This window comes from Vitis vinifera, chromosome 14 (assembly GCF_030704535.1).
Source record: "Vitis vinifera cultivar Pinot Noir 40024 chromosome 14, ASM3070453v1".
NCBI lineage: Eukaryota > Viridiplantae > Streptophyta > Magnoliopsida > Vitales > Vitaceae > Vitis > Vitis vinifera.
The window spans coordinates 22,689,181-22,977,538 of record NC_081818.1 but is presented as its reverse complement, the minus strand read 5'-3'; the positions used below and the strand labels follow the sequence as shown (position 1 = coordinate 22,977,538).

Below are 288,358 nucleotides of genomic sequence, written 5' to 3'. Positions count from 1 at the left end.
TATTTGCAATTACTCTTGTCTTTGTGTCAATGAGTACTTTTAACCGAAAATGAAATCTTGATCATCTTGCATGTTGTGTTCTTCTACTTTGACAAATTCTTTAATACTTGTAAAAGATTTTTCATGGCTTGGCTCCACCTAAAATTGTCTTCCCAATCAAAGTGTATAAGTTTTTCACTTTTTTCCCTTATAGCTATTGAAACACCTTTGTTGTTCTTTATAATACCATTCTTTGTGAAAAATCATATCCCAAATTGTCCAAAACTCCTAAAGAAATTAAACTTTTCCTTAACTTAGGAACATGCTTAACATTACTTAATGCCCTCACAACACCATCAAATATTTTTACCTTTACAATACCAATCTTAATGACATTAGAGTTTGAATCATTGCCCATTTGAACAACACTAACATCACATTCTTTATAGGTATCAAACCAATTTTGATATTAATGAGATGAGTTATTTGATTAAAAAAAGGTTATTGAAAATCCAATTTTAGATATTTAACCCTCCATTATTTTTTGCCTTGTTTTGACAAAAATACTTTTACTATTTTCTTATAAAAATAACTTCTTTTAAAACCTATGTGTAAATATTTGAAATTATAAAGTACATTATGTAAAAAATAAGTTACTTTTTAAGTAAAAACACGAGAAGAGTTATATTAATAAATTTAGAAATTATTTTATTCATTTTAACCAATTAATTCTAGTGAGATTGTATTGTTATCAGCCTCTAGTTTGTTTTTTAAAAACATTTTGTAAATCAATTATTGTTGACATAAAATTAACTATGGTTGTTGTGGTTTTCCCTCGTTTAGAAGCTTTTTTATGTAAAAATCAGTCTCTCTAATAATTGATGCATTTTGATTACTGTGTTTTGGGTTGACAATTTTTTTAGAATTTTTTGTGTATAATGTATCATAAGGTACTCTTTCATATCTCATATCTTATTTTATCTTAATTTTTTTCCTTAAGAATCAAATAAGATAAGACATGAGATAAGATATCCACTATTTTATTTTATTTTATTTTATATTTTATACATATAAGATTTAGCAATCCCATAGGGAAATATGAGATATAGATGCCTTCTAGATCATAAGTTTTTTTTTTTTTTTCTCATTTATTTTCTTTTGTTTTTTTAATTGTTTTTCGTCATTTTGCATAGTAAAAAAAAAAAAGTTAAAACTTTGGTTCAAAAATTTAATATTATTTGTTTTATAATATTAACAATATTTTAATTATTAATATTGCTAATAAAGAAATAAATAATAACTATTGAAAAATAAATTATGGGAAACTCTTTAAATAATGCTAAATATAAAAGATTTCATATTCTTTAAACACCAAACACAAGGGAGCAATTTTTATTTTTTTTTCATTTTAAAAAGTAATTTAATATTAGGATGAAATATATTTTTCATTCCATATGTTATTGCTCAAATAAATCAATCTACCATAACATAATGTTTTTGGATATGATATTTTAAGATATTATTAGCCATCGGATATAATGAAAAATTGTAAATCCAATGGCCGCAACATTCTTCATTTAAATTAGAATTTGTATTTTTCTATAATTACATGTAATTGCATGTCTTTCCTAAATTTTATGAGTGGGTAAAAACCTCACCAAACTAATCAGTCATTTATTGTGAAAAATTTAATTTTTGCTTGTCAATTTTATTTTATTTTTTAAAGTATATAAGTTCATATTTATCCCAATTGAATGAATGAACTGATGAGTTGTGGTGCTAAGTCAAATCGATTTGATTCAATAATGAACTAATGGCTCTAATTTAATCAAACACCCATTAACTCGATTTGATGGTTAGATCTCTGTCCTTCAACCAAAATTTACCCACCAAGTAATTAATTTCTAGCCAGCCAAACAAAACCAAACCAGAAGTAGATTCCTATGAAAATCTCCTACAAAAATTGTCGTCCACACAATTCAAACACATCAAACCAGGAATCCCCTGTATAAATACCCATCGCCATCCCACGATTCATTCACCTCTGCATTTCGTTTTAGGTCAGGGAGCTAAGGAGGGAGAGGGAGACTCAACAGCCGAGGATGAGTACCTCCACCGCTCTTCTCGCCTTTTCTCTTTTGCTCCCTTTGCTTCTCATAAGTCCATCACAGGCCAGTACACCTCCTCAAGCTTCATTCCCAAACGTAACAGGTGGAGCTTCGCTTGGGGAACTCCCTTCTAATGTAGATCTTTTCGATAAAGCCAAGCTCGCTAAGCACTGGATCCCTGCCTTATTCGTCTTTGGAGACTCCTTGGTCGACAGTGGTAACAATAACTTCCTCAAAGCCTTAGCCAAAGCCAATTATTCACCTTACGGTTCCACCTTCTTTGGCAAGCCTACCGGCCGCTTCACCGATGGAAGAACCGCCGCTGATTTCATCGGTACCTCCACTCAGCATTTTCTATAGTTTTCCGTGGATGCATTTATTTTTTTATTTGATCACAATGGGATTTTGGAATTCATCATCTGTGTCTGTTTTTGATTTTGATAATGCAGCTCAACTCAATGGGTTGCCCTATCCACCTCCCTATCTAGGGTTATTAGCAGAGCGCAAACAGATTCCAAAGACCGGAGTGAATTTCGCATCTGGGTCCTCCGGAATTCTCCCTGATACGGGTGCTGTAAGCTACATATCTCTCTTATCCTCGTTACCTGTTCATTTAGATAATTTGAGCTAGTAGAGAATTGACAATATTTTGTGGATGCAAGGGACAATTCTTGTCTTTGGACGATCAAATCCAAAAATTTGAAAGCGTGGTAAAGGAGTTGAGAAAAGAGTTCAAAAATCAGGCTGAGTTTTCTCAATACTTGTCCAAGGCTGTCTTTTACATCAGTACAGGAAGCAACGACTATGGCCTCGGGTATTTGTTCCCACAAACAGGGCTAAGCCAGAAGTTCACTGATAAAACCTTTGCCCAACTCCTCTCTCAACAACTCACCTTGAGGTTGCAGGTAGAACAATCTTCCAAACCACAAACAAAATATATGTTTTGTAAGGGATACCAAATTAAACTAAGAGATATATATCTATTGATTGGTGATTTGGTAGACACTATACGCCATGGGTGCAAGGAAGTTTTTGGTGAACAACGTTGGAGCGATTGGGTGTACACCGGCTTCGCTCAACTTCCTTAAACCCTCAACACCCTGTGACGACTCACGCAACAGCCTAGTGTCCGTATACAACGACCTACTTCCTGCTGTCCTCTCGAAGCTCCAAGCTGAACTACCCGGATCGAAGTTCGTTGTCAGCAACATTTTCAAGTTTTTCCTGGACATTAAAGCATCGCCCGCAACATTCCGTAAGATAATACACCCACAAGCACGCAATCTTACATGTCCGTAATACATATTTGAAGACACCTAGAAAATTTACACGTTTTTTTCTTTTTTTCATACATGCAGACATTACTGACACAAGGAACAACTGTTGCGTGGATGCCGCTGGAAACGGAACTACACAATGCAAAGAGGGTCAACCACCATGCAAGGACGTGAAGACACGCCTTTTCTTCGACGCAGTCCACCCGACTCAAAGTGTTCACTACTTGTTGGTGAGGAGATGCTTCAGCGACCCGACCATCTGTGCTCCAATGAATTTGGGACAACTAATGGGAGCTTAGATTTAACTTTGAAGGGTACTGTGGATTAGGGGGGACAAATTAAGAACGTGCATGCTCTTATGAGCATGGCCCATGCAATGTACTTGTATTTGTGAGGAAAATGAGTTGCAATTAAGTTTCCATGCTCACATATATAGTTTTATCTGAAAAGGTGAATCTCAATAATGGACTACACCTAGAGGGGATAAATAGGTGTTGCATAACAATTTAAAAAATCTCCCAACAAGTATTACCCTTATACTTTCTCAATGTTAAGAAACTTTTCTTCCAACAACTATTCAACAAAACATAACAGCTACAAACAAGAATGTATGCACAAACACTCTTCCAACAATTTATAAATGCAATACACATACAAATACTTCAACAATCCTTAAATATCTTCTCAACTCATATCGATTTATTTCATGATATCATTAACCAAAATGAGCAAAAAAATTATTAAGCATATTCCATGAATCATCACACTTATATCACCTCATATTTATTCCATTCAACATGTTTGCCTAAGTAATCAATGGTATCAAAAACAGAAATTAAATCAAAGTGTAGAGTGAGAGAAAGAGACAATTAACACCAGATTTTAACGTGGAAAACATTTGAAGAGATAAAAAACCATAGGCCTACTACCGATTGAAAAACTCCACTATGAAGAATAAAAACTGAGTACAAGGTTTTACTTAACTCAAGTCAACCAATCCTTCTCAGACCACTTGACTAGTACCTTCACTTTCAGCTTCTCACTTTCATCTTCCGGAGCACACTTGGAGTCCGCACCAAGCTCAATCTTGGCCTCTTCTTGAATCCACACAAGAAGAAAATGGATTTTTACACAAACCCAAATAGAATGAGAGATTAAGATATAAATAAAGGAATGAATCAACCCATTTATTGCTCAAGAAAATCCATTAAAAACTAGTTTAGAAAACATTAAGAGAAGTGAATTTTCTTTACAATAAAAAACTCCCAAATTAGGAAAAGATATGAGAAAATGAAGAACACATGGAGTGGTTGCAACTCTCCCCACGTTTTTTGCAGTTTCACACCAGAAAAATGAGAGAAGATTGCTTTTTAAAGTGTAAAAAGAAGCCCTTAATCTAATGGCTAAGATTTGATCTAAAAACAAGTTAGTTGAATCGATCTGCCTCTGCACCTGGATCAATCTAGAAATAGGGAAATAAAAGCCTTATACCAAAAACAATTTTTCCCACCTTTCTAACACATTTAAAGATTAAAAACAAAGTCTTAGTCTTCAAAGTTAAGTAGTCTGAAAAGGAATTGGAAAGCCGAGTTATGGGACACTTAAGAATTTTGTCCGAAATTGCCAACCTAACTAAACACTCACAGTATCTTCTTGCTTTCTTATTTTTCGTGCTCTAACTAGTTATATTAATATTTCAACATTTAATTCTATTTAAATTTAAGGAAAATTGACAATTTTATTCTTATATTAAAAATAATTATTAAATATTTTAATATTTAAAAATAAATGATTATAATTAAATAATTTTGCATTTGATCATGAAAAAATGATAAAAATATTTAAATATTTTAAATTTATTAAAAATGTTGCATATTTATTAAATATTCAAGTCATAGATTTTTCAAAGCTGCAATTGCAATGTTCCAAATATTTGATTTTAAAAAATCCCATTGATTTAATTTTTTTCTAAAAAAAAAATTAAAATTTATCATGCAAAAAAAGAAAATAAAATAAAAATTAGAGCGATGTTTGATTAAGCCCCAAACAGTAAATATTTTCAATTTAAAAAAAAAATCATAATTTTAATTAACGAAAGTATTTTTAAAAAAAATGTAAATGTTATAGAAATGAATTTTATTCATCTCCAATTTCATTAAAATAAGGTTTTTTTTTAATTTTTTAATAATAATTGTAAAAATTGTATGCATAAGGGTAGAGTCATAAAATTATTCACTTTAAGGACAATCATATTAATTTTGAATCTGCATTATAAGTAAACACTTCAATAAAATGATTCTCATTTCTTCAATAGAATGATTGTTATTTAACTTATTTCTTACAATCAGCAGCATTCATTTTATTTGAAAGTCACAAACAAAAGGCTTTGCTTGAGCCCAACTGGGGCCCAAAACCCAATAAGCCTTAAGAGGCTCTAAGCGTGATTTGCGGGCTTGGTTCCTCCTACTTTCGAGGTCCATCCAAAAAGCTGGTTCCCACTCAAGCCCCACCCATGAAAGTTAAAATAGTCAACACATGCATAAAAGTTTTAAGACTTTTCACATTTAAAAAAAAAAATATCAATTATGAATTTGTATAGGCGGGATCTCATCACAAGTGTCATCTTATAGCTTTTTAATGGTAAAACTTCCAATGGAAGTGAAGGGATTCGAATTGGTGATCATTAAGGAACAAACCCAAGGCCGGATCAACTGAGTTACCCCTTAGGGTTATCTTCTTCATCTCCTTTAGGATTGTAATTTGGGTGGTAAAAAGGCTAACCCTTGCTATTTGTTCGATTTATGCCAAATCCAACATGATATCGGGTTCAAAATTCCCAACCCATGATAAGCTTGTAGACAATTTGTGTTCCCATGGGTTCCCATTTAATATAAAAAATATGTAATTAATTCTTAAACTCAAGTTTCAATTACTTTAACACTTCAAATTTTTACAAAAGTAATAAACTCATTAGGTGAGGTGAGATCAATGATGTTGTTAGAAGGCCTTAATTCATTAGTTGGGGGCAATGAAGGCTTGATGAATTTGAATACGTTGAAGGGTCTTTGAATGAGAGGTGAATTATGTTTGTATCTTCATACAAGTTAGAAACTAGATTTATAAGAAAATAGAAAACAAAATAAAGATTTGTTATAACCTTCTAAAAATATTGCATTATATATAAAATATAAATAGGATTTGTTGTCTAGGTCTCAACTCATAGAGTAGAATGAACAAGTAAAAGAAATTTAGGTTTTTTTCTTTATCTTTCGTATATTTTTTATATATTAAAAATAATAATAAATAATATAATAGATAAATAATCATGTGTGATAGGTTCGGATTTAGGTGGATTGTCTATGCCTTCAGTTCATGCCAACTATAATATTTTCTTTAGATTGGTAATATTCTAACTTGCCTATACCAACCTAAACCTTCGATCAGATACGGGTTTAACAGGTTCAACTTGCCTAAGTTGTAGCCCTAGTTTTCTTTAACAATGCAGGCATCAACCTTCGACCTCATCATTCTTCTTAGCCATCCAATTATTTATTTATTTTTGTTTTACAAATTACTTAGTTTATTAACTTGCTTTGTTGAAGCTAGTCTTTTTCTTGTCCTAGCTTCTTTAATGCTCCCATCAACATGTATAATATTTGTCCTTTCTATTGGTAGTAAGTACTAGAATCGGCCCCAATTCTCTAAAAAATAATTTTCTTTAGCGGAATTAAGAGAGAGGACAACCATGTGCTATATCACCTACCAACTCAACCAAAGCATTTTTGGGATATCCCAAATTTATTTTGTATCATTATCTTTCTGGTCTAGATGTACCTTCATTTATTTATCTTGTAACTATAACCTTCAATTATATATGGATATGAGTTTATTTACATGTCACTCTCTTTCTTGTGTTTTTTTGCTCTCTTATTACTCTTTATCATTTTTGCAATAAAAAATGGGAGATAGTTTTTAGTTGATTATTGATGAGTGATAGATATTCATTGCATGCATGCATGTTACTTTTACCATGATTTGATATGGTTTATAGCTATGTTATTTTTTTTCCCACATACTAGTTTACCTTGGTATTTGGTTGGTTGGTGTGTGTTGGTCGTAGGCAAGGATGAAAATATCGGTAATCACGGATATATTGGTACTTCAATTTTACGGATATATCGAAGATATATCGGCGGATATTTTGGAAAAAAATATCGGTAAGCTTAAAATTGTTAAAAACTCATGAAAATGTAAGGAAAACATCATAATAATATAATTAGAAGTATAATAGACATTTTAAAGTTATTTTATTGAAATTTTTTATATATGTATAACATGATTTATTATATTTGATAATAATATTGTATGCATCGATAAAAATATGAATTTTATAAGTGTACATTTATTATTAAATTACACCTAATATTATGATATTTGATTATAATATGTCTAATTTTAAAATATATATTAATATTAAAATATGATTCATTTAATTCAATTGTATTAAACAATAGAAAATAAATTATGATATATATATATATATATATAATTTTTTAATATTTAATTAATTATTAATGATATTAATAACATTATGAAGAAAATTATATAATTTTTATATTTTTGGTAATTAATTAAAAGATTTTGCATTTAATTATAAAATAATTATAATTAATTTTCTCTTTAAAATATTCTTTTAATATTTTCTTTATATAATGAGTTTAAGTATATATAAATTTATTACACATTATATATCAAAGGGCAAGTTAGCCTAGATGGTAAGTGGGTGAAACCCAAATCCCCTCGACAGCAAATGGGAGGTGCACTGTAGCACATTGACTGCATTGTAGTGCGTTTGACTTTCGTTGGCCCGCGTTGACCATGCGATATAACGGGAAAAATTGTTGATATATCGCGAGAAATAGCCGATTTATAGCGATTTATCTCAAAATATCGCTGGATCGATGTTTCTCCATGAAATATCGTGTCGATACCCTTTGATACACGATATTTCGGCGACATTTTCTTCCTTGGTCGTAGGTATGTTTGAATTGTTCACATAAATAATGATTTGATTTACACAAGTGTTATTTGAAAGTATTGGATGCTGAGGAGAGTGAGGGACATGTAATCTTTATTTTGTTACAAAATTACCAAAAGAGGAGATTGTTGGTGTATTAGGTTATGTAATTTGAAGTTGTCAATTTTGCTCCAATCATTCCTAACTTAGGACTTTTCTAGATTGTGTCATACTCTTTATTGAAGATTTATGATTGTTGCAAAATCAAATGACACAAGTATAGAAAAGTATGAGAAAGCCAAATTAGATTTAATTAAGCCATGGTGTAGACTATAGGTTTTTAAAATGAGCAAAAATGTTTTTAAATTTGGTTTTAAAAACTCCTCAAGCACTAAGGAGAGTGCTCAAGGGATAGGGAGAGCGCTCAAGCCTCAAGCACTCCTAAGGGCACTCAGGTGTTCACGCAGATATTTCAATCTTCGAATATTTTTATTTTCATATTTAAATCTATTTATTTTGAAAGTTTAAATTTGAGTCCATTAGGTATTTATAAAATATAAATGTCATGTGAAATATGATTTTGTTTTTATTTTTTATACAAGTATTGGAAAAACCTAATTTTCCTTTCCATTCCTAAAACACTTGAAAACATTTGTCTTTGCATTCATTAAGTTGAGAAGGAGATTTGCATCCCTTAGGCACTGAGGTAAGATCCACTAGAATATGCATGGTTCTGCTTGTAGATGTAAAGTTTAGTGTATGTGTTAATAACATCCATTAAGTAAATCTCTATATTGTTTTTTTGAATAGTGGATTTGTGATTATAAGTTTTTGATCCCATGTTTTTACATTTGTATAGTATTTAGGAGACTAAGTGAGTAGTTTTCCATGTGAAAATACTTAATTTGTATCTTGTGCTATGATTACTCTTTTCACTTCATAATAATAATAATAATAATAATAATAATAACAATCTTAAATATAAAATTTTAATAAAAATTATATTTAACAATTAAATAACATTCCAATATTATTTATTTTAAAAATATGAAAATTTTCTTATATTTAACAATATTAATAATTAAAATATTCGAACTTTATAAATTAAAATTTTATATATTATATAATTTAATATATAGAAATAATTTATACAAATATTAATATTATTTAATTTTAATCACAATTTTAACTTTATAATAAAAAAGTTTAATTTAAAAAATGCTTAATATAAAAAATAAAAAATAGATAAAAATTAAATTTATAATAAATGGAAAATACATATCTTACATCTTAGTTTGATTAACATATAAGAATTAATAACATATCTCATTATTTATATCTTATCCCTTATTTAATTAAATATAGGGTAAGTAATGGAATAACTTATCCTATTCCATCAAATTGATCCTATTTCATATTATATCCTGAGAATTAAACATATCTTATATTTTTATATAGTGATAGCAAGATCAATCTATTCCGTACATGAAAATATCTCACGTCAATGCGGCAGTTCATCACCACATGGGTGGACGGTCCAGTCTCCACAATCTGATTCTTACCTGAAATTACGCAATTGATTTGTTTCTCAACCATCAGAACTTAATCTAGAAAGCACTTTTTTCCAATGGCAAAATTTTTTCTGAAGTTATCCCCATACAATTAATTTACAACTAAAAATAAAATATTCATTTCCAAAGAAGGCTTGAATGCTTATATATTGTTGACCTCCATGAATGCATAGCCAAAAATCTCAAATTAGTGTCTGCACATGCATGAATTGAAGAAAAGATTAAAAAAAGTTATTTGATCTAGTCAACAAAATCTGGCTATTTAAGTTACGTGCATCCATCCTTTTGTTCAGTGTCTCCTTCCATATCAAGTACACAAACCTATCACACATACTTTCTCTCCAACCAAACACTTCTCCTGCATTTGAAGACTCTCAAGAAAGGAATCAATGGCTATGATGAATTCTTCATCAGCACTGACGCTCTTTTGCTGCTTCACCATTTTCCTTCAGTTTCTCTCTGTGAATTCACGCGATTCTCCTCCACTTGCACCAGCTCTATACGTTTTTGGCGATTCTTTGTTTGACAGCGGCAACAACAATCTTCTGCCGACTTTAGCTAAAGCCAATTATCTGCCCTACGGCATGAATTTCCCCAAAGGAGTCACTGGAAGATTCACAGATGGTAGAACTGTTCCAGACTTTATAGGTATGCATTGTTCTAAAAGTACTGTTAATTCATCCATATTTGTTGTTGTACTTCTAAACTATGTTTGATTTTGTGTGATGCAGCTGAATATCTCAGGCTACCGTATTCTCCGCCCTCGATTAGTGTTAGGACATTGGTGCCGCTGACGGGGTTGAATTATGCTTCTGGGGTGTGCGGAATCCTCCCTGAAACTGGAAGCCTGTTTGTAAGCAACTATCTGATATATCCACCATTACTAGTGCTTTCTTTCAATTCTAGCTAGCTGGATGATTGAATGTTTTCTCTAAATTTTTTTCCTTCTCTCTGTACAAATTTGTTTCTTCGTAACTTTACAACCTGTTGCCCATAGCATGGATGGACAGCTAGCTAGTTTCAAAAGAAAATAAAAATATTTATCTTTTAAGCTATCATTAGTTCTTAAAAAGTTCGAAAAAAAAAGCGAGGAAAAAAGAAATTGGGAGAAAATTTAAATAATTTAAAAATATATAAATTTCTTAATAATTTTAATTATATTTGACTTTTTTTTTTTTTTTTTCATAGTAAAACTAAACATAAAAAAAATCAATTTCTTCAACAATTTTTCTCTTATTAGAACTTTTTGGAAACCAAACATATCCTTAAATTTCTTTACAAATGGTCTTGCAAATTTCTTTACAAACATGATGCTTGGAAGTTACATATATACATTAGGAAAGATATTTCAAGTGTTCGGTATATATTAATTGGGAAGATTGATGTTCACATTAAGTCGATTGTAAGTGTCCTTGAAAACCTAAAAGCCCCTTATTTAAAAGCTTTACCAGTTTTCTTACCATCTTTTCCAAGTAACAAATTTCTTTAATCAATCTCATAAGTAGGGTTTTTTTTTTTAACTAACACAAGTATAAATGTCTTCCCACCAGCTTCTTTTTCTTTTCTTATCTTTTCCTTTTATTAATAAATTAATTACATTGCATGCTATCATACATGGTCATGGGGGAGAGGGAATTTGATTGAAAAGTGGACTATTTATTAAATTATGGTAAGATTATTTAAACAAGACCATAAGGTGCTGTGGCAAGTGACAGCTAAACAAGATTATTAATTGTTGTTGGTGAATATAGAATAATTCTTGTAGACCGTGTTCATTTTCATTTCCTACATACTCTCTCATATACAGAAATTACTGACTTTATCACCTTATAAGCTAACAATTTCTAAGTAGTTTACCTTACCCACAACAACCGTTGATTCTCACTCGTTTTAGAATTGACTTTTTTTAGAAAGTTAGATCATGAATCATGGATAAGTAGATGGGAAAATAAAAAAATAGAAGTCAATTTCAGAACTTCTTGTTAATGTTTTCAGGGTAAATGCTTGAATTTGGATGACCAGATCGAGCTGTTTCGACTGACGGTTGAACTGAAATTGGTCACTTCTTTTGGGAGTAAAAAGGAGCTTTCGGAATACTTGTCAAAGTCCATATTCATATTCTCCATAGGCAACAATGACTACATCAACAACTACCTCCTACCCCTTTTGTATGATTCAAGCAAACGTTACACCCCTCAACAATTTGCTCAACTCCTTGTGGGCAGACTCTCTCAAGGTCTGAAGGTAGGACATCTTCATATCTACTGTACTGTGGCATGTGTGGGAGAATAATGTATTGTACTTGATTATCTCCATTGATTTATTTGAACTGCAGAATTTATATATACTTGGAGCCAGGAAGATGATTGTGTTCGAACTTGGCCCCATTGGATGCATGCCATGGATAACAAGGAGGTCGAAAAAGGGTCAGGGAAAATGCGACGAGGAAGCAAACTCTCTTGTATCACATTTCAACAATGATCTCGGTTCGATGCTAAAAGGATTAACATCCACCCTAAGCGGCTCAACCTTCGTACTCGGTCATGTGAATTGGCTAGGCTATGATGCGATCAAAAACCCTTCAAATTATGGTAATTTCCGAACCATTTTCCTTTAATTAGGGCGGGTTTCATCATACTGGCTAACCATGCACAACTTGTTTGATGTGTAGGTTTGAGAGACACTAGCACTTCATGCTGCAACTCATGGCTGAATGGGACAGCGACATGCATTCCATTTGGAAAGCCTTGCGCCAACACAAATGAACATTTCTTTTGGGATGGTTTTCACCTCACTGAGGCTGTTTCTTCACTTGTTGCCAATGCATGCATCAATGGTTCCTCGGTTTGCCTTCCCATGAATATGGAGGGCCTCCTTAAAATTTGAATGTATGAATTCCATCAGCATGTATGCTTCATATTTAAGCAAATAAATGCCAGACCTTTTCTTCTTGTTCTTCTTTTACTTCGCTCTAATTAGACTCTAGAAGATTGAAACCGCCCTTGAGTTATGGTAGGTGTCAATTAATCAATATTCATGAAAAAGAAAAAAAATAAAAAAAAGAAGAAGAAGAAAGCAAGAACACATATTCTTCCTTTGGACCGCTTCAAATACACAATGGTCCATATAAAAAGTAACTAGAATTCATGAAATATTTAAACCAAATTGATTTTAGTATATATATATATATATATAGAACATAATGAAAAGTTTTCAAATGTTATCCAAGTTCAATAATTAATTGTTATATTTTATATCAGATGATGGAAAAATTTCTTTAATGCTGTATATGTACGAGTCTTTTTTAATTTTATAGATGGGTTTTAAAGTTGTAAAGATTTCCTAAACTCAATTTTATACATAATGAATATGTCATGTGTTATTAATTTTTAACTTTGTTTATTAAAATTCCAACCAATGTTCAAATTAAAGTGAACCCAATTTGTAAAGTTTCCTGAAAATTGTATGTATATTTATTCAAAGTAGTGGCCATCACCTCCTAATATCATCCCAATAATATTAATTTGTGTATGTACATTTTGAATGACTCTTTGAACAACTCTAGCTTAATTACGTTGGTCATTTTTACTAATATTTTTAATTTAAAAAAAGAAAGAAGATTATATCAATTAAAGAGTTGTATGATCATTAACCATCCGAATGATTTAACATGAAGTGTACTTAGTATTTTGATATATAAATAACTTAATAATATCAATTAAATCATTAATAAACTTTAAGTTAATAGATTCAACAAGATTTCAAATCAAACATCTTAAATCAATGAACATTAATTTTTCAATTTTAATCTGAATTTATCACAATAAAGAAGAAATTTCAAATGGTAGTTTAAAATTTTACCATTTTGATTTACATTATTAATTGTTTAAATAAAACTTCATATACATGTTGAAATTAATCATCAATGTTATCATGTGTTACATGTACTTTGGGCATATTAACGGCACTCGTCACATTTTTTCTGATTTCTTGTTGAGAGGTTTCCATAATTGATCACGAATATATTCCAAAAAGAAAATTACGAAGGTAAATTTTTCATTACTCAAAGAATGTGATAAATTTCAATCAAATCCATAATCCATAACATGAATTTCATCAATGTTTTAGAAGAACAAAACTCCCATGGATTGGGTCAATCGGTTATACGGTTCGTACGATGTCTTCGAGTTGCAACAAGAGGATGACTCAAGTCCTTTACTGCTTGGTCTATTTTTGGTCAATACGATGAAGAAAATTCACTGACCCTTCTTTTTTCGAAACTCATGATGACATCCCATAAACACACTACAGCTATTTTTCTCTCCATCCAAACACTTCTGGAAAAGATTACTAGTTAGAATGGATTTACTACTATCACTCTTTTGCTCCATCATTTTCCTTCATTTTCTTTCTGTGAATTCACGCGATTCTCCTCCACTCGCACCAGCTCTATACGTTTTCGGGGATTCCTTGTTCGACAGCGGTAACAACAATCTTCTGCCAACTCTCACCAGGGCTAATTATCTGCCTTATGGCGTGAATTTTCCTGGAGGGGTCACTGGAAGATTCACCAATGGTAGAACTGTCGCAGATTTTATAGGTACTAATTAATTGATGCTTACCATATTGTTAATTCTTGTACATAATGTTATCATGTGATCATCGTCACCATAGAAATCTGAGCTGTATATTTTGATTTTTTTTTTTCTTTCATGATCTGCAGCTGAATATCTTGGGCTGCCATATCCTCCACCCTCCATTAGTATTCACGGGACAGTTCTAACGGGTTTGAATTATGCTTCCGGATCATGCGGCATTCTCCCGGAAACTCGTAAGTAATTATATCACTAAACAATGTTCCATTTTTTGGGCTGGATAAGTGTTCTGAACTTTGAGTAAATGCCCTCCTCCCTCAGTGTTTGAAGACTAAATAAATAAATAAATTATGTTTATTATAATGGTTGAGCATTTAAGACAATAATGCGCTCCAACTACGTTCCCATGTGGGATGTGGATCATAAAATACAATCCCACGATGTTTCCACTTAGATTTGAAGAAAATTAAGAGGAGATCATCTTAGCTTTCACGTATCCCTTTACTAGTAGTGCTTTGGTTTTTGCTCAAAGCAAACCATATATAATAAAGGGGGTGTTGCAAGTGATCAGCTAGGAAAACTCTGATTGCTTTACAGGGTGGAATGCACCATTGCTAGCTGCACGATCGTGTTCATTTTCCCGGTCAATGCATGCACGTCTAATTACTATTTTTTTTTTCTTTTAAATTTTCAGGAACCAAACATAGCCTGAATTAAAATCTTAAGTAAGCTAATAGGCACTTCAGTCAGGAACATGCAGTTTCATTTTCGTTTTATTTTTATTTATGATAATTTTATTACTAATTGGGGTATAAAGGTCAGAGTTCTGCACTGATACACATCTAAACCTAATTTTGCCTTTCTGAAGCTAGACAGAATTTCGAAGAAGAAATGGTCCATCTTCACGTTGCCATTTCTGGGTCAGCATACCATGAAGCCATTACTCATTTAGCCAAAAACAGGAGTGTGTGCGTGTGTTTTCTAGATATCATGGCTATTTGTATTCTGAAAGAATAGTTGTTTTTTTCTTGAGGAAAAAAACTATTTTGAAGAATCATTCCCACACCCTAACGATGGATATCTATACATTTGTTTTGGAGTTTGTGTTGGGTCCTATGCATAGCAAATACTCCTGAGAATAGTAGTCTTCTTTTGGGCTAATTCTACGTTAACTTTAACATGAAGAGAAGTATTCTAATTGATGGATGATATTTGCAGGGAAAATGCTTGAATCTGGATGACCAGATTGGTTGTTTAAAATGACACTTAAACAGAATTTGGAAAAAGAATATGGAAGCAAAAAAGAGCTTTCAGCATACTTGTCAAGGTCCATATTCGTGTTCTCCATAGGCAACAATGACTACTTGAACAACTACCTCCAACCCCATCAATACAATTCAAGCCATCGCTACACTCCTCAACAATTTGCTCAGCTACTAGTAGATTCTCAGGGTCTTAAGGTACAACGTTCTTATTGAATTATGAAGCTTGAATCAGTTTTGCTATGTCCGAATCACAAACCTGAATCAGTCCTGTTTTGTATTTAGAGAAAAAAAAATCAAAGTACGAGTGCAATCGAGAAAATTAAGGGTTACCACCCTTCTTTTTCATTTAATTAGTGGATTTTTTAGTATTGATACACTTTGTGGACGTATGAAATTACATTGATCGTTGAACCATGTTAAATTTTTGTCTTTCTTTATTTTCACTCGTGTAGGTCCTTAGGTTAACACACACTGCATCAGTTTGAAAGACAAGGTTGATCTAAGATTGGGTTTATTCATGATTTTGAAGTAGGGTTTGCTTGAGTTAAGAAGAAGGAAATGATTTAGAGATTAATTTAACCAGGGTTCATTTACTTGATCGTGATGTGTAGACTGGGTATTTTTAAACTGAGCTTCTACCAAGGTTTTCAAATATATACATGTAGTCATCTAATCTAACATCATATAAATGGACGGGTGGAGAAGGATGATGTGATCAAGAAAAAACCTTAAAGAAGAATCTCACTACTTTTCAAAGTATTGGAAAAGGTCGGCCTGATTGTCAAACCCTTCACAGAACATTAGTGTAAACTTCCTTGGACCAACCATATTGCTATATATATATATATATATATTTGATTCATTTTGACTGCATTCAGAGTTTATATAACCTTGGAGCCTGGAAGTTGGTTGTATTTGAATTGGGTCCTCTCGGCTGTCTGCCATCGACCATAAGGAAATCCAGAAGCGGTGGAAAATGCGCTGAAGAAACAAATGCTCTCATATCATATTTCAACAATGGGGTGGGCGCAATGCTCAAAAATTTGACATCCACTCTAAGTGGCTCAACATTTATATTTAGTCAAGTGAATTGGCTGGCTTATGATGCGATGGTGAATCCCTCAGAATATGGTAACTTCCAAACCATTAATTTCATTTGGTTTTAGGCCTCTATATCACAATGAATTAGTCACAATAACTTCACTTATATTTCATTGCTATATTATCATTTCTCACAGGCTTAAAGGACACAAGGAATCCATGCTGCACTACATGGTTAAATGGGACTCTCTCAAGTATTCCTTTCCTAGAGCCTTATCCTAACAGATCCGAATACTTCTTTTGGGACGCATTTCACATAACTGAAGCTGCATGTTCACTGATAGCAGCCAGGTGCATCACTGGTTCTTCCGCTTGTGTACCAATGAATATCAAGGCGCTGGTGCAGATATAAGGATGATTATGTCGTGTATGTATGAAGATTTCTATCAGCATGCATCAAATTTATTAATCTTAGGGAGATGAAAGATTTGTATGTTATAAATCTTTTAGTAGATTCTAAACTTGAGTAGATATAAGTCACAAGGTAGAAAATTCCACAGATTGGGCATTTATACTTAAAATTAGATGATTCTTCACTTGATTGTAAAAATCCATAATGAAAAAAACAGATTAACTAACCATTTTTCTTAGGTTTATTTGAATTTCGCTTCTGTTCATACTCAAAAAATAAATGGCATTGGATGAGATCCAACTAGTCTGAGCCATGGATTTGATTCTCTTTGGGAACAGAAGGCACTAGGCTTAATCAAATGTATGCAGCCCAAGGCATTCCTGAGGGGCTGACCAAACGAGTTTGAGTTGTTGGGTAGCCCTTTTTTAGCCACGGGCCTTATATTTATATATAAAAATATTTGAAAACATATTTAATTAATATTAAAATGATGATGTATATAGTTTAGATATATTTAAAAATATAGAAGATAAAATGATATATGTATATTTATTTTTTATTTTAAAATGTTCTTAATTTATTTACAATTTCATGTTTCTCTTGTAATTAGTCCCATATAAAGATATTTAAAAATCTCCTTAAAAAGATTATCATTCAGTTTAATAGAATTTAAAAATAAAATAATTAAAAATTATTTATTTATTGAATTTTTATTTTTAAGAATTTTATATATTTAAGATAATTTTTAAGTGTATATATCTTATGTGGAGTAATAATATGTAAATAAGTCATACCTCCTCCGGATGCAGCTCCACAACCAAGCAAATCAGTAGCTCACCATTAGAGACGACGAATATGGCAATGTGCAAGGCTATTCTAATGGGTCTTCCCTCTACCATATTATGCATGCAAGGAGCTAGCCGCTAATTCATCTTCACAAAATCCTTCAACTACTGATTTGGTTTATGAAATAAGAAACTAATTCGATCTATTCTTTTCATTTGTATCAACACAGCTCAATTGATTAGCTAAAAGCCAAGCTAAATCAATTGACTTGCCTTTCATTTGCTACTCATCTTTGTATATATATTTTTACACAACAATGTTAATTGAAGAAGGCATGCTATGATTTTATTCTCGTGCATAAACTATTCCTCAAACTTCCAAATGGTACCAAAGCCGCATTGCCTTAGTTTCAGAACCTAGTTTCGCTATTCAATCTTTTCATTAGTGTGCAAGTTTGGTATCTGTTAAGCTATCTTCTACAGATTATCTTCTTTTGTAGATCTCACATTCTACCTTAATCAAGAGTCTTAGGCTTAAAAATAACTTTAGAGATGTTGGCTTGGGCTTCACCAGAAGAAATAGAGAATAAAGATGGCAAGAAGGAAGTGAATCTGATGAATGCAATTTGGGTGAACGATTATGGCCTCTTGATGTCTTAGCTGATGGGGCTGATGACAGAAGATATCTTGAGTATTACCATTGAAGGATAGTCTGCTCAATAGATTTGGATTTCTATTAAAGAATACTGTTACCCACAACCAAATAAAAAGAATCATGGTTGAAGGACAACTTCTATGCAATCAAGAAAGGATCAATGGAACTTGATGAATATGATAAATAAGTTCAAAGGCATTTATGATAGCTTGGCTACCATTGGCAAAATCATTTCTTGAAGAAGACAAAAGTATTTCTATTAGTGTAAGGTATTGGTCCCAAGTATGCTGATTTCAAAACTATAATGCTCACGAGACCATCATAACTCTCATCCAATTCATTCTTGCCCTTCAAAATCATGAACAAGTAAATATTATGGTTGAAGAAGAAGAAAAATATGTTTTATACCACAATCAAGCCTTCTTTAGCCAAGAAAGGGGTGGGGTACTAGAAGAGGTGGCAGGTTCGATGGTCAAAGTACAGGTTTCTCCCATAATAAGGAAGGCAAAGGTGTTCAACAAAATAATTCTCTAGGATTCAACATTCAACATCATAATCATCCTCATCATAAGGAATGTATATTGTAGGGTAACTCAAAACACGAAGGAAAAAACAACTTTAATTAAAAACAAAGATCAAATTAGAATGCTATTATGAAATTTTTAATCTCTGGCAAACCAAATCACACAACTACAATATTTGAAATAATAAGATCACTAACTTTTAGAGAAAAATATATCTTTGTGTATTTATTGGCTATAGCCCTTTACACAAGGGTTATAAATGCCTTAAACCTCAAAAAAAAAAATGATGTCTACATCTCTAGACACGTTATCTTTGACAAGCATGAATTCCCTTTTGCTATTCAAGCTACTCATATTGTCTTTGTTGCGCAAGAACCAAGTTACATTACTTCCTCCCCTGATGCTAATGAATGGCTACACGCAAGTCATATACCATTTAATCAAGCACCTCAACACTAGTTCCTCCAGCTATCATTCCTATCAAAATAGCCTACAATTACTATCACTGCACCTCCCATCATAGATGCATCTTCTTCTTCCCTAATGAAATCCATTCTAGCCACCCTTACACTTGATCCTTCCTCTCCACCATCTCTGCACTCCACATTGGATTTAACAAACCAACTATTTGTTGATATCCCAATTCTTCTTCCTTCCCTATCAACAAAACCTATGCCTATTGATCTTACACTAGTAGTTGATCCTATTGATCCACCCCCCCATAGTTATTTTAATTTTAGTTTATGTGGATGATTTTATTGTAACAAGTATCAACCTTACTATAGTCCAATAGATCAACACCAGTCTTAACACCTTGCTCTAAAAGACCTTGGCCAATTTACTCATAATTAAAGATACATAGTTTTGTGGTAGTTTATACCTTCCCAAGCAAATTATACCGAAGACCTCCTTCAGAAAGCACACATGTTAGATTGTTCTATCATAGCCACAACTATATTTGTCAAAGATTCACTAACTATAGACGATTTACAACATGTAAATCTAATTGAGTATTGCACCTTGGTTGGTAGTCTCTAATATTTGACATTCACTAGACTAGATATCACTAATGGTGTCAACAAAGTGTTCCAACACCTCCAATAGCCAACTAAGACAAATCTCAAGGCTATGAAATAAGTCTTACACTATTTAAAAGGTACCTTAAATTACGTTATTTGCTTATTGGCTAAAGTTCAATATAATTATATGTTTTTTTTGTTGATTATAATTGGGTGGGGCATATGATAACACGAAACACTACTAGTTTTTGCGTTTATCTTGGTACTAATTGTATTTCCTAATCTTCTAAGAAACTATAAAATTTGATAATTTGGCAATGGAAGCTATATTTTCTATTACTTCCTTTGGAAATTTGTACAAAAATATAGATGAGTTGTACAAAAAAAGAAACAAACAATATTCCTAACATATTGGAAAATATCTTAAAATGAAGAGAATAAAATATTGTTAATAATTGATTTCCAAATATTGTGAAAATAAAATATTTCCATATTTTGTGAGAATCAAATACTATTAATATTTGATTTCCAAATATTGTAAAAATTAAATATGGTTAATATATTTTATTTCTTTGATTTCTCTAGATTTATGGAAATATTGATGAGTATCTTCTTACCCTTTATGCACTTGATTCCGTGTATCTTCTTGAATATTTCCTTTAACATGCCTCCTCAAGCTAAAGTGGAAATGAATATGGATTTCTAGTTTGCCCCGAAACATGGTGAAGACATCCTTTGATAAAGATTTGGTAAAAATATTAGCAAATTGAGAATGTGTAGAAACATAGCGAGTGACAAAGGTGTCCATAGATAGCTTTTCTTGTACAAAATGATAATTAAGCTCAATATGTTTAGAACTTAGCTACGAAGAAGGTCAAAGAGCAATACTCGGCCTTGGTGCTCAAGCAAGCAATATTTGCTTGTTTCTTTAAAGGCCAAAAGATATAATTTGCTCTAAGAAAAACACAATAACCCATGGCGATCCTTCTTGTAGTGGGACAACCTGCACAATCAACATCATTAAACCCATAAAGAGATTTCGAACTAGTGGATAAGTAACAAAAACCAAAGTATTGGGTTTCCTTAAGATATCTCAAGATACGCTTTACAACCATCAAGTGAGCCATAATAGAGTTACTAAAATATTGACAAACCCGATTAACTACATGAATAATATCTAGCCTTTTGAAAGTTAAGTATTAGAGGGCTCCGACAATACTTCAGAAAGTAGTAGCATTAGTTAAAACATTGTCCAAAAGAGAAAGTTTATTAGCAAGAACCAGAGGTGAGGCAATATGATTGACGTGAAACATCTTAGTCCTTGAAAGTAGGTCATGTATATGCTTTTGTTGAGAAAGAAAGTTTTAGAAAATAATTATACAAGCTAGCATATAGAATGATTAAAAATAAAGTATTAGATATAAAAATTATTTTTAAAACATATTTAAAAATATTTAAAACAAGTTAGAAACATTTCAAGTTCCTAAATAGACTTTTGTTCTATAAAACATCAGAGAACAATTTTCAAAAACTATTTTTTAGAATTATTTTCAAAAATAGTTACTAAATAAGGCCTTAATCTCTACACCAAGAAAATAATGTAAAGGGTCAAGATCTTTAATCGCAAATTCATGGTCAAGTTGTACAAAAAGACTTACAATAGATTGGTTATTATTACCTGTAATAAGAACATCATCCATATAAATGAGAATTATGATTATGTCGTGAGTGCAATAAATAAACAATGATGAGTCTGATTTGTTGCAATAGGAACCAAGTTGGAGCAAAAATTGTGAAGGCGATCGAACCAAGCACTTGACACTTGTTTCATACCATATAATGATTTTTTTAATAGACACACATAATCAAGAAAAAAAGAATCAATAAATCCCGAAGGCTACTCCATGTAGACCATCTTCTTTAGATGCCCATGCAAAACACATTCTTTACATCCAAATGGTGCATGCTCCAATTTAAAGAGTGAGATAGAGCTATGACAAGATGAATGGTGGTTGGTTTAACCACAGGGCTAAAAGTTTCATCATAGTCCACTCCTGATAGTACTTGTGTGAAACCTTCTGCAACCAAGCGAACCTTAAAACAATCAATAAAACTATCTTCTTTATACTTAATACGATATACCCATTTGGAGTTGAGAACATTGATTCCAAATAGCCGAGGAACAAACTCCACGTGTTATTATCACGAAGAGCTTGAAGTTCATCTTTCATGGAATTAATCCAATGTAAATCCTTAAGAACAATCTTCAAGGTCTTTGGCTTAGATGGAATGAGATCATGTACATGAGAAGACGTTAGTGATGAAGTGGCAAAAGCAACATAATCACTGAGATAAGAAAGTGACTTTTTGGCTCGAACGGGTCAAGTTTATGGCACTAACTCAGTTAGAGAGACTTGTTAAATGTTATTGTGTTCAAGTTGAGCTTCAATTGAAGGAAAAGAATGTGCAAGACCTTCATCCACAGTTGGAATTGAATTCTCTAAAGTTGGAGTAGATTGAACCATTGGAACAATGGTAGAATTTATAAGAGAATTTGCGGTAGTTGCACCATTCAAGCTAGGTTGATTTTCTTTATTATTTCCTACAACATTCGGAATAAAATCAAGGTTACAACAATAAGGGAAAATATTATAACTTTCTTCTTTAGAATTTGTCGAACTTTTTGGATTTTGTGAATCAACCAATGAGATAGCTTCCTTAATAGCTTAATTAAGCCATTTATCCAAATGAGGAACGTCAGTCATTTCCAAATTTGTAGAATTAGGGACCGCATGTGAGGACTTGTAAGGAAAGGTGCCTTCATCAAAGATAACATGTCTAGAAATATAAACTCGCCTTATTTGAGGTTCCAAGCATCTATAACCCTTATGAATCAGGCTATATCTAAGAAAGACACACAGATAAGTCTTCTTGGTAAACTTTGAACCACTTTGATGATGTAATGATGGAAAACATTAACATCCTTGCACTCACAAGCCAATGTAGTCAAAATGCCTTCCGTAGAACTTAAAGTAAGGGTTAACATTGTTAAGAGTTGAGGAGGGCAACCTGTTTGTAAGATACACAACTGTAAGAAAGACTTCAACCCAAAGAGATGATGACAAATTGGCATGAAAAAACATGATCAATTTGGTTTCAACAGTATGCCGGTGTTTTTGCTCAACTACTTTTTGTTGAGAAGTCCTTCGACATGAAACATGTAGTTTTATTCCATTATTTCGAAGATGCTCAAAAAAAATATTAAAGCTAAATTCTCCTCCACCATCACATTGAAATACTTTAATTTTTCGATCAAATTGGTTTTCTACCAAATTTTGAAACTTATGAAAACAAACAAAAAATTCAGATTGTCATTTCAAAGGATAAAGTCATGTGAATCGTAAATAATCATTGACAAATATCACATAAAAATGAAAACGTTGATTTGTAGTCACAATAGTCAAGCCCTAAATATCACAATGTATTTTATCAAGAGGAAGTTTAGAAAGTTAATTTGAATAATGGAAAGATAAATTTGCAACTTTTCCCCATTTGACAATTAACACAAATAGAAGGTTTAGTTACTCAATGGGTTATATCAATAACTTTCTTTTCCTTTAACAAGGAAATCATCTTCAAATTTGGATGTTTAAATTGTTGATGCCAAATTGATGAAGTTTATTTATTGTACTAAATGTCTCTTGATAGTTTCCATTTAAAGTATATAATTGTCCTTTCTTATGTCCTCTTGCTATCGTCCTTTGATTTTGGTCCTTAACAACGAAACTAGATGAGGTGAATTCAAAGGAACATAAATTATTCGCAATGAATTTTCCAACAGTTAACAATTTTATTTTATTTTTCAAATCAAGAACACTAACACATCTTTTAAATCCAATTTTACTTCATTTGTAAGAACACAAACATCTCTAATATGAGAAATAAGTATACTATTTCCATCTCCAACATAAATAAAATTATTTTCATTATATGATTTAATATCAAAAAGTTTACCTACGTCGTTTGTCATATGTGAGGTAGCATCGAAATCAACAATAAAGGATTGATCATTTGAGTCATTCATGGAAAGAAAAGTAAGAGGTTGTGGAAAATCTTCATATTGGTAGGAATAATCAAGCCTATACCAATAATTAATAGCAAAATGATTTGGTTTTCCATAGATTTGACAAGTTACTTTACTACCATTAAGCTAGTAGGACGTTGTTGGTGATGTATTTCTTTCTGTTAAGTTGTGTTGTTAGTTGACCATTTGAGAATGTTAAAATTACATTGAGGATTATGGTTTCCATTATAGCGCCCAACAAGTGTGAATCCTCTTCCATTTGAGTTGAAATTTCCTCTACCCCGACCATTTCGATCACAATTTTGTTTTCCAAAGAAATTTGGTACATGCTCTAAGAACATTTTCTCCTCCTCCTTTTGGGCGGTGAGTGATTATTCATGTCCTTAAAGAGCTAGCATAAATTGCATAAAGGAATGATAAGGTGGTTTAGTAAGCATAGCAAGTTGAAAATTTTTGTACTTTTGTCCTAAGCCATGGGCAAATTGGAAAACTTTGTCTTGGTCTGAAATTGGCTTTTTAATTGGGATAAGATTGTCACATATATTTTTTAAGTCCCTTAAATATTCTTCAAGAGACTGTGACCCCTTTTTGAGAGTCATCAACATATTTTTTAAATTCATTTCTTTTTCTACTATAGCGAGAAGCAGTTGCTCTTTAAGAGATGTTCATACTTCATATGTCGTTTCAACACCGAAGAACATGTTGAAAACATCTTCTTTCATGGTTCCAATAAACCATGAAGTGAGAAGTCCATTATTGATCCACAGTTGGTATTATGGGTTAGGACTTTTGTTTCCCTTATCATCTTTCATTTCCTCAACAAGTTTTTTTCCATTTAATAGATGATGGAGAACACCAAGGCTACGAACTAAGGGGGTGATTTGACTTCGCCACATTAAGAAATTTGTAGAGTTTAACTTGATAGAGATGAAAAGTTTAACTTGATAGAGATGAAATTAGAACATTGGTGAAATGACTTAATATTGAGTTCAAGTTTTGTGTTTGGATTGCAAGTTTATGCCTATCATGTAAAATTTGATAATTTGGCAATAGCTATATTTTCTATTACTTCCTTTGGAATTTTATACAAAAATATAGATGAGTGGTACAAGGAAAGAAATAAACAATATTCCTAACATATTGGAAAGTATCCTAAAATGAAGAGAATCAAATATTATTAATATTTGATTTCCAAATATTGTTAATATTTTATTTCCAAATATTGTGAGAATCAAATACTATTAATATTTCATTTCCAAATATTGTAAAAATTAAATACTATTAATATTTGATTTCTTTGATTTCTCTAGATTTATGAAAATATTGATGGGAGTGTTTTCCTGCTGTGCTTAGTGTCGTGTATCTCCTTGAATACTTCCTTTAACATAAACAAGGGGCAATAACACACTCTATAGCAGAGGCAAAGTACCTTTCCATGGCTGCAACTACTGTCGTTCTCTTACATGACATTGGCCTACCACTTCCCCAACTTCCAGTTCTATGTGATAACAATAGTGCAATGCATATGGTGAAAAATCTAGTGATTCATGCAGGACAAAGCACATAGAATTAAATTATCATATTGTTCGCGAAAAAGTTGTCATGGGACACCTCCATGCTAAATATGTTTGTAGTCATCTTCAAATACCCGATAGTCTTACCAAACCTCTAGCCAAAAGGGCTTTCACTATGTTCCATGGGGGAGGGGGGGCTGATAGAAGTCCAACCTCCTCTAGATTTAGTTCCATAATCAGCTTCACAACCAACCAAATCAGCAGCTCACCATTAGAGATGAATATAACAGTGTGCAAGGCTGTTCCATTGGGTCTTCCCTCTATCATATTATGCATCCAAGGAGCCAACGGCTGTTCATCTTGACAAAATCATTCACCTACTGATTTGGTTTATAAAATTAGAAACGAATTCTATTATTTCCATTTACATTAGCATTACTCAATTGATTAGCTAAACTCAAGCCAAATCAATTGACTTTGTCTTCCATTTTCTACTCATCTTTGTATATGTTTTTTGCACAACAATGTTGATTGAATAAGTCTTGCGATCATTTTATTCTTGTGCATAAACTATTCTTCAAACATCTATAAAGCTCTCTGCCTTGACCAATGGAGGCCAATGTTTGAGCTCCTATCACCTTATTGGACACTTAGACCTGAAATCTCCAAAAATGAGGAAATTTTCGCTGGCATGTAATTAATAGAATGGTTTCATTTTTAAATCTCTGAATTGATCTAAGACTAGAAGCAGTTCCATGCTTCGACTTTCTCCTTCAGGTTAGTTTAATGTCTCATTTATTTTACCTTATCTCACCTGGATTTGATTTCCATTTTTTTATTTTTTTTATTTTTTGTAGACAGTAAGTAATTTTGCCTAATTAACCACATAAATGTGGTATTTCCCACATATATTTGCTGGTTGCAATTCGTTTTCTTATGATTTTGCAACAATGAATAATGTGAAAAACATTATTGTGCTTCTTCAATACTATGACAGATAATAAAAAGGAAAAGGGAACAAGAAGAAATTAAAGCTCCAATAAATGCTCAATTTTTTATGCAAGCTGTGTGATTATATTACCGTTTAACTAGAAACATCAGCAATCTATGCAATGAAATGGTGCCTAAGAAAGCAAGAACCCATTAAAAGTTGAATCCTCACTGCTAGATCATTTTTCGCTATACATGGACAATTGAAGCTTAAAGTACTATAATTAAGAGTGCACTAGGGACTTAGTCCCTGAACTAAAAAACACCCAAATTCATGCAGAGAAGACATTTCTCAGAGTCTTAATATAGTGGCAAATAACATTACGATATATATAATCACCTCACTTAACTAGTGTAACTTCACAGAAGAAATTAAAAGTCCCCTGAAGGCACATATAATATACAGGATCCTATGTGTAGAAGTGTCATGTTAGAAAAAGAAACAAAGTATCCTATGCTTCATTGCCTAAACGAGAGAAACTAATATATTTTAAGTAGGTTGAAGGACTTCACATCTAAGGGAGCAAAACTGTGAGCCTAAACCTAACAAGGGCTATCAGCATTTTCTTAGTCTGAAGGTTCATGGTTGTTGATTGGTGGCTTGCGCTTAGGCTTATCATTTCCCTTGTAGTCCTTGTGAATCAGGTTCACCATCTCATTCACGGCCTTAAGAAGCCTTTCTGCTTCATCCCTCTGAGTAGTATCAGGAGGTTCTTGAGAGACTGGTATTTTGGATTTTGAAGTACAGCCCAAGCTGGAACATTTCCATGTCTTCGGCTCCAACATGTTGAGATTGTCCTGAGGTTGAGAGAAGCTGGAGTTAGGCTGGAAAAATAAACATGATTTAAGACAACATGAGGAAGAAAGCCCTAAAAACAAACACACACACCCAGCACTTCATCAAAAGTGGTATTTTTCGATATTTGGTTGTAAAATCCTCCCTTGCAGCATAAAGATATTATATTTCATCAAATGCTATATATGTTCATGGAACTTCGTGTGAGCTTTGGGGCTGGAGAGAGAAACCTGATCGTTCGGGGGATACCGTGATTTTCTGGCAAACTTCTCCCAAGCATAATTGTCTTTTCCTGCATTCAAGCAAATCTAAAATGAACTTTATAATTAATCCAGCCTCCTTTCCCAAAACTAATTCATAGAAATTAGAATCATATTAAGATGTGAATCACTAAAAGCACCAGCACTTCAAGCATCTTACGATAATTCCTTTTTATACATCAAAAGTACTTTCTGCATACATACAAGTATGGATTCCTCAAAATGTTTTCACTAGGACATATACTAATCCTAAAGAGAAAAAACAGATCTTAATTGGGTTTCCACTGCTTTTTACTCAGTTGTTCTTAGGAGGGTGGCGTTTTACCAATGTATAATCAGCACTAAATGCGACAAAACTGACTACATTGAGCGTGCTAGGAATATTACTTTCATCACCAATTTTACATTTTACATCCAAACCCCCTTTCCCTTCAAGCTCACAATTTCCAACAGAATGGTTTGCACCTGAAATCTTTGAGTTCTCTTGGTTCAGTCCTTGTTCCTCGATCCCTTTTCTCGACACTCTATCCACCACCATTTTCCTTCCTCCAAGGCCTCTTGTCCTAGTGACGGCGTTGGGTTTACCATCAAGAAGTCCCTGTTAAATTTTTTATTTGGGAAATCAAAATAGGATATACGTATTACTCGTGAAATTAATCGGCAATTGAATAACAAAGCAGGCTACCTTTTTCACCAACAGCACATTTTCTCCAGTCATTGCAAGCCCATTTCCATTCATTGCCCTATCTGCAAAGAAATGTTTGAAAAATATTATCCGAAATTCCCATGGTTAACTTGCTTAGTTTTATTCAAAAACTAGTGGAAAAGAAAGCTGTTTACCTTGATGAGCTTGTGTCAGAGAGACCCTTAGAGCTTGCAAAACAAGGAGAAGTCCAAGCACTAAGCTTGTAAACTTTATGGGCACCATTTCTTGTGTTCCTTTGCTTTTCTTGGGGGTATGTTTGTCGCTCAACACAACAAAAGAGAAGAAAAATGCAAACCGCAACCAAGATTTTATAGAGAGTTCAACCCAAGTCAAAGCAATCTAGGGTTCCAACACCACCAGCTTAATAAAATAAGACACCTGGGTATATGCAGGACTTTGGAAAACTCAAATAAATAAATATTAAAAAAAAAAAAAAAAAAAGGACAAATGTTAGAAGATAAAATATTACTGTTCTTCATTTCAAAGTTTGAATGTGGTTTGGTGTGCTGAACTGAATTGAAATCTCAGAAAACAAGTCATACGACAGTGTTCGGAAAATCATAAGAAAGAGATATATGGGTGTTCTCCTCCTGCTTGTGCCATGCATGCAAATTTCTATGGCAGTGGTGGATGGATCATGACCAGTCACCGAGGGTCTGCACTTGATAACATATAAACAATACTTGTAGGGAACAATCTAGGGCTTTCTTTGCTGATACCATGAGATATACAAAAGTAAGTGCAGGATCACAAAGCATATATTCTGCAGGCTTTTAGAGGTTTCTCTCCTTTTGTAAGTCCATCCAGGCAGCAAGATCGAGCTTAGTTTGGCTTGACTCTAAGCTCAAGTGTCATACATATGGTTGGAAAATATAAAATTGAATAATTAAGATAAATAAACTATGGTATTTTTTCAGGTTTGTGTTCAAATATTGCAGTAAAGAAATCATACTTTTTCGATACTAATTGCAGTATTTAACCAGACATGAGCTGTAATCTTTAATCTATTACCCAAAGTAATAACTAAAACATGCTAGAGATTGAAAATTAATGAAATCATAGGGTCAATACTCACAAAGGTCTGAGAGTCAGAGATTCGGTCCTTGTCCAAATAAGTAAAAGAATGTGGTAAAACAAAGGGCTCATCATCCCTAGGATACCATCTAGGGTTTAGGCATTTTTCTTTAAATAATTTACTGTGGAATCTTTCAGTTTGAAATCATATATATTAATCAGTATGTCTATTTGGGATTGGTTCTGAATCATTTGAGACACACTTCTCTTAAGCAGGTGTAGAAAAAATTTCTTGTTAAGCTATTCCCTACATCAAGTGATGAGCCTGTGATATCATATTAAAGATGAAGAAGGAGATGGGCAATCCTGATCATTAGCTATATAGAGAGCTCCTGATACACATTAATGCCACATAGAATTCAGCACTTAATGAGAAATATAAACTGATACACATTAAAATTTAGTGTTGGAACAAGCTACTTTCTTTTGAAGCAAATAAAAACAAATTTTGAAGCAACTTGCCAAGTTAATCTTTTTCTTTTGGGATAAGTGCCAGGCTTATTTAAATATATTATTAGTGAGGGACAGAATGGAAAATTTCAGTGAAAATATTGTATAGTCACATGTGAGCCATGGACAATCAGTGATAAACCAGTAGAAGTAGAAAATTAAACAACCAGCGAAATTTCTTAACTTAGTTTACTGAGGAAATTAATGGTAGAATATTGTACACTAATGACGGTTTGAGGAGGCGGTGTGGTGATTAGGGTGGCATAGTTCCCAAAGAAGCATGAGCATCAAATTAAGAGCTTGAGGAACATGGGCAAGTGATTATTGCATAGAATTACTAAACCCCTCTCATCATTTTAATCTTACCATAATAAACTAAAGCTTAGAACTGTTAAGATTTTAGAGCACGAGGCCGTGTCCTCCAACTGGATCCCTAGTGGTGGCCCCTTGAGAACTGTGAGACATGAAACCAAGTCGGTTCCACGCTCATTCATATGGCAAATACCTAAATCCACAGGCCTGCAACACTATCAATGAGATGGTTACCGGAAACTCTTTTCTTTCAATAGGGAAACCGACCATGCAGGTGGAGTGTAGAAATGATCCAGGCAGCCCAAAAACTTTTTCATAAAGAACAAATTATACATATAAACAGCCCTATACCCTATTCATAGGAATTGAACTATATCACATGCAAAGCAAAAAACTCTCTCCTACTTTTATTTCAATCGTTTATTAAATAAGTTGAGGGAATTTCCCTCTCTTCAATTACCTATATGGTACATCTTCCACTACTAGTTTAGTGAGGCGCATTTGTTGGTGAAGTACGGATTAAAGCAAGATCCTCGAGCCATGCCACCTTGATTGAGGTTGTCCAAGCATTTCGACCAAGAAAATCAATCAATATCAAGCCTTAGAGATATGTTAGGATTCCCTGGATCTTGTCAGGGATCCTCATAATTATCAAGGTGTGTACATACAAAGATAAAAAGATTGCTAAACATTTCGGGCATGGTAGTCCATGGACCCACTTCAACAGCTTAGATAAGTTCATATTTTTCTATCTTGTGCCATTTCCTCCTATCGCCATGCGTCAGGTAGCAGCGAGCGCCACTGTACATATCATCGTGAATTAGCAGTCAACTAATACTAATACGCGTCCCCGTCTTATTAATTTATCACCTCTCCATTACCAAGCTCGAAGATAAGATCATTCAGAACCCCACAGAAAGAAGCAGACACCTACATACAAACAGTGTCGTTGCGGCTCCAGTCACCAATGTTGTGTCCTTAACATAAAAATTTTTAGTAGTAATCTTCTACTAAGGAGATAACTGTGGACAGACTTTTGAGTTAGCAAACCCAAAACCCTAGTATGTTAGAAAATTAAGCAGAAGCTTTCTCAAAGAAGAGGGTCTAGTCTAGGGTTTGTACCCCATGTGTACGGGTAATGTTGATTTCGAGGCTTTTAGACGCTCCAAAGTTTGTATGCATATGAATATTGCCATTGAGTTGGGAGCTGTTATCGTGGGAGTTTGATGTTCAATTTTCAAAGAAATCGATTTATATGTCTGCCTTTTGAGGACCACTGTCACATGTTGGCCTTTGCCATTTGCCACCAACAGATGATCTGCATTCTCACGAGCCCTACTTAATTCAGAATTAATATATGTACATGATACTACCTAGAAGATAACATATTGAGAGAACCCAAGAAAAAATCCCCACATTGATGACAAGTATTTAGCTTTTTAATGATAAGTAACTCAAACCTTCCCTTGGCAATATCGCCTGTGCTACAGGTGTGTTCATCTTGCTGGGCCAAAATATATTGAACTTTTGGCACAGGTTGCTAAATACCCTTTTGCCCAAACAGAATTTTCAGGGGGGTATCAATAAATATTAGTTAATCCTGCATGATATGAAAAAATTATTAAGCTTAAGCCTACATTTTCCCCTTTTACTTCTCATATTATCCAAAGGTTAAGACTTGAAATTGGCCTATCATTCTCATTTCTTTTTTCACTTCTTTCAAAAAGTGTGTATTTATAACGCAACCATCCTCGTTGAGCATCTTCTGAAGACTGGCGAAGCATTAATCAGTGGAAATTTCTGGCACTGCTGGTGGTTGGTGTATGTTGAAAGACATCATGTGGGCTGCAATATGGGACCCCTGGATGGGCCTTCTGCTCCTGCTTCAAATTTACCCTTGTGCACCCACTCCTGCATTTACATCCCAAATTGGCAGATATTTAAAATATATATATATTTTTAAAATATTATTGAAAAAGATTACTTAGAAAATAAATACAAAAATATGAATATTTTTTAGCATGTACTCTCTTTCCCACGTATATATTATGCTCGCACACTAAACTTATCTTTTGAAGATATATTATAGATAGTGTTATGAAAGATTGAGAAGGTGGGCAACATGAAATTGATGGAGAGTCCAAGAGATTGTGGAAGTTTTCTGTATATACTTCAAGAATGCTTGTGAATTGTGAATTGAGGAATATTGATCGAAGTTGATAGTGTGCAAATGACATCTATTTAGGTTGTTTTGAAGTTGAAAAAGACGTGTACCGACTCTCTCCCCTTTTTGTATAGAAACATGAGAACTCTTTTATTAAAAATAATAATAATAATAATAAACTATGAAATAAAATTTCTAATTATTCTTCTTCTCTAATTCTTTATATGGTATCAAAGCATTCAAACAGATTGAAATCCAACAATGGCGTCCAACAAATGGTCCTGATGATGATAATGATAGTAATCGAGTTGCTTAACCTATTGCAATGAAGCTCCCACAATATTTATCTCTTATGGAAGCAACAAATCTTTGTTGATATAGAAGGATTAGGTCTAGAGGGATTCACATTAGATGTATAGTGTGTTCGCCTGAATTTGTCTCAACCACTCCTGGCAACAGCTCTCAACTCAAATGCAACCTAGATTAGAGGAAAATACTCATTGATTCAGTAGCTTCTGTTGGAAACATCATCTCCAAATGTGATCAAATTCTAGTTGTTGCTACAGGGTTTGATAAAGAATATGAATCCATAGTTGTTCATATCACTTCACATCCAGATTCATTCAGTCTCTATAATGCCTCTACTCTTTTATTGGCTCATGAAAAGATAATTGAACAATATAACACTCTTACTGTTAGATCTGTTATGATTACTAACTAGGCATATTAGGGAAAACAAAAGAAATTATATACCAACTCAATGAATCATTTTCAAAGCAATCAAGGAAACAAATGGAAAGGAAAAGGAAAAAACAATGTTGGACAATTTGGTGGTGGCTTTAAACCTCGATGCCAACTCTATGAGAAATTTGGTCATACAGTGATAAATTGTTTTCAACATTTTAATCCCTTTTTCACTAGACTCGGCAATTCCTCATAGAACATTGTTGGTGATGGCTCAAACGCTATGGAGGGTGAAGACCATATGATGAGAGCCATGGTTGTTGCAACTAGTATGACCAGTGACATGTCTGATGGAGCATAGTTCCCTAATGTTGGAGCTACAAACCATTTCATCAATGATTCCAACAATCTCAACATTGGTATTGACTATCAGGGCAACAACAAGCTGCCATGTGGGCAGTGGAGCAAGTTCAAACGTTCTTCACATTAGCCTAATCTGCTTTCTCTTCACCCATATCTTCCAAAACACTCAATTCTTAGGAATCCCTTACATGTTCCAAAACACTCTTCTACCTGCATATAATAATGATAATAATAATGATGATGATGATGAATAGAATTTCTAGTTACTCTTCTTTTCCTCTGATTCTCTGTCGGAAATTTCTTTTCAAGAACTCAACTGGATGCAAGGTAAAAGGTAAAGGGGGTGATGTTAAAGTGAAAATGAGAATAGGAAGACCTCACAGACAAACCCAGCTTGACAAACCTACTTGTCAGTCTTAGCTCTGCAACAGCTTGATTGAAAAACTACTGCTCTGAACAGAAATTAAATTTCCCAACTATATGCATTTAATACCACGGTGAAAATACAGAGTACAACCTTATGATCCACTAAAATTGGAATCAAACGTCACTCAGCAGTTACCACAATCAGAATTACACTTGGACTCACAGTTAGATACTAAGATGTAAAACGGCAGTCACTGGTGAATTCCTGGGCTGCTACTGAGGTGTGATTATGAGGCCCGTACTACATGCGTGACCACTCCCCTTCTCAAGCTCTTCTATTATAATAAGCTCCTTAATTTGAAAGCCAAAGATAGAGGCAAAAGACAGCATGGAAATGGAGAAAGTGTGTGTGAGAGCCCATGCTGCATTCTTCCCATTACTCTCAATTCTGCTTGTGAAGCTCTCTCTGCTTGCTCATGGTCAAGCCACTGCTCCTGTCACCCCTGCAATGTTCATCTTCGGGGACTCTCTGATCGATAATGGAAATAACAACTTCATCCCCACCATGGCACGCGCAAACTACTTTCCTTACGGGATTGATTTTGGCCTTCCAACTGGGCGGTTCTGCAACGGCCTTACGGTCGTTGATTATGGAGGTACGTATAGATTACTTGCATGCACTGACTACTCTTTGTTGTGAACAAGATTGGCTCTTGAATTCACCTTCAATTTTGAATTGCAGCGCACCATCTTGGGTTGCCGTTGATACCACCCTTTTTGAGTCCACTGTCGAAAGGAAAAAAGATCTTGAGAGGACTCAACTATGCCTCAGCGGCTGCCGGAATTCTAGACGAGACTGGCCAGCATTATGTAAGTAGTACACACTACAACCCTTTGTAAGGGGGTGGCTTCTTTTCTGTCATCTTTCTTCAAATGGTGAAGAAAATGAGGGAAAAGAAAGGCTGTTCTAGGTCGAGTAATAGTGAAATTATGGGTTTTCACTTTTCATACTTGATGAATTTGTTTAACTAGCATGTTTCAGGAAATAGCATACATTATTTCAACCAGTAAAGCTTGTATTGTATTCGTGAATTTGTTGCCTTTAGAGTCCAATTATTTAAGGAAAAAAAAACACCTAATTTTGCTTTGAAAAAGACTTTCTAGGCTTTAAAGCCTCCTAAAATCACTGTCAAATTTGATGGGTGTCCCAAATCTCAACATTTGTTCAATGGTGTCCTTCAAGGACTAAGTGATGAGCATTTGACTACTGCAAAAGTGGCTGACAGCAACAGGAAGTTTGGAGAGACTATTTTTGGTATGTTTCAGACCCTAAAACCTTATTTAGTAACCGTTTTTTAAAACAATTTTGAACAAATAGTTTTTAAAAACAATTTTTGAAAACAATTCTATAATATTTTCTAAAATAAAAGTTTATTTGAGAACTTGAAATTGTTTTTAGTCAGTTTTTAATAATTTTAAATATGTTTTAAAAATATTTTTTTATGTTCATATCTTTATTTTTAATCATTATATATGTTTATATAATTATTTTTTAAAACAACTTTCAAAAAACAATTGAAAATAACTTAAAACAACTAAAAGAAGTTTTCTGAAAATTTTCTATTTTCTGATTTCTGATAATAGAAAAAAAAAAAAAAACAAACAAACAGACAGAAAACAATTTGAAAACATCTTATTTTCTATTTTCTGATAATAGAAAATAGAAGAAAAAGTTTTTAAATTTTTTTGTTCCAAAAAACAGAAAACCGTTCCCAAAAACAATTGTAAACCTAAACCCTTGTTAATTACTTCTTTTTGTACCACAATGTATGGCATTTATTGATGGTGAGGAGACATGATATATGTCTAAGACCGTTGAATGAATCAATGTGTCCAAACCTGTCCAACAGATGCATAAAAATAGTACCATAATAAAGGGTGTAATGGAAAGCTAGGCAAATAATTTCTCATCCAAAAACAGAGGGACTTGTCTATAGTATTATACAGATTCATTGCCATTGTAATGTTTCCATTTTGAGCCTAACCTTCCGAAATCATAACTGGAATATGAATTTGACTGATTCTTTTCAGGGAGGAAGGACACCATTCAATGGACAGATATCACAGTTTGCAATCACCACCTCACAGCAACTACCACCACTTTTAGGCACCCCCAGCGAGCTGACAAACTACCTTGCAAAATCAGTTTTCTTGATTAACATCGGCAGCAATGACTATATCAATAACTATCTCCTACCCAGAAGATATATCAGCAGCCACGTCTACAGTGGAGAAGTCTATGCAGATCTCCTCATTAATAACCTATCAAACCAGTTGTCGGTAAATTCTCCCCCACATAGACCCAGTTATCCTTTTCTTCTACCCTCTTTTTGTGTTTTTTTCATTTAGGATTGGGGTGGGGGCAAAAGTGTTTTATAGTAACAATGCAGTTGAAGAATTGCTGATCCATCAAAATAGGCTTTCAAGAAAGTGTCTTCAGGGAGATTTAAGGATGAAGCATCTTTACCACCAGTAAACTTGTTTTTAACATAGTTTTAGCCCTGAAATTCATGGATTCCAAGCAGGCAACTCTTGGTTCAACTTGAAGTCAAAGTTCAAGAAAATGGGTCCATATATGTGGCAGTAGATCGAGACAGTGGTTAGACCAGAAATTTAAACAATTTCAGAACAATTAAGTGGGTGGGGACCTCAAGAGTGCTAGGGGACATAGATGGTGCCACTGCAAACCTCTGCCAATAGATTAGCCCCACCATCGGGTATATATACGTTGTCAGGGGGTGAGATTGATTTGAAAACAGCATTGTCTTCTTGGTGGTGGTCCAAACCACAGAAGAAATAGGCAGTAGCGAATGGAACCTTAACCAACCCATTCCTGAAAGTCTACAATTAACCTTTGGAGTGTCTTGAAATGGAGGCCCAGCTGTTCATTGTTGGAGCACTTTTATTCAATTGCCCAACAACCTTTGGAGGGGGGAGGGAGGGAGGGAGGGAGGGAGAGAGGGAGACCCCTTTAGAAAAAGGAACCCAAGACATTCAAGCAACATCACACACAATAGTCCCAAACTAGGAGGCTAAATTATCACCTATCAACCAAGTGAAAGAGCCTAGAGACCCTTGTAGAAAAAGGAACACAAGATATTCAAACATCACCTACATGCAACATTCCCAAACCATGAGGTTAAACCATCACCTATCAACTGAGTGAAGGAGTCTAGCAAGACTTGATCCAAAAATATTCAATAGCCGTGCATGTTGACTAGTGAGCATACTAATATACCACAGGCAAAAAATAACATATTAAGATTTCAAAAACATGCTCTTCATTTTTATAAGAATCATCAAATACTCAAAAATAGATCAAGCAAAGGAGAGGCAATGGTGAGACAAGTTATAGATACAAAGCATTATTCAAATGTAACTCCATAATTTTAGTGGTCTCCTGTGTTTCCAGAAACTTTACAGGTTGGGTGCCAGGAAAATGGTGCTGGTTGGGATTGGTCCACTTGGTTGCATACCTAGTCAACTATCCATGGTAAGCAGCAACAATGGTTGTGTTGACCGGGTCAACAATTTAGTCACTCTGTTCAACAGCCGTCTCATTCAACTGACGAGCACTCTTAATGCAAGCCTCCCAGGATCTTTCTTCGTCTACCAGAACATCTATAATATCTTCTCTAACATGGTCAGAGATCCTTCGAAATATGGTCAGTATCAGCCTCAACTTTATCACACAATCAAGTATGGTTTAAGATAACTGTCTTTTATGGTCAGTAACCATGTGTGACTTTATTAGCTGAAATTTAATTAAACAAGTTCCAAAATTTGATGTCAAAGAAATGATTAATTAGTCTTCTGCCTTCCCAGTGATGCTAAAATGTTTTCCAAAGTTTAAACAATGAAGACCTACTAGTATAACTGTACAAAAACGTCCACAGGTTTTAACAACCAAGTTCTATATTCTTGTATCACATACCTGTGTGGGAAGCTAAATGTTAATAGATATTATAACAGCCATTAAAAAACCCTAATTACCTAGGGCAGCCAAAGTGTAACACCCTTTGTAGGGACTCTATCTAATGGCTTTCCAAATTTTGTTGCAGGGTTTACTGTACCAAACAGTGCCTGTTGTGGGAACGGAAGGTACGGAGGGGATCTAACCTGCCTTCCACTGGAGCAACCATGTAAGAATAGAGATCAGTACATCTTCTGGGATTCTTTCCATCCAACCCAAGCTGTCAATGCCATGATAGCTGAAAGCTGCTACACAGAGTCTGGAACTGAGTGCTATCCTATCAGCATCTACCAGCTGGCAAAACTTTAGAGAAACAAAATCTACTGTGAAACAAACCCTGGCTGTTAATGGTAGTGTATTTTCCCATAAGCGCCCATCGTTTGGAACTGAAAAGGCTATCATTGTAATTGGAAATCTATTTTTCCATAAATGGGCATTGTTGCTAAGGACTAAGTCATAATGGATACTCCTAGTATTTACTAAAAGCTTCACCAATCCAGATCCAAAGGTTGAAATCTGTTCAACATATGTGTCTATTTTTTAACAACAGCTAGCATTCTGAAAGCTTAAGAGACTAAAAACAGTATAAATTGATTTATAGACAAGTCTGAATGGACCTGTCCCATGAGACAGACTATTGGCCTTGGTGAACATTGTAGGCAAGGTCTAGCATCATAGTTTACTAGAGGAAAACTGATGGTATAAAAGACAAAATCAATACATTTTCTTGAAAGCTACAAAGAGCACCTGGACAGCCAAAAGAAATTGGGCAACTTAGGAGATTTTTAGAATGACCATTAGACCACTTTAAGCACCACATATCAGAATCAAGAAAATTCTTCCACCATAATAATTGTAAGGCCTATAATCAGACAAGTTCCAGTATTTCCTAAGACAAACTTGAAATCATATTTCCAGGGCTGGACAATACAGCTTCTGGACAACCTCACTACGAATTTGGCCCACTCTCCTAATCTTTCCTGTCAAGCTTCCTAGTTAGGAGCTCAGAAAAAGCAGTAAGATCTAATCATATGATTTCATGATTTCATCTGAATATTACAATTCAGCCTAAATCCGATTTGAATTTTTCTGTTTTTTTCCTCTTACTTAAAAGTTTCCACACCTCTTTACAGACCATATATCAGAATATTCATGATGCTTTTATGAACTTGTTTAATAAAATGGATGTGCCTCCTTAATGTCATGGAACAAACTACATAGGACACAAAGAAAGCACTATCTCATGCATCAGATTAGCTGCTAGGATTCTGACTCTTAAATATGCAACTAACACATAGCTTGTAAATGGGTTATGACCACTAATATTAAATATTTCTCAGATTAAGGAAACATCTAGTACATGTGCTTTGAAAACCAGATTGACCTTTCAACACATACACTGCTACATGAACATAGGTATTCTAGCCAGGTTCACCTAGGGATTGGAAGAGTGCTCAGGCCCTGTTTGCCACAGTTCTTTTACTGCCTAAAGGCTCTCTCTGACTGTTTAAGTGATCCACAGTATACTGGGTTACACTCTAAAGCACTTCAATTAGGAGATGTTCAAGGTGTAAAAGTTTTTAATATAGAAGAATCTATTTAAAGAAGCACTTCCTAAAGCTAAGCTGCTAAGCCAAACAGACCCTCAAACATGAAAGAAGGCCTATCTCAGGATTCTCCTAAGTAATCTGATTTCATTCCAAGATCTACAAATTGCAGCCATCATGAAACTGCACAACCCTACAAGTGGGTGATCAGAATGCAGGACATAAGCCATCTACAAGTGGGTGATCTAGATGTAGGACAAGAAGAGCCATCTAAAAATTGATGACCAAAATGCAGGATAAAAAGAGCCATTTCGTTATTGCACCAACCAGGAAAAGAAATATTCAATGCTTGCAGTTGTGAAGCATCTTTACTGGACTTCTGAAAACAGGTCAAGCAATCAAAGAGAAATCAATTGATTAAGAAACAATGGTAGGAGAGGGGGAACTAGAAGACCTTGGGGAAAGCTAGCCATTGAAGTCTGATAGTACATCTATATTTTCATACAGCTGTGATTCTTTTTCTTTGATAAAAACAGCTGTGATGTTTATAAAGAACCATTAAATTCTAGAAGACGCCAACTGTAAATCATCCACAATTTACAGATTTTTTAAAAGGAGGTAAAATCCATTTTAAGTATCACACATCCAACTACCAGATAAGTAGGTACTAGTGTTTTCCCCCTATTGAGGCTGGTTGTGGGATCAAGTCCCTGTAAAGAATGTTGTCATCAAGTAGAAGGTGACTGCCTTGTTCGGTACATTGCGCCCCTTGAACCATGTTGTATGACACTGCCAAATAAATCCAACTATTCAGCAAGTATTACCCTTTGGGTAGAACCATAAAAGTGACAGAACCCCTTTCCTATTTAGTCAGTGCTTAGATGCTACATGGTTAGACAAGCATTAAAGATCTGTGATCCCATATGTTATTGAGTAGGGGCAAGTAAGCTAAACTTTAATACTACATGCAAAGATGAAAGTATAAAACTTGTGGACCAAATTCTTGTAATACGGTACACTAAGTTACACAAATACTGATAATGGGTAAAACAGAAGTGGCAAATCAAGAACATAAACATGACAATGATAACAGAAGACATACAAGCAACAACAGCAATCAAACCTTTGCCAATCATCATGCACTAACATACAAAGTTTAAACTAACCCAAACATAAATCAAATGAGTGATGACAACACTGAGAAACTACAACTCAAGTAACAAAATTACAGTATATAATCACGTAAACAGAATCATGGAATGGTAATAAATAGATAGGCAATGAAGTAACAATTAACATAGGAAACTTGCACGTTCTAAACATTTTCAACTAGTGTACATGAATTGGAAACAAGAAACATCTTCTTACAATTCTTTAAAGCATCAACATCAATGGAGAAAATTCTTTCATAAGCCCAACCATTATCCATTAATTGAACTACAATAGCACTCAATTTATCTACTCCAAAGAGCCTTAGTACCAGGTGACATCACCAGTTACATGATAGAAAATCTGGCTAATGACACCAATTTTCTGTGCTGTTCCCATGGTGCTGGTTCCAGAATGCAAAGCTTGAGAAACTTGAGACATTAACCAAATCGGCTGCACAAATTGCTTATAGTCCAATTATACTCGTGGATGTTTCCAAGGGGGAGTGAAGAGAATGACAGGAAAAAAAAGGATGCCAAATGGAGATGACAACCCTCATAACCCCATAATAAATAAATTAGAAACTGTAAAGCAATAGTCCCTGCTCAGTAGATGGAAGCATCAAACCTTGGCTCATAGAAACAAACCTGGCTGTTATATGACTGAAGAGCACAGCCAGCAATCCAAGACCAAACTTTCTTATCCACATCATAAAGAAGGCCCTTCCCTTGGTTCCAAGATGTAAAGCAAATCAAATTGTCCTGCCCAAAACACTCAAATCTCTCAGCCGATAACCGCAAAAGAGCTCGAAAATACTTCGGGGGCATCCTACTCATCTCCACCCACATAAATTTCGCATGATCCAACTCCCAAATTCTCATACTTTGAAGGGTGCTATAAAGACCAATCCTTCCAACCAGAAACAGCCTCTTCTGTGTACCTGCCACCAGATACCCATCCAACAAAGACCGCGGAAACTTAGCCGGTATGTGTTCCCAATAGCCTGTATCCAGCCGATACATCATCAGACCAAGCGGTGAAAGAGTTTCCAAATACAATCTAGAGTCACAAAATGCCATCTTTGAGGAGCAAAGGTTAACAGCAGGCATTATCTGATGAAGTGACCAACTGTTAAGCTTTGAATCATACACTTCAGTGGGCAATGACTTGTCACCATAAATATCACTGGTGGCTATTACTTTGAATGATCGGTCTGTCCGATCAACAACCATGATCAACTGTCTTTGCTGATTATGATGCATACTTGGTAATGTCTGCCATCTTTGTGTAAGGGGGTTACAAACTAATGTTTTGAAGGTCAATCCATCAAGCCCTGAAAAGCAAACAAGACCCCCTGAAGAACCAACCAGCCAAAATGCCCATGAAGGTAAAAACGTAAATGGAATTCTATACCACGTTTTCAATGGCAAGCTAAAAACCGAGCATTGCGGCGTCTGTGAGTTCTTCCAAAATGTGAGAAGACATGGCCCGTGAGATGGGACTTGTGAGTGAAATTTAAGAAAACTACTATCTAGAAGAATTGAATTCCAGCGTTTACAAACAGAACGAAGCCTAAATATCATAAAGGGTGGAACCCTAGCCAATATTTCAATCAACAAATCCTCAGGTAACATTGCCCAAATATTATCTTCCATTTGAACATCAGGTTGAACAGCCTTACCAAATGTGGTAACAGTCTCCTCATCTAACCCTCGTGGGGTCTTAATCACCTTTTGCCTAGAAGGGCTTGTATTCCTCGATCCTACTCGACCCAGCGGGCTTGTATTCCTCGACCCACCGCCCCCAAGAGCAGAGACATGCTTAACACAACTCTCCTCTTCACGATAAAACCCATTTCTCGACAACTGGGGACCGATTTCACCAGACCCAGATTCAGAAGATCCGCCAATTCCATCCATTCCTATCAACACTCAAAATCCCAATCAACCCAGTACAATAATAAACCTTAATTCATGACTCCACAACCCAAAAGATCCAAACTTCAAGTCCGATTGTTGATTACAGCTACCAATCACGCAAAACCCCAAATTCATAACACTATAAAATCAAAAAATCAATGAAGAGAAGCAGCATTACACTTGAGATCAAAAACCCTAACCCTTATCGGATCCAAAATTGAGAACATTGGAGATGATCAAATGACAAAAGGAAAGATCAAAATTTGAATTCGTACAACTACTCTGAGAAGACAAAATTCAAACTTGGTGGCGTAGAATGGTTTGGTATTTACCTTGGATTCTAAACATCATCTGGTTTCCCTTCTGACAAAAAAAAAAGAACTTGTCAGAGCTCAGACAAGCAGAGATAAGCCCAATACCAAACCATATGAGTCAGGCCTCTCTCTTCCCCTCCTTAGCATTTGTATTTTTTCTTCTTTTTTTCATCTTTCCTTTTTCATCCCCTTCAATTATTTTGTCCAGTGGTTAGAAATTTAAATAAAAAAATGAAAATGTTTCGGGAGGGATAATCTGGTGCAACTGGAATGCCAGAAGTCGATGGAGGGCTTTCGAAATTTGGAGTTGGGATGTGATTTTGGGTCAGTATGGACCATCCGATATTGGGTCCATGAAAGTCATCATGTAAGTTGCACCACTGGATTGATGAACGAGTTTGGTAAGAAAGAAAGTGGGGTATTGGTTAGAGGGGTCCACGGGATGGAGGAGTATCATCCTTGTAAGTGGGCTCCACTAATAGGTTGTTCTTCAGTTCTATTCTGCCAATATGAAATGCTTGGGCGCGTATTTGGTCGGTCCCATCCATACTTGGTCGTGGAATCTTACTCTTTAATTTTCAAAATGCAATGAATTTGAATTTTTTGTCAAATGATTAGATGATTTAATATTTTTAATAATTTATTTTAAATTAGTTATTATGAAAGTATGTTCGTAAAGGTTATTTCAAATCATGATAAAATTTTAAATTTTTCTCATTTGTTTAAATTATATGAAAGATTTTTCAATTAGCTCGGAATGAGTTTGTTTGGGAATGTTTTTATTTAAAAAGATAATAAAAATATTTTTTTATACGCTTTTTATTTTTAAGAATCATTATTGAGTGTTTCTTAATAAAACATTATAAATTATTTTCTAATTTTTTTAATTCTAAATTTTATCACACACATTATTTTTCTCTAAATTTTTTTAAAAAATAGTATTGTAAATCAAAATTTTCAGTGATTTTTGTTAAACCGCTTTCACTATAATGTTTTTTTAAAAAAAAAATCATTTAGTATTTAAATATAATAATAAAAAAAAACTGTTTCCATAGAGTTGTTGGTAATATATTATATAACAAAAAAGTAATTTTTAAAATTTTATCAAAACAATGTTTTTTTTAAGGAAAATGCAATTTAACTACTAAAAACCACTTTTAATTCATTTCATAATCATTCCTGGCTCCAAACCTACAAATCCAATTAAAAAGAGAGCACAATGAGATTTGATAAGAGTACCTATTTGGGTGAATGCTATGATAACAGGTCAGGGCCTTGATCACAGCAGGGAGGTAATATTTCAAAAAGTTGATTGCTAATAACCGAAGGGTTTCATAACTTAGTTCATCCGCTCAATGAGTGGAACAATCTCCCTCCTATTAGTAGGAGTCATATCATTTTACTAAAAGAAATAGTATATGAGCCTTACGTGATAGAGAGTAAAGTTCGATTTAAGTAATGCATGAAACTTACACTATATGTTAGATGATCAAATTACACCTCAAATGGTCAAACTACACCTAAGATAACCTTATTTACTTATAAATATTGGTTTATACTCAAGGTACATTAACGATTCATCAATATGACTCAAACCCAACATAACTCGAACTCAACACATTCTTTACGGGTTTGGGTTAAGTATAATTAGGTTTGGATCAAATTCATGTCAACTTGCATAACCCGTTTAATAAAAAAGTAATTTTTTTCTCAACCTGCATAATATGAATTTAACCTAATTGAATCATTTGATAATCTTGTTAAATAACCTAATTATAATTTTAAATTATTTTAATTTTTTAAAAAATAAATAGGTCAATTGTCAACATTAATTAAGAAGACATAATTATTATTCGTGTTAAATTCGGAGTAACCCATGTAATAGAATGTTTAATCTTTAATATGACACAAACACAATCCACAAACACAAATTATCATCGGACCAGTCCCTAGTTATACTGGACTATTTGGGCCTAATCCAACCCAACTAGGTGGGCTCAACCTTAAACAAGCGTGTTTGGCAACTTTCCTTGAGCCAGCAGAAAAATCAGCAAGGAAGGCTCCTAAAAATGGATGCTTGTAAATGGAGCTAGATTGTCCTGACCGTGACCCATGCACATGTATTCACATTTAATAACCTTTGGCTGCAAGCTGCAAGTGTTTATTGCCAAATTAATAATAAATAAATAAAAATCATATTTACTCATGACCAAAAGCTTATATTTAATCATAAAATATTTATATCAAATGGGTTTTCAAGGTTATCCTACTATTTTTTTTATTTATTAAAAGTTCAATATTTAAATGGGTGTTTAGTAAACTAACTTAAGAATTTAAAATGACTTAATAATTTAATTTAAGTCATTAAATAAATTAAGCATATTTGATAAAATAATTTAATAATGTGACTTAAAGGAAAAAATAATTTTAAATAATAAGTAGAAACAATTAGCTTATTATTAAACTTATATTTTTATTTTACTTTTTTTACTTTCATTTATCTTAATTACTTTTACTGTCTGTTTGTTATTCCATGACCTTCATTGTTATTTGACTTGTTTTACCCTAATTATCATTTATGATAATAACTATGTTAATTTGATGATTTATAATAAATTTTAAGTTAATTTTATTAAACAACCTTAATATTTAAAATAAAAATTAAATAATAAATTTTAAATTAACAACTTAAGTATAATTTAATTTAAAGTCAATTTAAGTTATTAAATAATAAGTATTAAGTTTTACCAAACATCCTTAAGTGTCAATTATAAAATCATATTTAATTATTTTTAGATTTTCATTTAACCAATAAAAATAATTAATATTGTATTGTAATTTTTATATTTAAATTATATAATAAAATATTATTTTAATAAAAAAATAGAAACCTTTTTTCTTACAAGTTTTTTATTCCTAATATTTTTATAATTACTTGATTCTTTTTTAATTTATTGTAAAATTAAAATTAAGAATATTAAACAATTTTTTTTTAAATATTGACTTCCATTTTCTCTCTAACAAGATTTTTCCACACAAACTCAACACTTTGCATTTCAACTGAACCCGCTTCTCATTTTGTATCATCTCCATTTCAAGTTCAATGGAATGGGCATTTCTAATTTCTTGTCGCTTCCTAGAAACTAATTTGTTTTTCATTGTTTCTCTCTCTAGAAATTGAGAAACTAATATGTTTTTCTAGAACAAGTTTATAATCTTTCTAATATTTAAAAATTTTTATCTTTTAAGTATTAAAAAAAACTAAAAATACTTTTTAAAATCACTATTAAACGCATTTTTAATGTAAAAGGGATTCTGTTTAAAGTATTTTTATTTGTAATGCTTTTATTAATATCACTTTCATAAGAAAATTTTTAAAGAAAATTATTTAATACTTAGATATAAGCTTAAAAAAATGTTTAGATTGTATTTTTACTAATGCATTATATAACAATTTTTTAAAAAAAAAAAATTATCTACTAAGTGATCAATTATTCAAAAATTATTTTCAATGATTCTCCAATTTTTTATAATTGGTTTTAAAAAATTTATCAAACACTTCAATGTCACTTTGAAACGAGTTTGTAATTACATTAAGGTGATATAATTTTTTAAGAAAAATTCAATATGAATATTGAAAATTTTATTTTAAAATGTGGAATTTATTATTATTATTTAAAGAAAGTGCAATGCATTGGTTTGAGAATGAAATAAAAAATGGTTATCTTTCACACTATGTTTTGGGGTTGTTTGGTTTTTGGCTGAATAGAAAAAAATAAAATATTTAGTTTTTTATATAAAACTAAAAGTAACATGTTGATATCAACTAATAATATAATTAAATTTTAATTTATTTTTTTTATCTTTTTCTTTTCCAAGGAAGATAAGATAAGAAATGGAAAGACAACTAGGGATGGTAATAGGGCGGGTTTTTTCGGGTACCTACCCCGCTCCTAATGTGACAATGTTCAATTTTAATAAACGGGTTTGGAAATTTTTTTTAAAACCCAAGACGGGTTCGGGTATTACCCTCGTCCCACCCCACCCTGCCTCGATTATATATAAAATTAATTTAATTTAATTTTTATTTTACTATTTTTAATATATAGATAATAAAAAATATTTTTAATAAAATAAGTTATAAAAAAATATAATTATTTATAAAATATATTTATTTTAATGTAATTAAAAAGTTTTAAAGTAATTTTTTAAAATAAAATTAAATTAAATTAAAAAAAAAAAGTTAGACGGGACGGGACGAGACGGGTATGGGAATTTATCATACCCGTCCCGCCTCGTTTAATTTTTTAAATGAGATGGGGATGAAAATTATTTTAAATAAATGGTGCGGGGTTGGGATGGGGGCGACCCGTCTCGAACCCGCCCCGTTATCATCCCTAAAGACAACCTATTAGTCAAAGAAATAACATGGGCTTTATCATCACTTTAATTACTCATAAGACAAACATGTATTATTTTTTTTTGTATTGAGTTAGAATGGAAAGATAGACATCATAGAGTGACAAAAAAGATTGTAGAGGTATCTAAGTAAATGAGGGTAAAAAGGTAAAAGGATAATTTGGACTTAAGAATAAGTTAATTATTTTTACTTATTGCTTAAAGTTGTTTTTGACTTTAAGTCATACCATTAAGTTATTTTATTAAATATAGTTAATTTACTTAATAACTTAAATTAAGTTATTAAGTCATTTTAAGTTATTAAGTTGGTTTACTAAACACCCACTTATATTATTCCTTTATAGCTTAATTTAATGCATTTGGATTGAAAATGCTTAAAATAAAATATGTGATCTAAGATGTTTGATAAAATTTTTTAAATCACTTTTTAAAATATGGGTGATCTTAATAATTATTTGAGATGATTCCTAAATAATCAATTGATTGGTAATTCTTCAAATAATAACATTTTAAAAAAAATAATAAAACATTATCAAAACATTTTTTTTTAATTTATATTCAAACATTAAAGATAATGAATGATTTTTGATAGAAACAATCCCAAATGAAAGAGAGAGGTTTCAATTCCATATTGGGAGGTGCTAACTTAGCCTATTGTTCATCTTCATCCAACTCCATCAAAATCTCAAACCTAGGCACACATGTGGAGTTTTCAATGACCTTCAATGAGTTCAAAGATTCACTCACATTAGTTAACTCCAAATATTTGTTCACTGGATGCTCAATAGATTGAAATAAAAATAGTTCAAAAGAATCTTTCATGCAAATAGAATCGATGTATTTCATAACAAGAAAGTCAATCAAACATGCATTCTCTTCCTGCAAATCATCCACATCAAAAGGTTGTTTAGATAAATTGAAAATATGAAGCTCTAAATGGTAACTACATCACCCCATTCCTACCATTAATAAGCGCATTGCAAGTGGCTAGGAAAGGCCTCCTTAGGATGATTAGAACTGGATTGGTGCCACTCACAACTAGTTGGGTATCTAAAACAATTATGGGAGTAAGTTAACACGTGCTCCCAAATCAAGTATTGCTCTATCAATCTTAAAGTTTCCAACCCCACAACAAATGATAGCATATCTAGGGTTTTGTATTTGATTGTCCCCTTATTTTGCAAGGTTGCACTCACTTGGTCAATTAAAAAATCTTTCTTTTGCCAATTCATTTTTCTTTTTATAGTGCATAAATCTTTTAAGAAATGTGCATAAGAAGGCACCTGACAAATGACATCTATCAATAGGACATTAATTTTCACTTGTTTAAACATTTTAAAGATTTATGGATTTATGTTATTCTTGCTCCTGGACCATAAAGCTTGAGGGAATAGTACATGCCTATTAAGCTAATGATGTTCTCTATCTCCCCCTACTTTTCTATCCCTCAAAGTCTTATTTGTCTCCTTACTCTCCTCTTTCATTTCTTGCTCACTCACCTCCTTGTTAGTGATTTCTTTCTCAATGTTCCCATTTTGCTTATTAATCACTTTCCCATTCCTCAAAACCATAATGGTTTTAGTGTGAGCAAACCTTAACTCACTAAGTGTAACATCATCTAGACAAAATTGTTGTCCTAGGCCTACTTAAGGAAGCTATAAGTCCAAATAACTTCCCCATTAAGTGTTTGGAATATCTTATGGGGACCCTATACTCCAATCTCTAAATAGGCATAAAAATGTGGTTGTTTCTTGCACCTAATGCATTTGGACTGTTTTAATCCATATAAGAATCTTTGTAGCTTAAGTACGTGCTACAATTTCGAATATATATGTTGTCATTATCTAAATATCAATATAAATATGCAGTACGCAGTAACGACATCCACAAGAAGCATATCGAGTCCTTTCGAGACTATTAAACTAATTAAATATCTAATTGTGATTAAGTTTATCACATAGGAATATGTTTCCTTAGTTAACACTCAGTCACTTCAAGAAACCTTCAACTACGAGTCACACTTTATATCTCCAGTATTTCATTGTCTTTTCATGTTTTCTTACAAATATTCATTTATATCTGATAGGATTGACAACTTTAGGCGTTTGGGCTATAGATTTAAATACTTCTTGTTTTTCCAATAAGTCTAATTCTACTTGGATAGTTTTCTTCCATTTTAGCCTTTTTTTATTTTTATTTTTATTTTTATTTTTATGCTAGAATTCTTCCACACTTTGTGGTTCAAGGTTATTATCATTTCTCATGATGTTAATGACTACTAGGAAAGAGAACACATTATCCATAATAAAGTTATGTCGGATTCATTTTTTTCTTGATTGTAAATAACTAATTAAGATCTCATCATTATTATGTACTTATACTTTTCTAAAAGCTAATTATATAATATGTGTCTTTTTTAGGACTACTTGTTCAATATATGTTTCTTCAAGTGCTATTTATTTTATAAATGTCTTTTCATGGGTTATTCGTTACATTTATATCTCTTCAAGGGTTACTTAGGACCAAGGATTAAAATATCGGAAATAATAAAAATATCGATCCTTGGATTTTGCAGAAATATCAATGGAAAATTTGAAAAAAAAAATTATTGATAAGATTGAAATTAATCAAAATTTATAAAACTATTATTAAAAGTTTTAAAAATAATAATAAAAAAGTAATAATATACATATTAAAGTTGTTCTACTAGAAAAAAAATATCATAAATATATTTCATATAAAAAAAGATAATTTATGTAATAATTATTTTTGTTTAAAAATGTTGATGACTAATTTATTAGTTTACATTTATATATCATGTGTTTAATTATAAAATTATTCACTATAAAATTTATCATGATGTTTTTATATGATGAGATAATTAAAATTAACTAATATTCTCGAGAAAATGTTGAAAAATTGGCCATAATGTAGCTTCCATGAAAAATTTCCTATCAATACTAATTGAAATTTGATTTTTTTCAGTAATATTTCATTGATAAAATTTGATTTTTTTTAATCCATGCATAGAATTCATCGGTCATTTGTGATCTCTTTGAGAGTACCAAGTTTTTAAGTGTTTTCCTTGTGTTATCCTCTTATGGGGAATTGAGTCTTTTGAATGGATGAATCTACCACATTTCAAGCATACCTTACACTCATTATTTAATTGTCTTTTAGACACATCAATTTATATTGGAATATTTGCAATTGGCATAAATTGACTTTGTCACTTTCATTCCATTAGTGAAATCATCTGGTAGTTAATTTTCAAGTCCTTGCACATGAATAATCTTTTAAACTTTCAATTCACATAGATTACTACAAGGATAATAATAAGTCACAATCAATGTATTTCAAATAATTTCATGTTGTTTTTTTGGAATTGGTTTTTCTCTCCATGACGGGAAAATTTGTTTCATAATAATTTGTACAATATGTCATACCACCTTTTAAGTGTATAGATAAATTAGTCATTAGATAAAAACTTCAAATTTTATAATGTAAGTCCATACAACTTCACAATGAGTTAATGCATCATTGTTTACCTCAAGGGATTTATAATAAGTTGATGCATCATTATTTATCCTGAGGGACCAAGTTGGTTTTATAAGATTCTTTTGGATCCAGCATAGTACAAAGTGACAAACTCAAATGTTACTAGTGACAATGTGAGCTCTTCTAGAGCCTTTAATCAAGTTTTCATCACCTCATATAGTATTAACATTGTTTATTACCTATATTGTACAATTAATGAGATATGAGTTTTATCAAAATGACAATTTATAAGACATGTCGTAAAAACCTTATTTTTATAGGGTTGAAGAAATTTTATTATGGAGAAAGAGTTAAAATCAGTGAAAAAACACTACTCATAAATGATAACTTAATAAGTTGTATGAAAGCTATGAAAACATACAAAACACATCAAAAAATATGTAAGAGAGAATTTAAAGTTATATATCTTTTAAATTTCTTAGACATCATAAATGTATATAATTACATGAAATAATTAAAAACTATTCCAAAATCGAACTAATTATAATGGTGGTTCAATAATTTCTATTCAAATATTATGATCTAAATTAATTCATATATCAAAATTTCAAGAAAACATATCATGATTCAAAACATCTTACAATTTGTCCATGCCTCAAAACTTTTAATTAAAACACCACACATCTATCTAAAGATATGTTTAGAACAATAGTTGAACCTATTGTAATCTTAAAATTATTTTTATATATTACAATAATAAAAATACCACATTTGACAACGTGTAATAATGTTAAGCTCACAATTTTCAAAACATGAAAAAACATGTCTTATAAGAAAATTGACATATAAAATCGACTTGTTAATAATATGACTAAGTCATATATTTCACGTATGTTAAAATAAAATTACATAATCAATTTTTTCAAAAATGTCTTTAGAAAATTCAATCATAAATCAAATATAAACTTTATACATATTTCTACAAGTTTTCATATGTTTCAAATATATCAAAACAAAATCTTTATTTTTCATCAAGCATAATATTAAAATATGCATACTAATTTTTTTTAAAAAAAAAAATCTTACATTCATGTCATAAAATCAAAATAATATTATTTTATCAATCTCAAATCTCCAAAAATAATAAATATTCATGTACAAAATCTTATGAAATGTCATGTAAATTTTCTAAGATATACCAAAAACAATACATATTTTCAATATTACAACATTCAAAATTGAGAAAATAAAAGCTAATCTTAAATGAGAAAAACATCCAAGAGGGGGGTGAATTGGATTTTTAAAAATTATTTTTAAACATAACAAATTTAAGCATAATAGAAACAAATAAATAGAGATAAAGTTAGAGAAATCAAACTCGGATTTAATAGTGGTTCGACACTTCCTTGTCTACGTCCACTCTCCTCAAACACCTAACTGAATGAAGGTTCCACTAGCTTGAAACTTTAACCAAACTTCTAATCTCCTTTACATTTGGATTCCGGTTCCAATAGCTTTTTACACAATCTCTTCAGGATTCAACTCACTTGAAGACTTTAACACTCAATTTACAAGAATGAACTTCTCTCAACCTAACTCAATAATAGCTCAAATATAAATCAAAGTTAGGATGGATTACAAAGGTGCACTAAATGATATGCAAGTGAAGATTTAATGCACCAAGAAAGAAATGAGAGCTTTTAAGGCAAGAACCAATGGGTAGACAAATAAATACAAGTGTTCTTTTGGTCATAAATGAAGTGGAACTCTCTACGTATAGGTTTCTAACCTCAGGAGCCAAGAAAATCAAAAAGCAGCCTCAATCGGGAAAAAAAAAGCTACTGGAAGAGAGATAGTGTTTTTAAACTCCTTGGTTGGACCTCAACCGGGAAGAGGGAACCGATCGACCGGTATCTTGGCCGGTTGAGTCGGTTGGCCTAATACCTCAACTAGTTCACCATTTTTGTCCCGATAACCTATATTTTTCTAGTATTTTCTCTTCTAACACTTAGGCAAGGTCTTTAGGTAAATTAATATGTCAATTTTGAAGTGATTTGCCTAAGGTTCATTTGATAAAACTCGGATTTTGATAAAACTGTAATTTTAAAGAATAAATCAAGTTTTTCAAAGATGCATGAAATGATATGTAAACTCTAAGTGCACACGTGCATTCATCTTACATTTATTTCCTATGATTAAAGGTTTTCCAAACGTCTTGATCTTGCATCTATTCAGCCATTTGATGAATTTCTAAATTAATACATCAGATTTTTAATAATTCAAATTAATTAGTAACTTAACCATGGTTTGTTATCATCAAAACCTGATTGAGAACCCTTGGGCTAACAAAAATAAAATCTTTTCATATTCAAATAAGTATCTTCAATATTCAAATAAAGAAAAACAAATATGTTAATATGTATCCAAAAAGATGTTAGATTTTATAATATCTTCATATAAATATAATATTTATTTTTATATTCTTGATAAACAATATTCATAAAATAAAATCACGTCATAATGAATGATATTTTAGAGAAAAAAAATTTCCCATATAGTTTTTAATATTTTCAAAGCATAAGCTCAAACCTTTTTTTTTTTTTTTTTTTGTAAAATAAAATAATGAAAAGAAGAAAATACAAAAGAATAAACATGAATGCTTAAAGAAAAATGTTATGTAATTTTATTAATAGGTCTCTTCCTTAAAGTTAGGAAAATATTTATATCAATATGGATGATTATCCACAAATTCCCACAATTCGATAAATTTTCATATTTTATAATATTATCAAATATATTATAAAATAAAATTAATACATGTATTAATATATATATTATTTTAAAATATTGAATAACATAATATACAAAAATTATTCATAAATTTTAAATATTTTAATCATGAATATTATTAAACATAAAAGAAATTTAATATTTTTAATAGAAAATATTATAATTCAATATAATTTTATTTAAAAAATATCAAATATTAAAAAATTTAAATATATATATATATATATTATTGTATTTTTTCATTTTAAAAATTAAATATAAATATAATATAACATATCTTATTATATATACAATCTTAAAATATCATGTCCATTAGGTATAATATCTAATAATATTGAAAATAATATCTTATAATATCTATTTTCTATATAATAAGATATGATATGTGAGGTAATTCTAATAAACATTTCCCTCGTCAAAAAAAAATGGTAGAAGATAATATCTCTATACATGATTTTTCCCTCTTGGTTTGCCAACAATTATTCATTTAATTCTTATGACAAAAATTTCCAAAACCAGACTTCAATCAATGCCTAATGACCCATAACCAAATATGGTGATATGCATAGAACCAATACAAGACACATTATATTGTACATTATTAATTGAAAATCATAGTATTTTTTTTTTTCCTTTTTAAGGACCTATAATGGCCCAAAACTCATGAGAGAGCCATGCATGAAGGATTTTGTCTTAGAAATTGAAGGGTAGCAAGACAAAAGCACATTTTTGAGAACAGGGTTCATAATGGAAGAGTAAAGAAAGGCATAGATGTCCCATTTCAAAAGAACAAAAGGTGTGAGGTTAGGTATGAAGGATAGGCCATGAAAGCAAACTTACAACAAAGGAAAGGAAGTGTGGAGCCATGCCTTTGAAAAAACTGCTTCAACCCCCACACAAAATGTCAAAAACATTAGAGGCAGTCAAAGGCAATTATGTGGGTGTGGGTTCCCCATCCCATCCCACCCCCAATCCATATCCCCTTTCCAATTTGTCCAAAACCCCACTTGTGTGTTAAAAGCCTTAAAGCACATTGATCATAACTTCAACAAAGATTTCACTTCCATCAAATCACAAGTCAAGTCCATTTGGCACTTTTCTTCAACTCCATTACATCTCCTTCCAAAAGCTTCCCCACTTGACCAATTTGCAACTACTATAGTTTAATTTTAATTTTTAAACATATAGGTATACAAATGGTGATTATAATTATTATATAATGGTAATCAAATGATTATAGGGGTGTTGGTGATGTTCTGAAAGCTTAGAGTAAAAGTGAACTAAGTTCTAATACTATATTCAATGTTTATTAATTTTTTAAAAAAATTAATTAATTAAAAAATATGAAATAATTATCATATTTATATTTTTATTTGAATGATAATATATTTTTAATATAAATATCCTTAATAATTTAAATATTTATGTATAAGTTTTAAAAGAGATAATTATTTTTATAAGGATATTTTTGTCCATGGGTTTTTAAAACCCTTTTAATCCAATGATGTTTTTTAAAGAATTGGTATTAACTAAGCTGGAATCTTGGAAAGTACAGCTCACGCGTGAATAAACCCTATACTGACACATGTCGTACAAGTAGATGACTTCAATCATTTTACATGAGAGCCAGGTGACTGTATCATCCCCCACAACTCCATAATCTCACACGTGTTTTCCTCCTTTCCAACGCCGGAAATTCCTCCCGTTTTCTTCATCTGATTCCCCGTTACTTTTTATCTTTGTTTTTTTGTTGGATTTGTATTTTGGTTTCGTTCTCAAAACCCCTAACTTTCCCTGAAAATCAGAACCCTAGATTCCCACATTTTCTCCCTAAACAAGCACCCCTCGTAATGGGCGGGGTCAAGTCCTCCTTGGCCTCCAAGTTCGCGTTCTGCCCACCGAAGCCGCCATCGTACGGACTTGCGGTGGATGAGTCCACTGGGAGATTGACGATGTCGGGCGTGCCGTCGAGGGAAAACGTCGATATTTTGAAGCTGTGTACAAAAAGAGGGAACGAGATTGTGGCTATGTATATGAGGAACCCAGCTGCGACATTGACGCTGCTCTACTCGCACGGCAACGCGGCTGATCTGGGCCAGATGTATGAGTTGCTCAGTGAACTCAGTGTTCATCTCCCGGTTAACTTGTTAACGTTAGTGTGTTATTTCACGTTTTAGAAACTTTGAATTCAATTTACATGTGTATACTTTGCGTTCTTTTGTATGAGGAAGTGGAGATTTGACTTCTGTGTGGTTCGTTGTAGGTATGATTATTCTGGATATGGGAAGTCAACTGGGAAGGTATGAACTTTGGGATTTGGTATATGTAGTTTTGTGCTTTGTTTGGTTCCTGAGAAACGCAGGGAAAGGAAAGAAGTTTTGGTTTTGAATATTTTTCAGTTTGATGGCTGTGAAAGTGGACGAAAAAGGAACTCCGGGGGTGTTAGGCCGCAGAAATAAAATTGGGAATTCAAAAACATTTTTATTTTAGACTGTTACCAAAAATTTTTGGAAAAAGTTTCTCATTTTTAGGAAGGAAAACAGTTTTTGGAGAACATGTTACCAAACAGAATATCTTTGTCATTTTCATTTTTTCGATTTTGAAAACAGAAAATGGTTCTTGTTTCTGCTTTCAAACAATTTCTTCTAAAGAATTTATTTTGTTTTGGAAGTGAAATCTATTGGAATATATGAAATTTTTTATTTCAACCATTTGTTCCCACTACCCAGATTATTCATTCGGTGGGGACTAGCCTTCTCTTATCTTGGAGAATAGTTGTACAAAATTCATGGAAAATGGAATCTTATTAGCCTCAGTAGGATGGAGGTTTTTCTTCTTTTGAGTACCAAATGATGAAAAGGTTCACTACTTTCATTGGTTTCGCCTTTTGATTTTGCCCCATTCCTTAGTGAACAAATGCTGCTTGTGATTTACATTATTCAGGACCTATGGGAACAAAATCTCCACTCAATTCGACTGGACTTGGTTTAAATTTTTTCTCTTTTTTTTTATTATTTTTTATTTCTTACAGAAATTAAAGGAGCATAATACATAATATTCAGATTTTCCTGCCTTCTTTCCTTTCCTCCATTTTCTTGGCAAACAAAATGATGGTTAGTATAAACAATAGAAGTTATAGTTCTAAATTAGATAGAAGATTACTAAATTATCTGAATTTCCTTTTTGAAGCCGAGTGAGCATAACACTTACGCTGACGTAGAAGCTGCATATAGATGCCTGGAGGAGATATATGGTGTGAAGGAGGAAGATGTTATCTTATACGGACAGTCACTTGGGAGTGGACCTACTATTGATTTAGCAGTCCGGTTATCAAGATTGAGGGCTGTAGTTCTCCACAGCGCAATCTTGTCTGGACTTAGAGTCCTGTATCCAGTGAAACGGACATATTGGTTTGACATTTTCAAGGTTTGCTTGCCTTTTAATGAATTCAATGGTTATGTAAGTTTGAATTTAACTTACCACTAATGGCCTATTTATGGTGCAGAATATTGATAAGATACCGCTGGTCAAGTGTCCTGTTTTGGTAATTCATGTGAGTATCTCTCCCATTTTGTAGTAATGGTTTAAATTTGCATGAAATGTGTGTAAACCCCAATTTGACTGCTAGCATCATATATGCTGATGACATGACGATATGGCCACTGAAATGACTCTTCAACACATGCGCTAAGGCTCCAAGATTACACTTTATTATATCATCTGTTTCCATTCACTCTGGCATTTGTATGGATCAAGTTCATATTAGTCCTTAACTTCAAATAGAAGATCTTTCTCTTCTAAATCTCTGATGTATGTTTCTAATGTTATTCCTCACCACCACTCCTTGAACAACACATTCTATCTAAAAGTTTAAGTGGTTCTCACTCTCCTCTTTGCCCTAAGATCTCAGTGCCCCTTAAAAATTGGGATAATTCAACACCATGCTTTTGAAAAGTGACCAAAATACCCTTTCACAGGTGCCATGTATGCATAAAGAAGATCCATGGTGCTCGGCTGGGCTTTTATTACTGTTTGTTTCAGCCATAACAGGCAGCCACCCAGCCATGTGATGCCACTGATATCATTGCATGTTTTTAAACAAGCTTTTTCTATCATTCTCCTTCTTGTCCCCCCCCCCCCCCCCCCTTTTTTTTCTTCACATTTCTTTTATCAGAAAATAAAACTCTGATAATGTTACATATCAAAATAATGCTGAACTACTGATGTGCTTGTGGTGAGGTTTTAGAAGGGGATTTTGATAATATTTCACTCTAAAACTGATGACTTTCTGTGTTGCAATATGATGTCCATGTTTTAGACCATGGAGATTGTAGAAAAACTCAACACTTCCAACTACCTTAAAATTGGATGCTTTTATCATATTGAAGTGTGCAGATTAGTCAATATAAGATTTAGTTTATGGATAATATCAATCTTCACATTTGCGCCATTTAAAAGTAGTCTTCTAGGACAGATTGATGGATGTGGATGCCATATACATACAATACAGATTGAGGGTTTACACAGACAAAAAATAGCCTTGAATAATTTTGATAAACATTCATTTATGCATGTTTGGATGTGTATAAAGTATCTTGTTAAGTTTTATATGGCAGAGCCATCTGATAATAGCCAATGAGTTAATGTGGCAGATATGCCAACCTGCAGATAAGAGATACTGCCTTTTTTCCTTTAATAGCAAATTTGTTATAGATAATCCTCATAGTATCATGCAATTTATGGGAGTTTTTGAAAGCATACCCATATGCAAAGCTGTTTATATCTCATGCTTGCAGGGAACTGCAGATGATGTTGTGGATTTCTCTCATGGTAAGCAGCTTTGGGAGCTTTGTAAAGAGAAATATGAACCATTATGGATTAAAGGAGGGAATCATTGTGACTTGGAGCTTTACCCACAGTTCATCAGGCATCTCAAGAAGTTCATATCAGCAATGGAGAAATCAGCACACCTGATAAATTGTTCAGGGCCAGTTGCAGACCTTTCAGGGAATCCCCAGAATAGCACAGATTGTATAGAAAAATCCAGACAAAGTATAGATCAGAGAGAGAAGTCCATGCCAAGCACTGACCAGATAGAAAAGCGAAGACCAAGCATAGACCACAGAGAGAAGTCTAGAACCAGTATTGACAAGAGCGAGAAGTCTAGAACCAGTACTGACAAGAGAGAGAAGTCTAGAACCAGTACTGACAAGAGAGAGAAGTCTAGAACCAGTACTGACAAGAGAGAGAGGACTAGAACCAGTACTGACAAGAAAGAGAAGTCCAGAACAAGCACTGACAAGAGAGAGAAGTTGAGAACCAGTATTGACAAGAGAGAGAAACCGAGAAAGAGCATGGATGGCAGGGAGAAAGCATGTGCTGGAACAGACCAACCAGAGAAAGCAAGAAAAAGCATTGATCGGTTAGATAAAACTTAGACTGGCTATTTCTTTTTTTTCTTTTTTTCTTTTTTTTTGTTTCCTCCCCTTTTTCATTGTGTTCTTTTTTCTTTCTTCAATATTTTAACTGACACAGGATAAAATGTACACATAGAACTGATTTTTTTAACTGTTGAATTGAATGGTGGCAGCTTAGGAGGCATGATGAGATCAGTTGGATTGTGCAATATCGGTTGTTTCAAGCATAATGTATCTGGTGGCTGAGGAAGAAAGAAAGGTCAGTGCGCGGATTCAGGATGTATTCTGGTTTTGATTTATTTATTGAATTGGTCATGGTAGGTGATAGGAATTCTTTTTGTTTTATATCTCCATTTTCTAGAGAACAAAAAATGGGAAATTAATTTAACTGTGCAGATTATGCATCTCGATTGCTGTCTATCCAAGTTAATAAATCTTACTTTCTCCCTTTCTGACTCAAGTTTAGATTATGATGCCATTCAAATTAATGAAAAGAATCTGAGCAAAATATAGTTTTTCAATCCAGCATCAGCTTAGAGCCTGGAAATGAAAGGCATGCTTGGTTCAGTTTTTAAACTGTTCTCATTAAAAACATGCAGAATGTGAAAGACGCTTGGAAGTGCTTTTTAAAAATTACTCTAAAAATGGCGCTGTTCTGGAAGCATTGCAAAGAAGTCCAATGATTCCCTATGTCAATCCATAAAATATTCTTTCATTTGCATTCTTAAGAAAAATAAAACACTGTAACAAAGAAATGTCCATTTAAAAAAATTTTGCCACTAACATTTTCGACATTTGGATAGTCAAAATCATGTTTTCCATAGCTTGGAAAGCCCTAAGGTTTCTCCATGAGGTAATATTTTTGTTGTTGCATGTAGACCTAGATCTCAGGGGAAACTGAACTGTATAGCAAATTATTCTAGTTGTGTATTTGCCAATGGAGCTGATTACAAATCCCTTTAGGGCTAATTTGAACCTTGATGCAGTTCCTTTAGCAACTATGTTGATTAGGGAGTTTTTTCTGTTTTTGGACTACTCGGTTGATGATAAGGATATTAAGGAATGTAAACAATAACTTCATGTTGAGGATTGAATCTTATATAGCCTTTAAACCATTAGAATATCTCAATGTGCATCAGGATTTTCCCCACCAGGATGTGAAACCCTAGTGATGACAAGTAGTCATGACTATTTTGCTCCTATTAGCCAGATGTGAATATGTGATAATCTGGCATCATTAAGCCTTGGGAGGGGGTTGTGTTAATGGCAATTGTCACTACTCACTAGTCCAAATCATGATATGCAGATTGATTCCAGGCGCTATCTATATCTGACATGCACGTCTTTGTTTGCATATTTTGTTGTCATTTTCTTCATCCTCTTCTTTTCCGCCTTTTCACAACAGTTCCCGTTTTGGAGAATTCATGGGATCCATCAGATGGGGAAGGAAAATGGTCATTTTTCCACGTTAAAGCAATATCTTTTGTTGGGAAGAATAAGAAAACATGATTATTGAAGGGAGTTAGCTCAGTTTTTGTTCATCTCTAAGATGCTGTAGAATTCTAAAGATTATGGTGGATTGATATAGTAGGAAAAATATCACTAATTCACCCAACAGTTCGTTTAGTAACTAAAAGACCAGGATGCTGCTTACTTGAGAAAGGAAATCAGGTTGCTCTGATGTTGAGTCAAATACCAAATTCACGGAGTAGTCCTTCTACTTTGGTCACTGTGTTGTTCATAGCTCTGTTAAATAACCAATGCTTGGTGACCTCTGCTTGCAATTTTTGCAATGACTGTTGTTGTCCATGCGAAATTCCCAGGTTGGGTGTGTTTGGTACCTGGGAATAGGAAGGAAAATAGGATGTGAAAGAAGGTGAATCACAATATCACATAGAAGAGATGAATTAGTATTCCAATAAGAACGAGATTTTGGTGTTTTTTCTATTCTAGTGTTTCAAAAGTGATAAAGTGTTTGATGAGTGGAAATAGAAGTGAATCCTGGTTTCACATGGAATTAAATTCTTGATATAACAATTTATTATTATCATTTTTATTTTTATTTTTATTTTTATTTTTATTTTTAATGGCAATCTAAAGGAAATAGAATGGAATTTTCATACCATTTCTTACTTAAGGGTTCAAAACATAACCTGTGAGCTTACTACTTTTCAAATTATGTGGGAACTGAAACTCAGGAAATAAAATATTTTTACAAGTTGTCTAAAATTTGTTGAACTCTGTTGTGGTGAGTATAACCTAATTAAATAGGATTTATTTGATAGGTTATTTTTCTAAAATTTCATCAAATAAAAAAAAAATATTATTAATTTTACACCCAATATTTTTAAATCTTTTAGAAATCTAATATTTGTCAAATTAAAGTAAGAATAAATTATATTTCAATCACAATTTTTTACCCAAAAAAAATATTAAAGTTAAGCATGAAAGTAGGGACATTTATAAATATTTAAAACGATAAACCCGAAATTTATGACGATGTCATAATTGCAAAATAACTAAATTTTAAATTTTTGGAAATTAAATTTTAAGTTAAAATAAGCATTTGAATTTTGAAATCAATCCATCTTTATTTCTAATTCTATATAAATAATTAAATTATTTACAAGAAAAAAATGAGAAAAATAGTAGTTTTGTTGTACTTGTATAAAATACGAATTAAGAAAATTAATTCTTTGTTTTAAAGAATATCTTAAAAGAGTGTAGCTATATATATAATTTGTTATATTTATTTTGAGTGTAATATTTTCTTTAAATAAATAATAATAATTTAAAATTATAAAAAATTTATATCTAAATTTTATATATTTGGTGAATATTAATTGTTGAAATCAATTGCTCGAATGTTACACATGATACAAAAGATATAAAGCTTTTTATATTTTATCATTCATTATTATCTTTATTTATTTTTTTGTTTTATCTATTCAACATTAATTCTTTATTTATCTATTAAGTAATAAAAATAAATAAATAGCATGAAAAACAACTATTATTATTATTATTATTATCTTAAGAGAAGGGAACAGTTTTGAAGAGAGTTAGGAGTAGTTTTTGTGCAACTATTTGAATTCTTATATTATCATTCTCACACACAAATAGATTTATTATTGATAACCCCACGCGGTCAGGCCCCTTATTTTCCTAAACTTTATCAGTGTCAAGTAATTTTGGATTATTTTCTCCTTTGTTTTTTCTGTTTGGTTCCCTAGAAAATATAGGGGGAAAAGTTGTTGAAATTTGCAACCCTAAATCTAATACTGGGTTATTTGTTCAAACTTCTATTATATCGAATAGTAACACCTATTGTACATCAACAAAATGAGAAAAAGGGCAGAAAAAAAAAACGTGGAACAGAGGAGAAGAATGAAGAAGATGAAGATGAGAGAGTAGAGAAGGTTGAGTTATTAAATATGAATGGACAAATGAAAACGAATGATGTAAAAGTGTTCAGTGGGACAACCGGTAAAATTTCAATTTTACAAATGAAATTTTTATTATTACTTATTTTATATTTCTTAAAGTTCTTTCTCAATATTTTATAAATTTTGATCAATTTTTGTGCTATCAATTTTTTTTTTCAAAATTTTTATCGATATTTCTCAATATATTTGTAAAATCAAACTATCGATATTTTTGTAAAAATTGATATTTTCATTCTTGGTCTTGACCACTCTTTAAAGGGTTAGCCTCTCGTGTTGGTTCTACCACAGTTGAAACATGGTTTTTGATGAAGTGATCAATGAATCGGGTGTTGGAAAAATATTTTCATCTAGTGTTTAATAAAGAGCTTAAAAAATATTATCTAGGATACGAAGAAGAAAAAAATCATATTTTATCCATACTCCTAACTCCAATATGATTTGAAGTTCTTTCTTGATCTTCTCTCTCCTACTCTCCCTTTATACACTCCTTAATGATGGGTATGAAGATGCTTCCACTAAATTGCAAGAGTGAAGAAAGGAACCAAGAATTCCTCTATTGATGGGTGTAGGTGTAGTATGGTTCTTTCCATTAATGAATCATCAACCAATTGTGAATTTCAAAATGAATCTAATTTAATTTCAATAAAATTCATACTTGGGTGAATACACTATAAGGGAGAACTTAAAGTCGTCATTACAACGACATCTCTAGGGTTTGAACCCGTGACCTCGGCTCTGATCCCCTTGATGGACACGACCAACCCTCAATTAAAAATCCCTTGACAAAATATGAAGACACGTGTTATAAACTTGTTCCTTAAATGTCTTTAGCGCCAATGCTTTAGTAAAAGGGTCCCTAATCATCAAGTTCATATCGATGTGTTCAATTGACACTATCTGATTATGTACTCTTTCTCTCATAACAATATAATTTATATCAGTTACTGCCTTTGATGCACTTGAACTCTTAATACTTTTAGAGAAGAAAACTACAATGAAATTATCACATAAAATTTTTAATAGCTTTGAAATAGAATTTAATACTCAAAGCCTCCGGATGAAGTTTCTTAACCAAAGTGCATGAGAGTAGCCTCATATCATGCCACAAATTTCGCTTCCAAAATGGAGGAAGCAATTAATGATTGCTTTGAACTTTTCCATGGAACACCTCCACCAACAAACAAAAACATATATCCAAATGTTGATTTACTATTATCAAAACATCCAAACATAATATGAATCTTGATATCCAATAACTTCAAGATTTTCAAGATGTCTATATGTAAGCATTTAGTCCCTAGTTCCTTGAAGATATCACATTACTTTCTTAGTAGCAACCCAATTATAAAACGCGTCTACTTGGTTAAGAGGAGCCTCTACATATATAGCGCTAGAAACTTTTCTCCTATATCCAATGTGGGACATTACAAACACCCCCCATGCAGACACAACGTCCTCGTTGTGTCCCATGGGATTGCGGGGTCAAACAGACAAACACCCTTTATGAAGCCAAACAAACCTCCACACTGGGGTCGGGGATTGTCGTTATGTCCCTTGGGGCTTGCAGGGTCAAACAGACAAACGCCCCTTACGAAGCCAAACAAACCCCCCACACTGAGGTTGATGATCGGCTTTGATACCATTTGTAATGGCCCGCTCCCAACCGTGTAGATATTGTCCGCTTTGGAGCCAAAGAGGCCCTCACGGCTTTAAAACGCGTTTGCTTGGTTAAGAGAAGTTTCTACATATATAGCACCAGGAACTTTTCTTCCCTATCCGATGTGGGACTTCACATTATATGTGATAAAAACACCAAATTTTGAATGAAAAGCCAAACTAAACCAATCTTTTTTAGGTATGTTTAGTTTAATTTTTATGGATTGGTTTCGACTCAATTTAACTATCTTTTTAGTCCTCAATCCAGTGGTAAATTTGCGTTTATTTTGAATCCAAAATTCATTCATTTGAGTTTATATTAGGTCTTAAGTTTAATTTATTTTTAAAATTAATTGAAACCAACTTGGATTTTATATTAAAAATTTATCAAATACATTTAGAATTAATTTGACCATAATATAAAAACAATGAATTGATTTAGTAGAATTTAATATAAAAAAAACTTATTAAATATCAAACAATTATATATAAGGTTTAGAATATCAGTTTGAATTAATTTTTATTAGTTAGGAAACAAGAAAATTGAAAACCAACAAACAGGGTTGGTTTTCAAAATTCTTAAACGAACCTTTTTTATTATTGAAAATCGAACCAATATAATCAATTTTGGTTTATTTGGATCGGTTTGTCTCAGTTTGTCGGTTTTTAAATTTTTACTTACACCCCTCTCAGTTATTATTATTTTTTTATTTTTAAAATTTAATTAAATAACAATTGTATAACAAACATACAAATTATATATATATATATATATATATTCATTTTCTTTGTTTGTTTTTCATATCAAATTATTAGAAAATTCATTTACTTATATATGCATAAAATATCATATATAATTTTTTTTTCATATGTTTGCACATATTCAAGACAATATACTAAATGTAAAAAGATATTTTCGCATTTTTATTAACTTCAAATATATTTATAATAGGTGGACTTGTACAGCCAGAAACAACTAATACAAATACATAATACATTTAGTTTTTGAAAATTATTTTCTAAGACAAAATTTTGTTTAAAAACCTAAAATATTTTTAACCTGTTTTTAATATTTTTAAAAATAAAATTTATATGTAGTGTTTTATTTTTAATTATTTTACATGTTTGTATAATTATTTCTTAAAACAATCTTTAAAAAAATAAGTAAAAACAATATAACACAGTTAAAAAATATTATTTGAAAACATATTATTTTATCCTATTTTCAGTTTTAAGAACAAAAAACAAATAACGGTTTTTGATTGTAAGTATATTTTATTTATTTTTTATTCTAGAGAATTCTAAAAACTGTTCCTAACTAGGGCCTAAATATCTTCAAAAATCTTACAAATGTTTTTTTAAATAGCATATATAATAGATGCTAATTTCTCTATCAAAAAATTGCTTAAGTATGGAAATAAAAATAAAATAAAATTATGGCAAGTATTTTTTCTTTATCCCAAATTTTAAAAATCAAAATTAAAACATATTATAATTATATTTTATCAAATATTGATTCTGAAAATTTTGAAGAAAAGAGACAAACTTATTGTTAATTATAACATTTTTATAATATTTACTTCACATAATATTTCTAACCCTAGAGATTTTTCAAATTAAGAATATTGTCAAACTTAAATTTTGTATTCATTACTCATTATTCTAAAATCCTATTTATCCTTTATAAACATTTTTAGTTATATTTTCGTTTTCGTTTGAAAGTAGTGTTACAGGGCTAGACAACCAAACCAAAATCCAACAGCAGAGTGAGGTTTTGGGAGGGTTTAAGGCGGCGACTACACATTCTCTTCCTGCTGGATTGTTCGTCTCTCTATGAATCATATTTCTCTTGTAGTTTCCTTGAACAACCAACTTCCTATGAACTCACTGTTTTTCCAATTCCAGGTGAACCTGTGGTTTAATTTTCCAGAGAAATTCGAGATTTTTTGATGTCCAGTGGCAAAACCCCGATATTGTCAGCAAATCTTGGCAGAGATTTGGACCTTATTATTTCATTTGAGAAACCGACCAATTTCCGTCCAAACCCATTGAAGAAACCCACAGTTATGTGGAGAAACATCGCCAAACGGGCCATTCCGAGAGCCCCAAGAAAATGTGTTTACCTCGATTCCCAACCTTTATCACGCCGTTACAGTTTTCTGGGGTTTTCGCAGGACTTGATTTTCCCCGAGATAATGAAATTCGGGACGTTCGAGCCCAGTTCTTGTTCCAGTTCTGGGTTTTCGGAAATGGGGTTTCGCCGAATTGGTGAAATATCGTCGAGGGAAGACGCTGTGGGCAGACCCAGTTTTGGTTGTTTGAGAAATCAGATGGGGTTTTCCGGTTTTTGCCCGAAAAGTTATGCCAGTGTCGCCGAGGCTGTGTCTTCCACCGATGTTGAGGAGGACGTGTCTGCTAGCGATGAAATTCAAGAGTTGTTGGGAGAGATGAAAAAAGAAGAGAAGAGGCAGGTCAATTTTAAACGGCGAGAGAAGCTGAAAATGGAGAGGGGAATGGAGCAAGGCAGGTACCTTCGGCTAAGGAGGAGGCAGGTGAAAATCGAGACAGAGGCATGGGAACTGGCTGCGAAGGAGTATAAGGAACTTCTGATGGACATGTGTGAGCAGAAACTGGCACCTAATTTGCCATACATGAAGTCTTTGTTCCTCGGTTGGTTTGAGCCTTTGCGGGATGCCATTGTAAAGGAACAGGAATTGTGCCGATTAGGGAAGAACAAAGCAGCCTATGCACCTTATTTCGATCAGTTGCCAGCTGATATGATGTCAGTTATTACAATGCATAAGTTGGTGGGATTGTTGATGACTGGTGGCGAACATGGAAGCACCAGAGTGGTGCAAGCTGCTTGCGTTATAGGTGATGCCATTGAGCAGGAGGTTGGTGATCTTTAATTTCTTCCTTATCTTTCTGGCCCTTGGATTCAGCATTCTCTAAAGTTCAATAGCAGTACTAGTTATAAGACATGCTATTCTTTATAAGAGTGGACAGTCAAGAAACAACAGGGTTATCAAATTAGTAGAAATGACATCTTGATGTTCTTATCAAAAGTTAACAAATAAATAAATGAAAACAGAAAATTGAGATAGATGGCTAGAAAATAAGAATAGGATGAATAATGACTGTATTCATGGACAAGCTGAGGTAGGAACCAATTGGTCTACCTAAAGAGAGTAGCTGATGTGCAAGTTCTCATGGAATGATTTTAAGCCGAAGTGTGCAAAAGAAGTAACAGTGGAAATGACAGAAATTGAGATAGTTGGAATATATGATTATTTTCCATCTGCAGGAGTATAATTGAAGATTATGATTCTTGTAACTGCCAAGTAGTTCAGATGAGGCTTTGTTGAATTTCTTATTACATGTCTAAGCTAGACAGAGACTATGCATTTTTCGTCATACATTATAATTTGAATTAAACTATAGAAAAGTAAACCTTGTTCTTTTTTCTAAAACTAATAAATCTTCTAAAAACGGTTGAAAGAAATTAGAAACCTGTTTTTATTAGAATTAGAAACTTACTTTATAGATCTTGTAATAAAGTTTCTAATAAAGAAAACTTCTAGATTCTAAGGACTTAAATAAAAATATTATTTTAGACGATAGAAAACTTATAACTTATTCAAAAATTATATAACTTCCCTTCTTTTTTAATACACATTGAAGGACTCATCCCCATCAGGAACACTTTTTATCTGTGCCTTTCCCTAGCTTTATGTGGTGCCTCCCACTGTTTCACAATCTTTCCAAGCAACTAAACAAAGCTAGGAATCTCTCACACTCTCTCTCTTTGGATTAGTACTGATTAATTCATGTTTATCTAATGGATCAGGTTAGAATACACAATTTTTTGGAGAAAACAAAAAGGAAAAAGGTTGGTAAAGATAAGAATGTTGAAGGAGGTGGATTTGATCCTGTAATCCATGAACAAGAGAAATTAAGAAAAAAAGTTACTAATTTGATGAAAAAACAAAAGCTGCATGCTGCAAGGCAGATAGTGAAGGGACATGATAATTCAAAACCTTGGGGCCCAGAGGCTAAGGCTAAGGTTTGTTTTCTCTCCCATAATCACTGGTAAATTATTATTTGTTTCTACTTAATTTTGACTTCTGTTAAGGTGATATCCACATTATACTTTTCAGGTTGGAAGCCGTCTGATTGAATTATTGATGCAAACTGCTTATATACAACCTCCAGTTGATAATCAGTTAGCAGATACTCCACCTGATATTCGACCTGCATTTGTACACACTTTCAAAACTGTCATGAGAGAAGCAAAGTGTGGATCCATTCCTCTCTTTTTATGAATGGAATAGCTCTCAGTTCTTTTTTTTTGCATCACTTGGAATGTTATTCTTATGATCATCTTTCAACAGGAAAATCGGAAGAAGATTTGGAGTTATTGAATGTGACCCATTAGTTAAAAAAGGTCTAGAGAGAACTGTAAGCAAATACCACAAATTTTTTCTTTTTCTTTTTTCATAAGTTTACTGCTGCATTCCATTATCTCAAGAAATTGAAATTGGATATTGGCAATTAGTAGATTAATTGCTAGAGTGGCAGTGTCTAGAATTTCATAGTCCATAGGAATCAACCATCTATAAACAAGTTTTCCATGCCTTGTTGCCAGTTGAATTGAACCAGTTATTTGATGGTCCACAATCAGAATTTACCAAGTCAACATGCATGAATGATGTTCTTGGGTTACTTTTGAATAGACAAAAGCTTTTGTTTCCTTTCTAATTATATAAACTATTTTGTGTTCAAACAGGCAAGGCACATGGTGATTCCTTATGTTCCAATGTTGGTGCCTCCACTTAAATGGACTGGGTATCCTGCTTTAACTCTTCTTTCTAATGTTGCTACATTTTCTTTAGTTGTATGGATATTCATTTTACTTAGGCCCTTGGCTCCAAGTTTCAAAGAAATTGGGTTTGGTTTTCTGACTGATTGGCTTGTATGACACAACGAAGTTGATCTCTTTATTTTCAGATACAAGTTAAATGTGTAAAAAAAAAGGTCTAATTCATACTGGAATTGGAACTGGAATCAATAATGCAATTCTGATTTTACAAGCCCAATTGGGCAGAATTAAACTTTGTAGCTTATTTGGTTGTGTTGTTATTATCAATGATTCAAAAACATGCCGATTTGACCAGTCAAACTGTCAACTGGACCATGGTCTGGTTGGTTTTTGAGTGGGATGAGGTCTGAATCAGGCTGGCTGGAGGTTAGACCGTGAAATCAGTGAACTGGTCCAGCCTGGTTCTGCCCCTTTTCTTTTCTCTTTGCCCAAAAGATTGGGCCCATGACATTGGACCACATATTGGCCTAGATTGAGCTGCTTTGATACTATCTTCATCCTACAGAGCATCCAATGTGGGATGCATTGGCTTCCAAAACTTCAAAAACTATTTGGCACCAGCAGTGATTGAACGGTGGTTCCCAAGGTCAAGGATTGGATGCCTGACCATCAGGCCACTCATAGTTTTGTTATAAAGTGCTACAAAATAGTCTATATAGTAATGTGGTTCTTAAAATATTTTCATTGTAACAAATATGAAAATAATGTAATAATTTTTTAATTAAAAAATAATAAGATATATAACTTTTGACACTCAGATATAATTAAATAATAGACTTTCTCTTCCATTTTGAATATATCTTCACATTGAAATATTATACCTATTTTACTTAATAAAATTTAAATTATTAATTTATTTATATTTAGCCTTATCATGATTTAATTTGATAATGTCACGGATAAAAAACTATTATTAAGGTTTTTAATTTATATATAAAATATATTTTTATATTTATTTTTAATTTTAATAATGTATAAATTATATATTTATAAGTCACAATTCGACCTTAGTTCGACCATCGGTCCTACCATTGAATCATGAATCGGTAATTTAAACCATCAATGATTGGTCCGGTATTGAAAACATTGGTTATTATTGCTACTATTTTTGGATGCTTGAAATTTAGATGATATTTGCAACATGCTAATCGGAGAATTTTATCGTGGCCTTTAATTGTCATCAAGGTATGAAATCCTGGATGGGAGATATTCATTTGGAGTAAACAGAAGGCTGGAGAGGTTGCTATATAGAATTTGCAATATCATACAAATTCCCAATAACCAACACATGCTTTAAAATGAGGGATTTCACTTAGTGCCTTTAATAGGGAGAAAAAGATGCAAAATGGACTTTTTTATAAATAAAAAAAAAAAAAAACTTATTTTCTTCATTCACTTAGTGTCTATAAAAGGAGGAAGAGATGCACTGTAGAGTTTTTATTTAACATTCATCATCATCGTTAGTATCGTTGTTGTTGTCATCATCAAGTTATCATTGCTGTTATTATTATTCTTATTTACTGGGGGAGTGGGAGGATCTACATGCAAGGTTAGCCTGATCACACAACATGATGTGCAAAATGGAGTATCATCAAAATCAATTTCTTATTTTCTAGTCTTATTATATTTTGGTATTGTTACTCTTTTTTTGATGGTGATGAAGATATTTTGGAGTAAGCATAAATTGAGGGTTTGGGGGAAGTACTTGTGGTTATTCTAAGTTTCTAATTATCTTTGAGCGTATGTTGATCTTTTTATTCCAACAACTTAACAGACTTACAAAAGAAGTTTTCATAGTCAATTTAATGAGTTTCTGTTCCTTCTTCATAATTCTAAACTCTATATTTGTTAGTTCCTCTCACTGTTGCTGATCCATTGTAAAATTAGAATTGAATAGAATTAAGTTGGAACCAGAATATAGCCCTACGTAACTCTATTCAAGGGTTCACTATGCTTCTTGGATATTTATGGGAACATCTAACCAGGTTTTCCCTTCTTTTTGTGTGGGTACTTCCTTTTTCACTAAACCGTTGTTTATTTTTCTCCCATTGCAGTTATGACAAAGGGGCTCACTTGTTCTTACCATCTTATGTCATGCGCACACATGGAGCAAGACAACAACGTGAAGCAGTTAAGAGGGCCCCTAGGAATCAACTAGAACCAGTTTTTGAGGTTTGAATTTTTCTGTTGATTTTAGTTGGCTTTACTTCTGTTTTATATATTCTTTATGATTCCCTGCTTATCCTTTTTCTTACTTAGCTATGATTGATTGCCTTAGTTTTTGACACTACGTAGAATTCATCTATTTATATTCTGTTTTATTTTTTTGGGGCTCTCTGAGGAAACTTATATAATTGTTAAATAAACTGTTCAGGCTCTGAATACTCTTGGAAATACCAAATGGAGGATAAATAAGAGGTTGTTTGACGTTGTAGATAGAATATGGGCTGGTGGAGGCTGTCTTGCTGATTTGGTTGACCGCAATGATGTGAGTTACTTTATATCATTCTCTTTTATATTTTTTCCAAAATAATGTGCTAGTCTGGGAAATCAATATTACTTGAGAAGCTGTTCAATAGCCTTTTTCCATGAGAGATGTTTGATTCATTGACAAAGATTAGTGACTGTTGAGTTCATCTTGTTGATCTACAGGTTCCTTTACCTGAGAAACCAGATACTGAAGATGAAGCTCAACTTAGGAAATGGAAGTGGAAAGTAAAATCAGTGAAAAAGGCAAACAGTGAGAGACATTCACAGCGATGCGATATTGAACTTAAACTTGCGGTTAGATGCGTTTTACTTCCTAAGGCTGTGATCATATATCAATATTCCCAATATATACCAACTCTTCTAAATTTTGGGAGCAGGTAGCAAGAAAAATGAAGGATGAAGATGGTTTCTTCTACCCACACAACCTTGACTTTCGAGGCCGTGCATATCCCATGCACCCTTACTTAAATCATCTTGGTTCAGATCTGTGTCGGGGTATTTTGGAGTTTGCAGAGGGACGCCCTCTTGGAAGTTCAGGCTTACACTGGCTTAAAATACACTTAGCAAATCTATTTGCTGGTGGTGTGGACAAATTGTCGCACGAGGGGCGAATAACATTTACCGAGAATCACTTGGATGATATATTTGACTCAGCAGACAGACCACTTGAGGGAAAGCGTTGGTGGTTAAATGCAGAAGATCCATTTCAGTTCTTGGCTGCATGCATTAATTTGTCTGAAGCTTTAAGAAGCTCCTCTCCAGAGACGACCATTTCACACATTCCTGTACACCAGGTATATTGTCATAGCATGCCGCCAAAACTTGCTTTGATGAACCTTTCTTTGTCTATTTGGCCTTCTGTCTGATTAATTTTTACCTACCTCTTATGGAGTGGAAATAATGTTGTTGGAGCATGATATACATTGTGATTACAAAAATCCAAATATTTTAAGCTTTTAGGAAAGTCAATTACTTAAAATAGTATAGGAACTCTAGTTAACCCAAGGTTTCAGGTTCAAGTCCTCCTTCTACCATTTTTTATCTTTCTAATTATTTGTGACCACAAATTTGTGATTTGTCAGCTGCCACTGTGATTTGTCCTCTTGCACAGTGATGGTTGTTGGTTGGACCATTATACACATTATGGGCCCTATTTAAACAAGGGCGATATATTAGAACTTATCAATATCAAATTTATGCATATCTGCTCCTGAAAAACAAAAAACAAAAAAACAATTATTCATGCATATCAATTCTGATAGGAATAGACATATATAGACAGAAATAAAAATAAGAAGTGTCATATTGTTTGGAGAATATGTTTTACTCTTATGTTGAAGATCTAGAAAAGGGGTTCCAGGACTTGTTCAGGGGAGCCATGTAGAGCTCTAGCAACAACTTCTATGTATCAAATACTTAACTTTGGGTTGCTTGCCTATATTAATAGGTAATGTGGAAGATGCAACTATCTTTTATCATCCTGCCCCATTATTTTAAGATTTCTGTCTTGCCCTGAAGTTAGGGACTTCAATTTAACACAGTTAATCTTCTACTTGTGTCAAAATAATTCTGGGATTCCTTTGATTTCTTCATAATTAATTCTTGGGGTTTGTGTTTCTCTAGGATGGTTCCTGCAATGGCTTGCAGCACTATGCTGCCCTTGGAAGAGACCAGGTAAATGACCTTTTACTTTTGTTCTGAGTTGATACTTTGATTTTAGCTTCTGCTTATAATACTTAAGAGAAACTGTTGGATCTTTCAAAAGATCTTCATTTTGCATATTCTCTTTTTGGCTACGATATCATTGCCTGGATGGTGGCAGCATTCTGTGACAGTCATAGGGAAGGCTTTTTTTGCAAGTCCCCTCCTCTCTTTGCAAATTAATTGGCAATTGGTCATTGGTGCTTCTTTTAGAGGCAATTTTTTTACATGGAACCTCTCCATCCTCACCCCAATTGGGGCTTCGTGTAGAAAACTAGAAATATAAAAATTTTCTTGTCAAAGGGCAGATAACTTTTTCTTGATGTTTTGGTTGTGTGGATTGTCTTGCATCCAAGACAGTGTGTTATGGATAAACTTTAAAATGGTACATTACTTTTTACCATTATTGATCATTACATTTACTCCATGCCTTTCTCTTACTTCTTATTTCATTGAAAAATTTCAATTCAGTTGGGAGCAACAGCTGTAAATCTAGTTGCCGGAGAGAAGCCTGCAGATGTTTACTCAGGAATAGCTGCTAGGTAAAGCCTTCTTCTTTAAAGCAGTATGCTTTCTGTGTGGGAGCATGCTATTTTTTTTTTCCCATTTTTTTTCTTTTGTAATTTACCATTTGTCCATGTCTGAAGAAGCTTTTGCTAGGGAAGATAAAGAAAATGAAAAAGGAAAGAGGATCTAACATTAGGAGATTGAAGGAAAATGATTTTCATTCTACTCCTATTGAAGTGGAAATATGATGAACAAAAGTAACAGAAAGGCTGGGTTTTCTAGCAAATGACATATCCTCTAACAAGGAGGGGGTGCATATACATGTTTCTGATGCAGAGCTAGCACCAAACGTTATTTAATAAAAAAAATTTGTATAGAATGTTCAATTGAAGGTGCATTTTGACCATTAAACATTTCAGGAGACATGTTAAGACACCTGGAAATCAACTTAAATGAACATAACTTTATCCCAACTACTGAGGTTTTACATGAAGCCTAACCATTCTGCTCCTGCTAGCACCTCGAAGATTACAAAGCCATCTTTGAGGTAATCTTTGTGCTCACCTCAGAGTAATGTGGTTATAGTGAATCCTGATGTTTTAAAACAAAACATGTGATCTATGAGCATAGAAAAGTTTCTTGTGCGTTTTTATATTTCAGCCAGTGTGATGTGACCCTTCTTTAACCTTATTTTTATATTCATATATGAGTCATGGACCAGGACAACTGCATCTCAAAGTATGAATCACCAAGAGCTGTCACCCTTGTTTCACTTTGCTCCTTGACTACGGTCATTTTTTGTGTGGATCATTTCCTGTATTGATCATTTTTTGTTAATGACTTGGAAACTATAACCAAAAGTTATTCATATTAAGTGATTTGGCCTTTGTCCCATTCTCTTAAAACTGAGGCTTGAGAACTGGAGAATTTCATGCTGTTCTTGAAAACCAAAAACTAGTGAAGATGCCTAGAAGCTTATCAGGATCTGTGTAAATACAGCAGTTCTATGTTAAACTTATGTAGTGATTTAGGTATGTTTTAGGTGGTTTCCATCCAATGATTGAAGAAAATTTCATTTCTCTACACCCTGTATTTCTTATGATGGAACCTCATTATCTGTCTGAAGAAGTGACAATATCATGATAAAAAAAATATATCAAATTTTCAATGCAGAGTTCTTGATATCATGAAAAGAGATGCAGAGAAAGATCCTGCAATTTTTCCAGATGCATTGCGTGCAAGGATTCTAATCAATCAGGTTATCTACCAACTTTGATTTGTAATCTGTTTAGTATCCTGCAATGTGTATATTAGATAAGATAAAATAAGTTAAAATTGGCGTGAACAATCTATTATTTTTCTTCATGCGTCAGAAAATATATGTATGTTGCACATAATTTACAAGATGTACCATTTTGTCTGGTTATAGAAGTGGTTTCCCTGCTAAAGTTTTGACCGACTCTAGGTGGATAGAAAATTGGTGAAGCAGACAGTAATGACATCAGTGTATGGTGTCACCTATATTGGTGCTCGGGATCAGATAAAGAGGAGATTGAAGGAACGCAATGCCATCGCTGATGATGTAGAGCTTTTTGGTGCTGCTTGTTATGCTGCAAAGGTAATGGCAGTAGGAATGTTAGTAATGGAGCCTCATTTCATTTTGCTAAAATGTTGTACTCCTCATGGAAGAAACTCTCAGTGGAAGAACTTACACTGACACATGAAGATCTTTTCTTTCATTTTTGTGACAAGTTTGTGTTCTATTGTTTGAGTAGATTACTTTAACTGCTCTGGGGGAAATGTTTCAAGCTGCTCGCAGTATCATGAGCTGGCTTGGTGACTGTGCAAAGGTATGTGCCACTTTATAAAATATCTGTTTTTAATGTTGTAATATTTTAGACAGAAACTGCCATACATGGAATATCAGGATGCTCATGCAAAATGAGGTTTTGGATTTATTTTATACATTGTGACGAAGTCATAGACATGATGATCCATTATTAAGTAGGGTTATGTTCAAGCTTCATTTGTCTCAATTGAGTTCATTTTGCCCTTGTTTGTTAAATAGCATGTGTAAGTATATCTAAAAATTGGATGAATCAGATATTGCTTAACAAAGTAGAATAAATTACTTAAGAGATCGGTACCCAAATCTAAATTCTGTGGAATACATGAAACAGGTACAATCTTAAACCTAAAAGGATTTTCAATTAAAAAGGATTTAAAAGTAAATTAAAGCTGAATAGCAAAAGAAGCTTGTCCATTTTGGCTTAAAGGTTGAATCCATGCTTGCCATTTGTGGAACGCCATAATCTACCCTTTTCCCTAAAATCAAAATGGATTTTGAGCTACAAATCATCATAGTATAATTGTTAGAGTTATAGCCTATGCCAGTTTGATATATTTTGTCAGCTCCTTGTTACCTAATAGTTTAAGTTTTTAGGTTAAATCTGTAAATTAACATGGAATCAAAGTTTTGTTTTATGGGAGGTTATGATTTCAAACCTCACTGTTTCTTTCTTTGCCTTAATCACCCAACAAGGGCTACTTATAAGGTGCAATGCTAGAGTTGTAGCTCATAGTAGCTTGAAATACATCATTGGCCCACCATTACCTAATATAGCTTAAACTTTCAGGTCAAATTGATACTAAATTACTATTATTTTCAAAACACGAAATAACTTGAAAGGATCATTAAAAATCTATAGATAAAACGATAATAAATATAATAAACTTTGTTGTTTTGCAATGTAGGAAAGAGCAGGTAGCTTTTTTTAAGGTGGATTCGTTTATGTTTTGACGTTGTTTTTGGTTTGAATATCAACTTGGAGAAAAAGTGAGTTAATCTAGATCAGAAATTTGGATGGTATTGAGGGGTTGGTCATTGAGTTGGGTTGCAGGGTGGGCAATCTTTCCAAAAAGGTTTTGGGTTTGCCCTTGGGTAATTAGCATGAATCCTCGTCAATGTGGGGCTTAGTAGAGGAAAGATTCAAGAGAATATTAGTTTCATGGAAATGTTAGTTTTTCTATGACAGAATACATTAACTGCACACTTTCTAGTTTTCCTTGGTGTGTGTGTTTGTCAACCCTTGTAATTCCTAGAAAGGTGAGGAGTTGGCTGGAAAGGATTTAGAGGGCCTTTTTTTGGGTATGAGGGCTGCTAGAGAAGAAGATTCATTTAGCGAGGTGGTGATCTAGGACAACCCTAGGATGGTTGCCTACAATCAAATAGGTGGTCTAGGGTTTTTATCTTTTAAGTTTTAAGGAGAGGAACAAGGGATAAAGTTTATGATAGCAAAATAAAATCAAATATAGAGAAAGCAGATGGGAAGAAGAAGAGATAGAAACCTTAGAGTCTCACTAAGGCCTTTTAGAAGTCTCACCTAAAAATAATTAATGGAATCACACCATTGAGAACTGCAACACTTGCAAAAAAAAACTAATATTATTTAATCACCAACCAATGCTTTGGTTTACATCAATTAGCCTTAATTATAGGCTTCTCTGTGAAATTCAAATTCTACTAGGATTGTAACAACCTATTATGACTCTAATTTTAATTCTCCTATAACCTAATTAGCTACTCCAATAAATACTAATCATAATTTAATTCCAACTAATACTAATGTCCATTCTGGTGGTCTATATGTGGTGACAAATATTTTAAGGGTTTTGGTATCTTGAGGCTAGGGCCTCTTGACAAGGCTTTTTACTGGGAAAATGTTTCTTGAGATTTGCCACTGAGAGTAAAAGTTTATGGAGAAAGGTGATTGCAGGAAAGTAAGGGATTTGAGATGGGGCTGGTGGACTATGGAGGGCAAAGAGACATATGGGTCAAGCTATGGAATGGCCATCAATAAGGATAGGGCTAGTTTCTCATTAAGAACAAGGTTTGCCACAGGTAATAGCCTTCAGGTCATATTTTGGCATGATTCTTGACATGGTGGCAGTTCTTTAAATGATCGATTCCGGAGTCTGTTCACTCTGGCGGTCAATAGGGAGAGATGAGTGGCAGAGGGGAATTGTTAAAACCATAGATTTAGGGGGAACGATTTGGATAAAGAGATGAATGCAGTATTCTCCTTGTTCTAGCCTTGGCCTCCTTCTAGTGTTGAGGATAAATTGGTTCAGAAAATTACCAAGGACTCCTTTTCCATCATATCCTACTACTTGTCTATGGTTCCTGGTGAGCTCAAAATTTTCCTTTCTAAGCTGATTTGGAATGCAAGTGTGTCCAGCAAAATGAGTTTCCCCTGCTTTTTTTTCGGTTTTTTTTTTTTTTGGGCATGAGAAATAGAATGGGAGAAAATTCAGACTATGGAGCAACTTATGAGGAGAGATGAAGTTTAGTTAAGGGTCGGTGGGTTTTTTGTTCCTTTTGGTTTTTTTTGTTGTGAGGTCTTCGTCGCCTCGTATACTCCCTGTATACTATGCGGCGCTTTGCCTTTTGCTAATATATGTGTTTACTTATCGAAAAAAAAAAGTTAATAGGTGTTGCCTTTACAATGAGAAAAGTAACTCCTCTGTTCAGATCCTCATCCATTGCAAATAAAAGTCTTCTCTTTTTCTGGTTCATAATTGTTAGCCAAGACTCAACCATTCCCTAATTATAATGCTTTGCTTGCTTAAGGTGTTCACCTTATTAGAGGCACACCTCATCTACTTTGTGTTTCGCTTTTTAACACTTTGTTCTTCAAATTTTTTACTATGTATTAAAATTTATATAATTTCATTACTTTGTTGCTGAATGCTTCTTTAAAATGTTTGGAATCTTAAACTTTTTGTTACCTGGATTCACAGTTGGTTAATATTTTATAAAATTGATATGCATACTAAGTTGCATTTCACTTTGCTTGGGAATGATTGTGCTTCAAGTGTGCCTTGCTCCCATTAAAACTATGGTCTGGTTTTCCTGGGTCCTTCCCCATTCAGTTAAAGATATTTTCCTTAGTTGACATGTTGCTTTTATGGGAGCCAAGCGCAAGCAAATATGGAGGCTGATTCCTCCAAGTATTTTTTGAACTACTAAGAAAGAGAGGAATGGGAGAACCTTTGTAAGAGAGCTGTGATCAAGCTTGGAGACAAAGTATATGCTTCTTAAGCCTTTTGTTTTTGTGGTCCCATGGTGGTTCAGGTTTTCTTTTTGAAAATAAATAAATAAATTTTTTTTGGACTTCATTGATAGTATGTGGATCAGTACCTAAAAAATAAAGTGTCCTGATTGGCTTGTTTGGGTGAGGTTTCTTTTTGTTTTCAGGTGCACTGCTTGAATGGATTGTGTGTACATGGATTGGTGAACCTTGAATTTAACTTATTTGGGATAAACTTGTGTATCAGCAAAACCTCAGCTGCTGCAAAACCCCAATAATTTCCATTCTCAATTTTTTCTACTTGTACTGGAAGGATTTGCTAGCTACATAGAATTAGCTTAGATTTTAGTAGTGGTATTTCTGAAGTGGGTTGCTATGAACACTCCAGTTTGACCTTTTAAGTCCCCTTGAACCATCTTCAAGGACAAAAAAGTAGGACAATTTACTGAAAAGAACTTCGATTCTTTGCACTAACATTTGGATTTGTGTGCTTGAGCTCTCCTTTGGGTTTTGTCTATTTTACGTATATAATGGCATCCTAAAAATTGGAAAGTTGGTGCTTATCCCCTTTATGTTCTTCAAGGTGAGATGTATTGCTTCTAGGATTGAGTGTTCGGTATTGGCTGTTTTGGGTATTGATGTGTGTGGTACATCTGCTGTGGAGAGTAGACTCTAGCTTATTCCTATGTCCCTTGGTTTTGAATGCATTAGGAGGGTATTGAAAGCTGTTAAGGTTACAATTGACGGTCTCTGGTAATTATGTTTCTTGCACTCCTTGTCAGAATCATGGGATTATGTAAACTACCTAAGTGATCCAATTGACTAAAAATCCAGAACTGAATTGTCTCAATTAACAATTTTTTCAATGATGCTCAAACAGTGGGACATCTTGACAATTTTGGAACAGAGACTGTCAGTGAGTTATTATGATGGGCAAAAATACATTGTAATATGGTCTTGTTTTCCTCTTTCCTTAATTTTTTCTTTGTTACCACCTATAAATATTTGTAATTTAAAATAAAAGAATAATGAAAGTCTATTATAAAGCCATAATTTTATCATTTGACTCTGCTTCACCGTTCTACATGTTTGTTAGATGTTACAAAATATTGTCAGGATACAGTTTTTGGTGGCAGAGTATACACCATCAGCTTATACTTACACCACCTATTTGTGCATGGTTTTTAGTAATTTAAGTCATGTGTTGGACATGTTGCTTTTATTTTGTCATCTTTTGAAGTCTCAACAATGGCACCATGTTATCGTAACTTTATCAAACTCTTCTGAACAAAATATATGATGCTAAATATAAAATTTGCTGTAAATTTTCCTATTTCTGTATTGAAGCCTTTTAGAAATCAAAAGTTGATATTCTCGACTGTTTTTTAGCTGAAAATGTTTTGTTTGAATTTCCTCAGATAATTGCCTGATTTTGCATATACATGTTATAGACTTTCAAGAGATGCATTAGAACCTTTTACAGAGAAATCATCAATTGATAGGTAAAGAAAATGCTGCATGAATGTTTTTAATTACTCATGCAAAATTGCACTTAAAGAGTTAAAGACGCCCAGTGCAAATACATTAGAGTAACAAATTGCAAGGTAGTCAAAGTTTGTGAGGAAAACATTATATCATTGGGGATCTCTCTCTCTCTCTCTCTCTCTCTCTCTCTCTCTCTCTCCATGTGTGTGAATTATGTATATAATTGTTGTTGACTAATGACTGTAGAGTTTGAACATGAACAGATAATTGCATCGGAAAATCAGCCTGTGAGATGGACTACACCACTTGGACTTCCTGTAGTGCAACCTTACCGCAAATTAGGGAGGCATTTGGTGAGTGTAGTGATTTGTAGAAACACACACAAAATAAATACCATTATATCCTTTAATGTTTATAAACTCAAACAGGCCATTGCATGTCATTTTACTTTCTTCTTTGTTAAATTGAGTGCAGATTAAGACGTCACTTCAGGTTTTAACACTGCAACGGGAAACTGAAACGGTGATTTCTACATATCTTATTTTTTTGGTTTCCGATTTACATTATCTTCAATGCCTCTGAGTGTTACTCCCCATCCTCTATTCTGATATCTCATAAGGGTTGCACATCAATGAAGAAATTCTTAGATAACCTGCCTATAATAATGAAAAGGGTTTTCCTATCCTACCAGGCAGACATATTACCTCATCCATGTGAATAGTGCCTATAATGCGTTTTTATGCATTTTGAAACAGCTTTTTAAATATTGGAATTGACACACAAATTTTAGCTACTGCTTAACTTTCCTAGCTATCAGTTACGAACCTATTTTAGGAATGAAAATAGGACATGCTAGTTTAGTTCTTCCAAAACTGAATGTGGAGAAATCCAAGGTGGCAGAGAGCTCTTTCTTTCCTTATTTTTTTTATTGGGTTGAATTTTAGACTCATAAATGTGGTAGGGGATGGTTTTCACATCCTAATCAAATGCAATGATCTTTCATGCTAATTTCATGTCTACTGACCAGACTCTTTCAGTTTCTCAGTTTTTCAATGTGATAAATATTTCATCTTTTATAAAATTCTGACCTCTCTGTCTCCCAAAACTTGAACGTGATGATTCTTGTCTATTACAGATCATGGTCAAGCGGCAGAGGACAGCTTTTCCCCCAAATTTTGTCCACTCACTTGATGGTTCACATATGATGATGACAGCAATCGCCTGCAAAAAGGCAGGCTTAAATTTTGCAGGTGCTTCTAGTGGGTTTTCTTTTCTTTCACTACCTTATTCTTTATTTTGAATTTTAATTACTATATTTTGATGTATGATTGCAGGAGTTCATGATTCTTATTGGACACATGCATGTGATGTGGATGAAATGAACAGGCTACTTAGAGAAAAGTTTGTTCAACTCTATGAAACACCAATATTGGAAAATGTATGGTATCTTCACTTTTTTGAAATGCTCCTTACAAGTTTAGATATGAGAACCCCACTCTATTTCTAAAGGTCATGCTTAAAATGAAATGACAGATTTTCTTCAATTTTGTCAGCAAAACCATATTCAAATGTTTTCGCTTAGAGATTGTTAATATATCCTTTAACTGTGTCTGCCTTCTATCAAAATGCAAAATAAGTGCATCTGTATTCTTAATTTGTTTGAGTTTTAATGGAAACACCAACTTGAACATATTGGTTCTGAATGTTCTACATAGTAAGAAATATGTGGAAAATATTGACTGATAGGGAATAAGTTATTCTTACATGATTTCATTTGAAAGTGAGAAATGGTTTTGCTACCTTGAAACCTTGATTTATTATCAGCCTGCAGCTAACTTGTGAGCAACACCACACCCAAGCCATTCTGCAAGCATTTTTGTTGTTGAACTCATCCATTTTTTTCCCCCTTTCGGTGCAGTTGTTGGAGAGCTTTCAGCAATCTTTCCCTGCTCTAGAATTTCCCCCTTTACCTGAACGGGGAGACTTTGATTTAAGAGAGGTTCTGGAGTCACCCTATTTCTTCAACTGATCCAAGGAAAGAGTTTTCTTCTCCTCTTATGCTCTAGTGATGCCATGCCTCCACATCTGTTGTATCACTATCTTTGCCAGTTTGCCCACTACATTACTGGGCATGGCAAGTTGAATGAGGCGCATCCCAAAGATCCCTGGTGGAGCCTTCCTGCACTGCTCCTGTAAATATCCTGGAAGATGTGCTTCGCCAATGGGCAGCTCCCTTGCAGTGGTTCAACCACTGTTTCTTTGGTGATTCTTTGATTCCGAGCCACAGACTCACTTGTATAGTCAACAAAGAAGTCATGCAGTAGTGACGAAGCTATTGTCGGCAAAGCTGTTGTGTAGATACATATGAAGTACGCAAACCAAAGCCATTGACTAGAACAATTTTGAAACAGGCCTGCAAGTTGTACTAGCAAGAAAGACGCAAGAAGCAGTCATCATTAGAGCTTATCTATTACATTGTATTGCATTGCAGTGTTGGGCAGTGTCTAATGGTGCTTGTATTAGCCTTTGCATTCGTACTGTTACATGACCTCCAGAGCCCCTTGTACCAATGCCTAATTGGCTTCTTATTGGTATCAATATCTAATTGGTTTTTTTCATTAATAGTTCCCCTTGTATTAATGTTTAATGGGCTTCTTAAGTAGTAGATCGAGAAACACTTGATAATGGTACAGTTCTAAATGGTTTTTATGATGGCATACCAGCTTGGAAAGAAAAAATATATAGATATCTTGTGGCAACTCTTTCAAGTATGAGATAAAAATGGGTGAGCTTGAAAAAAAGGGGATCCTGTTAATGGCAGACCTTTTGATACCCAGTCTTGATTTTTGGCAATTTAAATTTTATTATTTCTTTCAAGAAATTTATACAAGAATGTATTGTAAATTAAAAATAATAATAATAATAATAATAATAATAATAATAAATATTCTTATGTTAAGGAAAATAAATTTTACTTTAGGTATCTAGTTGAACAAGAATGGTTATATTGTTCCTCCATAGATCAAAATTTTCAATTTTTGGGAAGTATCATGATCATCTAATAAGAAAAGTTTCCATCCAAGAATTAGTCACTTGAAGAGGCTTCGATTGAATCCAAAGTAAGATGGAAGTTAAATAAATAAAAAATTAAAACATGCATAAGGGAGCCCCTCAATATTGTTTTGGTAAATTTCAGTTGGGGACTTGACCCATCCAAGAAAGTTACAAAATAGTTAAGTCAACACTTGGATCAATTTTTCATTAGCATGGTTGAGAAACTACCTATTGTGTGAATGTACTGATAATATAAGGATGTGCACAAATTAACCTCAAAATTCCTTTTTATACAATGGTTATGCACTAGAACCTTCAAGTCGCTTTGTTTAACAAGGGAATGTCATTTGTCTCCATTGACAGACGATCCTTGGAAACAAGGTCAAGCAAAGGGATGAAGCTCTTGGCATGCTAGGCCAGACCCGAACACATTATTGTTCGACCCAGAAACCTCATATAGGTCCTCTCTGCTTCAGTCACCACTTCGGAAGGTTCTAGAGCCCATATCACAAGTAAACCAGAAGAGCATTTAAAATCAATAACCAAAGCGATCATTCAATGAGGTTCTTCCATCACCCGATTGTCCTGCATAGAGCATCACTTACTCAAAATCAGTATCAGAGTATAGAGATTTTAATACCATGTTTTCAGAAATAAAGTAAATTGTATTTACCTTCAGGAGGCACCCATGTTTCATAATCTGAACCACCATCAAGAAATGATGGTCTCTCAGGACCAAGTACCCTCTTGGGTTTTTTCTTATCCTTACTGGGCTGATTCCCACCTGATATGTCTTGTTTTTCATGTCTATTCTCGTCTTCTGATGCATAATACCCTCTCGAGTGCTTCAATAGTAGTGCCACAGCATCTTCTGCCATGATATTGGGTCCTGAAGATGATGTTGACTGTTCAGGAGCTTTATCATCACTGTCTTCAGATATCTCAAGCTGCTTCCGCTTCCTTATTATTAGACCAGGAGCTGCAGTTTCGATCCCTGACTCCATCTCTACAATACCCAATGCCTTCATTCTGTCTTTATAGTCAACAAACTGATCAGATTCATGATTATTCACTAGTGCTGCTTCTTGTGGAGTCTCTTCTACTTCTATTTTATCTACAGCCCCAAGCCACTGAGGCTTTAATACACTATATGCGGTAGTTTTGCTTTCTTTTGCATCTAATGCGATTTTGCTAGCTTCTGGCTTCTTGCTTGACTCCATAGTCTCATCACTATCTCCCTGTTTCTGAATGGGGCCATCGGCAGGTTTTTCTGACCCACAGCTTTTCTTTTGTTTTACAGGTGGTTGTTTCACAGTGGAGGAACTGGGGATTTCAGATTTGTGAGGTTTTGGCTCCTGTCCTTTTGGATCCCTTTTCCTGGCAGTTTCTCCTGCCGGATCAGCAATTTTCAGCAAGTAGACAATCCTGTCCAATTCAGATTGGAGAGTGGACAATTCTTTTTCAAGTTGTAAGGCCTTGTCATGCACTGACAACAAATACAGGAAATCAGCAACATAAAAGGAGGATGAAATACTTTCTCAAGCATTTTAATCAGCAGTCGAAGATTCTGAAAAGCCAAAAGGGAATACAAAACCAATAGTGTCCACATTAAGTATAGATGATAAAGCCTTTGCAGATAATATGCAAACCAATATGTAGAAGGACCACCTTGAAATACAATTGTGTGCATACACATCATCATATGCTTTCTCTTACTTTTTCACCGTCCATATGGAATTGCACATGAAAATAAAAAAATAAAAAAAAGAACACATGCCTAGAAAGTCGAAACAAAGGCACTCCAGTGTGTCTCTTCATCACAGTTAAATTCTTCAGAGAAAAAAAATAATTAAAAATCAAACATACAATGTATCCAGGCACACTCAGGACAGCAGCAAGCATGAGGGCAGAAAATTCTTCAGTTACTTAAAAATGGATTCCATTATCAAGCTAAGTTATGCATTTTCATTTCTTTTCCATTATTTTTAACCATGAATTGAACAGAACCAAAAGAATATATATAAATGCCACCCACCAAGCTGAGATGAAAGCCCAGACATGTAAGCATCAAGTGCATCTCCAACTGCATCTCCAACCTCAACTTCTGGTACTATTTTGTTCTTCTCAATTGAAAGCAACTTTCTCTTCTCTTCCATATCTTTAATGATGGCATCTTTCTTATCAAGAAGAGTATCAGCAGTCTCAACCGACTGGTTTTCACCAGTTTTCTGAATAGAACGCTTCTTCGTACGGTCATAGAACTCATCATCATCATCATCACTGGAAAACAAAAAATAATTACATAGGTTATGTAAGAATGTAGCCTATAGTTCGTATCATCATTTGTTACTTTTAAAATAAAACATACAGCATATTTTGGCACTTTGCCCACATGTCCTCCAATGTCTAATGCTTTGGCCGTGTGAATTATGTGGGTTTTAAAGACCATGAACCATGTAAAGAACCATTTTGACAGGCATTTTCCAATAGGCCATGTCAACCAAAAACCAATCAATAGATAGGAACAAATTGAAGTATTGAAAAAAACTCATATAAGCAAAAAAGTTCAAATACCCTAGATTATGAGACGTAATTGTCACTATAAATAAGAACCATAATTTCAACCATTATGATTAAAATATTGAGATAATAGAAGGGGGGACAATCTCACATGAAATTCAAAATTTTTTCACAAGTCATGAAATCGAATAGCTACCAATCATTTATACTTGTTGATTACTCAACAGGCAATCATTATGTACCTCAAATATTCTTCTTCATTTTCTGTTATTCCTTTCTTGGTAGTGCGAGATATCCTTCCAGAACGTGCTCCTATACTTTCTTGGATACTTTCATTCAAGGTCTCTTCCAAGTTTTCAATTTCCTCCATAATCTAATCAATGTCATAACAAAAAGAATGTCTTGAATAAAGAAGGCACCCCATTTGCTTGCTAAAAGGAACAGAGAAAACTCATCTCCTAGCTTCTAAACCAGATGGCATGGCAAGTAAAAAGAACCCACATCACACTCCTATTCATGTAAAAAATTGTTTACCTGTGATATTCTTTGCTCATTCCGAGCAATCTGAGTTTGCTGTCCTTGTGTCAAGCCACCTTGAGCAATGTCTTTAGCACGAATAGCATCTATTTCTTTCTTCATATTAGCAACCTATAGCCAGAAATGAAGGTTTGTCAGCAAATAGAAAATAATCAATGAATGCTATATGAGAAGAATTTGGAGAAAGAATCATCACCAAAGTAAGGGTGCACAACCTCCGAAGGGCTACAATCCAGAGTAACTAACTGAAAATCTTAGATGAGCTCAATTTTTTATCATAGTTTTAAAGGCGCAAGGAACACCCAAGGCGCAAAAATCTCCTATAGCTTAGACGCAATACAAGGCACGTGTCTGAGAGAAGTGAAATGAAACCTAGGATGTATATCAATTTTATAAAATATGATCCAAAATCTAATCCAATCAATAAAAAAAATTAAAATTTCGAACATTAAAATGAAGCATTCAACAAAAAAGTAATAAAATTATATAAATTTCAATATAATATGAAATTTCCAGGATAAAAGGATTTAAAAAGGAAAAGTAAAGTACAAAGGTGTGCCTCTCCAACAAGGCGCTTGCTTGGCAAGCAAAGTGTTATTACTAGGGAGTGGTTGCACCTTGCGCCTAGGTGCGCTTTAAGCATGCCTTTTAAAACTACACATGTTATTGAGCTCCTCTCACAACATCCTTACTAAAGCAGAAAATAATGCCATCAACCTTAAAACAGAAATCCAGTTAATGAATTAGTTTTTCATTCTTTATGGCAAAATTAGTTCAGACGGGAAATGAGATCAAAACAAAACTAAGGCCTTTCCAACATTTTGAAGAACTACAATGCCGTTCAAAACCAATTACTCATGCAACAAGCATAACAGCATGGATTTAACAATACAATTTCCTAGGGTTGCCTTCTTCCAGACACCAATGACTTTTCCAGAACAATTGCTATTCATTTTCACCCAAGACCAATTGAACATCAAATATTATATTCAGTTTGCAACATGACAAAATAGCTTGTAGTGTGTAAGTTGTATGTAGGGCCACAACTCCCAGGATCAAGTTGAGGGCCAACAAAATACAGCACCATCTTACCTCAGTTTGAAATTTTCAACCTAGGGCCAGGTTAGGTGATGTTGGGGCACAGGTTAGATGAGAAATTAGTCTTTTTTAAGTTTACATATTTTGCATTCACTGTCTCCTAAATCACATTCCCATTAATCAAGGATCTCAAAAAGCAATGATCATAATAGAGCTTAAATTTTGCTGTAAAACATAACTGGTAATAAATCTTAAATAAAAATAATTATAATTTCATGCAATAGAAACAATTGAAATCAATCTCAAATAATGTTGTCTATCACATTTTGCAAATCAGTCCATTTTAGCTTTTCTACTTTATTTTTCTGTGCTTACAGTTGAGAGATCCTTCCACTCATAAGAAATACATGTAGAAAGAGAATAAACAAATAAAAACGACAAAAGAACTAAAACCCACTGAAGACTGTGTCTAGCAGAGAAGGCCAAATGGACTGAGGACAGTAAATAATCATCACAAAAATGAGGGACATGACTCCTGTCTCAACCAGCCTACCTTCTTCCAGTATGCCAATCTAAATTCAAGAAGGGGACCCATCACAACGGAAAGGTATGTCATCCTCAGCATCTAATTGGACTCATCTCCATGGTGCTATCCTAAGCCATTCAAGAAAGTACAATCACTAAGTCCCCCTTGATCATTAGCTTTGAGACATCTAATGTTAGTCCTCTTACAGCCCTTTCAATAAGGCTAGAATTTCTACTAAATGGTCAACCTAAACCTAATGGCATCAAGAAACTCTGATAAGCACCTCCTCATGGTCTCGGATGTAGCCAACAATACCCATCTCATTTTGATACACAAGGAGCACCCATCAAAGTTTAGCTTCAAGCTTACCTGTAATGCAAAAACCTCTCAGACCTAACATCCAACCCCATTCTCCAAGTAACAAAGCAATTCTGAATCCATTCATTCAAACCGTCATGATATGACTTATGTTCTCCCACTAATCATACTCTCCCATTAGTAAACTTTCTCAATTATCTTTTCCACAGACATATCCTGATGTAGGACAACCCTAGGATGGTTGCCTACACTCAAGGGTAGGTGGGCTAGGGTTTTATTTTTAAGGTGTAAGGAGAGGAACAAGGAATGAATTTTATGGTAGAGAAGATTATAAGATAAGAAATAGAGAGAAAGAAGAAACAATGAAGAAAAGATGGAAAACCTTAGAGTCTCACTAAGGCCTTCTAGGAGTCTCACCTAGAAGAAAATCAATGGAGTCTCACCATTGAGGGTGGCAACCTTGCAATGAAAGAAAGCATAATATTATTCATCAAATTCATTTCTTTGATTTACATTGATTAGCCTATTTATAGGCTTCTCTAAGAAATCCAAAGTCTACTAGGACTCTAATAACCTATCATGACTCAAATTCTAATTATATTATAACTCAACTAGCTAATCCTAATTAGACTCCAACAAATATTAATCATAATTTAATTCTAAGTAATATTAATCCTACTTTAATTACAACTAATACTAATTCCCTTTCTTGATATATATCTTGAAGATTCATCCTCATCATATCCTTAGAGCCGAACTACATACAATCTCAATGTGCTTTTTAACTGCTTGCATTTTTTGTTTCTTATCACAAATACAACCTTAATCTTTGTATTTGGTTCAATGGCCTCAATAAACATATGGTCCTAGTGGTGGAGAGATAAGAATATTGAAAAAGCAAATTAGATTCATGCCTACCAAATGGTTTTTGGTAATAGATTTTTTTTTTTATTTATAGAAAACGACAACGGAATATATTGATAAAAAGAAGGTACAATTAGAAGGATGAGAAATCCTCCCACCAAAGAAAAACAAGACTACAAGTAATCAAATATAAGAAATACAACGAGAGAATAAGCAAACGGTCTATTTACACACCGCTAACCAATCAAGTTGTAACACGTTAAGAGGTATCCCCTTAAAAACCTTAGAACAAAAAGCCCATAGAGAAGCCAAAAAACGAATAGAATCCCAAAGATACCCTGAATTCCTTACTTTATCCTCAAAAATCATTGCATTTCTTTCCCGCCACACCACCCACATTAATGCGATGCACGCGTCTTGCCATAAAACAACCCCTCTCTTAGAAGATCCGAAACCATTAAAATTAGTAAAAAAACATGTCAGAGATGCTCCTTGGGGAAACCCAATCCAACTTTGCTTACTGAAATAATCTGTGCCACAACCCCTTGGTCAAAGAGCAATGGAGGAAAAGGTGATCTACTGTTTCTCCATGCTTCATGCACAACTTACATATGTCGGGACTAAGTGCTTTGTGGGGTCTTCTCAATTGTAGCAAGTCATTAGTAGATTCATTAGCAAACTTGGTCAATAAAGTTAAAATAACTTCCAAACTTCCATATAAATGATACTAAATATAGAACCTTCTGTTTTTCACCCACACTGTAACTTTCTTCACTTGAGAGTGCAAATTTAATGGGAATGGAGATGCCCATAGCCAATAGTTTATAATGCAATGATAATAAATGAATCTTGAACTCCTATAAAATGCTTCTTATTTTATGAGATCAACATCCTGTTCTAGTTAATTGTTCTACTTGTTAAATCCAAATAGACCTCAATTTAAATAAGATGCTTTGAATTGCCATAAAAATGAAGAGAAAATAGAAATGAAAACAAGTAAAATAGCACCAAAAATACAAATGGTTTTTGTCTATTGCAACAAAATATATATTCTGAAAACAACAGCATATCCTATCTTAAGAATAAGATGGTGTATTAAAAGCAAATCATGAGAGCATAACATGCACCAAGTGAATCTTAGCCAAGAGGAAAAACTATATATTTATTGAATCACACAGTTCCCTTAATAGAAAAAGGTTGCAATGACGAAACACACTTGCCTTCTCAGTTCTTTTAATAATTTTATCTCGGGTTTTTTCCTGCTTCTCTGTAAGCTGTCCTTTGTATGTTTGCCAAGTTACTTCATCAGCATCATCCTAAATATCCATAACCACCTCAGTTAGTTGGAAAACATATGACAATTTTCATTTTTATTGTTCAAGAGAAGAAACTAAAATTTGGATTTGAAGAAAAAGGTCTGATAAATGAGGTAATTTTTGGGAAAATTCTAAACCGGATATGCATACAAGAAGAATGAACAAACTCAGCATCATCCTAAATATCCAGAACCACCTCAGTTAGTTGGAAAACATATGACAATTTTCATTTTTATTCTTCAAGAGAAGAAACTAAAATTTGGATTTGAAGAAAAATGTCTGACAAATGAGGTAATTTTTGGGAAAACTCTAAACTGGATATGCATACAAGAAGAATGAACAAACTGAATGAATTGATGACTTGGACAATTTACATGTGCATTCATGTGCACATACAAACATGATTTGGCACAAAGATCCATGGATTAAAAGGATGACCCATAGCATCTTTTAGTTATAGAATAATTTTAAATGGTAGTTATAGTTCTGAAAGAGAGGAAAATGGTAACCAGCTCCATGGTGACAAAAGAATACACTGGAACCTGGCCTACCACTAATATGCAATATTCCATGTCAGCATAGACGCTCGGAACAACCTTTTTTATTAAGTGTCCAAATACTAAAAATGAAAAAAGGTAAAAGGATCATGAATCCTGCAAACCTCAGGTTCTTCAATTGCATCCTCCCCCATGCCCCACGAGATACCATCTGCAAAAGCAGCTTCCCGTCTTGCTCGTGAAAGTGAAGCTTCACGATCCTGCATCGCTTCTCTGAGGATTTTAGCTTCTCTTATCTTCTTCAAGTCAGATTCCTATAATATGAACCAAACAATAAACCTTCTCTACAAGAAATGAGAATATTATTATGTATAGAGAACAGCATTTAAAGCAAAGGAGGAGAAACCTGTCCATCTGATAGGATTGACAAGAAGAAAAATAAAGGAAATTGTTCAATAAACTAAAGAGAACATATTCATTAGCAAAATTTAAGCAAGAGAGAGTTAAGTGGAACAAGAACTACACAGAATTTATTAAGGAACAAAAATCAAACTATTTTCTATCTAAAATCAAACTATTTATACAGTATATTGTTTTACAATTTTTCAAATGTAACAAAGGAATGAAAAGCAATTGAATTCAAATGAAGTAATGTTTTAAGCAGAAAAGAGATCAAAATGACTTTAAGAATCTCTGCCATAAGATGACAGATTGCAAACGAACAAAAACAAACAAATAAATAAATAAATAACAAAATAAAAATAAATAAATAAAAAGGAGTGACGAAATGGGTTCACAGAATCATCAAAAACCATCTTCATTTTGTAAGTTAAATAACACACATTTTAGCCTCCCAGACAGTTACATTTGCATCTTTATAAGCTGTAAGAAATGGGTTCACAGATTATGCCTTACTATTTTTTTTATCAGAATATTATGTCCTATCATAATGCACTTCAGTTTCCAAGCAGGCAAAGAATGGTAGATTGTATGGATGACGAAAGATTTATCAGAAGAAATTTTATCAGGATTGAGAGTTGTAATTCCACAGAGTCCTTTTTGCAGCATATTCACCCAATTGTCCTTTGTGAGGGTTGTGATGATAGATTACCATGGAGGATCTCTGAGAATGGTTGTTTCATGGCAAAAGTCTTTCTGCAAATACTTAAGTTTGGGACTTGGGAGCCCTCTTGCTTGTTTCCAGCGGAGGGGGTATGCTATTCTATGGCTCCACTTAAAGTTAGCTTCAGGCTTCATGTAGGGTTAGCCTTTTTGCTTAGGAGGTAATAAGAAAGAAGGTTCTTAAGACCAATCAGCTTACAAAATGGGTTTGAACTCTTGTTAACAGCTGTTCTCTGTGCGCACTTGCAAACAGAGGAAGGAGTCAGATGACTTTATTCTCATCCATTGTCAGCCAGCTTGCAGTTTGTGATCTGTTTTTTTCTCCATGTTCAGGGTGTGCAAGTCCTTTCCCATCTGCTAAGAGGATGTGATAAACAGGCCCTTATTCTTCCTCTTGTATGTACTCGATAGAGTGATGACATATGATTTTTATGAATGAAAGCATACAAAATTAGAATTGAAGTATCTCCTGCTAAGACTTTATTCCTTGGTGTACAATTTATTCCTTTATATAGATATCATTGATGGCCTAGGCAGGGTTAGACCGTCTTGTGCCTGTTGTCAACCAAATATGAAATGGGGTTTCAATTGAGTTCTTTCTATTCACTAATTACAAAGGCGTTCCCTTGCATCCCTGCTTCAGAGGGATTTGCTTCCTCATAGAGTCCTAACTAAACCCACTATTTAGCTGTGTAAGATGAACCTAGTTCTGACATAAATCAACCAAGTCACCACAGCATGCATATTTGAAGCAGATGCATCATTTGCAATACGGGTAAGGACTAAAGAAAATATCCAGAAGGAAAAAAAAAAAAAAACATGTTTCTGTCTGTGGCAGATAAGAAATGCTGGACATCTCTTTCTTTTTTTTTTTTGTGATATGTAAGAAATGCTTAACATTTCGTGCTAAGGTCTATGTCAATTTCAGCATCAAAAATATCCTTGTCAGTATTGAAGCAATTTTAAAATCCAAAATTTGCACAAGTACTAAAAGTTATGTAGGAGAAATGTACAATACTTTGACTAAAATAAAATAAAACAAAGTTTAAAAGGTTTAGAAAATTAGAATGAAATTTAGAAAATCTAAAACTGAACAGTGAAACCTTGACATGCATTTTAAATTTCAAAGCCTAGATAAAGCTCCCATCCCTAAAACTTTTTAGAATAAGCATATTTAATGAAAAATTCAGAAGAAAACATTTTCTGTTGCTCACAAGGATAAAACAATGTTAAACATTCCTTGCCAGGGCTTAATTCAATTTAGGAACAAGTCTGGTCTTTTCTTGCATTACAACATATTTTAGAAGCTCTGAAAATTATGTTAAAAAACAATTCCATCTAAAAAATAAAATAAAATTATAAAATGTAAGAATCAGACTGAAATTTTGAGAATTTGAAATTGAAGTTGACCTGCATTTTAATTTCACAAAGCCTGCAAAAAGATCCCCACTTCCTACCATCTTCAAAATAAGAATGTTAATACCCAAATCACATCAAGAACTTTTCACTCATAAACAAGAAAACTCACCAAAAACACCAAAAAAAAAAAAAAAGGCAATATCTATAAGATCACCAACAATTTTTATTTTTTATTTTTTTATAACCGTGAATGTCCGGGCCAGTTTACGCACACCTGGACTAATCCCACGGGACTCTGAAGTTAACGACCAGGTAAACCTCCAGTGGCCCTGAGGGAACTCGAACTGGTGACCATTGGGGAGCAAACCCAAGGTCGGACCAACTGAGCTACCTCTCAGGGATAACAGACTGTATGAGTATTTTATACTAGCCAAACATGTGATGTATGTGTTGTATAGCACATATGAGGGAATTCCATAGAATTTTTCTGATGACTACTTTGTTAGTGTCTTCTTTACAATCAAAACTTTTTCTTTTTCCTTTTCTCTCTTTCAATTGAATACTATAGTCATAAGACCATGCGAAATTTTAGACTTAGAGAAAAATGAAAATAAAAAGCTCTAATTTGGAAGGCACATTCAGGTCCTCAAGAAACACCAACTTAGTAAAACAAGATCAATAGAGAATAAATATGATACATATCAAAGAGAATGCTTCCAGTAATGAATATCAATAATAATTGAAATTGAGGAACACAAAATCTCCATTATATAGAATCCATCAAGAATTTTCTAAAGAACAATGTAGTGCTAATGTGCTCTTACTGGGAGCATCAACTCAGTTGGCCCTTGGAATACATACAAGCGAGTTGAACTGCACAATAACAAACAAAAAGGTGATTAGAAAGATGCATAAATAATCAGCATAAAGTCTGACTTGTTCTTATCAAAATGACTCTTCTCTAGACATTGATGTGATATGATAACAATGCCAGGAGTGGACTACAGAAAATATAATATCATAATAAAACCTTAAATCACCACAAATCCAACAGTTGCAATACATTCTAGAGTATGGTAGTATGAAGTATGCTACCATTCACAGGAAATAATATTTTCGAAGTCAGTCCAAAGAATGTAATATCTCCCTTAATTCTCGAGAACCCCTCTTTTCTCAATCTGATGAATGAAAGAGACACGAGGAATGCTAAACTGGAGTGGAAATATAAATGAAGATGTTTAAAAGAAGAAATTAGGTTAAAAGATGGGGAAAAAACACCAAATTTTTCCACAAAATGGTCAATGTGCATAGCAAAAGAAACTTATCAACCAGAGTAAGAGTTAATGGTGTATGGTTGTCTGAGGAGGCTAAGAAAAAGGAAGGGTGTGCAGGGATTTTCAATCCCTCCTTTCTGAATCAGAAGATTGGAGACAGAGCATTCGAGGAATAAACTTTGAAGTCATGGAGAATGATGACCCTAGGAGATTGGAGGAGCCGTTTTCAAAGGAGGGGTTTTTTGCCACCTTTTCATATTTGAGTGGGGAGAAGGCTCCAAGGCCATATGGTTCCACTATGGTCTTTTGGCATTCATGTTGGGACCTTGTAAAGCTCAAGGTCACAAGGTTTTTTATGGATTTTTTTTACCGAGGCACTTTCAAAGAAGCTTAAATGTCAGTTTCCTGTTTTTTTATCCTCAAAAAAGGTGTAAAAGGGCTTAAAAATTTTAGGCCTATCAGCTTAGCTAAAGTATTGACAAACAAACTCAAAAAAAAGTTGTGGGAAAAGTCATTTAGCTTATCAACATGCTTTTATGGAGGACAGACAGATTATTGATGCAGTTCCTATTACTAACAAAGCCGTTGATGCAAGGTTAAAGAGCAACAACATATGTACAAAGGCAAACCAGAAATTTAAGAAGTAACTCACAGTCCAAATCGAATGACATCACCAACATGCAACTCTGTGTAAACCTTTTTCTTCACCTAATTAAAAGGAAATGGAAGATCCATTAGAAAATGATATCTCACATGTTTAAATTCATCCACAGTTTAGCCTATCCAAAAATATATATATATATATATATATATATATATACAAATATATATATATCAGACCAACAAAGATGTAGACTCCTTCTAAGATATTATGAAAGAAAGAAATTAGTTTTAAAACGAAAATAAGGCATCTGATGGTAGATAAAAAAAATACCACAAATTTCACTTATTCGCTAATCAAATCTAACTAAAGTGATAATAACCTTAATGTTCTAACAATTTATCGGAGCAAAAGTCACAAAACATCCTAATATGCAAAAATTTTAGTGCTAATCACTTCAAAATGGATAAGCAAATTTGAGGTTTCCAATAGGAAGTCTAGGTCATCACTTCTATGAAATTATCACCAAATTTTCAAACTTTGAAATGTCTGATGATTTATTACTACTGCAATAATGCTTCCTTTGATAATAATGAAAAAAAATGTCTGGGTTTCAAATTCATAAGAGCTTGACCCATTAGCCTCCACCAGGCATACATTACATGCTGTCTGATGATTAAAGACCACATTAAAGTAAAATGACAATGACTCTGAAAACAATTCAAATAGAAATTTTTTATTATTATTATCAGAAACAACATATGAATCAAATTGAGGATAAAGAAATACAAAAGAATGATGAGGAACCCTCACAAAAATACAAAGAACCAATCAGAAAATATGTTTGAAGCCTCCAAAGTATTTTAAGTAGACCTATACAACAGAAATTTTTTTTTTTTTTTTTTTGATAGGAAACGACAAAGGAATGTATTAAAAGAAAAAAGAAGTACAAGAGAAGGATGAGAAATCCTTCCACCAAAGAAAACTAAACAACAAGAATATGAAAACAAGAAAATACAAAGTAAAAACGAACAAACTCTCTAGATTAGACAAACCCAAAGGAATATACAACAGAAAAATATCACATGGGAATATACAAAAAACAATTCATTGCCCCAGTATCAGAATAATTTGCTTCCAAGCAAGAACTATTCAATGCCCCTCTCCTTGCTAATCTACACACTGAGAACCACTCAAGCTGGACCACATTAAGGGGAATGCCCTTAAATGTTATGGTGCAAGAGGCCTAAAAGAAGGCAAAGAAATGAATGATATCCCAAAGAGCATCTGAAGCTCTCGCCTTGTTCTCAAAAATCCTAACATTTCTTCCCCACCAAACAACCCAAATAGAAAATATGATGAGAAATCAGAACCTAAAAGTTTCCCAAAAGAGCATGTCAAAACAACTCCACAACCATTGAAATTTGAAAGTGTATTGGGATGCTTGTCTGTTTTCACAATTTTTTAAGCAGAAATAAAAGTTGACAGATTTATGGCACATAATAACAGTAAAAACTCAGTGGAATTTGCATGCTTAAACATTTTTTATTTATTTTTTTTTCTTTCTTATTGATCATTCTCAGAATAGTCATGCTTCCATTTTCATCCACAGAAACAGCATGGTCATGAATCTCTAATTTGATTTTTAAACTTCAAAATTCACTATTCCTAAATCCTAATAAACCTTCAGCCACAGTTTTTTATTCCAACTATAAATACATCCAAATGAGCTCTTAGATAACTAAAATGTTAAGTTTGCATTAACCATTTTACATGTCCATTATGTCATACAACAGGGTTTTAATTTCAGATGGATTGATAAATTACAATACACGAAATAATTTCACCAGGCTCTTCCATGCCTGCACTTTCCTATCTTTTAGTACAGCAGCCACAGAAATGTTTTGAAATACAAAAGCAGGACCTAGTAATTCAAACAAAAGCTCCACCCCTATGCTTCTCAAAACAAGGAATTCCAATTATAGTGAAGCACACTAAGCACAAACTAATTCCACTAATCTCAAATATTGCCAAAGGAGAAAAGGAAAATAAAAAAGAACTGTCCTAATTCCTCAAGCATATGGCTTCCAGATAAAGTCCAAAGCCAAGTTTAAATTAGCACAAAAAAGAGCATGTTGGTAAAGTTCCCTAAGATATATAAAGGTATATACCAACCTTTATTATGGTAGAAACAACCGTCAGGAAACTGAACGTGCATAGAATAGTTAAACGGATAATAAATGAAAATATGACTACCTTAGGATGGTTATCTATAATCACATAAGGTGGTTAGGACTTCTATCTTTTAGGATTTAAATCTTCTAAAAAAATTAAAGAGAACAGAGAATTTCTTTTTAGAATTAGAAACTTATGTTATAAGAACTTCTTTTCATAAAAGTTTCTAGTAAAAAAACTTCTAAATTCTACAAAGGGCTCAAATAGAAACTTTTAGAAAAAATAAAAAATTGTAAATAAAAATTAAAATAAATATATTTTAGAAAATAGAATGTTTAGAAACTTCTTTAAATAGAATTCTTAAACTTCCCAAATTCTAAAGCCTTCCTTTTCTTTTTTTGTCCTTTCCTTCCTTTTCTTGACTACAACTTGAGAGGCTCATCTCCATCAATGAAAGGGCATACAATAGTTAAATGGATGATAAATGAAAATTAACTTTTTTGCTTCTTCACTAATAAACAGAATATATATATATATATACCATACTGACACTTGCACTCTGCATCACTCATTTGATTGCCACATTAGTACTAGGATTCCCAGCTAACATCATTGCAGCCCATTGAATGTAAATAGGATTACGATATTCAATAAAAAGTTAGAAGTTCCATCCAATACCTAACTTTTTCCTGTAAAAAATATATTCAAAAAAGGGGAACGAATTGAGGGTACATGAAACAATTAAAAGACAAGTTACATGGCAATACCTGACTCTTGTTGAGAAAAGTACCATGAGTACTACCAAGATCATAAAGGTAGGCCGCTCCATTTCTCTTAAACTGTAGAACTGGCGAAGAGGAAGGTGGTCAAATAATACAATCAACATCTCTGATAAAAAAACTAATAACATCAACATCCATTCACATCATTTAGCGTTTATGTTCTATTAAAAATATCTGAAAATTTCTGCATTCTTCAACATCAGAAACATCTAGTCAATCCATGTCATATCATGACAATGATCAACCCATACACAAAAAATAGATAAACCAATAATACTACCCAGTTTCCCATGGCAATCACTAACCTCATCATAAAAATTTCTTTTTGAAATCCTTTCAAAGGCAACATAAGGACAAAATAAAAACTCAGAAAATCAAGTAACACCCATTCATTTTGTTTTTCACGATTTTCAACCATAACTAGGAAACAGGAAAAGAAAGAATATATACCAGCATGGAACCGGGAAATCGTTGGGTGCTCAAGGACAAAGTCACAGATATCTACACGTCCGAACATGTAAGCCCCCTTCTCATATCTGGATAATCACCGCAGTTGAAAAGCAAATAAGTAAATAAATAAGAAATACAAACAATAAAGACAAAAATGGTGAGATCATTTCCATGCAATTCCATACAAACATATTATACACCAAATTGTATTATGAGCATTGTTTCCCTATAAATCCAAGTTCAATGCCTTTTTCAAGATTATTCTTGTATGTCCTTCATCCCTTTTCATCAGAATCACACTTCACTTTTAAATAATTTGTATCATGTCCAATTTCCTTGGTATTCTCCATGCAACCCAAATAAGAGATTTGAGATTTCCTCCAAGATATATACACTGAAAGTGTTGTAGATATCTGCAGTTTTGCCCAAAAACTTATTGCCTAACTCTTTTTTTTTCTTTTTTTGGTTCGTTTGCAATTTGATTGGGCATTCAATCTCAGTCCCAATTTTACTAAATCCCCGCACACTTAGAAAATTTTAAAACACTACTAAATGGTTCACTAATTAGAAGACTATGAACAGAAGAAACAACCACCACCAAAAGGAAAAAGTTCAAATGCAATTGTTCTATTTGGGAGACTTACACATCAAGTTGATCAATGATAGAGCCATCCTTAAGAACTTCCAAGTAAAAGGAATGGCCGGGAGGCTCGCTCCACGAAGGAATCGTATAAGGAACTGCAGCACTCTGAGTCTTCTGGTGGTGAGTAGAATTATTACTGGGCTGCATTGCAGAGCTTTCGGAGGCTTCAGTACTGGGTTCGGAGGCTTCAGTTCTGGGTTCGGAGGCTTCAGTACTGGGTTCGGAGGCTTCAGTACTGGGTTCGGAGACTTCAGTACAGGGTTCGGAGACTTCGGTACGGGGTTCGGAGACTTCAGTACTGGGTTCGGAGACTTCAGTACAGGGTTCGAAGAAAGGGGTAGGGCTTGAATTTGGTTGGACGGTGGGTTGGGATTTGGGAGGTGGAGGACCCATGGGCACCTTTGGATTTGCAGAAGTTGAGGGTTCGTCTAGGGTTAGGGTTTGGGATGGTGAGTCTGCGGAGGTGGCAGGCTTTTTGGGAGGCGGAGGACCCATGGATGAGATTGGTTTTGCAGAGTTAGAGGGTTCGTCAAGGCTTAGAGTTTGTATTTGGGGTTCGGTGGAGGTGGTAGGGTTTTTTGAGGGTGGAGGACCCATGGCGGTCTCCATTTGGTGCAGAATGCCAGAAACAGAGGGGGAGATCCAGAGGGCCCTTCACGTTTTGGAACGCTCAACAGGAGAGAAGATCCGAGAGAAATCAATTTTATAGTTAACGAGTTTGCATTGCATTTGTAAGGACGAAAAATTCTTTAATATGAAAATAAAATTCTATTTTTATTGGCCTTTTAATTCTTAATCTATTTTTTTCATAATTAAATATCATGGATATTGTGACCAAATTTTGGAACTTTTTTTAAAAACTATTTTCAAAAAATAATTTTTAAAAACAATTCTTAAAAATAATTTTTAATTATTTCCAAGAACAAAATATTGATTGAAAACTCAAATATGAAAACAATTTTTTACCTTCATCTTAATATTTCTAAATTTTCTAAATTGCATCATTTTGTTCCTTAATTTCCAATAACCTTTTCAAATTCCTTTTTCAAGCCGACCACACCATACTACTAAATATATTGGATAGCAAATTTTTAAAAAACTGTTCATGACACAACTACTTTTTTGAATCTGTTGGTTGAATTTATGCTTAAACAAAATGTAACCTACAAGGGTAATGAATAGTGAGTTAAGAGGCTGCTGAATCTGTTACATATCCTTTTGTAAAGCACTTCTCTCTACCCGTTCGTAGGTCATTTGTGGCAGGCAGGAAAGGCTTGTGCAGTTGTGCAGCTGCAACAGGATTTTAAACCTGCTCTTTCTATGACCCTTTTTTATCTGAGAGAAGAGATCCAATGCTTAAAGCAGGAATCTATTTGATTCCTTCCTACATATTGGTATCAAGTCATAACTTAAACCCGGGCCAACTGGACCAGAAATGGAAGCGCCTAAAGATCAAGAATTTACTTTTCTGGTTAGAAACCAAAGTTAGAAACCAGTAAATATCTAATGCTCACCCTAACCAGAGAAGTCACTTTTGGGGGAGAAACTACATGTTTTTTTGGGATCTGCATACAACCTTAGCAATTGCACATTCAGCAGAATACATGAATCACATTCTGTAAATTCTGTGGATGGCATAGCTACCAAGATGAATAAAGTCAATTATGTCCATCCTAGAAATTTGCAAAATAAATAAATCGTGGCAAATGGACTTTTTATTCTTAGATCACCCAAAAAAAATGATGGGATTTTGCAGCCTTGGCCAGTACCAAAAACCTCCCTCGTGTCCTTAATGGCAGTTCAGAATCTCTCAAACAAGACAAAGATACAACAACTGGGACTTTGGATACAAATAGGTGCATTAAAAGCCATATTCATTGAGGTGGAGTTTGGTACACAGATTGCAGTTTTGATTCCAGTAAAGAAACATATTTATCAAGCATGGAAATCACAGCTTCAAATTCTGTCACTTGCTGTTCTATCGCATCAATCTGCTGAACATACTCGTCGAAGTTACCACTTTTTGCCTTCAACTGCTCCACAAAAACCCTTAATCCTGAAGCCACATCACCAAAGCCTTTATACTCCTCTGCCACTCTCAGATTCATCTTCTCCAAAAGTTCCAGTAGATTATTTGTCCCCTGGAGTGTATAAACACAGGTTAGTTCTCATGAATGGTTAGGGAAATTTCTACATTATTCATGAAAAAGGAGAAAGTAGAGAGCAAGGAAAAGAAACACAAGAAAAAAGCTAGAAGTGAGCAGCTCTAGCATGAATGGTGAAGTCACTTAGGAACCTGTTATTGTGTCAATCAGAAACCATTTAGAGAGACAGTATCATTTTCCTTTCAAAGTGTCAATCAGCAGGAACATGTACTCATGGAGTTTCAGAGCAAAACCTACAATGCTTTTCTATTATTAGGGACAGAGGAAAATGGAAACAAATTGGCTATCAATACACCATTTCTACCCCAAAGAAGTATCAGCAATACATTATGACAATTTCTTTACAGCAACAGTACAATGTGAATTCAGAAACCTCCTATTACAACTTGATCAAAATTTGTGGGGGGTGCAGAGAATCATGTATTAATATCAAATCTAATCTGGAAGTTAACGAAATAGTATGAGCACTGGTCTGAACAAAAAGAGTAACCGGATATATTCATGAAAAATCTAATAACTGAAAAGTTTCACGATGTCGGTATAATTGATGGGGCTCATCAGAAAAATGATGGAAACAAATGCAACTCCTCAAACCAGTTTGGAATCAACATAAGGGCATCGGTTTCTAAATGTCCAATCAAAATCTCAAGATCACACTTCTTCACTATGAAAAAAAACATCAGTTTCGATTAAATTTCCGCTTGAAATTGATCTGCTACTGCATGCAACACAGACATGGTGAGGATTGATTGCACGTTTCTAGTTTTGGCTCAGTTTGGCGTTCGTGGAGAGTAGGACCTGAAAATTGAAGCATTCTCAGTTTTCTTGAGTGTATCTTCCCTCCACATCGTGGTATTGTTTTTCTGTTTCTACAAGGAGTGGTTTTCTAGTAGCATCAATCGAATGGAGAATCCTAACCCTAGAAAAAGGCAAATTAGGGTTTCTGAGACGGAAGTAAAATGAAATAAAATTGAGGAGATTGAGGATTGGGGTTTAAGAGAGAGGGAGAGACCTGAAGTTGACCTTTGACCATGGTGGAGACGCTGGTGAAGAGATCATTCAGAGACTCAGCGAGCGCGTCTCGCTCCTTCGCTTCCTCCTTCCCGGCCATGACTAGGGAGCTACGTGGACTGTTTTGCCCAGGGGAATGCTTAATAGGGATGACACCAGACGATGTGCTTAAAAAAGGGATAATCCTTCACCCTTTTTTCCAACCTAAAAATTATCATCCCTATCTTTTACTTGCAAACATTATCATTTATTTTAAAACACATATAAATAATAAAAATATTAAAAAGTTTTTATATGATTTATTTTTTGAATTAAAAAACGAGAGAATTTGATTTTATAAATTTATAATTTTTTTCATCCCTTTTAATCAATTAATCCCTTAAAAAAAACTTATAATTGTGCATATGATAGATTTTCTATTCAAACAATATTATTTTTTTTTTAAATGTTATTATACAAACTATTCATAAAAACACCACGATTTTACATGCATTAAATATATATATATTTATATATTTTGTCCTTCCAAAAGACAATTTAAATATTAATTATAAAGTAAATTTGGTTTTTTTAATATATTTTATTTTTTAAATAGAATTATAATTATCATTTTTTTTTCAACACATGTAATTTTTCAAAAAATAACTACATAAGATGTCAAAAGTTGTCAAAACAAAATGATAGATGAGGTGTTACTCTGTATATTATTTTATTTCTAAAAATAAAGAATAATAATAACTTTTATATAAAGTAAGATAAACATTCAAAGTTTTAGTAAATATACATAACAGTATATCTAGGAATCATCAATAAAACTAATGAAATATTTGTTCCCCTCTTTTTGCATCAACTTTAAATCATGAATGTTGAATTAATTTTAGAAGCTTTGCATTTTCTTTGGATAAAATGTAAAGATTTTTTGGATAATTGGAAGACCTGGTGTGTTTTTAATATTTTTATCAATAGAGGTTGTGATTTTTATTACTTCCTTTTGTAAGTTGATACAAAAATATAGACGAGTTATATAAGGAAAATATCATAAAATTAAGAGAATCAAATATAGTTAATATTTGATTTCTTTTATATTTCTAGATTTATGGAAATACCGAGGGGTGTCTTCCAAACTTTTGTGTATCTATTTGAATATTTTCTTAACACGTGTTTGCCTTTATGATTAGGATAAATGTGAAGGTTAGACAATAAATTTAAATTCTTTAATCTAAGCAAAATATTAAAATTCATGTAGATTAAAAGAAATAAATAGGCACAGGAGCTAACTTTATTGCTATTGTTAAGATCTTGTGATACAATCATTACATTCATCTTAAACAAACAAAAAAAAACACCTTTATTAGATTCAAAAATCATTTTATACACATTCTCTCTCGATAATGAGTCAAACACTAAATTCTTCGAGATATCGCATGTGTAGCACATTATTGAGAGTGAATTCCTTCTTGGTGTCATTTTCTGTACCTTCTCATGTCTTCGACTTTGGTAGAAGTCAAATTACTTAAGTAAGCTCATTTCCATTTATTTCCATATGATAAGAGAACATTTTTCTATTTGAGCATACATGGCTAGTAACTTCTATGTCTACCGCCATTCCTCAGGGGTCTTCATCAATTAGATCTAACACATTCAATTGTCAATTTCTTTTCCTATATCATATGTACTCACTTTTTCTTGTCATATCTTTAGATTAATAATCATTAACATGATGATTTTGTTCATTGCACACATGACACATTCTCATCAATATTTTTGGACTCGTCTTTCTTCTTATTAAGACTTTAATTAGAGTACTACCTTATTCTTGTCAATTTTTACTCTACCAAGTTTGCCTTGGACTCTATAGGAAGCTTTCATAACTTCTTGTCAAAATTTAATTGTTTCCTTCAATCCTTATATTGCAATCAAGTGATAAAGTCTCATTTCCTTACACATGCTTCAAGTACTTTTTTTTTTATAATGTTTCAAAGAGATTGGTAATTTTCGATCACAATTGCAACTTGGAAAGAGTCACTCAACACTACATTTTTTTTCTACATGTATCTCATGTAGATTGATTTGTAGCCCTTTCACTTGACTCATAACTACTTTGAAGTCTATTGTTTTGAATTCAATAATTCCGTTAAGTATCTACTACAAATTTTTTCAAGTCAACATCATCTAACATGTACTTTTCCCATAAGGAATCCTATAGTTCCTTACTAGTCTTTATTGGACTATCCATATTGTATAGTGTGTCATACAATCTAATAAGGATAAGTTTGAATGATTTCAAACTTTCGCATGTTGATTGCATTTATTTATTAGTTTCACCTTCCGTTAATGTGATAATATCCTTATACAAGACCCAAACAAGATTTAGAGTTATGAAGGTAAAAGAACATATTTTGTTGTCACCCCCCAGGTACGTATTAGTGAACTTCTCAAGTTTTTCACCATATGCTATAGCAGGAGTTATGATAAAAGATATAGAAACCATTTTCACCAATAACTAGTATGTAATTAAATTTAACTACAGAACTTTGAAAAATTTATCTTAAGATTGTTGTCCAAACTAGTACATAGATGGATGCCTATTTTACAATAAAATACTAAAAGTAGAATAAATAAATAATAAAATAAAACTCACAAACAATAGGTTGATCAATCATAGAGTTTGACTCTTAAGTCCTTAAGACAAAGACAAATTTCATTACATTCAAGTGCTTATGGTATAAATGTTATTAGCTCGAGCTTTTACCACATCATATGAAAATCAATTGGTGTTTAATAAAGGTATGTTAAACCTCTTATAATATTTGACATCATTACTCATAGACATATTTTAAGAGTAGTCATTTGGGTGACTGATTATTGACTCTAAGAGCAGCTTATAACTTAAACCCGATGACCCTCACCTTTGATACCACTTATTGGATCGAGTTTGATTATCTCATATGAAAAACAATTAATGTTTACTGATCACATAATAATAATATTTATAATCATAATAAACAACGAATCACTTGATGACTTATACTTATTTAAGACGTAAAATAAGTGATTAAATGGAAAATGAATTTTCAAAATGCACCAGATGAACAAAAAAAAGTGGTCATCGAGGAGATTATTAAGACGTAAAACATATATGTTGAAATAATTCTATCTTACAGACACACAATAAATATATTTTTTTTGAAAGAACATGCTTTTTCAAAGAGTTATAATTTTTTGTTCACCTATAAATAGTTTTGATCTTGCATAAGGTCAAGTCGGTGATAAGTCCACAAAAATATTTAAAAATAAGTCTAGAATTTTAGATGAATATGAGGTATGAATTGGCTGACATCATATTATAGTCATCCCATTAATCCACGGTGGATGGCCAACTAGACACCATTAACAACCCCATAGACAAATATTTAAAAATCAACCATTTAAGATGGATATGGCCTTCGAGTTGGCCAGCACTGTATCATAGTCATTCCATTAAGTCATGGTTGATGGACAACTGGACACCATTCATGACTTCCACTTAAAGGTGAATACATCAATATGCAAAGACTAAACCCCTTTAATCTCAAACCCATCATTAAAATCCCACGCTTCCCGGAAGGAGTTAAGGAATATTGCCATTCTTTCATACCCCTTGTCTACAACCCGTTACTTTGTCCTTGTTCATATTATGAAATTTGTTTGCCATAAGTTTAAATTTAAACAAAGCCTACATGAACAAATTTAGAACCCGTTTCACACGATTTTAAAAAACTCTTTTAATATTTATAACACTTGAATGATATATAATTTTTAAAGTATTAAAAATATTATAAACGTTTTTTAAAATTACTGTCAAACGTATTTTTAAAACCCGTTTAACATCAATTTGAAAAAGTATTTCTAATATTTATAATTTTTAAAATTTTTTTTATTATGGTAGTGTTTTTAAGATAATTACTTATGAAGTGTTTTGAAAAAAATAATATAACTAATTTCTTAAATTTTGTCAAATACATTTTTTTTTCAAAAATATATTTTAAGTTAAAAATATTTTTTAAAATTATTATTAAACAGACTATAAAAATGTGTTTGTTGTGTTTTTATTTCAATTTTAATAAAAATAATTTTTCTATAAATATTTTTAGAAAAATCACTTATTAATTATTTATCAAGAAAATACTATAAACTATATTTTAGATTTTTAAAAATATTTTCTAAATTTTACTAAATATCTAATTTATTTCAAAAACACTTTTTAAACTTAAACCATTTCGGGTCAAATATATTTTAAGTTTTAAATATATTTTAAAAATAATTTTTATATGTAGTATTTTATTTTTAATCATTTTTTATATTTATATAATTTTTTTAAAAATAATAATAAAAAAAGTGAAAATAGCTAATAATAATAATAATTTTTTAAATATTTTTTTTTGTTTTTAAAAATAAAAAATTGTTTTTATTTTCTGACTATTAATCAATAATTTTTTGTTTTTTTATTTATTATGGAAAACAGAAGCCATATCAAAAGACAGCTATCTAATTGCTAAACCTTACTCATAAGCAGAGCATCGGATTAGCAAACGACGCCGTTTCAATACTTTCTCTTTTGATTCTGAGAATAACGATATTCCCGAAGTGCAGGCTCGTTTAGTATTTTCTGATGTTCTTAGAAGAAAAGGACTACGCCATCACGAAATTCACCGTTTTGCCACTTCTATAAATTTTCATTTATTGTTTTGATAATTTCCAATGGATTAATTCTGTGTTTCCTGCTGAGATCCTCCGAAGCTGTTTGCCATGGCTTCAGCTCTCGTGGCCGTTCGTGATTTTCAGGTATTTTTTTTTTCTCAATCAGGCTTTAATTTCATGTTTCAATTGTCATCCGTTTGGTTCCTTGTAAATTGGTACGGAGCAGTCAACTCATTCCGGCGAAATAGAAGATCTAAATGACCAAATTTTCCTGTTCAAAGAAGATCCCTCTTCTTCTTCATTCTCAAACAGGAATGCATAAACAAAACTGCCACTTCATATAGATCGTTGTGGCATGAACTCATTTATGCGTTTCCCCAACTTCTGTGACCTTCTCTTGAATTCTCAAAACTTCTGTCGTTCCATCCCCGCAAGGGCAGGGAACCCGGCTGTCTCGGTGGGAAAATAGGAAAATTGAAGTGCAAAAAAAAAGAAAAAAAAAGAAAAAAGGCGGGAATTTGATTTATTTATTCATTTATTTTTATGTTTAAAATCATAGGAACAAACCCTCGACTGTACTTTGCCAATAGGTTTTTTGCTCCTTTTGATTGCTAGGAAAAAGTAGGAAAATTTGGAATCTTAGAATTTTCATTAATGGGGATAGGGTATAATAAAAACATTAGCCGACTTGGGCCTAATGATATAGCTGTTCGGCTTTGTATCTTTTTTCAGCAACCAAATGGGAGGATGTCGGGGATTTTTTTTCCCTTTTCATTTCCTATGGGTTCTTGGCAACCAGCGTGTTAAGGTTTATTGAAATCGATGAAACTGTTATGTTAACCCCCAATTTTGGTAATTTTTTTTGGTAATTAGGTGGAAAGTGAATGGGGTTTGAAGTGGAGGTGAGGTTGGAATAAGTGTTTTGTGGCTTAAAGAAATGAAGGCAGGTAGTGCGGCAAAGTTAATAGTGGATGCCCTTCTGCAGCGGTTTCTTCCGCTTGCTAGGCGTCGCATTGAAACTGCACAAGCACAGGTACGGATGGTTTACTTCTCATTCTGAGTTGTGAGATTATATTTTTTGTAAATATGTTAGTTTATGGTTCTAGGGACATGTTTATAATTTCCTGAAAAATAGAAAGGTATGCTTAAAAGTTTACATAAGCCATTTATAAAGGTTTAAATGTTATTTTCCTTATCTTATGATTTGATATGTTGTTAGTCAAGTTATAGGACACAAATAATGTGAGGATTTGAAATGAGAGGAAGTTTAGTGAAATAAAGTCTTGTATTTGGATATTCTAGGAAAATTGAATGGACCTATTAATTGCAATTTGAGCAAAAAATTCATTGTGTAGAATGGGGACTCTTAAAGAAACCAGGAGCTCTGACTGCAATTAATGATAGAGGATTAGTTTTAGAAAATCTTGAAATCTGCAATTGCAGATTTGACATTATATATGAGGATGGCTATTTCTGTATCAGTTTCATTCATTATGTAATTGTATAGAAATTCATTATTATGAACTCCTTTTATCTCATCTTATTTCTTTGCCTATCAAAAAGAAAAAAAAGAACATAAAACATGCATGGGAGCTCTATGACTTCCATGTGAAGTTCAAATGTGCTTTTACGCTGATGAATTGGGGGGTTTCATCTTTCATCTTTCATTAAGCACAATATCAGTTCATGGTTTATATGGTTTTATTGTAGACTCAACAAGAATGCTTGTATCGATAAATTTAAGTTATTTTCAGTGGCACTAGGGTGCACATGACCATCTGATTCATGGGAATCATTTGGTGTTTCACAACTAGAGTCTCTCATCCTCCACTCTACATAATATCGTGCTTATACTTTCATTATTTCCTTGTTAATGGATGAAATTCATCATTCAAATATCATTTTTGGTTAACATGCTACATATTATCAAGGAAAAATCTATGAAGTTTTTGATTGTTTTTTGGCCTCAATACAAATAAAAAGCCAAAAAAGAGTAGTTAGTAAGAGAAAAGTTTAGAGGAATCTACAGGAAATTGAAAGCGTTGAAGCACACTGTGACTTATAAATAAAGAATTCTGAATTTCATTGTTCAGTACACAGTAGTGTGCCCACAGCTATTGTAGTTCAAAGAATTTGGGAATGGGGAACAATTGGAAAATCCAATCCCAAATTACATTAACCCATTTAGAAATGTTGAACCAATAATAAAAAAGGGTTTATGCTTTGTCCAAGCCATAGTCATGGTTGTGATGACTGTCATTTATTCCATAGTACATTTTTTTGATAAGCAAACAATGCGAATATATATGTATATATATTAAAAAGAGGTGCGAAATAAGTGGCCTAATGAATATAGGACGTATACACCCAATGCCAAAAAGCCCAAACAATACAAGAATCTACAAGAGAGGAGGGGTAACAATACCACCACACTTAACGAGAGCCCAACTAATCATAGAAACTAACTAGAGTAAAAGAACTGTCATTTAAAAACATGTTAGTCTCCAACCGAAGAAAGCAAACAAAAGAACTTTTTAGCCTTTGGATGAAAAGCACTTCATCATAAAAAATGATCCTATTCTTTACCGTCCAAAAGAGTATAAGGGACCTGCTCTCTAAACCTTATTACGTTTTTGGTCCACAAACTAACCATACCAACCTAGGAGTGTTTCTCTAAACGACGAGGGAAGCACCCAAGACACCCCGAAAAGTGCAAAGAGCAACTCCCATAAAACCCTTGTTTTTTCATAGTGCAAAAGGATGTGGTTTATGGATCTTTCCTCCACTTGGCAAAGATAACATCTATTTTCTAAAGACCACCTTCTTCTTTGAACTTGATCTAATGTTAAGGCTTTTCCGCATGTTGCCTCCCAAACAAAGAAACATACTTTAGGTTACACCCATGGAGTCCAAATAATTCTCAATGAAAAAGAAACTGAATTGCCTGACTCTAAGAGGTTATAAAGGGATTTAATTGTAAACTTGCTGCTTTTCGTCTCTGTCCACAACACCTTATCTTCCTCATCCCTACACACTCTCTTCCCATGCAAACACAACAAAAATCTCTCTACATAATCCACTTCCCGATCATTAAAAGATCTAGAGAAGCAAGGACTCCACCCTCCCTTCCCTCTTTCAATTGAGTGATTCCAAACATCCTCCATCTATGCCTCCTTAGAAACTACTTAAGCACACAAAGAAGGGAATGCAACACTCAAAGGATATGCACCACTTGACTCACCCAATCCACCTCTCCCTAAAACTCATTTTTTTTGTAACCGAAAGTAAGAAAGACCAATTCACATGATCATATGCCTGCTCTATGTCAAGTGTGCATAGCATGCCACAATCATTACTTCTTAGAATCACATCAATGGCCTTATTAACAATAAACACTGCATCCAAAATTTGTCTTCCCTCTACAAAGACATTTTGGGCCTTGAAAGCCACTTTTCCTACTACATTTTTTAGTCTATTGGCTAACACCTGGGCCAATCACTTGTACAACCCACCTACCAAACTAATTGGCTTAAAATCCATCAAATCTTTAGTTTTTTTTTTGTTTTTTTTTTTTTGGAATTAAAACTAAAAAGATTGCATTTCAGCTCTTGACAAAACTGCTATGCTCATGAAAATCCCTAAAGAAGCCCATCACCTCATCCTTCACAAACTTCCAAGAAAACTGCCAAAAAGCTATAAACAAAGCATTAGGTCTTGGTAGTTTATCCCCGTTAAAGCCTAAAAGGGCATCAAACACCTCCTCCTATGAGAATGGCTCCTTTAACCTTAAGGCCTCTTGAGCCTCAAAATCCTCAAACAACATTTCTGATAGATTTCCAATGCCTGACCCTATACCCATCACTCACTCCACGGGAACGCCATCCTCCCTCTTCTTTGTATTTTCCACTAATGATCTGATTTCAAAATGCTCCTCTTTTAATTGCATATTTCCAATTCCATTTGCACAAAAGAGCCTTATTCAATAAGGAAAGACATCTAACGCTCGACAACACCCTCCTCTCACTCTTCTTCGTGCACACCGTTAGCTACTTCATAAGATGCATCTTTTTCTCTGACACCCCATCTATCGAAAGGAAGCCCCTTTGAATTTTCTCTAACCTCAATTTGACATTTCTTAGGATGCTAAATAAAGATAAAAAGTATATGTTTAGGCTAGATAAAGTACTCTTGGTCAACGTAAGTCTCCCTTCTTTAGAGATATATTACCTTTTCCATATTGAAAGCCTTTTATGAAACCCTTCTTCCACTCCATCCTAGACCATCACTGATCTAAAAGGAGCACTCAACGGAAGATCCAGAGAAGTAGACGGAAGCTTGCCTTCTTTGCACCCTAACTTCGAGACCAACTCTTGAACATGATCCACCCTATCAATAAGAATTGGCTCACTCTTATTAAGCCTTGATAAAGCTTCTACATATGAGCAATCAACTTAAATGGACCATTTGATCTTAGGAAGCCTCACAAAAACAAGAGTGTCATTTGCAAACAAGAAATGAGACACCTCCTCCCCTTCACCACCTTTCCCCTTCACCTTAACTCCCATAAGGTATTCACCCTCCCTAACTCTCTTGACAAGGCAACTAAGGGCCTCCATTGCGACAACAAATAAATAGGGAGACAAGGGGTCCCTTTGCCTCAAGGCTTTGGAGCTTTGGAAGAAACCAAAAGGGGTACCAGTAACAATCATAGAAAACCTTGTAGAAGATGTGCACCATTTAATCCATCCTACCTATTTTCAACCCATATTCATCTTTTGAAGAACTAAGATCAAGAAATTCTAGTTGGCATGGTCATACGCCTGTTTAATGTCTAACTTACATAATCCTCCACAAGCATTACTCTTCAAAATAGAGTCTATTGCCTTGTTTGCGATGAGCACCACATACAAAATTTATCTACCCTCTAAAAAAACATTTTAGGAATTGGAGATCATCTTGGCCACCACCATCTTTAGTCTCTTTGCTAAAACTTTTGTTAGGACTTTATACAAACGGTCTACTAGGATAATAAGCCTAAAGTCTTTTAAATCCTTTGTAGATGTTGATTTGTTATGATAGATAAAATTTGATGACTGATGATGAGGAATTTAGGGTTCATGTAGTTTCTTCTACAAGTATAAATGTACTAACACATGCCTTTTGATATCCTACATCATGTGAAATAGGGTTATTTTATTTGAACAAATGCCATTGCTATATTCATTAAATAGACTATGCATTATTTCTCATTTTTACATTGGGAATTTACAGGATGGACAGTACCTTCGGCCATCAGACCCAGCCTATGAGCAAGTATTAGATTCATTGGCTATGGTGGCACGACATACACCTGTGCCTCTTTTGGAAGCTCTTCTTAGATGGAGAGAAAGGTTGGTCATTTCTTCATTCTTTTCCATTTCATTTCGAACCATTTTTCTTTGTGAATGTTTTTTCAGATTCCAGTTATATCTTGTCTAGGGGACAAAAGCCTTCCTTTTTAGATGTTTTGTACTCACAACAATTATGGAAAAACTATAATTTATAGGATACTTATAGTTTGATTGTGCTTGTTGGAGATTACCGGTTCATGACATATGCTTGCATATAAATTTTATTTTGAAACATTTTGTAAAGTTACATTGTCTTGCTAAGGTGTATAGCACATTTGTTACGTGAGTGCCTTAATAACTGTTTATTTTTTTTTTCTCATAGTTAAGACTTTCACTACCATTATAATTATTTTTCTAACCTCTTCCTCTCTTTAGGAGCAATCTATAGAGTATCAACAATACATATATATATATATGTGTGTGTGTGTGTGTATAATACAAACATTATGTATATTTATACGTTTTTTTCAAGCATTTTCTTTTTGGATTTTATAGAAAGGATATGTATAAAATATGTAAAACAATAATAAAAATTGTTAAGCATTTAACTTGAATCTTATAATTCTTTTCTAATCACAACCATAATACTTGGTTAATTTTAGGAATTTGTGGTTCCCATCAAATCTATTATCACTAACAAAAAAATTCCCACCAAATCTATTTCCACTCTAACCAAAAAATCTATTCCCATCCTAGAGTTTGGTTATTTTTGGAATTTTTTATGAATTAATAAAAATTTATTAGTACTTTAAGTGTTATTTATGGAAATTAGATTTGTTATGAATAAAGAAAGAATAAATATAGGGTGCACATGTTACTTTGATTTTTATCCTTGGAATGAGAATTAAAGGAAAAAAAAAGCCAAGTCTAATGCATGTAAGAAATCTTAAAAAATTCTGAAATTATATGCATGTCACTTATTGTAGTATTATATTTATCCTTAGGTTATCATGGAAAGTACTAAGGAAAAGAAAAAAACTGTTAAGGAAAATAATTTTCTCATGTTTGATTGTATTATAAAAAATTCTAAAGAAAATCAAATACAATTAAAATTATATAAAAACTTATGCATTTTTAAATTATTTAATTTTATATGGAATAGTTAAAATAAGTGAAATGAGTTTTTTTTTTTTTTTGATAGGTAAAAGGAAATTGTATTGAAAAAAAGGTATACATGATGTATACATATACAAAAACCAATAGGGGATTTATCATATACATAAAGCAACCTCATTCTATGGGGATCCTAACCAATCCACAAAATCTATCAAAGAAGTAACATTATCCCCCATGTACACTCTAACCCAATCCGAAAATAGATATAAGAAAGAAGTTTGAATTGTTTGATTTAAGCTTTCCCTATCCTTAAAAGCTCTCCTATTTCTTTCCCTCTAAATGGACCAAAAAAAAAAAAAATGCATAGAGGGGCAACTTTCCAAGCCTTTTTCCTCTTTTTGCCAATCGAGAAGCCACTCCAACTTAAGAGCATGAAATAGGGTAAAAACCATCTACCACAATATGCTTGCTTTTGGACAGTGCAAAAGAATATGAACTTCCGTTTCCTCTTCAACCTTGCACATGTAGCATCTATTTGGCATCTTCCATACCTTCCTTCTGAGTTGATTTTGTTTCAATATCTTACCCCAAGTTGCCTCCTAAGCGAAAAAGCTAGCTCTTGTAGGGGCCTAAGAGTTCAACACTTTACTGTGCTGGAAAGGCTCCGCACTCCTACTTGCCAAAGAGAAGTAGAAGGAATGAATTGGAAAATCTCCTTTCTTAGTCCCCAACCAAACCATGGCGTCATTAGTACCCAAAACTACGGAGCAGTTATGCAACCTCCCAAAAAAGGCATCAACATCCTCCAACTCCCAATCATTGATTGTCTAATAAATCTTAGACCCCAACTGCCCCCATCCCAAACATTGACCACTCAAGCATCCTTAGAGGAAGCAATAGCAAAAAGGCCACATCACTCAAAGGCAAATCCTTACACTACCTATCTTTCCAGAATTTCACTCCATTCCCTGAGTGAACCTAAAGACTTCTTTTATCTTTGAAGACCTTCCATCCATTTCTAATTGCCTTCCAAAGCTCTATTCCATACCTTCCTTTCACCTTCTTTGTGCACCATCCCCGTTCCTATAACCTATACTTGCCAACAATTACCAGTTTCTAGAGAGGCTTCCTTTCCCTCACAAATTTCCAAGACCATTTCCTAAAAAGGGCCTTATTGAAGAGTGAAAGGCTTTTAAAATGCAAACCCCCTTTTTGTTTCTCCATGCAAACAATTGACTAACCAAATAAGGCTTATTCACCAAAGCCCCTCCTCCCTAGAGGAAGTTTCTTTGAATCTTTTCCAATCTAGCCGTCACTCTTTAGGGGATAACAAAAAGGGACATATAGTAAATGGGTAGACTAAATAATGTGCTCTTAATCAATGTCTGTCTTCCATCTTTCGAAAGTTATTGTCTCTTTCACAAAGCAAGCCTTTTTTGGAATTGCTCCTCCACCGCTTCCCAAACCCTATTAGACTTGTAAGGAGCACCCAAGGGGAGGCCTAAGTAAGTGGTTGGAAGAGTACAAGTAAGTGGTTGGAAGAGTACCCACCTTCCAACCTAAAACCTCGGCAAACTCCTCAAAATTTGGAACGTCCCCAACAAGGATCAATTCACTTTTCTTCAGATTAATCTTTAGACCTAAGCATGCCTTAAACCACATAAAAACCCAACTTAGGTACTCTAAATTTTCCTTGTTGGCATCACAAAAAATGAGAGTGTAATTTGCAAAGAACAAATGGGAGACCTCTACTCCTGTCTCATGCCTTTCTTTAAACCTCGAACCCCTCAATAAAGCCACCATCCTTTGCCCTAGAAAACAAGCAAGAAAGGATCTCCATCCCTAAAAAAAACAAATAAGGAGACAAAAGGTCTACTTGTCTCAACCCTCTAGAGTTGCTTAAAAAAGCAGAAGGAGTGCCATTGACCAAAATAGAGAAACGGACCATAGAGATACACCATCTGATCCAATACAACCACTTGGAGCCAAAACCCATTTTATCCATAACTGCAATAACACAACTCCAATTTACATGGTTGTACGCCTTTTCTATATCCAACTTGTATAAGGATCCTCTCAAATTATCTTTTAAGTCTAGAATCAATGGTCTCATTAGCAATCAATACAACATCTAAAATTTGTCTCCCACCCCACAAGAGCATGCTGAAAATCCGAGACCAAAGTGTCCACCACCTTTTTGAGTCTATTAGCTAGAACTTTAGTCAATAGTTTGTATAAACCCTTGACCAAGGTAATAGGCTTGAAGTCCTTTATCTCTTCAGCCCCCTCCCTTCTTAGGCACCAAAACTACAAAAGTAGCATTTAAACTTCTCTCAAAGCATCCCGACTTATAGAATTCACCAAAAAAGCCCATAACCTCTCTTTTTACGACATCGTGACAACCTTGCCAAAAGGCCAAAGTAAAACCATTCAAACTCGGTGCCTTATCTTCGCCCAAACTAGACAAGGCAGAAAAAACCTCCTCTTCAGAAAAAGGAAACTCCAAGGCTACTGAATTTGCCGGTGACCGAGAGTTAAATACCAACCCCTCTATACTTGACTTCCACTTCCCCGTCTCAAAAAGCATTAGTTGAAAAGCTCCTGCTACCCCCTCTTTAATACGATTCTCTCTCACTAGTGAAACACCATTTACCCTTAACTTTTCTAGAAAATTCTTTTTTTTGTGTGTTAGCCATTTTGTGAAAAAATCTTTTTATTTTTATCCCATTTTTTTAGCCATAACTCTCTTGATTTCTGCCTCCAAAACATCTTCTCAAATAATGCCCTTTTTTTAAACTCATCTACGACACTCTTTTTAACCTCAAATTCCTTCGTTGTGAGGACTCTTTCTCTTTCCTTTGCATCCTACTATCCCAATTGCGCTAGAGCCTCAAGTTTTTTGGTAGACACATTCCCAAAACTCTCCTTGTTCCACACTTTAAGATCTTGCTTCAAGCTTTTGAGCTTAATTGCCAAAATATGACTGTGAGACCTCTGAACACTATGCCTCTTCCACTAGTTCGTTATGAGGTCTTTGAACCCTTTCGCCTTTAACCACATATTTTCAAATTTGAATGGAATCTTTCCATTTCATATCCCTCCACCATCCAACATTATTGGTACATGATCAAAGGCTAGGTTTGGTAGGATTTTTTGAACCAATCTACTAAACTGCTCTTCCCAATCGTCAGAGACTAGAAAATGATCTAGCCTAAAGGCTAAAGGGTTATTTAAACCACCACACCACGTATACTTACCATCAGATAGGGGAAGGTTTTTGAGGCGCAGCTTGTCGATAATCTCTGAAAAACGCCTCATGGTAGCTGAAAGACTTATATAATCTTTCATTTCCTTCGAAAATCTTATCACATTGAAATCCCCCCTAATACACCACAAGTCATTTCCAAAACCTCAAATAACACTCAACTCAGCCCAAAAATATTTTCTCTCCTTAGCCAAAACAGGCTTATAAACTCCTGAAAACATCCATACAAAATTACCCTTGCAATTTCTAAAACGACATGAAACTGAAAAAAGACCTACCTCCATTTCAAAAAGCTCCATCCTTCAAGATCAAGGATGGAGGGCCATTTCTAACACCTGTTACCAGTGGCGAATCCTCTTTATCTGACAACACCATGTCTCCTCAGCAAATCAAACCCATGTCCCGATGAGCCTCCCTGAAAGCCCCAAAGAGAGGAGTAGAAGAAAGAGTCCTTCCCCCTGAGTCGGGAATAGAAATAGACATTGTACCTTGAAAACGCACCATCTTTGACATCAAAACTTCATCTACAAGAGATAGGACATCTCCCAACAGCCACCAACCATGCTCTTCAATTGGCGACACCCCCCACTTAAGGAGTAAAATAACACCACTATAAGAACGAGAACAAAGTTGGGCTTTAAACCCTTCCTTCTATGTTGCTTCTGCATGGATTAGGCCCAATAGACTATCGTGGGCCAAAATAAAAGGGTAAACTTAGGCCTTTTTAACCACCTTGGGCCCACTAACAACAGGCTGGCCTAGCCACCCTTCTTTGGGCTGGACCTTTTCTCCAAAGGGCCGAACCGCATCACCCATGGGTTCCGTAATCAAAGAAGAATTGGCTTTTGCCTCTGTGAACCCCTGTAAAGCTGGCTTAGCAGTAGACGACTAAAAACCCTCCTCCCATGCTATGCTTGCAATCTCTTGCTCCCGCCCTTCCTGTTGCAGCCTTTCCACGAAAGGTACTGGAGAAGCCGCCCCTTCTACTGGCCTTTTCCATAGTTTTAAAAGGCTCAAGGTGCACCAAGGCGCAAAGTAGTCCTAGAGCCTAAGGCGCAAGCTTTAGTGAAGTGAGGCGCACCCTAATTTACATATATTTTTCCTTTTCTTTGTCTTCTTCACTTCTCCACTGCACAACTGAGGCTAGGGCAAAATTTGGGAGAGTTGTCAGGTTGAAAACAACCAAAAAAAGGGGCTGGAAGAGAAAGCAGGGTCAAAATGTCGTTTTGGCTTGTTTTTTATTTTAAAGGAACAGGCTCCAAAACAGCGTCGTTTTGACCTGTTTTTTTTAAAACAAAAAGGGCCAAAACGATGTTGTTTTGGTAAAAAAAAAATAAAAAAATAAAAATAAAAATTAAGGTTTCTCTCTGCCCTTTGCAACCCGACGCCGGAGATGAAGAGAAGGAGAAGGAGAAGGAGAAGGAGAAGGAGAAGAAGAAGAAGGTAGAGGATCGAGGCATACCTATGGACCGCGTCGCGCCTTGCACGCCTAAGCGGCCCCTTCGTGAAGGGGCGTCGCCTGCCTTTAGGCGAGGTGCCGGAGGGTGGCGTCGCGCCGCTTGGTGCCTAGGCGTGCCGCCTTTCACAACTATGGTCTCGTCCTATCAAAAGACAACACCTCTTCTACTAGATTTTGTCCAGTGATCCTCACATGAACAGCTGCGTGTGGTTCACCACTCTTTTTCTCCCTTGTCTTCAATCTCTCAACTCGGCGAACCATTGGAGCAGCTCAAGGAGGAGTCTCCCACCACAAATTCACCAAATAACATAGATCTCCTACCACTACCTGTAACTTCCTCATTGACCCCTAAGTAACCCTCACAAGCATCGCCCAGTTGTTTAAAGAAAACCTTATGCCACAGACAAAGCGGGAGTCTCACTATACTCACCTAGAAGGAATTTGGTTGAGCGCTCTCACTTAGACAGCCTACTGTTGGACTGCATCTTTCCAGCTTTAGTGGCCTTTGCTTGTAGACTCTCAACCCTTCTTGCAACACCTTTTTTGCCTCCCTTGCCAACTCGAATTCAAACAAAATCAAGGTCTCTCCCAAGAGGAATAACAATAGATTCCCTTTCAACCTCCAATGGTATCTAGCCCAACTCTCCAAAGATGATAACAACGGGCCCTCCTTTGAGACATCCCCCAGTTCCCACTAAGCATTGATTAAGGAAATGCATTTTGTTAAAAGAATTGACATCCCCATAGTGCAACCACACTTTTTCACTCTCTGTTCCCTGCTTAGCCAAGGGGATGGCCTCCAATGGCACACGACTCTTCCCAGCTTTCACCTTAAAGGTAGCATTCCTTCTTTCTCGGGGCTCTATTCCAGTGGTCTTAAATTTTTAAGCAAGACCAAACCACCCCCTCGACAATCCCTTCCCCTTTAGAAAAATCAACACAAAACAATTTGCTAACATAGAAAACCCCGAACATAGCAAGTATCTTCCTGCCTCATTGCTGCGCAACTGAAGCTAATAGCTCCTTCCTCCCTCCGCCCAAAAGTTTTTGAACTCCTTCGAGCTCTCCTTTTGGCAACATTCTTCCACTCCTTCCAAGAATAAAGACAAACCCCTCTCTTTGAATCTAATCCAACTAGAAAAGTTTCGATCCCTCTCTATAATAACTTTAGACAACTTCCCTTTGAATAGTTCCATTGAAATCTTAAAGGACTTGGACTCAATCCCAAACCAAGCCCTTCCTCCAACCCTCATCTCTTCAACTCCTATAACCCCCCATTTAAGTATGAATCTTTTTTATGATATCAGAATGGTATCCTAGTTGATACAGAGTATCATCAAGTGAAATGAGCTTGAAGTAGTATATAAAAACAATTTATTGATTTTAAACTTTTTTATTTTTCTTCACTTTTTCTTTCCTTCTACTTTTCCTCTCTATTTTCTTTTAATTTCATTTTCCCTCAAATTTTTCGGGAACCAAACATAACCTTAGTGTTTGTAGCATAGCATAACATAACATCATTCAAACCAAGGCTCATGCTATAATTACTTAGGGTTTCAAATTGTTAATGTGGGTTTCAAATACCAATCTCTCTACATGATTATTCCATTATGTTGTATGTCATTTTCTATCTTACTGGAAGTGGACTAAGATCACTCATCTCTTTTTGGAATCTTCATCTTTAGTTCCACATAACTTGGATTGAAATAATTGCAGCTCCACCAACTTAGGGTGCCTTGTAAGTTGTATGCAGAGCTTGAGTGTGCTTTTGAGAGCATGTGCTGAAATTTTCCCTAGTAATTCCATTTATCGTCTTTTTTAAACATTCTGTTCATAAGTAATTTAGAAATTATTGAGTTGCTCAATAGTTGTCCAACAATCGATATTTTTTTTATAAATAAAAAACAAGAGATGTATTAATCACATATAAAGAATTCATGAGAAGGATGAAAAATCCTCCCCAAAAATACATAAACCTGATCAAAGTACAAAGAAACCTCTGCTACACAAGAAGATTTATACAAAAAGATAAAATACAAAAGAATGTACAAGGTACAATAAAGGAGAGTCTACATCATTTTTTTTTAATGGGCAAGCTAGCATAGGTGGGTAAAGTAGGACAACCCTTGGTTGGTCGTCTACAATCACAATGTACAAGGTCCAATAAAGGGGAGTCTACATTATTTTTTTTAGGGGGGTAAAGGAGGACAACCCTCGGTTGGTTGTCTACAATCACATGGGTGAGCTAAAGCTTCAATCTATTAAGATTTAATGAGAGAAACAAGTATAAAATTACAGATGGGGAAAGTAAAATAAAATATAGAGAAAAAATATATGAAACTTTAGAGTCTCACTAAAACCTTTTAGGAGTCTCACCTAGAAGAAAAACAATAGTCTCACTATTTAATATTGCATAGTATGCAAGAAATTTAATATTATTCATCATCAATCATTAATTTTGGCTTTCATCAATTGACCTTATTTATAGGTTTAGAAAACTCTAAAATCTAAATAACACTATTAAAAAATGGATCTAACTTATGGAGTAACTTATTAGGACTTTATTCCTTTCCTAAAATTATTAATTTGTTTTTAAAAATTAAAAGATATCAAAAACTTGCTTTATAAAAACTTTTATAATAAAGTTTCTAACAGAGAAGAGTTTTAAATTTGAAATACTTAAATAGAAACTCTAAAAAGAGAAAAAATTAATTTAGAAAATAGAAAGTTTAGAAACTTCTTTAAAGAGAGTTTAAAACTTTCTAAATTCCAAATAAAACTCAAATACTAGCTATTGACTAATTATGATGTTAGAAAACCTAAAAAACTGCAAATTACATAAATCCCTTGATAAAGTAATTTAAGATTTCTTTATTTCCTTTCATTATTTTCTTAGATATATCTTGAAGATTCTTCCTCATTAATGAATGGTTTGGGGGCTTCTTAACTGCTTTTATAGGTTGGGGGCTAAGTGTTACTCTTTTCTTATTTTAAAAATTTACTATACTATAAAAAGAGAAAGTATGTTTAAATGTTATAATTGACAGTGTTCTTAGTTTTGGAGTTTAGTATAATTTAGCTTCAAAGACAATGCAAAAGTTATGGAGAGATGCTAGTATATCCAATCAATGACAATATTTGGTGTGCATGACTTCTTGGGAGGGATATTATATAGTGATCGACTTTGATAGAGGGGTTCTAGATGCAGTTATAAGTGGTGTAAAAATAGCATTGCTTTATACAGTTGTAACTTGTGTGACACATAAATGGATACATACAACACTATAGAAACGTATGCTTTAGATTTTGAAATGAGGATTTTAAAATCAAAGGTGTAGTAGAAGAGAAGAATCATGGAATTTTGCTTATGTCTATTCTGAAATAATGTTCTTAGTTTTGGTTGTTAAATATAAAGCTAGAAGAGGCATGTTGGAGATTTCGTTAAGATCTTCATCAAATGAATTCATTGTTGAGTTTTTATAATTTTATGTTTCTCATTTTGTTGCAGTGAATCCCCGAAGGGTGCAAATGACGCATCTACGTTCCAGAGAAAGGTTTATATCATTACTACTAGTTACATGAGGATATTATTCCTCTTAGTAGACTCAATGATTATTTTGTATAAATATAAAATGCATGTTAAGGAATACTAACCTATGACACTAATATATTTAATCTTTGGTTATTTGTTTATATTTTGCCATTTTATCTTGTATCTGCAAAATCAACAAGCATGTTTTTATTGCATATTTACCATTGTTTTAAAACCCGGACTGGACTATCCGGTCCGACCGTCGGCCGGTGACCTTTTCGGTTTGGTCCACCCTTTTGGGCCGATGACTTATTGAACCGGCCTTGAACCGTCGAAACCGATGATTAGACTGGCGAATTGAGTGAATCGGCCGATTTGTAGTGAATCGAACAATTCATAGCATGTCTTTTTTTTTTCCATGAGAGATAGCGAGATGGTGGGAATGGGAGACTGTTGGTCGACAATCGGTAGTCATGCTCGAGCTGTCGCCAATGGTGAGGTGGCCACTGGTCAGGGTAGGCGCGGGTATGGTAAGAGAGAGAGAGAGGGAAAGAAAGAAAATAAAAGGGAAGAAATGGAGAAGAAAAAGAGAAAAGGAGAAAAAGCAAAAAAAAGGAGCAAGCGGCTGGAAGAAGAAAAGGAGAAGAAGAAGAGAAAGAGGGAAAATGGGAGACAACTGGTGAAGAAACAAGGGGTTTTAGGGTTTTGTTTTTTAAACGAAGGGTGGAAATCAAGTATGAAAATGGATGGTGCAGATGGGTTCTTTGAAAAATGGGTGTAAATGGACCTAAAAATTGGATTATCTAAAAAATTTGGGTTTTTAAAAAAATATATTTATATTTATTTTTGTCATTTAATTTGAGATAGTAAATATAAAAATGAAATATTATTAAAAATTTTAATTTTATTTATATATATATATATATATATATATTTAATTACTCATAAGTATTTTTATTTTATGAAAAATTTTAATTATATATATATTTAATTTCTTCTAAATATTTTTTATTTTAATAATATTTAAATTATACATTTATGGTGTTCCTGGTTTGACTGCGGTTCAACCATCGGTTTGTCCAGTGAACCGTGAATCGGTAATTTTTTCGGTTAATGACCGGTTCGGTTCTGAAAATGTTGATATTTACACTACAAGTTTTGGTTAGTCAATGCTTGTATGGATAATTAGAAATATGAATCAAAATGTTCTATTTATGTATCATCAAGATTTTAAAAATTATTCAAATCACATTATGGTGTATAGTTGAAGACACCTCATCTTGCTGATAATGTATTTCCTGTTAAATTTTTATTTTTGGTTTCGTTTTTCCTTGTTCTGTTCTGCTACAAAATTCCATTTGTTTCCCTATCATCTAAACTAGTTCATTAATTTGCAATAACTGACATAATGATACAACTTCTAATATTAACTGACTATTTCTCAGGATAAACTAACATTATACTTTTAAACTTAATAAATTAGAAATGTGAATGGAAATTTTCTGCGTGTATGTAATTAAGTAGTAAGAAGTATTCAAATCAAAGAATCGTGCAATTCCTAGGAAAGTGAGGATCATATGAAAGAGAATTCAAAGAGACTTTTTGTGGGGAATTATGTGGGAAAGAGGAAAGATCCATTTGGTAAATTGGTTAAATGCTTGTAAGGATAAGAAGTACGGAGGACTGGGGCTAAGAAGATTGGAGGGTCTTAATCAAGCCTTGCTAGGCAAATGGTTGTGAAGGTTTTTCTTTTGAGCGAGAGAGCTTGTGGAGGAAGATCATTCGTTGAAAATCTTTTCATGTTTCACGAGGTGTTCTTCATAAAACTATTCATGTTTCACAAGGAACTTTTGTTTAAGGAAGACAAATCTTGGATGCGGTGTTGATAGCTAATGAGATAGTGAATGAGAAAAAGGTACTTTGGAGAGGAAGTGGTAGTTTTCAAAATTAATTTTGAAAAGACTTACGATCATGTGGATTGTGGTTTTCTAGACCATGTACTTGAAAGGAAGGTGTTTAGTTCTAGTTGGAGGACTTGGATGAGAGGTTGTTTGTCTTCGACAACTTTTGCAATCTTAGTGAACGAAAATGCCAAAAGTTGGGTCAAAGCAATTAGAGGTTTAAGATAAGGAGATCCATTGTCCCTTTTCCTCTTCACCATTGTAGCTGATGTGTTAAGTAGAATGTTTTTGAGAGTTGAGGATGGTAGGTTATTAGAAGGCTTCATTATGGGTAGGAGTAGGATTAGAGTGTCTCATCTGTAATTTGCAAATGACACGATCTTTTTTTTAGAGCATGTTTGGAAGAAATGCAAAATCTAAGATAATTTTATTAGTTTTTTGGGATGTATTTGGACTTAAGATCCATTTTGATAAGAGTATTGTCTTTGGTAGCAACTTGGGTCAGGATCAGATCACTAGGTTAGCCTTGTTGTTTGATTGTAAGGCCTTTGATTAGCCTTTCCCTTATTTGGGTCTCCTATTTTGGGGAAACCCAAAAACATGTATATTTTGGGATTTGGTGATTAAGAGAATCTCGCAAAAATTAAATAGGCAGAAAAAATTCTTTTTGTCATTAGGTGGAAGGATAACTCTTATCCAGTTGTGCTTGTCTCATTTCCTTAGCTATTTCCTCTTCTTTTTTAAGATACCTCTATCAATGGCGTTAAAGATTAAGAAATTGTATAGGGATTTCCCTTGGTCAAGGGTTGGGTAGCACAAAAGAGACTGTCTCATTAGTTGGGACATGGTGTGTAAATCCAAGGTTGAAGGGGGCTTTGGGTTTGAGAAGATTTCTTTAAGGAATTGTGCTCTATTAGGGAAATGACCATGAAGGTTTCTTAGGGAAAGTTTTGCTCTTCTGAATAAGGCTATTCTGAGCATCTATAGGACTCATTCTAATAGGTGGGATGCTAATATTATAGTTAGGTGGTCACATTGTTGTTCTCGGAAGGCCATTGCTTAGGTCTTTTAGGATTTTACTAGATATACTCATTTTGTAGTGGGTGATGGGGCACGAATTCGATTTTGGGAAGATTTTGAAATGGGGAGATCAACCTTTGTATTCTCAATTCCCAAGTCTATTCAAAATTGTGATGGCTAAAAACCTTCCTATCTCATTAATTATTGGCTTCACTTACCCTTTCTCTTAGAACTTTAATCTCTTGTTTGTATTTATCTCCATTCGTCCTAAATGTGAGAGCTTGGTCATTATCTTCATTAGAAATATTTATAGTAAAGTCATTCTTTTTAGTCTTATCCAATCAATCTGATTCAGTTTCGTTCTTTACAACTAGTTTTGTTTGGAAATCTAAAGTCCCATTTAAGCTCAAGACCTTTGCTTAGTTAGTGTCATACAAGAAAGTAAACACCAATGGCACAATACAGTTGAGAAGATCTTACAAAACCCTTAGTCCTGATGTTTGCTTGTTGTGTATGGAGAGTGGAAAAATGGTAGATCATATTTTCTTACATTGTCCATTGACTTGGGTCCATGGCATAGACTTTTAAGATCAACTAAGTTGGATTGTGTTCCTCTTAGGAGTATTTTTTATATGATCTCATTTAAGGGATTGGGAAGCTCCATTGTAGGCAAGTTTATTTGGCAAACTGTTTGTCTCGCTTTGATTTGGGTTGTTTGGCAAGAAAGAAATGTTCAGATTTTTTAGGACAAAGCGAGGGTTTCAGAGGCTCTTTGGGATGTCATTCATTTGTTTGCCTCCTTTTGGGCTTCTTGCATCATAGCATTTAAGGATGTGGTTCAACTTGATTAGTTTTTAGTGTATAGTTTGAAAGGTGTGGGTTAGCAAGGAGAGGTTGTTTGGAAGGACATTATTCAATTATTGTTTTCTGTATATTCCCATGTGGTATTTTACTATTGTATAGTCTTAGTACTTTGGATGCTTCAACATATTTTATGATTAGTTCGTTGTATTTTTGGAGGATTCCTCATTCTTTTTTTGTATTTTTTTATCCTTAATTTGATACATTTGTTGTTTCTGATAAAAAAAGATAATTCATGGAAAATTTAGGGAGATGGAGGGGGGATGAACTACTAGAGGGGTGAGAGCTTCTTTTGGGATGAACATATGGAAATACATTAGAAAAAGGTGGGAAGAGTTTAGTTTCAGATTAGCTATTCCAATTGGAAATGGTAAACAAACAAGATTTTAGTGGGACAGATGGGAGGGGGAGTTTAAGTTGAAAGACATTCCCTATGCTTTTTGGAATAGCCTCCTCCAAAAATGCTATAGTTTCGGATTAATGGGATATAGGAGGAGTCGGAGGTGGCCATTGGGAGGTTCAATTTAGAGGACCCTTCCAAGATTGGAAGATAGATGAAATGACCCAATTTTTGGAGCTTGTTTACCCATTGAAAGTGCAAGAAGGAGGGGATACTTTACTTTGGAAAGATGATAGGAGGGAAAACTTCAATATCAAGTCGTATTATAGATCCCTAAGTACTGAGAATAATTTAGTATTCCTAGCGAAAGAGATTTGGGGATCCTGTGCTCCACTTAGAATGTGTGTGTGTGTGTGTGTTTTTTTTTCTTTGCTTGGGAAGCAGTTTGGGGAAGATCTTAACAATAGGTATGTTTGGGGAATATTTGATGTGTAGTCAGAAATGTCAAGCATTAATTAATGTTTCTTATCTCAATGTTATAAATCTGATTGCCTAAAAGAAAAGGTATTGTATGGAATAGTTTTCTCTTGTGGGGTTGCTTTGTGTTGTATTGTTCAAGATATTCCATGCACCACAAATCATGCTATCAAAGTTATGATGAGGCTATTGAACTCTTGAAAGGAGTGAATGAGCAAATACCATGATACAATAATACTGTGGGAGCCTTTTTTGTTATTTAGGTGATATAAGAAAGTCAAGATAAGACAAAAAACCTCCTTATGTTCTCTATTTGACTTAGAGAAAGTATATAAGAGGTTCTATAGAAATGGGCTATGGTGGTTTTTAGAAATTAAAGGAGTATTAGATAGATACGTTGACATGATAAATGACATGTAGGAGTTGTGACTGCTACGAGACAACTGAATCTTTAATCACTATGAGCTTACATTAGGGGTTAGTGTCAACCAAGTTTACCAGATATGATTTAGAGTTCAGTATACATACATAAACTTAAAATTGCTTCTTAGTTCTAATTCAAAGTTTAAAGGAAATTCGTAGTTCTAATTCAAAGTTTAAAGGAAAAAAATGCATGACAAGGGTTTTCCTTGCCCTAGGAGTGTTTATAGATCCTAGTGGTAAAGTGTTGCGAGATTTTTCTAAATATGTTGGAGAGAGTTTTACCATTGAGGTGAAGATAGTAGCAGTTTTGGAAGGTCTTCTATAGGGCCAGGTTCTAGGTCTCTCCAATCTCTGAGTTGAAGGAGATTGCTATTGTTAATTTGTAGGTGACTAATAAAGAAAGAGGTGTGTGGAAGTATGGTAAGTGATAAGTGCCTTCACAAAATTGATGATATTGCCACAAACTTTGGATGCTTTTTCTCTTGAGCTCCATGGTTAGCTAATCATGTTTCATCATTTAGCAAAGCAAGGAGCTAAGAAACCAACTTCTTTTTGTTATTTTTTCCTCCCTGATTTGTGTAGATCACTTGTATATTATTCTCTTTCCTTTGAGCTACAACTTAGTATGCATTTCTGTTGGAGTGGTTTATACATATTTATTTTGTTTTGATCAATTTCTTCTTTTTTTTTTTTCCTTTTCTTTTTTTGATATTTTGGACGGATCTCTTGTCCTCCACTATACTTATGAATTCATTTCAATGTATTTTTTTTAGTAAGAAACTCTTGATATTTTAATTTATACTAGAAGGGTTCATGTGCTAAGGGCATGATGACATAACTTGCCTTACAAACCAAAGAAAATCTCTTTGCAATTTCTCAATCTTAGATTCTATTGACATTGGAATCTTGTAAAGAATTACAAGAAGTTTCTATAAAGTCTTTAAGTTTTTAATTTTAAGAGGAAATTTTCTATTTTCCTTTTAATTCTGTTATTTGGAAGATTTAGGAATTTTAAGAATGAAATAAGATTCTTAATAAGTTACTATCTATAAGTTAGGTTTCTTTTTCATGGTTTTATTAAGTTTTTTAAAGCATATAGATAAGGCTAACTGCTGTAAAATGAAAATGGATGATGAATAATATTAAATTTTTTGCAAACCTGGTAATTTCTAATGGCCAAACTCCATTATTTTTCTTTTAGGTGGTACTCCTAAAAGGTTTTAGTGAGACTTTGAAGATTTATTTATTTATTTTTGTCTTCAATTTTACTTTTCTGAATGCCATAATTTTATTCCTCATTCATTTCCTTAAATCCTAAAACATTGATGCCCTAGCCCACCTAGCTTGTAGACAACCATCTTATGGTTGTCCTATATTAGTTTTACCCCTGAGGCATGCTTTCTTAAACCTTGATGTGCATGTACATAATACATTAATATTGTCTTGCTCATGGGCAACTTGCTATGTTTTTCCCAGTTGTACATGACTAGATGGAATGTTGTTGAAAATTTGTAATGAGTGCATTGCTGCTTGATTTGCTTGTGGATATTTTGCCTGGTTAATAGCCAATAGGTTAGGAATGGTGTAATGTTTATATTAGAAGGTGATAGGTATGTTGTGCTGGAAATCATTATTGTTTATTTGGACCTGTTAGTAGAAAGCATCTAGAAATACTTGAATTACAATCTAAAACACCTGTCTCCCCCTTATCCATATATCATCAGTATTATGCTTATACCAAGAAATATACTTCCAAGTTTGAAATGTGTTTATCTGTCCCTCAGCTTGCCGTGGAATGCATTTTTTGCTCGGCATGTATTCGTTTTGTAGAGTGCTGTCCACAGGAGGGACTTACAGGTTTGGTTAATTGTTATATTGCCTTTGCATTTCAACTTGTATTTTTTTGTTTTAGGTAAACTGAAATGGGCTTAACCTCATTGCAGAAAAGCTTTGGTCTGGGCTTGAAAATTTTGTCTTTGATTGGCTAATCAATGCTGACAGGTAAGATGGTTATAGATGGGTGGGTCTTACATTTTAAACTTCAAGTGGTGGGCTTGCTAGTGTGTCTTGCATATGCTTCATAGCAAAATCGAGTTATGATCTTTCGCTACGGAAGTTTCAGTACCTTTCTACATTGATTTTTTAATTCTCTATAGTTTTGACTTTCACTCATTTTAAAATCATTGTAATATTTACGTTCATTGAAATATTCTGACATTGGTTTATCATGTTTGCTGCGGGTACTCCTTAGTGCATGGGATCCTCCTTAGAGCTTTTAACAAAGCATTAAACATCTTGTTTGCTTCAGTAGATGGATCATGAATCATTCTTGCTTTGTTTTCATAAATGACAGTTTGTGTTTTTAATGCTTTTTCCCCTTAGTTTTGTTTTTGTTTTTTTTTTAAATATTTATCACTATAGTTGTCAACTCGTAAAACTTATCCTATATCATTTTTCTATTTTTTCATATTGTGTATCATAAGTTTTTTACATAGTAAAAAATATATAGAACTAATTTCATGAAAGATAGTAGGATCTAAAGATGCTAAACTATATCATATCTTATAAAAATATTGAATACTAGAATTTTGAATAGTTGAGTTTGACTAACTAATGCATAGGTTCATCACAAACTTCACAAAAATAAACTTATTGAATTTTTAGATATGATTTTAGTTCCAAATTTTAACTAATGTACTACCATGTGTTGTTGATATGTGCCTTTGTGTTATCTTAAAAGTTCCAACTTTTTAAATTCATTATTATATCATGTAATAAGTTGATAATTTAGTGAGTTTTATCATCATGATTGTTAGCTTGATATGCATTGTGGGCCTAAATTCTAACAATTTAAGTTTTAAGAAAGTTGGTATTAGAGTTAGAGGTCTTAGGTTCATGTCTCAACTACTATTGTTTCTTGACTTCCAACTAATAAGATGAATGCCTTTTTTCTATTTATTTGTATTGAAAAAGGAAAAGAGAAAATGTTTTTGTTAGCTAAGAGAGCATTCGACTCCTCCATGGATAGGACTCGCCTCAAGTAAGTTTCTTGATCGTAGGATTCAAAATCAACAATGGCCTAGCAATTCTCAACATTCAAAATTTGGGTAATATGTCAAAGAAACCTATGTTTCACACTCCTCATTGGTAGGATTGAATTGTTCATCCAAAAGGCTTTTGCTTCTCAATTTGAGTTTAGTTTAAGGAAATTCAGCCTTAGATTTGTTCATGAGGAGCTAAATTCCACTTTAAGCCCAACAAGTGGGCAAGAGCACTAGGGTCTTTCAGTTCATTGCCTTAGCACCCTATAGCTAACAAGTTATGTTATGCCCAAGACCTAACTCTTTTTCATTACCACACATGGGTGAGGATGTTAGCTAATGACCCTAACTTCTAATAGTCTGAGTTTTTAGAAAAGTTGGTAGCTTAACAATGATCATCATCATTATTTTTAATATTATCACCACTACTATTATTATTATTATTTGTTATTGTTATTATTACTATTATTGTTGTTATAGTTATTCCTATTAGTATTGTAGTTGTCTTGTTATTATTGTTGTCTTAATTATTATTATTATTTTTATTAGAAACAAACATTTTATTGTCATTGATTAAGTACAAGGAAAGATGAGAAATCCTTTCCTCAAGCATAATGACTACGTAATTGTAATCAAAAGTAGGAAAAAACTATCTATTATGGATATTTTTTAGAGGTGCACATCTAAAAATGGTTACAAATATGAACTCAAGAGCATTTTGTTTTTTTGGTAGGGGGGGAGATTGGAAAATCCCTACCAAAAGAATCAACTATTTAACTCTCTGTTTTGTTAACATATCTACCAGTTGGTTGGGTACTTGAGGAATTTAGCAAAATGAACACCTTAATTGTAGAGTAATGCCAAAAATTTGGGGTGGCCATCCATCAAAACTTTAGGAGCTCCTTTCCTTATTATTTACCCAACATATTACTATTGCAAAATCTCCTTCTACTAGAAGGTTGGATAAACCCTTAACTTTAGCAAGTTTTAGTCCTTCCATCACTGCTAAAATCTTTGTCTCATTGAATAGACCCACTCCAACATTCTTAGTGAATGCTTTCAATAATGTTCCATGATGATCTGTAAGTGTTCCTCCAATTCCCAATTACCATGGGTTACCTAAAGAGCATCCATCAAAATTCAACTAGATGTTGCCCATTGGAGGAGATCCATGTTGGACGTATCTCCTCAACCAACCTTGTAGATCTGCTTACCATGTTCTAGTCTAGTATGGTAATGCTCAAAGGAGTGCCCACAAATGGAGCACCAATCTAGTAGATTTGTTTATTGTTATTATTGTTATTGTTGTCATTGCTTCCATTATTATTATTATTGTTGGTCTTATTAATTTTGATAACATTGTTGTTGTTGATGTTGTTATTGTTGGTATTGTTTCATTGTTGTTGTTTTATTTTTTGATAGGCAAAGAACATAGTTCCAACAAAAATACAACAATAACAATAATCTTCTTCTTCTTCTTCTTCTTCTTATTATTATTATTATTATTTTGGCATTATCATTATTGTTGGCATTATTATTGTTGTTGTTTGTTGAATATAATGTATTTATAGTGTATAATCTTTCCTTGTTAATATAGATCACATGTATGGTAGTTAGGACTCCTAGCCTTGTATATATATATTTCTCAATTGTAAGTAGACATTACATGAATGAGAATTAAGGTTTTTCTTCTTTTTTTTTCTCTCTCTCAACATGGTATCAGAGCCAAGGGAGAAAACCTAATTCTTTCCGGTCTTTCCAGTTTCCCGTGTCATCAACTCCGGGAAACCTTCCGGTGACCGTGTTTCATTCCGGTCACCTTCCCCATCTCCCAATACTTTCCGGTCAGTCGGATCGTCATCAGACAACACTCACCGTCGGCAAACTTTTCTGGCGAACTTCCGGCGACGTCTTTTTTCGACACCGACCATACCAGAAGGAGCGCCTGGAGGAGATCTCCAACTTTTGTGAAGGCACCGGAACCAAAAGATTGTCCACGCGCCGGCCATGCGCAATTTTCCGGCCGACGACTGCATCTCACGCGCCGGCGCATGAGGGCGCGTGAGGACTTTCCCAGCCACGCGCCTCCTCCTCCAGCCTCGCTTGACGCCGACTAGCCTTCTTTCATCCCTGGTTCTGCCATCCGAGCCCTGCACGTACCTCTTTTGGGGTTTTTTGCCCCCGCCGACCCTCCAAACAAATTTTCCGGCGAGCTTCGACTACTTTTTCTCCATCCTAATCCCTGCACGTGCCTAAGGAAGTGTTCTTCTACCTTTCCGGTGGTGCCACGCCGCGATCTGCAGCCGTATTAGGGCTCTCTTCGATCCAAATATACTTCATTCTCCAGATAAGTAGATATGGTTACTAAAACTTCCATTTTTTCCTCTGTTATATCTGGATCTCCTATGATTACTTTGGAGAAATTGGTTGGTAGTGACAATTATCTTTCCTGGTCTGCCTCTGTTGAACTTTGGTTTATGGGTCAAGGATATGAGGATCACTTGATTACACAAGAGGCAGATATCCCTGAGGTTGATCGTGTACAGTAGGGAAAGATAGATGCATAGTTATGTAGTGTATTATGGCAATCGGTTGATCCCAAGATTCTTCTTCATCTTCGGGCCTACAAAACTTGTTTTAAATTTTGGACTTAGGCCAAAGGATTATACACGAATGATATCCAACGTCTTTATAAGGTGGCTTCTGCTATTGTCCATATCAGCCAACAGGACTTGGATCTATCTACTTATATTGGCCAGATTGCCTCTCTTAAGGAGGAGTTCTTGACTGTGATGCCTCTTACTCCTGATGTTGGGGCTCAACAAATACAGCTTGACAAGTTCTTCATGGTTCTTACTTTTATTGGCCTCCGTCCGGATCTTGAGCCTGTTCGCGATCAGATTCTTAGTAGTTCATCAGTTCCGTCCTTGGATGATGTGTTTGCTCGCCTCCTCCGTATCTCCTCCACTCAGACTTTGCCATTTGATAGCACTTCAGATTCTTTTATGTTAGTTTCTCAAACTAGCTCTTGAGGAGGCCGCAGTGGTACCCAAGGTAGAGGTCAACGTCCTCATTGCACCTATTGCAATAAACTTGGCCACACTCGTGATCGTTGCTATTAGTTACATGGACGACCTCCTTGCACTGCCCATGTGGCCTAGTCCTCTGATTTTCCGCTGCCTCAGCCTCCGAGCTCTTCCGCATCTCAGGCTTCTGTTGCCTCTGTTGCCCACCTTGGTAATGCCTCTGCCTGCCTTACCCACACATCTTCTCTTGGACCCTGGATTCTAGATTCTGGAGCTTCTGATCACCTATCTGGTAATAAGGATCTTTTCTCCTCTATTACTACTACCTCTGCTTTACCTACTGTTACCTTAGCTAATGGTTCTCAAACTGTGGCTAAAGGTATTGGTTTGACCCTTCCTCTGCCTTCTCTACCTCTCACTTCTGTCCTTTATACTCCTGAATGTCCTTTTAATCTTATTTCCATCAGCAAAATCACTCGTACTCTTAATTGCTCTATTACCTTTTCTGATAAATTTGTGACCTTGCAGGACCGGAGTACGGGGAAGACGATTGGCATAGGACGTGAGTCTCAAGGCCTCTATCACCTCACCTCGGATTCATCTCCTGCAGTTTGCATTTCCACTGATGCTCCTCTCCTCATTCACAATCGTCTGGGCCACCCTAGTCTCTCCAAGTTCCAGAAGATGGTCCCTCATTTTTCCACTTTGTCGTCGCTTCCGTGTGAGTCATGTCAGCTTGGGAAACATACTCGTGTCTCGTTCCCAAAGCGTTTGAATAATCGGGCAAAGTCTCCTTTTGAGCTTGTCCACACTGATGTTTGGGGTCCTTGTCGGACTGCGTCTACTTTAGGATTTCAGTATTTTGTCACTTTTATTGATGACTATTCTCGATGTACTTGGTTATTTTTAATGAAAAATCGAGCTGAGTTATTCTCTATTTTCCAGAAATTTTATACTGAAATCCAAACCCAGTTCAATATTTCTATTCGTGTGTTACGCAGTGACAATGCCAGGGAATATTTTTCAGCCCCATTTACTTCGTTTATGTCTCATCATGGGATTCTTCATCAGTCTTCTTGTGCTCATACTCCTCAACAAAATGGGGTGGCTGAACGCAAGAATCGACATCTTGTTGAGACAACTCGTACTATCCTCCTCCATAGTAATGTTCCTTTTCGTTTTTGGGGGGACGCTGTTCTTACCGCTTGTTATTTGATTAATCGTATGCCCTCCTCTGTCTTACACGATCAGATTCCTCACTCCCTTCTCTTCCCTGACCAACCACTTTATTTCCTTCCTCCTCGTGTCTTTGGTTGTACTTGCTTTGTTCATATTCTCACTCTTGGACAGGACAAGCTTTCCTCCAAAGCCATGAAGTACCTCTTCTTGGGATATTCCAGACTTCAGAAGGGTTATCGTTGTTATTCCCTTGAGACTCATCGATACTTTATCTCCGCTGATGTCACCTTCTTTGAGGACTCACCATTCTTTTCCACCACTTCTGAGTCTCTTCCTATTTCTGAAGTCTTGCCCATTCCCATTGTCTCCCCACCTGATGCTATGCCTCCTCGACCACTTCAGGTTTATCATCGTCGCCCTCGTGTCGTTGCTCCTCTCCCTTTTGCTAAGGCACCTGCTGACTCATTTCCTATCCCTTCGGCTTTACCTGTCCCGGCTCTGCCTTCTCCTAATGACTTACCTATTGCTGTTCGGAAAGGTACTCGCTCTACTCGTAATTCTCATCCTATTTACAATTTTTTGAGTTATTATCGATTATCTTCACCCTATTCTGCTTTTGTTTCTGCTATATCCTCTGTTTCTCTTCCAAGGAGCACCCATGAAGCTCTTTCTCATCCAGGCTGGCTGTAGACAATGGTGGATGAAATGGCTGCTCTGCACTCTAATGACACTTGGGATCTTGTTGTTTTACCCTCTGGTAAATCTACCGTTGGTTGTCGTTGGGTCTACGCAGTTAAGGTTGGTCCTGATGGTCAGGTTGATCGCCTTAAGACGCGCTTAGTTGCTAAAGGCTATACTCAGGTTTATGGTTCTGATTATGGTGACACATTCTCCCCTGTTGCCAAGATTGCTTCTGTCCGTCTGCTTCTCTCCATGGCTGCTATGTGTTCTTGGCCTCTTTATCAGTTGGATATTAAAAATGCCTTCCTTCATGATGATCTTGCCGAGGAAGTTTATATGGAGCAACCTCTTGGTTTGTTGCTCAGGGGGAGTCTGGTTTAGTGTGCAGGTTATGTTGTTCTCTATATGGCTTGAAACAATCTCCTCGAGCATGGTTTAGCCGTTTTAGTAATGTTGTTCAAGAGTTTGGCATGCTTCGCAGTACAGCAGACCATTCAGTTTTCTATCATCATAACTCCTTGGGGCAGTGTATTTATTTGGTTGTTTATGTGGACCACATCGTCATTACAGGTAGTGATCAGGATGGTATTCAGAAACTAAAGTAACATCTTTTTACCCACTTTCAGACCAAAGACTTGGAGAAATTCAAGTATTTCTTGGGAATTGAGATAGCTCAATCCAATTCTGGTGTGGTCCTTTCCCAAAGGAAGTATGCTTTAGACATCCTGGAAGAAACCGGTATGTTAGACTGTAAACCGGTAGACACACCTATGGATCCAAATGTCAAACTTGTACCAGGACAGAGGGAGCCTTTAGGAGACCCGGGAAGATATCGACGGCTCGTAGGTAAATTGAACTATCTCACCATTACTCGTCCAGACATTTCTTTTCCTGTGAGTGTTGTTAGTCAATTCCTACATTCACCATGTGATAGCCATTGGGATGCCGTAATCCGCATTCTTCGATATATCAAAAGTACACCAGGCCAAGGTGTGTTGTACGAGAACAGAGGTCATACTCAGGTTGTTGGTTACACAGATGTAGATTGGGCTGACTCACCCACAGATAGACGTTCCACTTCAGGGTACTGTGTTTTTATTAGAGGTAATCTAATATCTTAGAAGAGTAAGAAACAAGATGTAGTTGCCAGATCTAGCGTTGAAGCCGAGTATCGAGCTATGACTTTGGCAACATGTGAACTCATATGGTCGAGATATCTTATTCGAGAGTCGAGATTTGGAAAGGATGAACAGATGAAACTCATCTGTGATAACCAGGCCGCATTACATATTGCATCCAATCCAGTCTTTCATGAAAGGACTAAGCATATTGAAGTTGACTGTCATTTCATTAGAGAGAAGATCGCATCAGGATGTGTTGCTACAAGTTTTGTTAATTCAAATGATCAACTAGCAGACATCTTCACTAAATCTCTCAGAGGTCCTAGGATTAAATATATTTGTAACAAGCTTGGTGCATATGACGTATATGTTCCAGCTTGAGGGGGAGTGTTGAATATAATGTATTTATAGTGTATAATCTTTCCTTGTTAATATAGGTTACATGTATGGTAGTTAGGACTCCTAGCCTTGTATATATATATTTCTCAATTGTAAGTAGACATTACATGAATGAGAATTAAGGTTTTTCTTTTTTTTTTCTCTCTCTCTCAACATTGTTGTTTAGAGATAAACTAATTCATTGCTATGAATTAAAATTTACAAAGAATGATGAGCAATCCTTTAAAAAATATAATAACTTAGCAAACCAAAGAAATGAAAAACACGCTACAAGCTATACAATTAAAGGAAGGAAAAAAACTATAAAGCTCAAAGTGAGAATCTAATTAAGATGGTTGGGGAGAGGGGAGAGGTGGGTTTTTGGGTTGTGAAAAGTAAGGGACACTAATTGCTTGACTTCTTGCTTAGCTAGATTCTCTGCAACATGATTTGCTAAGCATGGGCCAAGGAGAAATTACAAGGTGTCACTGGCAATATTTGCAATTTGGCAAATACATACAACATACCTCCAGGGACCTCTTTCCTTCTTAGACATGCGTTTATAAAGTCCCCCTCCACCCTAGGATTCGATAGCCTCCATGTTTTGATAAGCCACATGCCATCAAATAAAGTAAAAATGTCTTCCTTAATAGCCAACCCTTCTCCGGCAGTTTGGCGTAAGCTCTCAACAGTGTACAGCAACAATCTCTAAACACACATCCAATTCCAACTGTCCTTAATAACTGAAAGAACATCCATCAAAATTTAACTACATGAAACCAATTTAGACCTCTAAGTATCCTTAAAAACCTCTAGCATTGCTCTCTTGTCATATTCTCTGCACCAAAGTAAGAATGGTGACAGACGAAATGGCCTTGCCTTTAAGGAGTCTCGTAAGGCCTCTAAAGTGGATGTTTGTCATATCTATCTCATTTCTAGTGGAACTCAACCTATCTTAGTGAATTTGAGCAACTAGTGCTAAAGGCTCAAAACAAAAGGGTAATGAAGAAAGAGATGATCTATTGCTTCACTGTTACCTAAGCACAAAATGTACCAATTGGATTGAGAGCCTTAAGAGGCCTTCTGATAGAAAATTATTAGTATGACCTTATTGGCTGCTAGTTGAGCAAAGGCTTTTACTTTGGGTGGAGTCTATGGATCTCTAAATGAATGGAAAGAAAGGATCAGAGTTCTTTGGTTTAGAAAGAAGGAACTGAAAAGAGAGAATGAAGAGAGAACAAACTTGTGGAAGTTAAAGACCATACCCGTGCATCTTGGAAAGAGGAGCACATGGATTAAGGAAAATATGAACAATGCAAGCTTCCCTATTTCTAGAACAGACGAGTACAGTAGAAATTGAAGTTACAAGACATAGGGATGTGGAGGGAACTAACATATATGAAATAAGATTGTCTATAAATCTTGCTATTCTAAAAGATCTGGGAAGATCATAAATGGGCTGAATGATTGATCCCTTCACTACCCAAAAATGAATTTTAGTATTATAATCTGAATGAAAATGATAATAATTCATTTTTGTACCATCGCCACTAACAAATCTTATTATTGTTGTTATTATTGTTATCATTTATATTCATATACTTCCTAAAAAAATATTTGGAGATTTTATCATTGTTATTATTTATTTGATTATTTGTTTATTGATTATTAGAATAGTCTCTTTATTCTTAGAATGGTCCCGTTAATAAGGAACTGAGTTATGTGCATATATTTCCTAAACATATTTGGAAATTTTGTCTGATAATTAAAATAGAGAATTCTGACCCCTTACATGTCATTCTGCGCTCAGTATTTCTTACAAAACTACATATATATATATTAGAGTAATCCTATTTGAATGGTTCATTTAATTGTGGCAAAGTCTGAGAAGTAAACAACATATCTTAAGAACAAGAAGTTAGATTATATACACCAAATCTTGACAGACATATCATAATTATTGAGTGGGAAATGTTGTAATCTTTATTCTGTTGTACTTTAAGCTCATTATTCTCATTTGCTCATAGTTTTCCTTGTTATGAACACAACATTTATTTTCTGCAGAGTTGTTAGCCAGGTTGAATATCCCTCATTGGTTGATTTGCGGGGACTTTTGCTAGACCTAGTTGCTCAACTCCTTGGTGCTTTATCTCGGATCAGGTAACTGAATCATCAGTTAATGCTACTCAAAACTAATTATCTATGACACAATTAAATGTCAAAATATTGTGTGAATGACCGAATACCTTGGCCTTGAGTTTTGTATATTATATATAGACTTTACAAGGATGCTTTACATGGAAAGCAAATAAAAGCAAATAAATTCCAACATGATTCTAGCCCTATACATGTAAACTATAATCTGTCAAATAATATATGCTAACTGTACAAAATAATAAATGAAGAAATAAGGAAACAATTGTGGGCTAAAATAAGGAAAGAAGGGTGGGCTAAATTAAGGAAGGAAGTGTGGACAGCAAGTGTGGGCTAAAATAAGGAAGGAAGTGTGACAGCAAAGCTGTCCTTTGATAGCTGTCCTTTGACCAGCAAAGCTGTCCTAGTGTGGACAGCAAAGCTGTCCTTTAACAAAAGCTGTCCTTTGACAGCCCCCCTCAAATTGATGCAGGTTGATCAACAAACATCAATTTGCTACTAAGCAATGTCGATGACGAGGGAGAGCCTTGGTGAAGATATCAGCAATTTGTAAGTCGGTGGAAATATGTGGAAGAGTGATAACACGAGCTTCAAAGGCTTCACGGATAGAGTGACAGTCCACTTCAATATGCTTTGTGCGCTCATGATAGACAGGATTGGCCGTGATCTGAATAGCGCTTATATTATCGGCATGGAGAGGTGTAGGATCGGTCTCAGAAAAATCTAACTCTGCAAGCATACCTCGAAGCCAAATGATTTCAAAACAAGCAAGAGACATCGCCCGGTACTCAGATTCCGTAGATGACTTAGAGACTCTGTCTTGCTTCTTACTTTTCCAAGATATCAATGCATCTCCTAAGAACACACACCAACCAGTGATGGAGCGACGGGTATCCGCACAACCTGCCCAATCAGCATCACTATAAGCAGCAAGGCGAGTAGAATTGCCTGCAGGGAAGAACAAGCCACGAGTAGAAGTGCCTTGAACATAGCGTATGATCCTACGAACAGTAGCCAAATGAAGATGACGAGGAGTCTGAAGGAACTGGCTGACTTGCTGTACAGCAAAAGAAATGTCCGGTCTAGTAATGGTGAGATAAACAAGGCTACCCACCAACTTCCTGTATAAACTGGGATCAGCAAGTAAGTCGCCCTCCTCTTTGCAAAGCTTGACATTTAATTCCATGGGAGTATCAACAGAAGTAGCCCCTTGTAGACCAGCTGTAGCCACCAAGTCACTCGCATACTTATGTTGATTGAGGGAAATACCAGAGGGACTATGATGCACCTCAAGACCAAGAAAATATGTGAGAGGTCCAAGATCTTTCATATGAAAGGACTCGGAGAGATGAGTTTTGAGCTGACCAAGTAAAGCAGAATCGGAACCAGTGATCACAATATCATCAACATAAACCAAAAGAACAACAATACCCATGTCTGATTTCCAAAGAAACAAGGAAGTGTCATACTTGCTCTGCCTGAATGAAAATTGTAATAAAGTGGTGCGGAATTTCTCAAACCAGGCCCTCGGAGCCTGTTTGAGACCATAAAGAGAGCGACGAAGCTTACACACATGTGAAGTCGGAGAGGGAAACAATCCCGGGGGTGGCTTCATATAAATACACTCTTTAAGATCCCCATGAAGAAAAGCATTTTTTACATCCATCTGATGTAATGGCCAATCACTGGAAGCAGCAAGAGCTAGAATCGTACGAACAGTAGTCATTTTAGCCACAGGAGCAAAGGTCTCTTCATAATTGACACCATATTCCTGATTATTCCCAAGTGCAACAAGCCGAGCTTTGTAACGATCCAAACTTCCATCAGATCGGACCTTGACTGAGTAAACCCATTTGCAACCCAGAGGAACAATAGTGGGAGGACAGGGCTCAATGTCCCAAGTGTGATTGGCCTCTAGAGCGGCAATTTCTTCCTGCATAGCTTGTCGCCAACAATCATGCTTAGCAGCATGTGAGTAGCATGTGGGAATATCAAATTTGGACAATGCAGCAGTAAGGGCTGAAATAGAATTGCCAGAACTGGAAGAGGGAAATCCATACCTATTCGGAGGTACAGACACTCGAGAAGAGCGACGTACTGAAGGTGCTGCAACTGACTGCATCTGGAGCGTGGTAGGATCAGATATCGGGTGAGCCACCGAAAGAGACTGTGGGCGGGAGCGTCTCGTATACACAATACCTGGTTGAAAGCGAGAACTGACTGGATGAAGATCTGAGAACTGTTGCTCAAAGGAGGAAAGGACCATAGTAGAAGAGGATGACACAGTAGAAGAGGATACAGGAAAGAAATGTTGATTTTCAAAGAAAATAACATTCCTAGAAATACGTGTACGATGTAATGTAGGATCATAGCAAACAAATCCCTTTTGACACATATTATATCCCAAGAAAGCACATCGAACAGATTGAGCAGATAATTTATGTCGCTCATGAGGAGGTAAATGAACAAAGCATACACAACCAAAAATACGAAGGTGATCATAACTAGGTTGCTTAGCAAATAAGCGGAAATAGGGAGACTCCATATGTAGGACTTGAGAAGGTAAACGATTAATCAAGTGAGTAGCAGTTTTTAGAGCCTCTACCCAAAATATGGATGGAACAGAAGATTCTAACAAGAGAGTACGTACCACATCTAAAAGATGACGATTTTTGCGTTCGGCAACTCCATTTTGTTGAGGAGTAGAGGGACATGAACGTTGATGAATAATACCCTTAGAAGCCAAGAATGCTTGAAACTCAGTAGACAAATACTCACCACCAGAATCTGTGCGTAATGTCTTAATAGAAGTAGAAAATTGATTGTCAACATACGCTAAAAACTCAGTGAAAGTACGAAAGACCTCAGATTTAGAGCGAAGAAAGTAGACCCAAGTAAATCTGCTATGATCATCAATGAAAGTCACATAATATTTAAATTTCTCATGTGAACTAACCGGGGAAGGTCCCCAAACATCACTATGGATAAGATCAAAGCAGTGAGATGCTCTACTTGCATGCAAAGGGAAGGGAAGAGTTTTACTTTTACCAAGTTTGCAAGAATCACACTCAAGAGATAAAGAATAACGATCCTTATTACCAGGTAAATCAGAGTTCAATACATGAGATAAGATCTGAGTATTGGGATGGCCTAAACGACGATGCCACACCATACTAAGATCTGAAACATTATTACAAGCAAAAGACTTAATAGAAGAACGTGGAGAAAAATCTGGAATAGGTAAAAATAGTGGAAACAAGCGCCCCACTTTAGGTCCTTTCGCGATCGGCTTCCCCGTTACCTGGTCCTGCACAACACAACCATTACCAGAAAAATTAACAGCACAATTGTTATCAACTAATTGGCCAACAGAAATAAGATTCGTGGAAAGCTGAGGGGCAAGAAACACATCAGTGAACTTAGAAGAGGCATCGCCGATAGCAGCTATGGGCAAAGAGCTGCCATTGGCAGTCTGAATGGAAGATTGACCAGCGTAGGGCCGAACATAACACAAAGCGGTGGGATTATTAGTCATGTGATTAGAGGCCCCCGAGTCCACGTACCAGAGTTTAGTAGAATTGTTACCTTGAAACCCCATTGCTGATAATGCTGAAATTAATATCCGTTGCACCATTTCTGGGGTGCAGTAATCTGGTGCAGGAGGTGCAGGAACAGAGCACGCAGCTGAAGGAGAGTCGTGTGTTGCTACAGGAGGGACAATAACCGAAGTCTGAAATGCTTGGGCCTGACGATTCTGGGGGCGAATACGACATTCTTTGATAATGTGACCTTTCTTCTTGCAATAAGAACAAAACTTCTTAGGGCAAGTGGCAGCAATATGCCCATATTCCTTGCAGCAAAAACACTGCAAGTTTTTAGAATGCATAGGTGGTCTGCGTCCTTGGGCAGCATAAGCTACAGTTGTCGTCCCGGAACTGCCATGAGATTGCTCCAAAATAGCTTGAGTACTAAGGCGTTGCTCTTCGCGAAGTAACTCACCAAAACAAATATCAAGAGAGGGAACAGGAGATCTATTCAGTAAAGAGGAGCGAACAGATTCATATTCCGGACGTAGTTTCATAAGAAACTGATCACGCCGGGTAGTCGCGTGAATAGCCTGAATAGTTGAGAGAGCGGCAATAGGAACATCCGCTGTAACCAAATCAGCATATTCATGCCAAAGAGTCAGAAATGCCGAGTAGTAGTCCTGGATGGAAAGACTACCATGTTGAAACATGGCAATCGCATGTTCTAATTGAAAGCGACGAGCATCGTTATCCTGATGATAAACTTTCTTCAAATAAGCTCACATAGATTGAGCGGAGCGATGGGGCCGCAAGTGGGTGACAATATGAGGCTCCACTGAACCAAGAAGCCAAGACATGATGCGTGCATCAAGCACAACCCATGAAGGAGAAAACCCAACATCCTGAGATTTTTCAAAAGTGGATGGTTTTTCAACATCCGTGCCATCAATATGACCCCAAAGGTCTTTTCCCTTGAGAAAAAGTTCAAACTGAAATGCCCAGGTAGAATAATTTGTGCCTGTAAACTTAACACACAGAGGTGCGGAATCCATAGAAAATAAATAGAACCCGAGACAAAAGGATTGACCAAAAAAATCCCAGAAGAAAACTGACCCACGAAGTGATCAACACAGACTTGACCGAAAGACACGAGAGGCACTTCCGAAACCGAAAAGACAGAAAAGAATTTGAGGGAAGAAAAATTAGCAACCTTGCTCTGATACCATGTCAAAATATTGTGTGAATGACCGAATACCTTGGCCTTGAGTTTTGTATATTATATATAGACTTTACAAGGATGCTTTACATGGAAAGCAAATAAAAGCAAATAAATTCCAGCATGATTCTAGCCCTATACATGTAAACTATAATCTGTCAAATAATATATGCTAACTGTACAAAATAATAAATGAAGAAATAAGGAAACAATTGTGGGCTAAAATAAGGAAAGAAGGGTGGGCTAAATTAAGGAAGGAAGTGTGGACAGCAAGTGTGGGCTAAAATAAGGAAGGAAGTGTGACAGCAAAGCTGTCCTTTGATAGCTGTCCTTTGACCAGCAAAGCTGTCCTAGTGTGGACAGCAAAGCTGTCCTTTAACAAAAGCTGTCCTTTGACATTAAAAACTATTCAATTATTTTTAGAACATGAAGTGTTATCATATTCTTCTGTGTTACCTATCTCATGTAAGAATTTGTTTTTGTTAGTTCAATAAAGTATAGGCAGTTTTTGGTTTTTTATTTTTGAATAGGTCTGAATTTACCTGAAATGTGAATAGAAATCAACACAAAACTGTCATTTAGACTTCAGATTTAAGATAAAAGTTAAATTTTTGACTTTTTGTATTCATACAAAATATCTGAAAACAAGGGGAAAAAACAGTACTAAATCATCTGAAATATTTTCCTTTGGTAGGTAAAGAACAATTGAATTAATAACACCTATCAAAGGGCACGCAAAAGTATACATAGTGTGTAGAAGGTGCTAAAGGCCAAAAGAGTCAGAGGAGACACAAAAAAACCATCCTTGCCTTACTTAGTGTTCAACCCGTTAATAAAATCCATTAGAGACAAGGAACACCCTCCCACATGCACCTTAACCCATTTCCAAAAATGTACATAATTTTTTTTTTTTAATTGCTTGATTCTTGTTTTTGATGTTTTTGAAAGCTCTCTTGTTTTTCTCCTTCTATGTGGTCTAAAATAAACACAAAGGAGTTGCTCTCTACGTTGTCTTTTGTGTCTTCCGTACAAAAGATTCGTGCCAGCTTAGATGGACATCCCTAACTAAGGATAGCATTACTCACTGAACACCAAACAGAGCATAAATTAATTGTCATAGCATGATTGCTTTGGAACAATGAAGGAGTACATAATCCACAATTTCTTCCTATTCTTTACACAAATAACACCTACTTGGAAACCTCTAACCCCTCCTTTTTTTAGTTGTTCTAAATTTAGAATTCTTCCCTAAGAAGCTTTCCATGTAAAAAAGTTAACCTTTTGTTGTGATCCTAGGGTTCTGCACTATGCCGGAATGAAACTCCTCCACTCTACAACTTGTTAAGGAGGAATAAATTTAACTATAAATTTGCTGGTTTTTTAAATCAACCGAACCATGATGTCCTCTACATCCCTTGTAATCGCATGCCTTTGCAATCTCTTGAAAAGAGCCTCCACCTCTCCTAGCTTCTTGTCATTATTTTATCTTGTGAATAAAGGATTCCAATAACCTCCCTTTCCTCGCCAATTTGCTTCTACATTTGGTCAACCTTAGCAGTTTTTTTAATAGGCAAACAAGAATATATAATAGATGCTAGTTAGAGAGAGGGGGGCGCACCCTAAGTACATGAGAGGTTTACAAAGGATGCCAAAACAAAAACAAAAACACCTTAAACAAGCACATAGAACACCTTCTCACTAACACTCAACCAATCAATAAAATCTAACAAGGATACTAGATCATTTTGAATATGTTGGCAAGTCTAATGGAAAAGGGTACAAATAAGAGAGTCCTTTAGTGCTTGATCCAAACTACGAATTCCATCGAAATATTTTCGATTCCTCTCTTGCTAAAGAACCCAAAACAAGCAAAGAGGGTTGTTGTCCGAATCTTTTTCTATTTTTGCTAACAAAACTCACATGCCATCCTTTTAGCAAATCTTTTGCAAAAAAGGGAGGACCTAAGAAAAGCTAAAGAGAGAAAACAAGAAATGTAAAAGGCCCCTTGCCTTTCCACAATGGATTAGCAAGTGATTAGTTAATTCTTCTAAATGCATACATAAACAACAATTGTTGGTTAACACTCAACCTCTTCTCTTAAAAAGAAAAAAAAAAACCCCCACTTTTAAAGCCGCCCACAGTACCTTCGAGGGAAAAGAAACTCCTTCATCCGACTTTGAGGAAGAATAGAAAGATTTCATCAAGAAGTTCCTGCTCTTGCTAACTTTCCAAGTTAGATTATCTTCATCCTCATTGTACTTCCTAAGCGCTTGAGGCCTTCTTAGTAACTTCTCAATGTTGTGTAGCTCCCAATCTTAAAATTGTCTCATGAAACCAAGGTTCCACACAACTTGTCTGCTAATGACCTCCCAAGCATTCATCACCCAAGCCTCTTTGTTAGAAGTAAAAGAGAAAAAAGACGGAAAAGAGTCCTTTAAATAAGCATCCCCACACCAAACATCATGCCAAAATTTTGTTCTTCTTCCATTGTCAACCATATAAAACTTGTTCTAGCCTTAAAGGCTTCACAACCTCTTCTTATTGCCTTTCACAAGCTAACACCATAACCCTCCCTCCCTATCAGAGAGCACCATCCTCCTGTTTCTTCCCTAAACTTTCCCACTATAACCCGTCTCTAAAGGAACTCTCTTTCCAAAGCAAACCTCCAACACCATTTTCCAAGCAAGGCTTTATTAAGAGATGACATGACCTTAATACCTAGCCTTTCTAAATTCTTATCTTTGTAGATGGAAGACCACTTGACTAAGTGAGGTCTTTTCTTGAGGTCTCCTCCTCATGAGAAGTTTCGTTGAACTTTTTCCAATCTTAAAGCCATCATTTTGGGAATGACAAGAAAATACATAAAATAGCTAGGCAAGCTGCAAAGAGTGCTTTTAAGCAAAGTGAATCTACCACCCTTTAAGAGGTTTTGTTTTTTCCATAGGGCTAACCTTTTTTTGAACCTCTCCTCAACACATCCCACACAAAAAGGGACTTAAATAGAACACCCAAAGGCAAGCCTAAATAAGTAGTTGGAAGCTTCCCCACTTTGCAACCCAACAATGAAGCAAGCTCCTAAAACATTAGGGACCTCTCCCACATGAATCAACTTGGTTTTATTCAAATTGATTTTCAACTTTTTATAAGCTTCAAACCAAAACAGGAGCCAACTCAAGTAAATTAATTGGTTTAAGCAAGGTTCACAAAATAGTAGGGTATCATATGCAAATAGGTGGTGCCTCTCCTTTTCTACCAACCCCCTTCTTCGACCTTATACTTCTCTATGATCACATGCTTTCAAAGGGAATCATTCTTGGATGCAAATCCCAAAAACTATTTTCCAAGGAGTGCTTGTTGATAAATTTTTGATGCCAAAGCCTATTAAGGTGACGTAGTTGGTTAGGGCAAATCCTAGGATGTGTGAGGTCTTGGATTCAAATACTATTGTTGGATAAATACCTTGGTTTGCCCGATGCTGGTTGTTATGGGCGTGGTCAACACCCCGAGGTTTGGGTCCCCATGAAGAGTCCTTACTTTATTTTATTTTATTTATTTTTATTTTTCTTATAAATAAAAGAGATAAAATTGTATTGAAAAGAGCCCACCAAAACAAGTACTCAAAGTATACAAAGATTATAAAAAATAATAATAAAAAAAGAAAAAGAAAAAAAAAAGATGAAGCTCCCACTTTTTTTCTCCCTATAGATTGTTGGTTGGTTCACCAATTGGAGCCTTTTTTAAGGCTTAACCTTCCCCCATGGTAAATTGCTAAGCCCCCATAGGAAGTCCTTTTGAATCTTTTCTGGTCTAAAACTCACCTTGCATGAGATGATAAATAAAGAGACGAAGTAAATTGCTAAGCTAGAAAGGGTGCGTTTAACCAAAGTCGATCTTCCTCCTTTTGACGAGGATTGTCTTTTCCACATGGCGAGCTGCTTATGTAATCTTTTTTCCACTACATCCCAAACTTGCAATGATTTGAAAGGAGCTCCCAAAGGGAGGCTCAAGTAGGTGGTGGGTAGAGAACCCACTCTACAACCCAGCACCCCAACCAACTTTGAATTAGCAACCTCTCCCATTGGGATCACCTCAATCTTTTTCAAATTAATTTTAAACCTGAGATCGCTTCAAACCACATAAGCATAACTCAAGCACTCCATATGCTCCTTGTTGGCATCACAAAGAATCAATGTATCATTAGCAAATAAAAGATGCAACACTTCCATACCCTCTCCTCCTCTCTCACCAGTTCAAAAACTCTATAAAACCTCCTTCCTTAGGTGTTTGAAATGTATTGAGAGGAAAATACAAACAGGGCCATAATGGCATAAGTTTGTGACTAGCTCAGTTCAGTTGTTTCTTATTTGATCCTTCCTTGATTAAGTTTGGCGTATATTAAGGTTCAACTCATTATCTATGGCTTGTGATGATTGGTGGCTACCTGCATCACCCAATTTTATCAGGTGATCTATGAAAACTGGAAGGAAAAAAAGAACTGACTATTGTTCCTAGTTATTGTATTGTTTTTCCAGCGAGGTATCTGATTCTGCAATTAGTCATCCTTCTTCTGTTACTAATTTTTTTAGAACATATTTATAAAAATTTCCTTCACCTTTTGTAGAGTTCATCTCTAATGAAAGTGTACTTGTCTGTGCTAAATATGTCTAAACTACTTCAAACTGACAATGATTTCCTATGGGGACTGCTCCTGTAGTCTTTCTTGAATGTGGTGGCCTTCTTTGTTTTTCCAGTCTTTCCAATTGTGCATTTCATCACCCCTTCAAAATCAAGTAATTTTGGCGTTGTTTGGATACACTCCTTGTTTTCAGTTTTTAAAAACAAAAAATGATAGTAAACCCTACATAAAATGCAAGAACTCTTTGAAACTTACCTTAAAAATTTTTACTACCTCAAATTTTAAAATAATTTTTTAAGCATATGAGGTGAGTCCATACTTTTTATATAAGAATTATTATATTTTATATGGAAGTTGCTACTATTTTTTATTTTTAAAAATAGAAAACAGGAAGTTTATCCAAATGAGCACTTAGTATATGATTATGGAAGCCTCAATTACCATAATTAAAAATTAAGAACTATAAAAGCTTCAACTCATCATCTATGGCTTGTAATGACTTATTGGAGGCTACCTGCATCACTCATTCTATCAGGAAATCTACCATCCCTGGGAAAAAAAAGGAACTATATTCCTATTTATAATATTGTTTTTCTGGGGGAGGTATCTGATTTTGTGATTAGTCATCTTCTGCTGCTACTATTTTTCTTAAAACATATTTATGAATATTTACTTTACCTTTTGGAGAATTCATCCCTAATGAAAGTGTACTTTTCCCCGCCAAATACATCTAAACTGTCTGAAACTGACACTTCATGATTTCCTATGGGACCACACCTATATTCTTTCTTAAACGCTCTTCTCTGTTTTTCCAGTCTTTCCAATAGCTCATTTCTTCACCCTTTGAAATCAAGTGATGTAGTATTTCATATAGTTATGTAAACCATGACTACCATAATATAAAATTAAAAGGAACTATAACATAAACTATCTGGTCTCCTCATGACTTGCTATGGTAATAGAGGTTCTTTATTTAAGAGGGATTACTTTCCGTGTGTTATATGTGACATATATAGCTTCTGGAAGGCAGGTATGAATACTGTCTTTTATTTATTTATAATATTTTTTATTTTATTTTTTTTGCTTTTATTTTTAAATAAAAAGACCATTTTCTTAATCCAGTTTCTTATATTTGTAGTCTACTTGGTGTGTTGCTGAGGCAATTAAAATTTCTTTTGAGCTCCAATTTACTATTTCTACTGAAGCTCTGTTGCAGACTTGAAGTTACTCAACATACTTATTTCTATGCATGACAAAGATTGTTGTTTATGAATTGTATAAGACAGGATGAAATGAACGTGATCTGTGTCTTTGGGGAGGCTTTGTCATTCTGCTCATAGGCTTGCTGATCCTCTGTTCTATTTCCCTTGTTATCTTTTTAACTATAGTGTTCAAATTATGGGCTTGATTATTCTCATCTGAGTTTGTTATTGTCATTTGCAGCAGAATCTTTTGATTTTTAGATCTGTTGATTAAAATCGGAAGCTTACAACTGATATAGACTATCTAATAAAGTTTTGCCTAGCATGCATAAACTAGTGGTCTATATTAACTGTTATGACAAAATTATTGTTGTTGCAGTCACATTGATGCTCACTCCATATATCTGAAGTAAAACTGCATCTAACCATTGAAAATGCTTTCCTTTTTCTTAACAGGTTTAGTTCTGTGACTGAACGTTTTTTCATGGAACTCAATACTCGTCGTATTGACACTAGTGTTGCCCGAAGTGAAACACTTAGTATCATTAATGGGATGCGCTACCTTAAGCTTGGGGTATGTGTAAAATAAATTCTTCTAGAGAAGTTTGGCATATGGGCAAGGTTATAACCATTCAATAATCTCCAGGTTAAGACTGAGGGTGGACTGAATGCATCAGCCTCATTTGTGGCAAAAGCAAATCCTCTCAATCGTGCTCCACATAAACGAAAAAGCGAACTCCACCATGCACTATGCAATATGCTCTCAAATATCCTAGCACCACTTGCGGATGGTGGGAAAAGCCAGTGGCCTCCATCAGGTGTAGAACCTGCACTTACTCTGTGGTATGATGCTGTTGCACGAATAAGAGGACAACTTATGCATTGGATGGACAAACAGAGCAAGCATATACCTGTAAGTGAATCTCAGACCAAAAAAAAGAAAAAAAAAAAAAGATTTAAAAGTTCTGGTTATTTGGTGGTCTGAGAAGTGGACTACCCTATCTTTGCAGATCTCTTTACCATGAAGATTGTTCTTTTCCCCTTAAATCATTTGGATGCCTGACACTTCAAGTTGCTCTTGGCGTACAACTAAATAGCTGAAAATTAGTATTTTGCTACTTTATCTTCATTATCATCACCACTTCTACTAATAGTAGTAGCAGTAACGGGAGTAGTAGTAATCTTTTGCTAAAAGTAGAAAATTGGGGTCTATTTGGGAATTTTTTAGGAAGTCATTCTCAGAAATAGTTCTCTAATGTTTGCTAGAACAAAGTCTATTTGGGAATTTGAAATGTTTTCAACTTGTTTTCTATGTTTAGAAATATCAGTTAAAAATAAAATTTATATATAGTGCTTTATTTTTTATTATTCTTCATATTTGCCCCATTATTTTTTAAAACAACCCTTATAATACAAGTAAAAACAATTAAAATGTGTTATCAAAAAACACAATTTTTCTGTTTTCTGGTTGCCAAACATGTTTTAATATTCTTTTTGTTCTCAAAATTAGAAAATTGTTTTTGAGAACAGTTAACAAACATGCCCTTAATCTTTTGATACATCATCACAACTTATACTATTAGTAGTCTTTTGCTAGGCTAATTAGCTGGTTCATCACCACTACCACCACCACTACTGCTACTACGTTTATAATTTCATTTCTTGGCTTCTTTTATTTCAATAATCTATGTAAATTTTCTTAGGTTCTTTTATTTTAATCATCTTTGTCATTCATTATTACAAATTGGGAAGAAACTCTTAGTTAGTATGTAGAAAAGGAACCCCATCTGTGCTAGTTCTAACTTCTTCTAGATGGATTTTATCTTTTCTTGTATTTTCGGTCATCCATCTTATGTCTCAAGTAGACATTCATTTTGAAAATCATTGGGCATTGGAGGGGATGGTGTTGATCCCACAATACATTTAGTCAGAAGTCAGTGGCACTGCTTAGAGGATGCGATAGTGACTTTATGTGGGAATATGCTGAGGGTATTAAATTCTTGGTTATATCTATTGATAGATCCTTCGGCACACCAGTTGGAGGCCCATTTCCCTTACGTTGGAGACTGTTTGGGAAAAGATTCTGATGCCTATCTAACTATGAAGAAGGGTTGGTTAATTGTTGTAGCCTTTTCAAGTTTTGTGTTGCTTAACCAATGACAATATTAACCATTACAGTAGAGCATGAATTTTGTTTTTTGGTCATTATGGGTTTCCCCCTTTGTTAGTTAAGGAGACTCTTCCTAGTTGTTATGAAAGTTAAGTGGATATCAAATGTAAGTGTGGAGAATGACCCTATTATGCTTGTTTTGGAGCATTTGGTTAGGAAGAACTGAGGAACTTTTGAAGAGTTGGAAGTTTCTGATCAATATTTAAGTCTTTTTTAAGATATATAATTAATTGTCTTGGAATTCTTTTCTCTTTTTGTTCTTTTTTTTTTTTTTCTTGGTTGGGGGGTTGGGATTGGTGGTTGTCTTTTCTAGACTTCTGAGCTGTTAGTTTTGATTTGGCCCTTTGCTTTCTTTTTTCACCTTTTAGCACCCTTTGTATACTTGATGTGTACTTGGGGTAAGATATGGAGAAATCAGTGGTATACTGAACCTTTGAATTGTAACCTTGTACTGCAGGTTTAGAAACTCTGCTGATATACAAATTTGTTTTGAGAACTTTTAAAAGTATGTTTCAATATTTTCTTCTGAAATCTCCTTGAGCGTGTCTGTTTTAAGAGTATACTACTTGGGAAGAAGTATTTCGGTCTCAGATAGAGAAATATGTAACATTGAAATTTTTTTTTCATTTGGGTATGAGATGTTCCCGAATTTGATAAGCTTGCTTACACTTCCCAACCTTGGTATTTTTACTCACATACTCAGGGAATGAAAAAAAATGCAAGAAGGCAGGCATGTTCACTTTTATTCCATTATTTATTTATTAGCACTAAGAAAACATATGATGCCTTTGTTATTGAGTGGTAGGCCATATTTGCTCTGGGGTATTCAAGCTGGTTGGGGACTGGTGGCATCTTTCAAGATCATCATTATAGAGTGATCAGGGCCTTTTCTAAGCTAAGTGGCTCATGCCTTCATGTTTGGAAATAGTGATCAAGATCCTACTCTTAATGGAAAGCTTGGTCAAAGGTTTCTTAGGAGAAGGGAGCACAGAGATAGAGCAGATGGATCGAAAAGATTTTAGATCTTCGAAAGAGATGAGTTGCTGCTTTTCTTGGATTCCAAGGCTCACTAATAAGATAGTGGATTGGTCAGCTGAGAGTGGAGCTTTGTCACTAGAGATGTTTGATAAGGGCCTCCGAATCCCTTGAGTATTTATCTGGTGTTGGCTCCTTGGTAGTGTATGGTGATTTCTGCTCACATTTGTGTGAATTGTACTGAAACCGTTCTTTGCAATCCCTTTTTTTCTGTCTGACTTGAAACATAGCTCATCCTTTCTAGACCTTTTATTTCTTCTATAAACCAATGATTAATGTGTTATGGCATTGCTTATAGTTTAATTAAAAAAGGAAATTTAATACCCTTTTGGAATCATGCATGTCCTGTCTATTTGTATTTCTGTATAGCATTGATTCGTGTTAAGCAATTCTGGAATCATACAATTGTTTTATAGTATTGAACTTCCCTCAAGAAGTAATGAAACAAAGCTTTGATCTTCTATTATTCATATCGCTTCTTTTTCTTGTTTTTCTTTCATTAAAAATTTGGATAGTTTTCGTAAGGCTTCATCTTAGCTAAAATAGTAATATTTATTCCAGGAGAATTCTTCTCTTCTTTTAAAAAGGTTTAATGCTTCTCAAAAGTAAATTTAGAACCTCGCTTTAGTTCCTCCAGAAAGTTTGGTTGATTCTATTTTCTGTTACAAACTAAGGCCTTGATTGGTTTTTTTTTACTTAAGTCGTAAAGCTATTTGCTTTTAGAGTTGAGATATTTTAGAAGTGTTTGTTTTTTAACTTACCACTATTTTTTTCAGATAATTTTGTTAAAATGAAAATTTTTGTGGGGAAGGGGGGGGCTCTTTTTTTTTTTTTTTTTTTTTTACTATTTTCTAAATAGAAAGAGTCACTTATCTTTTTTTCCTTCTCTACTTATTTTCACATGCTTTTAGCATATAAAAACAAACAGCTTAATGCTTAATTGCACTCAGATCTTCATAAAAATAAACATATTATTCAAAATTAAACATTCAACTCAATTTAGATTTAAGTTAAATTAAGGTCAACAAACACCACCTTAATTCTTTTTCTTTTTTCTTATTTCTCTTTCCTTTTTTTTTTTTATTTGAAAAGGAAAATAAGAATTATTAGGAATTTTTTTTCCCAACATGTGCTCTTTGTCATTCTTTTGCATCTCCTCCTAGATATGTTTATATGACTTGTATTTCTAGGGTTGACTTTTCTTACTAAAGCAATTTCTTATGTGTTAGGTTGGTTACCCTTTGGTGACTCTACTTCTCTGCCTTGGCGATCCCCAAACCTTTGACAATAATTTTGGCTCTCACATGGAGCAACTCTACAAGCATCTTAGAGTAAGCTCAATCTACTCTTAAATTACACGTTTAGTTTATAGGGCAAGCAAGTACAAATGAATTCCTCAAGTTTAATTTTTCCTGCATCATTTCATGTTATCATCTTGATATTTCAAGGCCTCAAGAGTGGGAGCCATTTCTTATTCATCTTCTATTTCAAATATTCACTAATATGGTATTGCCTGGCTTTGTCATGCAGGACAAGAACCATCGTTTCATGGCATTGGATTGCCTTCATCGTGTTGTAAGGTTCTATTTGAATGTTCGTTCACAAAATCACCCAAAAAATCGTGTATGGGACTACCTAGACAGTGTGACTTCACAACTCCTTACATTTCTGAGGAAAGGAATGCTTACTCAGGATGTCCAACATGATAAACTTGTAGAATTCTGTGTAACCATAACAGAAACTAACCTAGATTTTGCCATGAATCATATGATATTGGAATTGCTGAAGCAAGATAGTCTAAGTGAAGCTAAAGTTATTGGTCTCCGTGCTTTGCTAGCCATTGTTATGTCCCCTTCAAATCAGCATGTTGGCCTGGAAGTTTTTCAAGGTGGGTTGATTACTGGTTTTGCAATACTGATGTTTGATCTTCGGCTTGACCTTACTATCTGAACTTTGCGACTGAACTCCATTTTAAGTTTTGTTGCTTTCGCAGGTCTTGATATTGGTCACTACATTCCAAAAGTGAAGGCTGCAATTGATTCGATTATAAGATCTTGCCATAGAACCTATAGTCAGGCTCTTCTTACTTCGTCACGGACCACTATAGGTAATTTTTTTGCTTTTACATCATCCCTAGGTCCAATAAAGGTGATGATTTTGTGTCTTTTAATCTGCCCATATAAAGTTAAGAAAAAGTATAACAAAATCTCCATTTCAGGTGGTATTGTCACTTATGTGGTTCTCAAATTTCTTTTCTAAAACCATTACTGTATTTGGTCTTTACAATAATACCTCTTTTATTGATTTAAAGAGAAAATCATGGATGCTTCCTGATGTGATTTAGACTCAAAGTCAAGCTGGGTCTAGGCTTGTGCAATGAAGCCATAACAAAGTTGCAAGTGACAGGTGGCGAAGTGCAACAAAGCTTTTTTTTTTTCCAAATGTACATAAGCTCTGAAAATCACAATGTCCTTGTACTTTTTGGCATAAGGAACTCTACAAGTTCCATTCATGTGTCCCACTTCAAAGGCCATCTTGGAAAGAGAAGCTAAAAGGAGGCAGACATGATCAAAGGCCATTGTTGATGCCATCCTCTATAGCACTAGATAAGGAAAGTGAGTCAAATGGCTGATTCTGGCTTCAGGATCAAGAACATAAGGAGAAATACCATATCTGATCAGATCTGCAGAATTGGCCTTTGTACTACTTGGACACCTTTACCAGCCAGATAGCTAGCACAAAGAGGATCGTTTAAATTACAGGCAATGTTCATTTCAATTGAACTTGCTTTATGAGCATTGCAGAAATCTAAAAAGGGTGCAACAGTTTAAGCTGGGATGAACATCATACCAGTTAAACTTGGGGAACATGGTTGGGGTTCTTGATGACAGAGTGGCACAACAATGTATTCTGTGGCTGTTATTGATATGGGAATGTGTTGTTAGATGGTGATTTCATTGTAGATTATCAATGACTGATGTTAGCAGTTTGCCACTGAAATATTTTATAGGCCTTCAACATCAAAGTGATTCCCAAAATCTTTGCTACCTGGAAAAGAAGTTGGGTCATTTTCTAATCCCTGGTCAATTTTGACTCTTCATATTATATTTCGCTTCTGCTTATTTGACAAAATAACCTTCACCTGGAAAACATTTCCATGATCAGGCATAACTGAATCTAGGTAGATGAGCAAAGATAAAACAATTATAAGAATCTCTATTGATCTGAAAATTTCATAGAATTTCATTTGATGTGATTTGGTTTCCAGTGTTTCCCCTATTAACTTTTCTCCTTTATATTGTCAGTTTATCCTCTAGAAATTTTAGAAATGCCTAGTTTGCCAACTGACATGTTGCCAACTGAACTGCCACTGTGTGCCTAATATTTTTCTCAAAATATGCTTGCTCTGCTGGAATGATGCCTACAAAATGAATACGTTTTGCCAGATGCTGTCACCAAGGAAAAATCTCAAGGATATCTGTTCCGGTCAGTGCTGAAGTGCATACCATATCTGATTGAAGAAGTTGGACGAAGCGATAAAATAACTGAAATAATACCTCAACATGGCATAAGTATTGATCCTGGTGTGCGAGAGGAAGCAGTACAGGTGCTGAATCGGATTGTGAGATACCTCCCTCATCGTCGGTTTGCAGTTATGAAAGGGATGGCCAACTTTGTCTTACGGCTCCCAGATGAGTTCCCACTTCTCATTCAGACATCACTGGGACGCTTGCTAGAACTAATGCGCTTTTGGAGAGTTTGTTTATCAGATGATAAACTGGAATATGAGCGCCAAGATGCAAAGCGTCACGGAACCTTCAAAAAATCCTCCATGCATCATCCAATAGAAGCAATCGAGTTCCGTGCTTCTGAAATCGATGCAGTTGGTCTTATCTTCCTTAGTTCTGTGGACAGTCAGATTAGGCATACAGCACTTGAGTTATTACGCTGTGTTCGTGCTTTAAGGAATGATATAAGGGACTCACTATATGAGCGATTTGATAACAATTTGAAAAATGATGCTGAACCAATCTTTATAATTGATGTCCTTGAAGAAAATGGGGTGAGTTGTGGTATATTACTAAATGTTTTCCTGACCAAACTTTTTCATTCCTTCAAGTTTCAATTTGTGAAAAATGTGAATGCTTTTAATTGTTTCTTAAACTATGAACTTTGAGTTTACAGGATGATATTGTTCAGAGTTGCTATTGGGATTCTGGGCGTCCATTTGATATGAGACGGGAATCTGATGCTATCCCTCCTGATGCAACATTTCAATCTATTCTATTTGAGAGTCCTGATAAAAACAGATGGGCACGGTGTCTTAGTGAGCTTGTCAGATATGCTGCTGAGCTTTGCCCAAGCTCTGTTCAGGAAGCAAAGTAAGTAGATTTGAGGTGTTGGTTTCTCTTATTTCTGTATTTGGACATTTTTTTTTATTGTTGTCATTACTAATTATTATTATCTGGAGAAAAAGTAGTAGTATTTGTACTCCCTCCACCACTCCAGTTGTCAAATTATCATATAAAACCAAGTGGGTTATTCATAAGCCTGCCTATGAGTTTCTTTTGTGATGAAATGAACAAAATTTTGTGAGGAATTTTCAGGAAGTAATTTGAAAAATAATATAGAAAGTTCCCTTACTGTGCTACTGGTATTTTTCTTTCTGCTTTTAAGAAATTATTTCTCTATTTCCTTATGAAGATTTCTAGTTTGATTTCTTTTAGATAGAAAGTTCTCAGTTTGTAAGTTTATCTTAATTGGCAGGTTGGAGGTTATACAGCGTCTTGCTCATATTACGCCTGCTGAGTTGGGCGGAAAGGCTCATCAGTCACAGGATACAGACAACAAACTTGATCAGTGGCTCATGTATGCAATGTTTGCATGCTCGTGCCCATTTGATAGTAGAGAAGCTAGCAGCTTGGGTGCAGCTAAAGATCTTTACCATCTTATTTTTCCCTCACTAAAATCTGGATCTGAGGCACACATAGTAAGCACATGCTAATAAGAAACTTTCTTGTCAGCCATTATATGATTTATCTTGAGTGGAGTTTTAGTGACCTAATTATATTTAAAAGAGCAAATTTCTGGAGGTGAGGGGAGGGGAGGGTGGGGGGGAGGAGGGGAATTCAATGTTTCTTACTGGACACTAAATTTTTAACTTAGATTGGATGATTTTTGCTGGTTCAGTTAAATGTTCTAGACTGATAAGCAATTCAATCTTAGGATGGGGATATTCTAACTTCTTGGTAGAATTGTTAAATAATGTCATTAGTGCTAGGCATTTGCTCTATTATGGTTTATCAGCTCTACTATCGCTTATCTGTAGACTGGAGGGTTATCTGTTAACCATGGGTGTAACCTATGTCATATTTGCTCTAACATCATTACTATTTTTATTATTATCGTCATTATTTTTGATAGACAAACTAAAAAAAAGGTACACTAGCAAAGTGTTGAACATAAAGGTGGCACAATTGCTGGTCCAAAAAGAAAAGAAAAGGTGGCCTTTTAACAGTGAGTATACAAGGCATACCTGGGCCAGCCAACGAAAAAAAAAAAAAAGAAAGGAAAGAGAGAAAAATAGGAACGCCTGGACTAAGTCAAGCTTTCTACAAAATCTAAAATAGAAGCAGCATTAACTTCTCCTTAGCCACTAGCCCATGAGCAGAGAGTTGTAAGGAAGAAAAATTTCACCGCTAGCCCTGACTTCTCCATGCCAGTGTCCCCTATAATTTATATAGCCAAAGATTCAACTATTTCATTTTGAGTCTTGATTCTAGAATCAAGATGTGAATGTCCAACTAGTATTCAGTATCTATGAGCTTTAGGACATTTGTTGGAGTCAAAATCTTGAAATTATCCTTCTCTATTAATTTCCATTTGCATGCATGTTGAATGAGTTTAAAATGTGATATGTTCCAAAAAATTAGTTCTCATATGATTCTCTTATGGATGAAACCTAAACTTATTGGGTAGATATTAAAGTTGTTGACAAGATTTTTTTTGGATAGGCATTAAAGTTGTTGACAAGATGTATGTGCATGTGCTCGAAGAGTGCTGTATTTTTAAATTCAATCAAACGCAAGCTAGCTATGATAATTTGTATAAGGTGTTCTAGTCAGAAATGAATGGACATCTTTTTTATCAGTCCAATGCTGCTATTTATGATTTGCAACTGAAAGGGCTATTTAGCTTGTTATTTGAATTTTATAATATGTTGCTAATGGTTAAATTGATTTATTTCCTTTATTGTTTCAGCATGCTGCCACCATGGCTCTTGGCCACTCACATCTAGAAGTATGTGAAATTATGTTTGGCGAGCTTGCATCTTTCATTGACGAGGTTTCTATGGAAACAGAGGGAAAACCTAAGTGGAAGGTATATTAGATGATTAAATGCTTAAAAAGGTCTTTCCTGCCACCAGAGTTCTCCTTATAGGTTTATAGCAGTTACCCAACAATTCTCTCTACTTCTTTGGGTGGTTATCTGAGTTGCAACATTTATATCTCCAAACAAACTCACACACACAGATTGATGGTATCATCCCAGAGAAAATATCCATGGCAAAGTGCCATTATTTTCTTTAAATACAAATATGATTTCTTGAATTATATTGGAGCTGTATGGAAAAAACCCTTTTTTTTTTTTTTTGTGAGGTTCAAAATGGTGGTCTGAGGTAGAATAGTTACATGGTCTTGTCGTTATTTTGCCTGTATTAGGGCAAAAGTTATCATTCATATGCTTTTCCAACATAGATGGAATTTTGGGCAAGGATTGCGCAAATTCTGAACATATATATTATATTTTATCTTATGAAATTGCATCATATGTCATTTACATGTATGCAATGGAAACAACCTAGTAAAGGAAGATCTATGGCTATAAATTTCCAAAATTACAATCAAGGAGAAAAATATGTACTAAACAAAAAAATAGGCAAACTAGGAAACTATATAAATATAGTCTACCAATCAACTTAGAATTAAAATAAATAAAATATAGAGATTGACTTTCCACACTCCCCCTAAAGCTGGTTCAAAGTTGTCTATCATACACAACTTGCTTCCTAGAGATTGAAACACGTGTTTCGACTATACTTCTTCAAGTGTTGTCACAAATGGAGTACAAATCAAACTACTCTCTAATTTTTTTCCTTAATGAAATACCAATTAATTTTTCCCTTGAGGCCTAGCTCAAGTGGTAAAGAGATGGGGAAGGTTTGTGGGAGGCTCCAAGTTCAATTCCCAATGCGGCAAAAATTTACCTATCAAAAAAAGAAAAAAGAAAAGGAAATACCAATTAATTTCAACATGCTTGGTCCTATCTTGTTGAACTGGTTTATGCATAATATTAATAGTTGCCTTGTTGTCACAATATAGTTTCATAGGTTTTGCCTTTTTCATCTTTAATCCTACTCTAAGAAATCTCAGCTATTGTAACTCTCAAATCCCTTGTGCCATTGCTTTAAACTCATCTTCAACACTTGTTTTAGCCACAATTGCTTGCCTTTTGCTGCTCCAAGTCACTAGATTACCTCCAATGAATATGCATGTCCTGAAGTACATCCCCTGTTATCAAGGGATCTACCTCAGTTTGCCTCTATGTAAGCCTCTACTCTAGTTTATTATTATTGGAGAACAGAAGACCTTTCCCAAGTGTGCACTTCAATTATTTTAGGATTTTAAAGACTGCCTCCATCTAAGCTTCACTTGGTGAGTGCATAAATTGGCTAACTACATTGGTTGCAAAGCAATGTTAGACGTAGTATGAGATAAATAAATTAGCTTTCTAACCAATCTTTGATATTGGCCTTTGTCTCTCTCAAAATAGGTTTCTAGCCTATGGTCTACATTGATGAGAGTATCACTTGATTTGCACCTCATCATGCCAACGACCTTTTAGGTGGTCAAGCAAATACTTCCTTTGTGATAAAAATATCCCTCCTTCATTACCTTGTAATTTCAATTGAGAAAGTACCTCAAAGCCCTAAGATCCTTGATCTCAAACTTTTTAGCCCAAAGTTACTTCAAATTTTCTATCTTATGACTATCATTTCTGGTTAGGATGATGTCATCTGCATACACTATAGAATGGTTTTCATCCTTTGTGTCTAAAAACATTTGTTGATCTCCTTGACTTTAACCATTCCCATATCTGAGAAGAGAATTGTGAATCTTTCAAACGAAGCTCAAGGTGATTTCTTAAGACCATGGGTTTTTGTAAGCTTACAAACCTTTTCCTTACCATACAACTTCTCAATCTAGGTGGGAGGTCAATATACACTTCTTTCTCCAATTCACTCTGCAGGAATATATTTTACATTCAATTGAATTAGTTGTCATCTAGATTTGTAGCAAGAGATAACAATACCCCGATTAAATCATAGCAACAGAAAACTTCTTAGTTGGAGGATGAAAATATTTTACCCTTTTTGAGTTGGAGAAAAGCTAAGGAAGATACACTAAAGTGACCCAACATCAAGCATACTCCGATCATTCTTTTGAATATGAACAAACATGGTACCACCAAAAGGTTTCTTAAAATTGATGATGTATGTAGACATTCTATTGGTGAGATAACAAGTTATTAGAATAGCTTCTCCCCACAAATATTTTGGCACTTCCGTGCTAGATAACAAAGCCTAGGCAACATTAAGTAAATGTCTAATTTTATTCTCAGCTGTCCCATTTTTATAGAGGGTTATCAACACAAGATGTTCCAAGAATAGTCCCATTCTCACTCAAGTAGGTATTTGAGATAGAAGGAAAAAACTCCCCTAATTACCTGTTCGAAAAACTTGAAGTTCAACTTGAAACCAATTTTGAACCATTCTATTGAAGATGTGGAACATTGGTTGTTTCAAATTCCTTTTTTCAAGAAGGTAGCCCAACACATGGTTATGATCATCTATAAAAGTAAGAAAGTACTCATACATGAAAGGACCTCAATATCACTATCTATGAGTAGAAGGGTTGATATTGTTTATAGGTTTAGATAGGAAAATGAGCATGATGACGTTTAGATGATTCACACACTTCACATTGAAAATTAATAACCTTTTTATTCTTGAATAATGTTGAATGAAAATCTTTCAGAGACGAGGAACTTGGATGTCCTAATTTTCGATGCCACAATTTAATTTTATCCTCACAAAGCAAAGAAGTACCAATATGAATAGCCTGAGAGAAACATTTGGAAACATTTAGATCCTCCTCAAAGTAATATAGTCCATTTACCTCTCTAGCACTACGAAAGGGTTGAGATTGTTTATAGGTTTGGATAGGAAAATGAGCATTATGATGTTTGGACAATTCACACACTTCACATTGAAAATTAACAACCTTTTTATTCTGGAATGAAGTTGGGTGATAAGCTTTCAGATATGAAGAACTTGGATATCCTAACTTAAGATGCCACAATTTAATTTCATCCTCACAAAGCAAAGAAGTACAAACGTGAGTAGCTTGAGAGAAACATTTGGAAACATTTAGATCCTCCTCGAAGTAATAGAGTCCATTTACCTCTCTAGCACTGTGAATCTTGTTCCTTGTACTAAGGTTTTGAAATTCACAATTGTTGGGAAAAAATTTAGCCACACCATTAAGATCTTTTGTCAATTCTGATTGGAAGAAAATTACAAGCTAGTTGAGGAACATGCACTGCTGAATTTAGGACCAGGTGTTCAGAAATAGTAATAGAACCCTTTCCAACAACAAAAGAAAAAGACCCATTAATAATCTTAACTTTTTCCCTGAACAAGTGACATAAGCGGAAAACTAACTTGATGTACTAGTGACATGATCAGTTGCCCTTGAATATATGATCCAACGGATAGAAATTCTCAAGGTGGCACTGTTATCAGTTTAAAAATGACCTCTTTGAGCTTTGTAGGATGAGGAAGAAGGATTAGAAAAGCGGTATGTTTGACTCATAAACCTATATAATTGTTCTAGCTGTTCTTTGGGTAAAGAGATTTGATTTTTTCTTGGCCCCAAGGCTGAATTATATCAGTCCAAAACCAGGGCTTCTAATATCAAACTCCTTTGTTGGATATGAAGCCTGAAAGTAAGGAGCTTATGTAGGCAATGAAGGCTAACCAACAAGGTCAACTATGACACCAAAGGAGACCAACACTTATGATTTACACCAAAAAAATGCTGTCTGAAAAACGATACTCATCACAGTAAGCATGCTTTGTTACCATGTGCAGATTCTGAATGTATCTTTTATTCGTCATACAAAATTATAGAATGTGTCATTTTGCTCTTGATGGAATCAGATGCATAGCCTGATTTCATGGTAGGCATTAATTTTGTGTCTGACATGGCACCTTTAAAGTCTGACATGACATTGTTAAAAGCACTGGCAACTAGAATTTTCTTTTTCATGCTATAAGACCAGGAACCTTGTCCTCAAATATAATCCATCCTGGTTTGAGAGTATTTTGCCATAGGTTCTCAACCTGAGATCCACTCTGAGTTGATTCCAAATTCTTCAAAGGCCAGTCAGCTGGCTGAGGAGCTTAAGCTCTTGGTGCTCTAATATGATGTTGTTCCTTGGATTCCTATATTTTGATTCGGTTGAGAGAAATTACAGAATATATCACATCTTTTGGATGCAGAGTCAAAAAGCTCGTCGGGAAGAACTCCGAGTCCACATAGCAAATATATACCGCACAGTTTCTGAGAATATCTGGCCTGGCATGCTAGGTCGTAAACCAATTTTCCGTCTCCATTATTTGAAGTTCATTGAAGAAACAACCAGACAGATCCTAACAGCGCCCTCTGAGAACTTTCAAGAAATCCAACCTCTCCGTTATGCACTGGCTTCTGTTTTAAGATCATTAGCCCCTGAATTTGTCGATTCAAAGTCAGAGAAATTTGATCTTAGAACCAGAAAGCGACTGTTTGATCTTCTTCTCTCTTGGTGTGATGACACAGGGAGTACTTGGGTCCAAGATGGTGTCAGTGATTATCGTCGTGAAGTTGAAAGATACAAATCCTCTCAGCATAGTCGATCAAAGGATTCTGTAGACAAACTTTCATTTGACAAAGAAGTGAGCGAGCAAGTTGAGGCAATCCAATGGGCCTCCATGAATGCTATGGCTTCGCTATTATATGGACCTTGTTTTGATGACAATGCAAGAAAAATGAGTGGACGAGTGATATCTTGGATCAATAGTTTGTTTAATGAACCTGCACCTAGGGCACCTTTTGGTTATTCACCAGCTGATCCAAGGACTCCATCTTATTCCAAATACACAGGAGAAGGTCCACGAGGAGCAGCTGGACGTGATAGGCATAGAGGTGGCCATCTTCGTGTCTCCTTAGCAAAGATGGCATTGAAGAATCTGCTTCTTACGAATTTGGACCTGTTTCCTGCTTGCATTGATCAGGTATTTTTATCCTTATTTTCTCATTTTTGCAACGGCTTTTTAGTCAGTGTGGGTCTGATTCATGACCAGTAATTTGATGGGATGATTATTTGTGCACTAGGAGTAGTGACAGTCAGAAAGGTTGAAGTTCACAAGATTGTTTGTTGCATTTGGGATGTTAGTTGTATAAACCAAGATGTGATCTTACCTATCCTTTTGTTTTTGGATTTCATGGTTAGAGCCCTTGTTCTGTTAATGCCAATCTACAGTTGTCACATACTTGAGCTCTATTGCTTCCGGTTGTCTAAACACCATTCTCAAGTAACTGCATTGATGTGTGGAACGTGCATGGTTTTGTATAATGATGACTGCTACTTTGTTTGCTTGGTATCTTATTCCTGTCATTAATTTTCAACTTTTGTAATACTTATCATGTTCAGGGAGTAATTAGCTTCATATTTTCTTCAGTGCTACTATTCTGATGCTGCGATAGCTGATGGCTACTTCAGTGTGCTGGCTGAAGTCTATATGCGCCAGGAAATTCCAAAATGTGAAATTCAGAGACTCCTGAGCCTTATCCTATACAAGGTGGTAGACCCAAATAGGCAAATCCGTGATGATGCCCTTCAGATGCTTGAGACACTCTCGGTCCGCGAGTGGGCTGAGGATGGTGGTGAGGGCTCAGGAAGCTATAGAGCTGCTGTTGTCGGTAATCTCCCTGACTCCTATCAACAGTTTCAATACAAACTCTCCTGCAAACTTGCCAAGGATCATCCCGAGCTGAGCCAGCTTCTTTGTGAGGAAATCATGCAGAGGCAACTTGATGCTGTTGATATAATTGCACAGCATCAGGTCTTAACATGCATGGCTCCATGGATCGAGAATCTCAATTTCTGGAAACTCAAGGACTCTGGCTGGAGTGAGAGGCTATTAAAAAGCCTTTACTATGTGACATGGCGGCATGGGGACCAATTCCCTGATGAAATTGAGAAGCTTTGGAGCACAATTGCTAGCAAGCCAAGGAACATTAGTCCTGTTCTAGATTTCTTGATCACAAAAGGGATTGAAGATTGTGATTCTAATGCATCTGCCGAAATAAGTGGTGCATTTGCTACATACTTCTCGGTTGCCAAACGGGTAAGCTTATACCTAGCACGGATTTGTCCACAACGCACAATTGATCATCTGGTTTACCAATTGGCTCAGCGGATGCTTGAGGAAAGTGTGGAACCACTCAGGCCTAGTGCAAACAAGGGTGACACCAGTGGAAACTTTGTGTTGGAATTCTCTCAGGGGCCTGTAGCAGCCCAAATTGCATCTGTTGTGGACAGCCAACCACACATGTCACCATTACTTGTACGGGGATCTCTTGATGGTCCACTCAGAAATGCCAGTGGGAGCTTGAGCTGGAGAACAGCAGCTGTGCAAGGGCGAAGTGTCTCGGGGCCATTAAGTCCAATGCCTCCTGAGATGAACATTGTTCCTGTAACTGCTGGGCGGTCAGGCCAACTCATTCCCGCTCTAGTAAATATGTCAGGACCGTTAATGGGTGTTCGAAGTTCAACAGGGAGCTTGAGGAGCCGCCATGTTTCCCGGGACAGTGGGGACTATGTTATTGACACTCCAAACTCTGGTGAAGAGGGGTTGCATGGTGGTGTTGGAATGCATGGTGTTAATGCCAAAGAACTTCAATCAGCCTTGCAAGGGCATCAGCTACACTCACTCACTCAAGCAGACATTGCATTGATTCTACTTGCCGAAATTGCGTATGAGAATGATGAAGATTTCCGGGAGCACTTGCCTCTGCTCTTTCATGTCACATTTGTTTCAATGGATAGTTCAGAGGATATTGTATTAGAGCACTGCCAGCACCTGCTTGTTAATCTGTTATACTCACTTGCTGGGCGGCATTTGGAGTTGTATGAGGTTGAAAACAGTGATGGAGAGAACAAGCAGCAGGTTGTTAGCCTGATCAAGTATGTCCAATCAAAACGAGGGTGCATGATGTGGGAGAATGAAGATCCCACAGTTGTAAGAACTGATCTTCCTAGTGCAGCTCTCTTGTCTGCTCTGGTTCAGAGCATGGTGGATGCAATCTTCTTCCAAGGAGATCTGCGGGAGACTTGGGGGGCTGAGGCCCTCAAATGGGCTATGGAGTGCACATCAAGACACCTTGCCTGTCGCTCACACCAGATCTATAGGGCATTGAGACCTAGTGTCACAAGTGATACTTGTGTATCACTCCTCCGGTGCCTCCACAGGTGCTTAGGGAATCCAGTACCGGCTGTTTTGGGGTTCATTATGGAAATTCTGTTGACGTTGCAAGTGATGGTTGAGAACATGGAGCCAGAAAAGGTGATACTGTACCCCCAACTTTTTTGGGGTTGCATAGCCATGATGCACACAGATTTTGTACATGTTTACTGCCAGGTGCTTGAGCTCTTCTCCCGTGTGATCGATCGTTTATCATTTCGGGACAGAACTATAGAAAATGTGCTCCTCTCTAGCATGCCCCGAGATGAGCTCGATACAAGTGTGAGTGATATTGCAGACTTCCAACGAATTGAATCAAGGAATACCATTGAGCTGCTACCATCTGGTGGGAAGGTGCCGGTGTTTGAGGGAGTGCAGCCTCTTGTACTCAAAGGGCTCATGTCAACTGTTAGCCATGGTGTCTCTATTGAGGTTCTTTCGCGGATCACAGTGCACTCGTGTGACTCTATATTTGGGGATGCAGAAACTCGACTTCTGATGCACATTACAGGTCTACTTCCCTGGCTATGCTTGCAACTCAGCACGGATTCTGTTGTGGGGCCCACTTCACCACTCCAACAGCAGTACCAAAAAGCATGCTTTGTTGCTGCCAACATCTCACTATGGTGTCGAGCAAAATCATTGGATGAACTAGCAGCTGTGTTTATGGCTTACTCCCGTGGTGAGATCAAAGGTATAGACAACCTTCTTGCCTGTGTCTCTCCACTATTATGTAATGAATGGTTCCCAAAGCACTCAGCTCTAGCCTTTGGGCACCTTCTGCGGCTTTTAGAGAAAGGACCAGTTGAGTATCAGCGTGTGATACTGCTCATGCTCAAGGCATTGCTCCAACATACTCCCATGGATGCTGCTCAGAGCCCACACATGTATGCAATTGTGTCCCAGTTAGTAGAGAGCACTTTGTGTTGGGAGGCACTGAGTGTGTTGGAAGCCCTTCTGCAAAGCTGCAGCTCATTGACAGGATCCCAACACGAGCCTGGGTCAATTGAGAATGGGCTTGGGGGGGCAGATGAGAAGATGCTTGCTCCTCAGACCTCTTTTAAGGCTCGGAGTGGGCCACTACAGTATGCGATGGGATCAGGGTTTGGGGCAGGTTCGTCAGTAACTGCACAAGGGAGTGCAGCTGAATCAGGTATGTCACCTAGAGAGTTGGCTTTGCAGAACACGCGCCTGATCCTTGGGCGAGTGCTTGATAACTGTGCACTCGGGAGGAGGAGAGATTACAGAAGGCTGGTGCCTTTTGTGACCTGTATAGGCAACCCATAGCCTTGATAATCTGATTTCTTACACATGTATCTTGATGGATTCTACACAGAGGACGGCTTAGAGAGCTGCTTTGTAAATAGTTATCACAGAATAGTGGTGGTTTTAGCAACTTAACCGTGTACTATGTATTGTTTGGAGCCTTTCCCCAAAAGTCAAGGCCTTGTAACATTATTCCCTTCGAGCTAACTAATTGGGTTGCTGCTGCTCTCAGTGTGACTCACTGGTATTGACGGCAATGTATTTTTAACTTGTAAGTTAAATGCAATTGACCAAAGCTGCAGATGGAGCGATATAACGACTTGCAAATCTGTTTGGTGCACCTACTGTCTTTCATAAACATCTTGCTTGCTTTTGATTCAATCCCACAATTCCTCCCTGTCAGTCAGTGACGGTGGGTGAAACCAAACAATTATGCTGATACCTTTGGTTTATGACGTATTCCCGACTTCATCCAGCCAATGACCGCTCTGATTTCTTTCCCTCCAAATCATTATTGTGAGCGAATCCAAAATAATTAAATGCGATTATGGCTGCCTAAAGTTGATTTGTCTGCACGATATGCCAAATGCTACCAGTGCTTAGCTGTACAACTTACATTATCATCATGTGGCAGACGAAAGAAACAAACTTGTGATTCATATATAATTGCCTGTATCAGCAATTTTAAGCCTCAGATAGGGTTACCGGTTCTATAACAGCAAAATGCAGGTGTGATCATGCATGAAAGACTGAAGAAACTTAAAAATAAACAGAAACAAAACTACAACCCAGGGTGGTCAAGCAAGCAAACCCCAGATGAGGGTTGGAGGAACTGTGCAGGCTATTATTGCATATGTATCATCAACCCAGTATCAATACTTGACTTGAGATGGCACATCCTCGTCTACATACATTAATACCATAACTCAGGGTGCACCACATGGTACCAGTTGCAAGTCCTACAACTTGAACTCCCATCGTACCATCAGTAAAAAGGAAAGAAATGAACAACAGAAACCAAAAATTGAAGATAGTGTGTGACAAATCTAAGATATACATTTTTATATTTTCACACATAGTACCATATCAAGCACAATGCCATACGATAGTATGTACACATACCGAGAGGGAAAAAGGGTCCAAACACACATCTCCCTACACTTGTTGAATAAAGCAACTCAACTTTCATACATTGAGCAGTGTTCATAACATTTAAATTGAACTCATCAAACTTCTAGCGACCCCTGATTTTATGGTTGGGACTCTAAATGATCCTGCTATTCTGGTGCCTTCTTGCACACGTGACTCACAAGTGAAGGATAATCACGAGAAAAATCATTCACGCCGTGATGAATTCTTCTTGAACAAAGCATAGGCATCACTATATATGGCCACCAGATTTGAGAACACGGCAAGAGCAATCATGAAACTGGCCAAGATCTTGTCTTTCTTTGTTGCTATGCTGTGACGATCCCTGAAAAATCAGTAAAAAATAATTGATCACGTGCTGAACAGTCAAACAAAATAATTTTATTGTTGAAGATTATTCAACAAAGGACTTAAAATTTTAGCATGGGGAGACCAGATTTGAAATCCAAGACTAAAAACACAATACCAACCAGGACAGCTTACAAAAACCATGCGCATAACAATTGGGGCAATGCAGATCCTAGTCCAAGCATGTGAGCTACAAATAGAATATAGACATACTATTGCAAGATGTTAAACTTCTTCCATTGATATGGAAACCATGTCAAAGCAGAATGTTTAAAGCTGGTTTGGCATGTTACACGCAGAACTTTTTCATGATACATTCAATTTTTTCACTTACACTTCCTCCCATGGGGAAAATATTCAAAACACTGCAATTTTTAATTTGATAAACCAAATGCAGACGGAACAATAATAACAATAAAAATATCATTCTACCCTAGTGTCAAAAGAGACCATAAACTTTCATCAAACTAATTACACTTTAGTTTTCAAAAATTCAAAGTAAAAGGAAAAAAAAAAAAAAAAGACAGGTCCTAGAAGGGTTTAGAGGCTTTTAATCTTGGAATCAATTCATTTTAGAAAAATTTGGTTGGAAGTATATGAACATGCAACTCATCATTTTTATATTTTAAGCCATGATTTGGAATTGATCCTTGGGCAAAAGATTCCTTTTAGGGATATGCTGGAAATTTTATTTAAGATTTTTGTGGGAAATTATTATTTTGTTCAACATGAAAAGGGGTGTTGATCACCCATTCACCATAGTAGTTTCTATTTTTAGCTACTTTCATTGTTATTGCCTCACCATAGTAAAAAGGAAATGCCTTACCCTATTCTCCAGTGAAACAATCAAAACATAAGGGTCCAAAATTTTTAACACAAAAAAAAATAAAATAAAATAAAAAGAACCAGGACTCTGAACAAAAGGCACATATGCTAGAAAAGTTCACTTTTCTACTTCACTTGAAAGGTGTTGATCTGAAAGTGGTCAGCAGTAGTAATGCAAACATTCAACATTCAGTACATGAAACTTGAAAAAATGCAACTGCCTCTGCCAGTGTGAAAAATGGGCATGTATAAGGGCTCCTAATGATAAGGCCCATATTAAAGTATGAGAAAAGAAAACAAGGAGGCAAGAAGCAAGAAAATAAAATGTGAAGGAAAATAAAAAATAATCATGAACTCAATGAAAATAATTTATGCCTCTCCAAATTTATTATGCTTCTATATAGAGAACAAAGAATATGGAATTGTATAAGTTTTTAAGTATCACCATATTTTATTTATTTTCCGTCATATTTTCCATAGTAAAACAATAAGAAAATTCAAGATTCCTCTTCTATTTTTTTTCCTCTCTCTAATACTTCCCATGGTCTAAACAAAAGCCAAAGAGAATTGAGAGAAGCATCACATGCAACAATAGGACTACCTATGCCCATCTCCCATCTAATGGATAGTCTTATTTTACCACACATTATTTGATAGGTGTTTTACCACACATATTCAAAGCTAACAAATATTTATCTTACACAACTTGAAGATGTTGACACTAATTTTTGGGCCAAACCAGGCTCTTTTGTAAAAACTATGATTTTCAAATTTCAAAATTACAAAGAAAAGGATAATAAATGAATTTCCAGCTAATTGGAGTGACAAAAGGAAACTCACCTAAGTGTAATAGCAGCTGGAAAAATAAAGCCAATGCAAACTGCAGCAGTGGCTCCAGTGAACTGGAAAGCATCCCAGATGCTTGGAATGAAATTTGCACCCAAGAAGATGGTAGTAATGAGCCCAATAGTGATCAACGCAAACCTCAAGTTGTCCAAAACTAAGGGCCTTGCTGAGGGAAAGAGGAGGCCATCCAAGTTAAGCCGTAATGGATAGAAGACAATGGGAAAGACAAGCATCAGATGACCAGCATAGCTAACACGAACGGCATCATTCAGCAGGGAGCTATAGGGAATGCCAAGGTTAGTGTCGAAGTTAGCAAGCACATCATCAAGAGTTCCATCACCAAACAGGAGGAATCCAAAGAAGCTTATCATTATGTATACACTTGAGCAGAGGGCAAGTGAAGTTTGCACAACAGATTTTATCTGTGTGGAGTCTTCAAGTTCATTGTCTATTGTATGAACTGCAAAATTTTGAAGAGCTCAGAAAGGTCAGTCCTGGGTATCCCATCAGCACAAATACAAAAGATGAGAAAGATTGTGCTAAGAATTTAGAATCAATTTTCTGAAAAAGACTTGGCCCAAAGTCTTGTCCTTGGGAATCAGAATTTCCAACCCAATGATCACAGTTTAATTTTCTTTAACTTTTTTGAGCATTGCAAATTTGGGGTGAACTCAAAAAGTTCATTTGATTGGCTCTATCTGCATATAATGCTAAAATCTGATAGTAAACATTACTTTCTAGCACAATTGGTTCCTAGTTCCTGGCACAAATCAGGCTGAAACCAATAAAAGATCAACTTGGTTATAAAGAGGAAGTCCTTGAACAAATATTTTTTTTTGGATAAACAAGCAAAAAAGATGTATCAGCAGCACCTATCAAAAAAAGCACACCAGAGTACACATGTCGTATACTTGAACCAATAATTTTTTAATAACCTGTAATAATAGGTTATTTCAGAATATGATTAATTTAAACAATATATAGTATATTTTGTTTAACAGATTCAGCTGCCTAACCAAGCCAAAGCCATTTGTATTTTTTGCAATCAAGTTGAGTTAAAGGCAACCTGATTTCAGCATGTTGCTAGCCAACTAGTCTAGACAAAAGGAGGCTTTAGCAGGTTATCTCTCAATATAAGCCTCATAAAACGAAAATAATTAGCTTACTTACCATTGTAGTGGCAGATGTATGCTGTGACAAGAATAGGGACAACAGTGAAAAGTTTCCAAAATGATGTCAAATCAGTAACATCAGGAAGCAATCTGGGCATTGAAATGCCTCCACTAATCAGCTTGATAACTGTGATTCCCACAGTGATAACAAGAAATGCTACTGCCAATCCAACAGACAAACCAGAAGTGAAACTCAATGAATCTGCAACCATAAGAAAGCCATTCATTAGCTCAGGGGCGGAAAACCATACAACTTCACCAGCATTTCTTGAATTAAACAATCTAAAACATTGCACAGTGATTGTTGCTAGATATAAGGTTTTTAGAACTACAAAAATTATATTTTAAAAAAAAAAAGGAATGAATGAAAATTTAAAAGAGCCACAAAGAGAACAATAAAGACATAAAAGTCTTGCATTCTTGTTTTGTCTGTCAGCTATCTGACAGAAGTAATCATATCAATCCAATGTCAAATAAATACTTAATGATAATTACTGAGGGAACAAATCTCGAATCAGCTGAAAATATTGTGAAGGTTGAGAAGGGAATTAACCAATATGATCTATTAATGGTCATCCATCACATGTATGAAAGATCAAATCACATGAAAACTCATGAAAAGGCCAGAATTCAATATTTTCAACAGGTAGTATGAATTTCCAATATTATTCTAACAATCAAGCATGGTCATTATAACTAAAAGTTCTTAAACCAATTAAAAGCTATATTTCAAACTGAAAGTATAAGATGGAGTAATTCGCAAGTGATAAAGCTGCTAATAAAGCAATTATTTCCAATGAAATACAAGCTTGCAAATCTTGCTGTTCAAAAGACACTAACCAATGCGCTTAAAGCATGCTAATGGAGAAAACACAGCAAGGGTTGTGACAAGAAGAACAAAGGTTCGCCCATTCCACCAGTGTACTCCAAACCACCCTTCCAGCACACCAGCATGATGAACTTCAGTTGAAGATGTTCCAGAAAGCACATCACCTTCAAGGAAATTATAAGCAATTTTAGAGCTTTATGTACTGTAAGACTAAGAAGTGTGAAAATTTTCACAGATCAAAGAGTTGACAATAAATACAAATGAAAATTGAATGAGAAATCTAGATGATGGGTATTCTAAAATGAAATCATACCAATAATAATCATATATACAATAAGTACACCGATGTTGTTAACCATAACAGATATCTGCAACAACATCTTCCCATATTTTCCAAAGGCATCTCCCATAAGACCTCCATAAGAAGATGACTTTCCTGCCCGACTAAATCTAAGCAACATCTCAATTGAAGCCTCCGTTAAGAATGCCATAAAGATAATCATAGCAATTCCAACACCAAGACCCATCACTTTCATGGTTGCAGGCAAAGCCATGATTCCAGCACCAACAATTGTTGTTGATAAATTAAACACGGCTCCAGTGAATGAAGCCCCATTAAACTCCTCAAACCCACCTTCTTCCTCATGTTTACTAGGTAATAAAGGGGCCTTCTCATCAACAACTACCCTTTTGTTCTTTCGTGACTTCTCCTTCACCGGTGCAATGCTTTCAATCGTCATCTTTTAACAGCTAAATTATCCACACAAAGATTCCAAATCTGAAATATTCACAAGCAGCTCCAACTTCTGGGATTTAATATAAGAAGATCTGTACACAAAGCTAACAATTAGCATCAAGACCAAAAATATTATAGTTTTGGAATTGAAAATTTCCAATATTTTACAGAATTTCTAAGTACAACTACTAAAAACCAAGAACAACTTTGAATTGGACCTTGTATAAGTTGAGGATCTATCTGGGTTTGGGTTTTTGCTATTTAACTTAAGGAGACTTTGGTTTCTTCAGATTAGAAGGGTAGAAACTCAAACACCACGAACAGCCAAACTAACTTAACTCAATAACCGAAACAGCCAAACTCAAGAGACCCATTTCCTGGAGAACCATTAAAGAGGCAAATCTCCCATAAAAGTGGCTCCAAATCAACTTGGAAACCGTGAAGAAACAAGGCAATCAACCAAAATCAATTGAGTTCTTCAACAGATTCCCATCCAAAATTTGGGGCCTTTTTCAGATCAAACCAAATAAGATAATCAAACCCAAAACCAAACACCAAAATTCAGAAAACCAAGTTCCCAATACCCAAAATTATTCCAAAACAATCATCAATACACGGAATTTCGGGGCACTAAACTTACAAAAAAAAGAAAAAAAAATCAACAAAAATTCAAGACCCGGAAATGCAAACAATCATAATCCCTTAATCCTTACCAAAAAGCAAGAACACTAAATGAGAAGATCGTCCGGTCCTCAATTCTAGGTGATTGCCCTGTAATTTATAGACAAACTTTATGAGATAAAAAGCTTCACAAAGCGTAACGTCTCTGTATTCTACGGTCTTGATGTGCAACTTGACTGAGACAACAAGCACATCAAAGACTTGAAGGAATTTACTGTGGTTTTTTTTTTCCTCACAACTTCAACTCCATGGCTGTCCACACACGTCCACGTCAACAGATTGCCCTGTGTTAATTTACGAAAACCCTAAAAAAACCCCAAAAATCGAAATTAATTTTTTTTTTAAAATTACGAAAACCCTAAAAAATCCCCCCAAAACCAAATTTGATTTTCTTCTTTTTCAATAAATTGAGGAAGGATGGGATTTGAAGAGGAGCAGGACAGTTGGGATACGGCTGTCCTCCGAAGTTTCTTCAACTAATACACCCTCTTATCTTTAGAAATATATTAATTTCTTTAAAATATATGTTAAATTTAATTTTTTTTGTCTGTTTTTATTACTTATTTCTTAAATGGTTTCTTTCTTTAAAAATAAATTAATTATTTTTTATTTTAAATTATATTATTAAACATACTTAATTTATTTAATAACTTAAATTAAGTTATTAAATAGTTTATCAAACACTTACTAAGTTTTATTCTTAAATAATTTTAAAAAAAATATAATATATAAAAAAATACGTTACTTTCACCCAAAGTTTCAATCTAAATATATTCGTACTCCAAACAAAATTAAGCAACTAATACCTATTAGTTATTATCACTAACATCAAAAATCCTATTTTAATTATTCTCACACTAATGAAAAACAATTTCCCAAAAAAATATTAATATAATCAAATTTTATTTAGGGTTATTCGATTAAAAGGGTGTTTAAAGCCCGATTTTTTAAATTCAACCCTTCATTATTTTTTGATCTAATTTAGATAAAAATACGACGATTTTTTTTAAAACTTATATATAAATATTTGAAATGGTAAACATATTGATATTAAAAACGGATTACTTTGCAAACAAAAACACGGGAAAAATGTTTTGTAAGTTGATTTTATTATTTGTAACAAATCTATTATTTAGCATTTTCTAGAGAAAAAAAAAACATAATAATTTAAATATCTTAGAAATAAATTAATGTATGGTTGAAGAGGTAGGGTTATTATTGGGCAACAAAGAAATGGTGAGGCAAGGAATGTAATGATGTATAAAAGGCCAAAAGAGTAAAGTTTTCCCAAAGCTTGGAAAGCTGAAATTATGAACTCAAAAACAAAAAAGCATTAAATAAGAGGAAGAAGGTGGCTTATTCCCAACCACGTGATCCATCCATTCATTTTTTGTTAGCTCACCAATTTTGTTTTTGTTTTCAAAAAGCAGTTTTCCCCCCTCATGGTCTACTTCTAAATTATGTGCTCCTTGGACTTTTCTAAGCCGGCTGCCTTGTTCACACGCATTCATGGTCGTTGGCTTTCACATTTTTCAAACTTTAAATGGTAACTATTTTTTATAACAGTTTTTTAGTTGTTTTTTTTGTTATTTTTATTTATTTTTTAGAATTATTTAAAAAAATAATTAAAAATAAAACACTAGATACAAAAATCGTTTTAAAATATATTTAAAATTATTAAAAATAGGTTAAAAAGATTTTAGGTTTCAAACAAACTTTTATTTTGCAAAACATTAGAAAATAAATTTCAAAAATTATTTTTAAAAACTGTTTTCAAAAGTAGTTACCAAACATACCTTTAATATTTTTTCATTTTTACCATTTTTGGGTTTTGTTTTAAAAATATGTTTGAAATTATTTCCTCCTTTGGGTTCTTCCATAAAGTAAAATTGAAATTGAGGTATGTGAAAGGTAGGTTTTAATATTAAGAAAAGTTTGATGAGTGGTTGGTGTCAAAATTTAGGTATTTAATTAAATAAGTAAATTCAAATATGACCAAAATAATGAATTTATCTATTTATTCAAAATCAAATTTTAAATGGTATAATTATTAAATAAGTGAGTTCAAGTTAAATTCATGTTATGCAATTTAACGCTAAAATAAAAATATATTGAGTTAAGAGTGTGTTTGAGGGTGATTTTAAAAAACGTTTATAATATTTCTAATACTTAAATGATAAAAATATTTCAAATATTAAAAAGATTAAAAACATTTTCTAGAATTACTACCAAACAGACTCGAAGAATATATTTCGTAGTGATTCTAAAAAACACTTTTAATTTAAAATATATATTTTAAAAAAAAATATTTGCCAAAATTTTGAAACAATTTTTAAATTTTGAAAATTTACTTATAATGTTTCACAGAGAAACATTTGATAAATGATTATTCTAAAAACATTTTCATTAAAAATACTTCAAGTAAAAATATGCAAATCACATTATTAAATCGTAAAATAACATACATGATTTTATTATACGGACATACCTAATTTTGAAATTGGGTGTGGTACAAAAAAAATATTTCGGAACCACAAACAATCAAAATGTTTTTAATTATTTTAAAATTATTTCCCAATAGACTCTTATAAATGCCAAAAGAACAACCATTACTAAATGTGTACACTTTTTTTCCTATTGTTTCTTTGTTATTGACTGAGTTCAAAAGGCATAAAATAAAATAAAATAAAATAAAATTAGGAATTTTATTAAAATCTAACCTTAGGCAGACCAAACACTAGGATCGCCACAAAAACCACGTCAGCCAAATATATCCCATGGCTTTTGAAGCCGACCACGGGACCATCTACACAACAATCTTTAATAGATTTGTCCGTAACTCCATAAAGTCCTTATTCTAAGTCGTTAATATTATCATGCAGCCAAGATGGGGTCCAGCGTCGGTCCATTAATTAATGCAAAATTAGGCACTGAGACACGTGATGAAGACTATTAAATTAGTGGATGATTAGGGGGATGGGGGTCTGATTATAAAACAATAAATATGGGGCTGGAAATGAGTCATGTCCGTGGTATCTAAGCCTGGAAGGTAATTTGTATGGTTTATGTCACATTATGAAGATCAAAGATTATTTTAAATTTGAAATTAGAAGGGTAAGTGACAAGGTGAGGTGGGGGATGAGAGGGATTATTTGGGCTTGATGGTGAGGTCGGGGTGGGCCCATGGACCTTGACTGGCGGGCCTATGAAATTGGAGTTTTGTGAAGCCGTGAATGATGAGAAATGGGTCGTTTACAATGGGCTGGGACTGTGCTGGTGGACGCGGTGTGTCGCAAAAGCTGTTTGGTTTCAGGATGATTGCGACCCGCCTGCCCCAAACAACCTGACAAGTAACAACTAGATTAGGAGTTTAGGGTTGGGTTCCGTTGTACGTGAAATTTCTTCTAAAGTACGTTTTTTTTCAAAAAGGAATTTACTGCTTAGTGTTTCGAAAACCATTCTAAAAATTAGTTTTGAGCGTAATTTTTTAAAGTTTGTTTTTCTGATTTTTGTAGGATAAAAATATGTTTGAAAATTTAAAATGTTTTTAACCTATTTTTAATTATATTTTAAAAATAATTTTTATATCTAGTATTTTATTTTTAATTATTCTACATATTTATATAATTATTTATTAAAATAACATAAAATAATTAAAAAATATTATCTAAAAACACTTTATTTTTTTTAAGAATAAAAAATAAAAAATAATTTTTAATTGATAAATATATTTTTTATATTTTTGTTTTAAAAAATAAAAAAATGTTCTAAAAAAAGTTCTCAAATGCTTGAGAATTATTTGTTAAGAATTCTCAAAAAACTATTTTTCTTAAAAAAAATAAAAAAATCTATGTTATTTTCTGAAAGTTTACTTAAAATCTTGAAATATTTCTTGTAGTTATTTTTATGTTTTAAATATTTAATTGGCTAGGGAAAAGTAAAAAAAAAAAAAAAAAACTCTTTTATAAGCTTAATAAAAGTTTTTATATTTATTTAACTACTTTTGCTTTAAAGAATTTATAACATAAAAAAAAATTTAATATTTAAAATTTTATTTTACCTTATATAATAAATTCTTTAATATTTAATAAAAGTTTTGTCATACCAATATATTTTGTGCTATAAATTTTGATTTCTAACATTACTCCAATCATGATTCACGTATATGCTGTCTCTCTCATGCTGTCCAAAGCCACAATGACTCCCAAAAAATTGTACCTTTCTTACTTCATTGTGGGCCACATTTTAGCAGGATCATGATTGGGTTGAGATAGCTTGGATTCCATTTTGATCGAAAAGATTTGAAACAAAATTTAATTTGGATTTGATTTGTGTTCTGACTTATACATGACTCGGAATGATGAGTTTGTTCAATGATTAACTTTTCGAGTTTGTTTGATAGAAATTTTTTAAAATATTTTTAATATCTTTAATATTTGAAAAATAAAATTTTTAAATATTAAAAAAATAATAAACATTTTATTAAATCACTATCAAATGCCCTTTAAATCACTTTTGACAAAATTTCTAACAATCAACCATTTTAAAATATAATGTCGGTTTACAAGCTCTTTTTGAAAACAATTTTCTATTTTCCATAACAAAAACCTAGAAAAATATATTTGACAAAAATAAAGTGTTTTCAGATAATATATTTTTAGATAACATTTTTTAATTGTTTTTTTTATTGTTTTTATTTGTTTTTTAAAAGTTATTTTAAAAAAATAATTATTGAAACGTGTAAAATGGTTAAAAATAATATATTAGACATAAAAATCATTTTTAAAACATATTTAAAAATATTAAAAACATGTTAAAAACATTTTAAGTTTTTAAATAGAGTTTTATTTTATAAAACATCATAAAACAGTTTTAAAAAAAATTCCGAACAATTTTAAAAAATAATTATCAAATAGACTTTAATTTTGCTAGAAAAAAACATGATTTTTTTTAATATGATTTTTAAAATTGAATTATGAAAAAGAAAAATGTGAAAAATACCAATTTTGTGTTTGTTAGAAATACGAAATAATTGTATTATATTTTCTAAATCAAAGAATATACATCAGTGCCTTTATATAGGAGGCATATGTGTGCGGTACAAGTAAAGTGTACTATACAAGTAACCTAACTGGGCCTAGAGCCCATAACATAATATACATTAACAGCCCCCCTCAAATTCAAGGTGGATGTGAGACCAACTTGAGGTTGTCAACTAAATCACGAATGCGTCTCTTAGGAAGTGACTTGGTGAAGATATCTGCAAGTTGATCTTTGGATGAGACGGAGAAAAGCTTAAGAGCACCATGGACAAGATGATAACGGATAAAATGACAATCAATCTCGATGTGTTTAGTCCATTCATGAAAGACATCATTATGAGCAATATGAATGGCACTCTGGTTGTCACAATAAAGAGGAGTAGCAAAGGAGGTGGACACACCCAAATCCTTAAGAAGCTATCTTAGCCAAAGGAGCTCAGATGTGGTATCAGCAAGGGCACGGTATTCTGCTTTAGTATTGGAGCGGGGCACAAAAGTTTGTTTCTTACTTCTCCAAGAAATCAAAGAAGAACCAAGGAAGAAGCAATAACCTGTAGTGGACCTGCGATCAGTAGGATCTCTTGCCCAATCAACATTAGAGAATGCACGGAGTACAAGAGGAGACTAAGTTGAGTAGAAAAGGCCATGAAAAAAGGAACCCTTCAGGTATCGAAGAATGCGCAGAACAACAACATAGTGAGTTGATCGTGGAGCAGACAAATACTGGCTCACCTGATGAACAACATAGGAGATGTCTGGACGAGTAACTGTGAGATAAACTAAGCTGCCAACCAATCGTATGTAAAGAGAAGGATTAGACAATGGTTTCCCCCCCGAGGGTGTCAGATGCACATTAAGTTCAACTAGAGTGTCAACAGTCTTGCTGTCAGTGAGTCCAGCTTGAGACAACAGGTCAGAAGCATACTAGGCTTGAGTAATATAAAGACCATCTGTGGAATGAGTAATTTCAAGACCCAAGAAATAGTTGAGATGTCCAAGATCTTTCATCTCAAACTGCTGACTGAGAAAATCCTTGAGTTCTTGAATGCCACTAAGGTCATCACCAGTTATGATCATATCATCCACATATAGAAGAAGCAAAATAGTGCCTTTATCAGTACGACGAAGAAATAAGGCAGAATCATACGGACTGGCAGTGTAACCCAAGCGAAAAATAGTGGAGCTGAACTTGGCAAACCAAGCTCGTGGGGCTTGTTTAAGACCATAATGTGCACGTCGAAGATGACAAACCTTGTTTGATTCAACAGAGAGACCAGGAGAAGGTTGCATATAGACTTCTTCACTCAGATCCCCATTAAGGAAGACATTTTTAACATCCATCTGAAAAAGATCCTATTTACGAGCAGCAGCAACAACTAAGAGAGCACGAACATATGAGATACGAGCAACTGAAGCAAAAGTCTCTTCATAATCAATCCCATACTCCTGTGTAAAACCTTTGGCAACAAGACGAGCCTTGTAGCGCTCAACGGATCCATCAGAGCGAGTCTTGATCTTATAGATCCACTTACAACCAACCACAGACTGTTCAGGAGGAAGAGTAACCAGGTCCCAAGTATGGTTTTTGGTTAATGCATCGAGTTCCTCATTCATTGCAATCTGCCATAAAGGGTCAGTAAAGGCCTCTCGATAGGTTTGAGGCTCGTGAAGTGTAGCAAGGGCAGTGTAACAATGATAGTCAAGTAGGTGTGAAGGAATGGATCTTATCCGGGTTGAGTGGCGAGGTGGAATGTCTTGTGGAGGATCTTCAGGCAGATCAGGAGTAGGGGACCCAGGCTCAAAGTGGGGTAGCTCGTCATCAATCTGTTCATCTGCAACCTGTCTAAGAGAAACACTGGAGAGAAGTCCAAAGGAGGATCAAAATTATTTGTAGAAGGAACAAGAGACTCATCTGGAAAGATTTCTAAAACAGAGGAGTTAGTCAAGGAAGAACGAAAGTGAGAGAGTTCAAAAAACAATTGGTGTTCCCAAAAGACAACATTACGAGAAACACGAAGACGATGAGAGACAGGATCATAACACCTATACCCCTTTTGAGTTTCGCCATAACCAAGGAAACAACAGAGTCTAGATCGAGGCTCAAGCTTGTTGTGCTCATGAGGCTGAAGAAGAACGAAACAAGCAGATCCAATTGAGCGAAGGTGATGATAGTTAGGGGGTGACCCAAAGAGACGCTCATACGAAGTTTGATTATGGATGACAACACTTGGAATGCGGTTAATTGCATGAACAACATGAAGACCAGCTTCACCCCAAAATGGGACAGGAACTTTGGCAGAAAGAAGTAGAGCACGAACAATGTCAAGAATATGACGAAGTTTTCTTTCGGCTCGACCATTTTGCTGAGAGGTACCTGGACAAGTTAGATGATGTACAATGCCATAGGAATGTAACAGAGCTTGAAACGCATATTGAGTATATTCAAGAGCATTATCAGATCAAAAGGTTTTGATACGTTTGGAGAATTGAGTTTCAACCATTTTTGCAAAATTGCTGTATATTGGTAAAATTTCGGAACGAGATTTCATAGGAAAAATCCAACTATAACGAGCATAATCATCAATAAAAACAACAAAATATCGAGATCCACCAATACTAGCAACAGGAGAAGGTCCCTAAACATCAGAATGAATTAACTCAAAAATACTATTAGAAATGGATTCACTGTTATTAAAAGGCAAAGCTGGCTGTTTTCCTAACTGACATGAAGCGCAATCAAAATTGTCTTTAGACACAGAACCCAACAGACCCCTAGACACTAATTGTTGTACCCGAGAAGATGGTGCATGACCAAGATGAGAATGCCAAAGTGCAAGAGAAGGTAAGGAAGAAACTACAGCAGCTGCAGCAACAACAGAAACAGGAGCAACAGGTGGAAGATGAAGATTGTTCACGGGAAACATACGCCCAACTCTAGGACCGGTCCTAAGCTCCTGCCCCGTCCTCAGATCCTGCACAATACACCCAGAATAGTAAAAAATAAAGCGATAACCTAGTTCAGCTAATTGTCCCACAGAGCACAAATTATAGGATAGGTTAGATACATGGAAGACTCCAGGAACAGAAAGATTAGAGGTTGAAACAAAACCTAGACTATTCCCATGCATGGTGGAACCATCAACTATATGAATATTTAGAGGATATGGTGCAGGGTCAAGGTTGGAGAACAGGGATGAGTGAGGTGTCATGTGATTGCAGCAGGCAGAATCAAAAAGCCAAGTTTGAGACTTACCAGGTAGAATAGATAAGGCAGTGGAAAGAGATGCATTACCAGCCATACGAACAGTCTGAGCTATGATCTCCTGTAGTTCAGTGGAGGAGAGGTTGATAATAGATCCAGAAGACTGGGACTCAACTGAGGTGGAAGCCGTTGGCGGAGTAAGCTCAGTATTAGCAACAACAGCAGTAGATTTGTTACGACGGTAACAAGTCTCAATGGTGTGGCCAGGACGCTTGCAATAGTTGCAGAACTTTTTGTTGGTTTGCTTGCGACGATTGCTAGAGCCAGAAAAATCACCTGATTGCTAAGGTTGCTCTATGAGTGGAGTAGATGGAGTAATAGCCAAAACATTGAGCTTATTCTGGGCTTAAAGGGTTGCAAGACGAGTTTCTTCTCTAACCAACTCATTCACAGCAGTATCAAGAGAGGGAGCAGGATTTAGCAGCTGACCACGAATGGGCTCAAAGTCCTTGTGAAGTGACATTAAGAATTCATAGAGGCGAAATTCATCTCTGATGGAAGCATATTGCTGAGCATCTTTTGAACATGCCCAAGTTGGATCAGAAAGGTCAATTTGGTCCCAAATGAAGCGAAGCTGATCATAATAGTCATTGATGGATTGCCCTGGTTCTTGCTTGAGTTGATGCAATTCAACCACTAACTGATATTTCATGGATCCATGAGTAGTGGAGTACCTTTTGGCCAACATATCCCATGCAGATTTTGCATCGTCGAAGCTTCCCAATAGATTGGAAATAGAGGGAATGGAAGTGTTCCGAATCCATGTGAGGATCATGTGGTTATGACTATCCCATTCAATCATGCGACTAAGAAAGACAGCATCTTCTTCACTTGCTCCCTTGACAGGAATAGTCATTGCACTAGTACAATAATGCTAGAGCATACGACTCTTAAGAAAATTACGCATAGCTTGAGACCAGGATAAGTAATTTTTATTCCCCTCCAATATAGTATTGATGAGGCGAGGAAGAAAAACATCATTTTTATCCATTTAGAGACACAATATGCAAAAACAGACTGCAAAAATGAAATCTACACGAAAAACTGGGTAATGAGAACCTGGACAGAAAAAGTCAACCCTGGGAAAAGTCAACGATCAACGACTAGTCAATGGTCAACGGTCAATGGATGAAGCCACAGGATGACGTGGAGATGACGTCAGCAGATCAGTGGATGCTGACGCAGCTAGGGCTAACGTGACAGAGATGATAACGTCAGCAGACCAGGCCCCGACGCGTGGGAGTGCGTGCGGTCTCCGATGGCGGCGAGGATTCCACGAATGTGTAGATCGACACTGGACGGTCTCAGTGGTACCTTCAAAAATGAAATCGGAGCAATATTCGAAGCGGTGATGCAAAGAGCAGTGGTCTGTGCAGTGTGAAACTCCTTAACGACGGCGGCTTCAGGTCCGGAACCCAAGGACGACGACTAGATGACGTCGGAGGTTCAACGGCAAGAGGCTGCGGCGGCAGTTGTGATGGCGGAAGCGTTTAGTAAAAGAAAGGAAGTCACACTAATGAAGACAAGACTGCTAAGAAAAGGTCAGAGCAGTGGCTCTGATACCATGTTAGAAATACGGAATAATTGTATTATATTTTCTAAATTAAAGAATATACATCAGTGCCTTTATATAGGAGGCATATGTGTGCGGTACAAGTAATATGTGTGCGGTATAAGTAAAGTGTACTGTACAAGTAACCTAACTGGGCCTAGAGCCCATAACATAATATACATTAACAGTGTTTTTAAAATTTTCATAAAAAAAGTGAAAAATAATTTTTAAAACAAAAATTGAAAATAAAAAAGAATAATATCATCTAAAATTCCTTGTGAGGCTCATGATGCAAAAGGAAAATAAATATTATAAAATAAAGTGAAAGATATGAATAACATGTTGTGGACCCGAATTTTTTACGTGCGTTCCTACTCGGCGGTGAGACTCGTTTTTTATTTGGTGAAAATTGATTTTTTTAAAAAAAAAAATTTGGAGTCACCATTTATTTTTATTTTATTTTTAAAGGGAAAACAAAATAAGAAATAAAACTCTGTGTGACTCCTTATTAAAACATGTTTACTAAATTATTCCTCTTATTTAAATAAAATTTCTAGTTTGTTCGATATTACAACTAGTAAATACATATAAACAAATATTTATAAAAACCAATAAAAATAAAATCAAATAGTAGTGAGAAATAAAACATGTACACTAATAAGCTTACAACAAGGTTAATGTCTTCCTACAAGTTCCATTTTCTTCCATGAAATTCAATACTTCATGTGTCATAAATTCGTACTTAGCTAGTAGAATCCCAATGCAAGTAGTGGAATGGGTCCAACCAAAAATAAAAATAATTCAAATGTAAATATCCAGAAATATACAAAGTTTAAAACAAATATTCAAGTTCAAATTCAAACTTCAAATTAGTCCAATAAATTTCACCAATTAAAATGGGTTCAAATTAGAAAATATAACCCAACAAAAATGTCTCAAATGTCACAAGCCCTAGTCCAAAATTTTCAAATTAATAACCAAAATGCAAGTACAATTAGTCAAGCCCAAAATTTGATAAATTAAAATAATTCTATTAAGCCTAAATTTAATATCTATTATCCAAACCTACAAACCTAAATCCATAACCAAAATCAACATAATTCAATATGCAAACCCAAAATAACATCTAAAATACACCACAATTATCTCATGTCAAATTAAATAATTTAAACGAGCAAAATCCATATAAATTATCAACTAATCTAGCTCAAATTAACAAATTCCACCAACAATAAATTAACTCAAATATCATATTAATTCATTGAGAACAAATTAACTCAAATTTTATATTATTTTAACAATCCAAATCTCACAAACAATATAGATTGTTTCTACCTAATGAACTTTCTTTGCGGGTCTTTAATTATAAAGGTTGGGTTATTTTTGGAGGTGTCTCTTTTATGAGCTTAACCATCCGCGGGATGAATATTAGCCGAACTTAGTTGGGGATTAGAAATTTTTTATATTTTTTATCTTCCAAAAGCACTAAAACCCTTTATAGGCATACCAAAAAAGTAACTTAAAACTCCTTGCCTCATTTGACTAGAATCAAAATACAATGAAACAGTTGCAATGCAACAAAATAGCCACACCTAGCTAGTTTGACTGAATCCAAAAAGTGGAATTCAAATTTTGTTCAACAGATCGTGTAATCTTTTCAGCAACATTAAGGCTACCAACTAAAAAACATCTAAAAGATATAGCTTTTGGAATTTAATTACAAATTATGCAAAACATTAACAAAATGTGGCATCGAATAGTCACCATTGTATACTCGATCATGTTATGTGGTTTTGATAATATGATGTAATAATCACTAAAATTTCCATTTTTAGTGAAAATGTTTTAATAATCACTAAGATTTCCATTTCTAATGAACATGGAGCTAAACATTTTCAAATATTGGAACTTTTATAGTAACGAATTAGACACCTTTATAGTCATAAATTCCTAATAATGAAATTTTGATAGTCTTATATAAGATACTCATACAACTTTTGATGTGTAAGTATGATCGGATTAATGAAGTTATTGTTAGAATTTTTAGAGAACTCTATTCCATGTCTTGGATCATTGGGATGCATTACAATTTTAGGGATACTAGATCTAAGTAGTGGAAACAATAGATGTTCCTATACATTTATAATCCTAAAGATACTAGATCTGAATAATATAAGAAAAAATAAAATAAAATTCTAAATCTAAGTTAAAAAACATTACCTTTGATTTGAATGTTCCTAAATTAGTTCTAATCGATGAAGTGAATGGTACATACATAAAAAAATCTCATGATTTGTTGCCTCGATTGTTATTATTTCTTATATCTTGGCACTTGAGAATAATATAATTCTCTATATGAGGATGGATGGGGGCTAGGAATCTCGCTTTGGAAGATAAAATGAATGAAGTGTCTAACCTTAAACCCAAAGAGGATTTACATAGACTTGCTTATGAGCTTAAGTGATTTAAGCTCATCTTGGGCTTATATTACTTAATCTAGCTTATTGGGTTTTAACTAAATAATTAGTTCTATTTAACTCTAATTAATTAATTAGCCTAATATGAAAGAACTATTTACAAGATCTTGTCCAACCTTTCATATTTACTAAAACACCCTTATTCATGTATATGAATAAAAAACCTAAATATCCCTCAAACAATGTACCACCAAGGAATATGAGCTTGAGCAGGGACTATTGAAACCCATAAGAAAACATTGACTCCCTCATAATACAATTTTGAAGCTGACTCTACATCTTATAATAGAGAGTTAATTATATTTGAATGTATTATAATATTAAATTCAGATAGAAAATTCAAATCTGTAATTTATTAACTATTATATGTAAACTCCTTATGAACTGATGTCTATAATTTAATGAGGTAAATGTTATCAATTTCTCAAGATTACTTTTATCATCTTTGAGTTTTAAATTATCTTATTATGTAATCAACTAACACACTATAACCTAGAGCATATGTTAAATTCCATTAAAGAATTATTGTAGCAATGAATTTAATAATCACTAGTCCTTAGGATCAAGGGGACACACTGTTTAATCTATTAAATATCATAGTGTCTATTTTGAGAATACTTTGTAGAGAACCTTAAATTACTCTATTCGAAGACATTGGATCATTAAGGTGCATGTGGTTTATTCTTGAGGCTCTCTAGATCTAAGCATAATGAAAATATGACATTCAAAATCAATAATAAACATAGATATAGAGATAGTGAATCTATACCTAAGATCTAAATGTTTCCAAATAAATTCCTATTGATGTAGAAAGCTTTAAATCCATAGAAGATCTTGTAAACATAACAATCTTCCACCTAACTTCTTTGAGTTTAGACACTAAGATGGTGGAATTCTATAAGATGAGGGTTAAGGTTCTCTTTTTGGGTTTGAGCCTCAAGGGAGGGAGTGACAAAAGTCTGAAGCCATACCTAATGACTCCTCAATTCTAGGCAGTGAGATGGTGAAATCTCTAGGATGGAAATTAGAGTTCTTTCTCTAGACTTGAAAGAGAGAGAACAAAAGTTTGAAACCTTGACCTTTAAAAGGGAATTTATAGGCTTTCTACTAAACGTAAGTGATTTAAGCCCACTTTGGGGTTGGTCTCTTAGTTTGGTTGAAAAAAAGATGCTAAATGATTAATTAACATAATATGACTTCAATTAATCAATTAGCTTAGTCTAAAGATACCATTCATTAACTGTTGTGCAATCTTGCATATTTTTCAAAATGGTCTTATACAAATAAATAAACTAAAAACCAATATAATTATCATAAATTGTGTCATCAAGGTATATATGCTTGAGTGAGGACCACTGTGACTCATATAATAGTATACTATGATATAATTATTAATAAAAATTGTTTTTGTAACTTTTTATCATAGTATAAATTAAATAAAAATTTAATAATAAAACTTAGAAGATGATACAACATTTCATTTATCTTTAAGCAAAAACTTTTGGGTAAATTTATTTCTCATTTTTTGGTTAGTGTGTTATAAAAAAGAATAAAAGATTTTTTTTTTTGAAGTGAATAATGAAACTATCTATTGACAAGAACATTTTTAATACTTGTAAAGTTTACATGAATACTTGAAAGATTTGTTATAAGAGGCTTCATGATCACAATTTTTTCATCTATTTACAACATTTTTTTTTATTTTTATTTGGGTTTATTACACTTTTCCCCCTAACCTATATCGTGTTTTGCACATTGCCTTCATCAAGTTCAAAATTGAGTGATGTACCCTTCAAGTTTTAAAATTGCATGCAATGTGCATTTTTTGAGTCACAACATTACATTTTTTGATAGAATGACATGTGCTCTTTGTGTAATCGAGAGCAAAATGGTCATTTTTAATAAGTGAGGGTAAAAGAGTCATTTCATTTTCAAACCCCAAAACCCTAATCCAACCCTCCTTCTTCTTCCTTGCTTCGTTTTCCAAAAACCGCATTTTCTCGACAATTAAACAAGTTTGACCAAAATATTTTCCTGTAAAATCTTTCATAATCCAGAACCTGAGCAGTTAACCAAGAAGAAAAAGAAAAAGAAAAGTCTCTGGAATGTATGTCTAAAAACATTTTCTATCAAAATAAGCACAAATCCAAATGAACTATGAGAGAAATCAAAATTGTAATAGACTATGGAAGTAATGAATGACAAACAAAGATGTCCAACAAAAACAAAGGAAAAAAAAATGTCATAACAAACTATAAATAAGTTTTCCCAAATTTCTCCATGTTTTCCTCAACTTTTCTGAAACATCAAAGCGAAACCCTATTATAAAACAACAAATTGAAGCATTACATCAAAATTTTCATCTATCTTCTTCATTGAGTTTTAAAAAAAAAAATTTCCATTTTTTCTTCAAATTTTCTAAAACAACAAAACGAAACCTTAACCTTAAGCCTAACTAACACTCTTTGCTAAGATTTTTCTAGTCACTAAAGAGATTACAAGACAAAAAACACATTGTTGAATTCCATGTTTTCTATTCAATGTTAACTCTTTGATGCTTGTATGAGATTTTAGGGTTTTAACTGTAATTTGGAAATTTAGTAAAAGGAACGACAAAAAAAAGGAGGATGAACAACCAGAAAGAGGAAAGAGCTGGAAGGGTTTTGGTTTGATTGTATTACCCTTTTGCCCTTACTTAAACAGGTCACTTGGGGAGCACATGTGTCTTTTGTCCAAAAATGTAAAAGTCGTTTTAAAAATGCATATGATATGTAATTATAAAACTTGAGGATATATTGCTTGAATTTAAAATCCAGAGGTCAATCTTCAAAGGGTGATAAACCCTTTTTATTTTTATTTAAAAAAAAGGGTAAATAACAAAATGATGAGGCGTTTGACACTTATCTCGGACCCCATTTTAGAGAGAGAAAGTAAGGCCAGTTATGCCCATTATACCCATTTTACCCTTTGCACAAATTTTGTTTGTTTTCACTTACGGTCCTCCCTACATTTCTTCTTCGAACCTCTTCGCAAGCCGACGTACTTTTCTTTGAGGTACGGTGCGGACGTATCTCCATGTTTTCCTCTATTTTAATTTCATCTTTCTAGAATTTTTCTTGCTCACTTTCTCCAGAAATTGAATGAGATAATGCGGATTAGTTCCACTGTTCCTAAGATTTCTCCATGCATGTTACAAAATTTGACATTGGTTTTTAGATTCTTCATATCTTGAACACTATCGAGTTCTCTGGAGGGTTTTTTTTTTTTGGCAAATTTATGGGAAAGTTCGATCTGGGTATTTCAAGACATCGGGGATTAATGAATTATGATTGTAAAAGAAGTTATGTAAGAGGGTCTGGTTGAGAAAAAGGGAGAAAGAGTAAATTGAAATATGAATTAGTGTTTTTGTTTGAAATTGGTTGAATTCGATTGGGATGTTTACTGATTGTAGCTGGATCAATAGCTTTGATCTTGCTTGATTGGGAATCCGTGTTCGAGCGAGGTACATGGTTTTGTGTGCACCAGTTGGGAAAATAGTGGTAACGAGTCAGATAGGGTTTGGGGAAAACTTGTAAGTATTGCTGTGCCTTTTTAGGTTTTCTGGGTCATTCCTAAATTCCCTAGTATGCCAGATGACAATGTGTTTTTGGTGTGTGGTGTTCCATCCCTGCACGGGATTGGATTGCTTAAGCAGATGAATTAGCTAAACATTGCGTTTTGGAGTTATGGAGAGTAAGGTAGGCAATTTTATCAGTTTTCTGATTCAGCCATATATGTCTACTTCCATGATGTATTAGTTCCCTGTGGTGCTCTGGGTTAGTGTGAGATTGTGCCTCTGGATTTGTTTGAAAAATCCTTCTTGGGGAAGGAAAATTTTCTAATTGAATTTGGGTTTGTGTTGGATCAAATATACTTTTATTAGGCATAACTTTTTGTTTTTATTTCCCTAAAAGAGTTTATTTTCCTTCTAATATGGTACCCATGATTCACACGTATAAGATGCCATTCACAAAGGACATGTTTTTTAGTATGAAGGTTTGAACTGTGAACAATCCAGTCTAAATATTCCTTTTTGGTGACAAACTTAGCTTCCGATCAATGGAGGGTATGCACTTAGATGACTTTTGATCATACCAAGTCATACTTGAATGTCTACACTAATATTATGGGTCAATTAGTACTCAATTCTTGTAATAAATACAAAAAAAATGGAATCCCTTTTAGCATGGCTGTCTAACCTGAAATCAACAAAAAGAGTTTGAATATGATGAAAATTTTCCAACTCAAAGTAAAAAAAGAAAGAAAGAAAGAATAAAAATCAAAAAGCTTTGTTATTGAGGTAGATAACAACAACACAAAGGAAGGTAAATAAAGAACTTTAACAATTCAGTTCTTCTGGTAAAGGATGATTTTCATTCATGACTTCCCTTCCCATAGGCTTTGTTATTGAGGTAGATACCAGAAAATAAATCTACTTTACACTATGAAAATTTTCATTAGTATTTTGACTAGACATGACCTTTTTTTGTCAACTTATATTGGTTTCTGTCACTTAAAGAAGTGATACTTGATATTTGAACTGCTCTGTTCTGCTATGGGGAATGTCTAATCACTTGGCCAAGTAGGGAGCTGTGAAGCCAAACATCCACTTTACACTTTAGCCTAGGATATAGCTTTTAAAGTTGGTAATCTGTAATGTACTCTTGTTTGTAGTTATCATGTTGTTCATTATATCATTGTCATCATATTTTCTCTCTGATGTGTTACTTGCACTGTTCTTTTGCTACTGATTAAATGTTTTATTAAACCACAAAGCTGAAATTCAATTATGTTCAAGCTTCAGTGATCAGCAAAACAACTGGATTATTGGAATGGATGCTGAAACAGTTCTTGATGCAACTGCATCTGTTGATGACATTAATACTAGTGACCCAGAGGCAGAGGAGAATAATATGGACTTGCATGAAGGGATCTCATCCTATGGAGAGGTTATGCTTGAAGTAGGAAATGCTACAGAGGTTCTAAAGAGAGTGGAACTAGATTTGGCTTGTTCCTCAGAGAAGTTATTTAACTTGAGCATACTTACGATGCATGTGGCAACAAGGGAAAGTGATTTTGAGGCCTTTGCTTCAGAGGAAGAACATGTTTTAGATGATTCTGTGCAGAAGGCTCTAGAGTTTGATCTCTTATCTGGAATTCTAGATTCAGAGGTGAGAGAAGTGGATAATTTCATGACTACTCTACAAAAGGATGTTGCTCATACCCATGAAATATTGTCTTCATGTGAAAATTTGGGAGGAGCTTTCATGGAAATGGAAGAAAAATTACATGATTCTGATGTATTATTGAAGCAGTCACAGGATCATGTTTCAGAAATAAGGATGCAGTCTGCAAAGTTCCAGAGGACTTTGCTATGTTTTGATGGAGAAGGAAAGTGTAAGCTATTGATTGTATTAATTTAAGCTATTGATTGTATTAATTTAATCTATTCTTGGAAGATGTTGGACTAAAAGGCTCTTTTATGATTGGCAAGGAGCTGACATGGTGGTGCAACATCATCACATTGTGGTGCCCAGCAGCATATTGGAACCATATGTTATATATTGTGCTGATGTGGTTCCACCATGTTTAGCTGGTAAAAGAGTTGATCAATCTTGCATTCTGTTTTATTTGATTGATTTATATTTTCCCACGGAGGAGGGGGGAGACATTAAAGGATGGAGATGTTTGTCATAGATGAAAAGTATCAGTTTAAAATTAACTTCCTATTAACTGCAAACATAAGATGTGTAATATGTGAGAAAGACTTAAGAGTGTGTTTGGTAAAGACTTAATATCTAAAGCTTATTGGCTTAAGATGACTTTAGGTTAAATTATACTTAAATTATTGTGTCATATTAAATTATTAAGTTGATTTATCTAAGTCATTTTTAACTTTAAGTTATAATTTAAGTTACTTTACCAAATATATTTAATATACTTAATAACTTAAATCATATTAATTTATTAAGTTGATTTACTAAACACCTTCTTGGTTTTGATTATTTTCTTCTCTAATGAATGATATTGACAGGGAATAATGACAAAGGCATGGATCTTTTAGAAAACAGTGAATTTTCAAACATGAATACAAAGATAAAAATGCAGACTGCTGAGCAACAAAGAGATATTCTAAGGATGCTAGAGAAATCTTTGGCAAGAGAGTTGGATGTTGAAAAGAAGTTGGCTGAATCAAGACAACTTGAAGAAGAGCTGAAACTTAGGCTACATTCTTTAGAACAAGAAGTTTTCTTCATGGAAGAAGAAGAAGCAATTGTTTGGGAAAGGTTGTTTGAGGCAGAGAATGCTGCTGAGGTCCTAAAGGGTATTTCAAAAGAACTAAGGGGTCGGCTTCAGATATTTCAGTTCAACTTAAACGGTTCAATGAAGCGAGAAGGAGAATTGAAATCTAAGCTTCAAGGTTCTACAAAGGAGGTGGAAGACAAAGAAGATGCTTTGCTGAAGCTTGAAAGCAGCAGTGCTGAACTTCATGACTTCCTTATACAACAGACGAACAACTTGAAAGCCAGCCTGAGGGAAGCTGAAGATAAATTAATTCTTTCTAATTCTGAGGCCTTCACTTTGAGGGAGAAGGTTAGTTCACTCGAGAACCAGCTGAAAGAATCTGAGTTTCAGCTGATGAATGCAAAAGCCTCTGTTGATGGGAACCAGGAGCAGCATCCTTTATATTCTCAACTCAGTGAAATGAAAAATGTTGTCATCAACCTGAAAGAAAGAATTTCTAAAGCAGAAAGTAGGGCTGAGAGTGCAGAAGCCAAGTGTAAATTGTTAATGGAGACCAATATGGAACTTAGTGATGAGCTGGTTCTTCTTAGAAGTGATAACACCACTGAGAAGGTGAATTCACTTGAGAAGCAGTTGAGGGAATCTGATATTCAGCTACAGCATGCATTAGCATCTGCTGAAGCAAGTCTGGAGAAGCAAAGCATGTTGTATTCTACAATAGAGGATATGGAAAATTTAATTGAGGATCTGAAACTGAAAGTTTCAAAAGCTGAAAGCCGGGCTGACTGCACAGAAGAGAAGTGTATAATATTATCTGAATCTAATGCAGAGCTAAGTGAGGAACTTAGTTTTCTGAGGACTAGAATGGAATGCTTGGAGACATCTTTGCATCAAGCTGAGGAAACAAAAGTTGAGACTGCAAAGGACATTAGTGTTCGGACCAAAGTAATAACAAATTTGGTCATGCAACTTGCTTTTGAGAGAGAGCGCCTTCATAAGCAGGTCTTAGCCTATTCATTTATCCAGATTCGATGTTGATTGTGGCTGTGCTTGCTTCCTTTTTGCTGTCTTCTTTCTCACATTAATCCATTATTTTAGGTGTTGAAATAAAAATAAATTTAAAATGCATGCTAAGTGATAAATCAGTTGCATGGTTGCTTGGTGAAAGTATTGTGCTGGAGATAATAGTACTCAAAACTTCTTCCAATTGAAACTTGCTTTGTTTGTTTATGTGCAGGTATCTTTGTTAACAGACAAGAATAAGGTTTTGGTGGGGAAGCTAAAGAAAACGGAGGACCCCTCTATTGCTAGTAAAGTGACTCGCGGAGAATTTTGTCCCAAGGATGATTTGACTACTGCCACTTGTGCAAAAGAATGCATCGTAGAACAAACTGAGTTCTCAGCTTCGAGTTTTGAGGTTGGTGATCTTTTTAGTTTTGCTTGTGAAAGTGTAGTTCTTTTTAAAATTTCAGTTCAATCTTTTTTGAAGGCCAAAAGAGAGAAAAAAGAAAACAATATATTCTAATGTTAAAGACAAATTTTTTATTTGATATTTTCTAATGTTTATATCTTTGTCCCTTATGGAAATCATAAATTATTATTATTTTTTCTAAAATACTTCTGTCTTGGCCTGTTTCCAGATGGAGGAGGCACCAAAAAATTTATCTGTTGGGGGAATTATTGCTGGGCCTTCAGATTCTGTATCAGAGCCTGAGACAGTGAGGAGGTTAGATCCAGGGCAGCTTAGCTTCAAGTATATCTTCATGGCAGTTTTCATCTTACTGACAGCAGCCTACTTGTTTCAACAACAAAACCGCCAATTTTGATGTTATCTGTGGGAGAGTCTCTCTCGATTACCTGCCCACAGGAAAATTTTGTGTTTCACTTGATGAGGAGCCGAAATGCAACATCTGTATATACCTCTCTAATCATCACTTAACCTTGTAGGTTTTGTAGTTCTCACATGTTTCTTTGGCCTATATGCTAACTTCGTTAAAAATCATAATGAGGATGAAATGTTGTAGAACTGAGAAATAGTTTCTTTTAACTTTGGCAGGAGCAACATATTTTTAGCAAGAAGTAGATTGCCTCTTTTACTTTATTTTTTCACTAATCCATCCAGAGTGCCTATGAAGAGGACGGCTGGGGGCATCAGCAGATAGTGTTGGAAAGATTTTATGGTGTCAAAGTAGGATCCCTGGTGATTGCTATTAATGATTCACAACTTCATTGACATAACAAATCAGTATTTGGTTTTGCAGAGCTTCGGTTGTAAAGTACAAATCAATTCAAGTGATGTGATAAATCCTTCATCAAAATCAACTCACTACTCACTACCACATGTTAGTGAGGAACAGGAATAACTGAATGGTGTGGAAGCAAAACTGAATCTTGGCTGCTTTTCTTTTCTTATGCTTGATGATCTTAATCTTCGTTATTCATTCTTATTCCTACTCCATTCTCCAGCAGCTCTCCTCATTTACAATCTGTGGCCATTGTATCTGTGGCTTGGTTCCTTTATCATTCCTGCTCTGGAAATTTTGATGGATTTCCCCTGAAATAGTTTATCAAGCATTCCTGCTCTGGAAATTTTGAGGGATTTCTCCAGCAATAGTTTATCAAGCTTATAGAGTGATTTCTTGTCTACCACACAACAAATCATTGGCTTGAAATATCCAGAATTCAGGAACTTCAAATTTCCGAATGATTACTGCGTTTCCACACTCTGTTTGTTTGCTTGAAATATCCAAAATTCTCGCCAAATTCAGTGCCATTTGCTTCCTGATATATTCTCTGGTGGCAAAGAAACTAAATCCCCAAGCAGGATGTGAAATGCTGCTGTTGCTCGTGTTCCTCTTCTCCATCATTAAGAGAAAATTGTATCAGCCATTTACACAGCGCAATTCATCATCATTAAGAATAAAATCAGTATCAGGCATATACCCAACCCATTTCATCTCATCTGTCAACACATCCAGGTTCTCATATATCTCTTTGCTTCTTGGGTGAGCCTTATCACCAACAAGGAAAGCATGTACCTCGCTCTTTATCTCAATCCAGCTGCATCCCGGCTCCTTTTTTAGCCCATTAAATCTCATCATCTTCCTCAACTTCGTAACTTCGTTCCACATCCCAGCATTAGCATAAATATTTGATAGAAGAACATAAGCAGCAGAATCTTCAGGTTCCAGTTGCAAAATAGAATAGGCTGCCTTTTCTGCCACCTCTACATTTCCATGGATCTTGCAAATGCTAAGCAGAGTTCTCCAAATAACAGCATCGGCCTCAAAAGGCATCCCTTCAATAAGCTCCAAAGCTTTGCTAACTTGGCCTGACCTCCCCATTATATCCACTACACAAGAATAGTGCTCCAACTGAGGATCTAACCCATAGTTACTAAGCATTGAATGGAAATAATGCAAACCTTTCTCAACAAGCCCCATATGCCCACAAGCTCGGAGAACTGCAAGGAATGTTGCATGATTTGGTTTTACATTCTCAAGTTGCATATACTCAAATATTTTAAGAGCCTCTTCTCCAAGACCATGCTGAGCATAGCCGCAGACCATGGCATTCCATGTCACAAAATCACGGTTAGGTGCTTTCTCAAATATTAATTGGAAATCTTGCATGTTTCCACACTTCGAATACATATCAACTAGAGTGCTTGATATATAAGCATCTGATTGCAATTCTTTCTTGATGATTTGAGCATGAATCTGCTTGCCAAGTTCAACAGTGACCAGATTGGCACAGGTATCAAGAATTGTGGCATAAGTGAAGTTATCTGGATCCACACCCATTTCCAACATTTTAGAAAAAGTTTTCTGAGCTTCCTCACTTTGTTTCTGCAAGGAGAACCCAGAAATAATGGCATTCCATGAAACCACTGTTTGTTCTGCTAACCTGTCATGGAGCTTCTCTGCCTTTTCCATCATTCCACACTTGCTGTACATATCAATAAGAGCAATTCCCACAAAACTGTCCAATCCCAGCCTGGATTTTATAATCCTGTTGTGGATCTCCATGCCACAGTTCAGAGCTTGCCAACCTGCACAAGCTTTTAAAACACTACCATAAGTGAACTCATCAGGTTCCATCCCTGATTGGAGCATCCAAACAAATAGGGAAAGTGTTTTTTCTTCATTTCCATTCTGCTCATGAGCTGCAATGATTGCATTCCAAGAGACAGCATCTCTGCTGACCATTTCCTCAAACACAAGACAAGCTTCAACCAGAGCTCCGCATTTACCATACATGTCCAAGATGGCATTTGCCACACAAATATTTGATTGGCACAAACTCTTCATTGATAATCCATGTACTTGAAGCCCCTCTAGATCCCCTTTAATAACTGCACAAGCCCTAAAAGCACCAGATAGACTAACTTCATCTAACCCAAGACCTGACTTTTGCAAAAGCCGAAACATCCCTAAAGCTTCAATACCTTTGTCACTTCGAGCGTACCCAACAATAATGGCATTATAAGATTGCAAGTTATGATTCGGCAAAGAATTAAATAGCTTTTGAGCATCTGACAAATTGTTACACTTCATGTACATATCCAGAGTGGCAGTTCCTATTACAACATCAGTCCCAAAATCAGTCTTTAATGCATGACCATGCAACTGAGAGCCTAATCTTAATGCAGATAAACCTGCACAAGACCTGAACACACTAGCAAAAGTAGATTGGCTCACCCCAACTCCTGCTTTCTGCATCTCCTTGAACAATTCTAAACCACCCCTGAGGTCATCATTCTGAACACAACCTGCAATTATGGCACTCCAAGAAACCCAGTTCTTTTCAGGCATACTATGAAAAAACTGAATTGAACAATCTAATTTCTTACATTTTGCATACATATCTAGTAAAGCACTTCCAGTAACCACGTCACAATCAAAACCCATTTTAACTGCAAGTCCATGAATTTGGATCCCCCCACCATGGTCTTCCAAAGAGGAACAAGATTTCAGCACAACAGCAAAAGTAGTACGGTCAAACACTGTACCCATTCTTCCCATCTGTAAAAAAACATCAATCACCTTTCGATGATCACCATTGTGCAAGTACCCTGAAATCAAAGAGTTCCACGACACCACATCCCGTTCAGGCATTGCGTCAAACAACTTTTGCGCGACTCCTATATCTCCACGCCCCGCATAACCAAAAAGCATTGCGTTCCAAGAAACCGTGTCCCGTTGAGGCATTCCATCAAACACCTTGAAAGCAAATTCCAAATCGGAACATTTAATGTACATTTGGATCAAACAATTCGTAACAAAGACCGTCGGTTTAAACTCAGTTAAGATCATGCGAGCATGGGCTTGTTTACCCGGACACAGCGCTTTTCGATCCGAGCATTCTTGGAAAATATGGGAAAATGTTTTCTTCTTGGTGGGTGTTGCTTGGTACGATGAAAATGGAGATATGGGTAAGGTTTTGAATGGAGATTTTGACTGAAAATTGAAGAAGAATCTGATCGGGAAAAGGTGGCGAGAGGTATGAGGTGCCATACCTGTTGCAACTCATTCTTTGGCGGTTTTTTGGACCGTTAATAGTCAGTTTGAGTCTTTTTGGAAGTCTTTAGTTACATTCCTTTTGCAAGCAGAATTAGGATTTGTAGAGGTGCGTTTGGCTAGGTGGATTTGGACTTTGGAAACTAAGCAGGAAAAAAGACATGATAGAGCGTAATTATTAACTTTTATTTTTTATTTTTTATTTATTATTTTTTATAGTTTTTAAACCAATTGTTAAATAGAGAATGGGGATTGAGGACTTCTATATTTTGGTAATACTTGATATGTATTATCTTCAATATAGATTGCATTTGAATTTTTGTAGTTTGATTATTGTACCTTGGAGGTAAATCCTCCTTTCTCCTCATTTGCTTTCTGAGACCGTCTCAAGAGGGACGCAGATCATCTCAAGCGAAAAAAAATCCTATTTGATTTTCAAGTAATAAATATTATGCTATAGGATGCTAGAATTGAAAAATGTGTCAGAGAGGATGTTAGAAATTTTTCGGGAATCGAGGATAGAGATGTGTCATCTTAAATCTATACTTATCATGCTTTAGTTAGTGACTTATAGAATGAGAATATTTAGCTACCAAAGCCTTATGTTGCTAAGTATTTTATCGAGATCTTATTTGCGTCTTGAAAAAATAAAAACATTATGAAACATAAGAGAGAAATTATTAGCGTCTACAAAGTGACCTAATCTGTAAGGATATATGATCATATTAGGTTGAGAGTAGCAAGAGCCCATGCGGTATGATAATTTGATGAATCATGACAATTGATAATCTTATGTTATGATTTACCATAGGTTTTGCCAATGTATAACTATATATATTAGTGTATTTATCATGAGAACTTTATCATGATAACCAAGACAAGTTATTCTTTAATTTAAGAGGTGTTGCACTACAATCTCTGTTAGATTATTTAGATTCATGAACTGATTGTAAACAATTTATTATCTTACAAAGAACCCATAACTTGTATTTTCTGTATAACTTCTAATGCATTTAAATCATGTATAATGTAAGTGATATGAGCATGTATGCTCATATAACTAATTAATGCATATGAAATAATAAAAGAAATAAAAAATATAAATAAATAAATAAATTTATTAATGAATTTCAATTTGTTACATTATGTCATGTTTTATAATATTGTATCCCAACAAATCCAACCTACATGAACGAAGATTCCAAGAAATAGGTTTATGCAGGTCACTTGTTGACTAAGTAGTGTATTGTTGATTATTTTATACAAGTGACTATGCCTATGGCTGAAATAGTGTACATTCTATAATAGTTGAGGATGATTACATACTTTTTAATGAATAACGTATCTCTTATGACGGTGTGCTTAATTATAGGACACACTTTATATATTTTCTTATATATGAGAATAGAAATGGAACCACCTCTTAAAAGAAATTAGACAAGCTTTTTAGAGCTCTCATGAACCTTCGGTTCAAGTGCATGACATATTCATGCCGACCCATTTACACAAGTATGAATAGAAAAAACAATGTGGGTGGTTGTTTCGAGATCAACAATAAAAACATTTGGTTCATAGAAATTTAATTTTCGTCAGTGTTCTAAGATTTACAACTCCTATCCTAAGCTAATTCATAGCTTTAAGGCATCAATTTTGATGCATTGAATCTTGACATTGCTCCAAATGTCCTACTCCTTTTATATCTTTCAATTCTTGCAATCTAAAGATTGTTAGAAGATTGCATGAATTTATTGTACCACATAGGAAATGTATGGGGGCCTGAAACCTTCCAAGTCTTAGAATCCTTGTTCAAAATTTTCATTGTTTTCTTTCCATTGACATAGAGGTTTCAAAAGCAGCTTACATTTGTTGAATCGAACGCAACCCCATTAAGATGAAGTTTTAGGTTCACATTCCTATTGTTGGCCATGTCTTCTGGGCCCAAGGCTGGCCTCATCTGGTTGGATTTTGCACCCCCCTACTTTGGCATTTCCCCACCCTACATAGAACTCTTGTTTACATGGAATTATGCTGTTACTTGGTGTTATATTCCTCAGCGATGATTTTGATACATATAAAACCAAATAGATTTAATCGATTTTATATATCAAGAATCAAATTAATTGAATCTTAAGAGGAAACTAATCAATTTGGTTTGGTTTAGTAATAATAATAACAGTTTTAAGTTATCTTATATACTATCGATATATCCAATGTCACTCATAAGAATTAGCACAATCATAGGAAAAAAAATGAGTAGGTATGATTTGGAATCCCATCAAATATGAAAAATTTGCGCTTAATTAATAATGTAAACGATGGATGATAAGTATGAGAGTTTATGTGTATCAGTTTTGGTTTGATTTAGCCGGTTTTTTGTTCTTTCTACTTTTCATCACCAATGTGTTTGGGCAAAATTGGCAGCTTACGGTTGATATCTCAAAAGGAATGAGAAAAAAACTATCATTTCTTCTCAATTGTAAGAGCGTTACATTCTCTTTTCTTCACTTACCAAAGTGGGGGAAAAAGGAAAAAGAAAAAATCCTGTTTCAAGCTGTCTGACTGAACTTAATCCTCTAAGGGGACCTTCAATACATATATCCTTAATTTAGATCAATCAAGAAAATTAACCACTTTTGTGCTTCCATCTAGGATCCATTGGGAGCTACAACTTCTTCGTTTTGGCCATGGGGGTTGTTCTTTATGGGCATGAAATGCCACTCATAAATGACTAATCCGCAAAGAATGGAGATGACAAGTGCTAGGAAAATCCATGGCACTGCACTAAGCTCATTTGGTAGAAGCGCCTCAAAGAGCATGGTCAGTGATATAAGGGCGCACAAGAAGGCAATGAGGTGAAACCCTATAGCAAAGGTGGGAGACACATGCCCAACGACGATTCCAATTATTGAGACGTAGAAATTCAACGTTGTGATCAAGAAGAATGTTTGGGAGTTAGGAAAGAAGCCAGGAACGATGTATTCGCGCTCGTTAGCCCAGGATGCACCAAATAGGGTGATGGCAATGGTGAATGGCACCATGACCAAAAGTTGCCCCCATGTTTCAAAAATGATCATCTTCCCAGAGTCTGCAGGCTTTTTTCTTGTATCCATGGATTCAATTTCTAGAGCTCTATTGTAAGTCCCCCTGTCAGGGCTGTCACTGTTGAAGCTCTCATCAGCTGAAATGGATGAACTATCAATGCTCCCATCAGCTGAAATGGATGAATTATCGATGTTCTGAAAAGAAAAAACCTTAATTAGTCCATCTCATGCATGTGACAACTAAGAAAAAACAAGCTTCCATGCCTTTTTTTCCTTACATATCTAGAAGACAAAGAATTGGAGGAGAAATAAGAACAAAAATTTGCCAATTTTATATGCAGATGTGGTTGATTGTTATCAGATTCCTGAAAACTCGGCAGGTTTTCTAGAGATGTCATGATGAGACTATCACAGAATAGAGATCATATCTCTGTGGAGGAGATGCTGTTTCAGTGGCTTACTCTTTTGATATACTAAAGAACACACCATAAAAAAAGATGGAAAGCTCCAAATAGAGCTGTATGAACAGTTCTAAGGTCAAAATGAAAACAAAACAAAACAAAACAAAGCAATATCTAAGCTAGAAGAAGCCCAAGGTCACTGGGCTTGAGAGGGGGAGAGACTAAAAACAAACATCAAAAACAAGACTCCTCTCCTTCAACTATTGACAGCTAGTGTCATATATGACACTGAAGTTGGACATGGTCTCCATATGTATATTATACCTTGTCCATGGTAGCTGAGAGAGAGACACAGACAGGGAAGGAAGGAAGAAGAGGGAAAACACCATCCTTCACCTTGGCCATATATATACCATAGTTTTGACGCCTTGTTTCTTTGGAAGAATCGTCGATGTCAGATACGTTCTGCTGTGGGAATCCCAACTACATTTCCTAAACCAAGTGCTGGACATACCAATGGAAATTAAACTATGCATTTACCTTAGGGAATTCAACCATAGGCTTTGGACTCATCGAGATGGTTTTCCAAGAACGTCATCAGTGATAAACATCTAAAAAAAGTTTTCACATTGAAGGAGCTAGAAAAGGAAGTCCTCACCAGGCGGCCGTCTCATGGAATATTGATGTCACCATTATTAACAGGCAATTTCACCCTGAGAAAGAATGTAATTGTTCTAGAAAAAAGGTACAAGGTCTTGATTTTGTGCCGTATTCAGCCAAGTATCAATTAATAAGATGGAAACGGTTACTTACCCGGATGGTACCAGGAGATGGTTGGACATAAGGTTTAGTCCTAGTCTTGAATCCTCTTGGGGACGCCCCCTTTGAGACAAATAAACAATTGGTGGATTTGAGGGGCTACAACCTCTGGCCTTCCCTTCGGAAGTGCTAAGCGTTAGCCATGATGGGTCCATGTGGCTCAATCCCAACAAAGGGGGCATATTTTGAACTCCAAAGCCTCCCAAAAACCCAAAAATTCACATCACCCACAAATTTGAGCACTTCCCACTGGCTTGCAGTATTAGAGCATTATTCATCTCTTTCAACATACAAAAATCTACACAATCTAAATCAGGAGTTGCCCCCATCTGGGTATCTTAAAACATGGCCTAATGATAAAAGGAGAAGTATTCCTCCCTAGATTCAACTAAAAACAATTTTTTTTTTTAAAACAAAAAACAGAAAAGAATGTTTGACAACCAGAAAATAAAAAGCAATTTTATTATTAAAAATAGAAAATATGATGTTTTTGGAGGATATCTATTAATTGTTTTCATATGTTTTCTCTCTTGTTTTATGAAAATTGTTTTAAAAAATATTAATTCATGATTAAAAATAAAATATTACATGTAAAAATTATTTTTTAAATATATTTAAAAACATAAAAAATAGTTTAAGAATGTTTTACGTTCTTAAACAGACTTTTATTTTATAAAATATTATAAAACTGTTTTCAAACAATGTTTTCGAAGTACTCAATTTCCAAACAGAACTAAAGCATCACCTCCAACCTCTCAATATTTTCTTCATTGGAGGTCATTGAAAAGAAGGCAGATTATTCCAACACAGCTTTTGGAATAATGGGCCATTGTCAAAGTTAGGAGAAAATTTTGCTGCATAAATATAAGAAAGCTACATATATCCTAACAATCAGACATTGTACCCAACTCCCTCTCATTTTTTCCACATTCATAAAGGAGCTGTGAAGACTCTCACCCTCTTTCCGGGTCCTTTCCTGGAAAATTCTCAGAAGAAATTGGGATGGGGACAGGTTTTGTTTGTGAGATCACATGACAATCATGCATTTTTGGAGCCTTCCAACATCTTGTCATTCATATATACCACCAAATATGTTAAGCCATCACTTAGAAATTATGATTGAAAATGATGAGTTTTGGCTGTCTACCAAATCACATTTTTCAGTTGCTTCTTTGAATTCATATGATCAATATATTTGAGTTAAGGATGGAATTCAAATTTATAAATGAAAGAAACGTTTTCTCATAGGTGTCATTGTCATCAGAACCAAAATCTAACTACAAAAAAAATCATGTTTAGGGGAACTATCGAGCTGTGTTTGGAATTGTTTTCGAAACTTAAAAATAAATTTGAGAAGTTTTTTTTATAGAATTATTATTATTATTATTATTATGTTGATAAAATATTAAAGACTTATTTGATAATTATTTTCAAAAATAAATTTGAAAAAATAGTTTTTAAGAATAACTTTTGAAACTGTTCTTTAATTTTTGTAGAACAATGGTTTATTTAAAATTTAAATATTTAAAATAGTTTTTAATATGTTTTAAAAATAATTTTTATGTCTAGTATTTTATTTTTAATTATATAGTTTATATGATTATTTTTTAAAATAATTTTTAGAAAACAAGTGAAAAAAAATTAAAAGATTAGAAAATAGTTTTTGGTTGTGAAACATGTTTTTCTATTTTTTATTTTAAAAAATAAAAAATTATTCTAAAAAATATTTACCAAACAGAACCCAAGTTTCTATTATGTTATTTAATTTATCTGTAAAGTATCAAGATAACTAGTTCTTTTTTACCTTTACCGTTTCATGGTGAGGAAAGTCAAAACGGCGTCGTTGCATTTCTCCGTTTCTCCAGCGGAAGGGTAAAACGACGTCGGTTAATCGAGGGTATTCCGTTATTAGAGCGGGGAGGCAAAAGACAAGGGAGGTGGAATGTCATCGAAGAGGACAATGGCGGGCGTTTCGGACGCTCAATTCCCTCAGGAACCCTCCGTCGTATACGAAGATGTAGAAACCCTACGCTCCATCCCCATCTTTTCCAACTACGACCACTTCTACTCTTACGATTCCGACGGAGATTGCTTCTACGGCCAGGATCAGGTCGACATGGTTACCAATTTGTTTGAAAATCGATCTGAGGACTTCCGAAATGCGGATGATGATGGAGATTCGGGTTTGGATCCGTTTTCGGATGATTTGGATCTTAGGATTCTGGGAGTGGGAAGTGAGGTTGAGCAAAATCATGGGGACGAGTTTGGGTTAGGGTTAGGGACTGGGTTTGAATCTGATAAGATGGCTTGGGCATCCGAATCGGGTGAATCTTCGAGTGTGCATGGCGAGAATGCGTCTGCGGTGGCGTATGGGCTTCGTGTTGTTGGAATTGGATCCGATTCGGATTCGGATTCGGAGGATGATGGGGTTGAATTTAGTTCTGAAGTAAATGATGATTATGGGTTGGATCGGGTTGAGGATTTGGATCCTCGGCTTTATTGGGATTGTCTGCCATTGGAGGATACTAGGACCAATAATGAAGATTTTGAATGGGAACAGGTGGATGAGAGAGCAAGCTTGAGCTTGGCGGTTAATGGGGTTGACGAATTATCGCTTTCCTCTGAAATTTCATCAGAGGAAGAAGAAGAAGAAGAAGCTGGTGATGGCAGGGACGAAGCGGCTCGGAGTCTTGATTGGGAAGTTCTATTGGCGATGAACAATTTGGAGAGGACATTGAATTTAGAACATGACTTGGATATCGATTCATTCTTTACCGATCAAGATGATTATGTTAATGCCACAGAATATGTAACCCTTTTTGGGCTATTCACAGAAGATGATGCTGGTTTAAAGGGTAGTCCTCCTGCCGCCAAGTCGGTTGTGCAGAATCTTCCGGTGGTTGAATTAACGCAACAATATTTGGAGAAGAACAATGTGGTTTGTGCAGTTTGTAAGGATGAGATTTTATTGGAGGAAAAGGTGAAAAGACTTCCTTGCTCTCATCATTACCATGGAGATTGCATAGTACCGTGGCTGAGCATTCGCAATACTTGCCCAGTTTGTCGGTATGAGTTGCCCACAGATGATCCTGAGTATGAGCACATGAAGAGCCAAAGAACTGGCCGTGGCCTGTAGTTGGATTCACAGGTCAGATACAATTTTGAGCTGTTTCACTAATACTGTTTTTTCTCAATGTAAGTAAGGTTTTGGATGAAGTTCTTCTCTGTTTGATGATGATAATGAAGCTGTATGTTTTTTATAAGATCAAAAATGTTGTCTTTATGTTTTGGATATAATCTTATGTTAGCTCACTCATCAAACTTCCTAGGCTGAGTTGTTGGCTCTGTGATGTCAGCTCCTGTTTTATGATGGCTGGAATATATTATTTTGATAATATCTTTAATATAGTTAAATATGAGAAGAGGGAAATAGGTATGACAGTTTTACATGTAAAGGTGCTTAGTGTTGGCTAAATGAATGCGCATCCCTGTTGGGACTTGAACTTAAAAATAGAACCCTGGATAACAACCCGGTACAATTTCTACCCAACTCCTAGAAGAGAATTTCCGGTTCTTGAATTTTTCTTAATTCCTATCAAAATCAGTAGGCTCTTTGGACTTCACATTCAACTTGGGTGTTTTCTGATGAGCTATGATTACATTTTTTTCGATTGAAAGGCACTGTGAGAAGGGACATGGTAGCCAAAGTTGTGCCATAGGAGTATCTTATAGGTAAATTTTACACTATTGGTTTTTTCATAGGCGAAACAGTTTGTGCTATTCTTGAGAGGTATAACTGTTTTATTGTTCCTACTCGAGAGGTTCTCTCTCTTCATTTGATCAGCTTTTATTTTATTTTTTTGCTGGTAGGATAACTTGTTTTTCGTTTGTACTTAAAAATTCATATTAATGAATTAGTTTATTTCAGATAAAAAAAGGGTTATAGTGAGTATCTTTCATTTAAATATATTTTCAAATAGCTTCTGCAAGTGTTCCTAGCCAAATTTTATGTTGGATCACCTTTTTTTATTTTTATTTTTTTTTATCTCTTTTTCTTTTTTTGGGTGTAATTACTTCTTTAACTTGTAAAACAATGCTTTGTTTTACCAATTTCCTTCATGTTCCTTTTTGTAATGGCGTGAGACTAGAAAAAAGTCAAAGGGATTTTCAAAGTTTAAAAGGAGGGGTCTAGGCATTAAGGAATATGTTCCTTTTTGTAATTCCCAAGTTGATGGCTGGTGAGACTAGAAAAAATTCAAAGGGATTTGCAAAGGTGAAAAGGAGGGGCAATAAGGCTTTATTGAGTAAATGGTGTTGAAAATTCACTTTGGAGGGGGATATGCTTTAGAGAAAGGTCATAGTGGGAAGGTTTGGAGAAGAGCCAAGTGGTTGGTACTCTTGGATAAGGAGAGAAGGCTATGGTGTTGGCTTGTGCAAGTTGATAAGAAAAAGGTGGCAAATTTTTAAAGTTAACATGAGATTTGAGGTGGGCCATGGGAGAAGAATAAAATTTTGGCATGATGTATGGTGCGGTGATGTTCCCTTCAAGGACTCTTTTCCATCTCTATTTCTCCTTTACAACTTCCAAGGAAGCTTGGATGGATGAGGTTTGGGGGGTAGAAGGTGAGATGGTCATGTGGAACCTGTGCTTCTCAAGACATTTTCAAGATTGGGAGATGGGTAATGTTTAGGAGTTTCTTTGGAAGCTTTATTCATTACGAAGAAGTGGGAAAGGGGGATAAGATGGTTAGGAAGGCTAGCAAAAGTGTGGAATTCTTGGTGAAGTCTTTCTACTCTGCCTTGGAATTGGATGTTGTAGTGTCATTCCCCTTAAAGATAGCGTGGGACTCTTGGGCTCCTACCAAAGTGGTTATTTATTGTTTTGTTTTATTTTTTTGTTTTTATTTTTATTTTTGTGTCTGTGGAAAGTGGGTTGGGTAAAGATTCTTACAATGGACTAACTTAAAAGAAGAGGGTGGTTTTTGGCAGGTTATTTTTGTATGTGTAAAGATGCGGAAGAATCAATAAACCATCTTCTTTTCCATTATGGGAAGATAGAGGTCTATGACACTTTCTTTTCTCTTTATTTGACATTTCATGAGTTCTCCCACATTCATTGAAGGACTTGTTAATAGGTTGGAATGGGAGTGTTGTGGGCAAGAAGAGAAGAAAGCCATGGAGAATAGATCCTCTTTGCCTTTTTGATTGGCACTTTTAATACATCTCTATTCTTATTTTGCCTATAAGAACAAAAAGAACAATGCTTTGTTTTGAAGTCATGCCATATTCCTATTGCTTTATTTGTGGCCTTTAGACCTGGAAAGTTCTAGGTTTAATTCCATGTAATAGGAAATTTATTTATTTATTTTTAATTTTTGAAAAAAAATTACATATGAAAAGAAAATAAATTCCTATTGCTTTATTAGCATATCTTAATACATTTTCTTATCTAGTGTGTCTTCATTTATGTAAATTTTTTTTTACTCAAATGGTATATTTCATTAGATAATGATATTGTATTTGTTTTCCATTTCTGTTTTATAGAATCTGTCAATTTTTAATTCAATAACATGGTTGAATGCTGAATACTCCTGCAGAGTTGATCTAGGATCTTGATTCTTACAATCCCAATCCCTTTTTATGTGGATGGGAACATGGCAATGTTCTTATATGACACTATGGATTTGTGCCTTGTGTTCTTGTAGTTGCATACCATTGATGCTAGAGAACTTGACTTTGACTACCCCAACAACCTCAAGCTTTCTATTTTTCTAATGACTGTCATTTTGTCTAAAAATGTCATGTTGTTTACTTTCACATTGGAGGGGGTTTCCTTTAATTTATTCTTTCTTTTATTTTTGGTAAGCTGAAAAAAAAAAAAAAGATTTTAATGAATGGTTTTTGGGGAAAAAATGGAAAAGGACAAAAAAGTAAAAAAATAAAAATCATATATTGCTTTTGTGGTTTGTCTATACAAGCTCTGGAAATATGATGTTGGCCACTGCCTTTAACATTTTTCATGTAACACTTACGAATGCCTTGGCTTTTGTTGATTTTCATGAAAATAACTTCCCTATGCTAGACTTCAATTTAATGCATTTTCAGAGGATTCAAAGGATCATGGGGCTTTCAGTAAGAGGTTTAAAACTCAAAATTCTCCTAGTTTATAGTTCTCCTATTTAAGGGAATTTATGCTTAAATGTTGTTCATTATTGTCTTTTGGTTGAATTCCTTCCCACTTGTTCACAAATATTTTTGTCCAAAAGGTAGTAAAGAAGTCAGCATAACATTTCCCTTTTTCTTTTGATATATTTTTAGGGATGTGGAGCTGGTTGTTATCCATCTCTCATTTTTATTTACGTATTGTACATTATATTCATTTTTCATCTGTGTTTTATCATTGTTTTTCTATGATCATATCAAAGTTTTGAGAGCTGACTAGATTTTCAAATTTCTGGAAACCTGAGCTGTTACTTCTCATTAGTTAATAACTGGGACAGGTGTTCAAATCTGGGTTCATTGACTTGTATTTAACAAAATTGTTGGATTCTGTAAGAAAAATATGCACCTGCATTTGTGTTGGAGGAGCAAGCTTGGTCAGAGGATTTTGGCATTGATTAGATTAGCTTTGATGTTAGTCTGGATTTGATTACAAATTGTTCATGTTTTGAAGAACAGTTTCCAAATAGATCCTTAGTTTTTGAACATGTCCAAAATTTAAGGCTTAATCAAGGAAAAATGTCATTCATGGAACCAGATTGCTTGAATTTTTAGACTGTTTTCTATCAGATTTAATGGATTTTATTTTTATTTTTTGGAAAAATCAAAAGTATTGGTTCAATGTGTTATTGGAGGAACAGCTGAAAAGGTTTGGAGAGAGTAGCAAATGCTCAAACCTCAAATTCTCTAGGAAGTTTGGGACTGTGGGTATGGCTAGTAGTCATTGCCAGTTGTATTGTCATGACAGGGTAGGTTCAAGCACTATTTTTTTTGTTTCTCTGTTTTTGGTTTTGTGGTGTGTATGTGGGTGTACTAGTAGTGATGGCATAAATTATCTATGTGCATAATATTTGTATAATTTCTCTGAAGAGTAACAGGGGATGAGATGGGAGTTGTGGAAGAGCTTTAGATAGAATGGAGTTTTTGGAGTTGAAGGATGTTTTAGGGAGACGTGCTTCTTTGTGAGGTTCCTTTTTTCTTTTCTTTTTTCTCTTTTTTTTTTTTTTTAATGGGTAAAAAGTAATATATTAAAACAAGACACTCTAGAAAAGCACCCCAAAGTATATAAGAAGTATGCAAAGGATGCTTAAGGGTGCCTCAAAAAAAGAAAAAAGGGAACAACAACAAAAAAATAGCACCCACTCAAACAAAGTCCAACCAATCCACAAAATCAACAATGGAAGAAGGTCTGGAAACTAAATACACCTTAGCCCAAGCCCAAAGGCTACAACAGAAAGAAAGTTTAAGCCCTTGGACCGGATGCCCCTCATTTTCAAAAGCCACACTGTTTCTTTCCTTCCAAACTATCTAGAAAAGGCACAGGGGAGCACCTCTCCACACATTTTTCCTTTTCTTACCCACAAAAGAACCATGCCATCCTAATCATGTCTCTTTAACTAAGAAAGTAAGCACCCACAACACCCTAAAAAGAGAAAACAACAAGTGCCAGAGAATCCTTGTCATATTGCAATGCAATAAAATGCAGTCAAGTGACTCTTTCTTTGATAGACATAGGTGACATTTGTTGGACAAAGGCCACCCTCTCCTCTGAATCCAATCCAAGGTTAAGACCTTATTCCAAGATGCCCTCCCAAGCAAAGAAACTCACCTTCGACGACACCTATGAGTTCCAAATTACATTTGTAGGGAAATCACCTTGCCTTTTCGGTTCTAAAGCCTTATATAGAGATTTGACAATAAATTTATCATCTTTTGACTTTGTACAAACCACCTGATCATACACATTCCTACACACCATCCTTCCTTGCAATCTCTGAAAAAACGCTCCAAACAACGACCTCCCAATCATTGAGTTGCCTAGAGAATCAGGGAGCCCATACTTTCCCTTCTAAATGGTTCTAAACATCCTCCATAAGCATCCTTGGATGATGTTATAACAAATAAGGAGGGAAAAGAGATGCACAATGGATTGTTGCCACACCACCGATCCTTCCAAAATCTCACGCTCCTCCCATTCCCCACATAATAGGCCATATTGTTGCCCAAGATATCTCATTCTTTCTTGATGGCTTTCCACAAACCTAGCCTATACTTTCCTCTTACTTCACAAGAGCGCAACCCTCCCTCTTCTTCCCCATACTTATCACAAATGATTTGCTTCCAAAAGTTCCCCCTCTCCACTACAACACGTCAACTCTATTTGCATTGGAGGGCCTTATTGAGTAATGACAAATTCCTTACTCCCAAACCCCCCTTTCCTTTCTATGAGCGGGCAATAAACTACCTTACTAAGTGAGGTCACTTGATTTGGGTGACGATCTTTGGGAGACAAATAAGGAAGTTGTTCGTTTAGGCGAGATGAAAGCCTTATGTAATGGCCTAATGAAATCGACTCAATGTTGTTTTCGGCTCAATGTTGTTTTTAGTTTCAATTATGAGTGATACTATAAAGTGTATTTTTCTTATATAATGTTTTTATGAAGTGTTTTACTACTAAACTTCAATACGAGTAAAATAAGGATGTTGCCATTCATGCACTAGTTAGAAGGACCTTCCCACCCCTTTGAGTTGTGAATGAAACATTAAACATCATGAATCAGGGAGCAGGAATGAATGAGCTCTCCTATAGAGTTCTAAAGTACAAGGAAAAAAAGGGAACTCATGAATATGCAAGGGTGAGAGTCTATCCATTAAAAAGATGGAGCATGAAAATATATGTAGACAAAAAATGTCATCAACATTGAAAAACTTTTGATAATAATAACCTCCTTTTTTTAGTGTGCGTTTGATAGAAACTCAAAGTACATTTAGAAGAAGTGTTTTTTGGAGAATCACTTATCAAGTGTTTCTCCACAATAGAAGTGATTTTTCAACTTTTTAAAAGTATTTTGTAAATATTGTCAAACGTTTATTTATTTATTTTTTGTTTATCAAAAATGCTTTTTATACTAAAAGTGTTCTCTAAAAATAGTGCCACATGGACTCTTAGTTTTGGAGAGGTGGGTTGGGTGATGAAGTGTGATATTTAAAAAGTAATGAAGAGAAAAAACATAGTTGTGGCTAGACTGGATCTTGAGATCAAGGTTCAAAATATCTGCCAAGTTGTATGCACCTCGGCCCTTTTGGCGCCAAGTTCGATACTCGATATCATCTTAAACATAGATTCAGCTAGGAATTGGTTAAACTTGGTTGACTCAGTTGAGATTTTGAGTTAACACGGTAGAATTGTCCGAGTTGACGCATTTCAATCATCTGAGTTACTAAAATATTCCCGAGTTAAACCCATAACTGAGAAATCTTTGAAAAATCAAAGGTTCTCTTAAAAAAGATAAGCTTTTTAAGAATTGTACCCATGAAGAAGAAGAAAGAAGACATTAATCCCTCACAATGATCACATGTGGACTACAATGTCTTCTCATTGGTGGTTCTACTATGGCGAATGGTGAGAAACATCAGATTCTTTCATCGATCTCTAATGCTATGCCCTGGTTTGCCTCTTTACTTCATCTTCATTACTTTGAGTTTGTGCTTGTGGGTATGTGCTCCATAGGAATTCTTTGCCTTTGCCCAAGGTCATCTGTCCTCACTCTCTACGTTGTGTGGGAAATTTGAAGAAAATGGGTAATATCTTATTTTATATAAAAATAATTTATAATTTTAATTGGTTATATGTAGCAAAAATTGTATTTATAAGATAATGGTTTATTATTTTATATTCTAAAATGTGATATGAATTATATCAATTTACCTTGTAGGTTGATGATGTTTAGAATTGGGAACTTGAAAATAATTTTGTATTTTTTCTTTATCAATTTGAAGACAATTGCATTAATTTATATGACAATTTTGTTTTATTAGTTTTTAAAATTTATTTAATTGTATTTATTTATTTTAAATAATTTTCATAATATTCTTATGATTTTTTTGAACCTTCTAACTAATATAATTTTGCGTATCACCTTATACTAAGCCGAGATTAATGTGTCTTAGGACCCATTGAGTCATTGATTGATACTGACTTTGAACCATACTTTGAGATTCGTATTGAGCGAAAGTGGAGCTTTCGAATGCTATAATTGCTTATTTGAGATATTTGTTTTTCTTTGTTTCTTCTTCTTCTCTTTTTAAACAACTTCAAAGTTAAAACTTGTCTCTCTGGGCTCATTCTTGAACCTCTCTTACTGGGTTCAAGAGTTCAAAACCATATGGGATCTGCTGGTGTTCAACCTTAGGTTTGGCATTGAGCCTGCTTATATAACATGTATATATATATATATATATATATATTAATTTTTTAAATTTAGATAACTTATACGAGGTGACGGGCATGGGCTGGAGATTGATGCTGGCTAGAGAAAAGTGTTTTTTCATTCACAGTTGCTTTTTCCAGAATACGGGTATAGCAGCTGCTTCTGTTGTGTCTGGGCAACTTGCCCGGCTACCTGGGCCATTCTCAGGCGCTGACACTGAGCCAGTTGCAGCTTAAACCACAGTAATGATGGTAGAACCCTTTTGGCATGGGATTTCACCAATACCTCTGAGAGGTTGTACTAACCTGGTAAACCCAAGAAATTCTTCTAGCTCACATGCCACATGTGGCAGCCCCCTTAATCTCCATCTTCCACTGCTAGAATCCACAAGCCATGGGTATTGATATTGATGGATTTGGGAGGTAGTCCAGTAGAGATTTCTCCCAGTTTCTCTAATACTGATGATAGCCTTCAGTGACGGTAAAGCCCTTTCGATCGATGATGTGAACCAGTTATTGGTTGCACCCACCAATTAGAAATGGACAAATATTTATTAGCACTATCATGCCTGGTTTGATCCTATGAAATGTTGCTTGGTTTGATGCGACTAGATGTTATTAGGCTATCTATATTAATTTTATGACTATTTGGAGCTGCCAGTAACTGAATTCGGTAAACTTGTACAAGTCTAGAAACTGAATCACAACTCACAAGGTCACCGGTCGGGCTGGCTCAAACCCAGCATCCTCATAATACTTTCGAGTGTGGAATTACATAGGAGACCTTCAGTCAGTTTACACACTAATGAATTCTAGCTATGTAAGCACAAGAAGGCAAAGGGGAACCCCACCCTGGCCCAGTTCTGTTCTCTGTTATCTGTTTCTTGTTTCCCCAACTGTTTTACTTCATTGGACGCTGAGAATTTGCGCATAAGGAGAGCATTTTAGGACCATGTGGACCATGGAAAGCGAGAGGGGGAAAAAGGGTTACTGAATGTAACAGGAAAAGGAGAGAAATTTAGGAGGGGAAATCCAAACTCTTTTATTTGGTCTCCTGTGGAAAGAATGAAAGCCTTAAGCTACAGAAGCAAATGGAATTTTACTAATTCTTTATGGGAAAATCTGCCCTGGCTTTTCTTATATATTAGCCTAATTACCTTACCAAGAGAAATTTGTCCCTGTATCACACGAAGTCCTCTTTATGAGGTGTAATTCACATATAAAAACCTTAAAAAAATAATGGTCATTATCTTAATCAGGGGATTGGTAGGATGTGAGGTGGGGTTATAGTAATTTAATCTACACCACCCCCTCTCTTCATTTGCTGGTTTTAAGTTAGGTCTATGAATTTGAAGGGGAAGGGGGGGTGGGGGTGGGGTGGGGAAGGAGGTTACATCACGAACAAAACAAAGGAATGAAAAGGAAAATACAAAGAAACAAAACAAAGTAGTCATTTTCAATGCTGAAATTGAAGCCTCCCCCCTACGGTTGGCTATCATGGTGCCCACAGAGACAATTAAACAGAGCACTCATTTACCCTAGAAATTTTGTTGTGGCTGTGGCCCTTGCAAGTGGTTTTTGGCTCCACGTTTCTACAGGGTTTGGTTCAGGGGATATCTTTCTTTTGGACTGTGGGGACTCGGGATTATTTCTTCCAATCATTCCTAGATTGAAATTCCATAATTGTGATACCCTTTGTTTTGTTCTTTGGGCACCCATGCCCTTCACCCTCCCCAACTCTCCCTCTTATCAGCTCCTTGTAAGATGGTGAGGCACGTCTGAGTTGTTTTACCCACATGATATAAGTTGGTTCAACTGTTTCTTAAACAGTGTGCAAAGGCAGAAAATGAAGAAAAGAAGACTTGGTATAAAGCCTACCCAAATGATGCCTAGAGGAGACCTATTAATCATACCATTCCAACCATCAAGGTGAGTGGACACAATTGGGGAGGAACTTATCCAAGAAACACCGAAAGTTGGCCGATTGTAGCAAAATGAGCTCATTTTCATCCAGGATACGCTCATCATAGGATGATTTTATTCGCAGCCTGACAAGAAATTATGGTCAAGGAACCTTGGATTGTAATCAATTTGGTGACTTTGCATGATGGCAAAGGCATGGATAAAGAGGAAGCACTTTTTAAACATTACAACATAGACAAGCAACAAGTGGTAGAACCATGTCTAGAGTAGAGGGCGCATATCCCCCTCCATCACAAAATTGCTGAACCTGGATGTGTTTTGGGTCATGAAACGTGCCAAATCGTGGTAATTACTACCAGATCATTTCTGTAAAAAATTTGGCCAAAACTTTCGTCACCCAAATGATGGGAAATCTACCCCATTTATGCACCCATGCGAGCATCCAATACAGGGTTGGGAACTTGTAAAGAGGGGGTGGTCGTGCTCCACACACAAGTCATCTTCAAGCCATCAACCATCCCCTTAGGCATACATGTGGAGCTCATAACTCGATCAAAACACAACTTGGTCCTTCCCTCTCATTCTATGCTTCCTTCCACCATTGTCAATACACTAATTCCCTTTTAACCAATAACTCCCCTTCTTAGTTGAAGAGGGATCATACCTTTTTATATCTCATTTGTCACCTACACTTTACCAAGATTTACCATTTCACTTATGCAGGGGTTGGTAAAGCATTTGGTAGGGCTGGATAACGACACACAAATCACTACTCAAAAAGAGAAAATTGTACTGGGATAACGAATCCTCAATCCCTCAACTCTTATAGTCACACGTTTAGATCCCTGGGCTTGACACATGGCAAAATATTTTGAATAATCAAAGATGACTGACATTATGGTAGCAACAACAACCAGAACAATAAAAACAATTACAGTGACAAAGACCAACCTTTTGTTAGTCCCTAAATAAATCAAAAACAATGCCCCCATTTGATTAGAATAAGCCAACACCTTCACTATCCACATTGATAGTGGATCGAGACCTTATTACAAGTACGTAAGCACATGTAAACCATTCTCGCAAGTTAGTGTTACTCTACAATTTTAATGCACCACCCACAATTATTTTAACATTTATGTATGCTGCACCAAGGATTATTATAGTTCATAATATGTCAACACGGTGAGCAAAATGATTTTGCAACTTAGGAATTAGTCTAACAAGTAGATTTTAATGGAATATAAAAGGGAAACAAGAGGGCAGAGATGATGAAGAAGGTGTAAGGTGATGATGGCTTTATCCTTCTTCCTCCAATAATTTGTGATCCCCATGACCTCACTTGAAAATAATGAAGAACATGACTTTTTGTAAGGAATAGATGTATGGAATGTCTATGCTTTGGGTCAAGATCATATGATTATTGTAAGCCCGGGTTATTACATTGTGTCCTACAATGCTTATGTGAATTGTATCACTATTCATTAATCATAAGTTTGTGGAATTCCCTTTTTGAGTGATTATAAAATATTGTTATCTTTAATATTACTTAAAACTTATTCATGCTATTTTTATTCAAAATATTTTTAAGAAGGCGTAATCTTATATCATTTTTTAAACATGGATGTAAATGGGGTGTGGCGGGTCGGGTTGGTCGGGCACACCATTCCCCATCTTTACCTCATTAGAGATTCGGAATCCAATTCTATGGTTGTTTATCAAGAAAAAAAAGAGTTTTGCTTATAAATTAGGAATAAGAATTTACAAAATTAAGCCATTGGTAAGCATCATTTTTGTCAAACACTAGGGATGATGCAGCTCTCTGTGGAGGAAAGGAGTAACATCACCCATGTCCAAATAATCTCCATCATGCCCACAAATTTGATCACTATATCAATTCATCAAATCACCCATTCAAGAGGAAGAAAAACAAAAACAAAAGGAAAAAAAAATTGAGGCTGGCTTAGTGGGGTGCACAGATGGTACAATGGAGGGTACCCCATGATGAGTTGGGGAACCTGAGAAAAGTGCCCTAAATGAAACCAGAGTGAGCCCCTGCTTTTGCCTGAACTGACAGCTTACTCAATAGGGTTGCAGCCTGGTGCACCCTGCACCCACGCGCGCTTCTTAGCGGGCCCCCCACTTTCGATTCTATGCGCCCCCAGATTTTTATTTTGTATTGTTTATTCAGGTTCAATCAAGTTCCCATCTGTGGGTGTCCTTGCCCGTCCTTTTAGGGCACTGTCCCTTACTTTCTCCCCATATTGCCCTTCAATTATTTTGGATTGTAGCCGCTCAGTGCCTAGTAACCTAGGTCATTATCGGCATCAACATAGAGATACGTGAATTATTGGCAGAGACGGATAAGATATGTAGGGGTGAGTGAGAATTTTACCTTAGCTTGATCACTCATCAAATGAAAACAATCAAACCTATTAAGCCGTAGTAAAAATTTGTGGGCGAGGTAGGGCTATTAAAGTCAAATCAAAACATTCAAAGCGTCCAAATTTAGCAATTTGCAGGAGTAGAGCCGAAAGCAAAAGGAAAAATATTATGTAGAGTGATGAGGTGGCATGTTGAAGAAATGACTTATTTTCCATGGGGTAAATGAAGGAGTTTCAATGATACACGTCATCGTCCTTTATGCCACGTTTGAGGTACATTGGGTAATTCCTTCTTTATTTTGGGTTTCTCCAATACTCTCAAGACACCCAACAAAAGAAGTTTTTTTTTTTTTTGAAAATTTGAAGTGAAAACAAATATGAGACGGGTATGTGGAGGCACTCAATCAAAGAATTTGCAGATAACAAGTGACAACAAATTGTAAAGCAAATTGGTCATTTGACTAAATAGTTCATTTGACCAAACAAATGCTGCTTGTAGGGCACAGGAATGGAGAGGAGAAAGTGACTTTATTACAAAGTTGCTTCTTTTTCTAAGCTAGAAAGGGGGCTGATTAAAAGAAGCAAAAGAAGAACACAATGTCAATTTTTTAATATTATTTTTTTTTGTTTGATTTATTTTTAAAAGGTATTTAATATTTTCACATTCTTGAAGATGGGGATGAAATTAGGGCACTCAAACCCAAACTGGTTTGTTTTCCATGGAGGAAAATTAAAAAAAAAAATGAAGGAAAAATAAGATGAGAAGAAGAGGGAATCTTTGGGTTGTCCCATAATAAGAGATAATACCACCAATTGCATGAGGGACAGGGTAGGCTTTGGCACGATGGCTATGACAAGGAAGGGAAAGCACCCACTGAAGAGTCCCTCTTCATGCAACAAAGTGAGAGTAGTGAGCAAACATTTGTGATATAGGCTGTCCATCCTCTAGTTTTAGTGGCTGAAGAATCCTCTTTTGCTTTTTGGGTTTGAATGAAATAGTGGTATTCCATGTTCTAAACATTCATCTACATTTTCTGGATTTGAATCAATCCAATTCAGGATAAGTTTGAAACTTTTTTCCATGTTTTTTTTTAACAATGCCCTGCTATTTGGGCTGTCCAATTCTTCTTTGGGGTGATTGCCCATAACCCATTAAGGGTATTGTGTATTTCAATGGGATTTCACTGCCAATATGTTTGCATGGAGAATTCAGAGATAGGGAACTGATGAGATGAATGCAGAAAGGCCGATATTTATGAAAGAAAAGCTTACACAATTCAGACAAGGAGTTCATCTTGAAGAACAGGGTGGATTAATGTTCATCTTGTTGTAAGATGTCTGATTGGCAGGGATTCGGAAATATAGTCGTAAACGTATATGTACGCTACAAAGTACAGCCGAGAAAAAGAGCAACTTTACACTCTTAATCGTCACCAACAAAGAAAAAGTGAAAAGTTGAAATGGAGCAAGGGAAGAACAAGGAGAAGACAGGACAAGACGGAGGAGTCCGAACCTGTCTAATGATATTTTTGACTATGCAGTCCACTCAAGCAGACCACCCCAATTAGCCTGATGAAGTAGGGGGAGAGAGATAGAGAGAGAGGGAGAGGAGCCTTGCTTCCATAGGATTCTGGTTCTGGATCCATTAGAAACCTTTTTATTGTAGTGGAAGACTGCATTTCAAAGTACATCCACTCCACCTTCCTCCCAATCCCCACCACCATACATCAACAATTTTCCACTCACTCACACACTTTGCTTGGTTTTGTGGCTATGACCAAAGCTCATCTTCATGTTTCTCAATAGGGCTGCCAAAATTTGACCCCGGCACACCATCATGCACCAAACAACACCACTTGGGTTAGCCATTTCTCAATTGGGTTGCCCATTTTGATCCCAGAAACGAAAGGATAGCTACTCAAATTCAACCTGATTATGTGTAAGCATGCATTTGGATTATGCAATTCATCGAAACATTATCCTTTTTTTAAGGTCCCAAAGGCCCCTTTGGCCATGCAATTATCAAATAATAATGCTTTTAATCCCATTTATCCTGTCAGGGTTCATGTCTTTAGTTAAAGCATTAAACTTTAAATCCTCTTCTTTTCTCCACTCACAGAGCCACCAACTTGCACTTTCATCTTCTTTCTAAGCTCAGCATTTGTGCTGCTGAAACAAGATATAGACTATTGGCTTAAAGATTAGTGGCTGTGACAAGCAATTGGCCTTTTCTGATTAATATATACAACAGTGACCCACAGCCACTGCTTCCAATTTGGCCAACCTCTTTCTGCAGCATCAATTGAGTTGTTCGCTAATAGAATGATAGAATATTATCGGTTTGTTCAATGAAGATGGATCAGTTCTTGTGTTGGATTTTAAGGTATATCAAATGATTATATCCATTTCAAGAGTAGCAATAATTCAGAGGATTTCATCAAATATTTCAGCAGATTTTCACTGTACTCCTTTTGATGATTGCCCCATTTTGCTAAATGGACAATAGACTTTTGTCTGGTAATGCCATACAAAACCAAATGGAAGTTCATCTCCACATGACATTGAAGAAAATGGCGACATGGCCTGGCAAAGGGATCACATCATACACCCAGTGCACTTTTTCCTGGTGCAGGGACTAGTAATTCTCTTCTTCTGCATAATCTTCAGTGTAAAGACGAAGAGACCCCTTGGCGATCCCAACGTGGCATGTGGCGATTGCTACCTAATTTCACTAGAGGAGGAGTTTCTGGTAGATAACAATGTTTAAAACAATGAGGATCCGATCAAACAGTGTGTATTTATATTGTTTAGGCTCCAATTTAAGTGGTTGTTGAGTCATCAACTCTTTTGTATTATATTTTTCCAATTATAGAAAAGGGCTTTCCTCCTCCTCCCTGTTCCTTTACGTCACCAGCCAGTGTTGGCTCAGAGAGTGTTTTATTTTAGAGTGAAAACATGTTTGGATTGGCTTGCCTTTGGAATAGCACCCCCACTTTTAAGATTGACCTTTCTTCAATCCCCATTTCTCTATTCTGCTTTCTTTTCCCCAAACATTGCTCCATTTTACATAATTATTCTCCCCACATCTCTCTCTCTCTCTCTCTCTCTCTCTCTCTCTGATGTAAGGGTGTTTGATCTCAAAATGATTATCCACAGCCCCAGCTCCTTGATCCCTTGTGTACACATGCATAATGAGGATGCATACTGCATGTGCCATGGTGTTTATGCATGATCTTTGATCTCATCCCAATGATCCTCTGCCTACTGTTACTCTAATTTGCTCAAGGAGGGACCACTTCAACCTTTTCCCTTCCTATAAAAGCACCCCCCCACCTCAGGCCTTCCTCCTCTTCTCTAACCTCAGCTTTTTCTCTTCAACCTCCCCTTAAAAAACTGAGCTACTCCCTCTCTCTTACAAGTTTAAGCCATGCAGTCTAGTGAGGTCACAGGGCTCCATTATTTTGTCCCTTCCAACCCAACCCCATACCCTGCACATTTCAGCATGGCAGGGAACAACGCCCCCTCAATTCATTTTAGCGGCTTTTCTTCCAGTCCGTTATCCAATTTTCACGTTGTCTCTCCCCAAGTCCATGAGTTCAATCCTCAAATTTCCTGTTTCAGCAGTAACTCCACTTCTGATGAGGCGGATGAGCAACAGCTGAGTCTCATCAATGAGAGGAAGCAGAGGAGGATGATATCTAATAGAGAGTCTGCACGCAGATCGCGTATGCGCAAGCAGAAGCACCTTGATGAGCTCTGGTCACAGGTGGTTTGGCTCAGGAATGAGAATCACCAGCTCATAGATAAGCTAAACCACGTCTCAGAGTGCCACGACCGGGTCCTTCAAGAGAACGTTCAGCTCAAAGAAGAAGCTTCAGAGCTTCGTCAAATGGTCACAGACCTGCAACTCAATAGTCCTTATCCTAATTTGAGAGACCTGGAAGATGAGCCCTCTGAAACACCTTATCTCAGAGATGAATCCTCAAACCCCTCCATCACAAGTTCCATGGAGATGATTCGTTGAGATGGAGAGGCTGCATCACTTTTTCCTCCCTTTTTCATTTTTGGTTCTGTCGGTATAAGAGTCTGCCACTACTCTTAGCCCTGCTTGGGGATATGAGATGTCTAAGTAAACTAGCAATAACATGTTTTGAGCATTTCAATCTTGTCTGAGCTTGATTCTGAGTGTCATATATTAAATAAATCTTCTACATCCAATATGTTTCTTCTTTCCCCTTTCATAAACATTGAACCAGTTCATGGACTAAAGAACCTGTTGGGGATCTCTTCATGATTGGGCCATGTTCTTCTCCTTATCATCCATTCAAACCTGGGCATGGACAATTCACCTGAACAAAAGAAAATACAGAACAAGAATCATAGTGAAACAAAATTGAAACACTACTGCTGGAAAAAGCAAGACCTCACTATATCAGTTGTACTAGATTTAACGATAGGAGTGGCATTGGATGGGGGGTGAGAATTGGATATTATAGCAGGGATTGAGGGTGGTGGGGGTGACTGTGTAAGATCATTGTAGAGAACTATACCGTAAGTAGAAAAACATTTGAAAAAGCTATCCACTAAAAACCCCAAGTACCATTCTCAGCTTTTTACTGAAGCTGCCCTGACTATGTTCAGAGAGATTATCATTTCATTTCCTCATTATTAGATTGGATCCTGTTGAGCCCTCTGCTTTGGCTATTGCTTCATGCAGGAAATTGCACCTTTCCTTCACAACCATGTGGAAAGATCCACTGAATTTTCATGCATCATTCTTTCTTTTTTTACCCTTTTTTCCCTTTGATTCTAACCCCTCTTTTTGTCATAACAGTTCCTCCAAATTTTGATTCTGAACATTTGTTATCCTTGAGAATTGTAATTGGAATCCTAATTTTCAGTCAACTCCCATTCGAAACTTCCAGATAAGATCACTGGAAGACGAGAAAAATATTCCTAGCAATTTAACTATTTGGTTTGTTTAACACTCCTACATGTTTATGAAAAATGGAAAAGTTGAATCTGTATGAAAAAACAGAACATCAATTCCAAAATTTTGGGGTTGGCTAAGAGAATTCTTACCTGCAAGTCCTGGAAAGCTAAAACCCTCCCCGTAAAGGCTCAAGAAAGATGGTAAAAGCCTCATGAAAAACACCAGTAGAGTGAAGAAAAAGTCCAAGATTCGGTACTGCAAGGACATGAAAAGTAAAAAAGAGTATGGAAAACAAAAACTGCAAGCAAGAAGACTGGGAATCTTGTTGGATCATTTGGTAAAGACATTCGGGCATCACTTCATGAAGTGGCACAGTGGGATGAATCTCACTCAACCAATGTGACAGGTGCAAAGGAGCAGGAAAGGATCCCACAAAGTAGCAATACATGGTAGAGCTGATGACAAAAAATTTCACAGGAATCATCCCTGTGTGATACCCAATCATCTTCCCACCACCACTTTCAATGGAATTGCACATCCATCAACATCCAGCTTTTGAATCAAGCATGGGGGCTTAACTCATAGAACCCATATAATGGGCTTGCAGATTAAATGAAGTGGATCTAGACCTAACATATGTATATATGATTTCTACATGATCACATCCCAATTATATGTTTAGTCCTTAAGGAAAAAAAAAAAAACTTGGTAAGATTTTGCGTATGAAAACAAATGCCTTGGATTATCTAAAAGGGGTTCCTAAATTTCCAGATTTCCCCACAAGGTTAAGAAATTACCCAAAGCAATTCTAGACTTGGGTACATAGGATTGAGGCTTTGTGAGTGGAGGTGTAGACCTTGAAGCTCTACAAAACTAGCTTATGGGGTATGCGACTGATTGGTAGCCAAGGCTTTTAGACAAAACTTATGGATTTAGCAGGAACTCCCAGATCTTCTATTCCATTTCTTTATAGATAAACAGGTGATCTGTAACCCTGTGGTCTCAATATTGCATTAATGAAGCTGTTACTCTTGGAGACAGACTTTTAGGCCCTTTTTCTGAGTACTGCTTCCAAGTGTTTATAGTAACAGAACATGCCATAAACAAATTCCAAATTTTTAATATAAATGTTTATTCTACCATTGCACCCACTTGACTCAGAAATTTTCATTACGAAAAGGCTTCCAAACAAGAACATCTTGACCAGCTATGCATAAACAGACCTGAATATAACAGTAAGCAATAACATTTTCTGGAATTATGTTTCTGAAAACACAATTCCCTGTAGTTTGAGTTGAATTGTTGAAAAAACATCCACCTTTCAAGCACTGGCACAGTCAAGCTTGACTCAAGCTCAAAATGAAGAAGGTCAGGATTGACTCAAGCTCAAAATGAAGAAGACTTAAAATTAAGTGGACCCTTAATTCTGCCAAAGTAAACCCTCTAACCCAAATTGTTTATGAAAGCATAAGGAGCAATTTGCCCACTTGCCATAAAAGATCTTCAAAGAAAACCTCACAAATCGAAAGTGGGGTAACATAATGAGTGATTAGAAAGTTGGAAGAAGTGCAACTCATGTGATTACTAGCCTGTATTAATCTTCACCACAATGATTCCATGTGAAGGAACTGCCAAACTTATTTCAAACCTATGCACTAACCACATCTAACACTTCTAGGACACCAAAGACCTCCTTTCCAACAAGCCCATTCACTTCCTCTCACGTCAGTCAAACTCCAGAACAGATCAGAAACACATTTTCTAATTGGTTTTCTAGAAAAATAAAGGAGGCTTCACATGGGCTAGGCAGTGTATCAGAAGAGCAAAGACAGCATATAGATTTCAGCTGCACATCATCCCTCCAATTCTATGTTGAATTTTACTATGAAAAGGAACTTCTAGAGGAGTATACCTTTCTATGTTGGATGATTTGATGTCTGGAAGCTCGAGCCTTTAGCACCTGTGGAATGACTTCATTTTTTTACTGTTATGAAACTATTGAATCGTTTGAATAAGATGAATGGTGGCAAATAAATGGATGGTCCCTTAAAGATGGGAAAGAGTCCCCACAATCCCCTGCCATGATTTTAGATAAACCACAATCCAGGACATCCTTGCGCCAATACTCGAGACCAACTAACACAACCACACAATGTTATACTGAAAATTGTAACTGATTTCCCATAGGCATCACATGATTTATTATAAAAACAGTATCTTATTTTCCATGGATTCTCCTACAGAAAATTAACTGCAGCTCTACTTCATCTTTTCTTTTCCTCTGGATGCTTTAGCAGAGGTCACTGCAGTAGAAGCTGATGCTATGTTACGACCTGCATAATATTTAGCAGGGTCTGCATATGACTGCAGACAGTGCTCCCTGAGAAGATATTCAAGCTTAGATTAGGCTTTTAAAATTAGTAAATGAAAAACTGCCATGAATGAAATTTTTTTATGCATTTATGCCAACCTGCTTGCCTTTATGGTTTCATCACCTATTTTTATTTTCTTGAATATATTTCCTGTAAAAATGAGACACACAAACGATGTGATACGCCTTAAATGAACAAATGATGCGGTTTGAAGCAACCATATTGATATGAATGATTTCAAAAGGAGGTCTGAAGGAAAAATCATTGTCTATAAGTTCCTTTAGACCAGAGAAACCAAATGTACTTAGAGCATGTTTGGTAGTGATTTTAGAAACGTTTTTAATATTTTTAACACTTGAAAATTTTTATCACTCAAGTGTTAGAAAGACTAGAAATATTTTATAGAATCACTACCAAACAAACTCTTAGAAACATAGAATCCTGCTGCAAAACTATAGTGAAGTCGCCATCAAAGACCAAGAAATTGTATGATGAATCTGTATATATATTGAGAGACTGAAAAAAATGAATGGGAATCCCATTTTCCATAGCATTTCCAGACAGTATTGGAACTGATCAATTGCTTCATAAGCCTTTCCAATGATCAATATGTTTGCTTGTGGCTTCCGGAGAAGGAACCCATTTGGTTCATCACCCCCATTATCTATTTTACCAACTGAAGTTAAAAGTTTCAATATTTGAGAGAGACTAGAGTGAGGTTGGCAAGAAAGTGGAATAGTGGGAATGCATCAGAGATGCTTCAATTCTGTGAGGCAGTTCACAATTAGCTAATGAATGAAATAATAGTCAAGTTCAGTGGTTAGATATTTGATACAAAAGATCATGCACAATCATAGTATATGCAAAGGCTATTTGAAACAATAACAGTAAGGAAGAAAAAAAGAAAAAATTCAAATAATTTCAAATAATGTTTGTATGTATGATGCATATAAAATCTTAATGTAACAAAATTAAAGGAAAACCATTGTGTATAAAATCTTAGTATTCTTACCTCCAAGAATATCTTTGTCGGAAAAGTACTTTCCTATTAACTCGTTCGTAAAATCATTCTCGTACTTTCTATACTTTGCAATGTTATCGCATTCACTATGACCAAAATGAAAAATGTGAGAGCATGATATTGTATATATTTTCAATGAAACCTATGTCTATTAATATACCCCTTCATTCCAAGTGAATTATTAAACAACATAGACGAGAAATTACATAACACATATTTTATATCTATGCAACAAATTATTCTACAAAGTTGTGTAGCCAAAAACAGAATTTTTATGGTAAATATATTTTAGGTATGATAAGTAATGCATCATTTATATTTCAATTCCAATAATTAACAACAACCAATTGAAAATATGATAAATATCATGCTACATGTTAGGGTTGGTAAGATATGATATCATTCAATTAAAAGATTGTATAAACTCATGGCATGAAAACAAATCAATATATACCGTAAAACTCATAGTATTTTGAATAGATATGGAGTTAGACATTTTTTTTAATTAAGAATATGAACTTTAGGTATTTGATATGAAATTTTGTTAATTATTGAAATTTGATTCAATTCTTTGACATTTCATACCACAACAACGTTATTAACGATTAAATTTTAAAAAATTCAATCTACTTACATGGATTACTTATAAAAATATGTTCAATTTAAAATATCGAAGGAAACAACTTACACAATTATCGGCTTGGCAAGAGGAACTTTAGGAATTTTATCTTTAGCCCTATCCATTGATGTCTTCAGCAATGAAATAAATATTAATTATAAAATTAAAAGTTAATATATATGGTCAAAATACGTGTTAAATTTTCTATTAATCCTCCTTGCATTTGGAATAAGCTTCACGTCACTACTACCAATTACAAGCTACCAACTCAAATAATTATGCTACGTGGTGTGACTTGATTAGTCATTTGCTATATCCTATATTAGTCAAATACATGTTAAACCCTATATTAATTTCCTTACACATGAAATAAACATATCACCCATCATTCAAAATCTCGCAATTTCAATTGTAGCATTAACATTACATGATATAACTTGATAGGATATATTAATTTAATAACTTTGTTATTACTAATATTTTGCACATTGATCACACATATATTGCACATATTAAACTATTAATTTAACTTTTATGGAAAGTCTTAAGACATGTAAATCATTGAACATGAAATAAACTTAACACCACCACAACTATTCAAAAGCTAGTACCATAAACAATTGTATTTCATAATGAATTTATCACTATTAATATATCTTTCATATGCATCACATAACTACATACTATTAATATATAGAAGATCCAAATACATGGTAATTCCTTATTAATCTTACTTGCACATGACACAAAGATAGCATCACCATTATTATTCAATAATTATTAATTAAAATCATTTTTCTGCATGTTGTGATTTGATTAGTAATATTAATTTATTTATTATTACTAGTATTGTGTCACCATATTGAATCTATTGAATACCTTTCACATTGACCCAAAAGATTAAATAATCACATAATGAACTAACAATGTCTACTAGGTTAACATCCTCTCATAACATATATTTCACTTTTCAAACCACTAGTTCATCCACAAAACTTATTAAGGAATAAGCTAATAATGTGTAACGAATAAAAAAATTTAAGCTTGTAAAAACTTTAACTTTCTCTTTTTGGTTCAAGTGTAAAGTGGGGGTAAAAAATAACTGATTCATACACTCCAACAATGCTTATTACCAATGTTGGAGTTGGGTTTGAATGCCCAAGTGGGTTGATCCGACCTGACCCAATAAATGAGAAATATGAAGCAATTTCTAAGAGTTTTAAAACTATCCAAAAATTATGACTATGAAAATTTAAAAAAAGAAAAAAGAAAAATAAAATGTGCTCTCTTTCTAAGAAGTTATATTTTTCCCCTATGAAAACCAAAAAATAAAAATAAAATTGTATTTATAGTCCAATTTACAACTTGGAACGAGAAAATTGGTTAGTAAAACAACCAATTGAGATTCTTATTGAGAATGTAGTTCCTAAAAAAATGAAAAAAAAAATTATAAATACATTTTCTAGATGTGATTCTAGTTTTTGAATGTGGTTCCAAAAAAACAAACAAACAAACAAACAAACAAAACTTAAAAAAAAAACTAAAATAAATAAATAAGCTTTTTTGGTTGTTGTTCCAAAAAAACATAGTTCCTCAAAAATAAAAAATAAAAGTACAAGAGCCTACTTGAAGTGGATATAGGAAAAAAAAAAGAAATGACAAATCTGAGTCTATATTGTGGCAACGTACTTTGTTACCACTAGACTTGTTTTTATACAAACATTTCATTGAGTATTTAGGGTACATTTTTTTTGTAAGCCTTTAATCCAAGTATGTTGGCTATATAATAATTTTTTTTAGACTATGATTAAGACTTAGTCTCTAATATAAATTTGTTGAGTTGTAGTCAAAATATGTATGTTGATTTATTCAAAGCACTATTAGACAATGATATACAAATGTCTAATTTATTAAATAACAATGATAACAGGGTCTTTCAAATTAAATTTTTTGTTTGTTCAAATATTTAATTAAAATATGAGTATATGTTATTCATTAGAATTAAATTAATTACAATCCTTCTTTTGTCTAGGTTTAAAATGGTACAAATGAAGACAACTAGAAAAGTACTAAGGGGTAGAAGACTTTGGCCGAAATTAGATGTGCTTATGAACTATAAAAAGAACTCTAGCCATGCTATAAATTAACATGTGGATCATGTTGTTAATATTATTGAGATATTAGAGGTGGAATATATTATTCCATCAAACTATGAGGAGGTTTTGCAAATGTCATTACCTAAACCTGAAGTTAAAATTTTACAACTTATATGATAATTTGTTCAAAAGTGGTCCAGGGGTTTGACAAATAAATCTTTTGATAACTTAGTAAACCTTTTTAAGAAATATTGAAAAATATGTTTTTTGAAGAATGCCATAAAACGAACAACAATTCTCTCTATTTCATTGAACTTGCAAGGTGCAAGAAATCTAAATTCAATAAAGCATTAAAATATTAGAAGATTATGGTTATTGATTTAGAATTATAGAAGACATTATATATAATCCGGATATTGTTCCTTTTAATTTCAAGGAAGAAAATTAGTTTTTCTTCTATATATTGCATTTTAATACTTTATACATAAAATGTAAATATTCGATATATAACGCATGACATGAATATTTATCTTTTGATAAATTAGTATGTTTTTTATTTATATATCTTTAATTCTTTTAATATATATCGTTAGCACATACTAGTTGTATAATATTATTTCATGGAGTGGGAGGTTTTAAGTGAAAAAGAAATTTAAATAATTTATTGTCTAAAATTAGAAATACTTACATAAATTATTTCTAATTTGTAATAATTAAAATTGTATATAGAAGCAAATTGGGAACATAGTGAATTTTCGTTTCTATTGCAATTTAAGGTTATCACATATTAGAAGATAATCAAAGTAAGTATGAATATCGATATCCATAAAAGTACCAATTAATAAGATTATGGAATATCTCTATGTAGTTGAATATATTGACTGCAACTAGGAATATCATAGCAAAACTAAGCAAGGGTGAGACGTTGAATAATGATTATTATGAGATTCGACATTACAAAGTTTGGTACATTCATGAAGAGCAATAGGCTCTTGAAATACTAAATCTTGTTATGCAAAAACCTGAACAAGGGAACTTTGCTCAATATAGAAAGGATTAGAGGCTTATGTGGCTTGAAAGAAAAAAAAAATATTTAGCTTGCATTACATTGTTTAGTTGTATGCAAGATGATCTCTTAATCGAGAATGAAGTATACTGGACTACTCATGAAATGTGAAGAAGCTTTAAAAGAGAAGTATGGTGGACTTTCAACTACAAAGTTGAGAGAACTTGTAATGAAATTTGGAAATTATAAGATATATCCAAATCATACAATAAAACAACATTTCAGGAAAATGAAAAAAAAAATGATAAGAGAGTTTAAAACATATAGGCATGTTCTCATTAATAAGCAACAAGTTGAGACGGTCACCAAATCTTTACCAACGAGTTGGGAATACATGATGGTGAATGTGACACATAATGAGAGTGTAAAGACTTTCAATGATATTATTTGTCATCTTGAATTGGAACTCAAGCGACTTGTAATTGTTAGGCCCAATGAACAAGTTTATGTAACTAAATCCAGTTCGCGCAAAAATTCCAATTTATAAGCGTAATAGAAAAATTCTTTAAGAAAAATAAGAAATCTAATGACTCTTTAAAGAAAATGAAGTCTGGGGCACACAAGAAGTTTAAGCTTGTCAAAATGGATAAAAGCAAGTTAAAATGTTATAACTATGACAACAAAGATCACTTTCCTCATCAGTGCATTGAGTCAAAACAGGTATGGTCCTATTCAAATAACACCCATGTGCTTATGTTGTTGGGATTGGGCCCTAGAGAGCATGATATGATGTAACAGATAGAGATTCATTTATAAATTTATTTATTTATGTTTTTTGGTTTCTCATTTATTATCTCATATACATTAATTGGTTATTTGAGCATATGCGCTCACATTATTTGCATTGTACATGACTTCAACTTATTAAGAGTTGCAAAAAAAAATCAAAGTCATGGGTTCTTTGTAGAATGATGAGTAGTCCATAGTCGGTTCATAGAATTAGACAATCCATTTGAAACTGTAATGCACTACTTCCTAATTGGAGAAATGACTTGACTTAATCATCGGAATGACTTTTTGATCGTGAGTGCACTAATATATGGGATGCACACTAAACATGACCTACAGTGAATCATGACATAAGACTATCGATTGTCATAATTCACTAAACTACTATACTGTATGGACTCTCAACTTTGAGAAAATATTGAGTTTGTGCCAAGGTCAATAGGAGGCTTTGACCTATAGGTGAGACCCTAAGGTGACCACATATTCTTATGGATTAAGTTACTATTGATAGAGTTTGGTGGTAATAGGTTTTCTCAATAGAGATACCATGATATCTCATGAGTTTGAGATAGTCTGTCCTTTTTAGTGATCTAAAGGACATGTGATTTGGAAGACTATGACCATAATATTTTTTTTTTAGTAGAAATTTGGCATATGCTCATTAGAGTTAGAGTATGTCAATTGATCACATAATATGTGAGATTTGTAACTCAAGGATTAGAGGGATAATTTTGATAGGTAATAATACTACCTTATTAGATTACAAACACCAATTTATTGAGAGTTTGCATGTAGTGGATAATAGATCACAAACCTAAATTTCTTTTCATTATTGTTTACATAGGGTATTAGAATGTAGTTGATTCTCTATAGTGAGATGTTGAGTTAATTTCAAATTTGGATTCTAGGGAAGCTAATACTTCTATGTGTTCTAGTGGTCCCCACTCTAAGTTCATATACCATGAAAACACGGTTTATGAGGGTTAGATTGACTATAGATTCACTATTGTGCATAAGGGCATTTTGTTAATTACGCAAAGTTATATAGAGGATAGTGAACAAGGCTTTTGGATTAGGCTAATTGATTAATTATATAATCATGTGTGGTTAATTAATTAATTAAGATCTGTTTCAGGCTAGATTAAATGACTTAAGCCCAAGTGGGCTCAAGTCACTTAAGCCCACTAAGGGAACCTAATAAATGCCGTCTTAGGGGTTAGGGTTTTCAAGACTTTTGATTATCATTTTCCACTTCCAAAAAGAGAGAAAGTGAGAGAGAAAGATCCAAGGAAACCTCAATTCCAAAGTTCACTCTTTGGCGTGTCAAGGTTGTGGTTTGAGTCATCGAATGGAAGACTTTAGGTGTACGAGACCTCTAGAATATTCAAACATCTTCTTTATCGTGAGGAATTGACTTGGAAACATCCAAATATAGGTAAAAACATTTATAACACTAATTTTTTGGTCCTTAATTATTAAAAATTGTATATTTGCTTCCATTGTTAGGATTTTGAAGCTCTAGGATTAGTTTCATATACCTAACTTGAGCTTGGAATAGGGAATGGAGAGATCTGGGTAGCCCTACATATGTTTCTAGTTGTGTAAAGTTAACTAAATCTATTCCTTTGTGGACTATAGACTTAGTTGCCACCAACCATATAGCTAAAGATTGAGGAGCATATGTAGAGTTCCAACAAATTTGTTTTGATATAAGAGGGATTTTATGTTGAAAACAACTTCAAAGTTGAGGTCAAGGATATTAAAATGTGCAAATTGGAATTACGTAGATGACATACCCTATTCCTACATGATTTTTTTAATGCTTTGGATATTCTACGAAACTTAATCTCTATGTTAATCTTTCTTAGTTTAGGTTTCAATTTGAATTTTCATGATCTAATAATGAAGTTGTATTTAGGAACAACATACTTTGGCTCTAGATTCATTTTGGATGGTTTTATGGTTCTCAACATTGGTGACTATGTGTTGTCTAAACTAGTAATAATTATTATTTATTGATGACTTCTTATGGAGATACCTGTGTTAATGTAATCATATGACATGCTAGACTTGTACATATTGGACAAGAAAGAATGAATAGACTAGCTAGAGGAAATCTTCTAGGTGAATTCACTAAAATTGATATGTCAACTTGTGAATATTGGCTAACAAGTAAAACAACAAGAAAACCACTTAGAAAATAAGGTAAGACTGAAACACCATTACAATTAATCCATTTTGACATCTATGGTCCTATGAGTATTAAAGCAAGACATGATACCTTATACTTCATCACATTTATAGATGACTTTACTCATTACGATCATGTTTATTTGATTTCTCATAAGTTATAGACATTAGATTATTTTAGATGCTACATTAATTTAGTTGAGAATTAGTTGGATAAAATGATTAAAACATTAAGAACAAACCAAGGTAGAGAATATTTTTTAGAACAATTTAAAGATTTATGTGAGGAAAAATGTATTAGTAAACAATTGATTATTTTAGGGACTTCATAACAAAATGGTGTTGTTGAGAGGAGGAATAAAACATTGTTGACATGGTTAGGTCAATGATGACTCAAGAAAATCTCCCATTTCATATTGGGAAAATGCATTGTTGATTGCTACTTATACTTAATAGAGTACCCTCAAAGTTTGTTACATCCACTCCACATGGTTTATGTTCACAATCTTTATCATAAATTTGGAAAATTATGTCCTAGATGAAGAAAATGTATCTTTATAAGGTACAATGAACACTCTAAAGGGTATGTGTTCATAGGTGAGCATGAAGATGAAACAATACTTGAATTAGAATCATGAGATGTTACCTTCTTAAAGGACAATTTTCCATGTATGGGTGAGATTGATAGGGATTTACATTTTCACACTACAAGAAAACTTATTTTTCCAGACAAAAATTTTGTGGCGAATTGTAATTCTGTTGCTAAAAAGAACTTTTACCGATGAAATTTTAGATATCGTTGCTAATGTCAAATTTCTGAAAACTTTTTGTAACGAATTTGAATTTTTTGTCGCCAAAAGACATGGCGGGAAAATTTGGCGGCTTTTTTTTGGCGCGGACGCTATTGTGATGAAAAAAAGACTATTTCCCAATGAAAATATTTGTTACTAAATATAATTTTTTTTGTGACGAAAATAATTTTCTTACTAAAAGTTACAAATTTTTATCCATATTTGCTTACAAAATGGTTTCATCAGTAAATATATTATTTTCTGACAAAATGAGTAATTTTGTCACTGAATAGTGTTGCTAAATTGTAATAGTAATAAGTCATATTGACAAATAGATAAAAGGTTTATGCTATAAAATAATATAATACGTATTTTTTGAGACTTGATATTTAAATTATAATATTTTATTTATATATATAATAATCATACTAATTAAAGATTCATAAAATTAAATACTAGAATATAGATTTATAAAAATTTAAATGTTTTTTTATGTAATAATAGTATTGTTATGAAATAATAAAAAGGTCAATTATTTAAGCAATTAATTTTTATAGTGTAATATATATGTTATATATTTTTTTATATAGATAATAACAAATAATCCAAGATATTATATAAATTTATTTAAATTTCAATATTATTATATGATGTTAACCAAACATAAATAATTTTAAATCTTTTTTATTATACAATGTAAAAGTTATTTTTGCAAGTTTAATATAGTAGTATTGAACTTAAATTAGCTATGAATAAGTAATGATCCTCTAATTTGTTCTCATTCAAAATCATGTCGTTTGAAGTAAATTTATACTAATATTTAACTACCTAGTTTAAATTAATAGATTTTTATAATTATTACTTGGTTTTAAAATAGTTTTTCATAATTGAAATTATCAAATAAATTACCTAATGTCTATAAAGACATTATATTTGCATAGAATTTCAAATAATACTTGTGTGTATAAAAAATATCATATATTATCAATACATATATGATTGCAATTAAATATTATATGATATGATATATGGCATTATATGCCTAACTACTATAATATTAATAACAAAATAAAAAATGTGTCATATATATATATATATATATATATATATATATTATAATGGGTATACGAAGAAATTAATATATGAATGATATAAATTGTAACATTTTATAATAATCAACAGTATTTGAAAGCATATTTAATGTTAAAATGATAATTTATTTACTTTATAATATGTGAATAATTATTATATTTTTATTTCATTCATGATTTTTGTGCTTTCAATAATAAATTAAATGGAAAATAAAATTAAACATTTAAAATTAATAGATTTATTAAAACTTTATCTTAATATTTTAATATTTAAAATGTATATAAAATTTAGGTGTAAACATAATTATATATAATGTAGGCACTTTAATAACTCAAATAAATTACTATCCTAGTGGTGTATAGTTAACTTCGTAAGCTTAGGAAGTCTGAACACTTTATTGATCTCATTATAAATTTTTATTTTTAATTGTTAAATATTAATTTATCATAAATGATTACTTATTAAAAATAAAATCATAAATTATATCACAAAATAGTAAATGTTGTATACTAACTTGTAAAGAAGTTTTTATATTTGTATACAATTTTTTAATAAAACATGTAAAACAAATATAGTTATCAAAATAATTGTAACATATCATAAAATAGTATATCATTTATATTTATAGTATTTTATTGCATTTGATATTTTTGTTTGAAATATAAGAGAAAGAAAATGAAAAAAAGATAAAGATGACTTATTGACACGAATTGTTGCACTTAGGCTTATTCACTTTGAAAGTAAATTTATACTAATATTTAATTACCTAGATTAACCTAATAAAAATATATATTTTTAATTATTGTTTAGTTTTTAAATAATTGTTAATATTAGAAATTATCAAATAATAACCTAATTTTTGTCAAGATATTCTATTGACGTAAATTCCAAATATGGTTTATGTTTATAAAGATATCATATATCATTAATGAATATATGATTGTAAGTTAAATATCATATGATACAATACATTGTACCATATGCATAACTAGTATATTATTATTTTAGAAAATAAAAAATGCATTATATATTAGTAATATATTATATACATAAAAAAAATTGTAAGGTATCTAACCACTTCTTAATTAACAATTGATTAGTTTAATTTTTAAATAATTTTATGATGTATTAATGATCTTTAGCTTAACTACTAAAATAAGATAATAAATTATGCCACAAAAGTAGCAATTATTATAGCTACTAATTTGTTAAGGATTGTTTTACACTTTTATATGTTTTTTAATAAAATATTTAATCTATTATTTTTATTCCTTACTTTAAATTTCAATTTTTATTTTACTCTAATTTCTAATATATAAATTCTGATTTAAAAATTTTTAATTTTAAATTTCTAAATTTTAAATAATACAAAACTCATAAATCTTACATTTTATTTTTAGTCAAATTTGTAATTTATAAATTCTAATTTTTTTATTTTTTTATTTTCTAAATTTTAAATAATAAATAGTCCCAATAATAGGCAAATAATAAAGTTTCAATTTTATTTTTAATCTAATTTTTAATTTATATTTTTAATTTTAAAAATTTTAAATTCTAAATTTTAAATAATATAAAACATAAAACATCATGAAATGCATTAAATGCGCCGAGTTGTAGCAGCATGCTACTAAGATTTGGTTGTAGAGACGACACAATGGATGGTGTGGAGTATTGGTTGGGAAATGAAACGAAAAGAAAGTGAAATAAAAAAGAAAAAAACAAATCTCCCAAGCACCCACGTAGCATTGGGACTTTGAAAAGTGAGAAGACTTTCTCACCAACTCTCCATCATTTGCCTGCAACTTTGAAAATGAAAATGAGCATCACTTCCCACCACATCTCTAACATCTACCATAACCTCCTGAACCTTCCACCATTTTCACCATCTCATCTACCTTCTTAAAAAATCGCTTCCCACTTGCAAGCCATATCCACCATTCTCCACCAAAGTTTACCGAGTCGGCAAAACTTCTTATCTGCTATTTTCATAGGTCTGTTATACTACAGAAATCTACCATCGGTATGTTCCCTTATAATTTTTATTGGTTTTTTTTTATTTGTTTACATGTTTGTTAATACTTGATTATTCTCTTTATTTCACTTAAAATGTTGAAATAATTTGTGTTTAAATTTAATAAGTATTTATTTTTCTTTCTCTCCAATGGACTTAATTTCTTAACAAAATTTTCTAATAATTTGGTTTGAGTTGAGCTAAAAATAATTTGAAATTGAAAATGTAAACTAATGTAAAAATAATTTTAGTTAAAATTCAGGTTTTTAGAGTAGAATAAAATTTTTGACTAGTGGAAACAAGCAAATTATATAGAAAAATCTAGATGTGAGAGAATATAAATTAGGTTATTAAAAATTAGTTTATAGAAAATTAGTTAAAATAATGCTAGTTTATGGTAGTTTAAAAAAATGAAATAATTTTGTGAGTTAATTCAAACATTATATTAATAAATAAATAGTCATCATTTGAATTAATTTATTTAGTTTCACTTTATTAGTAAAATAATAAAAAATAATAAAGTAGTTATTAGGGAAGGGTAATTTTTGCATGGATTAAGTAATTTCAATGAAAAAAAGAATATTAAAAAAATGAAATAATTTTTGTGAGTTAATCCAAACATTATATTAATAAATAAAAGTCATTATTTTAATTAATTTATTTAATTTCACTTTATTAGTAAAATAATATGAAATAATAAAGTAGTTATTAGGGAGGAGTAATTTTTGCATGGATTAAGTAATTTCAATCAAAAGAATAATATTTAAAATAAAATTGCTATTTTTTTAAAGTTAATTTAATTAAGGAAAATACATTTTGATAAGAAAATAGAATTTTAAGCTAATAAATAAAATCTGATTTGTTACCTTTGACCTATCCATTTCAATATATTAGATATTATATAATGGATTAATATTATATATCATCTATATGTTCTATCAATTAAATTTATAAATGACATGTTTATATAATTTTATTTATTTGTGCTTTACCACATTGTTGCCTAGATTTGCTTCAAGGATTAGGTAAAAATGTAGTGCTTTTCATTTACATTTTTATTATCACAAAATGAATTATTTAGAGTTTCAACAACTTATGTTAAAATGGTACATTACATAATTCCCTTTATAATTTGTAATTAAAAAAAATCATTTTTAATTATTTTATTTATTATGTATTATATCTTGGAATGTTAATTATACCATTATTTTTATCTTGTAATTATAATTTTTTTTTTCATATTAAGACAATATAAGTTAGAAGAACTAAACTTGATAAAATAAGTTTAGGAAAAACAACAAACATCTTTTTATTAATAATGAAACTACATGCATGAAACCTTAGATATCTCATTCAAGTATTAGTGTAGGACAAGTGTATCTTATCATATACTTAAAGACAAATAAGTTGTAAAATTATGAAAATGACTCTCTTTGAGCCAAATTCAAGTTGACAACTTATATGTCTAGCATATGATTAGTGATTTGTCTTCAAATAATTCTTGAATTGTCCGTTTGGACAGTTTAGGAATGCATAATATTTATTCAATCACTGATTGGTGCTTTGTCCATATTGAAAGATTATGACAGTTATTCTTATTGTTCTCTGGGTGCATATTTGGACAAGGTGACATATTGTTAGTTGCTTAATTAAGCTAACTAATAGTTTGTTTGTGCCTTGGCCAAGTCGTGTACTTGGAGAACTATGGAGAAATGCTGCCGATTTTTTCTCAAAATGGATCTAAGCAACTTGGTGATTGACTCTTAGATATTATGCAATCCTAAATGGGATAGGAACCACCACCTAATTTATGTAGGAAGTACAACTCATGCATTAGATTTTAACATTTACATATATATAACAAAATATGCAAGGTGAGTTAGAGTTTTATGTTGGTTAAGCCCAAGTTTCCATCTTATTCAAAACAAGCCAATGAGTTGGGTAATTGAATTTTAGTGCAATATTGGGGAAAATGACATTTCATGGAATTCAATATTGGACATATGAAATAATATGAGAAAAACAATGTAAGATTGAGAAATAGAAATCAACATTTTATCTTTATTGAATATGAGATTCATTTTTAATTTACAGGATAATAAGAATGGATAGAGATTGGATGTGGTTGCCAAATAGGTTATCTAGAGATTATGTTGAAGGGGTCAAGTCATTCATTCAAGTTGCAAAAGAACACTTGCGATGGGATAACAAGACACGTTGTCCATGTCGAGATTGTCAAAATGCACGATTCAATGATTTGTTGACAATTGAACGTCATTTGATTAGGTTTGGGTTTTCTAGAAGTTATCAAAAACGGATTTTTCATGGGGAAGAACATGAATCTCAACCTAATGAGCAAAATGATATTGGTGTTGATACAGAAATTGTTGACGCTACTGATGCTGATATCCTTAATAAAGTTGTGGATGCATTAAATGATGCATGTGGACACATAGACAATGATATTAACTTAGAGGAATCCCTACTCATGGAAAATTTGATTACTTACTTGGTGAAGCTAATAAAGAATTGTATCCGGGTTGTAAAAAGTTTTCTGCTTTGACATTCCTTGTGAAGTTAATGCATATTAAAGTCCTCAATCGTTGGAATGACAAGTCTTTTGACATGTTACTCCAAGTTTTAGTTGATGCTTTTCCAGAAAGATCAAACATTCCAAAGACATACTATGATGCTAAGAAGATGTTAAGAGATTTGGGCTTAGGATATGATTCAATCCATGCATCCAAGTATGATTGTGGATTGTTTTGGAAGGAGAATGACTCTTGATAAATGTTCAGTGTGTGATGAGCCACAATATAAGTTCTGTAATGGAAAAGGTAAAAAAATTCCTCAAAAAGTATTGTGTCATTTTCCACTAAAATCAAGGCTACAAAGGTTATTCATGTCAAGGCATACAACATCAGATATGAGGTGGCATAAAGAAAAACGAATCAGTGAGGAGGGAGTCCTAAGGCATCCAACAGATTCTGAAGCTTGGAAGGATATGGACACCCAATTCCCTTGGTTTTCGCAAGAACCTTGAAATGTTTGATTAGGGCTTGCAACAAATGGTTTCAATCCATTTGGGAGCATGAGTAATAGTTATAGCATGTGGCCAATTGTTCTTGTGCCATACAATATGGCACCATGGAGATGTATGAAAGAGATGTTTTTCATGTTATCATTACTAATTCCAGGCCCACAAGCCCCAGGGAGAGATATTGATGTATACCTACGTCCTTTGATAGAAGAATTAAAAGAGTTATGGCATGAAGGTGTTCAAACATTTGACGTGTCAACAGGAGAAAACTTTCACATGCATGCATGTGTTTTATGGACAATAAATGACTTTCTTGCTTATAGGAACTTGGCTGGGTGGAGCACAAAAGGATATAAAGCATGTCTAGTTTGTAATGAAGACACATCATCACTAGGTATTAGAAGTAAAATATGTTACATGGGCCATCGACGTTTTTTACCTCTTGATCATGGATGGGGAAGGAGTAGACGACACGATGGTAAGCCGGAGTTTCGACCACCCCCAAGAATGTTCTCTAGTGATGAAATATTGCAACAATTGCGTTGTCTTAAACATCGAAAGCCTGGTAAGCATCCAAACAACGTTGATAGAAAGCGAAAGCGGGTGCCTGAAGAATTAAATTGAACAAAAAAGAGTATTTTCTTTGAGTTGGAGTACTGGTCAAAGTTGAAGTTGAGACATAATATTGATGTTATGCATGTTGAAAAGAATGTATGTGATAGTGTTGTGGGAACTTTGTTAAATATCGTAGGAAAAACAAAAGATACAAACAAAGCTCGCTTAGATTTGACTGATATGAATATAAGGAAAGAATTGCATTTGCAAATACAAGGGAACAAATTGGTAAAACCCCATGCATGCTACACATTGACTGTAGAGGAAAGGAAAGAGTTCTGTAAGTTTCTAAAGTCTGTTAAATTTCCAAATGGTTGTGCTGCAAATTTATCTAGAAATGTTAGCATCAATGATGGGAAGATCTCAGGGTTAAAGAGTCATGCTTCTCATGTTTTGCTGCAAAAATTACTCCTTATCGCTATTCGTCCATATTTTAATAAATATTTGTGTACAACACTGGTTGAGTTGTGTAGTTTTTTCCAAAAGTTATGTGCAAAGACCTTGTACATGAATGATTTGGAAAAATTAGAAGAAGGGATTGTCTTAATATTGTGTAAGCTTGAGAGGATATTCCCACCGGCTTTCTTTGATGTCATGGTTCACTTGATGGTACATTTACCACGTGAGGCCAAACTTGCTGGACCAGTTAGCTATCGATGGATGTATCCATTTGAGAGGTACATTTTTACCTTTTTTTGTTTATTAATATTCTCATCTAACTATGTTACACAATACATGTGTTAAGGCTTATTTATTTACACTATTTCTATTTAGGAACTTAGGAACATTGAAAAGATATGTGAGAAATAAAGCTTGACCAGAAGGTTCAATTGCAGAGGCATACATTGTGAACGAAGCTTTAATGTTTTGTTCAATGTATCTTACTAGAATTGAAACACGTTTTAATCGAAGTGAAAGGAATGAAGATCGATTTGAAGATTGAGTACAAGGATGTCTTTCCATATTTTCACAGCAGGCTCGACCATTAGGCAGTCGACAACATCTCCAATTTTCGAAGGAAGAGTTAACTAAGGCACATTGGTATATCATGAATAATTGCCCAGAGTTAAGACCATACTTAGAGTAAGTTTTAGAATCAACATTAAAGATATTTCTTTAGTACCTCGTTACTTAATATCTATTTAATGATGTAGTGAACATACAAAAGAATTGGAGAGGACAAGTTCACATAACTTAGAGAAATGACAAGAACAAGAGTTTCCTAAGTGGCTTGCAGATCGTGTAAGTTTTATTTGTGTAATTTGCTTGCTACAATATAGTTGTAATGAACTAATATAATTTTAATAAGATTTGATATTAAACCATAAATAATTATGTATATCTATATTGTAGATGAAAGCTTTGCGTGTTAAACAATCACCAGAAGCAACATATGAACTATACTCATTAGCATGTGGACCAGATAATCGAGTCCACACATACATGGGTTGTATTGTTAATGGAGTTCGCTTCCATACAAAAGATCGTGATGATCGGTGTATCACCCAAAATAGTGGGATATGTTTTTTTTTGGGAGCATGATGGTGAGGAGATTGATTTCTATGGTGTTTTATCAAATGTGGTTGTTTTGAACTATGTCTTGGGGTATAAGGTTATTATTTTCAAGTGCACATGGTTCGACACAAACCAAAAGAAGAAGAAAATAAAACATGACTATAATTTTACCACAATCCAAGTTACCTCCACCTGGTATGACAATGATCCTTTTATACTTGCTATACAAGCACAACAAGTTTTCTACCTAGATGACTACAAAAATGGTCATAATTGGAAAGTAGTACAAAAAGTGAATCATAGACACATGTGGGATGTACCAGAAAGGGATACTAATATAGAAATCGATGAAGAAGTGTGCGGGGGAAGTGATGAAGAAGCTTACCAAGATAATGAATCTCATGAGCTTAACTGGTTTGTAGGGCAAGATGATGGATTTGAATTTCAACGATCTAACCGCTTAAACATTGATCCAGAAGTTGTTAATGATAATGTTTTGATTTTAGAGAACATGAATGACAATGATGATAACTTCATATGTGATGACATTGAGGAAGAAGATGAAACACTAGATGATTATGCTAATGAGAATGAAATGTGGCTTTCAAGTGATAGTGAAAGTGAAAGTGATTAAAGAGACTGGTAAGCTACATTTTATTTACTTTATTATATGTTAAATAACATAATGTAATCTAGATCTAGTTCTTTAAATTTATGTTATGTGTTGTGATATTTCTTTTGTATTATTATTTATTTGTCTTTATTGTTATTTTATTATAGATGGCTCCTGGACGAAAGCGGTCACCTTCTGAGTTAACTCAACCACCCACAACAACACCCATGACTCATTTTTATGTTGATGTTCCAATGCACACATCCAATGAGGGCACTAGTAGTTGTAAGAAACTTCTTACATTTATATATTTTACTTATTATTATTTTGTAAGATATATATATATTTTTTAATTTTAAATTGTAATGATATGTAATTTATTTTTAGTCTTTTTATTAACTCTTATTAATTGTTAAAGTGATTGGAGCCAAAATATGTGCTCTAATGGCACATATTCGATATGATTTGTGCACCAAAGGACATTCAAATCACCCAACTTGACCTAAATCAATGCTAAGGCCCTAGCCATGAGTTTAATCTATACTTTGGAGATTTATCTCAGGTTCAAGGGAAGAAAATTGTGCAAATTGAATGACTTTAGATTTTGAAAGATCAAGAAAGGGCTAAATGAGGAAATAAGTGAATCAAGACTCATTGAACGTAAGGAAAGGCAAAACAAGGATATCATGAGGTTGGAGGATGATAAATGACCATTATGGAGTAAGAAAGAAGGCAAGGAAGCATGGGAAATGAGGCATGAAGCAAGATTTAGCTACATGGAAATTTAGAACTCAAAAATCTGATGGCATTATATACTCTGACTTTGAGGACAAATTTGGAGCACTTTCTGGAGTCCATTATATACATACTATATATCGTTTCGAAGCTCGGGAAGTCAGGAGTCCAACACTTCAAACGGTTTACAAATCGAAGCTGAAATGAAGAAGTTATGGCCATTTGAAGACAACTGCACCAAGCTGGAGGGTCATTTCGAAATGATTTCGAAATTCAACTTATGATTTCGAAATTCAACTTATGAATTCGAAATCCACTTTGAAATGACACCAATTCCGAATTCACCCACTGCCACTTTGATGTTCCGCCTCCTCTACCTCGGGAATTGCATCTAAAGCACTCCATCCGCCCTAGGTGGACCCTACACGACTAGAAATCACCATTTTATTATTTTTTTTAATCATTTTTAGGAAATTATTTTTGTAATAAGTGGCCAATGAGAGTATGCCACATGTTAGGTAAGTGAGGATATTATATAAACTCTCTCAATTCTAGGTTTTAGGGATCTTGAATCTTGGATTTTTTTTCTGGAGTTTTTGACATTGAAGGAGGAAGAAGACGAGAACTTTGGTTTGTTTTCTTTTTCTTCTTTATTGAATATATTGTTTTTAGTTTCTTTTGATTCAAATTATGGATTTTTACCCTACTATGGATTGTGAATGTGACATCACCCCCATGAGAGGCTAAGAGCCAACTTGGGGCTTGAAGCATGAAAACCTAAGGGCTAGGAAACCTATAGGGACAATGGGTAAATTACTATAACAATGAGATTAATTATTGGTTGGGTGACAATTTATTATATTTTTTATCCTATCCTTGTGAGTTCGTTTAGGGAATGATATGATAGGTTATTAATTGATACTAGTGATTCTTGGTAATTCTTGATCATTAGTTATCCTCGTTTTCCCTACCGTTATTTGCCCCTAAACAAAGCTATAAGGAGTAGGAAGGGCTAAAAAGCCAAATCTTAAATTGATAATTAATCTCATTCATTTGATGGTTTTAGGAATCTGTTTGAAAAAGGAAAAATTAGGTTTCGGATGCAATTTTGAGTTATAGAACCCAACTTGATCGTGAGTGGCCAAGAATCCCAAAACCCTAAGATCATATTACTTAAAATACCCTTGTTTTCTATAATTTCTATACCCTAGGTTGGATTGTGGAAAACCCCAAACTTGAATCAATTGAATTTAAAATCAATATTCATTTTCTCTTATTAATCCAATTTCTTTTACTTAGTTTCACATTATTCACATATTGTTTTTTTCACTTAAGGATTTAAACAAAAACAATTCATTTATTCTAGTATTAACAATTTTCATAAGCCAGTCCTTGAGAACGATACCCGGAATACTACAAAAGCCGTAGTGACTCTTTCTCTAGTTTTTCTTGACCAGAGTTACTACGTAAAAAGGCTAAGTATTTTGGTACAATAGAGAAATTTCGGTCATAAAGTTTAATCAATAATTTCATGGTAGCACCTAATAAAAGAAATGTAAGAGGCAAAACTAGAGGTGTCATTCTTGACAAACTTATTGAAGCTAATGGGGGCAAACCTCTTCCGATCACAATCAAGCCATCAGATGGGAAGCAAATAGGAAAATATTATGAGAAATTGTCAAATGAGATTGGGTTAACAGTGAGACAACATGCACTTGTTAAAGTGGAAAAATGGAAGCAAATGCCTCGAGCTGAGATCAATACAATGTTTGATCGAATCAAGGTAAAGTTGCTTGAAATTTTTTTTTTTTAGCTTGTAATTATAACTAATTGTTGGTTATCTCTAAACTTACTTTATCTCATATTAGTGCTTCCCTTGTTTGACTATGAAGGAAAAGTTTGCCCTAGATTTGACACAAGAGCATGTGAAGAAAAGTTTAGAAAAACAATTATCTGACCGGTTTAGAAATTGGAGATGCGATTTGCAAAAGCACTTCAAAAAGTTCCCAACTATGGTGGAGGCTAAGCGAAATCCTCATAAATCTGTGTCAAATCAGGAAGATTGGGACTATCTTTGTGATAGATTTTCAAGTGAAGAATTTAAGGTAAAGTTTTCAATGAATAATCATTCAAACCTATTTCTTATTGAATATTCTACTAACTATATTTATATTATTTTCAATAATAACTATTATTACAGCGTCGATCAACAAACAATTTAGTAAATAGATCAAAGATGCCTTTTCATCATCGAGGAGGCTCTCGTTCATTTATCCAACATGATCTACAAGTGGTAAAATATAAAACTAAGGTTCTTTAGTTATTCATATAACTTATAATTCTTAATATTAATGCATAATACTTTACAGTCAACAGAGAAAGGAGAGATGGTTGGCCAAATTGAACTATTCAAACTAGTTCATTGGAAAAGTCAAGATGGATGGATAAATCAAGAGGCTAGAGATTATTATGTAAGATTATTTTGATAGCTTTCTATGTTTAAATCATGTTTGGGATTATGAATCTTTGTGGAAGTGTCATCGTGATAGTTTATTTACCATGTGATGATAAATAAGGCACTTCCTTGGTAGTTTTCATAAATCTTTAAATTTTGATTTGGTTATTGATTGCTTGGGTGTTCAATGTTGTTAAATTGATTAATAGCAGGGAAAATTTGGCAAAGTCTAAAAATTAGGGGAGACTATGCCAAAATTTCTATTGAAATTTTATCTTACCAACTTATTATTATAACTTTTCTTACTCAAAATTACATTTAAGATTATTAGTACTTGTAAAGTATTATTATATCAACTTGTATACTAGATTCTTATTTCAATTTTTATATTATTTAATGTGTGATTACAAGCTAATTAGGTTCTTCTTAGGTAGAATCCTTGAAGTAAACTTTTGTTTGGGCATTAACTAATCATAAATCTTTATTGTTAAATATTTTATTATGTGGTTGGTAAAAATTTGTGGAAATAGTAAAGAATTAAAGAGGGATTAGTATATTATTAACTTGAATATATAATAGGTCAAATTTTGGAAAAAAAAACTAAGAAATATAAGAGAATATGCCAAAATTTAAATAGGATTTTTAACTTGTTAACTTCTTGTTATAATTTTCTTTGCTTAAAATTAAGTTGAGATTCTAAGTAGTTTTCAATTTTTACCATTTTATTATATATATAAGAATCTTGTTTACGTGATAACAAGTTTAGATACTTTTTTAGGAATTTCTTTGCTTAAAATGAAGTTTAGGATTATATGTGCTTGTGGGGTGTTACAATATTTGTATAAAAAAAATATCATATCCTTATTTGAAATCTAATATTAAGGGATTATTCCAAAATTTAATTAGGATTTTTAACTTATTAACTTCTTGTTGTAATTTTATTTACTTATAATTAAGTTGAGATTCTAACTACTTTTCAATTTTTATCATTTTAGTATGTATATATGAATCTTGTTTATGTGATAACAAGTTTAGATACTTTTTTAGGAATTTCTTTGCTTAAAATGAAGTTTAGGATTATATGTGCTTGTGGGGTGTTATAATATTTGTATAAAAATATCATATCCTTATTTGAAATCTAATATTAAGGGACTATTCCAAAATTTAATTAGGATTTTTAACTTGTCAACTTCTTGTTATAATTTTCTTTACTTATAATTAAGTTGAGATTCTAACTACTTTTCAATTTTTATCATTTTAGTATGTATATAAGAATCTTGTTTATGTGATAACAAGTTTAGATACTTTTTTAGGCATTTCTTTGCTTAAAATTAAGTTTAGGATTATGTGTGCTTGTAGAGTGTTACAATGTTTGTATAAAAATACCATATTCTTATTTGAAATCTAATATTAAGGGACTATGCCAAAATTTAAATAGGATTTTTAACTTTATAACTACTTGTTATAATTTTCTTTACTTATAATTAAGTTGAGATTCAAACTAATTTTCAATTTTTACCATTTTAGTATGTATATAGGAATCTTGTTTATGTGATAACAAGTTTAGATAATTTTTTAGGCATTTTTTTGCTTAAAATTAAGTTTAGGATTATGTGTGTTTGTGGGGTGTTACAATGTTTGTATAAAAATACCATATTCTTGTTTGAAATATAATATTAAGGGACTATGCTGAAATTTAAATAGGATTTTTAACTTACTAACTTCTTGTTATAATTTTCTTTACTTAAAATTAAGTTAAGATTCTAACTACTTTTGAATTTTCACCATTTTAGTATGTATATATTATTCTTGTTTATGTGATAACGTATTTATAAACACTTTTTTAGGCATTTCTTAGCTTAAAATTAAGTTTAGGATTATGTGTGCTTATGGGATGTTACAATGTTTGTATAAAAATACTATATTCTTGTTTGAAATCTACTATTATTTGCCATATAATAACAAATTAAGGCACTTGGATGTTTTGTTGTGCTAAAAATCAATTTGATTATTAACTAATTTGAAATTCCAATGCTTATATTTATTATATATAGTAGGTATAATTTAAAAAATATCTACTAAATATGGGAGATCATGCCCAAATTTAATGGAAATTTTAATTTACTAACTTATTAATTATGTTTTAGTTCTTTTTTTTTTGTTTTATTTTTTATTTTGCATATATAGGAGAAGATGTTGGAGCTCCAATGCTAGCCTATTGCAGAAGGAGTTGTGGCTATGACTGAGGTAGAAATTTGTGAGAGAGTTTTGCGACAAAAATCAGGATATGTCAAGGGCCTTGGTTTTGGCCCTAAACCAATCTCATTTTCTAAATCTAGACCATCATCTTCTGGGCGTGAAATTGAGTTCGAGCATAGGCTTGTTGAGACTCAACAACAACAACTTGAGACTCAATAAGATCGAATTGACCAATTGGAGGCCTTGGTACAAAAACAAAACCAACAACATCATCAACAATTTGAAGAAATATTGCGTCATCTACGATCAAGCCAAGGGTCCTCATGATCCTTTTTTTTATGATGTGCATATGATGGACAATCATTTCTTTTTTTTGCCTATGCTAATATAGTTGTTTTGTGATAGACACTTTGTTAAACTAATACTTTATTTTGTTGTGTAGTTATATTAGCCTAGATATTATACTACTATGATCACATGTTATGGTTACATATATTAATTACCAATGAAGTTATGTGATATATATTTTGATTTTTGTAAGCAAGTTTCAGAATTAACTTTTCTATTATAATTAATGTTTTAAACACCAAATACCATACATTTGTAATATGAAAAATAAAAAATGTAAATACATTTCCTGACAAAAAAAAAAAATTATTACTAAAGATATTTCTTGATGAAATATTTTTGTTGCTGAAGATTGTTGTATCATCCACAACTAATTTATAATTCACTGGCATACGTTTTAGGGACGAAATCATTTTGTAAATAAAATGATTTAGCAACGAAATGAATTTGTCAGTATTAATGATAAATATTTTAATTGAAAAAATCCTTTAGCAATGAAATATCTATTTCATCAAGAAAAACTTTTAGTGACAAAATGGAACTTTCGTTGGGATTGCAAAGCCTAGGGAGACAAAATTAAATTGTTACAAAAAATATTTGGCAGCAAAATAAATTCATCAGCACTAAGTATTGACGACTTTGAGGACAAAAATTTATATTTTTTAGTGGCAAAAATTCTTACTTTTGTTAATGAAAAATTTCGTTGGGGAAAATATTTAGTAACAAAATTTTTATTTCATCAGGGAAAATATTGGGCGACGAAATAGGATTTGTGTCAGGATACTTTTAGCGACGGGTCTAGGGCGACGAATGTGACACGAAACATTTTTCGTTGGGAAATATTTTTGCAGACGAAATTTAGACTTTTAGTGACAAAATATTTTATCACTTAAAGTCAATTTTCTTGTAGTGTCATGAAATGATGGATCCTAACATAAGATCTACACTTGAATAAAAATTGATGTTTAAACTAAGTGGGAGTAAACTAATACTTATAGCAAGTATAGTAAGAGAACCAATATTGAGAAAAAAATTTCAACATATTATTCATCGATGATGATTTGAAATCGAAGGGGAAATTCATATTATAAGTCAATATGATGATGTCGAACCTAAGTCAGTTCATGAAGCTTTGATTTGTCCAATTAAGGATGAATGGAGAAAAACAATGGAAGAATAATTAGACTCAATGTGAAAGAATCAAGTCTAGGAATTGGTTGATATGCCTTCAAATTGAAAAACTATTAGGAACAAATAGATTCTTAAAATTGTAAGTAGATAAATTGCCCATAATCAATTCATGGATCTGGGCAATCTAGTAGAAACTGTAGTGCACTACATTCTAATTAGAGATTGTGAGGTAAGACTATCAATTGCTATGATTCACCAAGCTACTATACTACATGGACTTTCAACCTTGAGAGAATATTGAGTTTGTATTGAAATCTAACCTATAGATGAGAACCTAAAGTGGTCATATATCCTTATGGATTGAGTCACTATTGATGAAGACTAGTGACAATAGGTATTTTTAATAAAGGTACCATGATATCTCATGGGTTTGAGATACTGTGTCCCATTGGGTGATCTAAAGGACATGTGATCTGGAAGAATATAGTTATAACATTTCCTTTAATGGAAATTTGGCATATGCTCCTTGGAAGTAGAGTATGTCAATTAATTACATAATAAGTGAGACCTATAATTGAAGGATTAGATAAACAATCTTAGTAGGTGATAAAACTACTTTATTAGATTATGAGCACTAATCTATGAGAAGTCTGCATGTAGTGGATAGTAAGTCATAAACCTAAGCTTTTGTCTCATTGTTATTTATATAGGGTACTAGAGTGCAGTTGATTATTTGTAGTAAGACATTGAATTAACTTCAGGATTGGATTATAAGGGAGTCAATACTAATATAGGTCTTAGTACAAGTTTTTTCTACTACTTATATTCGATTTGGGAACATCTAGATTGTAGGTATTAGTTTCAAATCTCTAAATCTTTATTCTAAAATGGTTTTTGAAGCAATTATTTTATGCTACATTAGATCTAGAAAACCCTATAAATAGATGCATGTACCTTGTGAGATCGAGGGCTTAGGAACGGAGTAATCTGAAGTTCCCAATAAAAATAAAACGAAAGGTAAGTGGATCCATTGAAAATTATGAAACTTGACTAGTGGTTAAAATTTATACCCAACATGAGGGTATAGACTATAAGGAAACCTTCTCTCTAGTAGTCAAGTTTGCCTTAATTCGCCTCATTTTAGTTATAGTGGCTCATATAGATTTAAAGCTACACCAAATGAATGTTTAGATAGCTTTCTTTAATGAAGAGTTGAACATGGATGACTAACTTGGAATGGCCATATGAGCAACCTCTATGTCATCTTCCCACATAAGCTCATGACATGAATCATGTTCCATGTCAGTATCTAACAAAAACATTCCATGTGGGAACATATACATTGGATTAAAAAAAAAAATCAAAGAGAATAATTAGACAAACATACCCTAAAAATTCATCTCATCCAAACATCAAACCTTTTTTCTTCTCCTCCTTTTATAATTGATTATGCTGCTTCTTATTCTACTACCAACTAGTCAAAAGTTGTATCTTAAAAAGAATGGTAGGCTAACTTTGCATCTTATCTCCTTGTATTTTGTATATGTATTCACTCTCCATCTTCCATCTTCCATCTTCTCATTCCTTCTTAAATCTCCCTTTATTTTGTATACATATTCACTCTTCATCCTCCATCTACCATTACTTTGATTTTTTTCTTTTTCCTTCCCTCTATTTAAAAAATAGGAGGTGGAAGAAAAGGAAGGAGGGGTTGGAATTATATAACCATACTTGAAATAAAAAATTTTAAGCTTTTGAGAACTTTAGTTTCCCCTTTTTGGTTGGAGTGTAAAGTGAGGGAAAAAATTATATGATTCATGCATTCCAACAATGTTCATTACAAACTTCCAAAATTACCTTCTAAAGGCTAATTTGGAATGGCCACATAAGCAATCTCCATATCATTTTTCCACACAAGCTTATGACATGAAGCATGTTCCAGGTCAGAATCCAACAAAAACATTCCATGTAGGAATATATACATTGAATATAAAAAAATCAAAGAGAATAGTTAGACAAACCCACTCTAGAAACTCATCTCATCCAAACATTAAACCCATTTTCTTCTCCTTCATGTTTTTCTCCATTCCACTGTTAGGCACTCAAATTTTGTATTTTAACAAAAATGGTATGTTGACTTTGCATCTCATCTCCCCCCTAATTTGTATACATATTCACTCTCCATCCTCTATCTGCTATCACTTCAATTTATTTATTTATTTTTTCCTTTCCTATATTGAAAAAAAAAAGGTGGAAGGGGAGGGAGGTATAATGTAATCATACTTTAAATAAAATTTTAAAACTTTTGAGAACTTTACTTTTTCCTTTTCAATTGGAGTGTAAGGTGGGGAAAAAATACGTGCTTATTACCAATTTTCAAAAATACCTTCAAAAGGCTAACTTAGATGGCCAATATGATATAACCACATGAGCAACCTCCATGTCATCTTCCCATGTGAGCTTGTGACATGGAGCATGTTCCATGTCAACATCCAACGAGAAGATACCATGTAGGAACATATACATTGAATTAAAAAAAAAAAAAATGATCGAGGAGAATATTAAACAAACAAACCCTAGACACTCATCTCATCTAAATCCCACTTGCATGTCCAAGAGCCAAACTTTAAGATACATTGATCTTACTTTAGGTACCTTCTATGTTAAGGTAAAGAGATTAATTAATCTGAAATAATCTCTTAATAGTAATAAGGTCATGGTTTACTTACCGTAAGCTTGATTCTTATGATGCTAGGATATCTTACAAAATGATATATAGTCCTAAGGGCTCTACAATTTTGCTAAATAATTATTTGCCTTGAATGCCAAATTACATTAAATGTATCATTGTTTTCTTTGTTATAAATATCATTTTTTTTTAATTACTCGCTTTCTCACATTGCACCAAGCCTAACTAATCTTTTGTTTTTGTATCTAGGTTACATCCTTCATATCATAATCACTTTTTATGTACTCTAATCATATCCTTCATACTTTGCTTATAATTTCCGTACCTTATTATTAGAGTAATACGTTTTTATACATTAATGACATTCCTCGTTCCCTAGTCATATTTTTGTAACTTAATTATATTTTTTGTACTTGGTATCTTAGTGACATTTTTCATAGGCTAATCACATTATTTCTACCCTTACATACTTTTATTTTATGAAACAATTAAAATATCGACTTTGAAATTTTTACATATTTAAATAAGATTTAAATTACAATTAATCATTAGTTAATACTTTGCACCATATCTATGAATATATGAAAAAAAAGACTTTGACTTAATAAAAAATTGTATTAATGGGTTGAATTTTTGTAATAATGCAATTATAATTTGTAAACTGTAAAAATATAATGTGATTTCCTTAAAATAAAAAATAAATAAAAAATTGAATGACAATTTTTCAAATCCTATATTCATTAGTAGGAATCTGTCACTTGTCAAAATAATTGAAAACCTCTATCTCCTACCTTCCATCTCATGGTGGGACCTATTATTTTCCCAAGGTCTTTGTTATGTAGAATTTGCATTTGTCTCTCTCATGGTCCTCCTCAAAGAAACAGTTTTGGCCAAAATAGCCTTTTTATGAAAAAATAATAATAATAAATTTAACCGTTTTACCAAATTTATATTCAAAATAGTTTTTTTATTGCCACCTACGAGTCATATTATTAATTAATATTATTATTTTTTTTAATTTTAACTGAAGTCTCAATCATTAATAGAGACTTCGGTAAAAAAAAATAAAAAATAAAATCTCAATTGCTAAATGCGCCTTCATTTTTAATCTAGAACCTCAATTACCAATTTTTTAACTTATTTTTGAATTAAAATCTTAATGAATAATTGTCTTCATTTTTTAAATAAAACCTTAATTGATAATTAAGACTTTATTTTTATAAGAGGATGATCTAACATTCGTGTGATCTACATTGAAAATAAGTTTGAAAAGGGGTCTAAACGGATTATTTTGACCTAAAATTTCAAAGAGACACTTTTAAGACACATGTTAAAGATTAATTTTAGAGTCCTTATTTTTAAATTTATAAATACAAATTTAATTTCAAATAATTAAGGCATAAAACAACAAATGATAACTCTAAAAATTATTTGATAAAAGACCACAAATGTAATTTTCACCTTTAGATCTCTTTCTATTAATAAAATCTATTTTAATATCTTTTGTGTCCAAAAATTTTAAAATTACTTATATTTAAAAAAAAATATAACATGAGAATAGGATTTGACGCGTTAGAAATTTTTCCCTAGAAAATCTTTTCTTCCCAATCATTTTCCGTGAAAGCAACCACGGGATCATCGATTGGCATTTTTTTCCAGACACTACTCATCAATTATTTTATTCTTTGGTCCGCACACACGCATTAAGTAACGGACGGACCTGATTGTCTGAGATCCATCACACTCCCTGTACTTGTGTCTCAGCTTCTTCTTCTGCTCCTCGCTTACCAAAATCTGGAATCCAGATCGGGCGATTCGCAGTCGGTGTCGTCAATCCAATGGCGGTAGCAGCTCGAGGCGGGCGAGGATCGTTCGGCGGCGGCGGTCTACGCAATATCGTCTCGTATCGGATCTTTGCCTCCGCCCTGTTCACTATTCTCTTCATCGCCACAATCTCTGTCCTCCTCAACACCAATCCAGCTCCTCCATCTCACGACTCTGTAAGTTATTACTTTACTCTCATTCTCTCCAGATGGCATTAAAAACGGTTGCGGATTCTCACACTCTGTGGTCGGTGTAGGTGATCCCGAGCTCCGGCAACGCCTACATGCAACGGACCTTCCTTGCCCTCAAATCTGATCCGCTCAGGACCCGACTCGACCTCATCCACAAGCAGGCCAACGATCACATCACCCTCGTCAACGCCTATGCGGCCTACGCCCGCAAGCTCAAGCTCGATATCTCGCGGCAGCTCCGAATGTTCGACGATTTGGCGCGGAATTTCTCTGATCTGGCGGCACGGCCTGGACCGAGGACGGCGCCGGAGGATGAGGTGGAGGGGACGGGGGACGAGGACCTTGTGAGGCAGTTGGAGAAGGAGGTGAAGGACAGGGTGAAGATCGCGAGGCTTATGATTGCTGAGTCGAAGGAGTCGTATGATAATCAGATCAAGATTCAGAAGTTGAAAGATACTATTTTTTCTGTGAATGAGTTGCTGGTGAAGGCGAAGAAGAATGGGCAGGTTGCAAGTTTGATTGCCGCGAAGTCTATTCCGAAGAGTCTGCATTGTTTGGCGATGAGATTGGTGGAGGAGAGAATTGCGCATCCAGACAAGTATACGGAGGAAGAGGACAGTGCTGAGTTTGAGGATCCGAGTTTGTACCATTATGCTATATTTTCGAATAATGTGATTGCAGTGTCGGTGGTGGTGAATTCTGCGGTGAAGAATGCTCAGGAGCCATGGAAGCATGTTTTCCATGTGGTATCGGATCGAATGAATGTTGCCGCCATGAAGGTTTGGTTTAAGATGAGGCCGGTCGGAGGAGGAGCACGTGTGGAGGTGAAAGCAGTGGAGGATTATGCGTTTTTAAATTCTTCATATGTGCCGGTGCTTAGACAAATGGAGTCGGCGAATTATGGGGATAATGCAAAACTAAGGAACCCCAATTACTCATTGCTGAATCACCTTCGGTTTTATTTGCCTGAGATGTACCCGAAGCTGCACCGCATTTTGTTTTTGGATGATGATGTGGTTGTTCAGAAGGACCTATCAGCCTTGTGGAGGATTGATTTGGATGGAAAGGTGAATGGGGCTGTTGAGACTTGCTTCGGCTCATTTCATCGTTATGCCCACTATTTGAACTTCTCGAATTCTGTCATTAGGGAGAAGTTCAACCCCAAGGCTTGTGCCTGGGCATATGGGATGAATATATTTGATCTTGACGCTTGGAGGCGTGAAAAATGCACGGACCAGTATCATTATTGGCAAAACTTGGTAAGATCATGTTTGCTTCTAGTTTTGGTCTTTTTTGTGTTTCCGTATTTTGTTTAGTCTTGTTGGAGTGGTTGAGTTGAGTTTGACAAATTGTCTTTTTGTGTGTCCTGTGATTAGAATGAGGATGGGACGCTATGGAAATCGGGGATGCTTCCGCCTGGCCTGATCACATTTTACTCAACAACAAAATCATTGGACAAATCTTGGCATGTACTGGGACTTGGGTACAATCCAAGTATTAGCATGGATGAGATCAACCATGCTGCAGTGATTCATTTTAATGGAAACATGAAACCTTGGCTTGATATTGCCATTAACCAATTTAAGAATCTCTGGACAAAATATGTGGACAATGATATGGAGTTTGTGCAGGTGTGCAATTTTGGCCTCTAGATGAGTACCTGTACCACCCCAACAACGATGAGGTAACAGAGAAAATGAGTTGCAGTAATTGTTCATTCCGGGTTACACATTCTTTCAAGGTTTTGGATGCCATCATTAGTTGTAATTCTCAGGGCGAAGCTCAGTGGTGGTATCATTGTTTTGCTTTCCATGGTAAAAAAAACTCATAATTACTATTTTTGTTGTTTTACTAGTTTTTAAGTTGTCAATTATGAAAAAAATTATGAATTGTAGCCAATCAGCTTGGATGATGTATACGCAGAAATGATTTTTTTGTATGAGTTTTCTCTAGCAAGGAATTTAGTGACCCGAATGGCAATATCTTCTGAAATTATTCACCCTTTCTTGGAGTAGGTCTCTGTTATTATTTCCCTATCTAACCGTAATCCATTCCAAAAACAATATAGTCATATAACAGGACAATTGAAAATGAGTTCATTTATTATTTTTACTCAACTCCCCTCTCACTCAAAATAGGAGAGGTTCCTTTATCCTTTTCATTTGTTATTTTTACTGAACTCTCCTTTCACTCAAAACAGGAGGAAATTAACCCTTTGAATAATGATGAAAAATATAAGGGAGGATTTGTTTTGAACTTCATAGCTGTGCCTTAACTATTGGCTCTCGAGGTCTCTTTTACATTAAGAATTATTTTATTTTGTTTTTTAATAAGCCTCTTTTACATTAAGAATTATGCTATCTGAAGGATCTTTGAGGGTTTTGGAGCTATTAGACTGTTATCTTTTTGTTGGAACAAATTTTTCTATAGGATCTGATGAATGTAATTCTCAACATTTAATGACTTCTTTTTTGATATACTTTTATTTTGGGAATCTAGGGTTTACTGTGAAAATTCTCAACAAATTTTTCTAGGATTTCTTCTTCATGAATCACCAATTTGTTTGTCATCATCTCTATAATCTGATTTCTTCTGTTTTCACTGAGAGATTTTTTGTTCTATTTTTATCTTAAATTTATCTTGCTTTTTGGTTGACTTTATTAGATAGAACACCCTCTTCTATGTGATCGAATTACTCTGAGAAATTTATCTTGTTTGTTAACAATCTCTTCTATGTGAACACAAGTTTAATCTCTTCCTTTTTCCCCACTACCCCCTTGACAGTAAGAATCTAATTTCTATAAATAATCTGTGAATTGTCTGTCTCAAATTTTCTTTTCCCTTTTCAGAATCGCAAATTGAGGGTTTTTTTCTCTTTTATGTTCACATCATCCTAATCTCATACATGTTTTGGAGAAAAATACTATTACATAATATTTAAGGATTACCTGTATGTGAGACCTACTCTATTGGTGGACCTTTTTGAAAGATGCCCATATTGATCGCTTTTCTGGTCATCTTCAGTTTTGTTGCTTAAGAACATAAGTGGTTGATGTTTGGGAGCTATGAGGAGTCCCAACAAGTTCTTCTTTGAGTTTCTCAGATCTCTGTTCATTTTTATACCAAATTTTGGATTTGCCACTAATTGGTATTCTTATGATGCATACATGGAAAAAGATGACTGCCTTCTCAAACCTCAGCAGAATAGGACTTGCTGGTTTTTTTAAATGCTGGTTTCCTCATTTCTGTTTCTAACAGAACTGCCTTCAAAGTTCATTAAACTGCCAATTGAGCTATAAACAGAAAGTGGGTCTTCCCTTGTTTGCCTTCCTGTTTCCAGAAATTATTTATTTGTTCTATCCAAAGGTCATGTGCCATAAGTTCATAACCCTGCTTTTTAATGCTGGGATCCCCATCAAAACCCTTTTGATTTACAAGGAGCTGTGACTTTAGTTGGCCATGGTCATGGGAGTGACACGAAAGCTCTAGAGAGAGAACCCATGCTGAATTGAGGTTTCTGGAGCTCAGAAAGTTTTAGGTGGTGAAGATTGTGTATCATTGAAATGATTAAAGGTACCAAAGCACAAAAGAATACTTGGGATTTATTGGTTTCTGTTGACAGTTATAAAATGAGGACCTACAAAGTGTTAGTTTTAATGGAACTAAGCAAGGGCAATTACTCTTCTTAAATTTGGTGAGCCAGTTCTTCATTGGACTTGATTCCCATTTTGACTTTTTTCCAAGTAGATTCCTTGAACTCTGTTTTATCAAATAATGCATTCTGATTAGACACTTGAAATTTGTGATTTATAGCCGAAACAGATTGCTTGGAGTAGATTATTGCAACTGATATTAGCATGTATTGCACTTGTAACAGCTGTTATTCTGTTATTTTTATTTTTTATTTCACTGTTGATTAGGTTTTAATATTATTTAATATTTTCTTTTGTTTGTTTTGGAAAAAAATATATTAAGCTAATTTGTAGTGAGAGAGTATTGCATAAGGTACAAAGCATCGTAACATATATCAGGAGAGTATTATATAAGGTTCCCCAATGTTATTGCTGTTAAAGCAGTCATTTCATGCCTTGCAGGATAATTGTTCCCCCAACATTTTGGAGGGTTTATGGCTCAGGGGGTGGGGGTTGGAGATTGTGGGGTGTGGAATACTGAATACCAAAGAGAGGAACCTGTCTCACAAAGATCAAACTTGAAATTCCCCACTTTGACACAATTGTAGTTGTTTGTTTGGTGAATTGATTTTACTTTGCAAGTACAATATCTTTACTTATTTCTCATTGTTATTCATTAATGGTAGTTTTTAATGCAAAGCAGGTGAGGCAATACCACATCTTGACAGGTTTTAATGCAAGGCATGTTTTTATTTTGGTTTTCTCCTTGTTTTTGTTTTTTTTTCTTCTTCTCTGTTTTGTTTTATTTTGTTTTGTTTTGTTTTTTCTTTGTATTTGTCAGTAGCAAAAGTATGACTTTCTAGAGTATGATTTCAATTATCAGAACAACAATAATAGTGATTGTAGTGTATGTGCTAAAATATTTTTAAAGTTGAATGTACAGCCTATACCTTATGGTTGCCATGCTGTTGCACTTGCACCCATCTTTGCATGATTAGGTATAATGTAAGAGCGAATGTTCTGTCACTAAAAATGCCTTTTCTGCCTCTCATAGTTGGCATTTGTCTTTCTATGTTGGTATTTCTTCTTTCTAGCATGACACACATTCTATTGGTTCATAGCCATACGCATATTCGGTGCATTATTCTCAAGAAAATTTTGTAGCAGAGATCATTTTCTCATATTTGACGTGAAATCTGCTGAACATCCAACACCCCCCCCCCCCCCCCCCCCCCAATCGATTGCTGTCTGCTGCTTATTGCAAACCCAGGTTTGTATTCCCTTCCCTCTTATTGCACTTCAGATTGTATGATCTATAGCCTAGGTCCAGATTTAAGTACACAAGAGTTGATTGCAAAAATACACAGCAACCGAAACAGAAGGAAATTCTAGCTTATGCTGACAAGATCAGAGAACTGCTCCAAATCTCAATATTTTGTTCCTTTGCTTACATGCATTTCCTAGCCGATCTTAGCACTATGCTTATTGAAATATGGCACTGAAAGACTAGAATCATAAATATATGAAATGTGGAATCACAGAATGCTTCTATTCTTGGAGAAGATCTAGATAGAAAATACATGTGTTTCTTCATTTTTCCTCTGTTAATTTTACTTACTTGCCCCACGATGAGTGTGACTGCTGGCACTATTTCTCCTGAGCACCAAATCTTTCTTCTCCTTTTTTGAACTGCTTTCCCCTCCTTTCTTCTTCTCTTGTTTGTTTCCTTTCTCCCATGAAGAATACTTCTTGATGTTGTCACCCCTGTCATGCTGGAAAGGAGCCATACCCATACCATGACTATCTTGCCCATTCTCACATGCTTGTTCATGATGACTTGGCCCAGATGAAGCATCGGAAGCCATTGAGTCATCACTGCCCTCATCCTTACCGTCACCATAGTTGAAGTTGGTGATGTGAATGTTGTTATCATCATCATTTCCACTGCATTCTGAATCTCCTTCATGCATGGGAGAGGCAATGTACATTGTCCACCCAGATTCGCTGCTGCTACATCCTTCTGTACCTGGAAAATGTTTGGGCTCCATCTCTCAAGTTAGAGAGAGGAGGGTACAGGAGAGGAGAGGAGAGGAGAGGAGTGGGTTATGATCACCGTGGTGATTCTTATTAGCTATCTATGAGATACCCATGATGTTAATGTCTTTTAGCCTAAGACAGCTACTTCGAGGTAGGAGAGATAGATAAATCCCTTTATGGGAAGTAGAAGAAAACTTTTAACTCCTCTGTACATGCTATCACTATTAATACTCTGATCCAACTAGCAGGAGACAGCTTATTGTGGCTTAAAAAATTAGGTAAAGGAAAAAAGATAAACATACCCATCTCAGAAAAGAATAAAATCCAACTTGTTAAAGTGGATGAACGCTTGATCATATGGTTTGATATCTGAAAAAAAAAAAAAAAAAATCATCATCACTTGTGTCGCTGTCATAATAAATAAAAAAGCAGCTTATAATGCAGGAGACAGATGAGCCCATTCCACAAACCAGAGAGAATATAAAACCCATGTCCATTAATGTGTTAGGGCAGAGCCTCTTCACTTTCCATTTATCTTTCATGAATATTGTGAAGCCTATCCACAAACTGGAAGAATATGAGATCCCCCCATGTTGTTATGAGTCTCATGACAGCCTCTTCACTTCCTATTTATCTTCCCACACCCTTTAGTTCTCTGTCTTGTCATCAACTTAGGTGAGCTTTTTTTGGATTGGTAGATGGGTATGGAGGAGATGGGCCTGCCGACCCTCTCTTCTGCTTCTTCTATCCTTCCCTTGTTTGCTGGTTTTTGTCTTTTTAAAACCGACTTTTGGACACGTGATTGGAATAGTTTCTGTCAATTGCTCATGTTAAGTCCAACTCAACATGAGCATGAACCAAAGAGTCAATTTTATCCAAAATATGTAATCTGTAACAAACTGAAAAGTGAAGGGATCAACCTAATGCTACTCATAAAATGCTTTGTCCCTCAAACTGGAAAGATAGCTACCCAAAAACCTATGACAAATATGTCGACTCCACAGCCAAGAGCTAAGCATAGAGCTGCCCAGGCTTCAATCCAATCTCACTCACTCTCAGATTTTGTAGAAATAACATAGGATGGGCTAAAAACCCACAAGAAGTTACCAAAATAGAATTATTTCAAGATTGTATTAGCGTGAAATTTCATTCATAAACATAACTTTGGATACAAACCCAAGCATTTCATATAACATGGATCCAATATAACCAAATAGGCTTCCAAATCACCTGGGCGCAGAAATCTTCAGGCAAACAATCAAAACTGGTAACCTTACATACATACTGGTAGTAAGGTTAATTCTTAGTCCCCGATGACCGCGGTTTAGATGACCTGAGAAATTGCACAGCCGGGTCAAATAGAAGAAGACACAATTCAGAGCTACAAGGCATAACCATGTCAAGAGTCCTTCTGTCCAAACTTTAGCAAACATTAAACTGCTGTTAAGCTTGTTTGAAAAACCAGCATACTCAGTTATTTCATGGTTTAGTGCTTGTGGACCTCATGAAACGTTATCATGATGTGTAAGCTTAATCATAAGTTCCCATAGTGACCACTAAGGAGAAAAATCCACCTTACCTTAGAATACTTAAAGCTGAGCTTGATTTAAATTTCGCTGCAACTATTGATATCTTCCGGGATACAAATCTCCATGTTTTGAGAACTCTGAAATATTATTCCATATCATGACTTTAAGACCTTGGTAAAGTACATTTACCTCATACACTTAGTCCCATAAATTATGAAAATACTTAGATGGTAACACCATGATTTTATGCTCATAAACTTGGCAGATGAACTAAGTTTTGAAGTCTGTACACAGACGCGAAAATCAGACTCAATTATTACGCTTTGTATGCAATTTCTACTGATGCGTTTGTTGCTTTTTATGTGCTAGCTGTTGACCCTAAGGATGCGGGTCTCCGCAGTAATAGTATGACCCAGAATACAGAATAGCCCAGGATAATGTTTATAACTTGTACAACATTTAAGTGGGAATATCACAAGTGTCTGCCACGATTCACAGTTAATTTCATCACCTTTTTCCAGGTCAATCAACTGCACCATCATTTACTTTTGCGTCTCCAAGCCGCCGCGCAGGCCCACTCACACTAGCCAACATTGAAAAGTACTTTGTTTATACATATATGTCAGCAGCCCTATGAAATTGCAGTACAAGCCATGGAGGAGAAGAAAATACGGGAAAAATGTATTTGTATACTCTCTGCTGATGTTGTCCCACTCACAGTCCCTGAGTTTTCATGTTTTTATTGTCCAACAAGGTATAATTTCACAAACGAAGGAAGGGGAATTTGTTTTGATTCAAAGGCAAAAGCATGGGTTAAATCTTACACTTTGTAGTATGACATTTGGATGTGGGAATGGAAGATGACAAAGCAAGCAGAAGTGGGCTTAACCATGTCCTTTAATTATGGGGAGAAAAAGAAAAAAAAAAAACAAAGTGGATTGCAGATGATTGGAGACTTGACAAAAGTAACCAAACAGGAAACCATGTTGAAACAAATATGCTTTGCTTTGGTTGTTCTGCAGACTTTACTTTCACCCCAGAGAAAGAGAGTTTGGATAACAAGATTGTCTACAATGGGTGGAAAACTATTATCTGAAATAGTTTCATTCCATGGGAAAAAGGTTCATGCTAGGATTAGAAATGAATATTAGTGTTTTGTCAAAATTGGTTGCCCATCCACCTCCATGCCCTTAATGATACACAAGCTATCATACATAACTAGTTCTTCAAGACCTATCTAGAGAAAGAATTCTCTTCACGAAAGTTTGTGGCATATCCCATGGCCATTATCATCATCCTCATTACAAGCAAACCAAAAAATATGTTGGTTATATGTGCATTTGCTGAAACATAAAACATAGAAACCAGAACGGGTAGGATTGGGGAAGATCGAACCATTCTTGTAGATGTCTTAATTGATCATAAGAACACGTCCATTCATACTCATCATTTTACATATTCCCGAAAAATGCAAAACAAAGAGAAAAAACTAAATAAATGAAGGGAAGAATGAAGGATGGAAGAAGGCATATAAGCTGGTAGTCCTCTATCTATCCAGCTGATGGTAACAAAAAAAGAAAAAAAGAAAAAAAGCTCAGACTTGGTCATCAGAGGCTGTAGTTGAAGCAGCAGGGACTGGTGTTGCCAAGTAGGTGGGGTTTTCATCTCCGGCCATAATGACAATTACCCTCGGCAGGGTGTCTGGCTCTGTGCAGATGGTCTTTGGGGGCTTATCTTTGACATGATCGGGTGAAGAAGTCCTCTTCTTGTGTGAGCAGGATAGAATGATGAGTGCAACCACTATGAGGCCTAAGATTAGAGCGAACCCACCAAAGAGGTATGGGAATGGAGAATTCCACCGCCATATTTCACTAGAGGAGCTGCTGTTTGCGGGTCTCATCTCTTTCTCTGTGGGTTTTTTCTTTTCTGCAAGTGCGAAGAAATGAGGAAGGTGAGTGGGGTATTTATAGAGGGAAAGTTTGAATAGTGGAGAGCATTAGGACACTTCATATTACTGAAGAGCAATTGGTCCCAAAGGAAGATTCTCTTTTGTGATTTATAGATCCTGTCTATTTATGGGGAAAATAACAGCTAGCTTTCAATTCCCAATCCTGACATAACCCCATATCATAAATAATTTTCTTTAAAGTATTTGTTTTTTTATGTTTAATTTTCATTATAATACATAGAAAAAATAAATAAATATGATGCTTGCTCGGCTCACCCAACATCAGAGTTCCAATCATTTTCACAAGATTATGAAAAAAAAAATAAGATATCATGTGATTATTGAAAGAACAGAAACTATGAAAATGACCAGCTTGCCTAAATACCCTATCCAACCCAGGTGACTAGAACTGGGAGCAGTGGCCTGATCTAATGATAATAATTTAATATTGTTATTGGGTGTCATTGTATTAATACACTGGACCCTACGAAAAAAAGCTGATGATCCACTAATGGTGGTAAAAAAGAGAAGAAAGGAAGAAATCGACTCTTATGCATTGGAGCTTTTTTGAAGATGGTAATCACATGTTTAATACTTTTCTTATGTTTGGCTTTTTGTAAAATTTGATAGAAAGAATATAAAGATGAAAAATAAAGCAATTATTTTCTTATTTAACATTTGATTTCTTCTTTTTTTAATATTTACTCGAAATCAAATATAGCTTTGAGAATTAAAAATTTTGGATTTACTTTGTCATATCCAATATCAAATAAAAGAAAAAAAATTCATAATGTTATATAAATATAAGTTTTTTTTAACCTTATAAACGTATTTTAAAATCATGAGAATTCTATTGAACTCAAAACGGATGATATCTACTATTTATTCATGGAGGGATTGATTATATAGCCGATCATAATCAGGTGATGGCAGCCATGAATCATGATCCACTTAATATAGTTGAGCTCAAAAGATTGCATCTAACTGGTGTGGTACATATCTATGTCCATTCAATCATGTGATCCAATATTGGTGCACACCCATGTAATCTTGAGAAAGATTTTGTACAATAGAAATAGAACCATGCTGTGATCTCATGTGCTTGCAACCAAAGAAAATGTGTAAATATATATATATATATATATATATATATATATATATATATATATATATATATATATATATATATATATATATATATATATATATATATGTTTGCCACTGAGGAAGATCAAGTGAAGACGTTTCCTTGCCTTATTCGCATTCTTTAATGCATTAAACAAAATCCATGAGATCCACGAGAGCCTCCTCACCCTCCCAAGTCCCAACATTCTCTAGTGGCCTTTTGCCACCCAAATACTTCCTCTTTTAATTTAGATTTCAACATTCCACCTTTTCCGTTTTCCAAATGTAATCATTGAAACATCTTAACGTAGCCGAGCCGTCGCATCCATCAACCCAAGTCCCCACATTTTTCTCCTTTTTTGTTTGTCAATTTGAGAGACTAACACACTTAAAATGAGGTGGAAATGAATATGACCCAATACAAAGTTTAATGTTATCATCTTTACAAAATGCAGGCACTGTAACTTGTTACAATTTGATATTGATTCTCACACGAGAAAGAGAGAGAGGCCTTGAAAATTTAAGTGAAACCCCAAGTTATGAGTCTTCTATAATCACTCACAAGGCCAAGACAAAGTGTTTTATTTTTTAAAATTTTTTTCTTGCATTAGACATTCAAAATCTTTACATGTGAACAATTCTTCTATTAGATGAACATGAGAGATATGATTATGAATTTTTTTCTATATATATATATATGATAGTTGAATTTGTAGGAGGGGAAAAAAAAACAATTCAAGTTCTCATATGCAAACAACTTTGGTTATGTTTGGTTGTTGAAAGTATCAAGGAAAGAAAAAAATATTAAAAAAATTATTTTCTCGTATATAGTTTTACAATAAAAAATATTTAAAAAATTAATTATAATTAAAATTAGTTAGAAAATTATGTAGTTTTAAAATATTTAATTTTTATATTAGATGATTGAAATAAGTGAAATATGTTTAAAGTAAGATATAAAAATAATTTATTGATTTCATTTTTTTGTTTATTAAACTACTTTTCCTCTATATTTTCTTTTCTTTGCATTTTCTTTCAAAATTTTTAAGAACCAAACATAGTTTTTGTGAAATCAAGATTTAGTTAATATTAGTTTTAATGATAACAAAATAAGGTTTAAAACTAATAGTTTGTCCTAAATGTGTTTAAATAAAGAATATTTCTAAACTTATAATTATAAAGACAAATCAAGTTAAATGAAAATTAAGAAAAATGAGAAGTCTTTAAACCAAAAGTGAAATGAAAACCATCTCTTTAGAATCATTTGGTAAGATTGTTGGTGCACTAGCTTCATATTGTATTACATTTTTTATTTAAGCACTTTAAATCAAACTGCCTAAATTGATTTTATTCTTTTATAAGTTGGATAATTTCATATTTTTTATTAAAACCCTAAACCTAATCCTTCCTAAACTTATTTTAAGGGGTTTGTAAAATGGAATATAAGTTGTTAGAGGTTCTAGGCCTCAAACTAAGGCCTTTTATGTATTTAATTGCAATTGGTTGAGTTGAGGTAGAGAAAAACTAGTTGAGCCAATTAGGCTTGGGTGGTCAAAGTGCCTTTTTCTTTTCCAATAGCATGTATTCAACTAGTAGAGATTAAACCTCAATTGGCCGAGGATCGATTGAGCCGATTGAGCAATATTAACTTCAACAGCTAATGGTCAATTGACTAATTGATGTAGACTGGGATTAGGTCGAGCCACTATAAATCTCAAGTTTGCATTTGTCTCTTCCATATTCCCTTTATTTACTTGTAATTGTTTTTATATTGATTTTTATTATATTATTGTTTATCTTAGCACCTGTATTCTATAATTGCTAAATTTATAAAAAGTTATCATCATCCTATTTACCCACCTTTAGAATGATTACCTAAGTTTGATATAATTGGAATGCTAAAAACGATAATATGCCTTTAAGCAGGATAGTTCAAGGAAGGAATGGGAGAGTATTTAAAAAATGACCATACAAAGTGAGCATCATTTTTATACTCCCCTAATTGTGAAAATGAAGGCATATTTGAAAACAAAACAAATTTGAGTGATTTATATACGAAGGTGCTACCAAGTGCTCAAAGAAAAGAAAGAATGATTCGCCCTCTACAAAGTTAATGTGAACTTGTCTTTTAAGGGGACCCCAACTCCAACAATCTCCCTTCTTGACTGGCCACTTGGGAGCCAAGTGTTCACCCATTTCCTACTTAAATAATATTTTCTTTTAGAAAAATTATTCATCAATTTTCTTTCTTAGCATATTTTAATTTCCTTGGACCTTTTTTTGTGTATAATTTATTAAAGTTATTGGAGTACATGTGAGTAAAATAACCCGAGAAGCTTCAAAGTAAGAAACACATGTATATGCTCTTAGTAGTATAACTAGAACTTAATTCATCCACAAGGAAAGAATCATATTCTCATCACTTTGTTACCCCCATATTTCACTAATCTTAAATTATTTATTGTAAGCATGATGTGTTTGATTTTTCAACCATCTTTACCTAATAATTTCTATGGTGCCTTTTTTCAATCTTAGGAAAATTAATTTGATTCAATTTAATTTTATTGACATTCAAAAGAGCTCAATCTTCTTATTACTAAAAGACAAAAATAATTTGAAATTAATAAACATACAAACATAGGTCAGCGGAAGGAAAGGAACAAAAAAAAGTTAAAAAATGACTAAGTCAAGTTACCATGAAGAATCCGATGGATTATTATAATTTTAAATGATAAACATAAAGACTCTTTGAAAGCATAAGAATTTCAAGTAATGTAGACAAATGCTAATTGAATGGTACCACAACTATTCAAACAAGAGAAAGAGTGATTGATTGATGTTTGAGCCTAGATTTTATTTATTTATAGTTTCATCTCATTTATTGATATCTAATTTCTATTTTTTTTATATTTTTATTCAATAATCTAAATTTTGTCATGCAAATAAAAAAAATTGAGATTTAAAATTTGATACTATATTACACCGATATTGGAGATGTTAAATTTTTCTTTAATTAGTTTTGAGAATAGGATGTGAGCGAGTGAAAGAGCGAAGATTCATTCTTTGAATATATTTTATTAAAAAATATGTCGTAAAAGATATAAGAGAGGGTTTAGGTTTTGTTAGGATGGGGGACTTCTATGGAGAAGGACTTGCTCTTTCTTTTTTGATTGAAATGAAGTATTTATGGAGTTTTTTTCTCAGTTTCTTATGAAATTTCTTGCTTTTATGGGTCTCTTTCCTTGATGTAAGGTTGATAGTTTTATGTCTTGGAATCATGATTTTTGACTTGTTTTTATAACATGCCTATAAAAGAAAATTAATTTTTTTAAATATTTTTCTCTATTTTTATTAAATATTTTCCAACAATCAAACATAAACATAGTCTTAAGTATGTAATTTCTCTTATTCAATCGTAGACACAACTTAATTATTAAACTGTGCCGCTCGCTTCAAAATTTTATACCGCTTAGAAACTATGTGGTATCATTAAATCAATTTAAAGTCAACGTGAGTTTATTCTTGAAGAACAAGTTAATGGATCCTTTGGTTATCCTAATGGAGCACCTAAGATGAAAAGAATTGGAGCAAACCCACTTGAAGTACCAGCTTTAGATTATCTGGGACGCCTCTTTTTACTTACTCTTCTCTCCATGTTCAAACCATGGTCTTCAAAAGTTTCCTGCTCCAAAAATTATACTCGAGATGCCTCGTCCCCCAACCTTATCCATTCCCAGCTGGTGCTGTACTAAACCAACGTTTCTGAAGACCAAGACCCATGTTGAAAGTCGATTCCTTTTCTCTTAACTCACAAGCCACGAATCTTACTACAGTAAAGTCCTTTAGAACAGTTCCCAAAAATTTGTTTTGAGAACGGTTGATTGATTTTAAAAACAAAAAATGGTTCTTGAGAATCATTTCCAAATGCACTATCCTAAGTTACTATGTTGAACTTTAAGTAGCTCCTTTTGGATAGTCAAAAAGCAAGGGATCGATCTCCAAAATTTATATTGCCATTGCTGCTACTCAGACACCAAGTCATTGGTTGATGACACACTGCAGAAGGGGTTGCTTGTAATCAAGAATTATAGTCCTATGGGTACTACATTAAACATAAGCTTAATGTAGATATTATTTGCACCATAACATCATATTTTTCTTTAGCTTGATATGACATTCAGCTACTGTCAAAGTTTTTGCTTCCAATATCCAAACATAGGGTGATCCGAGTTTTCTTAGCTTTAGGATGATAGATTTTGAAGACACATAAAATGATTTGGGGTACTAATTCATATTGTTCTTCACTGAAGGGAAAAAGAACTACTGATTCATACTAGAAAATAATAAAACAGAAGGATACACAACTAACTTACAAGATGATTAACATCCCCTCTAACATAAAAAATTTAAACATTGTTTGGTAATTATTTTTTAAAATAGTTTTCAAAAATTATTCTGAAATTTTTTTATTTTTTATTTTATATTTTGTAAAATAAAAGTCTGTTTGAAAATTTGAATTGTTTTTAATATTTTTAAAAATAATTTTTATAGCTACTATTTTATTTTTAATCAGTCTTCATGTTTACATAATTATTTTTTAAAACAACCCCTAAAAAATAAATGAAAATAACTGAAAAAAATGTTATTTAAAAATACTATATTTTTTGTTCGTAAGAACAAAAAACAAAAAACAAATTTCTAATTGTCAAATGTATTTTTATTTTTTATTTTTGCCTTGGAGAATAAACAACCATTTTAAAAAACAATTACAAAACAAACCCTTATATATTCCTGAAAGTTCTGACAAAGTACACAAAAGCCTACATTATGAGGAGAATATAAAGGACAACATGTTTATTGTAAAGGATGATACTTAGCTTTGACTTGCTCAGGGGGTTGAAGCCATGGGCTTTGTTGGAGTGCAATAATGCTTCTTCTAAGCTCAGAGATGAGTCATTCAAATAATGATTTTTAGAAAAAACACATAATTGGTTTTTTAATAAGATGTTCAGAGTCCAATCTAATAGTTGGCATTAGAGTTAAAGGTCATGACCCTCAACAGTGATTCTCTTTAAGCCAAAAAATGATTCTATCAAATGATGACTTTTAAAACAAAACCTTCGTGTGGGAGAGGTATGGTTGGGTGCAACAGTATCCAACAAAACAATGTGCTGATAAAGGAGGATTAAATGTACTACAAAGTGAAATTACCGTAAAGCATTTCTTTGATATTCCAATAAGTGAAAAAGTTTGTGGCATTAAATAAATGTTTTTTTTTTAATTAATCAAACCCCCCCGCACTACTCCCATTTCAACCTCTGCACTATAAACATGGGCGCCTGTATCTATGTTGACACAATGGCATCATGAAATCCTAGTAATGGCCCGATCTGAAGGGTAATACAGTCGTAATATTGGATTTGATGATTGTGTGCGGTTGAATGGTCTATAAAATGAAGTCATGACCCACTAACCATGTCAACAGTCAACACAGAGGAGAAAAAGAGAAGAAATGATCATTATGGTGTGTGTTTATTGTCAAAGGTCCTCATGGAATGATGGCATATATGGTAATGACCCACTGGACGATCCCCTATTTTCCGTTCTGCCCATTGATTCTGAAATTAAGTTTTATGATCTGTATTTTTCCGGATTGTTTGCGTTTGGTCTGCAGTGGATGATCGATATATAAGGTTAGACTCTCGCAAATGAATACATAATTGAGGGTGCATGGAAGAAAACGTTAGTGCTAATGGAATAGATTTATAAAAGACAATCATATTAATTATTTTTCAGCAATTTTTTTGTCTTGAATTGTTAAGTGACAAGCACAACATATCCTTTGAGTCATCAGAAAAGTTTGTCAGTTAATAGTGTTAGAATTGATTTGACCTTCATGTATGGTGTATGGTGTATGGTGTATGGTGATTTTTCCAGAAAGATGTCAATCACCCAGTGCATTTCATTCAAAATGTAGAATGAACTTAATTACTTCAATTACAACTTAAATTATAAAACTTGTTTTTTTTTTTTTTGGAGAAAGTATTAATCTACCCTATGTTAATTTGTTTAATAAAATAGTTAATGTTTTTCTTGATGAAGTACTTAAACATTTTATAAAATAAAATAGGATTTAGTTCACAAGGAAATAATATTTATTAGAATAATCAACAAATCCCACTTTCTTCCCTCTAGTTCGTTGATGATTGCAGGGATAAAAAACTCACCATCCCAAAACAACACCCTTCAAACCGCCATACCATGGAACCATCTCGACAAGGGTGAAGTCATGCTATGCCTGGAGGCAAATGCCCCCCTCAATTTTTTTTTTTTTAAATAAAAATAAAAATGCTTTTAAGAAATAGATTTTGATCTCATGCCCAAATGCATTTAATCAGTAGATTTTGTCTAATAAAGTTCATATCTCACTCCCCTCCCAAACTCTTTCCTTGCCTTCGCTAATACATCTCGAGAAAGTAAGATACATGATAAGCCAATTGTTGTTCTAAGGGTATCAAACAAAGGAGTCACTACAAGGAAAAAGATATATGGTGACATTTATAATAAGTCACTATAAACATAGGGTGTCACTACAACATAGCGTCATCTTATCCACTGACACCATAGAGGGTATCAATTGGTGACGTATTTGGAAGCGACACCAAAACAGATAAATGGTGACACATTCAGAAGAGACACCATATATTTTTAGTGATGCTTAATTTGATATAGAGTTGTATGAGATATATAATGTGTCATATTAAATGCATCATCTTTGAGTTATGGTGTCACGTTAAATGTATCACCTTTAATTTATGGTGTCACATCATTGTAAATGATTATGGAAGATATGATTGTTTTTTGTTGATTAGTTTGTAGATTTTTGTAATGCTTATTAATAAATAAGACTAACCTGTGTAAATTGTCCATAAATATAATAATCATATTACATTTAACTTATATTTTCATAATGCTTATGAATTAATTTATAACATATTACATCATCCAATAATATTTGTATATCAAATGTTCACAAAATGATAGTACATCAAACCCACCAAAACTAAAAAAGAAAAGTGAATACACATTAAAACATGATTTAGAAATGTTAAGCTTCCCAACATTCATGTATACTTGCATTTCATATGCATAAAACCGGCTAACCATAAAATGACACAAGAGTTGCATCCAAAAACCCAAAATTCTCAATTCCAAATGAAGTAACATTTATGTCCTATAATGTATGACATAAGAGTCATATCTAAAAACCTAAATCTTGTTGCCTCTTTCTCCTTTCTTTTTATTCTTCATATTGTCCTCCCAAGAGTGTATACCTGCATTTCATAGTTTAATGAGTTTTAGAGTTCTTATTGAAAATAAAAATGTGATGTTATAAACAATAAACAAATCTAAGTACTAATGTTTTCTTTTTCTTTTTCCTTTTTCTCATTTTGGTATAAAAATAGTTTGTAAAGAATAAGTAATGTTATACAATATCAATGGAAAATTCAATCATATAACAACTAAGGGACTTACCATGAATGATCACGATACATCAATATGATTCATGATTAGTTATAACACAAAAGTAATCTATTTTTCTCTAATTTCATCAAATTCTACTTGAGAATATGTTTTATTTGTCATCAAACTGAAATCAAATGAGAATAACATTAATATCACAATAATTGAAAGTATGAAATTATGCACAATTCATTAAACGAGTAAAACCTTTGATGCAATAACTGTAAAATCAACAATTATTTCTTTAATGAATCTCATAACAAAGTAGTCATATTTGAACTCAGTATTATTTTTTTACTATTAAATTATTTTTAAACAAAATAACAATTATTAATATATTGGTTCATTTTTAAATACTTTCATAAGAATATATTTTAACTACAAGTTATTTTAATTTATCAAAAGATTTTTAGGAAATGAGCTATTATCCATTTATTATTTTCTTATTTTTCAAAAAATATTTTCAGTCATTTCATACACATTTTCAACTACTAAAATTATTGTTTTTATAGAATAAACAAAGAAGTATACACTTCTCCTCCACTCACTAAGTCAACTATTACAATCACCATAATATTTTATTCACCTACCAATATCTCATTCCATTTAGATAACTCTCTCAACAAAATCATTTCTACAATACTTTTTACTCTCCTATGATATTGAATATTTTATTCCATTTAGGTGACTCTCAACACAAAGAAAAGTAGGAATGTCTTCTTAGGTTAACTAAACAAAGACCTTTTTTTTTTACTTTACAATATGTATAAAAAAAAAATTATTTATTATAAGGAATGTGGTAGAAAGGTCATTTCATTTTTAAAGAATTTTTTAGAATTTCTTAAACATTTACAAAAAATAGAATCTAACAATTTTATTTCTAAAAAAATTGATCAATTCAAAAAAGAAAGAAGAATGTTATTTTTTAAGAAAAGTTAATAAACCACTTTATTCTTGAATTATCTAAACAAAACTTACTAAAAAATATTTTATCCCAAATTTATTTTCAAAACTTTCTTATTGAAAACTATCTCATATATAAATTATTTTATTATATAGAGAAATTCTTATTTTATTCTTTTTTTAGAGAAAAATTCACTTGTTTATTAAATATCAAAGAAGTCTATTTTTATGTCTATTATATATATATATATATAAATTCTCTTATTTTCATACAAGAAATTTCCATTTATGCCTAAAATACTTTTAGAAAAATCATTGCCAACAAAATTTTATTTTTAAAATTATTTTCAACATTCTTATTTAAAAAAAATTATCATTGGATTATTTTCAAAAAGGACAGTCCTAAAAAAATTAACCATTTATAACCCAATTTAAACTCAAAAATTATCCCCAATATTATTTTATATTCCTAAATTATTTTCAAACAAAATAAAAATTATTTATATTTTGATTCATTTTTAAATACTTTCACTAAAATATATTTTAACCACATATTATTTTAATTTATCAAAATATTTTTAGGAAATGAGTTATTTTCCATTTATTACTATCCTATTTTTCAAAACATATTTTCAGGCATTTCATTCACATTTTAAAATTTCAAATACTAAAATTATTGTTTTTATAGAATAAATAAAGCAACATACACTTATCTTCCATTTACTAATTCAACTATTACAATCACCCCAATATTTTGTTCACCTACCAATAATTCATTCCATGTAGGTGACTCTAAAAAAAAAAAGTCATATTTATAATACCCTTTACGACTCTGATACCCAATATTCTATTCTATTTAGGTGACTCAATACAAAGAAAGTGAGAATGTTTTCTTAGGTTAACCGAAGAAAACCCTAAATAACTTAAGTGTTTTTGGATTAATTGAGTATCATCTTGTAGTAGATGTCAATCTCTATTGTTAGACTTCACCAAAAAGCTCCTAGCACGGTGGAAAAAAGTATCAAATATAGTCAAGTCTTCAATAAAATACTATTTCATGCGAAAAATTACTACAAACTAGTGTATCTCTCATTCTCAATTAGACAAAAATTTTAAAAATAATTCATTTTTCTTGTTTTCATTTGTTTTGGGGCTTATTAGCAATGAAACAAAAAATATGTTAGAATGTTAAACCTAGTTTTTACTTCCTTGGAACTCGATAAAAAACACCATTTACAAAACCCACATCATAGATATACTAAATCAAGAGATATAAAACAATTATACTAACAAAGTTTTTTGCATTAATAAAAAAAATGAAGATGATAGATAAGAGATTTTGACTTACCCGAGATTTTACGAAGCAAAGAATATCAATTATGGGTGTGCCGACCATGGGTGTGAGAAGAAGGAAAAGAAAACGATGGTTAGGGTTAAGCAATAAGATCTTTTATATTAGTTAATGTATATATGGAAACAATGGACTTTTCATAAATTGTTCCTACTCACTATTTTTAAAAAGGGCCCATTGAGTTATAAAATTTAAAACTTTTTATTTCATATGGTGTCACTTCCAAAAAATGACACCGTAAATCTGAAATTAGCATCATCTAACTATCCTAATTGAAGATTTTTTATATGATGTGTCACCTTTATAAATTTTAAGTTCAATAGTGTCATTATTTTAAATGCGACACCATAAATAGTGACATCATATATTATTTTTGTAGTAGTGAGTAGCCCAAAACACATAAGCAAAGAATAGAATGAGGAACTGGAAACTTATTAGTGATAGGCTAAAGCATGACGATGTACTGTCCTCGAAATAGATCCACCCTCCTCGAAGACATACTCGGTGCACTAGGTACCAGTGATCTATCTCTAGGATCTAATAGCCAGTGAATTTCGCCTTGGGTGCACTCTGTAGGTGACACATGTACAACTTGGGTTCAGAAAATATTCCTCCAAATAGATGTATAAATGCATCAAAAGGACGGTGATGAACATAAGTAAAGAATGTTGTAGGGCACTAGAAGGCTTGAAGAACTTTCCAATATTGGTGTATTAAGAGTTGAGGGGTGGCCTACTTTTATAAGCCACTAACATAGTCCCAACAGGACTCTACTTACAATCGGAACTACTAACACAGTCCTAATGGGACTCTGCTTATAGAGTCGGATATACTAAACCACTAACCTTAGTCTCCAAAAGAAATAGTCCACTAAAAGACTCGGCTAAAATAAAATACTAAGTCAAATGGAATAAAATTAAGAGTGTATTTGGTAGTGATTTTAAAAAGTGTTTTTACTCTTTCTAATACTTGAAAAATAAAAATTTCCATGTATTATAAATGTCAAAAACACTTTTTAGAATCAATGCCAAACACAGTATAAATTTAAAAAAAATTATTTTGAATTTTGTACAAATTAGTCAAGTTCGTGCGCATACGCAAGGTTGGGGACCCCCTGCTCAGGATGCGTGTGTGGATGCGACGTGCATTAAGGAATCTTGGCCCAACCAACCTAAAACCCATCCAAATGGGTTTGGGCTTTATGGGCGCGTGAGGCTCTCCTACACCTCTCCACAAACCCATTAGGCTAAGGAAAGTGGGACAAGTTAAAACACTTAATACACAACTTTACATTTACACTCTTCCTACAATCCCCCACAGAGTGTAGACGTGAAGGAAGGAAAAAAAATTGAGGAAAAAAGAATATAATGCATCAGTACTTGTGCCTAAAGGTTGTTAACCAGTCTCAAGACAAATAAGTATTGAATCACAAAACACGGTGAAAATAAATTTCTATGAACTAGCATTTTTTTTATGTAACTCAAGAGAGCTTTATCCACATTGGTTTTCTCAACTACACTATGAGCTATACAAAACGGGTTGGCATAAATAGGTCATGCGCCCTGCCTGAATATTCATGAGAGTTCCAGAGAATCTACCTAAGTTCTCATAGGAAGCAACCTCACCTCCATTATCATATATGTGAATCCATCAAGTATGTTCTGCATTAAACATACCATTTATTAGGAATATGGTATTCATTAAGAGTAACACTCAACCTTAGTCAATGCATAATACGCTCTATCTACACCATAGGGATAGACTCTCATACAATTAAATAGAGCACCTCAAGTCAACAAGTGATTTGTTATTACCCATATGAACCTACTTCATGGAATTTCCATTCTAATCGGTTGGGTTACTACCACTCTTGACTTTTATAATAGGCATAAGCCCTATCTCTTTCGATGTTTCTTCCACCAGTTTCTTATTCAGTGGTTTGGTAAAAGGATAAACCAAATTCAACTATAACCTCACAAAATCTAGGGATATAACACTTGTTTCAAGCAATTGCCGCACAATATTGTGCCTTAGGCGTATATGCCTATTCTTCCCATTAAATATTTTACTCTTAGTCTTAGCAATTGCAGCTTGACTATCACAACATATAGATACGGACGAGATTGGTCTCGTCCATAAAGGAATATCTGCTAAGAGGTTTCTAACCCACTCAACCTTAAAACTTGCCTTTTCTAAGGCAATAAATTGATCATTTTTTTTAAGGTCTTGTTTTTCCTTTTTGCTATTCCATTAAACTCAGGGGAATAAGGAGAAGTAGTTTCATGACTAATATCCCATGATCTTCACAAAAGAATTAAAGGGGTTGGATTCATACTCCTCTCCTATCAATTCTAAGCCTTTTAATTTTCTTACTTAGTTGATTTTCCACTTCATTTTTATATTTGATAAAAACATCTCTTGTTTCATCTTTGTTTCTCAAAAGATATACCCTAGTATACCTTGAATAGCCATCTATGAAAGTTATGTAGAATCTTTTACCACCTCTAGTCACTGTATTTTTTAGGTCTCCTAAGTCACTGTGTATTAAAATTAGTAGATTTGATTCTCTTTCTACTAATTTGCAAGATTTCTTTGTGGTTTTAGATTGTACACATGATTCACATTTTCCATGGTTTTCTAAGCATAGGGATTAAACTCAATTCAACCATTTTCTTCATATATAAAAAGTTCACATATCCTAATCTACCATGCCAAATATCGCAAGAATCAACTATGCAAGCATAAGAAGAAGATGCATTGTTATTGATAATATAATAAACATTCAACATAAATGGACCCTGATTACAATAACCCTTTCTCACAAATACATCACACTTGGTTAAAACTATTTTATAGAGTCAAACAAGATCTTCACTCATGCTTTCCCAAGCATAGATACTGACACCAAGTTCCAAAAAATATCTGGAACATGAAGAACATCATTGAGGGCGAACACTTTTCCAAAGGCTAATTTAAGGAGAACTTTCCCTTTGCCAATCATTGGGGAAGATCTAGAATCGTCCACCAACACTTGTTCCTCTCTTTCCTTTACAGTGGTATAGGAAGTAAATGCACTTTTGTTGCCATAGATGTGTTCAGTAGCCCCAAAGTCTACCACCTAGTCCTTCATATTGGTGACCAAGCTCACCTTAGAGGAGACTATTGTTGTGATCACCTTTGTCTCTACCATATTTGCCTTTGAATTGGACTTCTCAGTTCTCTTCTTATAGCGACATTGAGTTGCATGGTGTCTAGACTTGCCACAGACAAAGCAATCACCTCGATTTTTAATAGTTGGGTTCTTGACCTTGTTTGTTGCATTAGGCTTAGTCCTAGAGTTTTGCTTTCTGGACCTATTGTTTTTGGGTTTGAGTTTTTCTTTTATTACATTAGCCTTAGAAGACAGTTCCTTAGTTTTCTCAACATTGTACCTATTTTGATTTTGTTCCTCAATCCTAATATGGATTATGACATCTTTTAGGGACATTTGTTTCCTTTTATGTTTCATGTTTTTTTTGTAGTCTTTTCAAGACTTTGGAAGAGTCTCTACTAAGTAACCAACCATAAAAGATTTGGGTAATTTAATGTCTTTAATTGCTAAGTCATTAATCAACAAGTGGTAGTCATGGATTTGAGATGATACATCTCTATCCTCGGTCATTTGAAAATTTCTAAAATTCCTTATGGCATATTTCTGAGTTCCTATATCTTCCAAAATATATTTTTTATTCATTACATCCCAAATTTCTTTTGCAACTTTATATTAACAATAAATATCAAAAAGTTCATTAGAAAGGGTATTAAAAATAACATGCCTAACTTTTTTTATAACTAGTTTCCTAAGTAGGCAACGATTCAATACCATATTTTGGTTTTGGGTCAATTAAAATGTGTCTCAAGTTCATTACATCAATTGTTGAGAAAACCCTTTTCTACCATCTCTTGAAGAATGTCCCATTGAAGGGATCAATCTTAGAGGTGTCAGGACGTGTGTGAACTAGGGTAACTTCCATTGATATATTTCAACAATGTTGTTCTAAGGGTATCAAACAAAAGACTAGCCCAAAACACACAAGAAAAGAACAGAATGAGGAACTGGAAACTTATCGATGATAGGCTGAAGTGTGACAATGTACTGTCCTTCAAATAGATCCACCCTCCTCGAAGACGAACTTGGTGCATTAGGATACTAGTAGTCTATCTCTAAGATCCAAAAGCCAGTGAATCTCGTATTGGGTGCACTCTATAGGCGAAACATGTATAACTTGGGTTCAAAAATATTCCTCTAGATAAATATATGAATGCAACAAAAGGACGGTGATGAACAGGGGTAGAGAATGTTGCAGAGCACTAGAAGGTTTAAAAGAACTCTCCAAAATTGGTGTATTGAGAGTTGAGAGGTGACCTACTTTTATAAGCCACAAACACAGTCCCAACGAAACTTTATTTGTAATCGAAACCACTAACACAATCCTAATGGGGCTCTTCCTGAAGAGTCGGATCCACTAAACCACTAACCTTTGTCTCCAAAAGAAACAGTCCACTAAAAGACTTGGCCAAAATAAAATACTAAGGTGGTGTTTGTTTTTTGGCATAATAGAAAAAGTCAAAATATTTGGCTTTTTTTATTAAGCTAAAACTAACTCATTGACATCAACCAACATAATTAAATTAAACTTATTGATAACAAGTTCTCTTTAGTCATATTGGTTAATATCAATAAGGTACTTTTAGCTGAATAGAAAAAGTAAAATATTTTAGCTTTTTCTATTCAACCAAAAAACAAACACCACCTAAGTCAAACGAAATAAAAATTAAATTAAAAAAATTATTTTTTAATTTTGTAAAAATTAGTCGAGTTCACGCATATATGCAGGGAGAATGGGATAAGATGCGTGTGCGGACACAACAAGCATCAAGGAATTTTGTCCCAACCAACTGGAAACCCACTCAAATGGGCTTGGGCCCCATGGTCATGCGACACTTTCCTACACTTCTCCACAAGCCCATTAGGCTAAGAAAAGTGGGACAAGTTAAAACACTTAATACACAACTTCACATTTACACTCTTCCTACAAATCACACAAAATACCTAATCTTGACAAAATTACTTAAAAGTGGAAACATTTGAAACAAATAACTCCAAAAAGCTAATCAATTCTAAAAATTGTCTACAATAAAGAGACTCGAGACCCTAGAGGCCATAAAAAGGCCTCCAAATCCTCCTAAATGCAAGTCTTCATCTCCCTTCAACGTTAGTGCAATTTGTAACAAGACTTCGAAGAGAATCTCAATATTTTCATTGGTGTTGTCTATGGGAATCTCTTAACAAAAGTAATGCATCAAACAAAAGAACCATTAGAAAGGAATGGAGCAGGCATCGAGCAAGTAATCGTTTAAAACCAAGGCACCAACTAGAGTGCCAATAGTTGGAACACCAATAGCGGATGGACTATTGCATGTTGGCTTAACAAACCACATTTTACAACTAGCTAGGCAACCTATAGTATAGACCAAGCAAGCATAATTGGAAAATAGTGTGACTAACCAACAAGACAAACAAACCAATTGTGGACCCTCATTTTTCATGATGCATTCCCACTCGCTTGGCGAGACTCACTTTTGATTAAAGTAAAAAACTAATTTTTATAAAAAGTTGGAGTCGCCACTTATTTTTATTTATTTTTAAAGGGGAAAACAAGTAAAAACAAAACCCCTAAAATGACTCCTGATTTTTTTTGGAAAAGTTGTCTGCGAAAAACCTGAGTCTGGATCCGAGGATCAAGTTACCTATTAGGAAGGTATCTTCAAAGAGGTAGCACCCCTCTAAGCCCTAACAAAGTCTCTACTAGCTTAGTTGAGGGAAGTATGACAATTAGTCAGTTTATTACGGATACCTAAATGGATTAAGGTGATTTTGAAACTCTATTGTGACTAGCATGCCAAAGAAGAATTCAAAACATAATAATAAAGAATGATAGTATACATACCTGAATCGTATCTTAAGCACTATCACAAGATCATCAAAGTTAGTTTAGATATTTAACATGCATTTTATCAAAGAAAATCAATCAAACATCAAGGCATGAAACCCAATTAGTGCATTTATTCAAAGCCAATTGTCAAGCAATTTTCCAATGCTTACTCAAATAAAAGAATTTGAAGAAAAAAATAACTTAATCTCAATCATAATTTATCAAACAATCAACATTCAATAAACAAAATCCTAAATGTTAAATCTAACAACACTCATGTGTGACCTGATTTGTCTACACCCAACCTATTCTAATATATTCAAAAGAGACTAATGAGATCAAAAGAAATAAATAAAGAAGATATGGAATAATAAATCAGAATTGGGACAATTAGATAATTCATCTCAAGGTGTCCAAAATTTGATTAATGCCTTGATATTCTCCAAGTTATGTTTGACTCATCTCCTCTATGCAACCCAAAAAAATCTTCATTTTTATTGAATTTCTAGCCATCAAAATCACCTATATGCAGACACTTAAACTTCGGACACTAATCATACATATTAGCATTAATTCATCTCATGCATTGTGGTCACTTTAAGCCATTACACGATTGACACTTTTAGTCATTAAATTTTCCATGATTCAGCTGCATAAAGCTCCATTAACGGTTGCATATTCAACCATTAAAATTAGCCTTATTATCCATTAAGGCCATACCTAAATCATGAATAATTTCATCTATCAACTTTTTTCTATGAAAACTTCAAATTGATTAAAATTCAATTATATTTCCACTTGAATTAAAGCAAACTTTCAGCCATAATTTTCAACTCACTTATCAATGGTCCTCCACCAAATTTTCAGCATATTTCATTATGAATTCTCAGCCATGAAAATGCTTCTATCCACATCCACAAATTCAGCCCTGAGATTCAACACTCCTATGGCCCCTTATATCCTCATTTATCCACCCAAAGTTCACTCCATCCAAAGCTCATTCCATTGACATTTGAGCCACAAAATTTACACTGGCTGCCATTTTCTCTACGACCATTAACCTATATTACGCAGCCACAACTTTCAGCCCTTAAACTCCTTTATATACAACCATTAACTCATGGGTGCGCATCTGTAAATTCAGGTATGAAAAGAACCATATATGCAGCCACTTTGTTCTATGATTTTCCACTAAATTTCACTATGAAATCAGCCATGAATTCTTCATTAATTCAACCATTAGATGTCTGCCACAATTCTTCCATTATGCTTCCCAAATAGTATCTACTTTAAACAACTATAAGATACCTCCATTGCAATCACTTGGAAGCCCCATATACATCCACACATTCGGCCCTGTAACCCCTACTACATAGCACCAAATTTCAGTCATGACATCACCAATACAAGGCCACTTCCTTGATTTTTCATATAAAAGAAATTCAGCCATGTATTTATCATTAAATCCACATTAAATCTTACTATTTTTCCACTTTGAGTTCGGTTACCAATATTTAATTACAAAGCCACCAAATTCCATTATTTTGTCCATGAAAGGTTCAGCCACAAAGTTCTCCACATGCATGGCTACCAAACTCCATTTCCATTTGAATTTTTTAACCATAAAAGATTCATTTTTCCAATTATGTTTCCAAACAATTCCACCATAAAATCACCAAACAAATTCAGTGCATCATTCCACTAAATTCAACCACATAATTTTCCACCCAAATGAGTTTTCTTTCACTTAAATTTCAGCATAAAAGAAAGCTTAATGTACAACTACATTCATCCTCAATTAAGTCGCCAAATTCATCCACTCAATTTAAAAAAAAAAAACCAAAATATCAAGATTCTAACTTTCAATCCACCATTGAAAAGGAAAACTAAGAGAAGAAAACTAACTTTAAATCCTATTAAAAAAACAAAACTAATATATAAAGCTCTAACTTTGAATTTGAGAAAAAATTGAAACTAAAATATATAAAAATAATAATATCTTTCCATTAAATTTAAAAAACGAAACTAATATAAAACAATCTAACTTTAAATCACATTAAAATCAAAACTAAAATAAGAAAAGAAGCTAACTTTTACTCTAATTAAGAGTAGAACCTAAAACAATAAAAATGAAAATTTTAACTCACAATTTCCATGAAAAAAGGTGGTTATATGAAGACTTTCAGAATGCATGTTGTTGTGGGTCTTTTCTTGGAGTGAATAGTCCATGCGTTTCCACCTAAAAGCTGCAACCTTCCCTTGAAGTCTAGATGCGTGCCACTTGTTTATTGACGCAATGCAAAAATGATGATGATAATAATAATAATAATGAGAATAAGAATTAAAAAAAGGTAAATAAAATAAATATAAATATAAATATCACGTTTGCAATCAAATGAATAAGAATATTAAAAGAACCCTATAGATAGTAATGAAAATTTTAAAAATAAAAATAAAAATAAAATGTCAAACTCATACAACCAAAGATCAAAAATTCATTTCATGCAATCACAGATCCAAAATCAAGCCAAAGCTTACTTATACTCAAAATTAGGAAATCAAACTCAAAAAGCTAACCTAAATGAACTAGGCCTATAGAAACATCTAAGTGGAATCTATCCTTAAAAAGATCTAAGTGAGACCTAAATTAAGCTCAAAAGATAGCTAAGGGATGACTATGAGTCAAGAGAGAAGTATGGGAAAACACCTAGTATCACATCTGCTAAGAGGACAAAATAGAGGGTCTACACCAATTCCTACCAATCCCATAGTAAAAATTATCCAAGCTCAACCATTGCTTAGTATCACACTTGAATGAAAATATGAAGAACTAGTTCTTAAGATTCAGAAGATGGAACTACAAAATGCATACCACAACCATAGAGAATATTACATAGAATAGAATTAAATACAATTATTGAGTTAACGAAACATTCTATATTTCCCTACTCCTTGTATCCACACCCTGAACTACACGCCTCCTTACTCCACTGAGTGTCTCACGTTCTTCCTTTCATTTTTGCCCACCTCGTATAGTTTTTATAAGCTCATCTCCATATTATCACTTTTTCTTCTCATGACCTAAAATATTTATAGAGATATTCCTAACAACTTTCCTTATTTTATAAGGAAATATAATATTACAATGACATGAATATACGAAATATTTGATACAAATATTCTTTATTAAAATAAATCTTTACTAATTAAGAATGTGAGATACTTTCTAACAATCTCTACTTTGGAATAAAATCCATTAAGTCAATCTTTCATCTCTTTATGATACACTCTTTTTGTATCACATTCTAACAAGAGAGCAACCTAGTACTTAACCTACTGAAATTTCTTATCTTTATCGATCTTGTATGTTTTGTAATATTTTGTTCTTCCAAAAACCTTCAACCTAGACTTTGACACTAGTTTGTTGTGCTGGTGGAAGTTTTAATGCAAACAATATGAGTTCAAGAATATAAAGATAAAACAATCCACACAAAGATACATGAGATTTTAATATGATTTGACAAGTCATACCTACATCCAAGGATGAAAGAGAATCATTCCACTATACTTAAGGAATAACTGTCATTACACTACTCAACACCAAAGCTCACCCTTGCTATACGATGGAACCAGAGACTTGAGAGTTTAAATAACCAGGTCAAATGGAAGAAGAGACAAACCAGAGCTACAAGGCATGACCAAATCAAGGGTCCTGTCTGAACTTTAGCAAACATTAAACTGCTGATAAGCTTAATATTTGAAAAACCAGCATGCCTAGTTATTTCAGGATTTGGTGCTTGTTGACCTCATGAAATGTTATTACGGTGTGTGGTAAGCTTAATCATAAGTTGCCACAGTGACCACTAAAAATCCACTCTGCCTGGCTGCGTGGGATGACCTTTCACTGGAACTATTGAAATCTTCCCAGATAAAAATCTCCATGTGAAATATTATTCCATACCGTGATCTTAAGACCTTGGTAAGGTACATTTACCTCATAGGTTCATACAATTAGTCCTAGAAATTATGAAAATACCCAAATGTATTTAACACCATGATTTTATGCTCATAGACTTGGTAGATGAACAAAGTTTTGAAGTCTTTACACAGGCGAAAATCAGACCCAAGTATTATGCATTGTATGGGGTTTCTTACTGATGTATTTGTTGCTTGTTATGTGCTAGCTGTTGAACCTAAGGATGCGGGTCTCCACAGTAATAGTATGACCCAGAATATAGAATATCCTGAGGATAATTATAACTTGTACAACTTAGTGGGATATCACAGTGTCTGCCATGATTCACAGTTTGTGTCATCACCTTTTTCCAAGTCATTCAACTGCACCATAATTTACTTTTGCGTCTCTAAGCCGCCGCGCAGACCCACTCACACCAGCCAACATTGAAAAGTACTTATATATATATATATATATATGATCAGCAGCCTTATGAAACTGCAGTACAAGCCATAAAGAAGAAGAAAATACAGGGAAAATGTATTTGCATACTCTCTGCTGAAGCTGTCCCACTGGCAGTCCCTGAGTTTTCATGTTTTTGCTTGTCCAACGAGCTACAATTTCACAAATAAAGGCAAAAGCGTAGGTTAAATATTACACTTCGTTATTTGATAGGATTTTTTTATAAGAGTACGGATAGTTTTAAAAAATAATTCTCAAATTATCTAGGAAAAATAATTCCAAAACTAGCATAGTTTTGTCAAAGTAGAAAAGAGAAAATAAATTGTAAGTGAAAAATCATTTATTTAAAAGACGATTTATGAATTTTTAAAAAAATTGTAAAAAAAAAAATAATCTTTCCAAGACACGAATTCTAATATTTTAATTTTTATATGAGAAATCATCTCCTAAAGAGACGATTTCAAAAAAATTTAAGAAATGAGAAATAAATCTTCTCCTCAAGAGATAATTTTAAAAAAACTAAAAAATAAAAAATTTAGGAAGTGAGAAATTGTCTCTTGAAGAGACGATTTCAAAATAATAATAATAATAAAAAAATGAAACCAAGTGAGAAATTCTCACTTAAAAAAAAAAAACAAAACCTTAAAAAAATCATCACTTAAACATTTATAATAATTGTATTATTGTATAAATAGAATAAATAATGAAAAAGTAGATTTTTGAAGGGTTTTTTTTTTGGGTTTGAAGTGAGAATTTCTTACTTTTAAAAGTGGTGTCAAATCGTCTCTTGAAGAGACGAATTCACACTTGGACTTTTTTTTTAAATAATATACTAAATAATTGTTTAATAAATTAATAATAATTTTTTTTATAAAAAAACTCATTTTTCATAATAGTTTTTTTTTAATTCCAAAGTAAGAGAAAAAAATAATAGATTATTTATCTTATATTAAATTTAGTATGTTATTTATATATTAAATTTAGTAAATAAAATTAATTAATTTTATAATATATATTTATAATAATTGTATTATTGTATAAATATAATAAATAATGAAAAAAATGGATTTTTGAAGGGTTTTTTTTTTTTTTTTTTTGTTTGTTTGAAGTAAGAATTTCTCACTTTTAAAGGTGGTGTGGAAATCGTCTCTCCAAGAGACGATTTCCCCTTGAGATTTTTTTAAATAATATACTAAATAATTATTTAATAAATTAATAACAATTGTTTTTAAAACTCATTTTTCACATAAATTGATAATAGTTTTTTTTTTAATTCCAAAGTAAGAGAAAAAATAATAGATTATTTATCTTATAGTAAATTTAGTATGTAATTTATATATTAAATTTAGTAAATAAAACTAATTAATTTTATAATATATATTTATAATAATTGTATTATTGTATAAATAGAATAAAGAATGAAAAAGTGGATTTTTGAAAGTTTTTTTTTTTGTTTGAAGTGAGAATTTCTCATTTTTAAAAGTGGTGTGAGAATTTATGACTTTTGTTATCGTCTCTTAAAGAGACGATTTTTTTTTTTTTTCTTTTAAGTGAGAATTTCTCACATATATATATTTTTTTTTGTGGAAATCGTCTCTTTAAGGGACGATTCTTCACTTCTTTTTATTTTTTATTTTTTTTGTGAAAAGAATCTCTTAAAGAGACGATTTTTTATTTATAAATTATTTTCTCTTTCCTATTTGCACAAAATTATGGTAGATTTGAAATTATTTTTTCTAGGTAATTTAGAAATTATTTTTTAAAACTGTGGTTCTCTTATAAAAAATCCTTATTTGACATTTGGATGTGGTAATGGAAGATGACAAAGCAAGCAAAAGTGGAATTGATCATGTCCTTTAATTATGGGGAGAAAAGAAAACAATAAGAGAGTGAATTGCAGATGATTGGAAACTTGATGACAAAAGTAACCAAACATGACTTGCTTTGGTTGTTCTGAAAACTTTACTTTTACTCAGAAGATAGTTTGGATAACAAGATTGTCTGCAATGGTAGAAAACAATAATCTGAAATACTTTCATGTTAGTGTTTGTCAAAACTGGTTGCCCATCCACCTCCATGGACATTATCATCATCCTCCTTTCAATCAAACCGAAAAATATTTTCATCATACTAAAAGAAACACCTCCATGCATCAGCCGAACCATAAAACATAGAACCAGAACGGGTAGGATTGGGGAAGATCGAACCATTCTTGTAGATATCTTAATTGATCATAAGAACACATGTATTCATAAAAATGCAAAACAAAGAGAAAAAATTAAATAAATGAAGGGTGGAAGAAAAGGAAAAAAACAAAAACAAAAACAAAGAAAAACTCAGACTTGTCATCAGAGGCAGTAGTTAAAGCAGGGACTGGTGTTGCCAAGTAGGTGGGGTTTTCATCTCCGGCCATAATGACAACGACCCTCGGCAGGGTGTCTGGCTCAGTGCAGATGGTCTTTGCGGGCTTATCTTTGTCATGATCGGGTGAAGGAGTCCTCTTCTTGTGTGAGCAGGATAGAATGATGAGTGCAACCACTATGAGGCCTATGATTAGAGCCAACCCACCAAAGAGGTATGGCAATAGAGAATTCCATCGCCATATTTCACTAGAGGAGCTGCTGTTTGCCGGTCTCATCTCTTTCTCTGTGGGTTTTTTCTTTTCTGCAAGTGCGAAGAAATGAGGAAGATGAGTGGAGTATTTATAGAGGGGGGAAAGTCTGAATAGTGGAGTGCATTAGGACATTTTATATTAATGAGGAGCAATTGGTCCCAAAGGAAGATTCTCTTTTGTCCTTAATAGATCCCATCTATTTACGGGGAAAATAACAGCTAGCTTTCAATTCCCAATCCTGACATAACCCCATATCATAAATATATATATATATATATATTTTAAAGTATTTGTTTTTTACGTTTAATTTTCAGAATAATGGGTCAAAATAGCCTTCCTCTGAAACATAATATTCAGAATGACCTACTTTTCAAACAATTGTTCAAACTAGCCCTTTTGAGTCCACGTCAACATACAAAGTAATTTTTTATTCTTTTTACTTTTTACTTTCCCAAACTTCAACTGCATTTTTTCTTTCCCAATCCCAAACTTCCATCCGAGCTGCTCTCTTCCCCCGTGCTCTGCGTGTGGTTTTTCCATTAAAAACCCTAGCCCCACCAGTGGGCCACTGAGGGACGTTGGAGCTACAACTTCCATCCGATCTGCTCTCTATTCCTAGCCCGTGCTCATTTTTCCTTAAAAATCCTAGCCTCACCAGTGGGCCACTGAGGGAGACGTTGGAGGTTGAGGTTAGTGTTAATTTTTTTCAGATCTGAGCTTTTTTTTTATCATGTGTTGTTAGTATTTTTATTTTTCCCGTTGGATGCTGAGAAAAGTGGGAAATGAGAATGAAAACAGAAAGAAAAAAATTCTTGATTTTTCCCGTTTCTCAGTTTTGATTTAGGATTCTTGAAATTTAAATACAATGGCACAACAGCAAAGAGACCCCTAAAACGGATCCAGAAAACACAGAGAGCAAAAGAAAAGCAATTTTTTTTTGTTTTCCTTGCGGGTTTTGCATGGATTTTCTCGGAAATCAAACGAGGATGAATTTTCCCGGAAATCGAATGGGGCATGGATTTTATTGGGAATCAAAGGGGGGTTGCAAAAAAAAATAATAATAACATGATTAGATTAGTACCTGCGAGGATTGAGAGTGGCAGAGTGAGAGAAGGGCTTTTTTAGGGATTCTCCCAACTGGAGGGCAACTTCAGAAAAGGGGTTCTTCATGCCCGAGTGAAGCCTTTTGATTTTTAGATTTAATAGAGTTAAAAAAAAAAAAAACAAATCATGAGAACAATTTTATCTCATCTTAATAGAATATATTATAATTTTTAATAAAATTAAAGATTAAATAAAAAAGATATTAATAAAAATAATTTTATCATATTATTATTATGAAATTTTCCTGTGGAATTATTATTATGGGTTTGCTTTGGTATTGGTACATCAGCTTATCACTTTTCCTATGAAATTAACTGAATTTACTAAATTTATATTAATATTACTAAATTTTCCTATTGATATTAAGTAAATTACTAAATTTATAAAATATTTATATATTTGAATATTTAAATGAATAAATGAATATAAGAATTAAAGTTTGAAGGTGTAGTAGAGTCATTTTTATAAATATATCATATTTAAATACTTCACTTTTAAATAAATTTTATAAAATATAGTGTTATTTATTTTTATTTTCATATTTTCAATTGCTAATTTTCTTAATATCTTGTTTTTGTTAAAAAATATTATTTAATTTCATAACAAGTCAACATAATACCACAGTTATGCGTGATGTTCATTAATCAATTATCAAATTTCAATTAAAAAAATTTCTCTTTATTTATCAAAAAAAAAAAAATTCAATTAGATAATTGCTGGCTTTTGAATAAGACAAGGGGACCCACCCTAGTAATTGTTAATTATTCAAATCAAAAGGGTAGTTGGTTGGTTTGAAATTTGAAACTTTGGAATTGGAATAGTTGTTTTATTGTTTGTTTTTTATATTGATTGGAAAAGTCAAAGTAAATACTTAATAATGGATGATAATAATATAACTATTGAAACCTTGAAACATCTTGATTCACTTGAGATAA

At 34.0% G+C, this 288,358-nt stretch overlaps 17 protein-coding genes, 1 long non-coding RNA gene and 1 pseudogene across 28 annotated transcripts; 11 read left to right on the top strand and 8 right to left on the bottom strand.

Moving 5' to 3' along the window:
- The first annotated feature begins 2,001 nt into the window (after window positions 1-2,001).
- On the top strand, window positions 2,002-3,937 carry LOC100241245 (GDSL esterase/lipase 7). Its single transcript, XM_002282011.4, has 5 exons — window positions 2,002-2,421; window positions 2,537-2,661; window positions 2,750-2,992; window positions 3,090-3,342; window positions 3,446-3,937. The coding sequence occupies exons 1-5, from the start codon at window positions 2,082-2,084 to the stop codon at window positions 3,661-3,663; spliced, it is 1,179 nt and encodes a 392-aa protein (XP_002282047.1). The 5' UTR covers window positions 2,002-2,081; the 3' UTR covers window positions 3,664-3,937.
- Window positions 3,938-10,173: 6,236 nt separating this feature from the next.
- LOC100242870 (GDSL esterase/lipase 7) lies at window positions 10,174-12,907 on the top strand. The gene is made up of 5 exons (XM_002278387.5): window positions 10,174-10,600; window positions 10,684-10,805; window positions 11,948-12,196; window positions 12,288-12,543; window positions 12,624-12,907. Exons 1-5 carry the CDS (start codon window positions 10,342-10,344, stop codon window positions 12,836-12,838), a joined length of 1,101 nt encoding a protein of 366 aa, XP_002278423.2. The 5' UTR covers window positions 10,174-10,341; the 3' UTR covers window positions 12,839-12,907.
- Window positions 12,908-14,311: 1,404 nt separating this feature from the next.
- Window positions 14,312-17,407, top strand: LOC100855172 (GDSL esterase/lipase 7-like; annotated as a pseudogene).
- Window positions 17,408-34,361: 16,954 nt separating this feature from the next.
- Window positions 34,362-38,570, top strand: LOC100254855 (GDSL esterase/lipase 7). Its single transcript, XM_002278445.5, has 5 exons — window positions 34,362-34,667; window positions 34,754-34,881; window positions 36,103-36,351; window positions 37,484-37,736; window positions 38,133-38,570. The coding sequence occupies exons 1-5, from the start codon at window positions 34,400-34,402 to the stop codon at window positions 38,351-38,353; spliced, it is 1,119 nt and encodes a 372-aa protein (XP_002278481.1). The 5' UTR covers window positions 34,362-34,399; the 3' UTR covers window positions 38,354-38,570.
- Window positions 38,571-40,877: 2,307 nt separating this feature from the next.
- Window positions 40,878-43,175, bottom strand: LOC100249730 (F-box/kelch-repeat protein At5g15710). Its single transcript, XM_002278465.4, has one exon. It carries the CDS (start codon window positions 42,657-42,659, stop codon window positions 41,346-41,348), a length of 1,314 nt encoding a protein of 437 aa, XP_002278501.1. The 5' UTR covers window positions 42,660-43,175; the 3' UTR covers window positions 40,878-41,345.
- A 12,136-nt stretch (window positions 43,176-55,311) lies between these two features.
- On the top strand, window positions 55,312-59,557 carry LOC100244582 (uncharacterized). Its single transcript, XM_010662252.2, has 6 exons — window positions 55,312-55,832; window positions 55,944-55,980; window positions 56,870-57,106; window positions 57,186-57,233; window positions 58,477-59,102; window positions 59,271-59,557. Exons 1-6 carry the CDS (start codon window positions 55,531-55,533, stop codon window positions 59,341-59,343), a joined length of 1,323 nt encoding a protein of 440 aa, XP_010660554.1. The 5' UTR covers window positions 55,312-55,530; the 3' UTR covers window positions 59,344-59,557.
- A 6,331-nt stretch (window positions 59,558-65,888) lies between these two features.
- Window positions 65,889-82,973, top strand: LOC100266898 (DNA-directed RNA polymerase 2, chloroplastic/mitochondrial). The gene is made up of 20 exons (XM_010662251.3): window positions 65,889-66,020; window positions 66,105-67,093; window positions 68,047-68,262; window positions 68,357-68,493; window positions 68,591-68,657; window positions 68,986-69,044; window positions 71,133-71,250; window positions 71,453-71,566; window positions 71,731-71,862; window positions 71,946-72,362; window positions 73,192-73,242; window positions 73,741-73,811; window positions 74,950-75,034; window positions 75,242-75,394; window positions 75,552-75,626; window positions 80,615-80,704; window positions 80,826-80,873; window positions 81,487-81,601; window positions 81,686-81,789; window positions 82,270-82,973. The coding sequence occupies exons 2-20, from the start codon at window positions 66,149-66,151 to the stop codon at window positions 82,378-82,380; spliced, it is 3,108 nt and encodes a 1,035-aa protein (XP_010660553.1). The 5' UTR covers window positions 65,889-66,020; window positions 66,105-66,148; the 3' UTR covers window positions 82,381-82,973.
- Window positions 82,974-83,506: 533 nt separating this feature from the next.
- LOC100261709 (uncharacterized) lies at window positions 83,507-100,183 on the bottom strand. The gene is made up of 12 exons (XM_002278520.5): window positions 99,429-100,183; window positions 98,785-98,870; window positions 98,320-98,399; window positions 95,429-95,484; window positions 94,327-94,375; window positions 91,186-91,335; window positions 90,429-90,524; window positions 86,460-86,573; window positions 86,168-86,298; window positions 85,441-85,685; window positions 84,079-84,891; window positions 83,507-83,990 (listed from the first exon to the last, which is right to left on the bottom strand). Exons 1-12 carry the CDS (start codon window positions 100,034-100,036, stop codon window positions 83,941-83,943), a joined length of 2,478 nt encoding a protein of 825 aa, XP_002278556.2. The 5' UTR covers window positions 100,037-100,183; the 3' UTR covers window positions 83,507-83,940.
- Window positions 100,184-101,116: 933 nt separating this feature from the next.
- On the bottom strand, window positions 101,117-102,820 carry LOC100263512 (biogenesis of lysosome-related organelles complex 1 subunit 2). 2 transcript variants are annotated; one of them, XM_002282176.4, is made up of 2 exons: window positions 102,605-102,820; window positions 101,117-101,568 (listed from the first exon to the last, which is right to left on the bottom strand). In XM_002282176.4, the coding sequence occupies exons 1-2, from the start codon at window positions 102,701-102,703 to the stop codon at window positions 101,302-101,304; spliced, it is 366 nt and encodes a 121-aa protein (XP_002282212.1). In that variant the 5' UTR covers window positions 102,704-102,820; the 3' UTR covers window positions 101,117-101,301. The 2 variants fall into 2 exon arrangements, with proteins under 2 accessions (XP_002282212.1, XP_010660551.1); XM_010662249.3 differs by having other exon boundaries at window positions 102,616-102,754.
- A 4,348-nt stretch (window positions 102,821-107,168) lies between these two features.
- LOC100251481 (uncharacterized) lies at window positions 107,169-167,609 on the top strand. 5 transcript variants are annotated; one of them, XM_010662246.3, is made up of 18 exons: window positions 107,169-107,427; window positions 108,157-108,316; window positions 112,555-112,673; window positions 121,962-122,007; window positions 128,792-128,864; window positions 128,951-129,008; window positions 138,498-138,593; window positions 149,625-149,742; window positions 149,815-150,081; window positions 153,603-153,704; window positions 153,904-154,261; window positions 154,367-154,480; window positions 155,820-156,436; window positions 156,559-156,755; window positions 157,141-157,363; window positions 158,635-158,754; window positions 162,998-163,771; window positions 164,219-167,609. In XM_010662246.3, exons 2-18 carry the CDS (start codon window positions 108,221-108,223, stop codon window positions 167,288-167,290), a joined length of 6,450 nt encoding a protein of 2,149 aa, XP_010660548.1. In that variant the 5' UTR covers window positions 107,169-107,427; window positions 108,157-108,220; the 3' UTR covers window positions 167,291-167,609. The 5 variants fall into 5 exon arrangements, with proteins under 5 accessions (XP_010660548.1, XP_010660550.1, XP_019080512.1 ...); XM_010662248.3 differs by lacking the exons at window positions 107,169-107,427; window positions 108,157-108,316; window positions 112,555-112,673; ... (4 more) ...; window positions 149,625-149,742; window positions 149,815-150,081 and adding an exon at window positions 150,211-152,512; XM_019224967.2 differs by lacking the exons at window positions 107,169-107,427; window positions 108,157-108,316; window positions 112,555-112,673; ... (4 more) ...; window positions 149,625-149,742; window positions 149,815-150,081 and adding an exon at window positions 150,211-152,517.
- On the bottom strand, window positions 141,664-143,716 carry LOC132255037 (uncharacterized). The gene is made up of 2 exons (XM_059742561.1): window positions 142,173-143,716; window positions 141,664-141,894 (listed from the first exon to the last, which is right to left on the bottom strand). The coding sequence occupies exons 1-2, from the start codon at window positions 142,822-142,824 to the stop codon at window positions 141,857-141,859; spliced, it is 690 nt and encodes a 229-aa protein (XP_059598544.1). The 5' UTR covers window positions 142,825-143,716; the 3' UTR covers window positions 141,664-141,856.
- Window positions 167,610-168,307: 698 nt separating the features above from the next.
- LOC100258371 (amino acid transporter AVT6A) lies at window positions 168,308-174,329 on the bottom strand. 2 transcript variants are annotated; one of them, XM_002282293.5, is made up of 6 exons: window positions 173,888-174,329; window positions 172,752-173,266; window positions 172,450-172,602; window positions 171,608-171,811; window positions 170,432-170,897; window positions 168,308-168,743 (listed from the first exon to the last, which is right to left on the bottom strand). In XM_002282293.5, exons 2-6 carry the CDS (start codon window positions 173,176-173,178, stop codon window positions 168,605-168,607), a joined length of 1,389 nt encoding a protein of 462 aa, XP_002282329.1. In that variant the 5' UTR covers window positions 173,179-173,266; window positions 173,888-174,329; the 3' UTR covers window positions 168,308-168,604. The 2 variants fall into 2 exon arrangements, with proteins under 2 accessions (XP_002282329.1, XP_019080513.1); XM_019224968.2 differs by lacking the exon at window positions 173,888-174,329 and adding an exon at window positions 173,393-173,873.
- A 14,725-nt stretch (window positions 174,330-189,054) lies between these two features.
- On the top strand, window positions 189,055-194,552 carry LOC100263487 (WPP domain-interacting tail-anchored protein 1). 4 transcript variants are annotated; one of them, XM_010662243.3, is made up of 5 exons: window positions 189,055-189,242; window positions 191,026-191,624; window positions 192,262-193,475; window positions 193,711-193,890; window positions 194,114-194,552. In XM_010662243.3, the coding sequence occupies exons 1-5, from the start codon at window positions 189,070-189,072 to the stop codon at window positions 194,297-194,299; spliced, it is 2,352 nt and encodes a 783-aa protein (XP_010660545.2). In that variant the 5' UTR covers window positions 189,055-189,069; the 3' UTR covers window positions 194,300-194,552. The 4 variants fall into 4 exon arrangements, with proteins under 4 accessions (XP_010660545.2, XP_010660542.1, XP_010660543.1 ...); XM_010662240.3 differs by having other exon boundaries at window positions 189,080-189,242; window positions 191,032-191,624; XM_010662241.3 differs by lacking the exon at window positions 189,055-189,242 and adding an exon at window positions 189,249-189,925 and having other exon boundaries at window positions 191,032-191,624.
- Window positions 194,553-194,677: 125 nt separating this feature from the next.
- LOC100258344 (pentatricopeptide repeat-containing protein At3g02330, mitochondrial) lies at window positions 194,678-198,145 on the bottom strand. Its single transcript, XM_002278632.4, has one exon. It carries the CDS (start codon window positions 197,987-197,989, stop codon window positions 195,356-195,358), a length of 2,634 nt encoding a protein of 877 aa, XP_002278668.2. The 5' UTR covers window positions 197,990-198,145; the 3' UTR covers window positions 194,678-195,355.
- A 5,936-nt stretch (window positions 198,146-204,081) lies between these two features.
- On the top strand, window positions 204,082-205,547 carry LOC104881617 (E3 ubiquitin ligase BIG BROTHER-related). The gene has a single exon (XM_010662236.3). The coding sequence runs from the start codon at window positions 204,196-204,198 to the stop codon at window positions 205,387-205,389; it is 1,194 nt and encodes a 397-aa protein (XP_010660538.1). The 5' UTR covers window positions 204,082-204,195; the 3' UTR covers window positions 205,390-205,547.
- A 14,544-nt stretch (window positions 205,548-220,091) lies between these two features.
- Window positions 220,092-221,209, top strand: LOC100265244 (ocs element-binding factor 1-like). The gene has a single exon (XM_002278702.4). The coding sequence runs from the start codon at window positions 220,417-220,419 to the stop codon at window positions 221,011-221,013; it is 597 nt and encodes a 198-aa protein (XP_002278738.1). The 5' UTR covers window positions 220,092-220,416; the 3' UTR covers window positions 221,014-221,209.
- A 31,599-nt stretch (window positions 221,210-252,808) lies between these two features.
- LOC100253237 (probable galacturonosyltransferase 9) lies at window positions 252,809-257,857 on the top strand. Of its 2 annotated transcripts, XR_009467598.1 has the most exons (4): window positions 252,846-253,249; window positions 253,330-254,523; window positions 254,641-255,078; window positions 257,359-257,857. XR_009467598.1 is itself a non-coding variant. In XM_010662235.3 (3 exons), the coding sequence occupies exons 1-3, from the start codon at window positions 253,088-253,090 to the stop codon at window positions 254,914-254,916; spliced, it is 1,632 nt and encodes a 543-aa protein (XP_010660537.1). In that variant the 5' UTR covers window positions 252,809-253,087; the 3' UTR covers window positions 254,917-255,256. The 2 variants fall into 2 exon arrangements, 1 of the variants encoding a protein (XP_010660537.1); XM_010662235.3 differs by lacking the exon at window positions 257,359-257,857 and having other exon boundaries at window positions 252,809-253,249; window positions 254,641-255,256.
- Window positions 257,858-258,033: 176 nt separating this feature from the next.
- On the bottom strand, window positions 258,034-259,317 carry LOC104881626 (protein SOB FIVE-LIKE 3). The gene has a single exon (XM_059742542.1). It carries the CDS (start codon window positions 258,942-258,944, stop codon window positions 258,507-258,509), a length of 438 nt encoding a protein of 145 aa, XP_059598525.1. The 5' UTR covers window positions 258,945-259,317; the 3' UTR covers window positions 258,034-258,506.
- Window positions 259,318-270,599: 11,282 nt separating this feature from the next.
- Window positions 270,600-273,622, bottom strand: LOC132255044 (uncharacterized). The gene is made up of 2 exons (XR_009467638.1): window positions 273,311-273,622; window positions 270,600-270,869 (listed from the first exon to the last, which is right to left on the bottom strand). It is a non-coding gene; the product is annotated as an uncharacterized LOC132255044 (long non-coding RNA).
- Window positions 273,623-288,358: the final 14,736 nt, after the last annotated feature.

Bases quoted from the DNA above. Each gene is read 5' to 3' on its own strand.
- LOC100241245 (XM_002282011.4), top strand. From the start codon at position 2,082: ATGAGTACCTCCACCGCTCTTCTCGCCTTTTCTCTTTTGCTCCCTTTG. The intron at 2,662-2,749 runs GTAAGCTACATA...TGTGGATGCAAG, and splicing joins TTCTCCCTGATACGGGTGCT to GGACAATTCTTGTCTTTGGA. The intron at 3,343-3,445 runs GTAAGATAATAC...TCATACATGCAG, and splicing joins AGCATCGCCCGCAACATTCC to ACATTACTGACACAAGGAAC.
- LOC100242870 (XM_002278387.5), top strand. From the start codon at position 10,342: ATGGCTATGATGAATTCTTCATCAGCACTGACGCTCTTTTGCTGCTTC. The intron at 10,806-11,947 runs GTAAGCAACTAT...TAATGTTTTCAG, and splicing joins CTGAAACTGGAAGCCTGTTT to GGTAAATGCTTGAATTTGGA. The intron at 12,197-12,287 runs GTAGGACATCTT...TTTGAACTGCAG, and splicing joins GACTCTCTCAAGGTCTGAAG to AATTTATATATACTTGGAGC.
- LOC100254855 (XM_002278445.5), top strand. From the start codon at position 34,400: ATGGAAATGGAGAAAGTGTGTGTGAGAGCCCATGCTGCATTCTTCCCA. The intron at 34,668-34,753 runs GTACGTATAGAT...TTTGAATTGCAG, and splicing joins TACGGTCGTTGATTATGGAG to CGCACCATCTTGGGTTGCCG. The intron at 34,882-36,102 runs GTAAGTAGTACA...GATTCTTTTCAG, and splicing joins ACGAGACTGGCCAGCATTAT to GGAGGAAGGACACCATTCAA.
- LOC100249730 (XM_002278465.4), bottom strand. From the start codon at position 42,659: ATGGATGGAATTGGCGGATCTTCTGAATCTGGGTCTGGTGAAATCGGT.
- LOC100244582 (XM_010662252.2), top strand. From the start codon at position 55,531: ATGGGCGGGGTCAAGTCCTCCTTGGCCTCCAAGTTCGCGTTCTGCCCA. The intron at 55,833-55,943 runs GTTAGTGTGTTA...GGTTCGTTGTAG, and splicing joins CTCCCGGTTAACTTGTTAAC to GTATGATTATTCTGGATATG. The intron at 57,107-57,185 runs GTTTGCTTGCCT...TTTATGGTGCAG, and splicing joins ATTGGTTTGACATTTTCAAG to AATATTGATAAGATACCGCT.
- LOC100266898 (XM_010662251.3), top strand. From the start codon at position 66,149: ATGTCCAGTGGCAAAACCCCGATATTGTCAGCAAATCTTGGCAGAGAT. The intron at 68,263-68,356 runs GTTTGTTTTCTC...TATACTTTTCAG, and splicing joins GCCCAGAGGCTAAGGCTAAG to GTTGGAAGCCGTCTGATTGA. The intron at 75,627-80,614 runs GTATGTGCCACT...GAACATGAACAG, and splicing joins GGCTTGGTGACTGTGCAAAG to ATAATTGCATCGGAAAATCA.
- LOC100261709 (XM_002278520.5), bottom strand. From the start codon at position 100,036: ATGGAGACCGCCATGGGTCCTCCACCCTCAAAAAACCCTACCACCTCC. The intron at 90,525-91,185 runs GTTTGCAGGATT...ATGGATATTTAG, and splicing joins ATGCAATTGAAGAACCTGAG to GATGATGCTGATGAAGTAAC. The intron at 84,892-85,440 runs GTGGGTGGCATT...ATTTGTTGTCAG, and splicing joins TGGGCTTTCATCTCAGCTTG to TGCATGACAAGGCCTTACAA.
- LOC100263512 (XM_002282176.4), bottom strand. From the start codon at position 102,703: ATGGCCGGGAAGGAGGAAGCGAAGGAGCGAGACGCGCTCGCTGAGTCT. The intron at 101,569-102,604 runs GTCTCTCCCTCT...TATACACTCCAG, and splicing joins TGGTCAAAGGTCAACTTCAG to GGGACAAATAATCTACTGGA.
- LOC100251481 (XM_010662246.3), top strand. From the start codon at position 108,221: ATGAAGGCAGGTAGTGCGGCAAAGTTAATAGTGGATGCCCTTCTGCAG. The intron at 156,756-157,140 runs GTAAGTAGATTT...CTTAATTGGCAG, and splicing joins AGCTCTGTTCAGGAAGCAAA to GTTGGAGGTTATACAGCGTC. The intron at 158,755-162,997 runs GTATATTAGATG...TTTTGGATGCAG, and splicing joins AGGGAAAACCTAAGTGGAAG to AGTCAAAAAGCTCGTCGGGA.
- LOC132255037 (XM_059742561.1), bottom strand. From the start codon at position 142,824: ATGTTTCAACATGGTAGTCTTTCCATCCAGGACTACTACTCGGCATTT. The intron at 141,895-142,172 runs GTAACAATTCTA...TGTGTTGTGCAG, and splicing joins ATCAGCAATGGGGTTTCAAG to GACCAGGTAACGGGGAAGCC.
- LOC100258371 (XM_002282293.5), bottom strand. From the start codon at position 173,178: ATGACGATTGAAAGCATTGCACCGGTGAAGGAGAAGTCACGAAAGAAC. The intron at 172,603-172,751 runs GTATGATTTCAT...ATTTCCTTGAAG, and splicing joins TGTATATATGATTATTATTG to GTGATGTGCTTTCTGGAACA. The intron at 168,744-170,431 runs GTGAGTTTCCTT...CTGATTTTTCAG, and splicing joins CCAGCTGCTATTACACTTAG to GGATCGTCACAGCATAGCAA.
- LOC100263487 (XM_010662243.3), top strand. From the start codon at position 189,070: ATGATGAGGCGTTTGACACTTATCTCGGACCCCATTTTAGAGAGAGAA. The intron at 191,625-192,261 runs GTAAGCTATTGA...TGATATTGACAG, and splicing joins TTTTGATGGAGAAGGAAAGT to GGAATAATGACAAAGGCATG. The intron at 193,891-194,113 runs GTTGGTGATCTT...GCCTGTTTCCAG, and splicing joins TCTCAGCTTCGAGTTTTGAG to ATGGAGGAGGCACCAAAAAA.
- LOC100258344 (XM_002278632.4), bottom strand. From the start codon at position 197,989: ATGGCACCTCATACCTCTCGCCACCTTTTCCCGATCAGATTCTTCTTC.
- LOC104881617 (XM_010662236.3), top strand. From the start codon at position 204,196: ATGTCATCGAAGAGGACAATGGCGGGCGTTTCGGACGCTCAATTCCCT.
- LOC100265244 (XM_002278702.4), top strand. From the start codon at position 220,417: ATGCAGTCTAGTGAGGTCACAGGGCTCCATTATTTTGTCCCTTCCAAC.
- LOC100253237 (XM_010662235.3), top strand. From the start codon at position 253,088: ATGGCGGTAGCAGCTCGAGGCGGGCGAGGATCGTTCGGCGGCGGCGGT. The intron at 253,250-253,329 runs GTAAGTTATTAC...TGGTCGGTGTAG, and splicing joins CTCCTCCATCTCACGACTCT to GTGATCCCGAGCTCCGGCAA. The intron at 254,524-254,640 runs GTAAGATCATGT...TCCTGTGATTAG, and splicing joins ATCATTATTGGCAAAACTTG to AATGAGGATGGGACGCTATG.
- LOC104881626 (XM_059742542.1), bottom strand. From the start codon at position 258,944: ATGGAGCCCAAACATTTTCCAGGTACAGAAGGATGTAGCAGCAGCGAA.